This window comes from Podarcis raffonei, chromosome 4 (assembly GCF_027172205.1).
Source record: "Podarcis raffonei isolate rPodRaf1 chromosome 4, rPodRaf1.pri, whole genome shotgun sequence".
NCBI classification, from domain to species: Eukaryota; Metazoa; Chordata; class Lepidosauria; order Squamata; family Lacertidae; genus Podarcis; species Podarcis raffonei.
This window is the reverse complement of record NC_070605.1, coordinates 60,807,832-61,096,189: the sequence shown is the minus strand read 5'-3', so window position 1 is coordinate 61,096,189 and position 288,358 is coordinate 60,807,832. Positions and strand designations below refer to the sequence as shown.

General features: G+C 40.4%; 2 protein-coding genes across 8 annotated transcripts in view; one reads left to right on the top strand and one right to left on the bottom strand.

Annotated features, from left to right (window-relative positions):
* Positions 1-70,386: 70,386 nt before the first annotated feature.
* Positions 70,387-254,193, bottom strand: CFAP47 (cilia and flagella associated protein 47). 4 transcript variants are annotated; one of them, XM_053386956.1, is made up of 64 exons: positions 254,011-254,193; positions 253,344-253,495; positions 250,950-251,065; positions 249,508-249,646; positions 248,947-249,175; positions 246,263-246,423; positions 245,293-245,429; positions 243,812-244,047; positions 242,232-242,424; positions 240,812-241,022; positions 239,299-239,451; positions 238,568-238,748; positions 237,741-237,837; positions 237,134-237,350; positions 235,987-236,231; positions 234,677-234,807; positions 233,982-234,104; positions 233,492-233,623; positions 232,214-232,291; positions 230,841-230,985; positions 225,692-225,780; positions 224,560-224,725; positions 220,284-220,384; positions 218,146-218,305; positions 215,546-215,741; positions 213,089-213,301; positions 210,678-210,778; positions 209,241-209,366; positions 207,542-207,752; positions 205,743-205,949; positions 203,604-203,697; positions 202,970-203,077; positions 202,160-202,355; positions 196,876-196,973; positions 195,297-195,413; positions 193,449-193,583; positions 192,429-192,541; positions 190,240-190,390; positions 187,861-187,949; positions 186,716-186,802; positions 182,242-182,324; positions 178,763-178,965; positions 176,829-176,937; positions 174,901-175,127; positions 174,036-174,213; positions 166,530-166,723; positions 165,599-165,742; positions 163,335-163,508; positions 157,781-157,892; positions 156,046-156,159; positions 151,033-151,130; positions 137,778-137,956; positions 136,658-136,765; positions 133,392-133,503; positions 127,548-127,652; positions 124,767-124,923; positions 117,559-117,651; positions 108,733-108,892; positions 106,966-107,063; positions 101,871-102,023; positions 89,080-89,251; positions 86,911-87,072; positions 71,428-71,596; positions 70,387-70,714 (listed from the first exon to the last, which is right to left on the bottom strand). In XM_053386956.1, the coding sequence occupies exons 1-64, from the start codon at positions 254,176-254,178 to the stop codon at positions 70,505-70,507; spliced, it is 9,516 nt and encodes a 3,171-aa protein (XP_053242931.1). In that variant the 5' UTR covers positions 254,179-254,193; the 3' UTR covers positions 70,387-70,504. The 4 variants fall into 4 exon arrangements, with proteins under 4 accessions (XP_053242931.1, XP_053242932.1, XP_053242933.1 ...); XM_053386957.1 differs by lacking the exon at positions 101,871-102,023; XM_053386958.1 differs by lacking the exons at positions 249,508-249,646; positions 250,950-251,065.
* A 28,338-nt stretch (positions 254,194-282,531) lies between these two features.
* Positions 282,532-288,358, top strand: part of PRRG1 (proline rich and Gla domain 1) — a 13,792-nt gene continuing 7,965 nt past the window's right edge. The window contains exons 1-2 of one of the 4 annotated variants that reach the window (XM_053386949.1): positions 282,555-282,572; positions 283,428-283,498. The gene's annotated coding sequence lies outside the window, so the exon portion shown is untranslated. Of the gene's footprint in view, positions 282,573-282,757; positions 282,780-282,827; positions 282,928-283,427; positions 283,499-288,358 lie in introns of those variants that run through there. The other 3 variants (XM_053386950.1, XM_053386952.1, XM_053386951.1) reach the window with 3 other exon arrangements.

Sequence of the window (288,358 nt, the reverse complement as noted above, 5' to 3'; positions counted from 1 at the left end):
CTCTCCTTGCCCACCTCTTGCCTTCCTCCAACTCCTCTGCAGAAGCTTTTCTCTCTCTCAATGCAAATCACTTTCAATACTGAAGCACAAACCATCCTTACAAATTTGCATTTTTCTGAATTTTGCAAACCTGTTCTCCAGGCAAGCAGATTGTACAAAAATTCACATATTGGAATAAAGTGCTCATAAAAATGCATATATGAAAGGAAAATACAAGAATGCATTATTTCAAGGAAAACTGAATTGGAAAAAAATGTGTACATTAGGCAAAATTGCAAGCGAACATGACTATTGGAAGAAATTCATACTAAAATACTGGTGGATTTTCATGAAAACTTTTTTTAAAACTGCAAACTGTTGTGGAAATGTGGAGAAGTGCAGTCTGGAAAAATGAGGAATTGAAACTGACAGACCCACCCATCACTACCCCTCATCCACATACTTCATTTCCTAATCAACAGTTCACAGGCAGGATGGAAACTGGTGCAATTCTGCTGTTATGGGAAGGAAAAATCCAAATTACAGAAAATGTTGAACCAAATGGGGGGATCTGTGGGTATCTGTCTGTGGGAAGGAAACTGATACAAGTTCTTTTAAAAAAAAGCTTTCTGAGAACGATAAATAAGAATGTGTGATGTTTCTCCTTTATTTTGTTATTGGGGAAATGAATCCTAATCTTAGACAGACTTTTAAAAAAAGTTAGAAATATACCCGAAAGCAGATTTTACAGATTAAGGGTCCAGGTTGTTCAAATTAAAAGGTATTTGATCTGTGAGTTCCAGCATGAACTCTCACTTCTGTTCAAAGCAGAGAAAAAGAGTTATAGGAGTGTTTCCATGTTTCGCTGTTTCTTACTGCACTTCAAGGAGTGAACTCCATTGATACTAGTTAGAATTTATGGATGACTTGCCTGGGCGAATGTATTTTTGATAGCTCCCTTCCAATTTCATCTTCTGAGGTACAAGGTTCCTATTCCCATAAAGAATAAAAATGTAGGTTCTTTTTTGTCTACTTTTATCCTCATGGGAGAGCCTTTAATGGCCTGTCTTTCATTCCTTGCAGCTCCTGCATAACTTTCTCCTGTGCAGTTAGAAGTATCATCACATCATCACACAAATGGGAAGCTGGGGGGGGGAAGGGGAATTCAGAGATTTGTAGCTTTGGGAAGTCTCTTGGCAACCGATCATGACAGTATCGGTTGGGTTTATCTAAATTAAAATTAATGAAAAGCAGATCTCTGAAGTATCCTTGAATAAAGGATAAATACCCTGTCCATACTAAAACGTTCCCTTTTCTGAACCAAAGAAATATTTTATTGGGCTGTATACATCAGATTCAGATTAATTTCTAGCCACTACTGGTTTCCTTGGAAGGAAATGGAGTCTGAGTCAAAGCAGGATCCTTACAAGGCTGCATGAATTGACAATCCAGACATCAAGAAAAGTAGTATGGCATTGGGTCCCAGGATCAGTTCATCATTCCACAAGCCCCATGTTGATGGAATGGACAGCTCCAAACCTGTACCCCAAGAGTCAGCCATTGCTGTGGTACAAGCCAAGCAAGCAAGGTCTTACTGGGGGGATTAGGGTGTAGATTCCAAACAGGCAGATACCAAACCCAAACTTAGGTTCACTATGGTCAATCCTCCCCTGAGGCCCCTTATGTGTGATGAATGAGCCAGCCACCAGGGAAGGTTTGCAGCGAGCCCTCAGTGAAGGTTTACAACCAGATCCCAGTGAAGGGTTGCAACAAGCTGAAGAAAGCTGCCTGGAACAGAGAGGGTTAACTGCCAGGCAGGATGAACATCAGTGAGTGCCAGCTCCCCTGCCCCTTGGAATGCCAGTTGATAAGAGAATGGCTGAGGGTGAGTCAGAACCCAGCCAATGCTCTACTGGTGCAAACAGAGAAGGAAGCAGTTTGTCAGAACAGGAAGGGATTGGAGCTGAGCCAGTCCCTCCTAAGGATAGGGTAAGGGGAGGGCTGTTAGACCGGAAACAAGGCAAAAGGTGCAAAGTGGGAAAGTTCAATCTCTTCTGTAACTGGACGAGAAGCTCAGAAGGGTCATCATGATTGATGAGGCTGGCGGCATGTTAGAGAACTCTAAATCTTCCTCTTTAATTAACCATGCTTGCTGTGTTGTCAAGTCAGAAACCGGGACTCCTGACATTATGGGGCCCCCTTATACTATGCTGATCCTTCCCAATGCCATTTCCGCCCTCATACAAACAATGTCCTTCTGCCTAACAAAGGAAAGCCATAATTTCACTGAGGAAAAGGCGAGAAAATACCCAACCAAGCGTCAATCAGGTTGAGTGGGGGAAAAATTCATTTCTGGCCCTGTCAACCAGCAACCCAAAATTGCTCAGTGAAGGCTCTAACCCAAGGGTGGGCGGGAAGCTCTCAAAGCAAAATGGCTGTGAGCTCCAGGGGAAGTAGCTTTATATAGGATCCCCCTCCCCCACAACAAGGGCTCATGGGACAACTTTTTCCCCATGAGCCCATCACACAGAGATTATACTGAGCAAAAACCTTGCGTAGTACTTTGCTGGAATATGTGGGCCACAGTGCCATTGGGCAAAGGTGTCCAATACTTATTAGGCATGGAACAGGGCTTTACAAAAGGTAAATGTGTGGTTGCACTTGCGCACCTTTAATGTATCATCTAGTTTTGCCCCTATTTGATACAATATCTTTTGTTCATATTATGCTTTTCATTTAATTCTCATATTGAGTTCTGAAACTATAATAAAGTACCTGTGAAATTTCCACATGTAGGTTAATCTCCATATTCACATCATTTTCTCTTAATATTGGCTTCATTATTGATAGCAACATTGTAGAGTATCACCACAGAAGTCATCATCATATGCCTTATGCAGCTTTGAAACAATACTAATCAAAATTATAAAGAAAAATGACCCAAGTAGATATTCTGCGTGTGATAGTGTTGGCATCAATATTGATCCTGACAAATAGTAAAATGTCCTTCTAATAAATCAAATGTGCAGATTTCAGCAAGAAAGTTTTCTATGTAATACAACTTGGTAATATTTTCCTATGTAGTAAGTATTAGATATAGTTTCCTTTGTGTTGACTTGCACACAGCAGTGATCTGTTAAAGTGAGGTACATGAAGCTTAAGTTCTTATAGGGCATTTGTTGCTGCAGAGGCAGTCTTAGGGTAGCATGATCAGTGCGGCTATGGGTGCCACGCTGCAGGGGGTGCCACAACAATGCTGTAGAACAGAGCATGAGAGTCAGGGGTGCCAAATTTTAGCATCAGCCAAATTTGAGAGCCCCAAATCCACCAATGGTTGTTGTTTATGCTGGCAAAGTCGGGGATAAAGGTCCTTTGCCTGTGTCTCCGCATGGTTGAAAGTGGATGTGCATATTAGTGTTTATAAGTGGAGCAGGAGATAAGGAAGTATGTTGTGGTGGAATTAGGAAATGTGGGGAAATAATTTTACACCCAAGCCTCTAGTGCTTAGTCTTCAGGAACCACATAAAATAGGAAGAAGTAATTAAGCAAATAGCTCCTTACCATATCCAATTTGTGTACAGAGAGTGCTAGAGCCATAAATAACAGTAAAAAGCATGTGTTCTAAGCATGCCAATGGAAATTTGTTCCATTTTCCTATTCAAGGTGAATCTAATTACCTAATTTGCACATTCTGAAATAATATGTAAACTGAAACACAGCCATCCTTCAAAAGCCACATTTCTCTAACTTTTGCAGTGAAGTTTTCCAGCTTGTACTAGGGTATAATGTGCATACAAATGCATATATTAGTGAAATTATATTATATTGAGAAAAATTCATTTTCAAAAATGCAAGATTGCATATAAAAAGCGTAGATTAGAAGAAATGGGAACCTAATTTCTCAGGAATGTTCATGGGGGGGGGGGATCCGAACTGATGTGAAAATGTGAGAACCAAGCTTATGAGAAACTGAGAGGAAACCATCCCTACAATAAAATAGTGAGTAAATTGAGTGGGAGTTTGACGTATGTCTCTGCTACAGTTTTAAACTTTTTACAATGTCCAGGTTTTTTGGGTGCTTCCGTTTTCCATGGGAGCATGATTGTAATACGAGAGCAGGGACTTCCTACACTGATGCGGAGCAGATTTTGACCCTCATTCCAGTGTGGACAGCTTGACTGTCCATATCTAGGACATGTAAGCCAGTATTGCCAATGTTCCCATCAACACATCCTATTGTGTCCATGAAAGGTCACAGTAGATATCATTTCAAGAATCCACAATGCATGAGAGGCCGTTTGGTGTTCCTGCTTAGTTCCTGTTTATATTGGCTCAGCCTTACCCACATTTCATTGGATGTCATCTTTTGATACCTGTTGTGTCATCCATTATAAGCAGAAAGAGCAACATTGGCAGTGGCTTCTGTAGGTGGCTTTTTATGAAGGTGGCCGATGGGGCCATTCCTGGACCATTTTGCCATGTGCCACACCTCCACGGCCTCCGTTTTGTGAGTGACATCATAATTCCTCAAAATTTTAAATGTAAGCTATTGCTAGACATGTCCTCTGTATCTTCCAAAAGGGTAGAAGGCATGGGCTTGGTCAAGGGGGAGGCAGCTGCCCCCCTTAGATCAATTAAAACAATAGAAATACTTAACTAACAGACCAATCGTGTGGGTTTTGCTCCCCCCCAAAAAAAAAACCAACCCTGGCAAAGCCCACGCAGTGGTGGACAAAGTCCTCCAGATTCAATTCTGATTCGGGATATCAGTTAGAGAAAGTGGAGAATGTTCAAGAAAAAGTTTTCATTTTCTGTGTTCTTTTTTTATTTTATTTTTAAGAATGGTTCCCTTCATTATACATTTACTCTCCATCAGTCCCAAGCATCCTTACCCAATTGCATCTGCTATTATGGCTGTTGGTTGGTCTCCCAAACCCTAGTTTATAGTAGGTGAAATAGCTTGGAAATAGATTTACTACTGTTGTGTGTAGCTCAGTTTATTTTTAATGTAGATTTTAAAAAATGAACGTATCTAGCAAAGCATACTTTGGGAGCATACTTTATAGAAAAAATAACAAGACAAACTCATTACTAGATGTTGTGGCAACTTGACATGTAGGCTTGGGTACTTATAATGTGTAATAATGCTGAATATTGGAATTGGTAATAGAAATCTTGGCACATATTGCTAGAGCCTTAATAGTTATTTCTCATTTCCAATACTGAAAATAGATGAGTGAGTGGTGGAATAAAGGAATGCAGTAATTTACAAAGCAAGTTTGCTTATGGCTAGGCATGGTATAATGTAGAATTCTCACAGTCAATGTCCTGCGGCAGCAATACAGAATATTCTGTTTATGGCATAGATCTTGTTGCCCATCTTTCTGTGTCAACATATATTTTGCAACGAAGCCCAAAACCATGCTCCAGGTAATGTATATTTGGTTAGCTACCTACTATGGGATATGTTTCTCTGTCTTTAAAAAATGAATGTGCAGTGCACATTCCTGAATTAATTTTCTTAAATGAAGAGCTTTCATTCAATCCCATCCTTCAAAAGATCACAACAGATGATGATGATGATAGATAGATGATAGATAGATATTCCTTGTGAGTTACCCTGTGTGCATTTAACAGCTGTACAGCAGGTAAATAGCCAACAGCTACAGCTTTTACTAGCATGAAGACTGGAGGGTGTGAGATTCATTTATTCTTATTGTGCAGCTGTTAAAGACACGGGAACTCCTCTATGGAAAAACAAGCATTCATAGAATCATCTCCAGGAGTAGAATAATAGAAACCTGCTTTTGTGGCATAACAGCCACACACTACTGCTGGGACAATACCATGTAAGTCTATACTGTTTCCCATTTGGTAGAACAGAAATAGGCAGATGAGTACTTGGAGTGAGTTGCAGGTTGAACTTTATTATATTCATCTCGATTATTCCCATTCTATTTATTCCTGATGTCTAATTATACAGATTTCTGTTTTATGAGGAATAAGAAGCATTCCTGGCATGGAAATCCTGACCAGTACAAGAAAATGGATTAAATTACTCCCACAATCCCTTACAAACTAACTGTTCTGTGCCATAAATAGAAAAGCAGTAACTCTCAGAAACACTCATTGGATTAAGTCTGAAATTTCCTGATTTTTTCCTGGGGGGGGGGACTTAGGGGAAAAAGAACATGGAGGACCCAAGTTGTTCAGAGTTTTGTAAATCAATACAAGAGCCTTGAACCTATGCTTGGTAGCAGATTAGCAGCCAGTGCAGCTGTTTTAACAATGGTGTCACATGTTCTTGACCAGAAGTTCCCATCAGCAATCTGGCCACTACATTCTGCTCCAACTGGAGCTTTTGAACCAGACCCAAGGGCAGCCCGCATAGAGTGCATTCGAGTAATCTAGCCTCCAGGTTATATCCCTGTCCAGGAACAGTTGTAGTTCCCAGAATCCTTTGGGGAAAACCATAGCAGTTTGAAGTGATATCATAGCGCTTTAAATATATGGTGTGAATATGGCCCATATAACTCTCATGTAAGAGCACATGCATGATTTTCAGTGGGCAAAATGCTAAAGAGTCTTTGACATTTATTACAGTCTGTTTTCTTACAGAATGAAATCTATGTAGGAAAATAATTTATGTGAAGTGACGCCGACACTATTAACACCGCGGGTAAAAGTGGTGAAATATCATAAGAACATCTCTGAACATTGCATTTAATTTAGCTCACGAAATTCTTTGGTATCCATTTATAGACTGTGCAGATGAGGGAGCTATTTTCTTTTGTCTCACTTTGTGGCATAAATTTGAGGTCTCACCACATTTTTCTTTAAAGCCTAATTTTCTAAATATCAAAATAGCTTACCCAGCATGGTCTTTCTCCTGTCAGGTTTGTTGGAGATGAGGTTAGCAGCAATTTACAAGAGCCATTCTATTTTTGTACCTAATAATAGGGAGAGGCAGGCAATCTTCTGGTGCACAGATTCACCTTTTTCCCAGGGCTTTTCGGTTTGATTCACTCACAGCCTTGTGCAAATCAAGGTTCTTTTTATTAAACAGCCCGGTGCATTGTTTTACTTCAGTCCCCCCCCCCCACAATTGATGGCGAATCTCTGGAATTAAATGGAATGAGTGGCCTTTAAGTCGGGAAGAAGAAAAAAGCGTTTGGTGTTTGGATTCATTTCTATGGCAACAGGATGAGTAAAGAATAAAAAGGAGAGTTCACAACAACAAATAACATGCCTGGTTCCCTTAGTGTGTCCAATACTGGCAGATATTGCCAAATGCAAGCATTCTGCTTCAAGTGTCAGTAAACAAGAAGGCGACACTTTTAAAGCTTATTGATGTAGAAGAAGGTGGCAAGTTCTGTTTATTTCGCCATGATGCTTCAGACAGCTTACATTTTAACTATTTGCCTTCAAATGATGGGGAAAGACAAATTAGAATGGCTTCATATGTAACTTCATATGTATGTCAAAAATGTCCCCCCCCCCATTGCTATGCCTCTGGTAGCGCCTCTTAATTGTGCAACAATTAAGGAATGTGGTGCCATAAAACTGAGCACCTTCTAGATTGTTAGACTCTATCTTACGTTGTAACATGTGTGAGGTTCAATTGCATTGGTTATTGGGGCCGAATGGGAATGTCTCACAGGAGCACCAGCAGTCCTATGACAATACATTGTATATGGGTTTGTAAATATTTCAAAGCACAGCTGCTAGATAGCTAACAGGCATCAATTGACAGAATCATCTCTCTATTGTGCAGAAATAATTTCAGCCTGGTTTCTAAGCTTGGTTACATGTGCTGGTGTTTACCTTTTAGCACCCTACTTGTCTTGGGCCATCTTCTCCTGGACCAGTTTGTCTATGCACTGAAGTCATCATCTGAGGCTCTTCTCTGGGTCCCTTACCTTCTAAAGTGGGGGAATGGAGAAGGAGCCATCTTTAGAATACCCTCCACAGGAAGGCTTGCCCCATTACACAGAAAAGTCCTTTTTATTTTCCCAGGCTTTGAAAGCCTTTTTAAACAGTTCTGGGTAGTGTGCTTTATTTTGTGTTCTTCTGCTCTGTGGTTATTATGTATTGTTGTCCTGTGCTTGTTTCATTGTGTATTTCCGTTTTTCTATAAAGTGCCCTAGGAATTCTGTTCTGTTGGAGGGCAGAATATAAAATGTGGAAAATAAGCAAATGCATATGCTATGGTTGCATTTTGGAGTCCCACCATATGGAATAAATTTCTTGGGACCTACCACATAATCTGGGTAAAGTATGAATCAGGCTTGTAATACCAAAATAGATCTTCAGAATATGATGGCTTCCCTGTTTTCTTAAGTGTAAAGGGCACTTTTCTAGAAGGGTCTGGGAACCCCTACATGTTTAGAACTTTTGTAGAACCTTCAAACTTCAAAGAGATTAATGGATCATAACAGAGAGAGAGAGAGAGAGAATACATTGGTACCAATGTAGAGAAACAAAACTGCAATAAAATATAGAATAAAGTGCAGAGCAATAAAAGAGATGAGAAATATAATTCAGACCATGCTTCTTTCCATGAATTAACTGTGAAAGAGAAGAGGAATCCCAATTTCTTTCTGCATTGATGTCAATGCTAATTTAATGTATTTTGAAGACCAATGAAACAGCTATGCAGTTTAAATGAAGTGTTTCTACAATATTATAAATGAGATTGAGAATTTTATTAGTTGCAAGGTTGTGAAATCTGTTCCTTCTTTGCCTCAGATTAGCCAAATCCAATCTGCCAAAAAAGATTTCTATGAGCAAACAGATTCTGCTGGAAATGTTGTGCTGTCATTAGAGGCAAATAAGCACCAAGATTGTGTTGTAAAGCCTCAGTGCTCATTTTACTCTTGACATGAGCTAGATTTAGGTAAAATGCTCAGGGATGAAAGGCTGGGGAAATGTCTTAAGTGGCAAGCAACTAGTTTCCTTGCCCCTGCCGCATAACTCTTTCTGGTTTCCACATCTCCATTTGTCATTTCTGAGTAGTACACGGTGGTTAAACCGAGCCCTGCAGCCTCCTTCAAATCTAGACAGGTTTGTTTACCACGCTGTATGTCACTGTCAGAAGCAACCTTTGTAGGCCTCAGAGGAGGCTGGCTGGTTCTTACATACAACTTCTGTTCCAATTTTCCTACCTGAAGAACAAGACGTAGTAAACATAAAGCATGGCCAAAGGGTCCAAAACCTATTCAAAGTTTATTTAGCTCCCTGGAAAAGGCAGCATTAAAAAGGGAGAAAATAATCTGTGAAAATCCTTCAACGCTGACCCTCCTAAGACCTTTTCAAACAGTGAGGAAAAAACCTGACTTTTACTCCAAGCACTAAAGTAATGCTAGCTTGAACTGTGCATTGGCATGATTTCCTGTTCATCCACAGCACAACAGCTTTATTTATTTTCCTTTTTTGTTTTGTTAAACAAGTTAGATGTTGTTGTGCTCTGCAGTAGAAATGGCAGAATGCACAGCCTAGATAAGAAAGGGGGGTGGAGGAACTGGTGGACAATTGCTTTGGAGAAAACGCCTTGCTGAGCCTTACTGGGGTATTTTCTTTGAAAAGGTTGCATGAAAACATCATTTTGAGGTGCCACAGGGGAATCTACATGACGCACCATGCAAAGTCTCATGCCACCTTATGTTTACTTTTGAGTGAAATTTCTAAAGAGCCAAATTATGGTGAGTAACCCATTCTTTCTCAATGGGTGAGGAAGGGACATAGCATACAACCATTCTGTCTAATTTTGAATTAGTTAAGAGACCACCTAATCTCATCAGAGAGTTGCAATTCGCAGAATTCCGTGGGAAGAGCTTCTTCTTCTTCTTCGGCGATCACTCGTAGCCAAGTAAGGTTGTATTCCATAAACACGGTTTTAACAATGAGTCCATAAGTGACTGTGGAGGCCAGTTCTGGATCCACATGTCCTTCCACAGGGGGGACATTGGTTTCCAGGTGTGAGCTGATCACGGTGTGGATTTGCCCAGTGTGCCTTCCTCTTAGCACATTTCTCCCTTGCGTCCTGAGTTTGAGAGCAATTGATTGTTAAACCACTCCAAAATTGTAGTTCTGTGAGGGGAACATGGGTCTCCTAACAACGTTTAGCACCCTTAACAAACTTCAGTTTACAGGATTCTTTGGAGAAACCATGATTGTTTAAAGTGGTATTTATTTATTTAGTTTTTTAATTTATATACAGAGGTACCTTGGGTTACATACGCTTCAGGTTACATACGCTTCAGGTTACAGACTCTGCTAACCCAGAAATAGTACCTTGGGTTAAGAACTTTGCTTCAGGATAAGAATAGAAATCGCACAGCGGCGGCATGGCAGCAGCGGGAGGCCCCATTAGCTAAAGTGGTACCTCAGGTTAAGAACAGTTTCAGGTTAAGAACGGACTTCCGGAACGAATTAAGTAACCAGGGGTACCACTGTATCGACCTTCGTCCATAGTTCACAAGGCAAATTGCATAAAAATACAAAATGAAACTACCAAATACATAACATAACAAAAAACAAACAAACAGAAAAGCCAATAATTCTCTCAAATAAACACATTTGTAATCAGCCAAGGTCTGGTTATTGAGGATTGTTTTCGCCTGGTGCCTAAAAATATGTGATGAAAGTGCCATGTGAGCATTCCACAAATGGGGAGCCACTGAAGAAAAGGCCCATTCTTGTGTTGCCCCCCTCTGGACCTCTTGTGGAGGGTCCACATAAAGTATGATGCTGCTCTAAATGTATGGTGTAGATGGGGCCAAATTTGTCTGCCTAGCCTGGTGCTATCTATTCTGACTAGCTGTGGCTCTCCAGAGTCCCAGGCAGGCATTTTCTCCATCACTTCCTCCTGTTCCTTCTAACTGGAGATGCCAGGAAGTGAACATGGAACTTTCTGTATGCAGAGCATGTGCAATCCATTTGTAACATACCTTGTTAATTATTTTCCTCTTATAATAGTCTCTTGAAAAGACATAATTCATATTCATCTATCCCTTTGATATAATCTTAGGAAGACAAGTTAGAATTTTGAAGGCAGCGATGAAGAAAGTAAAGTCTGACTCATTTTCAACTGTTGACTCTTGGCATTGCCAAGCACAGCTAATGGAAATGGAGAAAAATATCCTTTGTAGGTCATCAGACTAATTAATCTTGACTAGTCACCAGTGCCTGAGGAAACTATAGTACTGGCACAAGATCTTTCTGGATAAAACGTTGGTCTTAACCTTTGTTCTTCTAATTATGCTTTATAATAGGAGCAGAATGAATATGCACTGCAAATTTATTGCCCTCCAAATAAAATCTTGGAAGCATCACAAAGAAAGAGTTTTTGCAGGAGCTACTTAATTAGGGGAAGATTGTGTCCTTTCCAGTCTCTTAAGATGACCTTGTTATATAACAAATGTTTAGAGAAGTGTTTGCTGTTGATTGTCTCCCCCTACACTTCATTTATTTTCTTTTAGTGTGAAGTACACTGACCAAAAGAGCACAATCTTTCTTAGTCAGTCTCGGGGAAAGGAACCTTGTATAATTCATTTTTATTTTACGGGTTGTAAAAGCGATTTTATTTCATTGTCTGACAATAAAATCATGAAATAGCCATTTTAATATCTAGACATTCTCAGAGTACCTTTTGATGGGCAATATAGAATTGGGCAATGGCAGTTTTTCCTTCATGTGAGGGCACAGCTGACCTTCTGCATCAGGGTACTTTCTAGCAAGGTGTCCTGATGATGCTCCTTATTTGTGGGTTGTATTCTCATCTTAGACTGGGCTGGGTGTACCTTATGACCTGTAGCAACACAGAAGACTAGCATGCAGTGGAGATGAAATCTAGCTTTTATTTATTTTTTAGTTGTGCTAATACTTAGAACCATTCTTTTTATGTTTGAGCTTTGAGAGATTGTAGTGCTGATGGTTTTGAATATGAATGCAAATGTAAAGTACCTTACGCTTTTGTAAGCCCCCCATGGAATTGTTTTACACTGAAGAGAAGGATACAAATCCAGAGAATCCAACCAAGCAAGTATTTTGTCTTTCTCAGCAGGGTATGTTTCATGCCTCTCTACAGAACAGATATTTAACCCTATCCGCTTTGGCAATGCCCTCCGTCCCACTTCTGTTTCTTGTAATATAAGCAGGTAAATAGGCAACATCTATGAATTGATAAAACTTTGGGGAAAGGAAGCAAGCTATGTTATGCCTCTTATAAAAGGAGTAGGGGTAGTACAGTTCCTCCCTCCCACTTTTAATATCCCCATTCCATCTTCTCCAGGTCCATTCAACTGCAGTGAATTTTCCTAAGCAGTATTATTGGCAGTTAAGTTTGTCTGGTGATACCATAGGAGACCTCTTTATCTTCACACCTAGTGAGACTGCCAAGGTAACGCCATGTCATTAGGGTTGCCATGTGTCCTCTTTTTTCCAGGACAAGGCCACTTTTTCATGGGAAGCGTCACCATAGTGATCCATATTTAAAAGTAGAAGTTGGCAAATGTGTCCTCTTTTTTTCTCTTCAGAATATGGCAGCAATTTTGCAGAGGGGTTGAAAAAGGCATCACATTCATTGACACATGTCGAAGTCAACAAGCAATTCATTTCATTGAGGTGATGGGGACGTCTCACACCTTAACAATCCAAAAAGAGAGCACTTATTGGCACTCACTTATTGGTCCACATACCCTTTTTCCTCTGTTGTCATAACCTTGCCTCTCATCTGTTTTAGATTGTAGACTCCCTGGAAGAAGGATCTTGTCTCTTTTGGTTTACATGGTAGCATGTTCCCTAATAAAAGTTTGCAAGGGCTGAATGCACCACTTGCCTAAGTAAAACCAGGAGTCCTGATGCAAAAGACAAAGTCAGAGGGCCCAGTCAGCGATAGGAAAATCCACCAGGCCTGTCACAGTAAACACTCTTTCCCCTCTTCCCACAGTACCAGGGCTCCAATGAAATTTGGATTCTCCTGTACCTATATTAAAGTTCAAATAAAAACATTGGAAGATCTACTCAAGGATCTCCCATCTAACATGTCTGTGACCCGTAAATGGCAAAAATGTAGTGGTGTACATTAGAAGCACCATATTGCTTGATATAGTATAATCTTGATTAAAAGCTGGAGAAAGACTAGGGCTCTGCAGCAAAGAACCCACCAGGCCTTAGTGGCAAAGAATTACATCAATCTGGCCTCAAGGAGAAAATATGAGGAACTGTTAGAATTCAGGAGCTCTTTGGCCATGGTTTATAGGTAATCATGGATGATGCAGATGCTCAAAAAGAAAAGAAAAATTGGATATGATATGTGCCCCAATGGCTGAAGTGGTATATAGGGTTGAAGATCAGCAAAGGGGTTATTGGAGACCTTCACTTCCCTGTCTCTTTCTTTCAGGGCCATAGGAACACACACAAGGTAACAATGCTTATTTACTTATTTCCATCCAACCATCCTTGGCATGATGTTTTATGAGGAGAAAGTTTTACTTATTTTCTTTCTGGCTGAAAGACAGCTGTCAAAGGTACAAGAGCCAAGTAATGAAGAAATGGTGGGAATCTCATGTCCTACAGATTTAATAATTTTACCCTGTATACCATGTTCGGTTTATCCACATGCCTGAACTAGCCAAAGTTCATCTAATTTAAGTCAGATGGGTTTCAGTTGGAATTAAAATGCAATGGGATACACATCCTCACTTGTAAATACTGTATCTGGCTGACTCTCAGCTAAGTGGGAAAGGAACAGCAGCCGTAAAGAGCTTGGCTCTGGCTACATTGTACCCTTGATTTCCACATTTGAGAGTATTCTCTGGTTCCTGAATTACTGGCAACAGGATAGAAGGTTGGTTATAATTCATGAAGAATGTGATGTAGTGTGAAACTAAAAGCTCAAGAAATTGCATACCAGGTCCAATTCACCATTAACAGAACCTTAACATTTAGCACTCTGCAGTTCTTTTGTAACAATTGCTTTCTGGACCAGTTCTTCTCAAAGAACTGACTTACTTAGAAGAATGGTCTCATTCGGCATTTTAAGAAGTGACAGTAAATTTAAGCCTCCATATTAAAAACACAAGAGCAGCCACTTTTCAGCTTATGTTTAAGAGGTACTCCTTAATGATTTCAGCTTAGTACATTAGTCTATGTTCACCAAAGGTCAGCTGCAACTAAAATCATTGGGAGCTGAGCCATTGATTTCAGCCAGAGTAGCCGAAAGTAGCTATTTTTAACAGCAAAAGAAATACAACATACTTTCTACAGTTAAAATTCCAAACATTATCTGGGTTTTAGGATGAAATGTCCTGGATTAAATAAGGCATCAGGACATGTGATGAAGCCAAAGTAAGGCTATAAAGTCTTGGCTTTCACTGAGCTTGAAACAGAGAGCAGATCCTGGAATTAATGGCTGTGCTGCAGCAAATCCCAGACATAAAAAAGGAAGAAAAAGAATTGAGGAGATTGCATTGGAGACTAAGATTGGTGCAGAGATATTAGAAAGTAGTGCTTTACGATAAGAGAAGACTTGCTGAAATTGAATAAAAGGAAAGGGTTTAGAAATGGGGAAAGGCATATAGATTGGCGAGTACAAACCAAATCATCTCCAGCTCAGTGATTTCAGGCAGGGAAGTAAGAAAAGAAATATTTAAATGAAGTTAAAAACAACAAAAACTTTTCTCCCAATCAAAATTCATCCTTGGTTTCCACATAGGTTATGCTAATTTTCCTAGATTTAACTAGTCAAAAAGAACAAATATTATTCAAATCTGCAGACCTGGAGACATTCTGAAGGGAGAGATTCATTTCTTAAATGTATTTAATCTATTTTTTCCAATTCTTTTTCCTGTTTCAACTGTCCATCTTTTTGCATGCAGTACTGTCGAAAGCGAATCACCTTCCAAAATCCTATCTACCCAAGAACTATGCTCCCAAGACGAAGATTGACAGGGCTAGCTTCATTGGGAGAAGATATTATTAATGTTAAGATTTTTGGTAACTGCTGATTAATTTACAAAGGAGGGAGCTAACTACATATTTCAGGGACAATCTATTTCTGATCATATTTGTAGCCTTTCATTATTGTTTTTCTGTGTGTTTAAAGCAAAACAGATATCAATGACCATACTAGTATAATACTTGCAATATACTTCCTGTGCTAGATTTTGCAACTTATGAAAGTAAGTAATTCTCTACATATCCTAGATAAATGTACTAAACTGACTACATTTCACAAAATGGCATATATATTGACTTCCATGGAAGAGGGAAAATTAAAACAATCAGCCCATGTTGCCACATCAAAGCAACACCAAATCACAGCATACCACCACCAGTATACAAGCCCTGCACAGAAAGACGATAACTTAAATGATAGGGTGCATGACATGGGGCTTCATCTCTCTGACCCCACGTCCTGCTCAGAAGGTTTCTGTGTACTTGGGGAACTCCCTACTTAACTAGAAGCATATTGCTATAAGATTGGAGTTTGGACTAAATGGCCTCTTGGGATCTTTTCCAACTATGTGATTCTCTGGTTGTAAAAAGAAACTGCTGAGATGGTCAAGACCAGTTAAAGTGTTGACGGGCAGGTTCCAGTCATGTTCTTTGCTTGAAATGTAGCTATTAAAACATAATATTCTTAAACCAAATGAGTGGCTTGGCGTAATTATGTTTATAGATATATGTAATGCTCCTTGTTTGTGTGTTCTTATTATTTATCCTTTTATTTTTCCTATATCTTATTTGATGAAACTTCTTATGTATGTTGTAGAAGTCATGATGTAATTTGCCTTCTGTGGAACCTTGATGCCCTGCTGTTATCGATGCTATTATTTTATGTTCTGATGAAACTTAATAAGCGTATGTGTGTTTTGTTTTTGTCTGACAAGGTACATTCTATTATTGTTAGATAAACTAAGGTGATAGTGTGCCATAGGAGCTGCCATAATTGTTAGACCCACTGCTTCTGAATGGGTCTGTCCTGTAAATTGGGTTACCATCCTAAGCCTCATCTGAGTAGGACAGAGAGTTGACTTTAGGGTACTGTCCTTCACCCTCGAAAGCTGATCTGGGGGCATTAAGCATTGAGACATCTGTGAGTGTTTAATGCTGGTCCTCAACCCACATCCTGTACAATGCAATATTAAACGCAATATTACCAAACAGCATAAGCCCTCTGTTCAGGCGTGTCAGAGAATTCTGACAGCAAAGGGGGCAGAAATTGCTGCTGTTTGCACAGTTCCTTGTTGTCGGGACCGGATTGAGTTCATGCAGATGTAAGTGGCATGCATTGACACTGGATTATTATTTTTTTCAAAGCAAGCTGCAAATATTACATAATTAATAACTTTGCTGAAGCTTGCATTTGCATTCTGAGGACTTTAATGACAAATAAAACATGAATAAAATATACATGTTCTCTAGCTTCCCTACCATGGTGATGTGTTGGTGATGGTTGAGAACGATGGTACCCTTCTGATTCCCTGTCAGCTTGCTAGGATGCTAGCTCCATTAAAACCAGTGAAACATACTTCTGAGTAGATTTGCATAGGATTACCATGTAAATCCCATACATAAGGTTGGGTTTTGACTCCAGGCACCATCTGAGCAACAGTCTATGGTGCTGTTATCAGTGTTTTTAAAAAGTGAAGGGAATGGGAAGGCTGGGGATGGATGTGGCATGTGTAGGATTCCCAGCTTTTTCAGGCTAGCTTTAACAGCCGAAAATTCAGCAGATTCTCCCATTACTACAACTCCCTGCTATAATGGTTCAGAGTGCATTTCTCTGAATCTCTTACTAGGCAGTAAGCCCCATAAAGCACAATGGGACTTCTGAATAAATGTGCAAAGGAATGAGGCTGCAATCTAACTCTGGAAGTGAGCCCTATTGAATTCAGTGGGGCAGTTCCCATTTCTAATCCCTCATTTAATATCCCCATCTTCTTTTTCCATGGTCAAGTCAACATCAATGAAAATGCCAAAGCAATAATACTGACTGGCAATGCAGTAGACCAGTAGCAGTCTTCTCTACCACCACAGCCAGTAAGACTTCTAAGATGATCCACCAATGATATTTTAAGGGGGGTTGAAGACAACATTCCATTCCCTAAGATTGTTAACACACATTGAAGCCAGCCAGCAATTAATCTCAGTGTGGCCATGGGAAGGCTGTAAGAGGCAACAACATTCAGAGTGCTTTGCATAAAACAAAGACATAGTAACTCAAAGAAGCTTCTGAAAAGTCATGTGGCAGGAAAGACTGCCATTTTGGACTTGAGATGCGCATTTAAAATATCTAATCAAGTGTGATTTCTCACTGATTATCTCAGAACTAATTAGGAAGAGGTTTCTTCAGCTTAATCAGAGATATCTGGAAAGAAGTTATTTGCATAACTTCAAGTCACATTATGTCATTAGGACAACCATGTTAATTTAAGCTGACGTTTACTGTAAAATTAAAATATATTGCATTCAAATAAGGAAACAAAGAGGCAGTGGGAACCTACAAATTAGAAACTAGCAAGAGCAACATTAATTGATGGAGTGCAATATCTCTGCTTCATGAAGCATATAAGTCCACGAAGCACAAGGAATGTAAATAGGCAAAGGCCAGGATGCTAACAGCAGGGAACAGCACAGGCATGAGAAATGTTGGCCACCTGAATGCCATTCCATTGCTTCTGTGGATATTTTTGTTGTACTTGACAAAAGAGCAGAGTTCCCATGTTTAAAAAGAAAATGATGCATGTGAAACGATATGGAGTTTCACAAAGAAGGCTTCAGGGATGGCAGGCATGTAACAAGAGAAAAAATTTACACTTACGTTTATACAAAACTACCAGAGAGAGAGAGAGACAGTGTGTGAATAGGAAGAAAGAGGGAAAGTCTCCCAGAATTCACAGGAAAGTTTAATCTATTCTCAATTTCAGCAAATCTGTATGTTCTATACTTTTATTTGATAGCTCATTCATATCTTGGTCGTCTTAGCTGCATTACAGTTCTTATCTTAGCCAAACAAAATGGAGACCTCAACAAAATGAAGCATCTGTCTGAAACTAAGAATGGCATTGAGATTAAGAGAGTGCATCCTTCTTTGATGTTTCTGGGAGACATTTCAGCTGCATATGTGGTAAGGTTGGCTTTACTCTAAGAATATGAACTAAGTCACTATTCCTACACAAAGGGAAGTGTAATCCAACCCTACCATCACATCTACGTGTTTTGATATTTTAGCAATTGTGGTTGAAACTGGGGGTTGTGGTTAAAATTGTAGCATTCCACCTATGCCTAAAAAAGAGACCAAGGAGAGAATCCACATTTGTGAGGCACATTTCTGGTTCTGGGGTCCACAATGAAGGAATGTGTGAAGGGCTTCTGGCAGGAGCAACTGGTGGGACAGGTGTTAAGCAGGATGGCAGTGTTGAAAATGGTCATGTGGGCAAACCAGTGGGAATGCCAAATTGGCTCCACGACTCTGCTCCTTCCTCCCCAATCCCACCACCTCCCTATCCCAACCCATCCTGGTAAGTGGCAGCCGTGCCACTGGTGCTGCCCTGGCAAGCACTCTTAGCCCATTGAGTTCAATAGGGCTTGCATCCAGTTAAGTATGCCTAGAATTGCAAAATAAGATTGAGGCACTCTACCAGGGAAAAAGGCTCCATTGAACAAAGTGGAATTTGCATCTGAGTAAACATGCAAAGGACTATGCTGTGAATATTTTGGTCTATACAAGCTGACTAAGATGGTGGTCTAGTAGTTACTTCTATAATCTAATTCCATGGGCTGAATTTGTTACTATCTTAGTTCTCGCCAAAATGAGACAAAATGCTTATTAAGTACACTCATGTATCCTTGTTGATCAAGTTCAGGTCCTCCAGAAGTTGCTACAATGCCCCTCACCTTTGACCCATTTGCCATGCTGGGAGATTGAGTCCAACCACATTTGAAAGGCCACAGGTTTAAACCCCTGTTCAACTACATAGTTTTATTTTTTTATTATTGTGTTTTCAATATTTGTTGTAAACATTGGGTAAACATTGAGGGAAATAGGTGATAATTATATGAAGTACTCATTTCACAGCACTTTTCTTTTAAAAGCAGAAGCAGTGTCATTCTTATCTCTCTTTTCTTCACACATACTTTGAGGTACATAAGCAGAAGTTACCTGCAGAGCTACACAACTGAGCAAGTATTTTAACTTCAGCTCCCCATATTTGATCAAATGCAACATTGTCATGCCTTGATCTAGCTAAGGAGATCTGTGCCAAATCAGGAACAACAGATGCAATAAGGTGCACAGTCAGATGTGTGGTAGAATGTATAACTGAGTGTGGTGGTTATTTTAAACTCTTTTTTAATATTTTGTTTCAATTGTTGTAACCCATCCTGGGAACTTAGGGTGAAGGGCATGTAATAAATTGTAAGGATGGATGATGATGATGATGATGATGATGATGATAGTAATAATGTCTCTCCAGACTCCAACACTTTCAATACAACACCCATTCAAATTTGCATTCTCACTTTCACTGGCACAACTAGCTGCACATATACTCTTCTAAGTAGAACTAGAGGTAGATTGTGACATTGTTCTCCATTGTAACACACTTTAACATAAATTTGGGGAACTGTGAAACATAAGTCTCACTGGACTGGCTTTCATGCACAAAAGCTGCTGATCCCATAGACTGTTTTACTTGTTGGTTCTCTCACATTCCCTGAGACAATCATGACTTCGCTTCTTCAGCAGAACTGCTTTGGTAGCAAGGCAGGCATACTGTGCTCACCTGTATAAATGCTTTTGCTGACTTATATTGCTTTCTTTCTGCCATTTATAGCGGGAATTTCTTGCAAGCTTGTGATAAACTACAGCATATAACTCTAATGACTCGAGGCCTTGCCAAGAAATTCCTGTTCTTTGCACTCAAAGATGGAACATCACTGTCTCGCTCCAAATTCAGTTCTGAAGAAATATCCAAATCAAATAACTTCAATTTGGTATACCTACCAGTGGTAAGATTGCCACTAGAGCAAAGGTATTTTGATCAGGATACGATTTTCTTTCTTACACTTCAGTCAGATAAAAAATGGCAGTGGGTTACCCAGGCCATGTTACTTATGCTTGCATGTTTCACTAGATTAATTGTGTTTTTGTTTTTGAGCTGAGAACCATATCATAAAATTTGGAGAAATGTGAAATCTGAAGGATGACTATATTCTGATCCATACATTATTCTGGCAGGTGCAAATTAGGCCATTGCACTTAAAAGCGCAGACCAAATGAAATCCTCGCTTCCTCTCTAGTGGCTGACAAGACTAAATGCCTCCGTCTTTTTGAAATATTTGATTACCATAACCAAATTGAAAGTATGTGCCTAAGCAGGACCCATGTTACCTAGCCACCACTTTCTGAAGAGCTAACAATGAACTTAAATTCCTGTTATTATCCCGCTCAGTGTTAGAAGCCAACAACCAATTCTGCAGAAGTCATGACACCTTTGACCTTTATAGAGAAGTTGCTGGTGTTGCAGAATCTCATGCTGTATCATGCATAGTTATTCAGACAAGACATAACAGTGTTCAGACTTGACTACTTTCTCTCCATCCTGAAAAGAGATCAGGCCTGGTTCACATGCAACAATTTCCCATATGGTAGTCAATTTCATGTAACAAATTGTTTTGAGTCCTGGTTGTGACTTATCACATCATTGGTGGCTTTGCACCAAGAGTGCATGTCATTAAAAAAGATGTATGGCAAATGGCATGTGAGACGTATACAGTTTCATACACAAAAGTGTTTTTTGTATAGAGTATTCATCGTGTATGAAGTGCTTCCAGTCTCACCAGATGAGCTGTACTTAAGCTGCTAATGCATTGTCACTCACAACCTCAGCAGGTAAACACCATCCTGGAATTTTCTCTTTTATTATTCCATCAATTTAGCTAGAACTTTCATAACCTCCACTAATCCTTTTTATAGCAATTGCTAAAAAGGATTTCAATTCAAGCATGTATTGCTCGGAACTTAAGCCCCTGTTCAGCACCCATGCTAAAGCTATGTATAAGACTATTAAGGAGACTGAATTCACTGTTAGTTTTTCTAAGCTTGCATTATTAAAACTTGCCATTCCAGAACATGGCAACACTATATATAGCTTTTGTCTGCTTTTGTTTTCATACATACTTGTTTTTTATCCATCATCTGATGAACAAAGGGATATGTCTTGCCGTTAACACATTTATGTAGCTAAAACAGAAAAGTCACTTATATTTTGATGACACGAGGCAGTATATTTTACAAACATGCACCTCTTTGTTGTGTTCTTAGGCAAATAAATGTCTCTGTACAACAAAACCGAAGCACTGCATGCTAGGAGATGTAATTTAACGGCACAGGAAGTAAGGGCAGGAAATCATGCTAGGCCTAAAATGAGTTAATGCAGGGATCTACAACCTTTTTGGGCCAAGGATCATATTTGGGTATCTTCAAAACTGTTGTGGACACTACAAAATACCAATATCACAGAAGAAAAACTGTTGATGAGCTCTCCCTACAAATCTGGCAAATCACCTACACATACCTCAAAGCAAAATACAGACAAAAAAGGAGGAAACCCCCAACCCAAAACACACACACACACACATATATCCAGGAAGGTCCCATGCACACTATGTTGGGGATCCCACAGTTCTCTGAGAGCAGGAAATCTGTCTTTCCTGAACCAGGAGTTGTGGGGGGTTGTGGGGAGGAAGTGCTTTCCCCTTACCCTTCCAGAAATGGGACAAAAAACAAACAGTTGACTAGCAACCTCACCTTAGCCACCACAGTTTTTCTTTTGCCTTCTCTAATTCCTGGTTCCTGTGTTATTGTCAAATGATTGTGATGTATTTCTTTATTTTGTTAAGAACCGGACATTCCAATTAGCGTCTTAAGGAGACACATTGCTACAGCAGTCAGAATAAAGCTGCTTAGAACTTTTATTGCAAGTTGTGTTTCCCAGGGAGATGGAAGTTTTCAAATCACTGCTTCCGAATTGCAAATATTATTAACAAATGTGGTTTGATACTGCACCACTAGTTCTACGGTTTTAGATTGCTAAGCCATTTACACACTCTGAAAATTAGTAGTCTGTGAGACAACACTGATGCAAGTCATAAATCACTTGTGCTTTGAGTATATTTTGGAAGGTTCCCAGTTTATTTTTATCCATGAAATGCCACCTAGGAGCATGTATGCAAAATCCTCTTTATCATTCTTGTCATTGACCAATGACCTAAATTGGTCAGAATGAGGAGAGGTGTGATAACCCTTAGCCATAATTTATATCAAGGGCATGAAAGTTGTACATGGAGGAAGGGTGAATAAAATACCTGATATAGAACTTAGCGAGCGAGAGAGAAGAACTTAGACATGCTGCTCAAAAACTATAAAATGGTCATATGACACAACTCTCATATCTGCTTACACAGCTAGTTAAAGAAATAAACTAAAAAGTTCAGAAAAACAAAATCATTTATTTATTCTGAAGTAATGTAGTGCAGTGGCGTAGTGTGGGTTGTCAGCACCCGGGGCAAGGCAAGTAATTTGCGCCCCCTAACCCGTGGAGCCAGGTAGGGGCAGAGAGCTGCGAGTGCGAGCCCCCCCCCCCCCCGATGTTGCGCCTGGTGCGGCCGGCCCCCCCTGCACCCCCCACGCTACACCACTGATATAGTGTGACACTCCCCCCAATTTTGGCCCTCAAAGCCACACACAATACTTGGAAATTCCATGAAATAATGTCTACATTAGGAATTGCAGTTGGAAACTTTCAACAAAATCTTACGGGAGTTTTTATGAGTAAATTTATCAATCTTTCCCACTGATTATCCCCAGGCTTGAGAAAGGACCACATTAAAGCTTTATCACAAGGCAGAGAAGTCCATTGTCACTCAATTTTATTGAACAATATAATTAGAATTAAGAAGATGGTCTGCTTGGCAATCTATATTTTCTGAAATCATCAGAATAATCTCTCAACTCGGGCAGTGGCATGCAATTTTGAAGGAAAAGAAAAAAACCCCAACCGCAACCCATGTATGTATATGGTAGAAGATCATACTGACCATAACTCCTCTTAAAAAGTGGGGAGAGCCCTCAGCAACCATTGATCTTTGCTTTCAGTCAGGAGGACCAGCCTGTTCCCAAAGAAGTTGGAGCAGCAGCCATCTATGCCCTTGCAGGGTCTGCAGGCCAAGGTCTTTTGAATCTGCTCCATGGATAGGGATTTGAACCAAGATCTTCATTACAACAATACTACTTTATATTATAATGCTAGAAGATATTTGCTTCCATTTGACAAAAGAAAAAGCTTCGATCAGATATCTCATCCCTCCTTGCCTCCCATGCCTAAACCCTTGGAATGAAAAACAGCAGTAACAATAATTTTGACTGTGTCCATGTGTTTTCCTTGGTCTTTCTTATTATAGTTCTTATCCCTTTCTCAAGATCAACAGCTTTTCCATGGTATGATACGGCACCAGTAAGAATAGAAGAAGCTGTTATACTAAGCTGGGCCAACGGTCTACTTAGCCAAGTACTGCCAAAGCTGCTTGGCTGCAGATCAAAAAAGAATTCCCTGAAGTCCAATACAAATCTCCTTATTACTTCACAGAGTGGGAACTGAATCTGGGATTTCATACAACCAAAGCATGCACTCTGCCACTGAGCAGTGATCCCTGTACTGAGGGAGTGAGTCAGATTAGTGTCTTGTGACAAGAGGTTTTAAATCAAGCTCTTCAGAGCGTCTTCGATATAAGATCTTAACTGGAAGGACTTTGGATCAAATCTGGAAGCTCAAACATGCAAAAGGAAACTTAAATTCTATGAATGAGGTATTGGTCCTCTTCTGCTATGGATATTTTTATAATGAATGCACAGAATGGGTTTATGTGCCTCGGCTATAAAGATTATTCACACATTGTGTGCAGCAAAGTAATACTAGACCCTAGATTTAATGCTCTTATGGGAACTCTCCATGCCCATGTGGGTTATTTTATTTGTGAATAGGAATGATCTGTCAATTTTGGCCCGCTCAGTTTCTCATTTTTCAAATCTTAAATCCAGTTTTCCACATTCCTGCAGCAATCCGAGGTTATTTTTTTAAAAAAACCATGAAAAATTATCCACATATTAGTGCAAATTGCTCTTAATAAACACATTTTTACAAGCAATTTTGCAGTTTTGACTAATGTACACATTTTTGCCAGCATCTCTCCCCAATATTTTTCAATGTTATCATCACTACTATATGTATTTCATGCACACTTTCCCCTCATATATGTATTTTTGTAAAGTGTGGTTGGAGAACTGAATTGCAAAATTTGGATTAGTGCAAATTCAAAGGACAGCTGTATTTCATTTGGTATATTGGATCAAGAAGTGCAAATCAAGTAGTTTCCCATTAAAGTGCAAATAAAATTGAGTTTCCCTTTTTGCCTTCTCAGTTTCACATGGAATTTTATGCTTCCTCACTTACAGAAGTTTGCAGTAGATGTCTTACAACGTGGGCAGTGAACCTGCAGCCCTCCATATGGACTACAACGCCCATAACTCCTGACCTTTGGCAAGCAGTCTGAGGCCGATGGAAGTTGGAGTCCAACAATATCTACAGGGCCGCAGGTTCCCCATCCTACTCTGAAGAGCAAGAAGTGCTTTTTCTGGGGGAACTCAAAGGTATGCAGTACTGGCACATTTTTTTCTAGAAGAAAAGCACTGAGAGCAAGTAAATCTGATAGTATGGGATGCTGTTCACACAATTTACCAGTCTAACTATTTTGTGTAAAAAAAGAGATATACCTAGTTTTCTTTCTAGTGTGTTTAACAGTCAGAAACTAATGTGACTCACTAAGTCTCATCAGCAAAGCAGTAAAAATCATCCCTACCTGCTTACTACCTTGTAGTTTATTGCATGTGTAATGAGGACAGTTATTTTAATTGCCTGCCTATTAAATTATCACTTCTCAATTGTTTGAATATTTTCCTGCTGGGACTTTTTACTTCCTGCTGTTGCCACTGAGGGGCACCTGAACATACCAACACTTGTATGGTTGGGCTATCAGTTACGGATATCTTTTTGTGTCCCATTATATTAGTCTTGTGATTGGAGATAAACACTCAGTTTCTTGATTGACTGGATAGCTCAGTTGGTTAGAGCGCGATGCTGACAACGCCTAGGTTGCAGGTTCAATCCCCATATGGGACAGCTGCATATTCCTGCAATGCAGGGGTTTGGACTAGGTGATCCTCAGGGCCCCTTCCAACTGTGACTGAAGGTGCACAGAAAAATTCTAAAATTATCTGTCATATCTTACTAAAGTGGCACGCTTGCTCTTCTGTTCCTCAGATCATATATACCATTTTGAAATCTACCTCTTGTTTTCGGAAACAAAATTTGTCCAGTCGTAATTCCCTTCAATAGCTCATTGGCTACCAGGCCAGGTCATACAGAATGTTCTTTAAGGGACTGTGTGTGTTTTGAAAAGCTTGCTGCTTATTCCCCCCTCATTAAAAGTCAGTCTACTATTAATATTATAATATAGCACTTATTTAGACTCAACAATGAGGCAGTGTGCCATACTGGTGACATTTCCCCGCACTTCTCATAAATATCCCATAGGAGTGGTTGAAAGAAAAAAGGCATTTTGAAACTTTCTAAGCTCATTTCCTATTGAATTTGTAACCAAGTGGTTACGAATGGCTTTTGAAGCATTTAAATGTGACAGGGCAAAAACAGCACAGGGTACACTAATGCTGAATTTCACATGCACTATAATGAGCAAAGGTGCTTCTGCACACAGGGACTTTTACTTGTATTTCAGTTAAGTTCATGAATTCATTTACTTTAGTGGGTCATATTTCATCAAAGAAACAGGGCGGCTCTTAAGAGTCAGACAGATTCTGCATGCATAGAATTCATATGAACTTAAGATCAGACCAAAGGTCTCTCTAGTCTAGCATCCTGTTCTCACAGAGGCCAACCACATGTGAAGCACATGAGCAGGATGAGAGCACAATAACACTTTCCCAGTCATGTTTCCTAGCAACTAGGATTCAGAAACATGCTGCCTCTGATACTGGGGAAAATAAATAGCCACCGTGATTAGTAACCATTGATTGCCTTTACCTACCTACATGAAGTTTCTAACCCCTTCTCAAGCTATCCAAGTTGGTGGCCATGTCTACATCTAAGGGGAATGAATTATTTCTGTGCTCTGTGAAGAAATACCCCCTTTTGTCCGTCCTCAGTCTCCATCCCCTGAGCATCATTGGATGATCCTGGTTTCTAGTATTGTGATAAAGGCCTACCCACTTCCTTCTCTACCCCATTCTCTGATCCCCCTAAATGATAACTGGATCAGAAATATAATACTGATGAGGATAATGTTTAGATGGCATACATGGTCCCACCATCAGAACAAGCAACTAGTATGTCTAGCTGTGAGTTGATAAGAAAGTCACAGCTCAGTTTGAGCACAGTGACGAATGGATAGTGTTTGAATGAACTTTATTACCGTCACAGACCAGGATTAAGAAAAGCATATAGATAAAATAGCAGTTGGGATTTTTGACCGATAATTGTTAGGGCAAATGAGGACAAGGAAACAGGCATAAAACATCTGAATAAAATACAAGACTAAACACAGATAATGGATAGATAAAAAACTAATAATTAAAACAGATAAGAGCTAAAAACCAACAAAGACACGCAGTTAAAACAGCTGTAAGAGCATAAGAACTAAAAGACTCACAGATAAAATAACTATAAGAGGCTGCAGAGTAGAAGCCTCTTAAATAGAGGACACTCACAACGTTAAAAACTGCTGTGCAAATATGGTTAAAACAGACAATTAAAACAATATACAACACTAAATTTAGAAACAATATGCAACAATAAACTGTCTCAGAATCACCCATGGAATCACCCATGGAACCGTGTTTGTGGCTTTTCATGCCGAACTATTTTGGGTTGGGTGATGGTCTGCGCCTACAGATCTGTAGACAGAATCTGGCGACCATCCAGGTCATCTTCTGATCTTTGCCCAACAGCAAAAGGTCAAATTTTTGCTTTTGCGAGAGGTCAGCGAGCCTCACCAGTAGGGGATCCATGATCTTACTACCTGCCTCTTTAAAAAAGGGACACCAAAAGAACAAGTGTTCTGGGCTTCCTATCTCTCCCAATGTACAGGTGCAAAGTCTCTAAAAATGTTTCTAAAATCCAATAAAAACTGACTGGTTCACTATCGTTCCCAACTTTAGAGTAACTTGCATGCATATTCAAGATTCCTTTCATAAGCAAGATTAAACCCATTCATTTGGGGCCTATATGTATGTGTGCGCGTACATTTCTCACATGCTAGGTCATTAATATATAGCATCTGCAGATCTGTACTGTATAGTCATATGAGGTCGCCTTATACTGAGTCACTATTGATCCATCTGTCTTGGTGTGGTGTACATTGACTGACAATGGCTCTCCAGAGTTTCAAATAGGAGACTGGGATGCTCCAGAAAACCAGTTTATTGAGTCTATGTCCGGAATATTCATTTTCATTTGTTTACAGGCCAGCGATAAGACAATGTGCATTCATCCTGATTTGCTCGCAGGGTAACTATAAATCTTCCCAATAATAATCCATTCATCTCTACAGTGCATTTCCCCATCACTTTGCTAATCTCAAAATGTTGTGCATGTCCATGTGTGTGCTTTAAATGGATTTGTTGTGCTGGGATAACAGAGTGTTTTAATCCACTTTCATTGTGAAAACCTACATTTCCAATAAGTGCTTGGATCCCTGCTGCAAAACAGTGACATGCTGGACTTGGCATTTGGCAGTCCTACCCTGAGATGCCAGGGTTTGAACCTGGGGGGCCTTTTGTATGGAATTCATGTGGTCCAACACTGGCAGCACATGAACTCTGTCAAGATGCTGCAGAATTATGGGGTAACAACACAGGGTAGGAAGGCTCTTAACTTCCAGATGGACAACTGATAAAGGAAAGCTTAGCAGGGGCAAAATACTTAAAACTGTCCCTGTTTAAGCAGCCGGAAGAATTTTAATTCAAGCAACGGAAAGTGGGGAACAATTGGGAGCTAGCTGGTGTTATTTTCTGTCTTCCCTTTCATGTCAAGAGTAGATATGGGACAGGTCCCCAGTGCACAAGTTCCATGCCCTGATTTCAAGCTTCAAGAGCTGCTGGTCTGTACCTTAGCTAAGGAAGGAAGAATTCAGCTCAGCAGCCTGTCACTGTAATTGCCTCCTTTCCAGCTTGTTCTACACTCCTCTTTGCATACAAAGATCTTATTTCCTCTTGCGAATCCTGCAGACATCATTGGAACTTATAATACCCAGGATGCAGTACTTAAGAGCACAGCTCCAGAGAGAAACTTCAGTCTCTGCTATAAATTGGTACATCTCCTTGTCAATTTGATAGGTAGCTTTGAGGAAAGTCCTTCAAGAGGAAGAACTCGATTGCGTTTTCACCTTGGTGTCTTTGGTCTTTAACACATCCTTGTTAACTCTCTTACTGCAATGTATGTCAACCTATTATTTGGGATACATTTATTAGATTGACCAATTTTTTAATTTTTTTAAAAAAACAAACAAAAAATCCCCTAATTCAACCACTACCAGTGAGCAATTACATATCAAGGAGCAAGAGGGTGGGGGCGATGGCTGTTTAAGAAACACAGATCAGTGGATGTGTTATTTAACAGTCTATTGGACTACTAAGGAATAGATCTTTGAGAAAACCTGTTAAAAGAAATTATACCTTACTTTTCTCTAATAAGTTAAACTTTTTCTTGCCTGGTCTGGGCTTTCTTCAAACAGAACAAAACCTTTTTCTTCCTGTAGCTCTGTGCCTCTCAGTAATTGCTTTCGTGCTCACTCTGTCTTGTGGTAACCTAAACATGCTATCCTCAACTTCTTTGTGAAGAAGGGCAGGATAGAAATGTAACAACAACAACAACATTTGCATATAAATCCTGCTTGGACAAGTTATTTGAAAACTTATGACACAACTCTATAGATGGTTGTATCCAACACTGTCATTCTGCTTGCACAACAGACTTCCACATATGCAATGGATATTTCCGTCTTCTCCCCTGCACTCCTCCATGCACACTCAAAATCTGCTCCAGAGGATTTGGGGGGCTCTTCAGAGCAGATTTTGGGTGTGCATGGGAAAGGGAACGGAAGTCCATTGCAGAAGCAGACTTCTATGTCCACAGCACTGAACAGAACCCATAGTATTGTATGCAACTAAGGGCTACTTGAAGGGACACGGGTGGCGCTGTGGGTTAAACCACAGAGCCTAGGGCTTGCCTATCAGAAGGTTGGCGGTTCAAATCCCTGCGACGGGGTGAGCTCCCATTGCTCGGTCCCTGCTCCTGCCAACCTAGCAGTTCGAAAGCACGTCAAAGTGCAAGTAGATAAATACCTTCTCTGGTGGGAAGGTAAACAGCATTTCCGTGCACTGCTCTGGTTCGTCAGAAGCAGCTTAGTCATGCTGGCCACATGACCCAGAAGCTGTACACTGGCTCCCTCGGCCAATAAAGCAAGATGAGTGCCGCAACCCCAGAGTCGGCCACAACTGGACCTAATGGTCAGGGATTCCTTTACCTTTACCTTTAAGGGTTACTCAGACTAGACCTATTGAAATTAATGAAACTGTTAGTCCTGTCCACTCTGCACAGGACATTGGATACCATTCATATATTATTGTATATATTGCAAATAGTGAGTGGGACTGGTTACTCTTATTATTATTCCGTTGCTCTAATTCACACAAGTCTTCCGCAAGCACATTTGTAACTTTAAAACTGATCTCCATCATGACATTAACATGTCTGGCTGATGCATAATGCAGTGCCACTGTTTCATAGACCATTGTGCTGTGTTCTTTACACAGATTGAACTTGTCTGCCTAAACAGACCACCCATTAGCCAGTTACATATTTGGAACCAGGAAGCTCCAGTTTATATACATTAAAAATGGCATCGACGATAATATTGCAAAGGCAACAGATGCCAGAAATGGATTCCAAGAGGTAAAAAGTTGTTGTGACTTGGAGGGGAGTGGTTAAAAAAAGAAGATTGGGTTTGTTTTTCTTTTGCACACAATGTAAGACAGAGCCATTGGTATGATTTCTGGAATTCTCTTAAATTTTTACAAGTACAATTTGGGGTGCTTTATACGACAGCTGCATCTCAAATGACATATTAGCATAAAAACATTTAGCACCAGCTGTAACACCCAATAAATTGTTCAGCTGGTCCATTCTCCTCACCAAGAAGAAATGCTAGGGTGAGGGAGAGGTCACAGTATAGAGTCATAATACATTTTTCTCCAGGAATAATTTGACATACTATTTGGACAGGGCACACTGTCATTAATTGTTCATGTAGGCAGGGACGTCACTTGATTATTCCGTGCTTCATGACCAGCCACCCCTAAGAAAGCACTGTCAATGACTGAGGTGAGATGGAAATTCAGGGCTTGTCTTCCCTTACCTTTCCTCTGCTCTTTCCAGGCACATTCCACGCTTTAAAAGTTCTGTGTCCGAGTGACCTTTTTTGCTGTTTGTTTGTTCCAAAGTTTGCCCCATGAAAACTTGCTCTTTAAACCTGCTCAACAGGAGCAAATGGCAATTCACAGAAACCCCAAATTTATGTTTGTTCCAACTGAGCGCTAAAGAGCAGGTTTTCACAGGGAAAGCTCTGGAACAAAAAATAAATTAAAAAGCCCTCAGACATGGAGCTTTTAAGCACAGGCGTGTGCCTGAAAGAGCAGGCTGAAAGGTAAGTGTGGATAACCCTTCAGTCTGTGCTATATGAAGTGTGAAAAGTCTTTCACCCATTCAAGCTCCTATTTGAAACAACAGTCATGAACAAATGTGTGTGAATCAAGCCAAAGAATCCATCCCAGGGATCTGAAATGACAATTTAAGCAACAGAATCTGTGGAACCTCACTCAGGATGGACAGTCAAGCACTCAAAGGAAGATGAGGAGACAAAGCCCTCGGAGACTTTAAGAATAGCTAAAGCATGTAAGGAGATCTTAAATGATGCATGAAGCCAGTAGAGGGCTAGGGAACAAGGTGGGTGGGATAAACATCAGCAGAACTTGGAGATGAGGGGCATTTAACATTTATTACCATTTTGGATTCATGAAGAAATTTCTGTCCTACTAAGAGAAACACAGGATGCTGGTATACTCCAGAAAGAAAGGACTTGTGTTCAGTGATGTGTACTCCCATGCCTTGCAAATAAAGACTGTGACAGGTCTATTTCTCTTTGACTATGCAGTAGGAGTAACAGGCATACATTCCGTGTTGGCTTGAACACACATTCTTTGACCTGAAAACAAATGCTTTTGAATGCATCAAATGTGTATTCTAACCACCATCATCACACTTAAAACTTCACATCTTTCTTCATCCTCAGTCCACCTGCGTATGTAGAATGCCATCCCTGCCCTGTGGAGTGCCCTCCCATCAGATGTCAAAGAAATAAACAACTATCTGACGTTTAAAAGACATCTGAAGGCAGCCCTGTTTAGGGAAGTTTTTAATGACTGATGTTTTAATGTATTTTTAATCTTTTGTTGGAAGCCACCCAGAGTGGCTGGTATAAATAAATTATTATTATTATTATTATTATTATTATTATTAAGATTTGACTCTGAACCAAAATCAGTAGAATTATCAGGTGATTGCAACCAACATTCTTCAGCACTGCTCCAAGTGCTTTGCATTCGCTGTCTCAGTGATCTTTTTAACAGATAAAAGTTACCATTGCTGTGTTAGGGATGGTTAGACTGAGAGAAAGCAGCTTGCTTAGGATCCCCTGAATTCATGGCTGAGTGAGAGTTGGCCTCTGGGTCTCCCAGTTCACTTTCATAGCAGGTCCAGCCATGATACAAAATGTCTGTGCAATTCAGATGTTCTCAATCAGCAGAGCTGATCCCAGCAAAGCACACATTCCAGAGGGGCTTGGACCACATCAACCACATCACCATTATTCTGGTTATTTTCTACTATCAGAACAGGGCACTTCCTATGTTACTTTTCCAGGGATCCATTGCTGTCATACAGGTGTGGAACATATATGCAGCACATACACACTCCTGCTTATTTTGCACCCAGTGTGCTCCCACTGCTGGTTTGGGAAGTGGTGTGCACACAGCGCTAGCCACAAACTATTATCGATCCTGGATTGATCCTGTAGTTTCTTATGAAATACTGCATTGTGATACATTTCCCCTCAAACCAGATTTGATCCTAATTGAAAAGAAGAATGACCTAGCTGCATTTTAATCCAATAATGTGTACACATCCTTGATTTTAAGTAACAGTAGTATTCTATTCTGCTGTCATCCACTGTCTCGGTATTCTGTTTCATGCACTTCACGGAAACACTTGTGATCAATTACTTAGCATAATTGTAACATATACCATTCTTGCAACTGTCTTGGGCTGTCATGTACGTTACAAACTCGGTACACGTTGCTTGTTGAGAGTGGGAAAGGGATGGTGCTCACATGCCCAGGCAAGGAATGGAGTCCTGTCTGCATGACATGCAACAGCTGAGTGCAGCACATAATGGATGGTGGTGACATTTCTAAACAATGGGATCATTGTCGGAGCGTTGATATATCTAGACAAAGAAAAAGTATCTAAAGCACACATAATGGAAAGCATTTTGTAGAATTACCTATCCATCCTGATAATTTATTAGTGAGGTTATCTACTGATGGCAGGAATGCTGTGTTTCCTCTGCTTACAAATGCTGCTGTAACCTGAGCCTTGGGGTTTAACTAAATCTGATTTAGTGGTCTTGAATTTCAGAAGCAAGACATTAGACATCTGTTTCTGTGGGTCTGCAGGTCTTTAGTATTCTCCATTGCAGCTGATAGTCTTCAGACGTCATAGGAAAGAATTCTAACAAGCAAGTTCCCAGAATTCAAGGGAGGCTGACTGAATTTCTATGCAAGCGTGCAGGCTGCTGTCTAAATGACTTGGTGAGAACTGTGCATCTGCTACCAGGAAGGAAATTATTTGTATTAGTCCCCGAATTTCACATCCCATTCTAATTTCATTCTTCCCCTGTAATGGGTACAGAAATTTCTTTCCCTCTCTCCAAGTTTCTTTCTTCTTCTCCTTAAAGAATGGTTAGTCTTTATTCAGCAGAAGGACTGAACTGACACACTGCAGGTCATGAAATAAGCAACATACGTGCAAGGAGAGAGAAAGAGAGAGACTAAAAAATGATAAAATCCCTGGAGGGAAATGCATGCCTACTGTGAAACATTCCCAACAGATACCATTACACTGTGCAATGCTGCAATACATTTTTTTTTATGTTGTTGTGACAGCATGAACTGTATGTCTTTTTTTAAAAGGTAATGTTTTGTTAGATTAACATCCTATCTACATCCAGAAGAATACGTGTAACGTAGAAGAAGTGACATAGTCTGTCTGTCCAAGATGGGAGTAGGTATTTTGACCATTACTTCAAAGGAGAATGAAAAGATACAAGGGTCCCAAACCAAGTCATAAAGTCCCATTAAAACCCAGTGGAATGTGTTCATTATTGCAACTAATTTTCAGTAAGGCTTACAACTAATTTCAACTGGATCATGACCATGGTGTTTAAAAGTAGCTTCACTAAGAACAGAAGCAAATATATCTTATCAATCCACTGATGGACATAATTATTTGATTGAGCATTCCTGCATTTATAGGACAGTGCAATCACAACTGATGTGAGGGACCCCATTCCAGAGGCAGTGTGCATACGTAAAATCATGCATAGCCAAAAGCTGCCTGCTGGAAAAGGGGGGGGGGATTCTCTCTCTCTCTCTCTCTCTCTCTCTCTCTCTCTCTCTCTCTCTCTCCCTCCCTCGATTTTTCAATATCGTTCCAGTAGCAGCCTCATTATAACAATACCAATTTTATCCAATTAATACAGAGAGAGCCACTGTGGTATAGTGGTTAAGAGCAGTAGACTCGTAATCTGGTGAACCGGGTTCGCTTCCCCACTCCTCCACATGCAGCTGCTGGGTGACCTTGGGCTAGTCACAATTCTCTGAAGTCTCTCAGCCCCATTCACCTGACATAGTGTTTGTTGTGAGGGAGAGAGGGAAAGGATAATGTTAGCGACTCCTTGGGGTAGTGATAAAGCGGGATATCTAATCCAAACTCTTCTTCTTCAATTATTAATGCCAATTATTCAAATGTCAAATAATACAATTTATTCAAACTGGCCTCCCTGCGTGCTAGATTTGATGGCTTCATTCTTCTACATGTTTCTGCATTCCAAAATCTTAATAATTTCCATTCCATTCAGATATAATAATCCCTTATAGAACAGTTACAATCTTGTGATTTCTGTTTGTGTTGGTATATAAGGTAATTTATAAAGTTTCATGTGAGGAACTCTAACTGTAATCCTTATTTTTCCTGTGTGTTTCCCCATCCATATATGGTGTTATATCCTTCATTCAAACAACTGTTGATGGTTCCCATCATGCCTCTGGAGAAGCGGTTATCTCACAGTTTCCAAAAGTCACTGCATCACTTCGTCCCATGATTTGGCTTCCAGTAAACAAGCCATCTTCACCATTTTTCCAGTCTAGGAAGAATGGTCTGAATCCAAACTGCAAATAGTTGATCCAAAAGCGTCTATTCCTGCAGCTGATAGACTCCTTTCCTCTCCACCGCTAATTTATTACCAATTATCCTTATCTCTCTTTTTAATAATTTTTTTAATTTGGTTTTCAAAATAAGGAAAGGAAAAGAAAAGAAAGAAAGAAAGAAAGAAAGAAAGAAAGAAAGAAAGAAAGAAAGAAAGAAAAACTAAATTCCAATTCATAAGAAAGGTTCTCCAACGGAGCCGGAAAACTACCGTAACATCAGCCTCCTTTCGATCATAGGGAAAATTTATGCCAGCTTTTTGCTGACTAAATTATTGCGATGGGTAGACGAGACTAACCAGATTGGCCACGAACAAGCAGGGTTCAGAACTAAACGCTCTACAATCGATCATGCAATAGTTCTTTATCACCTGGCACGGAAGTACTCCTCCCCTCCCCGGGGCTACCTCTGTGCTGCCTTCTTAGATCTAAAGGCAGCCTTTGATAGCGTTCCTAGAAATATTCTTTGGGAGAAACTTGCGAAACAGGGCATTGATAGAAGACTCTTATGGCTCATAAGCCAGCTCCACGAAGGTACCCTTGCCAGAGTGAGACTCACTCCTGCGGGCGACCTCACAAATTCGATACCAATAAACAAGGGAGTGCGCCAAGGATGCATATTGGCTCCCTGCCTATTCAACCTATTCATCAGCGACATGCGAGCACCCCTAGTTAACTCATCTCCAAGTATACACGCGCCTAGACTAGCGGATTACCGCTGTCCACTCCTCTTATATGCGGACGACGCGGTAATTCTATCTTATACACGTGTTGGACTAACCAGAGCTCTGAAGATCTTTGCCACGTATTGTCAACTCAATCAATTAACCATCAACCATGCTAAGTCCAAGATTCTGATTTTCTCCAGAAGCCGGAGATTATACAAATGGAAGCTTGGTGGAGCAAAAATAGAGCAAGTCCTAAAATTTCAATACCTAGGAGTTATTTTTCAATACAATTTGGGGTGGAAAGCTCAAATTCAACACCTACTTAACAAGGCCAAAACCTTGTCATATGCGCTCCTCCGATTCTTCTTTTCAGACGGAGCTTTGCATGTTCCCTCGGCCCTAAAGGTGTTCAAGGCAAAAGTGGTTGCCGTGCTTGCTTATGCTGCCCCGCTCTGGGCCGTGATGACAGATCTTGCTCCCCTTGAGACTCTGCAAAGCCAATTCCTACGTCGGCTCCTAATGCTCCCCCTGTGCGTAAGCAACGCAGCCATGCGACTAGAATTGAAGATCGCATCCTTAGAAACTTGTCTGTGGAAGCAAGTCTTCAATTACTGGTTATCATTGTGGCATTGATTACCAAACCATTACCTTGTCCAATGCTTATGGCGAGATGAATTCTCTAGCCTTTGGACTAGTAGAATTCATGCCAAACTCCTGAGTTATGGAATCTCTCCCTCAGATTCCCTAAAACTAGACCAAATCACTGCTCAAAGATTGATCCGCCAAAGACTGGATGACATCGACTTACAGCGAAATTATACACTGGGGGGAGGTGTTTGCTCACCCCAGAACATTGGTATCACTTTAACTTACTGCGTTCCATCATACCTCTCCTCCCTTTCGACTGTTGCCCATAGACTGGCCTTCACCAAAGCGAGGTTTAACGTTTTCCCCTCCAATGTCCTGAGACATAGATTCTCAAAGGGCCAAGCCCCCGCCGTGTGCGAATGTGATAAGGTGACGCCGGAGTCGCTCCAGCACATTATGTTCATTTGCCCCTTGTTCAATGTGCCACGGGCAAATTTGTTGGGATCAATCATTCAGAAACTAGAGGATACCCCACCAAAATTCCACCTTGCCCAAATCTTGCAGGACAAGGATACCCACACGACCCTGAAGGTGGCTAGGTTCCTGGTCGCTGTCCTTTCCCAAAAGCGACGCCAAGGAGCACTACAAGCTAATTAAGGCGTAGTATGCCTTTCCATCTTATAGTATTTTATTGTTATAGTGGTGTTTTAGCGACTGCTTTTTTTTTTCCCCTACGGCACAAGCTGTCACTTATGTGTTGTTTTTACCTGTATGGGCCTATGGCCGTAATAAATGAAATGAATAAATGAAAAAACTAAAAAGAAAAAGAATAAAGTTACATCAAAATGCCATACACATTCACATATTGAGATTGCTCCGAATCTCCTGACTTCCCGGAAATGTAGAGAAAAAGAAGGAACATTTTATCATATGTGGTGGGAATGTAAAAAAGTGAAAAACTTCTGGGAAATGATATATAATGAGTTGAAAAAAATGTTGAAGCCAGAAGCATTTTTACTTGGCATTGTAGGAGATGATATAAATAGAAAGGATTGTAAAATATTTTTATATGCAATGACAGCAGCAAGAATATTATTGGCACAAAATTGGAAGCAAGAAGAAATACCGACAAAAGAAGAATGGAGGATGAAACTGATGGACTATGCAGAATTAGACAAATTAACAGGAAGAATTCGAAACCTGTGGGATCAGAGATTCACAAAAGACTGGTGAAATTTACGGACTATTTGAAAAGTAATTGTGATGATCAGATTACGCTAGTAAGTTTGCAAGAAGTTTTGTAAGGTGAATTATTTGAATTATTGCAAAAATGGTAAAGAGAATTGTTAGTTAAGATAATTAAAGGCAATATGAATTTAAGAAATGCAGAAGAAGTGATAAGAATGGTGGATCATCAGAGGTGCTGATGGAAGTCCAAAAAGATTGTATAAGAAGTATTGTTGTATGTATGATAATCAATATGTTAAAATTAATAAAAAATTATTATAAAAAAGAATATCCTGACTTCCCTCCATCCCATCCATGGGTCCTCTTTCTTCTGTTTTCATCTACATATCAATACTTCTCCAAAATTTTCATCATCCTAAATTATTTGTAGTTTCTGTTACATTACAAGTGTATTTAAAATCCTGATAATGATTTAACCTGTTTACAATGATTTTGTATATATATTATAAACATTCCCCATTCTTTTTAAAATTTATTGTCTGCTTGGTTCCTGAGCTTCCCAGTTAATTTTTCCATTTCGGCATAGTCCATCAACTTGATCTGCCAATCTTCTTTAGTCGGGGTTGTCTCTTCCTTTCATCTCTGAGCTATCAGCATCCAGGCAGCCATTGTAGCATAGAATTATCCTTATCTCAAACACATTCCTTTCTGGATAACAGAGGTTAGGGAGGACTTTGCTCCGTATTTTCAAAGCCTAGCATTCCCCCCCTTCCCTCTCAGTTCCTTTCTCTCACACACGCAGTTCCAGTTTTGTTACATTCCATATTCCAATTTCTTCCTTCCTCACTTGTACAGGTATTTTTTTATAATAAAAATACCATGCATTGCCGTCTCATAAATATAGAGGAAAACTTTGGTATAAGCAAACTGTGGGCTCCTCTCCTCCCATCATCTCTTTTACCGAATGAAATCCCCTCTCAATCCAAACCTTTTAACTCCTTGTAACTGGGTTCATTTTCTCAGTTTCTCATCTCATCATCTCTAGCACGCACCTGTAGTTTACTCCAGTTAAAAAAAATATTAGCAGGATAACCTGTGCTTCCAGGAATGGGATCGGGTGATTGTGGCAGCCAGAGTGCTCTGTGCACTCAGTGCCTTTTCCTGCCCTCACATTCCATGGGGAAGCGAGGGGCCAGACCGCCAGGCAAACTGCAGGTGAGAGCCTAGTTCCTCTTCCAACCAAAGAGGAATGCAGATAATAAAATTCTCCCATCATTTTCTGATTATCTCTCTGTCTATCTCTCTCCGCGGTATTGGGAGAGGTGTCCACCCCCTGACACACAGGAAACAGGAAGCCAGGGGGAGGGGAATTATCATGCAAGTCACTTCTCTGAGTCTCCACTGCCAGAGGAAGAAGAAACCTGTCTCACGGCTGCAAGATGAGTAGGGAATTATTTATTACATGAGTTATTACATGAGCACTGTTCCACAGCATTTGATATTTTCATTTACATACATTCATTCGAAATAAGATGGGTTTATGAAGCAATTCTATATCCTCCCACCACGCTGACAAAGAATTCTACGAAACAGTAGTCAATATCCGGAATCACTGTTCAGTGTTGGACATCATATTTGCTGAATACACAAAACTTCACAGTTTGTCTTTCATCGTACAAAGTCTGGTACCTCGCTCCATTTTAAGATTTTCAGAGACTTTGAGACTAAAGATTTCATTTTGTGCTTGTTATGGTTTAAAGGAATTCTATAAAGATTGTCTATTGCTTATGTACATGGTCATTGTGTTGCCTAGACATTGCTGACATTCTCTTTGCAACACAGGGGTTTGTTTTGCATCTTCTTCACAGCAGTGCTAAAACTGCTCTTAGAAGGGTTCCATATTCACAGTGATTTTGCCTTTAGGTTGGCAACATGACATAATATTTCCTCCACCCTTTACCATGATACAGATTTTCTGCCAGAATAAGAATAAAGTTGATTCAATCCATTATTATGTCAGATATTATTATTATTAAGCAAAATGTATTTAGGATGAGAGTAGAAAAGAGGGAGGAGGAGGAGGAGGAGGAGGAAGGTCACACCACTTTGCAGAAGCATTAGGAAGTTCCAGGAGTCGGCCCTTTAATGGGTCTGTTTTCATTTAATGAGAGAGCTCTAGGCACTTTTTGTGCCTTTGTGTTCTCTGTTTAGTTAAAAAATACACATGTTCAGCACAGAACAACATATAGACAGTGCTAATAATTGAAGGTCCCCAAAGCAAACCACATGCCTTTGGCAATGATCCACCACCCAATTGCTTGGCTGTTTCAGCTGCCTACATTCCAGCTCTAAATTGTTTCTTCCCCCCACCCCACCCCTTTACACAGAGAAAGAGAACAGTTCATTCATCTGAGCCCATTTCAGCAGGTAGCTGTACCATGCAAGGATCGTACCTGCAACCTTGGCGTTATCAGCACCACTCTAACCAACTGAGCTATCCATGCACTGAGAGAAGTGCCCTTTACCTCTGACCTTATGGACCACTTTAGAACCATCAACTAGCCATCAGCAAGCAATCAAATACATTCAGAACGGTAACTTAACAGTTGTTCTAATCCTAAAATACATCACCAGCCAGTTCTGAGACCCAGAGTTGACTGTCATGACACCTGCTTTCTATATCAACTTATCTGAGGACATATATATATATATATATATATATATATATATATATATATAGTTTACTGTCAATGCGAGCCCCCTTTAGATTGGTTGTCTCACGATTTATATCACAATAAATAATCAGGCAATGTTAAGGGATGACCATAATTATTCACACTTAATCCTGGCAAGTAGCAGAAAGGGAAGAAGGCTCTTCTGTAATCTGTCAGCTCTGATAAGATAAGATTTGATTGATATGACAACCATATGAATGATCTATGACAGAGACAACGTTTGGAAACAAACAAGTAAGGACTTTCAGTCTTCCATCCATTTTTTGAGGTAGAAGGGTCACATTCACAAATGTGTGTTTATTACATTTATATCCTTGCCCTTTTCTCCAATGAGTTCAGGACAGTGTTCAGAATCCACTCTCCCCCACCCACACTCCCATCCATTTATGTTTTCATCAGCAGTGTGAGATAAAATAGGCCGAGAGAAAACAATTGGCAAAAGGCCATCCAGTGAGCCTCATGACCAAATGACTGGGGTTTTTTTAATCCAGGTCTCTCCAGACTTGGTTTTGTTGTTGTTGTTGTTTAGTCATTTAGTCGTGTCCAACGCTTCGTGACCCCATGGACCAGAGCACGCCAGGCACTCCTGTCTTCCACTGCCTCCCGCAGTTTGGTCAAACTCATGTTGGTAGCTTCGAGAACACTGTCCAACCATCTCATCCTCTGTCGTCCCCTTCTCCTTGTGCCCTCCATCTTTCCCAACATCAGGGTCTTTTCCAGGGAGTCTTCTCTTCTCATGAGGTGGCCAAAGTATTGGAGCCTAAGCTTCAGGATCTGTCCTTCCAGTGAGCACTCAGGGCTGATTTCCTTAAGAATGGATAGGTTTGATCTTCTTTCAGTCCATGGGACTCTCAAGACAACACACTTTACACAGGCATGGCATGTCCTGTTTTGCCACTTGAGGCTAAATGGGATGTGCCACTCCAGTCTGCTGCCAAGCAGGCATTGGTGAGATCTCACCAGAAATTGGAACTGATGCTGATAGCGAGGCAGGCAGGCAGGATGCCACCTCGGGGGCTTTCACTGCCTGAGGCGGCTGTTTCACCCTGCCTCATGGGTGGGCCAGTGCTCTGACAGGGGTGGGTGAGTAGGAAGCTACCTCCCTCAGGCTGGATCCACCTCATCTTACATTCCCATCTATCACACAGCTTCTCCTTTGCCCAACACTCTGATCCGTGTATAGAAAGTTACCGCCCCTAGGGCTCATCCACTCCATGTGCAAAGGATTGTCCTGAACCTGCCATCCAATGCTCAGATGCACATGGACATACACAACGTATATTTCATCCCAGGGGTCAGATTGTGATGTCAAGGATATCCTGCATAGATCCTACTCACTTCAAACACTACTTTCTCAGAAACAAAAGCAGTTATCACAGCAATAGTAAAAATACAAAAAGCAGTAGATACAAAATCAATTAAGCTGTTTATAAGGTTCTCTTTTGTAGGCTATCTTGGAAATCTAGATTAATAAAATTATGTGGTGGTGTTTTTGTTTTGCTTTTGTTTTGTTAGTTTTTTTAAACTACTTTCTTGGCACAATAGGAAGTTTCAGATGGAAACATTCAAGAACCTCAGAGTCTTGGCATACCTGTTCTGTAGCCATGGAGAAGCAGCATTTTGAATCACTGTTATGAAGGTTTTCTCAGTCAGAAAATTAAGATATTAAAAGCAACTTCTGGAACGATAAATATTGTATGGTCACGAACACAGAGCATAGTCAACTTCAGGCTTGTTTATTTTGAAGCTTTTAAAATATATTTTCCATATTTCCTTTGAACATATTTTTTAGTTCCGTCTGGCTTTTGTCACTGAGCAAATAGTTTGCCTGTCAGCCCTTGATGAAAACCTTTTATCTTCTCAGATGAGGTCCCCAGGCCAGAACAAACAAGCCTGTGACAATGATCACAGATTTACAAAGCACTTTTTATCCATGAAGATGTCAAAGTAAATCATAAAACTGACGACCAGCACAAGGCTTTACACAATTTGTTAAGGAGTTATAGGTACAAAGGGTGTGACTCTTTATTATAGATGATTCCAGGGAGTGAGGCACCTATTGGTCGGTGGAAAGAGAGTAACAGTTTTTAGAGCAATGCTTCACTACTTAGAATCCTGGAATGTGGAAAATATGTGCTCCAAGTCATCCTGATGTCAATAAAGGCCTGATAATTGGGCATTTATATGTTATCACTATGGAGGACTTAAAATATGTGCAGACTATACTAGGTAGAAACTTGCAATATAGAATATGGATAGCCCCCGGAGATGGGGAAATTATTCAAAGTGATACTACATGCAACAGTGAGAATCCATGCTTCAGTTAGAGAAGTCCCAATTAAAAGTGAGCATACAGCTCTTTTCAAGTTTGCAATTTGCTTGTAGGGACTAATCTACACTCGTCATTTAAAACGTGTTATTAAAATGTGACACCACAGGGTGCTGCAGAGCAGCGAGTCACTGGCAATGGGAAACTCCTATTAAGCTTTGTAGAACATTTTAATTTAAAATGTTTAGCAGTTTTAATGTAGATCCAGCCTAGCATTTGTGGCCATAGGTACAAGCTACACAATCTCTGGCTGCAAATTATACTTCGGCCCTCTACTGTCCAATATTCCCCCCCCCCATATATATATATATATATATATATATATATATATATATATATATATTCATTGGGGAAGGAGGGGGCTGTGAGCAGTACTTGAATGAGAGGTAGACCTGGCCCTTTACACAATGTAGAAGGTTATAGATGGAAGATTTTACTAAGTTGTGGGGTATCAGGTGATGGGGCTCATGAATTTTGTTATTTCTCCTCTCCCCAATTTGAGTACTGACTAGCAGGAAGGTCAGAGGACAGGACAGGAAGGACTTAGGCAGGGAGGATTCAGGTTGCTTGCATGTTCAAGTCCAGTTCTTGAAAATAACGTATCAATGCTTTTCAAATGTTCAATTTCAACATTTGTGCAACCAAATTGTTTGAGGGGCAAGTTGGTGACTGGCGATTCCTTATGCCATTAGACACCCTGATTCCCCCTTTATATGTGATTGGAGCAGACCAGGGTGCAAACAAAGAGGCTAGCCAGTTTCCTGCCAGTTTAAGTTCTGCCATGATAAGAATGAGGCTATAGTGCAAGGGTAGGCAGCCTAAGGCCTGTGGGTCGGATACAGCCCAATCGCCTTCTAAATCCGGCCCGTGGACGGTCCGGGAATCAGCGTGTTTTTACATGAGTAGAATGTATCCTTTTATTTAAAATGCATCTCTGGGTTATTTGTGGGGCATAGGAATTCGTTCATCCCCCCCCAAAAAAAAATATAGTCTGGCCCACCACATGGTCTGAGGGAAGGTGGACCGGCCCATGGCTGAAAAAGGTTGCTGACCCCTGCTATAGTGCTTTAAGCTCTGGATTTCCTGCATGGAGCAGTGGCTTGGACTAGAGACCCCTCCAACTCTCCGATACTATGATTCTAAGTATCTGTTTCCCCACTAGCCTTTATAAGAACTGCTGTAATATATATCATAGTACAGGGCTTCACCAGGACAGATGAGATCACAGAATTCACCATTCCTTGTTTATATGGGGACAGATCTTTTGCATTAATTGCTGCAGTACACTAATTTTTTCCTGCCGCAAGTACGTGCTACCACAATCTCTTTATAATCCTTCCCTCTGTCCTTCACTTTGATCTCCATGTTTCTTGTCAAACTGTATCAGAGCACCAACATCTATCAGGGAACAATTATTATAAATACCAATTCTGCTTAGACAAAGGGAGGAAGTGCAGAAGTCTCATTCTTTTGGAGTTTGCCCTCATCCTCTGGGCTATTGCATTTACACTGTCACATCTGCCTGGGAACCTACCACAGGTCCAGATGTCCCCCCCACACTGTATTCTTTAAGGCTACTTTAAGTGGTATATAAACTTGACAGTAGACTTGCCTGTTGTATATTCCTATTTTTGCAGAATGTAATTACTGTATGTTGAAATTATACGCCTTTAGAAATTATATACAGCTTTAATTCTTAGAACTTGACAGAACACACACACACACACACACAAAATATACAATTACAACATAGAGAAGGCAGTGAGGCCCTTGTAGATGATTAGATTATCTGAAGAGGTGACACACACAAGGTGGATCAATCTACTCAATAGTGCCAGACCAAGTGATTTTCTTTCTTTCTTTGCACAAGAAACACCACACATCAAAATCATTTAAAAATAGCCCTTGGTTACCATGGCTTCCTGAAAGCCTTGTCGATAACAAAAAAGATAATTTAGTAGGCTGAGGAAAAATGTAAATATATGCTCATTTGGGGGGTGTGAGAGGGTTGCTTGCCTTTAATTTTAGTGGGGTTACTCAAGAGGTTTGAAAATACCAGAGAAACTAATGAGCTTCCCTAAAAGATGGGCTAAAGAAAAAATTGTCAACCAAAGCCTTGACAAATGTAAGTCAAAATGGTTATTAGATAGTGCGGTCATGTGTGCCCGCTTGAGACTTTGGTGCATGATTGGAAGAACAATTAGAGATGTGCAAAATCCAAAAGAGTAATTCCGTGTTCAAAGTCCGTTTCTCAATTCCTGGCCAATGAATTTCCATAAAATGAGGTCTAAAATCACTTAATAGCTGAGCACTTTCACAGTTGCAGGGCTTGGAACTTCCGCAACTTATGGAAGGGAGCACTAAGTTCCAAGGAGGGATAGGATTCTGAGGAAGCTGGAGCTTTTCTCCCCTCACCAGCCAAAATGTATGGCTGAGCTAAATCCCTGTTCGCTTAAGATGCTCGTTGATTCACGCTGGATTTCTGCAAGTGACTCCTCCCCTTTTGCTCCAATAATTGCAACTTGATATAGGAGGAGCTGCAGTCATGTTCTAATGCCTTAGAACATTGAGTCCAAAATGTCTCTTTATATTCCAGTTGATAATGTCAGTGTTGGACTGCTGTTCCAATGCTCAGTTTTCTGTTCACACAGCAACAGCCTGCATGCAAACAAATAAACAAACATTTGTGGAAGAATCTTTGCAAGCTCTTTGCAAGATATTTAACCCTGGTTTGAGGGAAACAGACGTTTGGATAAATTTATAAGGAGGCAAACTCAAAATAGAATTAATTTATGCACAACTCACATTTTGTTCCAGGTCAGTGAAAAGTAAAACTAGCTTGATTTGAAACTAGGAACTAAATATCACTGCTTCTACTGGAATTGTTTCAAGCTTTCTTTCAATGAATAGATTTTTTGAAAAAAAAAATTTCTTCTGGACTGAGAAACTGAGTAATCTGAAGCTGGCTTGTGCAGTATTAAATCACTGCTCAAAGTGGGTTAGGATGCTGTCTCACTTCTTTTCAGGCAGTTGTAATTGAGTCTGGCCTAACCACCCCACTTCCTTAAAAACCACCTACTCCCTTTTTAGTTCCTTCTTAAGAGCACCTGTTCTAAAGATGCATCCAGAGAGAGATCAACGAGAGCAAGGGGTTTAGCTATGCTAAAAATAGTCTAGCACCACACCTTGCATTTTCTCCACTATATATTATCAGAGAAACATGGTGGGAGAGATGGTGGGTTGGTGGAAACTACACAGCTCCACAGGAGGACAAGGACAACAGCACTCTGTGGCAACTGTTATGTACTGAAGTTCTCACCCTGGACCAGCAGGGGGATACTGTAGATAGTTTTCACTCAGGTCCACATATGCAAATAAGGGATTGAAAGTGACGTTCAGTGATTGAATAGTTACAGAAAGTGGTTACTGTTGCGTTGTTGTGGAGCTCTATATAAGCAGGCTGGCTGAACCCTTCAGTTCTGTTCTGTTCTGGCCTGTGAATAAACAAGAGCTATTTGAAGAATCGCTGTGTCATCTGATATGTTCACCCAAAGCTTAACAGCAACAGCAACATTTCTCACATGAGTTCTGAGTGGCTGCCACTGTAATTGTCCACATTGCCTCAGAGTGTTCAAGAAAACAGGGCAAGTCCTGGGGCTGCCTGTGGCATCAGCAGGGTTAGGCCTTAAACGGCCTGACAAGATGCCCTCCTGCTGAAGCAGAGAACCTTGGGCTGAGACTACGATGTGACTGCAGCCACCGATCTCAAAGAATAATTTGACTTTCACTTTAGAATGTAGGATAGCTGGGCTTGTTTATGCTGCATCAGTGAATTAAAAAAACATACAAGTTTGCCATAAATAACTAATTCCAAGGCTATTTGAAAAAGAATGCTGACTACAGAATTCCACATTCATAACAATGTTTTTTAAAAAACACCTTAGAGACTTAGGAATGATACATACACACGCACACAATAGTAAGGAAGAAATTAAGGATTCATAGTTTGCTTGTAGCATACTAAATTCTAAATAAATGTTTAATACTAGCCTTTGGAGCTCTTTAAATTCTGCAAGCAGGAAGGAAACAGGGCAGAAGACTGTCCTCAACACCTCTGCTTCCCCTCACATTTTGTCTATCATTACAGGGGTGGTGGTGGTGGAGAGAGCGTGTCTCAAATGGAGATGAAAGTGTTCAGGCACACTCAGGTGTGACTGGTGCCCATTCCTAGCCCTGGTTCCTCAGGTAGCAGAACGCACCCAAAGAGTCTCTCTGCAACCCATGTTGCCTCTAGTCCTGGTGCTATTTTTTCTGATTCAGATCACAAGCTTTTTTCCATAACCAGTGAGATTTGCTTTTGGGCAAGTCAGTACCCTATCAATGGAAACCATCAACCAGGCGGGAGGTTGCCAAGGTGATGGGGAGGGCGACGTCACACAGGAAATTTGATGTCTTGGTAGCTTGCTGCCATTCAGCAGAGATTAGGGGTGGCACAAAACTTTTGTAATAATATTGATCAAATGCTAGAATTGAATCTTCCATCTCTTATGTCAGTTTCATTACTTATGTAGGCAAGCCCATATTAGATGTAGGCATGGGTATGCTTAACCTAACACAGCAAAAATGTAACTGGAACCCATTTTCCCAGAATTCCTTTATTATAAAGCATTAGCTGCTTTGATATAGTCCAGCTCATTCCATTTTCAATAATGTATGATTCGACATTCCTCTCCTTTTTTGTCCGCATTAGCTTATTATGCGAAACAAAACGAAAGAAGTGCCATGGTCAGATCACTTCCTGGTGCAACTGGACTTCTCTGCGACCCATCCCCTCTGCAGGGAGGTGGGACCAATTCGGATGGTCCGCCCCGCCACTTAATGGATCCAAATGGTTTCCAGAGAGTGGTAGGGGATGCTTTATCCCATGTTGATGGCCTTTCAGCCGATTCCCTGGTGGCCCGCTGGAATGTGGAGTTAACCAGGGCTATTGACTGTTTGGCTCCGAAGCGCCCTCTCCGATTGCATGGAGCCCGGAGAGCCCCGTGGTTTTCCACGGATCTGAGGGCAATGAAACAATCGTTGAGACGGGTAGAGTGCCGGTGGCGGATAACTCATTCCGAATCTGACCGGACACAGGTTAGAGCTCAACGTTGAGCCTACCAAGTGGCGATAGCGACGGCGAAGAAGACTTTCTTTGCTGCCTCTATTGCATCTGCAGAAAACAGCAGCAGGAGACTTTTTCAGGTGGTTCACAATTTAGCAGAACCACCTGCGACATCGGGGCCCAGTATGGGCCACATGATCTCCTGCAATGATTTTGCAAAGTTTTTTGCAGATAAAATCGCTCAGATTCGGGAAGAAGTAGACTCCACGGTGGGAGCAGGGCCAGGGCGGGAGAGTGCTAGAGTCCTGTCTAGTCAAGTTGTGTGGGATCAATTCCAATCTGTTACCTCTGAGGATGTGGACAGGCTGCTTGGACGAGTGAAGCCAACCACCTGTCTCCTGGATCCTTGCCCATCCTGGCTTAAAGCTAGCCGGGAAGGACTGGGCGATGGGCTTCGTGGGGTGGTGAATGCAGCCCTGTTCAGGGAAGTTTTTAATATGTGACATTTTAGTGTATCTTTCATCTTTGTTGGAAGCCGCCCAGAGTGGCTGGGGAAACCCAGCCAGATGGGCGGGGTACAAATAATAAATTATTATTATTATTATTATTATTATTATTATTATTATATTACCATTTGAACTGACAACACAAACAATAAATTGGTTTCTGGAGTTAATGAGAGAGTAATAGTGCTGCATCATGAAAAGGTGGGTATGAAAATGCATCTATTTAAAAAGTGTCTGATGATTTGTTTCCAATAATATCATGGTCAGTAGCCTAAGAACCTTAGCAGAATGCAGATATGTCTCATGTTCTTATTTCCACATTTGCCTGATATTTAAAGCTTTTCATCACCATAATAGTAATTTCACCTGATTTCAATGGTAACAGGATGTTTTATCAAGAAATGATGTACAGTGGTACCTCGGGTTACATACGCTTCAGGTTACATACACTTCAGGTTACAGACTCCGCTAACACAGAAATAGTGCTTCAGGTTAAGAACTTTGCTTCAGGATGAGAACAGAAATCATGCTCTGGCGGCAGTGGGAGGTCCCATTAACTAAAGTGGTGCTTCAGGTTAAGAACAGTTTCAGGTTAAGAACAGACCTCCGGAACGAATTACCGTATTTTTCGCCCCATAGGACGCAATTTTTCCCCTCCAAAAATGAAGGGGAAATATGTGTGCGTCCTATGGGGCGAATGCAGGCTTTCGCTGAAGCCTGGAGAGCGAGAGGCATTGGTGCACACCGACTCCTCTCACTCTCCAGGCTTCAGGAAGCTATCCGCAAGCCTTGCAAGCCCGGTGGGAGTTCCCGCGGGCTCACAAGGCTTGCGGGCAGCAGCCTGCCGCCCGAAGCACGGGGAGCCCTCTGGAGGGCGCCCCGTGCTTCAGGCGGGTGTGCGCAAGGCTTGGGGTGGCAGGCTTGGAGCCCGGGCTCCCCGTGCTTCCGGCGGGTGTCCGCAAGCCTTGTGCGCCCAGCGGGAAGTCCCGTCGGGCGCGCGAGGCTTGGGCGGCAGCCTGCAGCCCGAAGCACGGGGAGCCCTCCAGAGGGCTCCCCGTGCTTCGGGCGGGTGTGCAGCTGCGGCTGGGGGGGGAAAATAATTTTTTTTATTCATTTCCTCTCCCCAAAAAACGAGGTGCGTCCTATGGGCCGGTGCGCCCTATAGGACGAAAAATACGGTAAGTACTTAACCCGAGGTACCACTGTACTGCAAAACAAACATATTTGTGAATCAGAAAAAGAAGGGGGAAATAATGCACTATTTAGTATTTAAGTGCTATTTTAGGGAGAATGAAGTCATCAATATTTTACAGCTTAAGAAACTCATTTAATAATTGGAAGACTTCCTGCAGTAGTCATCATGCTCTCACCAACAATGAATTTTAGCACTGGGCCAAAGCAGACACTATGTGGTATCCGAAACTGATGGCAAGTTTAGAACGCTGATTTGATATTTTTATTGACTTAGATTGGTCCAAGATGGGATTCATTTCTAAAAGGGAAGACGCCAGAATACAGTGTGCCCATAAATCCTTGTCCTAAACAAGTGTAAAAGGTATTGACCACATTCTGCACATGCTCAGTTATGTGCTTTATTACAATTTCATTTGGCCTGGGGATTAAGTCTTGATATTGAAATCAGTGTCCAGGTTATCCCTCATTCAGATTTGGTTATGCCTTATTGTAGTTATCATGCCTAATTCAAATTAAAGTTCAGATTCAGGACTTAAATATCCCCTGAACCATAGTGATCTGGGAATGCCTCCTGCCTTCTGTCTTTAGCTTGTAAAAAAATCCACAGCTTCTAAACGTTTGTGCACTGTGAGCAAGTGTCTTCCCCTACGCTTTTCTTTCTGGAAGCTGCATTGTACAGTTAGTTTCAAAGGTTTTCTTCATGTGTACGCCAATAGTTTAACAAGGCTGGTGAAACAAAAGTAGGCGGTATATTTTTTTTAAGCACACCTGTAGGTAGAGTTTTTCCTTACATGTTTTCATATCCAGAACGTGCTTGCCTTGCTGACAGCAACACATGAAACAGAAAGCGAAACAAAAAGTGGAGATGTGATACCACTTGGTGACTTGACTTCAATAGGCCTGCTGAGAAATGTACTGCTTCAACAAGGATACCCCTTAGGTAGATTTCCAGAAGCAGAACTGCTGCTGTAATGTCTGTCAGAACTGAAGGAAATTCAAGGCTGTATTACCAAGAAAGCAGAGCGCTCTCTCTCTCTCTCTCTCTCTCTGTGTGTGTGCGTGTGTGTTTGTGTTTTTCTATCTAATCTTTCTCAGCCCAAGAGCTGCCTTCCATTCTGCAACCCAAATGCCAGTGGTGTGTGGTGCCAAAAGCAATAGTGGGTAGAGCAATTATTTTTGTGCAGCAGGCTAGTTTCTACACACCTTCCCATGCTCCTATCTGTCCAGTCAAGCAAGATTCAATTTCAGAAGTCAAGGACACATTCCAGCCAGGCAAAGCAAACACTCAAGAAGGGTGTGAAGCAAGCTCTAAGGGGGCGTGGGTGTAGCCAGGCGAGTGCAGCGGGCAGCTGCCCCACCTAAATCAAGTAAGTAAATAAAAATACTTATTAATTTATTGCAACCAATTGCATTGCAGATAACTCAGTTCTGTCCCCACCAATATAAAGCCTGACCCCCTAAAATAAATCCTGGCTACACCCATGAAAAGGGGTGCGGCTACAGAGGATGTGCAGCCTGGGGAGACAGAGAGGCCTGGAGGCCGCATTTGATGATTAATAGATGTATAGGTGTCGTGCCATAAACACCATTTTAAACCAAAGAAAGAAAGAAAGAGAAATCTGGGAATTCAGGAAAAGGGCTGCAATAGGATGACGACAGTGGAGAAGTATGGCATGAAACATCTCTGCAGCCCAATCGCTGGGAAATGTGTCTCTTTTTAATTTGATGTGACTTTTCGTGTGAAAGTTCCACGTAGAATTCCTAAGCGGACTAGTGTGTAACGGATCATGGTGCTACCTCTTTGCACAAGTATTCCTCACAGAACACATGAAAATACAGCTGTTCAGGACTGACCTTTATTGCAAGCATCAAATAGAGTTATTTCCCGTCATTTTCTCGGTTGGAAACTCTCACACAGCAAGTGAAGGAGAAATACCAGCACAACAATACCCATGCTCCCGATGATATTTGGCTGCATTGTTGGGGCCTTCATCTTTGGATGTGGTCCTGTTGATTTCTGACCTACCAGTGCAAGAAAAGCTTTTTGAATAGAAAGCTGTCCAGTAGGTTGTTATTGCCATGTTAGCCATGATATATCACCACTCCACACATCTGATTCCTTTGTGCCTGCTCCTTTTGCATCACAATTGACTGTCAGATGGAAAGCTTTATACAGCTATGAATTTCCCCCCTCTGGTAATGAATCTTCAGCTGAGAAGGCAGCCTGGTATTTCTGCCGTAGCTGTGAATTTATGGGAGCCTTCAGCCACAGACAGTAGCTATGACAGCAATGCAATGTGCCTGAGCTATTCATTCCTAAGCCTCATAGATGGGTTATTATACTATATTGCACTCACAGAAAACATTTGCAGGCAATCTTCAGGCAGAAAAGAGAAGGAATTTCACAGCGTTTGTTACATTCAGTAGTCATCAAACAGAAGTGGAGACACCTGAACAGAATGAGTGAATGTGCAGAGGAAATCAAGACAGTGGCTATGAATAGTAAATAAGGAGGTGCAGCTTTATCAAACAGCAGCATATCCTGAAAAAAAACCCTGACTAGTTTGCAAGCTTGGAGCCATCTGGAAGAGGCATTGAGCAAATTCATTTGTGTTTGACAACATATAACAGCTCTGTGTAGCTAACCCAACACACCTACATTAAGAGCAGGAAAGGGATATCCCAATTTTAAAGGGGGCATTCATATTACAAAAGAAAAAGGCTTTAGCCTTAAGATTACACAGACCAAAAGAAAAGTAACAGCACAAGAGGACTACAGTGGTACCTCGGGTTACATACGCTTCAGGTTACATACGCTTCAGGTTACAGACTCCGCTAACCTAGAAATATTACCTCGGGTTAAGAACTTTGCTTCAGGATGAGAACAGAAATCGTGCTCTGGTGGCGTGGCAGCAGCGGGAAGCCCCATTAGCTAAAGTGGTGCTTCAGGTTAAGAACAGTTTCAGGTTAAGAACGGACCTCTGGAACGAATTAAGTACTTAACCCGAGGTACCACTGTATGCAGAAAACAGAAATGATGTGTTAGCGTTGTTAGGAGACCCTCATTCCCCTCAGAGAGCCACAATTCCCAGAGTTCCCTGGGAAGAGTGATTAATTGTTCAACCATTCTGCAAATTGTAGTTCTTTGAGGAGAATAGGGGTCTCCCAGCTACTCTCAGCTACTGAACAAACTGCAGTTTCCAGGCTTGTTTGTGGGGAGCATGACTGTTTAAAGTGATATAATCCTTCTTTAAATGCATAGTGCAGATGGGGCCTATGACTGGGATGGGTGATTGTGCTGTACACCAGTTGGATATCTAAGACAGCTGAGGAATGTCCTTGCTATATTATATCCCTTTGCACACACACCAGAAAACAATGGTGAAGGCAAGCGAGGGCCCAGAGGGCTAGAAATGGAGCAGCCTGCTTCTCCCCATCTCCCTCCCCTCCCCTCTAGCTAGGTGCAATGGGAAGGAGATAAGACCCACAAAGGAGGAACTTGGGGTGAACTTTGACCTTGCCTTACATTTTGCCTCACAAAATGACAGCTGCCATTTTAAATACAGATGCCTGTTGCAAATTTGAAGCCAAGGTGAGCTGCATAGCCTAATTTATGGTAGGGTTTGAGAGAGGAAGGTTGTTATTTATATTTCAGCTAGTTTACTGCATTCCCTGAAATCAGACATGGGGTAGGGGTGTGTGGATTGCAAAGAAACGTTCCTGTGTTTTGAGGAATAACATTGCTACTGCTACAAAAAGTAGGCGTACCTTGATGCATTTCCTTAAAAACAACAACATGAAAATTGTGGGATTAAAAATCCCTCAGTTTAAAAAGAGTAGAATTAAGGGTTTTACATACTCCCTAATGCCCAAGCAACAAATGTGCTATACAATTAGTAAAGACATTTCCCACATACTGTGCTTACTTACAATTTAGCATCCACCTTCTTGGCTTGGGCTTTTAGCTGAAATCCTCCAACTGTCTGGGAAAAACTGCTAGAGAAGAGCAATGGAAAAGAAAATGAGGTGAGAGAGTTAAGAAGCTATATCCCCCACATGGATCTTTTCCTTTAGACTGCATCCTCTGCAGCTTCAGGTTAAAAATAAATAAATAAGTAACCCTCAGTGACTCACAACATCATGTGTTGCTTAGCCTACGATCGTATAAAAAAATGAGAGGGTCCAGAGGCATCCAAAAATGTAATAAGGATGTAGCCTTCCACAGACACATAAAAGGTCTGGAAAGTTGAGGTGGGGGGCGGGGAGAGAGAGAGAGACTGAGGGACAAATACTTTCACACTGTGAGGCTAAATGGCAAAGAAAATGCAAGAAATAACACATATGATCCCATTAGAATTAGGTGTGTCCAAATCCCAGTGAAGCCAAAGAGTAAAATAAATGTCAAGCCATTAATTTCAGTTTAGCCTTGGCATACTCTGCCGTGGAAAATAGAATTCAGTCAGCATGCCTTGATATGATGATATTAACACGACATGGGGTAGTGGGGAGATGACAGCTCTTACTTATCGTACTGAAAAAAACAAACCACTGTGTTTTTATTAACAAACCAAGGCCTCCCTCAGTTGTTTACTGAGCATTCTTCCTGATTTGTGGGGTAGTTATACAATGCCCTTTCTTTATTAAACATTAACAATGGTTTGTTTGTGAGGAGGTTATACAAGGCAGGATCAAGCAATTGTTATCCCACACTTTCCAGTGTATTCTTCTGCACTGCAGAAAGTCTAGGGTTGGTTTTTCTGTGGAAGTGGTTTTGTTGTGCAAAAACATCAAGTCCACTTTGGTTCTGCAACCTGAATTTACTGCTATGCAATTGAATCCCACTCACAACATAGGGGCAGTCCGGAAGCAGTTTGGGTGGTACTTTTTGCTAGTGGACACTGATTTTGATGTCACTGTACACTATTCTCTTGTGCTGTAGCAGACCTAACACCAACAAACTGCTCAAGAACCTGCCCACAAGTCTCATGGGGCTTTGGGAGTCATTATCATACAGCATTAGCCCAGCAGTATCATACAACAAGTCTACTCAGAAATAAGCCCCAGAAACTCAATGGGGCTTACGTCTACTCAATTTGGTTCAGGAATGCAACCTTAATGAAACGAGTCTGCAGAAAAACCCTTTACATTTTAGTTTGCAAAGATAGGAACCATTTCATTTCAATTTGACAGTGTGACAACTGGTTGACATTGGAAAGGCGAACAGCAAAATGATTTACAAGGCATGACATATTTCAAGTGAAATTGATTGTATTAAATGCTTCATTGAACAGCATGAATGGCAGGACATCCATGGTATTATTTTTCAAATACCCAAGGGTAGCAATTCTACAGTTATTAGCATCTGGTATGATGAAAATATTTTAAGGGAGTGACTTTTGGCTGTTAATGCTACATATCATATCACCAAAGGGAAAAAAAAAACCTGGCACATTGAAGTGATTGTGCTGAATCTGATGAGATGTGAAGACATTACATTAAAAACGACTGTTCTCTCTGTGGATCTGGGCATCTGATCGTGTTATGTTAGCTATGATTTCTTTGCAAAACTACAAGAACAAGGACAGATGGTAACAATGAATTGACAGTGACAAGAGAGTTGTTTTAAATCGTTCTGTAGATGGTTCTACCCAGTCTACATTTTTAGTGGTCCATCTATGCTACTCAGTGGACAATATTCCAATTTCATATATTTAATTATAATATTAGAAACAAACAATGGCCAAAGGGCATTTGGCTCAATCATTCTGGGAGAAGTGCCAACCTTTGTATAATTGGGGCATTCATATCTGTGATTTAACGTTTTTCAAGCGGGCCTATGCAATTTGTTCGTAGTCTGCTTCTGTTGCAAAATGCTTGCACTCTGCGTAATCTGGTGGGTTTGGGTGATACACACACACACACACACACACACACACCTTTGTTTCCACAAAAGCTAGGGGGTAAAGAAATAGACTTGCCTTGAACCCCAGCTGATCATTCATAACAACTCCCAACAGTGGTTCATTTCTGTTCTCTGTGACAATACCTCATCCCTTTTCCTTTTGAGTCTTTGATCAAGCCAGATTGTCAACACATGTTTTGCATCAGTCATCCCTCTGAAGCTGTCTGCTCCAGGTAGTCTAGGCAAAGGGCTTGTTTAAAAAGCCTTCTGTTTCTTTTGCTCGAATTGCAGGTTAGCTTCTGGATTTGTTTCAGCAAAAATAGCACATGTGACGCCTGACAAAACGGCACCACCTGCTCCGTGCCTTGATTATCCATGCCGTGCTCTGGAGTAATTAGCTGTGGCATCTGAGAGTTATAACCAAAGCAAGTATCTGGAATGATGCGAAGAGTCTTCTAAGCTTGTAATTAAGCAGGCACTCTTGAGCAACCAAAGTATTTGTTTACGACACAAATCATCAAACTCTGCCACTGAATGCCTCTGTAATCTGAACAATCAATTCAATACATGCCAAAGGTGCAATGCAGCAATTGCATGATTATCCTGAAAGCCTTAATTCAAAAGCAATAGTGAAATATTCAGCCTTGCTAAGGGTATTGTGTGTGCATGTGTATATAAACTGAGCTGTCAATGGCCTTTTTCTGATCTTATGATCTGTTTCAGGATGGAGGACCTGTGGCTGCCAGATGTTGCTGGACCAAAGCTTCCATCATCTCTTTAACTATTGGCCATGCTGGTTGGGGTAGAGGAGAGTTGATATGCAACAACATCTGGAGGCCACCGGTTCCCTATCTTCTCTACATGATTAAGATCTCATGGAAAGTGTGTTCTCAGGGCTGAACCTGCTGGCTCTGCACCATGCCATTTGCACATTAGCAAAATGCCTGTACCAGACAAGTCTTGTGAATGTGCCTAAGCTCTTACTGTTGCCTGAAACCATGTGTGATCAGGGTTTCCAATCATGGGAAGAGTTTGCCTATGCTCAGCAAACTTCCCTCCTTCAGGGTATGAACAGGGCAGGGCAGGAAGGGTATGGGACATGGCATCAAGGACAGAGGCAGAGGGCACAGTGCCGCTCATCCTATAGACATTGTGTGGAGTATAGCCAATGAAGAGGACTAATGTGTCCCTGTCTTTTAATGGGTTGATAGTGTGCACTCCAACAAAAGTGAGTGACTTAGAGTGTTATATAAGAAGGTATATTCTTATGCAAAAGTGTGTGTGTGTGAAGCGCACATATGTTGGGGAATATAGGGAGGAATTAGAAAATACAGTAAGAATCATATTACTCATATCAAAGAAAATGGAATTTAGGATATGAAGCAACGTTAATAAAAACTCAAACATATTTTCCACGTGCTCTTGCATGCCATACGCCCCTCAAAGTTTCTTGATTAAATACTTATTTATGTGAGCCATTTAAATACAATTAACATCAGATTTCAAAGTCCCAAGTGATCTAGTGTGTTCTGTCTTTCAGAGTTTCAATGAATTAAATTATTATTATTTCCTCCAGAATCTTTTTTTATGAAGCATCTTTGCCTTCATAAATTAAGTTTTCAAGGGGCAACATACACACAGAATTGAGTGCCTTGTAGATATAAGAATCTGATTTTGGACAAGAGGTGGAACCCTGGTGAGAGGAGGGGTTTCATTGGGCTCTTTTCTTGGCGGGGTGTGTCTTCCAGTTCTGAGACTATGTATATATTTTATTGTTAGGTCCCATTGATGGGAATTGCTAGTGCACTAAGATTAATCTGGAATATATTGAAATGCCTACTAACATGATGATGGTAGTTTTATTTATATTTATATTTATATTTATATTTATATTTATATTTATTTATTTACTACTGCTGCCTTGTTCCAAAATGTTGATCTTACATTTTGTTTCATGTTTTTGTCTTGATTTAATGGTTTCTTTTTTGGTTTGAGGTTGATATATTATTTTGTCATTATTTGTATTCTTTCAGTACCTTAATTGTTTATGATTTTAGCTTCCCACACTGCTTCTATATAAGATAGTAGTTATTTCACCTGATGGAATTTGCCCCTGTAAATCTACAATATCATCAGCTGTATAAGTCTTGGGGCAACACCTACAGAAATGCTGAAACAGGAAGTGCAAGTGATTTGTGCTTCCTTTTCCCACACTTTCAGGTTAATGAATGAAAAGGAAGTTGGATATTTCCCCTGTGCAGAGATGCATGAGCTGAAGCCACTTTGGTAGTAAAATATGGAGGCTTCACAAATACAGTGGTACCTCGGGTTACAGACGCTTCAAGTTACAGACACTTCAAGTTACAGACGCTTCAAGTTACAGATGCTTCAGGTTACAGACTCAACTAACCCAGAAATAGTACCTCGGGTTAAGAACTTTGCTTCAGGATGAGAACAGAAATTGCGCAGCGGCGGCAGCAGGAGGCCCCATTAGCTAAAGTGGTGCTTCAGGTTAAGAACAGTTTCAGGTTAAGAACAGACCTCCAGAATGAATTAAGTTCTTAACCCGAGGTACCACTGTACAGTCTTGTTCCCGCAGAACTCTAGTTCATGCTCAGGCTTATTGGGTTTAACACAGATTCCTTTTGATTATGCGCTGTGACTTCTCTGAATGTTTCCGGATAGCAATCTATACCATTCAGACTCAGTAAAATGCCTCGTTCTGATCACCTGAATCCCAAGGAAACCAATTTTCCCATGAAGAAAGCTGTTCTGTAATCAAAGAACTCTCTCCTGCAAGGTCTTGCAGATATGTGAACATTTAAATGCAGACCACACACTTGTTCTCTGAGTTGTCTTGGGGCAAGAAAGAAATGGTAATTCTAAAGGAATATATGTTTTGCTCCAAGGGTTACATCTGATTGCAAGGTTCTTATGCACAAACTGTGGTATTTCTCTTGTGATTTGTAAAGGTAACTTGAAATGTAACATGAATGCAACATAAAGCTGGTAGCATTGTTTCTGCTTTCGGTACATGTGCCATAATCCATAGGAACATTGCCTTACACTGAGTCAGTTCTAGCTCTGTATTTTCCACACTGACTGACAGCAACTCTCTAGAAATTAAGACAGGGCTATCTCTCAACCCTACTTGGAGATGTGAGGATTTGAAACTGGACTCTTCTGCATGCAAAGGAGATGCTCTGCCACTGAGCCACAGCCCTTCTGGACTGCAATTCCTAGGGCCCTGATAGGAGAACCCTGCTTCCTGACCTCTGCAGCAACCTAGGTGCTATTTTCTATGACTAACCCTTTCAAGAGATGCACCTCAGTCCACAGGAACATAGGAAGCTGCCTTACACTGAATCAGACCATTAGTCTATCTAGCTCAGTATTGTGTATACAGGGTCTCAGGCCTTCCTGGAAATGCCAAATATTGAAGTTGGGTTCTTCTACATGCAAGGCACATGTTCTACCAGTGAGCTATGGCCCTTCCCCAAATGATTTCCTATGGAGCAGATGGCTTCTGGACATTCCCATTATTTTCAATGGAAGGAACAGCTCCGGATGCAAAATGTGTGTCTCCATAGTACTACCGCTTTTGAAGTGAGCAGGGAAATTCACGTGTAGGGGCTGTGTGTACACTTGGAAGTGAATATGCTGTTTGGAATCAGGGGAAAGAGTACCATATATGAGGCACTGGGGTTTGAACATTCTGCTCACACCCATTTCCGGCAAGTCAAGATCATGTTTAGATGGAACAGTGTCAGAATCGTGGCCAATGAAGTCTCTACTCATGCATTGTATGTGGAACTCCAAAATGGCCAGGGTTGTTTCCCTTGTTGCGTTCAAAGGTGGGTGGTTTCATATGCCAAGTTGACAAGCATTCTCTCTGACAAGGAACCATCCCATGAGGCCATTACCAACAAAAAATAAATATCCGAAAGCGCCTTCAGATAAATGATGCAGCAGATATTAAGCACCCCATTGTACAACTAAATTCATATTTGGCTGATCTCTACCCAGATTACGCAGTGCCAGAAAAAGGTGGGGGGAGGCTAAAAATAGGATTACTAGCCTGTAATCCTATACTCTTGTCGTTTAAACAACAGAGTTTAGATCCTTTTTTATTGTTTAAACATTAGTATTTGCCTGTGGCATGTGTAAATTGTTTGTAATAATGGAAACTGAGTTCTTGGCTAGAGGCTTTAAAATCCTATTAGGAGAGCTTGCTTGACAGAGTTCAAATATTAGCTTCGTATCTGCATACAACTATTGTGCTTTGAAAGGAAACTAATATTTCTTTTTTCACAGGGTCTGGAAAACAGTGCTTTAGGAGCTGAATCCTCCAGAGCGTGACTGGGGAAAACAAGCAACATTCATTTTTCTTGGCACAAGAGGTCTTCGGGAGCATGTTCCTCCAGTAGGAATGGGGATGCCAAAAGTGAAAGCATTGGTGTGCCTTGTAAATATTTATGCACAAAGGACCTGCGCTTGTTCACTGCTAGCCTGCCAGACAGGAAAATTACTACATATGTGAAACAAACTCCCCTGAAGACTATCGCATGAAGGCGTCACTGTTTGAGGCAATACAACAGAAGCTGCCTTTGCTTTCATCGGTTGCAGAGACCTCCTGCCACTCATGAATCACATTTCCCCTCTTTTCTGTCTGCTTGAGATGCTTTGCTAGCATTCCAAGAAACATTTGTTTGCCTTTCCATCTTTACTCAAAGAGTGAACATTAAATAGTGAATAGTTCTAAGCTGATATGAACAGAGCAAGGGATAGTGTCGGTGGATGTGGAAGGCCTGGTCTACGGGAGCTGAAAACCCATTGAAAATGGGAGTGGAGTGAGACTGATTCTCGGTTTTTGAAGAGACGTCGCAATACAAAAAAGTGGCATGTGCAAGTAAAGGAATTTATGTGGGAAATAGAACAGTAGGCTCATAGCTTATTGACAGAACATCTGCTTTGCAGGCAGAAGCCCCCAGGTTCAGCCTACGGCTTCTCCAGGTGGGGTTAGGAGAGATCCCAGTCTGAAATTCTGGAGAGCCACCACCAGTCAGTGTGGACAGTACTGAGCCAGATGGACCAGTGGTTTGATTCAGTGTAAGGCAGCTTCTTATCTTCCTGTATTGTCAACGAAACAAGGCCCCATTGCTAGATGATGAGTGAGGCTTGTTTTGACATAGTATAGAGTACAGGGAGGAACAATTCCATATCAAGTACAGTAGCTGTGAAATTTGCCCTCCTGCCCTGCCTTCTTCATATTGATGGCACCAAGACCATATAACACTGGTCCTGAAAGACCTACATTGGCTCCCAGTATGTTTCTGAGCACAATTCAAGGTGTTGGTGCTGACCTTTAAGGCCCTAAATGGCCTCGGCCCAGTATACCTGAAGAAGCGTCTCCACCCCCATCATTCAGCCTGAGGTCCAGCTCCAAGGGCCTTCTGGCGGTTCCCTCACTGTGTGAAATGAGGTTACAGGGAACCAGGCAGAGGGCCTTCTCATCAGTGGCGCCCACCTTGTGGAACGCCCTTGCATCAGATGTCAAGGAAATAAACAACTATCTGACTTTTATAAGACATCTGAAAGCAGCCCTGTTTAGGGAAGTTTTTAATGTTTGATCTTTTATTGTGTTTTTAATATTCTGTTGGGAGCCGCCCAGAGTGGCTGGGGAGACCCAGTAAGGATGAGATGATGGATGCCTGCAAGATATCGCCTCTCTAGAGTCAAGGAGTTCAAGGAGCAGAAGACTCCAATGCCAATTTCTGGTAGCGATTCTGCAGGTAGGTGTGGAACCACCACAACACTGTGCCCCCAACTATAACTTATAAAGTCACTCCAGGAGTGTACTGCTTCCTGAACAGAGGTTGGGTATTGTATGTCTGAATACTCTGCAGTGTCAAAACCTTGGAAAATGGATATTGAAAATGAATTTAAGTGTTTTATTCTATATTTCTGAAAACAGCTGGGAGGATTGTTTGTTTTTTAGCAATCAAGTGGTATATAAATGTTGTTAAATAAGTAAGTGAAATAAATAAACTGTATTACCTCCAGAAGAGTGGTAGGTGTCTTCTTAGGCTACAGTGCTATGTGCAGTTAACCCTCTTGAATACAGTGGTACCTCTACTTATGGATACGATCTGTTCCGGGGTGCCATTCGCACCCCAAAAAGTCCGTAAGTAGAGTGCCGCTTCTGCGTGTGACGCGATAGAGCACTCCTGCACATGCGCAAAGCGTGCCAATCCTCTTGCATATGCACGAAGTGGTGAACCCAGAAGTAAACAGTTCCGGGTTTGCTGCGTTTGTTGCCAGAAAAAATGCAAGGTGAAGCAAACACAACCCAAGATATAACTGTATAGCAGGACTTTCTTCTGAGTAAAATATGCATAGCATTGCACCATTAGCTTTCAATACAGTCCTACGTACCTGAGAATGTCCTAAGCATGCGTAGGATTGAGTCATAAGAAGGCTTGAAAGATGGACTTTTGACCCTTCTTGACAGCCCTAGAAGCAAGAATAATTTGGACAGGCAACAATCATTTCCATCACCTGGATGTGGGAAAGGATAGTCTAGAAGCCAGTGACACCTAGCAATGATTTTTAGCAAGTGCACTGCTTGAAACAAAGAGTTTCTACTGAAATCACAAAATACATTTTTCCCGACCCAAGAGGATGCTGTTAATTCTGTTTTTTATTGTAAACCACCGTGACCAATAGTTGTAACCTTGCTGATTCCTCCAGGGCCTAATTGCTGCCTGTTGCTGTCAACCTACTGCTGAGGGGGGGAAATGTTTCCCCTGCTCCCCACGCATTTCTAAATCTGCAAACAATAAACAGCTCTAAGGAGGCAAGCTGATGTTTTTCACTGCCAAGCCACAGTGATGGTGCCATTTTTGCCAAGTTGCTTTTTAAAAGGAGAGGGTGCTTAGAAGCGGCAGCTTCCTTGTTCTGCTTCACCATTAATTGCCATCTAATGGAAATGGGGGGAGGGAACCTACAGTTTGAAGTACCTTTTTACACGGAGCCTGGCAGCTCCAAGCCCTCAACAGCCTCACCAGTTTAATATACCTTGTCTTGGTTATTATTTTTAAGTGTGGGCAAGCCCTGAAACTTCCCTGCTAGGAAAAGAAAATGACAATCAAATCCAGCACTAAACTGCCATTCAAGCCCATCCTGTCAAGCTGCCCAGAAGGATACAATGGTATCAAAAGCCACTTAAAGTCACAGAAACCACATGGTTAAACCCTTTAAAAGTTGCAGGTCATCAAAGAACAGTAAAACAGGAAAAACTCACCACTCCGTCTTCCCCAGGAGGTGAGAATACAGTTTACTGTATGTAATGGTTCTAGGGGTTGCTCGTGCGTAAGTTGCCGCCACTCCTGGCTAGGTTACCTGGTTGAACCCTTTCTGTCTGGACAGCCCTTCACTTCGTGGCTGTCTCAGTCGCTGGCAGAATCCGTCAGTGGGCGTTTCTTGAACTTCTTCCAGCAAAGAAGTTCTTTGACACCAAGTCTCCTCCTACTCTCCCTGCGCAGAAGTCTTCTGTGCAGGGAGGGTGTGGGCAGCGGAGTACCCGTACTCTCTCCGCTGGTCTCCGGCGAGGAGTCTTGGAGCCTCCTCTCCAATTCCCCCATCTGCCCCCCTTCTCCACTGGTGTTACGCTGATTTCCTTCCCCAGCAGATGGGCTGCCTCTCTCCCTACTGGGACCCTCTCCGGCATCCCTCTGAAGCCTTCCCTCCACCTCTAGCTCCGATGGCAGTTCCCTGACACTGTAGGTCTGGAAACTCTTAAAACAACACAATTCCACTCATGTGTCCAAATGAATAAACAAATTATAGTTTACAGTTACATTACAAAATTTTGTAGTGAGAGGAAGGTTCTTCTGCATCTTCTTTTGCTGTATACATAATAAAGGCATACCAATCAGTCACAGCCTGGTTGAAAATAGAATCAGATTCAAGAATTTTAATATTTGCAGCTCACATTCTCAAATTTATGTTAAAGCGTTTAATATTGCCACATACTACTAAAGCAGAATAGCAGATTTATGTCTTACTGCTTTGCTCCATTGGTAGCTTTGAATTTTAATGAAAGTGCAGCTGTCTTCTTGCCAAATTTGGTCTTTTGCTGCTCACCAAGAAAAGGGGTTTTCTGTCATTCTGACTGACTTTGACTGGTTTTCCTTGTGCTCCTCCACATTCTGTACCCAACTTTACCACAACAGTTTTAAAAGCGGAAGGAAGACCAGAACTGCTCCTACCTTCCCCTAGGTTTCATGTGCTACACTGATGTGGCTTGCCATAAATAGGGGAAGGCCGAGAGAACATACTGGGCTGATAAACTATAAACTCTCCAAGTCAGGGAGTGGGCTGTGTGAACTTTGGAGGGGAAAGGAGACACAAAGGAAGTCAAACCATCAGGAAAGGTGTGTGTATAGACATGTGCACACCTTTTCTTTCTTTTTGCCTAAAGTTCTAAATGGCCTGAGGCTGTTCCTGCCTCCTTTATTTGGGAACCTCATTCAGATTCCAATTATATATTCTGCAAGTAACCAGGACTCCATGTATCAGCACTGGTGATCACACACTTGCGGTGGTAGGCAATTTTGACCAGCTGGGTTCTGCCATATCTAGCAACCTCTCCATCGATGCTGAACCAGACAAGCAAGCATATAAGAATGTGATGCTAATGTCCAGTACCAAGATGAAGGTCTTCCAGGTTTGCATGTTGAGCACACTGCTTTATGGAAGGGAGTCGTGGGCAACTTACTGCCGCCATGAGCAATGCCTCAGCACCTTCCACATGCGCTGCATCAGGAAGATTTTGGGTACCACGTGGCAGGATGGAATTTCAAACAAAGATGTGCTTTCTCAAGCCCATACTCCCAGCATGTTTGCACTCCCATCTCAGTGATGTCCACAATGCCATGTCCATGTCCACTGAATGGAAGATGGCAGGATCCCCAAGGAAGTGCTCTACTTCAGGCGCAAAGCCCGTTGGCAGACCAACTTTGTTTCAAGGATGACATGAAGTCTAAGAACATCAAACCCTGCTGTGTGAGAATCCCTTGCAGATTACTGCGGTGCCTGGACACAGACAGTCAGGCCGTGTATCCACAGCACCCAGAGGAGGAATGACTGCTGAGAGGAGAAACACCATGGTGTATCTGCAGCAGCACAATTCATCTGCCCCAGCTGCAACAAAACATGTCTTGGTCTCTATAGCCACAGTAGGCTCTGTAACTCTGCAACTCCTCCATTGTCTCCCAAGACAGACTGATGCCAACAAACAAAAACTGTCACTTTCCCATCATCCCTTCCACTTCTTGGTATTTACTGTTTCAGATCCTTTTGCACTTAAACCACCTGCATTACTGAATATGTAAGCTACTACTTCAAGATAAGCATCTTTTCTTTTGAGTTCTTTGTTTAACAAGCTGGTTAACTTTTCCACTGTGATTTCATCCTCTCCTTTCAGTTCCTCTGCAATTTCTGTCTTATCCTGTGCTATCAGAGACAGAGATCTCTTTGTATTGCTGACATCCCAGCAGATGTCTGTGTCTGACCTTAGTGTTCTTAGTACCTGCCAGCATTTCCTTCTCGCTTGATTAATCCCCCATAACCTTGACAATTATCTAAGCCAGTTGCTGCACCAAATAGAAAAAGACAGTGGACACAATCCACCTGCACTCTTTCCATTCGGTGCCTGCAGGCAGAGGATTCTAGGACTTGTGCACAAAGAACTGTCATCCATATCCTTTAATTTTAAATTGTGGAACTCCTCCCCTGCAAAGGAAATCTGCAACTGTTAAGTCAATTCAATTCAGTCTCCTTTATTGACATAGAAACTGTTAATTTTACAAAGAGGTGAGAAGCTATTTCAGGCTGTCTTTCCATTAGATCTTGCCAAACTTCAGATGAGAAGTGAGATCAGGTCCTTTTCTTGCACAAACTCACCATCAGTATACTTGGAATAAGATTTAGGGCAGGGATGGGAAACTTACGCCCTTCCAGATGTTGCTGGACTCCCGTCCCCAATATCCCTTATCATTGACTGATGAGAGTTAGAATTCAGCAACGTCTGGGGGCCACAACTTTCCCATCCAGTTTTAGAACAATAAAGGTTGTGTGAAAACCATACATTTAAAGCATACCACTTGCCCATAGAATCCTGGAAACTCTAGTTTACCCCCTCAGAGAACTACAGTTCCCAGCACTCTTAGAAGACTGAAATTCCCAGGATTCTTTGGGGAAAATTGTAAGCTTTAAATGTTGGATGTCCAAGCAGCCTAAATTGATCAGAGGAGGAAGACACATGTGATCTTGAGTGTTGCCAGGCAGGACAAATTTGCCTTTGCTCTGCACTTCAGAACTACCTATGTGGCAGGTCTGGATGTTCTTTACAACATGGGTATAGTATTTCAGGCAGAATTTAATACCTAATATCTGATTTGACTTCTAAAATTGATGGCCAATTAATTATATTGAATACCTGAATTTAGTTGCTAGTCTGCTTTAGTTATCCATACTACTTTGTGTTTCATATATTTTACTGTTTTATCATTTGTATTTGATATGTGATATATTTCACATTTCTTGCTCATACTGAAGTAGATATCCAAGATATCCATTATTTATTTGCAGTATCTTGAGCAAACTTACTTTTGGCTTGCTTGTCCAGAATGATTTATTAAGATACTATACCTTATTTTGTTGTCTTGGAACATACCATTCTTAGTGCTCTTCCATATTTCAGCTAATATTACAATGCTTGACATTTGTAAAGAAAAAAACTCATAAAAAACAGAAGCGTCCATTTTTCAATTCCAAATGCATGTCACCAAGAGGAGGAAATGCAGTGTGTTTGAATGATGTTAGAATGCACCACACAGCTGGGTTATTGTTCGTTTTTGTGTTTCCTTAATATTTGACATTTTGATTGCCCTATCTTCTTCCTTTACCTTATCGTCATTTCTTTTCTTCATGGGTTGCTTTTTTTTAATGTTAGATTGATGGGAGTCCTATAAGCTGCCGCTTCTCTCCTCATATCTTGAGAACACGTTCAGAAGAATCGAAGTTAGCAATGTCTACTATAGCAAAAACACAGAATATCCACTCCCTCACAACACTAGAAAAAACTGCAAAAAAACTGGACTATTAATATTCATTCAGATGGGGATGTGCTACCATTGTGGGCTTCTGGTGAGCATGCGGTTACAGTTCCTTTCACTCCAAGAAGCCTCCATTGGCTGCCACGTTCTTTGATTCATCATCATCATACAGGCAAGTCATACATCCTGCAGCCCATTGCTTGCAAGTGATACAATCCTCTTGCCATCAGTGGGTCTTCAAATTATTGTAGGGGGAAAAATTGTTTCAACAGCAGTCAACTCACAGTAGGTCATTGGTGGCAGAACGTGATTCTCCCATCATCCATTAGCACCTACATTGCTATTGCTAGAATGTATGACTGTGCAACTGCCACAGGAACATTTTTAATGCAACTTGTGATACGTTATTAGTGTGTTTGTACTGTGATGCAATTGAAATTCTAAATAGGTTATAGGGCAGTATATGTTTTAAATGAGATACAAAAAGAAAGATTTGTTGTGTAATTTTGGCCTCTCTTAACTTCAAAACCTTTTTAAAGATGCAAACTCCTCTATATGATTGCTTTTCATAGGACCATTATATATTTTCTCTGTGTTCGTTTTTAGTTTGCAGAAGGCTCTGGGTCTGCATATATAGGAGTCGAGAAAATGTTTTTGAGGCCCTCACCTCCTTTTAGATATCATCTCTATTTCACATTATATTATTAATGTGTCACAGTCCTTCTGTTAAACTGTCCTGTTGCAAACCGGGTGCTGATAGTGGCATTATGAGTCCAGAGTGAAGTAAACTATGGAGGAATATGTTTAATGTCAGCGCAGGCAACAGAGCCAAGAGATGAATTGAATTTCTTTCTGATGAATCTTATGGATCAGCAGATTTATTCAGAGTTATTTAAAAAGCAGTTAACATTCCATTAGCAACAAACTGTGATCTGTGTCAGCAATAAGACACTGTTCAGTCATTTATTTTAGAGCAAGAAGTCACTGCAGGGAGAAATACCATTATTAAATATCTAGCAGGCAGATAAACACCCTGGATGTGCTTTGATATTTATCTTTTTTATTATAAATATTAGATTTACCTGTTGCAGTCCTATTGAAATATTTTGATTTTAACTATTTTTCTTGCTCATTTCAGACCAAGGAAGCCAGCAAATGCCATTCTTATTTTTCACCCTTCAGATTTGCAATTAAAATATACTGGTTAAACTGTGGGTAAAATAGCATTTACAGAGTTCTTTTAATGTGGTTTTATGGTTCTAGTCAAGCTAACCCAGCACCACCTTTTTCCAATCTATACTGGATGATCCAAAAGACCACACTTAGAATAACCCCTTCTTCCCCAAAATAGAAGTTAAGGGAAGAGATCTGGGTAATTATGCCCAGGGGAGGTTATGTTAATTATGGCAGGGTGAGTCTTGAGGTAGCCACATAATTGCACCAGTGGAGTAGGTGCAAGTGTGATAGTCATATAGGGTTGCGCAGCAACAGCGGAAGCAGAAAGTGTTAGGGCACAGATGAAAACTCCTGGAGAGGTCTGTGTGAAACAAATCCATCCTTGGCAGAGCATCAGTAAAATTTATAGGGATGTGCTAGAACACGGGTGTCAAACACAAGGCCCGCGGGTCGAATCCGGCCTGCCAGACCTCATCATGTGGCCCGTGTAGCCAGCAATTCCTGGTGTCCGTAAGGGCCGCCCCCCTTCCCCCACAAGCCCTTTTATCAATGACAAAGGCAGGAACGCTCCTTCCGCGCCTGTCCGGCTCTGCAAAAGGCAACCCTTTCACGCGCTTGATTTGCAACCCAACCCAGCCGCGCGGTGCCCTTTCGGGTTTCTCCCTCTCCTCCTCGCCAAGCCCTGAATCGAGCCCGCCCTCCGCTGTCAAGGCCTGTCTGGCTCGCAGTACCCATTGCGGCGCTTGCTTCTGGGAAATGCGGACTGCTTCCTGGCTCTCCGCCCTCGCTTTGCCCGCTTGGACGGAGCAAAGCACACGACACCGGCTGCGCCATCGCGGGGTCCGCGTGCGTAAGAGCCGCCACTGCGCACGAGGCTAAGGATCCTTTTCTCCCTCCCTCCCTCTGTTCACCTTTGGCCCTGATCGGAGAGGCCTGATCCCGGGCCATCGCTCACTCTTCCCTCTTGCACGGGTGACTCGCCCGCCGCCGCCGCCGCCGCCGCCGCCTCCTCCTCCTCTCCTCCCAGAAAGGCAGGCTGGATGCGAGAGGGTCGCTGCACCTTTAAAGTCCTGCACATTTTCTGCAGTGTGTACAAACACCGAGGTCTAGCCGCAAAGTTAGCAAGCCTAGGCCCTTGTTAAGGTGGGCTGGAGGAGGGTTGGCTCGGAAAGCAGAGCGGGTCGCTCTGTGCGCGCCCCCCTCCAAGCAACCCACGCGTAACGGGTGCTGGCTGAGCAAGGTCGCTGCTGCAAAAAAGAAAGAGAGCACGAACGCAAAACCCGCGCGCCAGGGGAAGCTTGGCTGGAGGAAGCCGAGCAGCGTCAGCGTCGGCGTCTCGCTCTGCTGGAGAGATGGCAGCCGAAGTTGTGTCACCTGCTGCTGCTGCTGGCCCGTGCCACCCGTGCCACAGCACCTTGGCAGTGCTGTGGAGTGGGAGGCTGTCAGCAAGCACATGGGGATATTAAAGCAGTCTGTGCTTTTCCTTTGCAGGCTTGGCACAGCCCGGCCTGGTCCCTGGGGTGCGGGGCCGTAAGAGATGGAGGCAGGCTGGGCCCTCTCCCTCCTGGGTGAAGCACCTGCCGGAAGCCTCGTGGCAATCGTCCCCCCCGGCACACGCAACAGACACTGGGGCCAACGGAGCGTGGTGGGTTAGGGTGGCAAACACCTCTCTGAGCTCCGCAGAAAAGCTGAACTTGCACCAGAGCCGCCTCTGACCCACATAATGGGCTATTGCCAGCTTGTATTTTAGGGAGCTGGTTTCTTGTTTTCAGCCTTGCAGCAGCAGTACCCGACTGCACACACTTAATGTGATCTCAAAACAATCCTAGGAGGTAGGCCATGGTTATCCCCATTGTAGAAGAGAGGAGAAACGGAGTGATATAATGCCAGCAGTAGTATAAATATGTCCCCATACATGCACCATACATAGTCCTACAGATACAACCGGCCCTTTGAGGGTGACCAAACTGCTGATGCGGCCCCCGATGAATTTGAGTTTGACACCCCTGTGCTAGAATATCTGGGTGGAGAAAGAGGAAGGATGTGGTCTAAATTAAATGGCTCAACTGCCTTGTACAATCCAGGTTTCTCCATTGTGAACTTGTTCTTTTAGGGCCAATCATGAAAGACAGTCACAATGTTGTGAGGATTTTGGCTCCCCCCCCCCCGACATATGCACACTCTGGAGCCTTCCCTCACTCTACCAATTCTTGCTGGAATGAAAGGGTTTAGCACTCCTGTTGCCCTGCTTCCTGCGGAGGTCATATGCAAAGAATGAGTACATCTAAGTCCTAGACAAAACCCCAATGTCAACATATCCTAAAGCTTCAGATCACAGCATTGCTGATCTAGGCTATTAGGATTGCTAGGTAGGGACATAATCCATACATCACTGCACCCACATAATGCCCATTCATTTTATCTCACTGTAAGAAAGTGCCACTTGTTGAATGCTCTAATGTATGTTGCAGGCTGACCCAGATCCCTGCGGTCTTCACGACTGAATGAATTTAAGTGTGTCTTACAGCATCTTCCCCCACTTCTCTGCCAAGGATAGCTCAGCCAGAATTCCACAGTTCTTGTGCTACTGATATAATTTCACTGTACTCTTGCCAACGAAGCTGACACAGCAGAGACAGTAAATCAGTAGCTCCTACCAGTTCCACACCATCAATATTATAAATGCATCCTGCGGGGCAGGCATTACCAAGCGCCCTTGCTGTTTGCAATGCTCGAAACAACTTTTAAAATTTGTAGTTCTTAGTTTACAGAAAGTCAAAAAGGATACAAGTAGGAAGCAACAAAAAGTATTTTTAAAAACCACCTGTATTGAACTAGTATTAATAAAATTGCATTAGTATTCAATGTGGCACATGCATTGGTTAATTAAATGACTTTGATTCTGGGAAGCCCCTAACCAAGTGCTTAATTAACTTCAGCAATACCAATAGTAGATTGCAATGGTACCCTATACTTGGGGGGCTTGGTTTTTCTATTGTGGCTATCCTAAAAATGACACAGTGCTATTCCAATGTTAGGACACTGCAGATCTTGCAGTATTTTTATGTTAATATGCTATCACCACTTGATCAGGGAAACTCAGCAAAAATTCCCAACACATTCTCCCAAGTAGGTAAAACAAACTCTACACTGAGTTGCTCACTAGAATTGTTACAAAATTTATTGTTTTACAATTCACTATGTATAAAGTATTTAGTCTGAGTAAATACAACTCTTCTAAAAAATAAAAAAAATTATAAAATGAGGGCATTATGCTTTATTTTGCTCTTAGAACGAGAGGTGCTCCTTTAATGGTGGAGGACACGCCAGTGGATAACAGCTTCATATTTTCCCGTACAAAGTTGCGTTGTTGCACCGTAGCTGATCTGACATAGGTATTCCTGCAGTCAACTTTTGCTGATGAACTTGGTGGTACAGTTTGTGGGGGCAGGCCGTTGATCTCATACATCCATTGCATTGCTGTGGTCTGAAAGCACCAAAGAGAAATTTCACTAGAAATGAGTTCATAGTCTATTACTGTGAAGCAGACAACAGCTATCTGCCACAATGTGTGTAATTAGGTCATTTATTGTTCCCAGCGTAGGGGGTGCCTCAAAAAGCCACATTACCGGAACTGTACCATGGTGCAAAAAAACATTACCATGCAATAATAAAGCAAGGCAGAACATTTCGTTTTATGAACTAAGAGCAGAGCATTAGAAATATGTATACTGTCTAGCGCCCTAGGTAATCAAAACTCTTGTTAATGCTCAACAGTTTGAGATGCAGCTTCTGAGGGAATTAGTTCACAGCAGGAAGTAAGCAGAAATAATAAATGGGCTGCTGGCTTTATTTGTACCCCAGGGATTAATGGGGTGCTTGAAATAAACAGCATCAACTTCTAGCATCTTTGTTTGGGTCAAGTGAGTCATCTCACACTATGGGTAGGAAAGGCAACTCAGAATTCCGCACTGTAAATTCTGTACATGGATGGAGTGTGATATGGATACTACAGCAACCAAGAACAAAAGTCATTTTCAGGTACCTTCTTTATAGCAGAGCTGACCCATTTCACTAGAAGGAGATATCTAGCCACAGAAAGGATATTTTATAAGCATTTATTTTAGAGAAAAAAATCCTTAAGTCCATGAGCTTACTACAGTAAAGTCCCTTATCAGGAATCCCATTGTCAGGGCTCACCTGTATTACTAATGTTGCGGTGTGTTTCTTGCTGTACATATTAGGCTTGAATCCAACAGTGATCCAGGTTCCTGTCGAGTCAAGTGGAAGAAGTTCCCCAGCTTGAGGCGATACAGCAAATTCTGGATCGCTGCCTGTTAGGAAGTATGCCGTGTAAGGCTCTGGGTACCTAAGTGAAGAGCATTCAAAATATATCATACAACATTTATCACCATGCAATGGTAGTCCTAAATAATTGGTATTCTGCTACAGGAGATCAGCAATGAAACATTAATGGTGCCTTATAGCTGTGCTTCCTGCTGTTCAACTTCGTACATATACTGCTTTTCTTAGCCTGCCTATTGGAGAGACTAACTAATCTAACTAGTGGTTTCCTCCTTACTTGGACAGAAGGAGGGAAATGTGTTCCATTCAATCTACCACACTTCTTTCAAGGAATCTGGGAATCTTCCAAAGTAAGGAGAAGCTGCACACACACACACACACACACACACACACACACACACTTACCGTAGTAATAGCAGCTTCAAGAATCTAAAACACAATTGGTTAGGAAAATCATTTACCTAATAAGTCCTAACTTAAAAAACAAACAAGCCCTACTGGAAAGGTTATTTGGCCAGCATATAAGAGGCCAGTCAGTAAGAGTTCAGAACCTTGCATTCTAGGAAATGTTGGTGACATCCTTCCTGTAGGATAGGGCAGAGTTGTGCCTCGGAATCAGCTGGAGAAATGAGAAAATGCAATTCTCCATTCACCACCTCTCTCTGCAGGTTCCAGGGCAGTAACGGATCAAACCAAAACATCAAATAGGAAATGAAGGCCAACGTCACCCAGATTAGTGTTGTAGCACATCATGAGCCTAAGGGTACTTCTTGTGATAGTAATAAAATACTGGATTGCTCAGTAACCAGAGAAAAATTTGCCCAACTTGCCTTTAGGGAATAAATAAAAACACTGACCCTAAAAGAGTGGGTAGACATGCTAGAACAGGCTTCCTCAACCTCGGCCGTCCAGATGTTTTGAGACTACAATTTCCAGCATCCCTGACCAATGGTCCTGCTAGCTAGGGATCATGGGAGTTGTAGACCAAAAACATCTGGAGGGCTGAGGTTGAGGAAGCCTGTGCTAGAACATGTTGTTGCTGCTTTCAGTTCCTGCTACTGCAGACCAGACTTACTGTATAAAAAACATCCCCACATGGATTAGGGAATGGTCTATTACTATCCTGCGAATAGTTTTTGCTTCCAGAATTTGTAAATCCAGCACAAGCCCACTATTTCATGGCACTGATAGTACACGGCTAAAGACAGACCTCATCCTAAAGACCCATATGTATTCTTAATTGAGCCGGTGCTTATTTTGTAGCAGTTTTTGATTATTACAACTAAAGTAATCTTGGCTCTTGAAGCAATTTATGATTGCAAAGTAGTTCTCTGCAAAATAATAATAATAATCCCCAAATATTATTATTAGGCCCTCTACATTATTCATACATCCGTGGATGTGTTCTCAAGTTTATTAGATTATACCCAATTATATTAATTATTTTCTAAAGAACATGTCGCAAAGGTAAACTGGGTCACTTGGTATTTCAAAGCGAATATTGCACTGATTACTGTATTTTCCTTCTGTACACAGTCATTTTTTATATAAACAATGCAATCTCTAACTCAAAATACAGTTCCCAACAAAAGCAAGGCTTCTTTAGGTGTTCTGTGTTTAATTAACAAGTAAGGGGGAGCTCCCTAACTCTGCTTTCCCATTCCAACCCCCCTCCATAAATCGGAGGGATAACTTCAACAGGGGGTCTTCTTTACTAGTGGAGGCTCCCTGTGTGATTTAAAATCCTGGAAAATCAAGATGTGGGAATCTTCTATGAGCTGAAAAGGCTCCCTGCTGCATTTGTTACCCATTCAACTCATGGAGGGCAAGGAGGGAGGAGTTAGTGGGCTTGTCTTCCCGCTCCCCCCTGCATGTTGATTAAACATAGAAGTAGGATGGCTGAACAGGACAATTTGATCCAGGTCCACAGAAATAAAAAAATAAGTACATTATATGGGCAAAGCCATTTAATTTGTCAGATAATTATAAATTACTTTTTCAATTCCACGATTCCCTTCTTTTTATGTATATAAAAAGCTTTTTGAGGAGCAAAAATTATTAAAGGTTAAGAATGGACTCTTTGAAAAAAGAAAAAAGCAATTGAGTATTGTTTGAAATGCACATTTCAAGGTAGTCTTATTATCATGAGATAATTTACAGTGGTAAAGTTTAATATGACAAACGCAAGATAGTTGATAGGCACTTTTCAAGAAAATGATGACATAACTACAGGAGTATAAAGGGCCCATCATTTATCATCATTGATTGCATTATGTACCTGTCCAAGAGAAACTTTGCTTTAATCAATCACTCTGGGGCATGAAGTTTAGACAACGAAAGATATTTCAGCTCTATGGATGACCCACTGCACTTTTGGAGAGAAAGCTCAAAACCCCTTAATGAAATAAAGGTTGGTTACACTGTTAGGTAACCCAGCCAGGGGCCAATATTACCTTGGTGCTTCCATAGCGCCATTTTCCAATAAGAAGTTTTAAGTATTTTTCAGTATCAAGGAAATATTGCTATACACATGAGTAACATTTTGCTCACAGCAGGTTTATATTAACCACTGTACTTATATACCCCCACACACCATACTCTACTAGGGACTTGATTCTTTTCTTACTTTCCCTACTTCTTCATAAAATCTGGCAGAGACCTGATATATATGTATGTATGTATGTATGTATGTATGTATGCATGCCCACTGAACAGCTGCTAAGGTTTGGGGTGCCTATTTCTGTCAATGTTCTCATTTAGACAGTGAAAACATATACAGTGGTACCTCAGGTTACAGACACTTCAGGTTAAGGACGCTTCAGGTTACAGACTCCGCTAACCCAGAAATAGTACCTTGGGTTGAGAACTTTGCCCCAGGATAAGAACAGAAGTCACATGCTGGCGGTGCAGTGGCAGTGGGAGCCCATTAGCAAAAGGTTAGGTTAAGAACGGTTTCGGGTTAAGAACGGACCTCCAGAATGAATTAAGAACTTAACCCGAGGTACCACTGGTGTGTCTTTTTGTATACAGTGGTACCTTGGGTTCCAGACACTTCAGGTTACAGACTCTGCTAACCCAGAAATATTACCTCGGGTTAAGAACTCTGCTTCAAGATGAGAACAGAAATCGTGCTCCGGTGGTGCGGCAGCAGCAGGAGGCCCCATTAGCTAAAGTGGTATTTCAGGTTAAGAGTTTCAGGTTAAGAACAGACCTCCAGAATGAATTAAGTACTTAACCCAAGGTACCACTATATAGTTTTCAACATGATACAAGCTTACTATATTTATCATTAGTATGATCCCATGACTCATTTCTTTCTGACTTTTGAAATAAATGGCCAACCAGCAAAAATATGGTTGGGGTAGGAAATAAGTGCTGCTTTTCCCAGTGAGACTTGCCATACTTCAATTACATTGTCTTGTGCTTATAGTACAGCACCATGGCGCTTCAACTATTACTTTCTGGTGAGTGGGTATAAATATTGCAATCATCAGACCCAGTGCTGATTTTCTAGGGGGTGAAAGGTGCAGGAACTCACCATGAACACCTCCCTCATTCTCTTAGAGTGGCAATGGTGCCTACCTGAGAGGTGCCAGAACTGAGTTCTGGTGAGTTCTGGCTGAAAAAAAGCCCTAATCACATCTAAGGAAAACAGAGAAGTCTGAGCTTCCCTGAGACTTTCAGGATTTAAAAAGTATAGGGAATTCCACATTCTGGCAATTCTTCATCTGATAGCAAGCCAAAGGAATTAAGCTTCTCCTGGCAGCACTATAAAAATGCTTATTCAGCAAAACCAGGAGGGATGACAACCAGAATAATGAATAAAATGAAGTATTAGTTTCCTGGGACAAATGCAGTATGTGTCCTATTTGATAAATGACATTTCACCCCAGTCACCCTTATCTGCCCCATGCATGCTGTCATGTTTGTTTATTTATTTATTAAATACAGAATATCCCACCTTTCCCCCAGAAGACCCTAGGGCAGCATGTGACGTCTAGTAAAGCCATGGGTGCAAAGGAAAAGGTAAGGGGTTTGATGCACACTCTTGACTGTTCCTTGGCAAGTGGGGCTTGCATTCCATGCCTTTTAAATTGGGCTCAAACTGGAAGACCTGCTGGGATTCTTTTCACTCAGTCTGAGCTCTTGAGTGCAGTTGATCCCTACCAAGAGTGGGCCTTGCAGTTGGTGCTGAATTTAAGCCCAACTTTTGGCATTAATACTTGCAGCCATAGCTTGAATACAAGTGGGGCTGAGAGGAAAAAATCAGTAGCATGCTTTGAGTGCACTACTGATTCTTTCCCTGAAGTCTCAATCACCTGACATCTAATAATAATAATAATAATAATAATAATAATAATAATAATAATAATTTATTATTTCTACCCCGCCGATCTGGCTGGGTGTCCCATGATGTTCTATGATGGATGGCTGTTCACATCTGCCAAAAGTGGGATGCAGAGGGTGGACCAGATATGGGCAGATCCAGTTCTTTATCCCTGTCCTATATAAAAGCATTAAAAGTAGTACTAATTGCCACTATCTTGAAAGTAGTAATGTACCCCACAATTTAGATCTGTGATGTGTAAAATATGTGTATTTGGCCTGCAGATTAAAAACACTTCCAAGGATATTTCAATGTTTAGTGAAAGATAAAACATTTAAAAACATACTAACAGAACTATATTAAACATTTTTTACTCGAAGTATGATTTGCTGAGTTCAGTTACAATATGCTTAGGACTGTGCATGCCGCTATTGGTGTTCTGACATCAATATTTTTTTCTACATTCTTTCCCTAATGAATAGAAGTCTAACAGTACCATTCATTTTCATAGCACTCTCCTATTGCAGTCAGGCAAGTGAGGCCTTCTAGCTCATAAGGCCCACACCTCCCACACCTGAATGAGAGTCATTTTCACAGAAGAAAGGCATGCCAGGTTGCTGTTATTTTAAACAGTGGCTTCAAATATTCATCCAAATATTCACCCAATCCTTCATTACTAAGTTAGAAACCTTATGACCTTCCTGTACTTTAAAGTTCTAGTTATGAGGTCAACAGGGCCAGAATTCTTGCCCTGTGTAACAAATGCAGGTTTTTCCTATTCCTCAGAAGATGATGAAGAAACATATGAAGAAGGGCGCTCATCAAGGGAATTGTCAGCATAACAAACTACATTCTTTGCTAGAGAATAGAAAGAATGGGGAAAACAGGGGCAGAGAGGAATATTTTCCAAGTGTAATAAAGGCTGTTCTATGGTTTCTCTGACATGAATAGGCTGCATCAAGCTTGCATCATGGATCCTCTTTCTATATAACTATAATGATTCAGACTTTATTATACCTTTTCCTGGAACATTAGATCTCTTCACTACTATCAAACACCTACCAGCAGATTACAGCATTGCCAATGCAATTACTTCAACTTTTGTGCTCAGAAACAGCCTGTTCTATTGAACCTGATAGCTTCACCATTGTGACAGAAAGCACTGCCATATTTTGAAGGGTCCTCTCCGCTGACAGCCATGAGCGATAGCTATAGCAACTGTCCATCTCAGGTACACAGATGCAAGAAGTGGGCTCTTTGCAGAAAATCAATAATGGCCAAGGACATCCTTTGAAAGTGAGGAAGTTAAGATTTCAACTTGCACTCTCGCCTCTCTTCCAAACACTTAGCTGAACAGGCAATAAAAGCTAGATTTAGAAATTATGAAAACTTCCTTGTTCCCACTATTTAGAGATAGGCAAGCTTCCCAAAGCTTTCCTTAGATTACTTCAGAAATCACCTGAGTTCTTAAAAAAGAAAAAGAAAAACAGAATTTAGGCTCAATCCAAGGGCTGATAAGAAATACTGTTAGGATATTTCCGTTCCACCTTAAAAGGGAGCAGGATGTTTGTATAACAGCCTGCGTAGTTTCCTGTCTCACAGGATGTTTATGTTGTAAGTTCCTTTTGTTTTCTGCTGGTTTTGCCTGAGCAGTCGGAGCAGACGGTCATGTTTTCTTTGTTCTGACCAACGCCTAATAAACTGTAAATATGCATGTTCTGCTCTCATGCTTGTGCAACTTTTTGCTGTGTGAATTCTGCTGTCAGAGTGTGCATTAAGCCTGAGGCTTAGTGTCGCTGAATTGCTGATATTGCCTGACTACGGGAGGTCGATGGATCGTCCGGCACCGAGCTTGGGGGCTCAGATGGACTTTATCTCCCTGGCAGTATCCCAACAACAGGTTATGGGCCCAGATTCACGGCACTTGCAGGAGAGTAAGACAGCGACAGACTGCTGAAAGGTATGTTGGAAAAGCGAAAGCAGAGGCTTTTCTGTTTGCCGCGGAAGAAGTCTTTGATGTCCGGCAAAGCTAATTGGCCTGGGAGCCGAGCCAGAGGCATCGTGATTTATGAGCTGCCGAGATAAGAAGTCTTTGGAGGCATAACGGCTCACGTAAAAAGCTGGAATGGAGTTTTTCCAAGCTTCGGAGGCCACTGAGTGCCCTAAGTTAAATCGGCACAACTATCAGAGCTGGGCAGAATGGTGTGAGAGTTTGCTGCGTCAGTTTGGAGTCTGGCATACTATATCAGAAGCCACTCCAGTTCCTCGGACAGAGAAATGGCAGGCCCAGGATTCGAGGGCCGTGGATATTATAGTTTTATCCGTCTCTCTGGAGGAAATAAAGACGCTTGCTGGAAATCTCACGGCACGTGACATGTGGGATGCTTTGAAAAAGGCCCACCAGCCAATAATCCCAGCCCAGTGTTTGAATGCATCGGAGGTCCTGGCTGTTTCCCAGAATGCTAGTGAATGCAGGGATGCTGAGGGCACCGGTTGCAAGCTGCAGGGGGAGCAGACTATAACGTCATCCCAGGCAGCATTCCAGCCTCCAGGGGGAGCCAAGGAGTCGGCAGCTGAGAGCTCTGTTTCTCGTGAGAACCAAGGTCAGAGCCTTTGCAGAGGCCGGAAGACCAGATGTAAACAGAGCAAGATGCTTGCAGGTGGCCAGGAGCGGGGGGGCAAGTTGCAAAAGCCCATGCCAGTGGAAAACAAGGCTATGTTTGCTGGCACAGCTCCACCAAAGGGCTAAAGGCACGTCTGATGGCCAGGAGCGGGGGGGCAAGTTGCAAAAGCCCACGCCAGTGGAAAACAAGGCTATGTTTGCTGGCACAGCTCCACCAAAGGCTAAAGGCACGTCTGATGGCCAGGAGCAGGGGGGCAAGTTGCAAAAGCCCTCGCCAGTGGAAAACAAGGCTATGTTTGCTGGCACAGCTTCACCAAAGGCTAAAGGCAAGCTGCAAAAGCCCACGCCGGTGGGAAACAAGGCCAAGGCCAGGTTTATAGTCGACTCAGCTTGCACGCGCCATCTCACCAAAGACCGCCATCTGTTCATATCCTTCACACCTCAAGATGGAGAGGTCCAGCTGGCTGATGGAAGGACTTTGCAAGCTGCAGGAGTTGGGACTGTGAAACTTGCAAGTCTGAATACTACCATCAAAGATGTACTTTTTGTTCCAGGAGCTGCGGACAATTTGCTTAGTGTACCACAGCTGAATGGGCGTGGTTTTGAGGTTTCCTTCAAGAGGACTGTCTGTGTCATCAGAAAAGGCAAAGAGGACATTTTGCATGCAAAGTTGATGGATGGTTTGTTCTGTCTAACTTATGATGACAATGGTGTTGCTATGTCTAATGCTGATACTTGTTGTGTTGCACAAACTAACAAGGTTCTTCATGCAGGATGCATTCATGATGCACATCGCAGATTTTGTCACCTCTCTTGGCAAGCGCTAGCCAAGATGCCTGGGTTGGTTGAAGGTTTGGACATCAAACCTTGTAAGTTTCACATGAAATGTGTATCTTGTGCAGAGAACAAGGTGAAGGTTGCTCCAAAAGGCAAGGAGTCTAGCAGGCAGGCTTCCAAACCCTACCAGCTAGTTCACGCAGACCTGGTAGGTCCTCTAGTGCCCTCTTTGGGAGGAGCAAGGTACTTCATGGTTCTAATTGATTCTTTTTCCAGGTACATTCATGTGTTTATGCTCGAGCAGAAATCGCAAGCATTTCCTAGGTTCAAGGCATTCTGTGCTTGGTTGGAGAATGCTCATGGTAAACGTATTGGTTGTCTGTTTACTGATCGAGGTGGGGAATTCACTTCTCAGCAGTTTGAAGCTTTCCTGACTGAGAAGGGAATCCAGCATGACATGTCAACGCCTAGATCGCCATGGATGAATGGGCTTGCGGAGAGAGCAAATCAAACGTTGCTGCAAGGGATAAAAACCATGTTGCATGATGCCAACCTCCCTGAGAAGTTTTGGGGGGAGGCTCTGGCGAATTATGTTTATTCTTTTAACAGGAGACTGTCATCACCTATTGGCTGCACTCCCTATGAGAAGATGTACTGAGCTACCACTCAGTGGATTTGTAACTGGCTGACTGACCGAACCCAAAGGGTGCTCATCAATGGTTCCTCTTCATCCTGGAGAAGAGTGACTAGTGGGGTGCCACAGGGTTCTGTCTTGGGCCCGGTCTTATTCAACATCTTTATCAACGACTTGGATGATGGACTCAAGGGCATCCTGATCAAATTTGCAGATGACACCAAACTGGGAGGGGTGGCTAACACCCCAGAGGACAGGAACACACTTCAAAACGACCTTGACAGATTAGAGAACTGGGCCAAAACAAACAAGATGAATTTTAACAGGGAGAAATGTAAAGTATTGCACTTGGGCAAAAAAAATGAGAGGCACAAATACAAGATGGGTGACACCTGGCTTGAGAGCACTACATGTGAAAAGGATCTAGGAGTCTTGGTTGACCACAAACTTGACATGAGCCAACAGTGTGACGCGGCAGCTAAAAAAGCCAATGCAATTCTGGGCTGCATCAATAGGAGTATAGCATCTAGATCAAGGGAAGTAATAGTGCCACTGTATTCTGCTCTGGTCAGACCTCACCTGGAGTACTGTGTCCAGTTCTGGGCACCACAGTTCAAGAAGGACATTGACAAACTGGAACGTGTCCAGAGGAGGGCAACCAAAATGGTCAAAGGCCTGGAAACGATGCCTTATGAGGAACGGCTAAGGGAGCTGGGCATGTTTAGCCTGGAGAAGAGGAGGTTAAGGGGTGATATGATAGCCATGTTCAAATATATAAAAGGATGTCACATAGAGGAGGGAGAAAGGTTGTTTTCTGCTGCTCCAGAGAAGCGGACACGGAGCAATGGATCCAAACTACAAGAAAGAAGATTCCACCTAAACATTAGGAAGAACTTCCTGACAGTAAGAGCTGTTCGACAGTGGAATTTGCTGCCAAGGAGTGTGGTGGAGTCTCCTTCTTTGGAGGTCTTTAAGCAGAGGCTTGACAACCATATGTCAGGAGTGCTCTGATGGTGTTTCCTGCTTGGCAGGGGGTTGGACTCGATGGCCCTTGTGGTCTCTTCCAACTCTATGATTCTATGATTCTATGATTCTATGTTTGGTAAGAAACCTAATGTCAAGCACTTGAGAATCTTTGGTTCTGACATGTGGGTGCACACCCCACAAAGCAACAAGCTTGGGAAGCGTGGGGCACATGGTTTGTTCATGGGGTACGAAAAAGGTGCATACAGGGTATGGATGACTAACTCTAAGTCCATAAAGTTCACAAGGAGTGTTGAGTACAATCCTAAGTGGGGGGAAAATGTGGGAATTTTCCAGAGTTACCCAGAGGAGGATGAAGGTGATGTGAAGAAAGCAGATCATGCTGAGAAAGCTGAGGAAACTGAGGATGATGATGATGATGATGATCAGAGTTCGGATTCCAGTTCAGTGGGCGGCGCTGCTGCTGCTGTCAGTGACAGTGATGACACAGCAGACTACAAGAGCGCAAAGGCCTCAGTCAGACCATCTGATGAGTCTGACAATGAACTGGAAGAACCACTGTTCACCATTGGTCGTTTTTCTCCTAAGAAGGAGGAGATGAGTCCAGAAGACTTGCGTCTGGTTCGCAGGTCTGAAAGGGCGACCAAAGGCAAACCTCCAAAGAGATTTGCTGATGAGTTTGCTAAGACGGCAACTGCTGTTCTTAGTAGCTCAGAGAAGGTGTGGGAACCTTCAAGCTTCAAAGAGGTTCAGGAGTTAACCTCTAAAGATGCTGAGCCTTGGCTTAATGCCATGAAGGCTGAAGTTGATTCCTTGAACAGGAACCAGACTTGGGAGCTGGTACCTGTAGTCCCAGGGATGAGACTGGTTGGCAGCAAATGGGTCTTCAAGGCCAAGACAGACCAGAATGGCAAGGTTGTCAGACACAAAGCCAGATTGGTTGCCAGAGGTTTTTCACAGGTACCAGGGCAGGATTACCACGAGACCTACTCACCCACGGTCAAATATGAGAGCATTCGGCTGATGCTCAAGATCGCTGCGGAGGAGAAACTGCATGTTTCCCATCATGACATAAATACAGCTTTTTTGTACGGGATTTTGGGGGAGGAGCTGTACATGCTTCCACCTGATGGAATGCAGATACAGAAGGGAATGGTCTGTAAACTGCGGAAATCCTTATATGGTCTCAAGCAGAGTGCCAGGTGTTGGAACACAAAACTCACTGAGACATTGCTTTCTCTAGGTTTTCACCAGGGCAAAGCTGATCCGTGTGTGTTTGTCAAGGAGGAGGGGCAAAACAAACTGTATTGTTTATGTTTTGTTGATGATCTTCTGATGTTTTGGAAGAATCAGGCTTTTTACCAAAGCACCCTAGCTCAGCTGAAGGAGCACTTTGACATGAAGGATCTTGGTGAGGTATCCAACTATCTTTCTCTGCAGGTGGAGAGGGACCAAGCAGGTAATTTTCTGGTACACCAAACACAGAAAATTGCTGATGTATTAACCAGGTTGAATTTGGTTGATGCAAACCCAGCAGACACACCGATGGTGACAGGTTACCAGGTAGATAGTACTGCTGAAGCGTTTTCTGACACAACGCTGTACAGATGCATTCTAGGCAAGTTGAATTTCATTGCTAGATGTTCAAGACCTGACATTGCTGTAAGCACTAACCTGCTGAGCAGACATGCTAACAATCCTACTGTTCAGGATTGGAAAGCTCTGAAGCGCATAGCCCGGTATTTGAAAGGGACTATGCACTACAGGCTGAGGTTCACCAGTCAGAAGACTGGAGGTCTTGAAATCTTTGCAGATGCAAGTTTTGGAAGTGACACCACGGATGGTACAAGCACTTCTGGAGTATGCTACATGTACAACCACTGCCTGTTTGACTGGTTGTGCAAAAAGCAGACGACAGTTAGCCTAAGTTCCTGTGAAGCAGAACTCAATGCTCTGTCATTTTCACTCATGGATTGTGAACGGTTGATGCAACTGTTTAAGGACGTTGGAGTTTCTGTGAAATGTCCTATACAAGTGTATCAAGACAATAGATCTTGTTTGGCTTTGCTGAACTCTGAGAGTTGCAAGCAAAGGACCAAGTACTTGCAGATTAAGCTACATCGTGCAAGAGAGTGTATTCAGAAAGGACTCATTCAGGTGTCCTACATGCCAGGAAATAAAATTCCTGCTGATCTGTTGTCTAAGGTTGTTAACAGAGAACAACTGAAGGTTTACACACAAAGGTTGCAATTAGGTTGAACCACAGGTACTACAGGTTACACAGAAAGGGGGAGGATGTTAGGATATTTCCGTTCCACCTTAAAAGGGAGCAGGATGTTTGTATAACAGCCTGCGTAGTTTCCTGTCTCACAGGATGTTTATGTTGTAAGTTCCTTTCGTTTTCTGCTGGTTTTGCCTGAGCAGTCGGAGCAGACGGTCATGTTTTCTTTGTTCTGACCAACGCCTAATAAACTGTAAATATGCATGTTCTGCTCTCATGCTTGTGCAACTTTTTGCTGTGTGAATTCTGCTGTCAGAGTGTGCATTAAGCCTGAGGCTTAGTGTCGCTGAATTGCTGATATTGCCTGACTACGGGAGGTCGATGGATCGTCCGGCACCGAGCTTGGGGGCTCAGATGGACTTTATCTCCCTGGCAGTATGTCCTTTTCCCCAGCTCCATTCCCCTCTGTGGAGGTGTATTTGGCCTGCAGATCATGGTGTATTTGGCCCTTTCCCCATGTTTTCATTCCCATAGTGTTTTTTCTTCACTCACAGAGGCAGGCCCACTGAGAGATGGGTATAGGTGGTACCGGGCCCAATGTCAGAATGGGTCTACCATATGGAGCAGCAATTGTTACCTGTCTGTGTTACTTGCAAGCAGATCCACAAGGAAGCCCATTTGCAGTGCTTCAGTCGCTGAAAAGCACAGGAGCAGAAGAAAGTAGCAAGAGAGGGTGGAGCAAGGAGGCAGAGGAGCACCAAAACTGGCCACTTTCACCTCCAGGTAAGAGCTGCTCAAGCAGGAGCCAGCCAGCAGAGGGGAGCAAGAAGGCCTGCCCTGTGGCAGCAGGAAGCAGCAATTACATCATGCTTGCAGGCATCTGTGGCTAGACCTTCCATACACTGTATGTCCCCACCCAGAGAAGGACTCCCCAGGGCTACTGTCTGAGGGTGTGGTTGTGGCACACACCGGCACTGCCGTCTCCTCCTCCTCACCATTTCTCTGCTTTTAAGGTGTTTGCTGCCACTGGGAGCAAGCAGGAAAAGCAAAAGCAGCATTGACTTACCAGGAAAACAGTTTGAGGAGGGCAGGGCTACATTGAGATATTTTCCTCTTGTGTGTTCTCTCTTGTTTGTTTCAATCAGGGTTGGCAAATTGTTTATTGTTCTAAAATGCCTGGGCTGTGTGATCTTGCAGTTAAAGCATGGAGCGCTGTGCATGCACTTTCCAGGTGTTTTACTGGCTTATTTATTGTTATTCATGTTTTCATACTGTATTTTATGCTGCTTCTATGTTGTATTGCAATTAAGAGTTTTAAATTTGTTGTTAGCCTCCCAGAACCCGGTTTTCTGAACTGGGAAGGGCGGTGTATAAATAAAAATTTATTTATTTATTTATTTATTTATTTATTTATTATTATTATTATTATTATTATTATTATTATTATTATTTCTCAACATGGTGAGCAAATGTTATACTGTAGCTTCCTTTTCCTCTACTAAGAAAGGCTCAAAGCTGTGTACGTGGCCTTCCCCTTCACCCCTTTTTATCTTCACAACAATACTGTGAGGTAGATGATTCAGCTGCCAAAGTTGTGAAAGTGCACACATTTATTTTTTTTGCATGTCATTCTTGACCTGGGTTGGCAAGCTTTTTTTCTGTTTTTCTCGTTTTGCTTTTAAGTATCAGCACTGTGGAATGTAGCAGTTAAAGGAATGTGGGGGGCTGTTTTCTTTGTTCATGTTGACTCCTCCTAGGAGCTCAAGGCTTTGTGCATTGTCCCCCCTCCTTTTTCTCTTCAGAACAACCCTGAGACATAGAATTAGACTGAGATAATATATGTATGTAAGCAGCAGTGCTTGCCAATAGATTGCAGGGTTTAAGAATGCAGGAAGTCCCGAATCCACATACAATGTACTGGACCCAGGAAAGCACGTTGACAACCCTGGCCATAGAAACGAATGGAACCATCAAATCTTATGGGCAGAGAAGGAAAACTACTCCATTAATTCCTATTAGAGTAGGAAAAAAGATATGTGGGAGAAAACATGACATAAGAGGGAGGAGCTATTGCTACAGTTCCAACCCCATCCCAGATTTTGCCCGGTGCTCTTCTTAAAATCAAGCCCTGTGCAATGTATTGGAAGCTTTTTAAGAAGCTGGTGAGGGCTCTGGTTTTGGGTTTCAAAGCTCTCATGATCCCTGGCTGACAAGGACTTTGCTGAGTCAGTGGAAAGAATTGGACAGCCAAGGCATTGTTTTGTTTGGGCTTCAAATCCTAGTGGGAGAAGAATCTGGGAGTTTTAAAACATCACCGTGTTTTTGAGGCAGGATTTTATAGGCTTTTGAAATTCTCCCTCTCCAGAATCCTTATAAATGTATTATGCTGCAAACTTATTTATCCTCTATTTATTGAATTAAATCCCACTCTTCCATTGGAAGACAACGTGGTCTCTCATGTATATACTGTTATGAGTCTGGGGTGTTAAGATGGTGTCAGACCCCTCTAATACCTGGATTGAGCAAGTGTTAATATCCAATCAAGCCAAACTAGCTTCCTGTGAAGTGATAGCCTGGGTGATGAGTCAGTAAGGGGAATTAAGGGGCAACTAATAGATAGGGAGTTGAACTGGGGCGGTTATGTGAGCAAGATGCTGGAGGCAAAAGCAGCAGCTTTGAAAAGGCAGAGAGAGCGCCTGACTGATTTCTGCAAGGATCCAAGGCTTTGGCTGTGGGAGAAGCAAGACCCTCTTAGGGTGCTGATGCTGTGAACCCCTCCATCACAGGCTCAGGTTGTATATAGGTGTAAATAAACCATATGTCAGAATGACACCAAAGTCTGCACTGTGCCTCATTTATAAAAGGAAACATGAACCCTCGATGCGTACCTGGAACTCTGGAATCTCGTGCTACTCAGAGGTGGAGGTGGCCTGCAACAATACTACCTTTCCCAGCTTTTCCTTGTACTTTTACATGTAATGTAATCCTCTGCATTTACCACTAATTATTAACATTCTAAGATACCATTGGAAATGCCGTAAGAACAGTCTGCTATCGAGTCCCTGCTTAATGACTTGATTTCATCTTTGTTTCCATTATTTCCTAGTTAATACAACATACACACGTTGATACAAAATGGAGCCCGGGGAGAAAGGCCTTAATTTACTCTCAGTAATTTGCCCTGATTCACTTCCTGGTAGATGATATCATTATCTTACTATGTAACATTTTCAATTAACCAGATTTTTTTTTTTTGGTACGTTTTGTTTAGTAATTGTTTTTTTGATTCATTCATTCATTTTTGTTAGGGCAAGGCAGAGCTAGGGCAGTGCCTGAAACTTGTTGCAAGAAACAAATGCAAACCCCAAAATGCTCTAGGTACAAGGAACACCATCATTTTAGACAGAACATCTTTGGACAATATATTCATTTTTTATGCTACATGATTACACAGGAATAATAATAGCCTGATGATGATGATAGTTATATCCCCATAATGATCCAGGAAAGTTATTCACCTGAAACAATTTCTATTGGTGTGTTTGTGTATGGGATTCCTCAATTATTTCTATGGTCCCACAGCCTCAATAAACGTTAACCTGTTTAGGCACCACATTCTTAGTATAGCATTATTTCCAAACATGTCCTGATCTACTTGCTCATTGGGATTTATTTATTTTTGGTGGGGGGAGGAATCTGGTATCAGTCTTATTGACTAGTTTCATATTGTCCTTAAATAAGCTGAACCCCGTTGGATGCTACATTTCATTCTCAAAAAAGACCTTTAGGTTTCCCCCCTTAGATATTCTTACCTTGTTTGGCTTGTAAGCTTAAATTTAACTACCGATTCCTTGTTTAAGCCAGCTGCCTCAATATTGATGACATCATCCACTTCTGGTTCAGTGGCAACAAACAGTATTGGAAACTTCCAAATGCCTCCTGTGACACACTGTACCACCAACGTTGCCGGATGCCTTCAAAATTAAGTTTAAAATATTCATTATAATAGAAGGCATAATGCAACGTAAGTCAAATAAATCAATGTCCAAGGTGCACTTATATTCTTGTAGACCTGTAATGCATTACACAGCTGGTCATAAATTGGATTGCAGATATTATTTTTATGCAGGATAGTATATCCATTCTTACTTTGGAAAGGGCTGTCAGCTAAATATCACATTATTTTCCCCATCTGTTTCTGTAAAGAATGAAGAACCAAACTAATTGGCGCAGTCTAATTCACCTTACGCTTACATTTCAGTAGCAGTCTTGATTTCTGCAAGGTGACACCTTGATTTATCATGTTGCTGAAAAGGAGAACTGTTTACAGTATGGCAACAGTATGACAGCTCAGTAATTGAGATGTAATTTAAGTTCTAGTTTCCAAAGAAATGTAAAATTCTGTCATTAAAGTCAATGACAACTCCCACAGACTTCACTGGAGATGGAATTTTATTCCTAAAGAAGCTGCAGCTTAAAAAGAATTATTATTATCTCCACCCACCCCTGAACTGCTGTAACTATTTAACGTGTTCCTCCGATATAGTTAATCTTGACAACAATAAAATATACTGTGGGACAAAGGATGAGTGACAATGAGCTGTCCAACACCATCCAATAAATTCCACAGCGAAGTAGAATCTGATTCCATATATCTCAGTCAAACGTTATCCAAAAGCCCCTAGATTTATTTTCTTCACTGTTCTTCACTCTCCCATAATGATGCAGGATGAGACACCATTTGGTGTTTCACATAATGAGAAGTAGTGCATTTTCAGAACAATTCAACTCCTCTTAGATTGACACTCATTGCCCAGCTAGGGCCAATGATATAAAAATGGCAAGAATTGGTCATTTTCAAAAGAAAAGCAGGAATGAAATTGGGAAGGAACAGAATGTATTTACTCCTTGCTGTTGATACAGTGCTCTGTATGAACCCCAGGGCATATGACACTTATGCAAGCAAGCTTCTGTGGTCACTTTAAGAGATGGCACAGTTCCAACATGTTTTTGCATCACATGAATGCGGACGTTTTTATGGATCTCCGTGTACAAATTCAGATTCCTGCATCAGAATGAATTGTTGAACTAGAAACACAGCTTCAGAAATCAGGATAGCAACTGTTGTTTTTTATAAAGTTCCAAAGCCACTGGCCAAGCATGCGCACACACATGCCATCACTCCGCAGAAAAAAACCTGAATCTATATTGCACATCATATTTCAGTATGCATGTGCAAACTTATTTCCTCTATCTTGTGCATAGACCAAATTTTATGGCATTTTTTTTAGGTTTGTTGGGGCCAATGCCATCAAGATTCCAAATCATGCCACAAGTCTATGCAAACATAGCAAGCTTCTCTTTATAGACCACCCCCTTCAAAAAAAAATGTGCAGTTGAGAATGTGGGGTCAGGTAGGTAGCCGTGTTAGTCTGACGCAGTCGAAATAAATTAAAAAATTTAAAAATTGTCAAGTAGCACCTTAGAGACCAACTAAGTTTGTTCTGGGTATAAGCTTTTGTGTGCATATATCTGAAGAAGTGTGCATGCACACAAAAGCTTATACCCAGAAAAAACTTAGTTGGTCTCTAAGGTGCTACTTGACAATTTTAAATTTTATTTATTTATTTCGAGAATGTGGGGGTTAGGCTAGCATATTCTGTCTCTCCATGTGACCACAGTTGCATGAAAGGAAGCACCTGGAAAGATCTATTGAATGCACAGGAATAGTGGTAGCCAGTATTTACAGGCCCCTTGGGTGTCTGTGATGCATAAGAGAATTATCACCATCCCCATGGCACACAGGAAAAAGCATTTCTAGTCCTATGTAATTAATAGACATACATGCCATACTTGGCTATAGATATGAATAAAGCATCCAGACCTAAATAAGCCTGAAGAAACAACAACAGAAAGGGGTTTCAAGGAAAAGAAAGGAGGCCTTGTACCAGGTCTAGAGAAATCACAATTGGGCACTGTACCTCATTGGTTTGCTAGGTGCAAATATGATATTGAAGACCAAGGTCACAATTCCAGTTTTCAGATCCCGAAATTTCTTCAGCAAGTTTATAGCTACTGCAGACTTCAGCTGAGATGCCACTCTATCAGATTCAAACTCAATATCATACACAAATTCTTCTTGGGTCGAGAATCCTAAAAAGAGAGAGAGAAAATAAGAACATAGCATTGTACATGTAGTATAAATAAAATTGGGTTTCAAAGAGGAGAGGCTTGCTGTTTTGGAAAAGGTTTGATACCAAAAATGAATGCTTTTTACAGTCCCCACCCCCCAGCCACAATATCATCCTTTGCCCTCTTAGAAAGTAAACTACGTGTATATATATTGTCTGCAAATTGTTCCCTCCGCAATCTGGCTGCTGGATACATTATATACAAGGTGATAAAATAGCAACTATTAATCATGTACTAATACTATAATATAAACAATATACTTCCTCATTAACGGTCAGGGCACAGCACAGCCCCTAGCTCCTTGTCTGTGATGTATTGAAAGGCAGACACCAGTACTGTGAAAACATAGTTGGCCATATTAGAACCTTTCAGCTCTATGTGCTATCTAATTTAATGGGCTATGGTCAATTACAGATGACTGTAAACCTGAGTTTCTGAATAATAAGCAATTTAAGAAGTTACCTATGTATACCTGAGGATACAGTAGGGAATGGATAAAAGCACCTCGAGTGCAGCAATGTGCTCTGAGGCACCACAACTTTATATGCTGATGTGAGTTCAAAAGTTACCTAGGCCTTGTCCAGTTTGAATAGCTAGCACCAGAGAAATGGTGCGGTGTGGTGATTTTAATCAATTTCTCACCGCTGCAGGTGTCTATCTCCTGAAAAGCTGGAGGGACTCTATGGAACAGCAAGGGAAGTGATGCATGAGTCTGCAAGAGGAATGAGGAACTGGCAAAGCTGCTGCCCAGTCTTTTTCCTCATGTGAGGCGTTCCCACTGGATCATGGTTCTTTGCATGAATGAAAGGAGTTTTTCCACTTCTGGAGAAGCATGTCTGGATCCAAACAGCAAGTGCTTCACTATTGTACTATGGTTAACGTGGCACTAAAGTACAATGAATTATACAGTGCACATGCTGAAAATGACAACTCATGAAAAAAGACATAATTCTGTGGGTAGGCATATAGGATCTGCTGATTTGATCATGGTCTCCTCCTCTTGGGGATCTATGCATGCTATGACATTAAGGTATGAAAACCATTTCTTGCTTTTGTTAAATTGATCCACTGCTAATTGTGATACTAAAGTGGAACATTCACAGTAGGACACAACTGAAGGCTCATAATTATTCCTCAGCAGAAAATGTCACCACACAGAGGCTCTAACATAAAAATGAACTTGGTGGGGGAGAGGAGGGATGACATCATTTGAAACCTACCACAGAGACAAAATTGCTACTGCTGAACAGATGTTTCCTTCAGCAATCAAATCACTGGATACTGCATAGTGAATGTTTATTGTATTGTTCACACCATTCAGATATGAATAAGATGGAGCTGCAGTTGGTAATTGTGTTGTACATTCTGTCAATGCATTTCTAAAAGGACTCTATTAGCTTTGCTTCCTCCATATGTATGTGGCACCTGCCGTCATTCACTAATAATACATATTTATTTATTTTTGCTGGGGGCTTTCTGTTTTATGAACTCTGCTGTGTCTCTGTTAAGCACTCTGAAAGTATTTTACAGCACCTGAGGAAAAATGTGTTTTGTAAGTACCAGTTGAAGGTATATAAAACTATTTCTCTTTGCCAGTCCCATAGCTGGTTGTGAATCTCCACTGCAAATCTAATTTAGGGCTGCTCAAAACAGAATAATGTAATTAGATTTTCAGTGAGAGCTGCAAACTCTAAAGACGACCACATCATCATGCTATAAAAACCCCTCTGTGAATATGTTAATATTTTAGTTTTAGTATCTAGACAGCTCCCAGACACACATGCTGCCTAAATACAGTGACAACTGCTAGAAGCAGAAAAGAAAAAAGACCATGTATCATCATCACAAAATTGTCTAAAGTTGTGCGATTAAAATCAAACGACGAAATTTCCAGATGCTCCTAAAAAGCTCACAGACTTGATGAAAATGATAACGCAACTTAGAAAATATTGGAGTCTTAAAAACACAATGTTACAAAATAGAAGATGAAGCCAGAATGAAGCTTCTAGTGTTTCTACCTACACACATTAAACAATGGGCAGTATTCAGCACACTCATTCAACAGGGCAAGGGTTTACAACTGCACAATGGAACTCCCACCTCCTCACTCCTGCCTTTGTGATCTGTTCTGGAAAGTTCAAGGAATATGGCGGAGGAGGAGAGAGGGGGAAGAAAGTTCCATTGCACAAGTATGTGTAAGCTGTTCCTGGATTTTTTATGGCTGAAAGGTGGGATTTAAATACTCTAAATAAATAAAGTGGTACCACCCCAAAGGCAGGTTTACTGCCTCTACCAGCAGATGCTAACTCTGAGGCAATGACAGCTTACTTTGACTGCTTTTTTAGAGAAGGTATAATTTCACAATATTATTGTTCAAAAAGTTATATTAATAGGAATTATTGATGCAACAGCATGTGTGAAAGTGATGTGCTATAGAACATGGTAAATCCTGTACTTTTGTTAAAAGTATAAAAAAATAAGCAGTGTAAGATCTGTTAATTTAGGAAAAAATTCAGAGAATCACATAAAGTGAGGTAGAGTAAAATCACAATAATAGAAGAATGAGAGAGGCAAGTCTCCTTCAGTGCACATAACCAGTCATGAGATGTAGAGATCATTTTTCTATGTAATGAGCTGGATATTCATCAAGGGTTTCATACTTAGGGCTTCTCTTTGGCTGTCTTTAGAGAAATGATGGGAATAATTTATGGCTGTACTTTTGTCATATCTGCCTCACCAAGACAGATTCTAATTGTTTGCAAGGGCAACTTAAGTCTTTGTTGTCATGCTGCTGCTTTTTACAGACAATGGATCATTCTTATGTGAATCATATTCTCATGAGGAGGAATGCACATCTGTCTCCTAAGCAGCACTGATAAGGGCAGAGATCTAGATAGAGGAGTGAATCTTTCCACCAAAGGAGGGATGCTAGCCTTTGGGTCTAAAATAATGTTTTTAGGCTACTTCAAATGTGAATGTAGGGGTGATTCATGGAAATCCTATAGTTTTGGAAAAGATAATGTGGTGATCAATCCCAAAAGGGCTTAAGAGAAATGAAGTTGAAATTCCAACTGAGCACTTGTACAGAAATAGAAACTATTGGATAAAATGGCTACAATTTGCTCATGATTTGCCTGACTCAATTATTATATGACTATAGTGTTTTAGATTGATTGCAGAGAGGGTTGAACAGCTAACAAAAATGTTACTTCTCTTTGGATGCAGCAGGATTTGGAAGAAGGAAGTGCTGCCAATATCTCTATTAAAGTTTCCAGGGTTTGTTTCAATAGCTTTGAATAGGAGGCGTCAAGAGACGGACAAACCTGAAAAAAGTTCAATTTGTAACTAATTCAGTATAATCCATTGAATTAATTTAGCCTGAAAGGTAATCCTGAGCACTGGTGTGCATCAGGGCCTAGAAGCCACTTACTGTACTGAAGAATTCATGCTAAAAATGATAGTTGGAAAGACCCAGTTCCCAAAACGAATGCCACAGACATTAGAAAGACTTTTTTATACTCCTGAACAAACATTACGTATCCATGGCAAGCTGCGTATCATTGGCTATGCAGTTCCATTGAAGCCAAACTGCCTAGATGTGCCTTGCATCTGCTAAAGCATCAAAGGCACCATCTGTAGATACCTCAAAAAAACTGTGCTATGAAGCACTCCTAAAATCTAGCATTTGCTATAGTAGCGTTCCCTGTGAAAGGATGCTCTGTTTTGGCCGGGAGATGCCTGGAGAGAAAGCCTCTATTACAGCATGTTTCAAACAAGCTGACTTGCAACACTTCCTGGTATATCCATTCATTACCGTCTCTTTGACTGTAAAACTCAGCCTCCCTCTCTTCTCATTTGTAAATTTAAAGTAAACAAAAGAGCATCAGGCTCCTTCTGTCAAGCCAATATGATTAGCTAAAATTTCCCTGCCCACCTCCCCAACAACAGCTAACAAAGAAGTTTAAATCACGGGAGGCTCCACGGAGAAAAGCACAAAAGGCATGTCAATCCCTTTACCCCTACTTGCAGGGGAAGCAGAATGAAGATGCAATTTTGGAAGTCATTTCTCAGACATCTAGGATAAGTGCTTCCTGACTGGCACTGTTTAATTTCCCCCCAACCTGGTAACTGCCAGGAGCACAGGATTGCTAGTCTTTGTTTATATTTATTAAAGCTCAACCTGAGTATATACAGTAATGCTTTCACCACAGAAGCTAGGAATCTCTCCAACAGAAAGAGTTCTCATCTCTCTGCATAGTGAAAAGGAACCCTCAACTCCAACACATCAAGGCACTTTCTTGCATATATTGCATTATTAACCCCCACGCCTGCAAACCCAGTCAGCTGGCCAAGCCCTGACTCTCTCCCCTTCCTCTATCTTTTCCATTTAAGCCTGACCAGGTGTCTTTTTCTTGAGGAGACCTGTTCCTGTTATGCTCATTTGCTACTTAAGCCCATCCTCTGCCATTGCCCAGAAAGCCTTCCATGTTGCTTCCTTCAGATTCTTGCCTTGAAACTTCCCCAACCCCACTGCAATTCTGCGTAAAGTTCTTAATGAATGTGCTAATACCTTTTTTGACTCAATAAAATTAACCTTTTATCTTTCTGTCTTGCCCTTCTTAACCTTTGGGGTGCCAAATTCTGGAGTACATTCAAGGTCTCAATGACAAAAGACACCCCCCCCCAAAAAAAATGGGATGTCAGGGTTGCATGTGAGAACTGCAGGCTTCTGTGCAAACTGCACATTTCATAACAACAGTCAAACCCAGATAATGCAAGAAAAGGGGACATGTAAGATTAATGTAGGGTGAAAAAAGAATATAATGTTTATCCTAAATAAATAAATAAATGCAAACACTGACAACATTAATTACCCTAGCCTTAAAAACATACCAAAGATACAATATGACTATCTCGATCAACAAATACTTTTGTAGGATTTAGGACTACCAGTGTAAGATCTGTTGGGTATAAGCTACCTTGCATGGCTATAGGCAGTAGAGGGCAGGGTTGCGACTAACAGATAGGGGGAAAGACACTTCCCACTAAACCCCAAGCTCTGTCTCCCCTTTGTCTTTTGCATGAGGCAACCAGGAAACTAGTTTCCACCATGTAACCTTAGAAGTATGTAAATATGAAGCAACTGTAAGTAAAAACACCTTTTTTCCCCTTTAGCAATGCAACCTTGGTGTGTTTTATCTCTTCTTTTAAGCAATGCTAGTGATGTGTGAATGAGACAGAACAGGTGGCGGTGGCACTGTGCAGCTCCAGGTAATTCCAGCTTCCAAGCACTTTTAACTCTGCAATAAACCACTTTTATTTTTCCAAACCCCAAAACATCATCACTGCGATCCCTGGTGTGAATTCATACCAAGATAATATGCGAATGCAGATAGCATGATGAAAGTATAAGGTTAAAACAGCCTGAGCTTCCCCTGCCACAGAAATGGTCTATGGTGTGTAAAATGAACTATTATGGTATGCCACTCATAAATGATTAAAAATATTCTAGTATTTTAAAACAAAAAATAATTTTTTTGACATAAATAGATATGATTTCTAAGGGGGGAAAGCAAGGATGTTTAAAAATGGTCAGTTCACACTGTCAAGTCACATAAATAGGAATTAAACATTCCCGTCATTGCATACACTTTATAAACTTTAAAAATGCATAGTCCTCAGGAATACCGATGGGGGGTGGGGCAAGAGCATACAAATTCACTTGCTATTTTTAACCTCATGGGCCGAGTAACCCTCTCCTTGTTGGGCAGAGTGGGAGCATTTTTTTGTGGAACCTGCTTCAGGTGCACCATATGTCCCTGGTAAATCCAGCAATGGAAAACTTCTGTGGGGTCCCCATTCCCTTGATGCCCTAAGCACATGCTTATTTTGCTTAATGGTTAATCCAGCCCTGAGTGTTGGGGACCAAGGAGCCAACTCCTGACATGTTCTAGAAATACTTTGTACCTAGAAATACCTATCGCTAGCTAAATGTGATGACTGATGGGCCATTTATGTCAATGAAACATTCTGCAGGCCTACTGGGCTGGAGAGAATGTGGCATCCTGCTCATGGACTTATGACACTTACAACATTTATGTCACTTCCTAAGGCCCCTCTGTTGGTTTTTAACTAACTGCAGAAATACAGCCTCAGTGGTTTTAGAAAGGTTGACAAAGTCTCATCTTTTTCAAATTGATTCCAAATGATTCTGAAGTCTGTCAGCAATGTAAAAAGGATCTATAACTCTAGATCTGACAATTTAATATTACAGAATGAATAATTCATTGTCTTTTAAAATATTTTCTTGCATAATTAATTTTAAATGTTCATTTTTAATATGCACATGATTTTACTTCAGATTCTCATACTTCTTCTATTTAATTCTCTCAGTTTAGGTAAGCCACATATTTTAGGCACTCAACTCACACCTTTTTTTCCAAAATGGAGTTTTGAAATACAGAAAGATCAATAGTTTTTATTCAGATATACACTTTATCTGCCAAACTGGAACTTTGATGAAACACAGGAATGAATAAAGTTTTTTTGTTCTCCAGCTAATATTGAATTTTGCTACAAGTCTGAGCAATAGGGTAGACTGAGCTACACTTTTAAATAGACGAATTGTGTCCTCCCTAAAAGAGGGCACGTGTTGCGGTGAGACCTGGAGACCGATCCCCTGTGTTGTGGGTGGGTATGATTGGTCAGCCACAACACCTGTTTGGTAGGTCCCTCGATGTTGGGTTCAATCTGGCGCAGTCCAAATGGATCAAGGGACCTATTTAGGCCTATGCACTTGACCCAGATCTTCCTCTTTTGGCATGTGCATTCAGAACACCCACCCACCTCTCCCTATTTTTAGGGTTTGTGCACTTGACCTTGCTATGCCATCCTGTGTCGTCTGTTGTTGGGACAGAGGCACGGCAGGAATTTCCCCCACTTAGCTGATTGGATGTTGCCATTTGGGTTTCGCCTGCCGCGTAGCAAATCGTCACAACTTGTAAGGTTGCAGATAGGCTGTGGTTCAGGTGATAGGTATGGGGGAACGTTCTCGCCATCCCTATGTGAAGGGTATTCCGTTAAAGGAATCCAGGGACTCAAATGGTTTGGTCAACCCCTGTGAGGGGGTTGTGCCAGTGCCTGAGTCCAGGGGGACATCTGGGTGGCGGACATACTCTGTTCCTGACTTTTTGCCCATCCAGGTGTTCACCCTTGGCTGACCTGTGCTGGAACCCTGGGTCAGCGCTACCTGCAAGGGTGCAGGGAGCTAGTCAAACCAGAGCCTATGCAACCACTCACTTTCTGTAATCAATAAAGTTGTGGCCTTAATTCTGCCAAAAACCAAACTAAAATTTGAGTCAAGTGTGAACTTATTTAGGAGGGAGGTCTCTGGGTTTGAACACGTAACTGATTTCAAATGCATTGCACTCCAGCATTTGAAGAGAAACCATTTTTTCTTTTTGCTTTTTTAAAAAGCGCAAAACCTTCTGCCAAAATGGATGTCAATGTCAAATGTTGTGCTAGTTCCTCTTTCTCTGAATGTCTTCTTGATTTGTGCCTTGTCAATATGCTAGGAGATGAGAATTTGACAGGCCTGACTAATAACCAATGATAAGTTGCAAAGGTGGAAGCTGGCAAAAGGACTAAATAAATCTTCACTCAGCTGTTGTTTTTGGAGACAAATGTTATACTACTGGGAGGAACATGCTTATTCTCACTTGCTGTAAATAAAGTTATGGGAGTAACTGTTTTTGCCAAATTGATATTCCACTGTTTGTTTTTCAAAAATAGCTTAAATATGAATATACTGCAGTATAGCAATTTCATTCCATGCCTGTGGTGTTTCTATAAAACTCTTAGCCAGCTGCTTATCTTAAAATTTAATTATTAGCCCCATCTGCAAAGCTTCAAATCATCTTCCTGTCACGGGGTATCAAAACTGCAGATACGCTGCAGCTTTCATTTATAGAAATGTAATTTTTATGTATATTTCCTAAAATGTTCTAGGTTTATTTTGTATTTTTTGTCATTTGCATTCATGCGGGAATCTCAGACCAATACAAAAATTCAAAAGTGCTTTATTAAGAAAAAAGGAACCTCACCTTAACTAACTTCAAATCCATTTTAAAGTTTATTTACAGCCTTGCCTTTTTTATGTTATTAATTAATTAAAATATACCGCCCACTCATAAAATACCAAGGTGATGCACAACAACATATATGCATACAATTAAACACACAGTACCATAGAATGTGTGACTCATCGGGGGGGGGGGTATTTAAACAACTGAGTAAGCTTTTGGTTCATAAGAAATTACACAGAAAGGGATAACAGATTATTGTAAACGAAAGTGAAGAGGGGTCAAGATGCTACAAGGAAGAAACAAGAAGTTTACTTCACAGACATGGCTGCATGGTACCATAGCAAAAGGTGAGGAGGACTCATCTACCCACGTTAACATGTAAACACACTCCATTCCACAACCGTACACTAAATATGCCACAACACAGATGCCACGCAACCACACCCACCACACAATGCAGGTAGCAATTGGTTTGTGTTTTTGTTTTGTATGAGTGAAGGCCCAGGGTGGTGATGGGGAGTTTGCCGGCCGAGGGGAAATAAGTGGATTGAGAGATAAACTGGAATTTATTTGGGGAAATTGGGAGGTGTTGCCTATAACAATTTCTCATTTTCCAAATCTACCTCGGGCCCCAAAGCTTGGTTTCTGCCAGGCCTGAGGGATAAGGAGAGAGAAATTAGGGGGCTGGGAATGGCTGAATAAACCAGATTTCCTCAATAGCAAGTGAACAGGCTAAATGCCATTGAGATTAGCTTTGTGAGATAATATTTGTAAAGCAGGTGTTAAATTACCCAGCCCATTCAAGTCAATGGGCTCATCATATTACATAAGTCAAGCAGAGCAGTTCTCATGTCAGCATTCTGACCGTTGGTGAGGGAGCAGTCTTAATCAGAAATAAGCATTTCTGAACACAGAGAGCCATATATATCTATGTATCTAAAGACTTGCATGTGCTTTGTTTCTCAGAATAATTCCATAAGATGGAAATACTGCAGAGCTATTATAGCAGCACTGTGCCAGACTACCAACTAATGTCATGGGAAACTGCTTAAATGTGAAGGCAGGGGGAATCTCGCTTTATAGCCAGCAAAGGATGTTCATGTGTGATGATTCAAGTGGAGGCAGAGAGAAATATGGGGGGAGGGGGGAGAGAGAGAGATTGCAAAGAGGAAATAAGACTCTCATGCTGGTTCAAGCTCCAAAAAGCCAGAAAATTGGAAGCTATGGCTGATGACTTAACAGAAGTGCCCCATGATCAGAAATGATGCTGTACTTACTTACAAATAGTCCTTCATGTACCCAAAGGTAAAGGTTTGTACAAAAATTTAATAGGTTTTTTTTTAAATAATAAAAGAACCAGATGAGGGAGGAAAGGGGTCTCTGGCACCAGCAAAGATGGCTCATGTTGCCTAGGTCCTGTATTGGCAGCATGCCCCAGTCACACTTGTGCCATTTGCATCATGTGTAGCAAGTGAATGCCAAAAGAGAGCATCTGTTATATTAGCACTGGTGACCTGATTAACACCTGTAGTGGAGCAGCAAAGCACAATGCCTGTTCACCCCCAAATGAACATCAAGCAATGGGAAAGTCTTGCTTTATGAACCGCCTCAGTGGAATGCACCCCGGCCCCTAAGTCAATGATAGGGGAGCTGAAACTGCTTATAGAAGTTATGATGTCTCCTGTGTTTTCAAACCATATTCTCTTTTGAGAACAATGTTCCTGTCATTTCCATAATCACCAACATCTTTCTTTCAAGAAATGAGAGAAAGCAGAAGAGAAAACCACCTTATTCCAACAGGCTTTGGGGAACTGGCTGCTTTTAATGAAATGGCTGGTGCCATGTTGATTTTATTGTAATTATTTCTATGTTTTTAACAGATCTTTATATATATCATATAGTTTAAATTCTATTGATGTTTAATAGTTTTTTTCATGATTCCTCTATGTTTTCAGCAGTTCCTATTTTACCTGCCTTGAGTACCCTGTCAGGGGAAAAGGCAGGGTATAAATAAATATATTATAAGAATAATAATTCTTTCTAAGCTTTTTTGAGACTCAAATGAAGTGAAACGTGGGGTGTAATTTTAACTAAACAAATTGAATAAATAGATGTTTGGCTGCTCTAGTGAAGACTGGCAAGGTGTCCCTGCATCACCACTTCTCTTTTCATTTGCCATCTACAGAAACAAGGCAGGTATTACAAATGCTCTCCATCTTGGAGATTTCCAGCTGCTCTCAGTGTAGCGGGTGGTGGGATCAGTCCTAAAGCTTCCTTCCATTCTCCCATTCTTCTCCACAAAAGCTTGACATCCCTTTTTGTTAACTCCTTCCTTCCAACCCGCACAAACAAAAGTTCTTCCCACTGAGGTCGCACGGCTTTTCTCAGTTCAAAAACTTTACTAGTGAGCAGACAAAACAGCAGATGCTGGAATAAACTTGGGTCCTTAAGGTATAAAACAGAGTCCATAGGGTGATGCCAGTGGTGACTGGGGGACACTTTTATCTCAACCTGCCCAGTTGCATCTCTTGATCTGCTGGTATAGCTTGCTAAGAGCAAAGGTGTGCATTGAAAATATATCACTCATTAGAATGTCCATGGAGCCACTTGCAGGAAGAGTTTGCCAACATTAAGCTTGTTTGCACTGTAAGTCTTTTGTGGCATTGTATTGTAAAGTTTGCAGAACCCTCAAATATTCTAGAGTTCTGAACATTAGAATAGCTGGTGCTGTAATTCACTTCTTAACAAAACCATTAAATGATGAATCCTACCTAAGCCTTTAGTTTTGAGATAATGCTTTCATTGAATCTGGCCTTTTAAGGCATAGGCATGCCTTTTCCCAATGAATTTTAATAGATCTGTCAGTAGAATTTCAAATCACAATGACAGGCCATAGGAAGGCCTGGAAAAGTTTCATAACTTAAGAATTTATTCACATCTAAATAATTCAAATCCTGAACCACAGTTGTGACTATTTAAATGTGAAATTCCTATAATTATCATCATAGATCTTTGGGTATAAAAACTGCTTGCCACACTCTGACTGATGCAGAATTTTTCAGTTTGTGTGTGTCAGAGAGAGAGAGAGAGAGAGAGAGAGAGAGAGAGAGAACTTGCCAAGCTGCTATCCTAGAGCTTTTAATGTGCATGTATGTTTTCAGTGGTTGCTTGAAGAATACTAAAAGCACCATTAAATCTGACTTACTGAAAGGCATCACATTCTACCACATTCATTTAGGAATAATGACATTATAATGCTATTTAGAGAAGTCAGAAAATAATAATTGATCCTGCTATTTTTTTCTGTCAAAGTATTTTTTACCTCATTACTTGCCTTAAAAGTTATATTATTCCAAACCAGTGTCTTGCAATACGTAAGAGAATCTACTGTTAATCATGAAATATTGTTATCTTCATATAGGACACACACATCAACACTTGAAACATTTCAAACTGTGGTCACTGTGTTGCAGTAAGCACATTTTACTAAATTCCATTTAAACACTACGGTATTTAGGAAACTAAATGAAACAGTGTTTAACTCACCTATAGGGCACATTTCTAAACACCAAGCATGTGCTACCTTGTTATTATGAAAGAACGGTAACCACAGTCTTTGATATGAAACCAACAGCATCATATTAACTCACATGACAATATTGACAATTCTGAATACAAAGGATTACATAACTCAAATTGAGAGCCTATTGTACTTGACTAGACACTGTACTGTGAAAAACACATTTGTCACAAAGACACCCTGAGGTCTCAAGGGCCCTCCTCAGGAGAGCTAGGTTTGTATCCCCTCCTTCTGACATGTCAAAGGTGGTTATGCATAGTCTGGGATAATAAAAAGGTTAAACTGTTGAGTTTCTCTTTGAATAAAGTTTAGTGGATGACTTTTACTTCAGGATCAAACTCTATGTATAACTTAAATCCTCCCTTCATCAGATTGGCTAACAATTGTGGCATTTATGTACAGGTAACTCACATGCTATGTGAGGCTTCAGTTCTTTGGGGACCATGCATAAACACAAAAATGCAAAAAGCTAAGAACCCCTGTTACTGCCCCTACCCGCACAAGGTAGAAGGCTGGTTGCCTAGCTTTGGGAAGGAGGTACATGGGCTCTGGGCAGGGTCCCAGAACCCTCCTGCCTCCTTCCCAAAGCTGGATAAGCCCATGATCGCAGCTCTGTGTAGGTGGGGTAATAAATTAATGAACAGTGAGTTTCCTCCATTCTCCATTTATTCCCACCTGTGCAAAGCTGTGATTGCATAAGTAAAATAAGTGTTAGATGTGAGTTACCTGTCTTCATTTTGCCTTTCTATGTCTTACACTGATTGAATCATTTTTGTCCCACGAGGTACATTCTTTTCTGCCAGTATATTTTAGCCCAGAAATTCTACAAATGATTTTAAGTTTATCTTGATTTGAGACAGCTGTAGGAGTGCTAATTCATTTGGGATAAATAATTTCTGTGCTCTATTTCTCTTACCTTCATCATTAATAGTGATGGACTTGCTTTTGGAAGGAGCTATAATTATACTGTCTGAGACTATAGGTGTACCAGATGTTGCAGGTGTTACACCAGTTAACAGCACTTCTACTCTTTCATCCAGTCTACTGCGGGCTCTGCAGCATACAACAGCTAGGAAAAATATTTTGTATAATTAGTTCTCTGAAATAAAAGGAGCTCATATTGAGAGCACATTACACCTGACTACATTATGCAGAAGACACATGTCCCAAAGATCATGAGAGGTTTCAGTTACAATCATAAGATGTTTGGTGAGTGAGCATGAGAGATGGGGTCTTTTTAATGGCAGCTGCACAACTTTGCAGCACCCTTCCAGCTGAGATATGTTCCCCACTTTAACAACTACCTGTCAGAAGTTAGAGATTTCTGTTTCAATAGGCTTATAACATTTGATTATCTAATTCTCGCTGCTGCTGTATCAGTTTTAGACGAAAAAAGTCTTTGTTTTTTAACTGCTATTATATTTTGTTTTTAAATGGGTTTTCAGCTATGACAGTATTTTGTTAGTTTATGATCAAGTTGGTGAGTCAAATCATGATAGTGGGGCTGGGAAAAAATCGCATCTGGCAACCAATGCGCCCCTTTGGTTTCAGATAGTACATGGGTAGATGAGTCTAAAAAACATGGGGCAAAATTTTCATGGCCTGCTAACTGCTATAGTGGCTCATTTACCAGAAGTAATGTATTTAGCATTAACTCTAGAAGTGTATGGGGACGCGGGTGGCGCTGTGGGTTAAACCACAGAGCCTAGGACTTGCCGATCAGAAGGTCGGCGGTTCGAATCCCTGTGACGGGGTGAGCTCCCATTGCTCGGTCCCTGCTCCTGCCAACCTAGCAGTTCGAAAGCACGTCAAAGTGCAAGTAGATAAATAGGTACCACTACGGTGGGAAGATAAACAGCATTTCCGTGCGCTGCTCTGGTTCGCCAGAAGCGGCTTAGTCATGCTGGCCACATGACCCAGAAGCTGTACGCCGGCTCCCTCGGCCAATAAAGCGAGATGAGCATGCAACCCCAGAGTCAGTCATGACTGAACCTAATGGTCAGGGGTCCCTTTACCCTTTACCTTACCTAGAAGTGTATACAGTGGTATGCTGGGTTACGAACTTTATTCGTTCCAGAGGTCCTTTCTTAACCTGAAACCGTTGTTAACCTGAGGTGTGCTTTTGCTAATGGGGCTTCCCGCTGCCGTCAGCACGCAATTTCTGTTCTCATCCTGGGGCAAAGTTCGCAATCCAAGGTACTACTTCTGGGTTAGAAGAGTTTGTAACCCAAAGTGTTTGTAACCCGAAGCGTTTGTAACCCAAGGTACCACTGTACTCAATTCTGACCAAACTAAATCTCTTAGACCAAAATATACCCCACTATGAATGCATATGTAGAAGAGGATGCAAATAATAATTATTTGTTGTTGTTGTTATCACCACCAACGGTACTACTACTATAAAGTCTTGTCCATTTCGAAATAACCTAAGTACAGCAATTTTAAAGAAAACACCAGGCTCTACCTGGTATATCTTCAGCTGCGTACAATAAGAAAGCTTTGACCACTTTAAAACCATCAACTGTCTCATTGTAATTATTGATTTCCTTTCCCACCCCACTTCTGAAACCCGGGCACAAAACTGACTGCACATGAAGTCAATGGTGAGTGAACCATAAATACTGCATGTGTTTTGTGAAGCTTTCAGCTTAAAATATTAAAATATGGTGGCTTGTGATTATAAAATGCAGCATGTCTTATAAGCAATTCATGGTTGCTAAACAACAGCTTAAGGGCACATCCCACATTCTTAGTTCAGCTCTTTAGCATTGAGCTAGCAATCCCTGACTAGAGCTGGCACTGCAAATGTGGTCATGCTGAGTGCAGTCACAATCCAAAGGACAGTTCATTTGTTTAAATTGGCTTAAAAAGTGTACTGTTGAATTAAGGCCTTCATGAAAAACACAAATCCCATCACTGCTTCTTTATTGTAGTGCAAAGCAAGGGTCCTCAATCTTTTTGGACCTGGGGGTACATTTCAAAATTTAAGGAATTTTTGCGGGTATCACAAAAATAGATATTTCACAAAAGATAAACTGGTGGTGCTCAGACAAGCTCCCCACCCCCAGCCACCCATAGGCAAAACACCTACAATCACAAAAACAGACAAAAATATGCAGGGAGCCATTGCCACCCTGCAAACAGGCAGCCTTCTTCAGGCAAAAAAAAGCAATTTAAAAATAATTTAAAATAGAGAAGGGCAGGAGGCCTTGGTGGTTGACTGTTATGTTGGGGACCCCAGGTGCAAAGTGTGAAGAGCAGACATTGGACTAGTGAATATCTGGACCAAAACACATGCTTATTCTAGGGTAACATGGTATGTACATTCATTGTCTATCTTTACTTTCTCAAAACATCCATGTGAATGGATTTTCTTCCATGCACTATACAACTAACTTAAAGAATACCAATATACACATTTGTCATTATAGTACTTTATGAGGGTGCCATGCTGTGCAAAGAAAGAACGAAAGAAAAGATTTGGTGGTAATATTCAGCATTCCATCCTTAATTAATTAAACTGCAAATTAATGAGATGAAATCTGTAATTAAGATTATACTGGCATTTTTCTTCAAGTTAAAGGTCTTTAACAAATTAGAACAATGGCAGTACAAATAATATCTATCCCATTAAGTTCAATAATTTCATTCCTCAATAAGTCTCTCAATTACCTTCAAACACCAAGACAGACTATTGTTTTCATTCCTTTACAAAAGCTTTTGTATATAATTGACTCACACATTTTGAAGTGCCCTTATCAGCCCACGTGGTGTGTTTTTATAAAGGCTATTAGCTTCATCATTAAACTGATTTCCAATGTTCTTAATAGGTACCCAAGGAACAAATTAATTCTGTAATTGTGCTTTAGCTAAGAAATTAATGTATATACTTTTGGCATACTATCCCCAGTTTGAAATAAACTAGGAATCCAACTGATATGGTTAACGTTTTGTTACACAGAAACTTATTTTCCCAGAACTGCTTTTAAGAATATATTTGTTGTTGCAATATTCCACATAGCGCTCTATGATAATACATATACCTGAATTCAGTGCATTTTGCCTATGTATAACTATGCACTATTGGTTGTACCTACTTAAATGGTAGCCCCATTGAAATTAATATACCCAAATTAGTTATGCTCAGCAACGTCAAAAGGGTTTACTCTGACTAGGATTAATGCAGAATACCACCCTTTCTAGAAGTTCTGGGGAAGGCTAGAGTACTTTTTTATGCAGAACATCCTAGGTTGAATCCCTGATGCCCAACAGAGGGCTGGAAAAGATTCCGATCTAGAATCCTGAAGAGTCGCATAATTTAGACAATATTAAACTAGCTGGAGAAACAGTGTGATTGTATAAAGCAACTTCCTGTATTCCCAACATCTGCTGTCACCTAAGTAGCAAACTGGTTTTCACTGGTCTCACATAAGAACAGCCCTGCTGGATCAGACCCGAGGCCCACCTGGTCCAGCATTCTGCTCCCACAAGCAGGACATGATTATAATAGCATTCTCCACTCATGTTCCCTACTAAACAATATTCAGAGAGGAACTGCTATCTGTTAGCCTTACTGAATGATAACCCTGTAGTACACAGCTAGCTGGAGCCACAAAAGATTTAGTCTCTCATTCTGAACAAGAGGAACCCATTGCTACATAGAGAGATCAGTACTGATGAATTACAGCCCATGCATTGCTTTATGTGGGTCTGCCTTTGGAAATGGTTCAGAAACTGCAGCTAGTTCAGAATGTTGGAATCAGACTGCTGACAGGGAATAAGCAATCTGACTGTATAACATCAGTCTTGGCAGGACTCACTGGCTGCTTAGACATTTCCAATCCAAATTTAAAGTGCTGGTTTTAACCTATAAAGCTCCATGTGGCTTGGAAGCCTAATATCTGACCCAACACCTGTCCCGACATAAGCCTACCGAGACTCATTAGTCCTTAGGAGGATGGCGACAAGGGAAAGGGCCTTTTCTGTTATGACCTCTCATTTATGGACTGCTCTCCCCAATGAGGTCCACCTGGTGCTGACTTAACATCTTTTTGCCAACAGGTTAACACCTTCCTCCTTTTCCAAGCATTTGATAGGGCAAGCTGAGTGGGCTGTTACCTAGAGCTACTGTTGGCTTCCCTGCTGGTTCTGTTTGGATCTGCTGTGTAATTTTTTCCTGCTGCTTTCTGAAGTATTTGTTGCTTTGTTGTTCTATAATTATTTATTACTGAGGGCTGTTTATGTTTTAACATTTTTGTGTATTTATTCTACGCTTCCTAGAGACTGCTGTGTATTAAGCAACTAACAACTGAAATAATAATATGAATAAAAGTAAAAGATGTATATGGAAAAATACTTTGAAACGGTAAAGCTATTTCTCCCATATAAATTGGGTTTATATAGCCATATAAATATAAAACATATCCATATAGATTGATCGAAGTGGGGTAAGTAACCCCCAAGGAGAGGGACTTTTTGGTAGTGGCACCCTGTTATGGAACAGTCTTCCCAAAGAGGCCTCTCCAGTGCTATCTTAGTGGTCCTTTTTGGTGACAGAACCATTTTGCTCATCCAAGACTTTGAAATATGTCTTGGCCCTCTCCATTTTAAAATCTGTGTTTCATATTGTATTTTAATTGCTTCATTTGTCTTCTGAGCTTAGCAGACAATTTATGTTACAGGCATGCTAGAAACATTCAGGTAATAAACAGAAATAAAAAGTCCTCCTAACACGTTTCAATTGGGATGCAAGTTACAAATAAGCCTTTTGACATCCAGCTTCTTGAGTGTTGGCTACAGCAACATTCAAAAGAATTTAGAGGTCAGAAAGAGACATTTAGGAAGAGCCAGTTTGTTTGTTTGTTTGTTTGTTTGTTTGTTTGTTTGTTTGTTTAGTCACCTATATGTTAGGGACCATGGCTCCAACTATTTCCAGACTGAATTATAGCTTGGGGAGGGGGTACTATTTTCATTTATATAAGAAAAGTTTGCAGTTCTTGGCTCATATGTACCTGGTGCAGATTTATAGGGTGTCGATTCAGGAATTCCATGAATTGGATAGATCCAACGAATTCCCCGGATGACTTCATCCTTCATTATTACAGTGTTGCTGAGAGACATAAGTAATATATACATATGAATATGATTACTCTAGAAAATTGATACAAGTGATATTGACAGTACAATTAACCAAGATTTCCAACAATGCTTTGTGACCATTTTGAAATTTGTTCAGTGGGACCAGCTTCCAGAAGGTGCTGTCTTTTTTGGAACAGTGGTACACTCAAGTAAAAGGCTTTTGGTTGTTTTTAAATCCACTTCTTAGGACGATCATAAATAGACTTCTTATTAACACTTGTCATTAAATCAAAACAAAGATAATTAAATGAATCATGTCGGAAGTTAATCTGCGCAGCAAAATTTGTTTTCAGTTGGAGTAGGACACAAATATATTCTAAGATAGTGGCTATTGTGTTTTGCTACCATCCTATCCTCAACTATTTACTATTCTTTTCTATAGAGAACTATATTCAAAGGAGATAACAGACTGGAAGCATAACACATCAAAATAATTACTACAATCAATTAATTTAAAATACAGATTACAAAATTCATTGCTCAAAGCATATCAGTTAAACAGTTTGGTACAACCACCACTATCAATCAAGGGCAACAGGCTGAGTACATATGTGGCTCTGAGTATCCTGTCCATACCCCCTGGGTGAACAAGTGGAGAGGTATCCATATCAGCCTGACCAGACAGAGCCATAGCTACATCACAGACCATTACTATTGTAACTGCAGCTTCCAAGTCAGAATTGTATGCAGTGGCCTTAATCCTTAAAGTGTTTAGCAAATCAGTGGCAGCAGACTACTGAAGGTTCCACTAACTTCCTTGGTAGGAGTCTCTCACCATTCAGAAGATCTATGTTGGATGACACTGCACAGATTCAGTCATACTGAATAAAGAAAGCTTTCACCACTGCTACAGAGTAGATACTAACATGAGGTCTAACATGCATTCCCCGTCATTTGTGCTGTAGCTGTCACCACAACAGTGTCATTGTCCTGAAAAGCTCAGAAAACGGTGGAGTCTATATGCCGCTTTCTAGAAAAAGAACGCCTAGAAGCAATCTTGTCAGGTTCCAGAGCCACCACTTCAGTTTCAGATATCCAGAGGGCATCATTGTTACGATTTGTATTTTGAATAATGGGGGGAAAGTTCTTAAAAAACAAAAACTCTGAGAAGATTTGCTGGGATAGCCAGCTAAGATTTGTTCTGCAAGATGGCTGTTTCAGAGGACTGAGTTTCTAAGGCTGGCAGAGAGGATACTTGGAACATAACCCAGGTGCATTGCTCTCCACCACTTTTCTCCAGGGGCAGGGTACTATCATATCAACCAGAATCTTCACACCTCTAAAATTCAATAATGTCAATCTAATACGCCCTAGATAGCTCAGTTGACTAGAGTGTGGCTGCAGGTTCGATCCCTGTATGCGACAGATGCATATTCCTGCATTGCAGGGGGTTGGACTAGATGATCCTCAGGGTCCCTTCTAATTCTACAGTTCTATGATTCTATGTACAGTAATACTTGTAAGGTTTGCAAAGTGTGAAAAATCATTCTAGACTTAGTAAATTCTAACCATTGCAACATTTATAGCAATATATAAATACTACAATGAACAATCTTCTAAAGTGATAGAGCTCACAATTATTTTTCACTTCAAATAATAGCAGATATCAATTTTATCTCCTCTGTGACTAAAATGTTTACCTTGTTAGTGCTTTGCTTAATTCGAAGGTGTCATCGTAAGACCATTTATCAGCATCCAACTTTTCAACTTTAATAACCAGCACAACTTCATACAGTTTCATTGAGTGAGGTGCAAAGAATACTGGAATATCCAACTTGTTTTTTGGAGCCAAAACGATTCCTAAAAATACAATAAGTAATTTAAACACATATTGTGAAAGGAGTGGTTTGTCAACTACTCACCATCACGCCAGAAATTTATCTCCTATATATTCAGTGTCAGTTTCATGGAAATAACACTTTGGTATAGTATTTCTCAAACTGTGGGCCATAATGTGGGCTGACCTCCCCTTCTTGGCTGACATTTTGCAACTGCTGAGTTCAGTAAAATTTTCAACATTTTCAAGAAGACTCCGTGGACAGAAAGTTTGAGAATCCATGCTTCTGGTATATAAAGAAGCACATTTAAATTGGTTAAAAAGTGACAGAGTTTTCCACTGGAAAATTCCATGTGCGTGTGTTTGTCTCAAAAGAAACGGCAAATTGTCTTTTAATTGGAGTTTTGTGGTATGGTGGTCTTTACAATTTACACAGCAGTGTTTGGCTTCTAAAAATCGAAATAGTGGTGCTATGTAGAGTTGTGCCAGTCTTATCTAAATATTTTAACTCTGTTACAAATTATATTTGTTACCTTATAAATATTCAAAATAGATGGAAACAGAAATTCAAGTGTTCAATTAGAAGAGTAAAAGCATCTTGTGTTTCAGGTACAGTGTGTCAATGGGAAGTTTTCCTTACATAGTTTATTGGTGGTTCCTCCATGGGAATCCAGCAGGGTTTTCACTCCTAAAGAGATGCATATACCATCTCCTACTTGTCTTGCAGGTACTGATTTCCCCAATATACGGTACTCTAAAAGGTAAAGTACATTTAGTGCCTACGGAAGTTGTCTGCCTACCACTTAGCATGTACAGTGGTACCTCGGGTTAAGTACTTAATTCGTTCTGGAGGTCCATACTTAACCTGAAACTGTTCTTAACCTGAAGCACCACTTTAGCTAATGGGGCCTCCCGCTGCTGCCGTGCCGCCGGAGCACGATTTCTGTTCTCATCCTGAAGCAAGGTTCTTAACCTGAAGCACTATTTCTGGGTTAGCGGAGTCTGTAACCTGAAGCGTATGTAACCTGAAGCGTATGTAACCCGAGGTACCACTGTAATTTATCAAAACCTGGAACGATCTAGGTTTGGGTGCAGGGGTAGTCATTGGAGAAATCATGTGTGATATTCCATCAAAATACAAGAACACACTTCGGAAAAAGCAGCTACCAGAAGCACCATTTCATGATGTTTCAACAACAGCTTGTTTTATCTGATATTGACACCAACAGTTTAAAAACCTGCCAATGGGCTGAACCCTAAGAACCCTAAGAATCCTAAGCAGAGGGAAGCTTGGCAGATTTTATTATGTCCTCCTCCCACAGTATTCTCTTGCTTAGCCCCAGAAAAACCTGTGTGGGTGGTTGGTAGAGCCCTCCTGAACAGTGTGGGTAGGGGGAATCTCCTAAAATAGGGCAGGGCACCTTTCACATTCCAAGTTAAATACGGGTAACTCGCAACACATGCTTGAGAGTGTTTGGGTGAGGTAGAGGCAGTTAGAGAGGGTGACCTAAAGAGGCCAGAGAGACATGCAGAGGGGTTTGGAGGGCCAACGAAAGAGACTGGTGTGTGGAAGAGGTGGTTGGGAGAGCTTCAGACTGCAGAATGGGCCTCAAACACAAGGTGGTGTTGGCGGCATCAGCTGTTGAGAAACCAAGGAAGTGCAATTCTGCTTATATGCGCAAGAGCCCGGAACCCACATAAGTTGCGAGTTACCTGTGCTAAAAGTCTACTTTGTTTAAAAGCATTTCTTTTTAATGTTGTAACAATCAGGCCACTGGCTCTGATTCATACAGAACCATTACAAAATTCAGGGACAACGGAAACCATCTGGGTTTTCAACGACCTGGATTGCACCAGGTCATGATAAAAAAATCTCCGAATCAGCTAGCTGCTAGCATGCAAAGGACATCACAGGTGCATGCCAGGGGCTCAGTGGGCCAAATTGAAAATACAGCAGCCATTCAGAATAGCCTAGCCACAATGATCCACACACTGGCAACCTCAACCACAGTATGCACTCTATGTGGTGCTATCTTTATGCTTTGTTCCTAGCTGTCAAGCATCCCTTATTTGAAGGGACAGTCCCTTATTCCAGTGCCATGTCCCGCTGCTGTCCCTTATTGATGAATGTCCCTTAAATGCCCCTTAAATGACGTCCCTTAAATTTCAAAGGAAGCAGCTCCTCTCCCTCCTTCCCTGCCAGCCAGGGAGGAGGGAGGCTCCAACTGTGTTGCTTGGCTGTGTTGCTCACCCAATAAGAAATCTAAGAACGACTGGGGGGTGGAGCTTGCATGCCGTGTGCTGATCAAATCGGCTGTGTTGCCTGGGGACTTGCCTTTGCTCAGCTCTTCCCAGCGGAGAGGTGACGGTGGTTTTCCTTGAGGCTTCGTTTGGCTGCTGGCTGGGCTTTCTGCCTTTGGCTCAGAGGGGCTCAGAAGTTGAACATACCTGAGCTGAGTGCTCGGATCGGAATCGGATGGGTACGTCATAGACGGCACACTCACCCTTGCCGGCGAGAAGGTCTGTCTGGAGCGGGGGCACATGGTGAGGGAAAAGGAAAGGAGATCTCATGGGAGGGGGGGCTTTTGGATTTGTTTTGGAGGATCCTTCGACTGACTTATGGGGGGAAAGAAAGGAGCTGGTTGACTAAAATGGTGGGTGAATGGCGATCTTGTGGCGGGGGGGAGGCTGTGTGTGTGTGTGGCTAGTTAATGCAAGCTGAGGGGGGTTTTGAATGCTGGACGCCATTTTGTTGCACGTGCTGCTGCAAACTTTGCAGTGCAAAGCCAGGCCGGGGAGCCATCTTAAGTTGAGGCTGCATAGGCCTTGTGGTGCATGTGATTCAGATTCTATTCAGTTGAACCTCTGGTTACAAAGTTGGTTGGACAGTGTTCTCGAAGCTACCAGCATGAGTTTGACCAGACTGCAGGAGGACAGGAAGACTGGAGTGCCTGAAACAGGTGAGGCTGCAGGTCCCTTATTTTGGCTGCTGGTCCCTTATTTTCAAGGCTGCTGGTCCCTTATTTTCAAATCTGTAAGTTGACAGCTATGGCTTTGTTATTGTAGTCATCTTCAAAAGACATGGAAGTAAATGAATATTCACATAAGCAATCCACTTGCATGAACAACTTAACATAAGAAGATTTTTGTTTTATCACAGCTCCTCAATTTAACAGAAATCCCTTCTGTTAATGTTACATTGCTGATGTGAACATACTAAAAATGTACTCAAGGGGGGGGGGAGCTGACTTGTCTCAGTTTGACATGGGAAGCCCACCCTGTCTTAGTTCAGTGCAGGGGTTTGGTTTTTTTAGGAGATGAACACAAATCCTTAAAAACTGCAATTAGTTCTTTGGAGTTTAAAATATGCCTCTCTGCCTTCTCTTGGTAGTTTTATAAAAGTAATTACAGCCACCAACAAACTGCCAGCTAACACATGAGTTCCTGTCATTGCATGCATTGAAAATAATTTAGTAGCAGGAAGTCCCCCTGGGGGCAACAAGACTTGATGCTGTGACTATGCTCTTAGAGGGAATTGTACATAAAAAAGCATGGCTGACCTCATGATATGCCATCAAGTACAATCATTCCCAACAGCCATTGCTACAATCAAGCAATATGCATTGCGGCATGAGCTAGCTGCATGTATAGGCAGGTGGGGAAAGTGCCTATTTTGGGATGCAAATGGAGCTCAGTGGAAAGGGCATCTCTGGAATTTAATGTGAATGGAGAGAGGCAGCCTTTATAAGTGAATCTACATGACCTGATGGAAACCAGCAATTTGCAGATTCCACAGCAGACAACTGTTCTCACATTGGTCAGGATGGGGAGGATCAGGTGAGCTCACATTATCCCCCCCCCCGAACAGACTACTCACTTTTGTGAGCAATATAAGGCAGAATCTTATAGTGCTTAATATTGTTAGGCAACTAATATAAGGAGTATTTTTTAATTACTTTTTGAAAGCAAAAACACAAGAAACAGTACCAAAACAAGTGGGACTACGAAAAGAGTGACTGTGGAAACCCACCCAGATGGGTGGAGTACAAATTATTTATTTATTATTTTTATTTTTATTTTTATATTATTATTATTATTATTATTATTATTATTATTATTATTATTATTACCCTCCCCTGTCCCAAGCCCATCTCACTTTTTTAAAAAACAGGTGTTAAATGTGAAATTAAAGTAGTAAAAATGTCTTTGCTGCTGATCATTTTCACCACAATATCAAACACTCTTGTTCTTCTTCAAACAAACAAAAGACCTGCAAGCGGTTGGATGTGAAAATCTCTAGAAGCAGATCACCACCTGGTTTGCATTAATGGCTTGCAGGGGGCCACCAAGATGCTGTTTGTCTACTGCTATAGAGAAAACCTGAAGCAAAAAGCCTCTCTACCAGAAATTTTTAGATAGTGTTTGTAACTGGGGAGTTGCATCCCCACTTGAAAAGGCAGCCAAGAAGAAACAGTGCAGTATGTCTCCTACCTCCCCCTTGGAAAACTTGCCCGGCTTGTGCTGTGCTGGGAGCATAAAGAGGCAGGAGCAGTTCAAGCATTAAAAGGATGCCACTGACTCAGTCATGTTCTGACCCGCAATGACCTCACAGGCAAGTCCACAAGAGGGACTATGAAAAGACTTTTAAAGAAAACACAATGAACATTTCATCTATTTGATAATACGACTGTCATAACTCAGGAAAGAATATTTACCAGAGACAGAATATTTACAAGCTCTGGTTGCCGTTTCATGAGGCTTATCTTTCATAAAGATCTTGGCACTTCCAAGAGAAGCTCTATACACTTTCCCTGATTGAAAGCTTGAATTTAAAAGCTGTTCTTCTGGTATTAAAGAAAAGCAAGTTAACCAGTTGCTGTTTAGATGAGAACAAATGGATTGAGTGCTGATATCAGTAATGAAATATGCAGTGACAATGCAGTTTACTTTGTTTTGAAATGAAGCCTGCTTAAAGATTGGCCATTAATAACTGCTGCTAAAAACCCCCGAAAGAAAACAAACAACCAGTCACATATTCTGGCAATTAATATTAATTTATCATAAAAAGTGCACTTACAACTAACACTATCATATACAAGATTAATGCCATGATTCTCTGCACATTTAGCAAAGTTCTGCTGGAATCAAGTGGGCTTACATCCAGGAAAATATGTCTAAGAATGAGGTGTTTAAAGAACACATTGCCAAACAGTATAGGAATAAACATAAAGAATGTTACAACTTTAATACGTCAACTCTGGGACAATTTGTTAGCTACACATATTTTGAAAGTATGTAGCATAAAGGTTTCTGCTAGAGAAAGATACAAACACCCTCTAATGTTTCAGTGGTACCTCAGGTTACAGACGCTTCAGGTTACAGACTCCACTAACCCAGAAATAGTACCTTGGGTTAAGAACTTTGCTTCAGGATGAGAACAGACCTCCAGAACGAATTAAGTTCTTAACCCAAGGTACCACTGTATTATGTTTGCATCTTTGCACCCAATTATTCTAAATATTTAGAGTTCCATTTATATCATTAAGGTATTGCAAGTCAATATATAAGTAAAAGGATTAACTGTTATATCAATTCCAGTAGACCAATATTTTGTCTATGTTCATATTTCAGAGTAAAATGTTCATAAAATTGCAGGATGTAAATAATTTGTTCAAATTCAAATATTTGAATTTTATAAGAAATGTCTTATCTTGATAACTGGCAAGATAGGAAGTTCCAAGAGTGATTAGATCAGGAAAAAATATTGCTGGCTTTTTGAGAGGAGAAAAATATATAATTATTTGTATTTGCTTTTAAATGTTGTGTCTCTTTGTACTGAATTTTATTGGTCTGTGACATTAATAAACTATTTGTTTTCTTGCTAATAAGAGTGACAAGTCCCAACTAGAGGTTATGATAAACATGTTTCTACTTATGAAGATGGCAGCCGTGTGTCTAATTCCCTCTTCCTACGCTGTAACACCTAGTACGGGTTACTCACATCCTGACTTTACAATCTTCTCAATTTCCTGAACACATCAATAGTTGCAGTCAGGCTTGCTTGATAAGTCCCTATGAACTCAATGGAGGTAACTTCTATTTAAAATGTAAACAGGATGATGCAGGTAATGTTAAAACATTGACATTTTACTATAGTACACAGGTACGTATGAAGGAATGGACATCAGAAAAAGCAGCAACACATTGTGTGAAACAATAAATCTAATTCTTAACTGGCTTATAGACCGAAGAGTGAATCCTAATAGTAGTAGTAGTAGTGGTAGTAGTAGTAGTAGTAGTAGTAGTAGTACCCAACCCATCTAATGGCATTTAATTGTAAACCTAAAGTTTGGTCCTCATTTTTTCTAATTTGTTTTCTATAGGATATTTAAAAACTGACAGCTTCTGTACCATAATCCAGAAGCAGAACGGTACAACGACTGTGTTTTTATTAGCACCTGTGCATTTGAAACATGGCAGGGTCCCTGTTAAAGGTAAAGGGACCCCTGACCATTAGGTCCAGTCATGACCGACTCTGGGGTTGCGGCACTCATTTTGCTTTATTGGCCGAGGGAGCCGGCATACAGCTTCTGGGTCATGTGGCCAGCATGACTAAGGTGCTTCTGGCGAACCAGAGCAGCGCACGGAAACGCCGTTTACCTTCCTACTGGAGCGGTACCTATTTATCTACTTTCACTTTGACGTGCTTTCGAACTGCTAGGTTGGCAGGAGCAGGGACCGAGCAATGGGAGCTCACCCCGTCACGGGGATTCGAACCACCGACATTCCGATAGGCAAGTCCTAGGCTTTGTGGTTTAACCCACAGCGCCACCCGCGTCCCTGTTACTACCATATAAAATAACATTTCTAAAAACAGCTTCCGTTCAAAGTTCTAAAAATTACATTGCTTTCAAAAAAAATAACACTAAACCAGTAGCAAATCAAAGTATCAATCTATTTTAATTTTTAATTTTTTAAAATTTACATTCTGTCCTTTGTAGACACCAGGGCATGTTTATTCCAAAATCAATTGGAATAAAACTCCATCTGTTTCGTTATCAAAGTATATTAAAAGCATGTAATATTTTATTATATTTTCAACCTTAAGTCACATACTGTACTAATTTTGTAGCAGTATAAGGTAAAGGTAAAGGACTCCTGTATGGTTAAGTCCAGTCAAAGGTGACTATGGGGTTGCGGCGCTCGTCTCACTTTCAAGCTGAGGGAGACAGTGTTTGTCCACAGACGGCTTTCCGGGTCATGTGGCCAGCATGACTAAAGCACTTCTGCTGCAATGGAACACCGTGATGGAAACCAGAGCACACGGAAATGCCGTTTACCTTCCTGCCACAGCAATCCCTATTTATTTACTTGCACTGGTGCGCTTTCAAACTGCTAGGTGGCAGAAGCTGGGACAGAGCAATGGGAGCTCACCCTATCACAGGGATTCGAACCGCCGACCTTCTGATCAGCAAGCCCAAGAGACTCAGGGTAGAAATAATATGTTCTAAACTGAATAGCTAAATACAAACTGAAATATAGGAGTAATAAGAATATTCCTTTTATATTAACTCAGACAGGTTTAACAGCACAAGTTTTATCTAATCCAAATACCACTATTCAGAACAGTAAATTGGGAAATCTAAATTCCCTTTAATCATGGCAAGGGATAGGTTTGTATATGTGATCTGAATGATTTATTATCTCTTCTATAATAATGTTTAGAAAAGTTTGTTAATCCTAGCGAATATGTGATGGAGTATCAAAAAGAAGAGAATGACAGTGTTGAAATAGGGTATATATATTCATTTTAATTAAATTAATCTTTCGCTACAGTGAACAATTTAAATAACTCCATTTGTCGAGAACTAGAGTTATGATATTACTAGATTATAAGAGTTATGGAGAAGGTAAACAATATATTCAAAGCAGTGGGACCCAAAAAACAGAACAGTGCGCTAACTTTGGGTCTTTCTATAATCTGGAGTTATGGGACAGCTGGAAGATATATTCAACAAGTACTACACCTGGACAAGATGGCAGTAGAATATTTTTTTTTCTCTGGACCTTCCTACTCCAGAGAAAGGGAAGGCACAAAGATCATGGGAACCTTTGGCACCAACCTTTGGCAATAAACAACATAACTCTCTGTTTGGTGGCTTTTGATAGGATAAGGTGAACCAGCAGCAGACTGCCTACCAGTACATTCTTCTCCAGCAAAACTCAAATGACTACAGCATCTATCAAACCCATAACCATAACTGAACCACATCAATGAATACTCATCTAAGACTTAATTGGGATGCTGGGAGGAATATTTCCTTCTCAACATTTTCTGCGTGGGCCACACTTCCTCTAACTCAGGCATAGGCAAACTTGGCCCTCCAGATGTTTTGGGACTACAACTCCCATCATCCCTGACCATGGGTCCTGTTAGCTAGGGATGATGGGAGTTGTAGTCCCAAAACATCTGGAGGGCTGAGGTTGCCTATGCCTGCTCTAATTTGAGGACAGCTCCCAACCCATGTTAAACAAATACGAGTCCCACCGCTACAATATATAATAGAGCAAAACAGTTGTGCTTTTATTGTTTCGTTAAATGGGAATTAAGCTACATAAATGAATATATATTTTCAATCGTTATGCAGATCACTTTGCAAAAACATACATAAACCATACAATTGTGTACCTTGTTTTTGCTTGAGGGAAAGCCAGAAAATGCTGTCCTTATTGGAATGGTGGGATACAGATGCATGGGGATTATGCATGACATGCTCCTGATCTAATAAAAAGAAGGGAAAGAAAAAGAAAATTCTGTTATGCTTCAATGTCACATTCAAGGAAAGGAATTCACTGGAGGTTGAAATGTGATCAAAGGCTGTTCTAATGTAAGAACTGATGAATGCTCTTCAAAGTATACTTTGAAATAGGAGATGACAGTTTTTTAAGGTCTCTCTGCATTTTAATCGTTCTCCTATGCATGCCAAAAATGACTATAGCTGCTCATGGAATCCTATTAAAATTATTTGGAATAATATACCCCCTAAAACCAAAGTTTTGGAAAAGGGATGTGCAAAAATGTTTGTTCTTTAAAAATATATAGCAAAGAAGGACTCTCCTTCCTCGGAGGTTTTAAAGCAGAAAGTTGAGATTCGTGCATTGCCCAGAGTTGGATGAGATGACGCTCAGAGTCTCTTCCAACTCTCCAATTCTATGAAATTATATTCCAAACTGAAATTTTAACTAAATTCATAAAGGCCTATTTGCAGCACCTCAACATGTTACTTCTTGCTGTATTCTGCATAGAGGTTTCTGGAGACAAGTGATTTAATCCATCCCAGATAGATCAAATTTAATTATGACTGTACTACATGGTGAGACGACCAACAAAATAAAAATAAAGCTCAGTCTCACACAATACATAGCTATGGAAAAATATGATACCAGAAAGAAACAATTGGTGTTACAGCAGTGAGAAAATCATCAGTATTAATTTGATCTGATAAACAGCAAACATAAAGTTATACAAACTCTGATGAATTACCACTGGGCAATCCAAACTCCAATCTGCCAGCCTGGAGGCAGTTAGGATACAGTGCAACCAGGGAGCCCTCCAGCCAAAATGCAAAACCAACTCACTGCTGGCTAAATGCCATTTGCCCAGTTGCAGGCAGCCCAGCAAGAGGAAGCCGCCCAGAGTGGCTGGGTAGTGTATAAATAAAATTATTATTATTAAGTCAGACTCACAATTGATTAACAGTGTAATGGCCCCCAAAAAAGGCCAAATCTTGAGAGCAGGATTGAGAGAAACACAATCCCCAGTACCTGCCATGCTACTATGGATTACAGATTATGGGGAAGAGAGACATTTCACCCTACTGTAGACACTGCAGCTGTTAGATAAGTGAGTTGGGACTTCTTCTCTTTAAAATTCAAGGTAGAGAAGAACTGAGATGCCATAATGCTTGCCTTCGAACTGAGAGCAGTCACTCACTGCTGAAATTTATATTCCAAGCCAAGGAATAATGAATTTATATTATAAGCCAAGCAACATCACCTATTTTCATACAGAATATATAGAATCATAGAAACATAGAAACATAGAATTGGAAGGGACGCTGATGATCATCTAGTCAAAGCATGGGCAAACATAGCCCTCCAGATGTTTTGGGACTACAACTCCCATCATCCTTGACCACTGGTCCTGTTAGCTAGGGGTGATGGGCGTTGTAGTCCCAAAACATCTGGAGGGCCGAGTTTGCCTATGCCTGATCTAGTCCAACCCCCTACAATGCAGGAGGAATATGCAGCTGTCCCATATGGGGATCAAACCTGCAACCTTGGTGTTATTAGCACCATGCTAATAAATATGTGGTTTTCATTAGAATGGCCATGGCGTGGAGGGAAATATATGGTAACAGGCCAAGCTGACTAGCTTTTGAGGGAGCGAATGGCAAATAACAGGAGAACTATGTCTACCTTATATTTAACAGCCTGTATGGTAGCCATAGGTGACCAGGAATTCCATGAAGGTAAGTGAATAGGATGGTGGAGAAGGGATGGCTCATTGTGTTCTTTTTCCAGCAGCCTGCTCAGGGATGGCCCACATATAAGGCCAGGTGAGGCAACTGCCTCAGACAGCAGGATCCACACGGGTAGCAGATTCCAATGTAGATCTTCGCTCACCCCTTATTCCCTGGCAAGGAGAGAGGCACCCTTTGCTGGTTCACCTCAGGTGCCAAAATGTATTCGGCAGTCCTGAGCCTGCTTGGTATCTGTGCTAACCACAAGGAGGGAGGTACATTTCCTCCATGGTTACCATGGAAATGCACTGGGCTAGAATGGAAGGATGGCTCCGTCCCTCTCCCCACTCCCGAGCCCCACCAGTCTGCTTGATCAACAGCAACTTAATAATGAGCTGGAAGCCTGCACTTTCAGGTTTCTCATTCCCAATGGCCAGAATGGTTACAGAGCCTACTAGCCTCTTAATAGATTAGTTAAAAATTCAGGATAGCAACTTTGGAGGCTTATTTACAAGGCTGAATTATGCAAAGAACCAACTCGCCCTTCCCTCCTAACATCCCATAGTTACAAAGATTTATAACTTGTACACAAATTTGCTTTGCATGATTTAACGCGACAATTTAACTGTCATACCATCCATTAATTCATCTCAACCTCTTTTTCCGAAAACTTACAATACTGGTCTTTACTACAACTCTTATCTCAAACTTGGGAATGTGAAGGTGATCACAGCAGCAACAGATAGGTACCTAATTAGTTGAGTTGACATTTACAGTGATTGCCAAAAAGACTATAATGGAAAACCAATTTCAGCAACATTGTACCGGGTATGGTGAATGACACATGTGAAAAAAATTACAGTGAGAGTGGAAAAATAGGCTGTCAAGAATCAAATGATGTTACATCTGCACTGTCAAACTGTCTAGCAGATTGTTATACAGAGCAACACTGGTAAGAGTTGAATATATGCTTTCTCCAACTCTACTGGAAATGAGACTCTAAATGACCTAACTCACATTACAATATTAGTCCACGTGCACCTGGCTGACACTGTACAAAGACAAAGAAGCAGTCTTGCTCTCTTAAATTACAAAAGCAGTGGATTGCTCTTAAACAAACAGTGTGTTTCGGAATGTGTTGTCCCAGATAATCGATTAATGAGATTATAAGAAATTACTTCTTCTGGGTATTTGTTCATGTATTTGACAGTTTGCTAGTGCCTGGAAATACTTATTCTCTGCCAAACTTAGTTTTTGTAATATAATTTTGATAAATTGTATTTGTACAATTACTGAATATTTTGGGTGGGGTTCACCTAAGAAGCCTTATCAGCAAAAGTCCTGTAGAAGGACTCCCACTACGACAACAAGACTTTCCCCCTCCGTTTGCTGCCAAAACTGGCTCAAAGGGGTGGTCAGGAAAAAACCCCAGAACAGTACTCAGGGGAAGGAGAGGGATCGTTCTGTCTGACAAACTGAAAAGATTCTACAGATAACACTGAATTCCAACCTATATCTTGCCTACCTGCAGAATCCTATGTACATTTTACTCTGAACTAATTACGGTTGTGTTCACTCACAGGTAAGTGTACAAAAAATTGCTGCCTAAAACAAGGACCATGCTATTTTATAACAGTGTGCTGGCATATATTGAGTAAATAAATATAATGCAATGGTTAAAAACAGAGCTATAGTTATGCTCAAAATAAATGTTTTAGTTAACGTTTTCAACAAATGTGATGTTTATTTGCTCTTAATTATGTATATTGAATTAAATGGTCTTTGAAGGTTCTAATACCAACTACCCAGAGGGAAAAACTGCAACAAAAAGAAGTTTAGACTAGACTGCTACAAATCCAGCATTTAGTTCTGCTGAATACTTCACAGAAATTAAAAGAGTTCCCAGAGAAGCATAAGAGCAGTCAGAAAATATTTCCACACCAATTTAAACAAAACGGCTATTTTACCAAGAAAATGGGGTGACCAAGCTACACTGCATACAATTATGTTTTGTAAATAGTTTTAGCTTTAGGAATGCAAAGGATGAGGCAGCTGCTATACTGTGGCAGTGAACAACCCCAAATATTGCTACAGAGATCTGCTTTAAGCTTAAGATGCTTACACAAGTAGATAAAGTCAGATCCCAAAGATGGAGCAATTACTCTCCTAAACTGATTAGTAATTGCAGAGACATTAATCTTTTAGTTCAGCACTTATTAGCATAAATGCCAGTTGCACATTTAATGTATTTTTCCCCTGTGAGGAGATACCAATATGTAAATCCCGATTTATGCAGATAAACATGTTTAAATATTGCTGTATGAATGAATTTACAAGTCCAGAATTTTATTTGCCCAGAACAATGATAGAGCTATTTGGTAAGTGTTGCAGAGGAAAAATCTAGGTCTTGGTGCCTTTAGCAATTGGAGGTCAAATGTTGATGTGGATTGATACGTTGGGGAATTCCAACAACCAAACCATGCAGTCTTATGAACCTAATGTAGATAGTACAAAAATATAAACAACAATGAATAGTCTATTTGCAAAATAATGTTCCCTGAACCCTGAAGCCAAAGATTCAAGTAGTTACTTGTGAATCATTATGTAAACCTAAATGCATTTAGCTTCTTGATCTGTTTAGGAGAAAGGCCATGCATAGTTCAGTGGTTAGAGTATTTGCTTTGCATGCGGAAGGTACCAGATTCAATCCCTGCCATAAACAAGCCAGGCTGGGAGAAACCCGTGTCTGAAAACCTGGAGAACTGTTGCCAGTCAGTGTAGACAATACTGAGGAAGATGGACTAATGGTCCTTCTCTGTATAAGATGTGTCCTAGGTTCCCATTTGCTTCCTCTTCTTACTGTGCCTTTCTCTCCCAAGTTTGCTTGGTGTCTGCCACAATAGTATTCATCTGTGCACATGATTTCTGCAGGGATTATATTGAAGGTCGCTTCTTATATCATTTCTGTGGAAACTGTTTTAAGAAAGCACATTACAAATAGCAGCCCAATACAATGATACTTCTAAATACGCCATTTGGCACAGTGTTTAGACTTGGTTTGCTTCTTATAATAGTTCTGTTGCTGTGCAAATCAGAAGAGATACTGACTTGAATGATAAATCAGGACAAAACATGCTGTTTTCTAAATGGTGCGGAATGAAATGGTGTAATAGTAACACATCTCTTCTTTCCAAAAATGTGGTCATCAATATGCGTGCAGCATAAAACTGTTGATAGCCATTTCCTAACCATATGCATTACACTTCTCCGGTTCAGATTTTAAAAATATCCTGCGTCAACTAAAAGGCTGATTCAAGTCCCAAATGCCTGGGGTTCATGCAATTTCTCACGGCAGAGCAAACCTAGTGTTCCAATGGGGAACATCAACCATTAGTGCTTGATTTTCAGTGCAGAATTGTGTTAATCCCATGTACAGACAGGTGTACAATTCCTTTGTATTGTGCGATGCAGCTCCAAATACTGTTTCTTCCTTCAGTGCTTGTGTACCAAATCATGGAATAGCACTAATGAGTGAACTCATTTCACTCACATGTCTTTGAATCCAACACAATATTAGCTGGTCTCGATAAGTGATGTTCAGAAGGAAGGAATTTCTTGAAGGAGGAGGCAGCTTGGCAATCTGTCAGTTTGTTTTAATGATCTTTTTTCATCTTGCTCCCCAGAGTACACAGAAGGAGAGCCCCAAACGTATTCCAGGCTTTACCCAGGCACACTAAATAGAGTCTTAAACACACACACACACCAAGTACAATATAGAAAGGGTCATGTAAGCTTGGAGCCAATTTAGAGCAGGTGGAAGAAGTAGAGATTAAATATTTCAGATTTACTGAATAATTTTTAGGAGAGTCTCTGTTCACTTCAGTTGCATTTCAGAGCCATGTGTATTTTTTAAAAGCTACTTATCAACATTTCTGCAGCTCAAGAAGTGTCTTCCTCACTGTCCCATCAGAGAAAGCAGACTTGTACTAAGTTAGATCACTGGGCCCAGCTGACAGTGACTTTCCAGGGTTATAGACAAGGTTCTTTCTCAATCCCACTTGCAGAATTCAGGGATTGAATATGGGTCCTTCTGCATGAAAAGCAGTTGCTCTACCACTGAGATATAGGTCTTCCGCACTCAACAACAGATAATAGATTAGAACAACAGAATTTTATCCAAAAATCCACTAAAGCCATACAGGTAGCAACCAATTGGTGCACAGGTTATGTTCTGAATCCCTGTGCACATTGGCAGGGCCTGTATAAGTCCATCCTACCCTGTTCCACCCCATCCCCACCCCACTCTGCCCCCTTTTGTGACAAGGTCACTTCCAGGTTTGGCGTGATGAGAGCAGTCGTGGACATACACATCAGTTGCACCTAAAACGGTCACTGCCTGTATGATAAGGAATAATCCCTAGACCAGTGTTTCCCAATCTTGGGTCTCCAGCTGTTTTTGGACTACAATTCCCATCATCCCTGACCGCTGGTCTTGCTAGCTAGGGATGATGGAAGTTGTAGTCCAAAAACAGCTGGAGAACCAAGGTTGGAAAACACTGCATTATTTGAGGTGAAGGGAGGTCCCACGCATTATTTGAGGTGAAGGGAGTACTGTCTAACCTCACCCTGGTTTTAGACTTGCCAAGGGCTGTCTTTGTTTTCTTTTGGGAGCCAGGTGAAAACCTGTTTATTTGTCTAGGGTTTTGTTTTTTAAAAACTTATCTATGGATGCCTTGCAGTGGAATTTTATTTGTTCTGAAGCTGTGCTTTATTGCTGCCATGGTGCCAGGTATCTGTAGAAACAGCTGAACATACAATAGTAGTTTCAAGCATTTGATCCAGTAGAGACCAACATGCTTTCAGACAAAAAGAAAGGCAAAAGTGGTCCATCACCAAAAGCAATCCAAGTTACAGAAGGAGGACTGACTTGAAACTGTTTTAGGGAGCCCTGGTCTGCTACCCAACCTGCTCTCACCTATTAGCAAAAGATGCACCCTTGCTGGTAAGCTGCTTTCCTTGTAGTTTCCTGCTTTGGCTAGAGCTGGGGGAGGGGGTGAACAGGGTAAACCCTTCTTGATGTCCTTCAGGTTGCCAACTAAAAAGCAGATGTGAGATCCAGCAATGATATCCCCCCCCCAGGAGAACTTAGTTCACCAACTGTAAATACAGATAAATCCTTCTGTGCCCGAGAAGAAAACACACTTCTCCGCTTGTGTGCTGGCAAAGATTTCCACTCAAACTTAAAGTATGTGCTGAATGCTCAACCCCCTATTGTTTAGGCAAAGCAACATTTTGGGTACTGAATTCAACTGAATTCAATAAAGACTTAAGCATTCAACATATATTGCATAATGATAAAAGGAATCTACTGTACCTGTTAAAAAGACATCCAACACTATGTCTTCAAATGTAGGATTCCTGAAGCTTATGATGATAGAAGAATGGTGACCAAGGCAAGAACTCACACAAGATGGCTCCAATGGCTGAGGAATCAGACCAACCCCAGACAATAAAAATACCCATTCCTCAAGCTGTAGTAAGAATAACAATGTTCACATTTTAATCAGAAACCACTTCTTTGTTCTTTTTTTTCCTTTTCATTTCCCTGTAAATGTTAAGCTTCAGGTAAAAATATGATGGCCCCAGTCAAGGGGTTTTTATATACATAAGCAACTCCAATGCAAACTGAGGAGCTCAATGCAAGAAAGACCATTCACTTGCAGCACTAGATAGATAGCAAGCCAATTCTAGCACAATTTATTTGGCTTCCTTCTTTTAAAAAGTTTCATACATTCCACCTGTTACCCTTAATTGGTAATAAGCTAATTAAGCATTAGAGGAAAGCTGTTTCAGCCACTTCACTGCTTACATTTTTTGAAGTGAATTTGAGATGATGCATTATTCTTAGCAGCATATTAAATAGAAGAAGCTGAAAAGAATGTAATCAAAGAATACTTGACACTCTAATAATAGATCCTGCTCGTCTCTAACACTGCTCAGTATTATTAGTCTCACTCCATTACATACCAATATTGCTGGTTTACTGGGAAAACTAGGTGCTATAAGTATATTAGTATCTTGACTAACTGTTCTACTCATCCTGGCATTTCAGTTGTGCTGTTCCAACAAAGTTAATTTCAGTGCTCAAAAACAAGAACAAAGTGATTGCAGTCAGAGTTCAAATTCGTATTGCAGAGTGTTCGCACAGCTGCAGACCAGAAGCAAACGAAGCAGATAATAACCCATAGTGGTTTCTCTCAATTCAGCAATGAGGCACAATCAGAAACAGTTAAGCCTTGTCCTATAAGTCCTGTCATTAGCTGATTTTATATTAGTCAGTTACTCAGCTATGAGACAGCTTAAAGTGTCAGTTCAGAAGCATTTAATCAGTGAAATCAAGAGAAGAAAATCAATGCCAATTTTTAAGGTTAAAGTTTTGCCAGGCTTCCTATATATACAGTGAAAAGGACCCTTGAAAGCCTTTCTCAAATAATCTTGGCACTGGAATGGTAGAAACGTAAAGCTGATGTATATTCAATCTGCTACCATCATGCAATAGTTTAATACCTTTCTCTTATGAAGTTCAGTCGATAATTCAAAAGTTTCAGATGATTTAAGGATGAAAAGAGCAAAGTGAGTCACAAAGGTTAGAGCAAAACACTGAAAAGGTTGAGAGGGCTGGACACAGCAAGTGAAAGGATGAGATATTGATTAAAGGTTTGGCTGAGATAAAACTTGAAGATTTGCCACTATTTGACAGGAGAGGCATGTTGACAAAAATTGAGTGTCAGTCCTCAATTTGAACCTGAAAGGTTTCAGTGACTTATTTGCTTATTTTATGGCTTTGGTATTTGATAAATAACAAGACTTTTTAATTTATTGATCAAAGTTCTGTGAGCTATCATGGTTTCAGACAGAATAACAGCACTTCATCTTCTTGAACTGTCCTTGTATATACACCATATATACCAGAACTGCTAGCACATAGTTTTCCTCGCTGTTTTTCTTCCAAATGCATGTTAAAGGAGAAAAAAGAATCCAAACAGTATACTTTGTCAAGCAAACCAAACTTATCTGCTTTGATTTTCAGATGAATGGGGTTTTTAAAGTGAAATCAGTGGAATTAAAATATACCAATAGCAATAGTGCAATCCTATAGCTGTCTACTGTGAAGTAAGTCCCATTGTGTTTTGCAAGACTTGTTTCCAGGTAACTGTGTCTTTCCAAGGCTAAAGTATAAGGACTCTGATGTGAATCCAGCAATTTGGCTTAATTTGGTTATGGATTAGTCTGTAAATCACTTCAAACTTTCAGAAAAAATATTGGTTTTGCTACATTATAAGGAGTCATACATTTTAGCTAGTATTCAGCTGAAGTGCTAATCCCATTAAGTTAGAGAATCAAATAACCCAACAAGGAAATAATATGCATTTCAGAAACCAAACATTTTACTCAAGCACAAATAATATGCAAACATTACAGCATGTGTCATAATATTAGCTCATTTATTTTGTCTCCGACTGCAGTTTTTAGTAAGGTAGAGTTGGTGAAGGAGATGAATCTTGTTAACTTAGTTATTTCCCTTTCAAAATTCAACACAGTAAAGAGGCAGGAAATGCTAATATTTTGAAGAAACCTTTAAGTAAAATTAGATCTAGTGTTTTCAAGCACTTCTTTGTAATAAATAGGACATTAGCATATGAGACTTGCATTTTTAAATATCATTAATAGGTTTTTCAAAAGTACAGTGGCATTTGTAATTGTATACATTTTAGATTACTTTCCTGAATGTTAACCAAGCCATAACTGTTAGTAACCTCAGTCAAATCTCAAGTACCTAATTGAAAATCAAGAATATGTGCATTTTCAAATGGACTACCCATGAAGGATCCAATATCAACATTCCAATAACCTCTGAGCAGGATTTTAAAATCACAAGGCCCTGAGCTTTATCAGGCCCAATAGCACTTTTCTTCAGCCTCTGCAACCCCATGTTGTTTCTATAGGCTAGTCATTCAGGAAGAATGGCAGGATAGAAGCTTTGGCAAGTGAAATACTGTACACTAGCCTAACTTTTCCGGCCGCTGGACCTTATCATAATATTTTACAATGCTAGATAATATTTAATTCATCAAATCTAACTGAGCATCCATACCTGTGGGCACATGAAAGTGATTTTTGCCGTGTGGTTGGCCCTTCCTAGGGCAGAAGGAAAAAACTGAACTGGTACTTCAGTGGTGGAATGAGGAGCTACAACCAACTGCACAAACATTGGGAGGGAGGGAGAGGAGAGAGAGAGATGGGAGGAAATGAAAAATAAAAATCAATTTTATTTTGGAGCCAGTTCTTTTATTGTGCCTTGTATCAACACTGTTGATGTTTACGTAATTAATGTGTTCCACTGTATGCCTTCTTCACTCTCAGCATGCAGGATCTGCTAAGACTGATAAAGTGTACTGCAGTAAACAGTGCTTAGCGGCAGTTGCAGCACATGTATTCCCCAGAAACGAAAAAGATTGTGTTACTAGCCACAAAGAAAGAAGTGGAGGCTGTTTTTAAAGTATGGATGAAAGAAAGAGAGCTTCAGTTTTTCAAGTCATATACTGCCACTATATCTTCTTTTTTCACATTACAGAGATGCTTAGAAGTCTTATATTGCTGCACAATTAAAAAGCCAGATACCATTTTTAAAAGGCAATGTGCAGTATATATTTACAGTATGTGCAGTTGTCTCTGTTTTCCATCTACAGTTATGCACATTTATACGGGCTCAAAGAAACTACCATGCTGTGATGTGCTTACTCCAAATTAAAAGAGTTGGATTCACAATTCCATAGGGATAGGCAAAGTGGCCAACTATATGGTGATAAGATAAAATTGTTTGACGCTTCTAAGCAAGGAACTAACATCTAAATCCAAGAATAAAATTACTTGGTACACGTGCAGCCCAGTGCCAGACATCCAGAAGCATATCTGCCTGAAACATACATATTGTTGCTGCAACTTCTAATTGGTTTTTCTAGTACACCATCCAAACATAACCTTCAACTTTGCTAATATAAAGGCTGCCATGTTTTTCTTTTTGTCTGATTTCTCCTTAACCAGGAAACTATGTTTCACTTAAGGCACGAGTAACATCTAAATAGCAGTTAGGGATACAACATAAACACGGTCGTTGTGTTGTTTTTTGTTTGTTTTTGCATTTTAATACGAAAATATCCAATTAATGTTTCCCAAACCATTTTTTTACATGGGATATAAAGCAAATGCATGATCTCATTTTTATGTTAATAATAAATATAATATTCATGCATGTTAAGAATATTAAGATCCCGATGACAAATATCAATAATATAAGCATCCACACAAGTGTTGCTAAACTAACCATACAGTTTAAATGTGAAACTTGTCTGTGTGGCACAACACAATGTGTAACATGCAACACCTTTGTTGTATTCACAGTGCTCACTTACAAAATCATACAAATGCAACTGAGCATAATAAGATGAGACTGCACTGTGGTACTGTCAAAGCGCAGACGGGAATATCTGTATGCTTGGTTCAGGGTTTAAGTTCACAAGCCGTTATTCAGAACTGTGCATGCATTGAACATGAAATATAAATTTTGCTGAGAATCACATAAAACATATGCAAGACAGTTAGACCCTGGGCCCCCTCCGGGTAAGCTGAGATCAAAGCTTTTATAGAAGTCAGTCCTTATCCCAAAAGCTGGTCCACTTTATTGTTATTCAAGAAGCTTCTTTGCTATTAGGCTGATTACAATGAAATTTGCTCTATTGGTCAGGACTTGGTGATATCTATCTGGCATCCCTCAGGCTGCTGCTAAAGGCATGGCTTCCTACGCTGACTCCCTCCCCAGCAGCTTGTTTCCTGTGATGAGTTTCTTTCTTTCTTATTTATTTATTTATTTATTTATTTTGTTTATTTAGGCAACTTATATCAAACCCTTCACTCAAGGGTTTCCAGGTGGGCTTCAGTTCAAAGAGAGAAAATACAAAACCACACAAAATGCAAGCTGGCATATACAATTAAATCACAGTTAGTGTTCCTTGATTATACTTGGGCATCACCCAGCAAAACTAGATTTTTATAATAAAGATATATGTCTATTAGAAGCCCTGCCTCAGTCTAGCTCCAGAAATACCATGCTACAGTTAACTATACCCAGGCAACTATGTTTAGCATTCTGTGGAGCAGAAAATTCATCTTTAAAAAGTTGTTCTTCTATGCAATATTAAGAGCTTTTAAAGAAAATAATCAAGTGTTAAGCTCAAAAGGTGAGAGATCAGTACTTGATAAAAAAAATCTTTTCTAAAATAATTCATATACTATAGCACAAATACACACAAAAAACTCTAAGAGATGCTAAAGGTATGGATGTCCCACAATTTCAATTAGAATCTGAGATCCTGTGCACTTTGAAGGTTCTCTTGAAGCAAAAAGGTGGCAGCTGGCTGATTACTAAAAATGCTCAAAGCCACCATATTTTAAGAAAGAAAGTGGAAGTGTTTGAAATTCACATGCCCAGTGCTGAAGACTAATGCATTTGGGATTGAACACTTTCATGAAGTAAATTTAGGTAATTTATTTTTAATGTGCCTTTACAGATAATGTGCCATGAATAGTGGTGGCATTTAAGCATCTGGTAATGAATTAGAAAAGCTGAAAGCAGGAAGGGTATATTAAACTGCCTGGACAGTTTGTATGCAGGCTACAGGAGTCAAAATTCATTATCATTAAGTTTAATCAATTTCTCTGCTAATGATCTGACTGTAATATGTATGAACCCGTTAGAGCTCTTCCAAAAATCTATCTGCAGCAAGCTAATAATATAATGAATCAAGATCATAGTGCTATGCATGCAAATACTGATTTGTGAAATTGTAAGTAACAGAACACTTCCAGCTTTTACTTATTTTATAATGAAGTGTTTAATATATTTTACATTAAACAAACTGAATGAGAAAATGTCCGCTCCAGCATATTTATTCAGTTTGATGAAACAGAACAGTAAAATATTCAGTACATAGAAAGGTCATTTTATTGAATTCAGAAAAATCTGAATTTTGACTTAATATTACACTACATTACAACAAAACAGAAATTTGTTATCATAAGCCAAGAAAAAGCAAACAGCTTAATAGACAAGATTAATTTATTTTGCTTTAGAACATGAATGTCTATCTTAAATGCCACAAAAGCATTTTATAGGTTTATCTGATAGGTACATGTTTCGCTTGTTCTACCTTTCAGAAACTTGTAACAATTTACAAAGGACCTTGCATTTTAAGAACCAGCACAACATGAATACACAAACAACACATAGAAAAGATGCTTCTCAGTGACTCAGCTTCAATAAAACATTAATGGAAAGGACACAACATTCTAAAATCACAGTACTGTTTCTATCTTTGGAGGCAGAAAATGTTGCTGGCAACAGATTTTGTTCTGTCTGACAATGAACAGAACTACTAATGTCCAAATAAAAAATAACTGTCTGACAGTTAATGAGACTCTCAGGTCCATGGTTCAAATTTCCCAGTCTGGAGCCTGATGTGTGTAGAATCTACAGGACAGACTATTTCTAGAAGGGACTCAGCTGCCCATCTCAACATCCTATGGCTTGCAAATGCCAAGGTTGTGGATTCAATCCCTGTACAGGCCAGCTGCATATTCCTGCATTGCAGGGAGTTGGAATAGATTATCTCTGGGGTCCCTTCCAACTCTACAGTTCTATGATTCTGTGACCTAACAGTCTAGATCACATAGTTTAAAAGTTCCTGAACACCTGAACCTGCCTTATACTGAATCTGACAAGCTGCTCCAGCATTGTCTACCATGTCTGGCAGCAACATATCAAGTCGAGAAGGTTTCTGAAGCACTCTGACCGACCCAGTGGAGGAAGAAGGTGACTGCCACTGAGATGTCCTTCCTCCTGCAGCCCCCTGTGCCACCTCTCACACTATTCTGCTGATTTTCCCAAGCCCAGATTGCACAGCTTTTCATGGGACAAAGGGAGCTGCAAGGGTTAGACTTGGGGGAAAAGTGCCTCCCCTGCTTCCTCCAACCAGAGTATCTTGCTGTTGCACATCCTGAGAGTGGAGGTGAAGCGTTTCTGCTCATGGGAATTCTGGATCCAAACCTATGCTTTGAACATCCACTGTTCCCCCTTTGCCTCTCTCAATAGTTTTATTGTCACCTTTGAAAAATGAAAAGAAACAGACTCCCATTTTCTCCTTAAAGCACTTAACATTTCCCAATCATATGATATCAAACTGAGAAAATAAGACCAAGTATCAATTTATTGTATTCAGTATATCCAACCTAAAGTATATTAAACACCTCATTATAAAATAAGCAAAAGCTGGCTGCTCTCTGTTACTAATCATTTCACAAACCAGCATTTGTGCAAGTAGCCAAACTCTATAATCTTGATTCATTATATTATTTACTGTAGAAAGATTCTGCAAGAGCTCTAACAGGTTCATCCATATTATGGTCAGATCATTAACCCAGAGATGGATTGGAGTTAATGATAATGAATTTTGACTTCTATAGATCACAAACTGTTGAGGATGTTTAGCAATTGTTTCCCCCCATTCAGCTTATCCAATTCATTATCAGATGTTTATATGTCATCATTATTCATAAGGATGTTGTAAAAACAAACATGCAAAAATAATCTATATTTAGTGTAAAAGGTTTTAAACCCACTTGTTTCTAAAAGCTGTTGGATTCTTATCTTTTAAGCAGGTTGGGTCCTATTGCTATGGCAACAAGAGTCCCAAAATAGTGTTCAATTCATGACAGAAAAATGGATAAGATCTTCAGTGACAAAATCTATTCAGCTGTCATAATTGGTGTTTTCATTCTCCAGGAATGCCACTATGCTCTTCCTAGTAGTGGCCATCTTTCAATAGAGTTACCTTTAAATATAACCCTGAACACTTTTTAAAAGGAATAGTCTTAACTTTCCAAAAGTAAAAACAATTCTGTGTTAGAGGGCAACACTTGGATTCTACCCATTATGAAGTTTGGCTTAATCTTTCCTTAAATGGCTGGCAATCCCTTGTCTCCAAGATTAAAGCTTCTTCATTTCTAGCATCTTTGGGGTTCATCCTTCTCTGTACTCTGATACTTTATTATTAAGATAGTTGTACAGCCCTGCTCTTTGAGATTCATGTTACATCCTCTCTTTTCACATCTCTCTTGGGGATCTTAGTTCCTAATATCAATGCTCCACTAAGGTATATTTGTTTCTTTCCAGCGTCTATGTTGTTCTTGGGCCTCTGTCTTGACTTTTAAAAATAACTAGCTACTGCATGCTTTCTCAACATCAGATTATTAAGTTCTGTCTAGAGACTTCTCCTTGTTGCTCAAAAAGCTTCAGAATACAATCTGAATATACAAATCAAACCAAATCTTTATTACGGTCATGGACCAGCATAGGGGGTGGGTGGGTACAGTCATTTAAAATCTGAAAAACGATTTGAAAAACTAAAAATAATTAAAAGTCTATAAAAATATAAAGGAAGCAAGGAAAGTCTAAAAGAAGGCTTAGGAACATTAGACGGGAGTGGCAGAGCATAAGAGGTTAGCATATATAAGACTATAGCTATCAGTCTACAGAGCACTCTGATATGAGCGCTCATTAAATCTAGTTTGTGTCCAATGAATTTTGAGCACTGCTGTGCAGAATCTGCCAACATTGTATGTTGTAGCAGGGCTGGTATCTGAAAGTAGCAAGAAGGTAAAGAATTGTCCTATGCACCCTTATGCAGTAATGGTTAGATGAAGCTAGTATGGATGTCTCTGTAATACAGGCACTGTAGAAGCACATGCTCTGTTGTTTCTACTTGTCCAGAGTTTTCTTGCCTTTAACATATAAAGCCACCACACCAGATCTTTTCCATAATTGTTACATTCCTGCATGGTACTCTCTCATATGATAATAAAATAATTTTGTTCTTCAACTTACAGGGATTTCGGGGTCTCTCTCCATAATAAAATGGGCTGTATTGCTATTCATATAGTTCAGCTCCAGAATTTCATATGTAGGATTAACCAGAAGGATATTTTGACGGACCCATCTGCAACAAGCATAAAAAGTCATGTTATTACATCATTAATAAGTACTGGGATTGATTCAGGTTCTACTGAATATTCTGATAAGATTATTCTTATGTATTTAGAAAGTAATGTAATGATCAATGCAGAACAAAACTTTTTACTATTACTAGCAGCTGCCCTCTTGGATCTTAAGCAAATATTTCCTATACCTGCTATCTAAAATCTTTTAATTGTCAGCCTAGATCAACAGGGGCCTTAAGCAAACTAAACATTCATTCTACCATTGAATCCCCTCTCCTCGAGTTATAGCTGTACCAATATTTAAATACGTGTAATAGGCACTGAATGGAATTCATAAATCAATTTTAACATTTTGAACAATGTGAAGTATCACATTATCAGTGATCACTGTTCCTCTATTATTAAATTGACGCCTAACAGATTTATAATCAATGTAGCTCTCTTTTCAAGACTAATAGTAATATATTGTGGCCTGACACATAGATTATACCTTTGATCCAGTTTTCACCATAGGGTGAGTTAATTTAATTTATTGGTGTGACGGCCTGTTCTAGATGGGGTGGCATTCTGCCTAAAGAAGTAGGCACATAGCTTGGGGGTATTCTTTAACCCACTGTCATTAGAGGCCAAGGAAGCCTCAATGACAAGGAGTGCCTTTTTTCAGCTATGGCTATTCGTGGCCCAATATAGTGTGGTATCAGTAACTTTTGTTCTGGTGACCTTGCATTTGAATTACTGCAGTGTATTAATGTAGGGCTACCTTTGAAAATGGTCTGGCAGTTGCAGTTAGTGCAGAATGCAGCTGCCAGGGTATCAACAGGGTCAGCAAGATGTTAGAATGCAGCATTGCTCCTTAAATCACAGAACTAGCTGTCAGTAAGCTACTGGGCCCAATTCAAGATGTTGGTAATGGTCTAAAAAAAAAAGGTAAAGGACCCCTGACAGTTAAGTCCAGTCGCAAATAACTCTGGGGTTGCGGCGCTCATCTCACTTTACAGGCTGAGGGAGCCAGCATTTGTCAGCAATCAGTTTTTCCGGGGCATGTGGTCAGCATGACTAAGCTGCTTCTGGTGCAATGGAACACCGAAACCAGAGCAGCGCATGGAAACACCATTTACCTTCCCGCCGGAGCAGTACCTATTTATCTACTTGCACTTTTTGGCATGCTTTCGAACTGCTAGGTTGGCAGGAGCAGGGACCAAGCAACGGGAGCTCACCCCGTCGCGGGGATTCAAACCACCGACCTTCTGATTGGCAAGCCAAGAGGCTCAGTGGTTTACAACTGCCCTAAATGGCTCAGTGGTTTACAAAACCCTAAATGGCTCAGGGCCCAAGTAGCTAAAGAACTGCCTACTCTAAGCCAACCAACTCAATGTATGGATTGGGTTATTATAGATTGCTACTTTGTGAATATTTTAGTTTTGTATTTTTTTTTTATCACGAATGTAATTTTGTACTTTATCCTTGGTTGTACATTGCCCTGGACTCTGTTCAAGGAAGGGAGATAAATACAATAAATATAAATAAATAAAGCTATGTATCAATTATAGAACTGTTAGAACAGAAACATAACAAGAAAAGATCACAAATAGCCATATAACAGAGTCCATAAAAGCTACAGAGTCTACCCTCAGTAAAACTGTACAAAAATTAATGATGCCCAAACTATAAATGATGATACCTGTATTTCCCTTCAATGAAAAAAACTGCAAGGGAAACTTGTAATTAACTGACTCCTCCAATAGCATTTGATTTAATGCCATAAACCTGCAATTCCTCTTGATCATTGTGTAACCTTGAGGACTCAAACAAGATGACCGCTCTATGCCTTCCACTTAAAAGACGATTCATCCACCCCTTTTCACTCCCAGCTTTTTGTCCACATGTGTTAACTACCAATTGCTCTTTGGGCAGCCTTTGTATTTATGACTGAGGCAGAATTATCACCCTTTAAGCTTACATATAAATTAGGTACTCTGCTCTATGTTGTGGTTATGGTGGTCTTTTTTTAAAAAAACAACAACTTTAAAACCTTTAGTAATTTATGAAACCAAAACCATATTTTTTAAATCGCCCAACCCAACCATATGTACTTCTTCCTCAATGCTCTTGCATTTCTTGAAAATGGACGTACAAAAGATACAGTGTTTTTTTAAAAAAAACTGTTTTCCAAGGTAAAGGTCACCTGGTATTACAACACTGGTTTTATCTGGATTGCGCTATAATTTCAGAATGATTTCAATTAAAAAAAATGTCACTATAAATCATAGGACAAGAGCAAAGAAAAAAGCAGATGCTGGATGGAACAAGCTAAAGGTCTATGATGGAAAACTGTGATTGCAAGCACGTTGCTGTACCTGATTGCATCCTCACAGCTCCCACTAAGACCTCATTCTGAGAAACAATATGATTGAATTATACCTGAGAGAGAGAGAAAGGGTGCAGTGACCTTACTGCAGACTCCTTATCTCCACCAATTTTTCATAATAGTAAAGATTTAGTCAAAGAAAAATTTACAGGCCATGTGATTTCTGCTGCTCTCTCCCCCTGCTGTGATTGAAGCATTCATAAGATGTTGCAGCTCACAACACGATGGCAATCTTCATCATGTGAGCGGGATCTCTCAGAGCAAAAGTTATTGAAGCACAAAGTACTATTTGTCCTTATGGAGGAATAACAGAAAATACCTGAGACCTATTCTCCCAACCTGTGTAACTTCAGTTATTTTCTATTATATGGTATATTTGCAGAACCTGGCTACGAGGCAATATTCAAGGGGTCTTTGTCAAGTAAATGGAGAGATAGAGTAGTAGCGACTCTGAACTAGGATGTCCAAAGTATCCTTCACATTTAAAGTCTGTACAGAGTTTCAACAGAGTCAAATGATTAAGGGAATCAGTCCAGTTCCATTATACTGCTTTATACTGATCTACACATTGCTCCTCAGGCATCAACCAAGCTAAGCTGATGATCTTTCTGGCTGCAATCATTCAACTCCCTTGCAGTCATCTCCAAAACAATCTCTTCTAAAACACCAAGGTGTTTAAAACACCAAGATGAGGAAGATAATAACATATTATATAATAAGATATTGCACTACTATTTCATATATCAGCATATTTGAACTAAAGTAAGGAACAATCCTACACTTACTTTCCAAGTTCACATTCTGCTATAGGCAATTTTGTGGACCGAGGTCTCTGTGCCTTCAGTTTCAGGGCATACCAAAACTCTCCATGCTTCTCTGACTGGAATACAACACTGAAATGAGAGATATAAGTAGTTGTGACTAAAATGACTTTGCTGTGCACAACAGTTCTAAAGGTTGTGGTGTTCTGTGAGGGCTGGGGCCATTTGCAAAGGTGGTGGAAAAGCCCATCACAGAAGCGTTATTCTCATTACTTCCCTCAAGTACTACCAGGTGGGGGGGAGGGGATCACAACAAAAAGAAATGGGGATCAGTAATAGTAGTAATAGTAGTAGTAGTAGATAGCAAACATTGAAACAGCTGCCCCTTTATTGGCCAATGGATGAGGCCAGGGTGGTGGTTATTCTGCCATGATGTTCTGCGGGAGCAGCCTCTCAGTGACCTTTGAGTGGAATATGCATTCCTTCAACTTTGAAGATGGAGCCAAATGCCCATTGTGGCAGGGTAGGGTGGGGTGGGAGAAAGAAAGCTCCTTGCAGCTGACTGGTCTTCCCCTTGCCATGATGCTCTATTAGACATGACTTCATATTAGAAGTTTAGTTAAGCATCCGATAAATAAGTGACTTAAGAGTTTGGCAGAGTTCAGTAGTCTGGTTCAGCTGAAGACTATGAAAACATGCTATAAGGCAGGAACCAAGATCAAAAGGTCAGCAATCTTATTGTTTCTAATTATTACACCGCAGCCTCACTCCGGTTTCTGTCGTGATTAGACGTCTTTAATTTAAATGCCCTCCATATTCATTAAGCTGTAAATTATTTTTAGTTCACAGGAATCTTGAAACAAGTCTTGGATCACATCATTTATAGTAAATAACATATGGAAAATAATTTAGCTATCAATCTGTAGTTAACAGGCAGCATGAGAAAGCAGCTCCAACTACAGAAAATGACTAAATCCATTCTTCATTTATAAGTCAGTTCTGCTCAGTGAAGTGCAAGCTTTATTAAAATGATGTTTCATGGAAAAAAGTAGAATAAAGGCAATTAAATAATATTGCTAAAGTGACAAGAAGGACGATAGATCTAGTGAAACTCTGTTTTAGCAGCCACAACTGTAGATCTTACCTTCCATCCGACGCTCCAGTAACAGCTGGAGAGTACTTTACTTCATAGTGAAATGTTTCTTTTGGCTGGAGAACAAGGCTTCTTTCACCACTAAGTGTAACAGGATCTATTAGTTCCACTTCTAATTCCAGAATATCAGCTGTGGGATTGGTTACAGGAATTCCAATGCAAACAGTATCCTAGAAAAGAAAAAAAGACCATGTGTCCTTAGCCTTTACCAAACATGTCAAGAAAACAATGCTTATTTGAAACAGTTGGCTTTACATCCACTTTGCCAGATCTGTTTGCTGAATGCATCATCACAGTGGTGAAAGCGTATCCACAGAGGCCACAAGAGAATGAAAGAAATTGCCACAAAATGGTACAAGCATACAGCAAGAGGTGTTCAAGCCTGAGGCCATCTACCTGTCAGGAATATTTGTGGGTACTGAAGAAATAACAACCCATGCTAAAAAAGCAACTCCTGACTTTTGTGCTCATGAGATATTCCATGGGGACCTCACATAAACAGGCATTATTTCAACCAGGAGAGATGCCAAATAAGTGCTTCTATAGTTGCTTCATCACAACAAGTGCTAGGAAGCTCAGTACCATTCCAAACTCAGAAAATCAGAGGATGGAGGAAATCACTTCATCCCAATATTAAACCCAGTTACAGAATTCCCTTTTGACTCATTGCTAGGCCAAACATCAAGTGAGAATATGCACAATTTCACAAGCCTTGATACAATTCAGATGTTTGATATGATTTTACAAGATGAAAAATGGTTTGTAATAGGTGAAAAGTAGCCTCAGGTTCAGTTCTAGGGTCGATTAATGCATGCATTTTCATCAGTTGAGATAGATGGGTATATAAAATCCCCTCAATACAGAACAGCTCCAGTCTTCCTGAGCTTTATCAGAAAACCCGGGCAGGGTGGGAGGTTGGGGGGCTCAGGGTTTTTCTGAGACCTCTCAGAAAGACCAGGCTCAGTCCAAATGCTGGTGCCTGCTTTTCCCAGCAATGCCTGCCATCGGCTTCCCTCCTTCTGCTTCTGGGATTTCTGGAATCTTTAATTCCTCCTAGTTTAATGGACTGGGCACAGAGGAATTAAAACTACAAATCCCAACACCCTTGGTGGTGATGAAGGAGTCTGAGATTATCAGAAAGCTCCATTGCATCATGAGAACACAGGGAAGTTTAGAAGGGTCCTAAACATTTAAAGAGGGACACGGGTGGCGCTGTGGTCTAAACCACTGAGCCTAGGGCTTGCCGATTGAAAGGTTGGCGGTTCGAATCCCCACGATGGGGTGAGCTCCCGTTGCTCGGTCCCTGCTCCTGCCAATCTAGCAGTTCGAAAGAACATCAAAGTGCAAGTAGATAAATAGGTCCCACTCCGGCGGGAAGGTAAACAGTGTTTCCGTGCGCTGCTCTGGTTTTGCCAGAAGGGGCCTGCGGACAAACGTCAGCTCCCTCAGCCAGCAAAGTGAGATGAGCGCCGGAGTCGTTCGCAACTGGACTTAACTGTCAGGGGTCCTTTACCTTTACCTTTCAATGTTTCAAGGGTTATTTATATAACAGGATTACTCCTGGCCTTTGAGGTGGTTCATATGTAAAACTGACAGTAGGCATGGGATGACCATAGAAAGGGAAGGGGAGTTTCCATTCTCACTTTTCTATATTAGTAGGTGGGAGGAGGACTGCAGATGTTGTTGTTGTTGTTTAGTCGTTTAGTCGTGTCCGACTCTTCGTGACCCCATGGACCAGAGCACGCCAGGCACCTCTGTCCTCCACTACCTCCCGCAGTTTGGTCAGACTCATGTTTGTGGCTTCGAGAACACTATCCAACCATCTCATCCTCTGTCGCCCCCTTCTCCTTGTGCCCTCCATCTTTCCCAGCATCAGTGTCTTCTCCAGGGAGTCTTCTCTTCTCATGAGGTGGCCAAAGTACTGGAGCCTCAGCTTCACAATCTGTCCTTCCAGTGAGCACTCAGGGCTGATTTCATTAAGAACGGATGCGTTTGATCTTCTTGCAGTCCATGGGACTCTCAAGAGTCTTCTCCAGCACCATAATTCAAAAGCATCAATTCTTCGGCGATCAGCCTTCTTTATGGTCCAGCTCTCACTTCCATACATCACTACTGGGAAAACCATGGCTTTAACTATACGGACCTTTGTTGGCAAGGTGACGTCTCTACTTCTCAAGATGCTGTCTAGGCCTGTCATTGCCCTTCTCCCAAGAAGCAGGCGTCTTTTAATTTCGTGGCTGCTGTCACCATCTGCAGTGATCATGGAGCCCAAGAAAGTAAAATCTCTCACTGCCTCCATTTCTTCACCTTCTATTTGCCAGGAGGTGATGGGACCAGTGGCCATGATCTTCGTTTTTTTGATGTTGAGCCTCAGACCATATTTTGCGCTCTCCTCTTTCACCCTCATTAAAAGGTTCTTTAATTTCTCCTCACTTTCTGCCATCAAGGTTGTGTCATCTGCATATCTGAGGTTGTTGATATTTCTTCCGGCAATCTTAATTCCAGTTTGGGATTCATCCAGCCCAGCCTTTCGCATGATGTATTCTGCGTATAAATTAAATAAGCAGGGAGACAAAATACAGCCTTGTCGTACGCCTTTCCCAATTTTGAACCAATCAGTTGTTCCATATCCAGTTCTAACTGTAGCTTCTTGTCCCACATAGAGATTTCTCAGGAGACAGATGAGGTGATCAGGCACTCCCATTTCTTTAAGAACTTGCCATAGTTTGCTGTGGTCGACACAGTCAAAGGCTTTTGCATAGTCAATGAAGCAGAAGTAGATGTCTTTCTGGAACTCTCTAGCTTTCTCCATAATCCAGCGCATGTTTGCAATTTGGTCTCTGGTTCCTCTGCCTCTTCTAAATCCAGCTTGCACTTCTGGGAGTTCTCGATCCACATACTGTTTGAGCCTTCCTTGTAGAATTTTAAGCATAACCTTGCTAGCGTGTGAAATGAGTGCAATTGTGCGGTAGTTGGAGCATTCTTTGGCACTGCCCTTCTTTGGGATTGGGATGTAGACTGATCTTCTCCAATCTTCTGGCCACTGCTGAGTTTTCCAAATTTGCTGGCATATTGAGTGTAGCACCTTAACAGCATCATCTTTTAAAATTTTAAATAGTTCAGCTGGAATACCATCACTTCCACTGGCCTTGTTATTTGCAGTGCTTTCTAAGGCCCATTTGACTTCACTTTCCAGGATGTCTGGCTCAAGGTCAGCAACCACACTACCTGGGGTGTACGAGACATCCATATCTTTCTGGTATAATTCCTCTGTGTATTCTTGCCACCTCTTCTTGATGTCTTCTGCTTCTGTTAGGTCATTACCACTTTTGTCCTTTATTATGGTAATCTTTGTACGAAATGTTCCTTTCATATCTCCAATTTTCTTGAACAGATCTCTGGTTCTTCCTATTCTGTTGTTTTCCTCTATTTGTTTGCATTGCTCGTTTAAGAAGGCCTTCTTGTCTCTCCTTGCTATTCTTTGGAAATCTGCATTCAATTTCCTGTATCTTTCACTATCTCCCTCGCATTTTGCTTGCCTTCTCTCCTCCGCTATTTGTAAGGCCTCGTTGGACAGCCACTTTGCTTTCTTGCATTTCCTTTTCATTGGGATGGTTTTCGTTGCTGCCTCCTGTACAATGTTACGAGCCTCCATCCATAGTTCTTCAGGCACTCTGTCCACCAAATCTAAATCCTTAAACCTGTTCCTCACTTCCACTGTGTATTCATAAGGGATTTGACTTAGATTGTATCTTACCGGCCCAGTGGTTTTTCCTACTTTCTTCAGTTTAAGCTTGAATTTTGCTATAAGAAGCTGATGATCTGAGCCACAGTCAGCTCCAGGTCTTGTTTTTGCTGACTGTATAGAGCTTCTCCATCTTTGGCTGCAGAGAATATAATCAATCTGATTTCGATACTGCCCATCTGGTGATGTCCATGTGTAGAGTCGTCTCTTGTGTTGTTGGAAAAGCGTGTTTGTGATGACCAGCTTGTTCTCTTGACAGAACTCTATTAGCCTTTGCCCTGCTTCGTTTTGATCTCCAAGGCCAAACTTGCCAGTTGTTCCTTTTATCTCTTGATTCCCTACTTTAGCATTCCAATCCCCTATAATGAGAAGAACATCCTTCTTTGATGTCACTTCTATAAGGTCTTGTAAGTCTTCATAGAATTGGTCTATTTCAGTTTCTTCAGCACCAGTGGTTGGTGCATAAACTTGGATTACTGTGATGTTAAAAGGTCTGCCTTGGATTCGTATCGAGATCATTCTATCATTTTTGAGATTGCATCCCAGTACAGCTTTCGCCACTCTTTTGTTGACTATGAGGGCCACTCCATTTCTTTTACGGGTTTCTTGCCCACAGTAGTAGATGTGATGGTCATCCGAACTGAATTCGCCCATTCCCGTCCATTTTAGTTCACTGATGCCCAGGATGTCAATATTTATTCTTGCCATCTCATTTTTGACCACCTCCAACTTACCCAGGTTCATGGTTCTTACATTCCAGGTTCCTATGCAATATTTTTCTTTACAGCATTGGACTTTCCTTTCGCTTCCAGGCATATCCGCAACTGAGCGTCCTTTCGGCTTTGGCCCAGCCGCTTCATCAGCTCTGGATCTACTTGTACTTGCCCTCCGCTCTTCCCCAGTAGCATGTTGGACGCCTTCCGACCTGAGGGGCTCATCTTCCAGCGTCATAACTTTTATATGCCTGTTGTCTTTGTCCATGGAGTTTTCTTGGCAAGGATACTGGAGTGGCTTGCCGGTTCCTCCTCCAGGTGGATCACGTTTGGTCAAAACTCTCCACTATGACCTGTTCATCTTGTGTGCCCTGCTCGGCGTAGTTCATAGCTTCTCTGAGTTCTTCAAGCCCCTTCGCCACGGCAAGGCAGTGATCCATGAAGGGGAGGACTGCAGATAGCACTGTGCAAAGGCAAGTCTGCTGATCAGCTGTTCGCTCTGTTGATGTCAACAGCCATTCCTCATGGAAGCTGCCCTAACACTGCTTTAGTCATTCCAGCTTCTGAATATATATATTGTATTTACTTTTGTATTTACTTTTACTGATATAATAGCATGTTAATATTTGTAGACTGCTTTGGAAGCCTATGTAATGAAAAGCAGCACAGAAGTGCAAATAATAAAATAAATTACACACATAATTTATTATATATTGTGGAAAGGATACACACACACAAACACATACACACACACTTTAGGATTTATATCCTGCCTTTTTCTTAAGCCTCAAAGCAGCTAACAAATCATATAACAATAACAGCAACAGTATAAACTGGCCACAGATCCTTGCCACTGCATAACAAGAAACAGTTACCAGTGACGCCTCTCTGACAATCAAAACTAGGAAGCAAATGGGTTTTATCTCACACAGTATAGCAAAATAACCTTCAATTTTTGTTCTTAGCCCTCATTACTTAGCAAAAGAAATAAATAAATGATCACAACCCCATAATATTTGTTTTAGAAATATGCTGCAAAGATCCAGTCCTTTCATTGAGATGCCCCTATAAACAAATAAAACGCTACACCAACAGTGCTAAAGATAGTTCTGTGGAAAATATGGATCATTCTATTTATGTATAGTATAATAAAACAGGATGGGGTGGGGTATGTGTGTAAATAAATGAGAAAGATAACAATAATAAAGCTTAGGCAGGAAATTGACTGCCTTACAAGGAGTGTGGTATATCTTTGCCTGCTGCCCTCCATAAGACCCCTTGCATTTACAGAAAACGGCAATTTAGACTAAATATGCATTTAAAGCATTTAATGTTTTACAGATGGCAGAGTTATATCCACCTAAATCATTCGATAGCCTTGCATCAATAAGACACATTTTAAGGTTGCAATGAAATACTTTAAGGCTCAGATGAATCATTTTACTGCTGTAAACAAATTTTAGAGTCCCATTAACTTTTTACCACTAAGGGCTTCATAGCAAAACCTTGTAAAAGGAGCTTAAGCCGAGAGTTAAGAAACAATTCATTATTTTTAAAGAAATCCTGTTTGATGAACCTGGCAAGAGTCTAAACACTTGCTAACATCTATGAGCAGAGCAATGCTACTCTCCAGATCCATTAACAGGAGGAAGATAAGATGGAGCAGAGGTGCCTTTTCCCTTACAGAAGAGGACCTGCCCTACCCACAGATAGTCCCACAGGTCCTGAGCTGCTGCTGGTGGTTATTTCACAGCTAGGAGCCAGTGTTGTGTCCCTAAAATGAGCATTCTGGGAAATGGGGAGAATAGAGACAGCATTGGATTCACTGAACCCAAGGTCCTTTCAGTTGCTGAAGAGAACCCAGGAGTTCTATGCCAGCCTGGATCTGGGTGCATGTAATCTCCCTGCCACATTGTAGCCAGTGAAATGAAGCCCATGAAAAACAAGGTTTTCAGTTGCACTTATTCAACGAAACGGTGTGATAATCATAAATGAAGCAAAGCAGACAAATTTCAACCGTGCCACTAGGGTTGTTGAATGAAGCTTGAAAATATCATACTTGTCAGGGGTTTTAGCTAATGCACCTGGAAGCTCTTGATGAATACAGTGATACCTCGGGTTAAATACGCTTCAGGTTACATACGCTTCAGGTTACAGACTCCGCTAACCAAGAAATAGTGCTTCAGGTTAAGAACTTTGCTTCAGGATGAGAACAGAAATCGTGCTCCGGTGGCATGGCAGCAGCAGGAGGCCCCATTAGCTAAAGTGGTGCTTTAGGTTAAGAACAGTTTCAGGTTAAGTACGGACCTCCAGAACGAATTAAGTACTTAACCCGAGGTACCACTGTACTAGGGATACTAGGTGCTGGAGAAGGGTGGAAATGTTGGGGAAAGATTGTTGCCTTTGTATCCTGCTTGTGGGTTTCCAAACAGGATGCACACTTGATGGGTCTCTGACTAGATCCAGAGGAGCTATTAGATAGGGTTGCCATATTTTTTCAAACAGTGAAAATCCAGACAGAACAGTTGAGCTTTTTTTTAGTTTTGCTCAAAAATTCACAAAATGTTTGGCAAATTCACAAAAAAAAGTTTTTGAGCTATTTTTAAGGGAAATTGTCAAAAACGACGCTGCCAACATGGGTTGCCATATGTTTGGATTTTCCCAGCCATTTTTGTGATTTCCGCCTGACTCCAGTATTCTGGATATGTCTTGGAAATTCTGGACATATGGCAACCCTATCTTAGACATTTTTTCACACTGCTCTATACCCTTTGGTGTTTTAAGCTGCATGCTTATAGCTTTAATGTTTTCCAGCTATCAATAAATAAACCAAGTGATAAGATAATTGGCTCAGGAACATGTGTGTCAGGAAAGCAGCAATGCTGTCTCGCATTTTCTTCCACTTTTGAAGTAATTATAGAATTTCAGAATGCTCCAGTTTTCTGCATATATTAATTAAAGAACTGCTTCACAAAGAAAGTGTGGTCTACACAAATTGTTAATATCGCTACATCTGCCAACATTCAGCTCCTTCGTAAGTGGTCCTCATTTAGCATGTTTAATTGAACTCCTATTAAATTTTATATGGAATATTTTCCCAACATTTGGAAAGCAGAGACCTTTTCCTATGCACTCTTGCCCCTTAGGGCTTAATTGCAAAGATTCCATGCGAAGTTGTTACAGTGTTAATATTGTAGTTTAAATTCCACTGGTTGTTATCTAAACTACAGAAGTTTGTGTGAGGAAGCATTAGAAAGCACTCAACATATTACTCTTTGCCATTGAAAACATAATACACTGCAAACTTATTCACAAGTGTGTTTTTTAGATAACAGACGGAGTGAAATATAGAATTTTTAGAAATATCATTGAATTGAATTGCTAAACATATCTTCAAATGCGTACGTTGCAAAGGACTCTTGAACTGTCTCTTTACCCCCCTGGTCATTGTCCTAAAAGAAAGCCTGTAAAATAGGGTACAACAAAATTATATTTGAAATAACTTAGGAATCTAGGTTATAAATATATCTAATAAAATAAATACATATTTTGATTTGAGGCCTTGTTGCAATAAGGTATCATTCAATTACCAAGAAGTAGTGAAGGCCATAGAATTACAGGGGTGAAAAGGAGCAAAAGTTAATCTAAGCCAGGTCAACTCTCTGCCTCAGAGTTTTTCCTTCCTTAGTCAGCAGTTTCAATGCATGGTTTTCCATGGCACCTGCACAATGCTGCAACAACATTTTATATTGCTATAGTAATTAACTTTGTACTAATGTAAAGAAATGTGGTAAAATTCAAGCAACTTTTTGAAAAATAGTATGTCAAAATCTGCTTCCAACAACAGGAAATTTGCTGAATAACCAAACTGTTGATGTTTGCCTCATATTAAGAACTCCTGCTGAGCAAACACAATGATGAGGATTTTTTTCTCTTCAAAAAAACAAACTGTTATTTCCCGAGCATTATCTCCCACCCAGCCCTAGTTGTTTTAAACCTTATGATGCATTTAATTTAGCTCTCAGAAAAAATGCATAAGCCCAGAGCAGTTCCAGACACTGAAAGAGAGTTACTGCACATTTATGTCAGTGAAACAAAACTTGTCTCCATCTTATTCAGCAAATTAGTTGTTGAATTTCAGATAGCATTTCAACACACACCAGGTTTTATGGAATTGTCTCTACAACTGCTTTAAATCAACTTTCAATTGCATTAATTTATGCAGTATTCAATGGGATGATTTTATGTTTAAAGCTTACAGAAAGGACTGAGCTAATGACAAATTAATAAAAAATGTTCTGCTATTTGACATGTTAGGCAACTCATTTTCATGAACATTAACACACGTCTAACCATTCAATGAATAGCCCTCTACTGACCATTTTTCAGTCTTCCCGGGTTTATTTGAAGACAGTAGATATTTTATGATCTACACTAGCCACCTAGTGATGCACCATAGAACTGATTAATGTAGTATTTTGCAGCGACTGTGTACATATCAAATATTTTTACACTAGACATAGCTGTTTATTCTCCTTTTGATGGTTACTTCTTATGATCCGTCAAGATGATCTGAACAAATTTATTTTCTATACAGAGCTTTTAGTTAGAATGACTAACAGCAGCCTTCTCAAAGTTGAGATATTTGCTCATCAGCTACCCTACCATTGTTGTTTCACAGAACACTGTCAGGTGTTGTGAAGTGCACAATTTCTACAAATTAAAATCCACCTTTAAGATGTGGTTCTCAACTCCGAGAAACATTATTATTATAAATATGCCAACTCAATTTGAAGTTTATGAGAAAATGTCCTCTCATTTAAAATGACAAAAATAAACATTTATTACTTTCTCTACATCCATAACGATATGCTCTGTAACTATATTGAATAGGTGTACATTTATAAAGTTATCAGTAGGACTGTCACTTAGTTTAATGTGAAACCAATTTATTAAGTAACAATTAGCCCAACCCAGCAAGAAAAAAATCCTTCAGCAGATGGTTTAACATATCAATCCCTTAGAAAGGTTCAGTGCTGCATGTACATCCCCTTGTAAGGCTCAGCGGGGGGGGGGGGGGAGAGACATCAGACCTAGAGGGAGGAGTAGAGAAAACTAATAATATTAATAATACCGCACCATAAGAATTCAACACAATGAAATCGCAGGTGGCCTAGAGCTGAAGAGCAGAGGATAAAACTGTAAACCGGCAGACTAAAAGAAAAACAACTGGAAATGAATAAAAAGCATTAAAAACAAACACAGAGTGGAGGGGGAAGGGGGGATTCTCCATAAGAACCTTGTATAGTCTAAAGGAAAAAGAAGAGAAAGCAAATGAATTGATGGACAAATAAATCAAGTAGCTGTTGTTTGCTGAAAACAGAAATAAATGAAGAAATAGATAAACAAATCACACCAAAAGCTTTACCAATGAACCAAGGGAAAGGGAAATGATCCTGTACTGACCTCTCCTAAAAGTTTGCAAACTAACACAAAATGGAAAAAAAGAAGAGGGAGATAGCACAAATTGATACGAGTGCTGTTTTTTAATTGTTAAGAAACAGAAAATAATTGGGAAGGATGCCAATAGTTCACTGCTCTTATAAATGCCTTGATTTCCAAGGCACAATTTGCAGATGGACAACCACATGAAAAATATGGGCTCTTGGCTGACCCTCAGGTGGCAGGCCCACCCGTCTTCCCCAGGACGACAGGAGCTGAGGTGATAGTGAGCCAGGCAGGAACTTCAGAACTATTACCTAAGTCCCCGGCTAGCGACATGCGAAGCAGAGCTTTCCAAACTCTTCCATGTTGGTGACACACTTTTTAGACATGCGACATTTCATGACACAGTAACTCAGTTTTACTAGCAAACTGGAGGTTAAACTAACCCCTTTCCAGCCCCGGGAGGAACATGGGGAATGTTTTCGCAACACACCTACACACTGCAGTCAACATGTTGCATGTTGCGACACACAGTTTGGAAAGCTCTGCCCCAGAGGCTGTAGGGGGAAGGAGAGAAGTCAAGATAAGCCACTGTTCCTGCCTCTTCCACCAGAGGGAGCTTCCAATGGATCAGAGTCACTTTAATAAACCGCAGGAACTCTTAAATTCTCAAAACGTACACCAGATCCAATTCACTATATACTGAATTATTTTGGAAGCAAGAAGGTTTTAATAAAGCAAGTAGACTTGAAACCCTCAGGGCTGTTGGCTACCCTGCCAAGGCTGCTAAACTACAAAATGATTTATATAACCATTTAAATTTCATGTTGTTTTTACAACCTATGGTCACACAATAAAATTCTGCTACAAAAGCTACAGAGCAGAGTATATGGAGCTAAATCATCATTCAAGGGGGGCTAAGGTGAGAAAATGAGAAAGGTGAATCCAGGATCTAGTGTCTAGGATCCAGAATGGTCCAAACAGGAAATGAATTCAGGGGGAAATAGAGTGAGGGGAGAGTTTAAAATTGAAATAGTGCATTCTGAACCTCACAAGGAAATAAAGAGAAAAGAAGGAGCAGAAGTGGGGGTGAGACCATATAAATAATACAGCTAAACTGTTCAGGACCAAGAAGGCTGGTGGTTCAGAGAAAGTGGCCAAGAGCAGCCTAAAAAACAGAAAATGGGACCTACCCAAAGCAAGAAATTAATCCATTTAAAAGATGGCAAAAATGTAAGCAGGCCTTCAGAAGCCTCAGAACATGCAAAAATCTATTAGCTAAACTGGAAACTAAGCAAAAATAATATTAAGCAAAGAAGTGAGTGACCTCTAGCACTGGCTACTGGGTCCTTTGAAACCCCCATTAATTATCTCTACTTTTCTGCATTCTACTTTTCCTCATTACAATTCAATTATGTATTGGTAAATGATAGTCATGGAGCAAACACCTGCAAAAGCAGTTTTCCATTGTTTTAGAGGATGACACGATCCCAAGTCTTACTGAGGCACAGGGAGACTCATGAAGATCATCCAGTGCTGCTAGCCACATCCAGTAACAGATCTTGTACTTTATCCACACTGGGGTCTTAGCGCAACTACAGCATGGTCATGATTCTGCTTCTCAAACTCCAGACAGATATTTCTTCCCTCAAGACAGACATTCAAGCCTACTTCAGGCATGAGGAAAATTTCTTGACCAAACTTTCCTTACATTTCTTCTGGGGTAATCATATTTACAAGCACATAGATTTGCTTCCCAAAATTTAGCTCAGTAACAGAGATGGTTTTGTTGGGTTTCAGTTGTTTTGTGCATGCCATTCCAATGCTTATTTACTAGAGTGGTCTTTTTTGTAACTGGGATTAACCAACTCATTGTCTCAGTACACACATCAGAAAGAAGAAGCAAACATGGTGTTGAGAAAATATATTGGTATGGCTATCCCTATACAGTATTTTACCATGCAAAATGCAGCCCTCCCCACAATGTGAGCTTGTACGCAGATAAATTAAATGGAAATTGGCCCTTACTGAAATTTGCACTCCTCATTTTCAAAAGTTAAGCACATCTGAACATCCTCTCAACAAACACATTTTGTTTGCTTTTTCACACACAGCATGATCACTTATTATTAATATTTTAACAGCACATTTCAAGAACGACATACATTCTTAGAGAATGTTTTCAAAACTGCACATAGGAAGTAGGTATTTTTGTTTTGTTTTTTCCATTTCTTCCTGAATAGCTGTACTATTTTCTCTTACTGTCAAAGAGAGTGCAATGGTTTGCATATTAAAACAAACACCTTTCTGTTTCAGCTGCAGATGTGGGCTGCTGGGCAGCTTATATAAACAGATAATAAATTTCCATAATGCATTAATGACTTAAATCTGTAGAAATAAAGCCATAATTGGAAAATACCTGTAAAACAGCAAACTGTCAAACTATCTGTCAGCTATTTTTATGCTGTCTGATAAAAATCTGGCTCCTGTTGAAGGCACAGACACACCAACACAGATCTTTAAAAGCATGCCATCACTGGAGTTCTGCAGAACACCATGATCTCATTTAGCAGGATTATTGGGTTTATGACCTGTGGTTTCCCAATTCTGAACACTGTACGCTCCACTGTGAGTTTTGATTTCAGATAAACACCAAGTCACATTTAATATTATTCTCATTAACACTTGTTCTCCTCTACTCTTTTCATACAGAAGCTACCTCCTTAATTTTGAGCATTTTTCCTGGGTCTGATATCTTTTAGGAAGGCATTCACTCTATGCTGACTTCAGCTCCTAAACCTCCATCTATCTGTATGGTGAAAATTTTCTCCCTCATTTCTAAAAGTGGAGCAAATCAATCTGTACTGAAAATCAGGACTAGGTCATATACTCTGCAAGAAGAGCTTTTAAAAGGAGAGCAACAGACAGAGAGAAACAATGGTGTTGTTCAAAATGTATATACAGTATGTAAAGTTTTTTGTTCTTACAAAGTAATACTCATACCTTAAACCAGTGTACTCTGGAGAAGAAAGCACAACTTTGTATAAAAACACCCCATGCATGAGCTCTGACAAGCTTCAGATTACACCAAACTGACCTTAGCTATAGTCTCCAATGCACAGCTTCTACAATACATTTTACCATCTCCTTCAGTGTGGTGGGCATCAACTCCTCCTACAAGAAGGCATTAACTATCCCCTAGACCCACCCAGTCAGTCCCTTCTTGCAAGATCTTTAACAGCCGTGGAGGACAAGAGCCGAGAGAGCATGTAAATTATCACATGAACCTATCCAAATGCACAGCAAGGAGATCTCTTTGGGCCATAAGTGAAAGTAATCTTACCAGAACAGCGCATTCAACATGAATAGTTTTTTCTGGTGCAGCTGGTATACAATTGATTTCCAGGGAAAACCAGACTTTGCTGTACGGTGCACTTTGTCCTAAACAGGTCAAGAAACAAGGAGGGCAGAGGGGAAACACAATGAATCTTGAGTATTAACTGAAGACTTAATGCAGACATGAAATCATTTCCTGTATGGAAAGCACTTATGCCCCTTAATATCTAAATTCTATAGCCTTGGATCCAAATTGCAACTTAGGGGCATGCAAAGCCTTGCACTAGCATCGTGAAATTGTTGTATTTTTAAAAATGACATCCACACTCAGCCTGAAATATTAAGTTTTCCAGGTGACAGAGAGGGTCAAGAGACTACAGTTCAAGACAAACAACTCTGAGGTACCCCTGGTCTCACTGAAGTAATTGCCTGATTATTTGGATACTGGCTAATATAGCCTGACATTCAAAATATTTGAACCAAAAGAGCTTAATGATGGAAATGTTCAAGAACCTAATGTCATTTATTTACATAGCCATGTATTTGAGATACATTTTTCACTTACAAAAAGCCAAGAGTTTTGTCCACGTCCTTTAAACAAAGTCATTTGTCCATGGAGCGTCCATTAATACTTTTCTCACCATCCAAAATCACTATCTAGAGAGAATTGCTCAAGGTACAAGACCATGTGTCAACGGGTTTGCTGTTGCCAGGAGCAGAGCAGCTGAGGGTAAGAGAAAGCCCCAAGACAACCTTTGATTAACCACTTCCACTTCCCCAGCAACAGGGAGAAGAGCAACATCAGGTAAGACCAGCGGATGACACTGCCCATGGCTCAGGCTCCACCTGTCTCATGGAAGTTCTAGGATGGGTGAGGTACTTGCTGGGGTTACAAAAAGTGAGTTAAAAGCCCAGCAGGCAAGGCCAATTAAGACTCCTTGTCCCCACTACTCTACCAGAAATAGAGAGAAGTTACAACCTCCTTCCCTCTGGGTCTGCGGTCAAGGACAGGCAGGGTATAAAACTACGTATGGGAACTGGACCCATTTCTTGCCACATTTATAACTCTAGCAATTCTCCCCATCACCCCATTAACTGGATATTGGTAATCTAAAATTCTCTTCGTGACATGCAGTTGCAGTCCTTGGGAAACAAACATTAAAAGGCTGAAATTTTCAGAAGCTTTTAACAAAATCTTCTAAACATGCACTCCTTAGAAAACTGAGATCGTTGTGTTGTTGTGGGTTTTCTTTCTTTTTAATCTGCCTTAAAGAATCAGGCCATCTCTTTTAGTTTGGAGGTTCCAGTTCCCTAACTTCTATAAATTATTTTGCATCAGATAATTTTACATAGCTTCAGTATTGTTGCTTAAATATGTTGAGAAGTCAGGTTTGAAGTCACACAAATTTTTAGGCAACAACCTCTGCAAATTATGCTATTCTTATATCAATGTTTCTTGATTGAAAACGTAAGAATCTCCTTATGTTTGTGGCTTGGAGCTACACCAAAAGTAACATTCTCTTGTTTAATCAAAAAGAAAAACATTTTTAATGGTAATTATATCTAACATATTTATTTCAGAATGTGACACTGACACACACACACACACACACATGCAAACTTTGTATGGCATTTATATTTAACTGGAAAAGGAGAGATGCCTTACAGGATCAGACCACAGTCTGCCTATCTACTGTTTTGTTTCCCACAGTAGTCAGCCAGACTCTACATGTTTATCAAGTAGACTGGTGAGAATGCAACAACAAAACATCTTCCACAGCAGGGAGCAAAACAGCTTTTGAATATAAATGGAAGAAGCTTCTGTTTCTCACCCAGTGTGATCTATCATCCTAGATTCTACCATTTCACACCCACCTACGTGAAAATACATAGGCAATAGGAATTAGTAATTTTTTCAGGTCAGTATGTGGGTCATGTAAGTTACAGGAAATGTATTGTTGGCTGAAGTACTGAAAATGAGCCAGAGGAAAGCTGTACAAACTATAGAAGAATGCAAGCTAAGTTGGAGAAAATATGTATTTGATGAAAAATAAATCATGCCTTCTTTAACAGAGAGTTGGTTAGATGGGTGAAGGAAACTAAGTGGAAATAACACCACTTGATTTTAGGTAAGAGGTCTTTTAAAAAAATCATAGGCCAATTAAAAAATAAATTGGAAAAATGTAGACTAGCAAGTGTGCACCTTATGTGATTTTCCTCTGGTTTGGCAAGTTGTATCCAAAAATAGCAATTAATGGATTTTTAATAATAGGTGAGAAAGTTATGCTTTATTTATGATTTAGCAACGGGTTTAGGGCACTGGTTGTGGTAAATACATAAAATGCCTTTATTGATTATTCATCTGTTTATTGGCCTGTCTATATTCTTAGGACTTGCGTCAATCAACCTCAAAATACTAGTCTGTTTGGATGTTTAGCTTGTTTTAGACTGAACACATCATTATATAAAAGAAGCTAATTCTGCCTGCCTAATATAAGATTCAACTGGGTTGTTGTTGTTTTTTAACAATTTCAGTGTGATTATCTCAGGGAGATAATGCAATGCCACTCCAGTTTAAAATCTGAATCACCTACATGAAATAACCCCTTAAAACAAGTATTAATTTAAGTCCATTAATATTAACAATAAGACAGCCCTAATTACATAAGCATCCCTGCAATTATAGAGAACAAAAAGCTGCAATTATGCAAATCATACTCAGCCACATACTACATGTACATTTGAGATTAATGGGTTTTCATTAGACTATTCTTTTGGAAAATACATTCTCAAACATTTCCCAGAAACTGCTAATAATGAAATAAGGCTCTGAGGGAATATATCACATGACAATAAATAGAAGTAAATATAATATCCAACAAATTGACCAACATAATTATTTTAAAAATTGATAGACCACAATAAAGTAGCAGGTAGTAAAGAAATTTAAAATGTACAAATTTCAACTTAGTCTTCAAAAGAAAACCTGAATTAAATATTCCAGTGAATAAAACCTAGAACTAGATAAGTCTATGATCCAAGTTTCATTTTTGGTCCTTAAACTAGAAACATGTACAAAGAGATTCCAAGTTCCAAGTGATCCAATTTGTTAAAAGTTATCAGCCATTCTTGATTATTTTCTTTACAAAAGGTTTGTTTCAAGAAAATATATCATGTCGCCTTCATGATATTATCTTCAGAAAAAAATTACATGTTGTTATGTGGTATCATAGCAACTCAGAAAGACTACAAATATTTGTCAGTTGTGATTGCTAAAAATATTCTCTAAGAAATAATATTCCTATGTGGAATGCCTGATCCATGGCATGCAACATCAGTAAATGTGGACTGTGGTCAGAAAGTTGAAAAAGTCAGACATTTTCCATTAGCCATTATATCATATTTTTTTCTTTGCAAAACATAGGCTCCTCATTTATCACACCAGTACATAATGCATTTTTGTCTTTGTCTTATGAAATCTTTCACCAATTTGTTGGGCGCGGGTGGCGCTGTGGTCTAAACCACAGAGCCTAGGGCTTGCCGATCAGAAGGTCGGCGGTTCGAATCCAGCAACAGGGTGAGCTCCCATTGCTTGGTCCTAGCTTCTGCCACCTAGCAGTTCAAAAGCATGTCAAAGTGCAAGTAGATAAATAGGTGGGAAGGTAAACGGTGTTTCCGTGCGCTGCTCTGAAGCGACTTAGTCATGCTGGCCACATGACCCGGAAGCTGTACGCCAGCTCCCTCAGCCAATAAAGCGGGATGAGCGCCGTAACCCCAGAGTTGTTAGAGGTCCCTTAACAGTCAGAGGTCCCTTTAGCTTTACCTTATGAAATCTTTCACCAATTTGTTGGGGTTGGGTTTTTTTTGTGTGTGTGTGTTGTAAAGGTTCTGGTATAGTTTAAATAAGATCCTTCCCTTTTCCCCATTCACTCATGCTCAGTTTGCATTAACTACTATGCCAGTTTCACCTCAACGCTATTGCATAACTTTTATCCCCAATTATGTATTTCAACCTTATGTTCTTTCTTTCACCCCTTCTCTCCATGCACTGTATAATAGTCTGCACTTCGAGTTTTTCATTTTCTCAGGGTCACTAGAAATATAGTATTATAGGCCAAGAAATAGGAATCATACTTTTCTCTCTACTGCAAAAGTAAAAGGAACAAAACACAGTTGTAGTAAATATGTGACTAGTTGCATCAGTAACATATTCAAAACTAAGATGCACTGTAAACTCAAATAACAACATGTGCTGTAATAACATATAGTAAAGAGCTTTGCTTAAAATATTTTGTAAAAATATGAGAAGAAATTACTGATGACAAATATACAGTGTGAAAAACTACATGGTAAATGTTATGAAATATGCATTGAAAACAAACTATCACTCTGTGTTGCAAAAAGAATTTGGATTTAGAACAAACATTTGAATGATTCAATGAAGTTTGCACCAACACAATATGAACTGAAGACTCATACATATGGTTGCTAAAACAACTAAGGGTCATGTAGCACCCTAAAGAGTAACATATTTATTGTGTCATAAGTTGTCAGGAACCACACCCCACTTTATTAGATGCATGATTGTGACTTGCAAAAAAGGGACACAAAGCAATTTATTTTCAACTGAATAGTCACAAACATTACCAGGTTTCCACTCGTAGCATAGTAATGATTTATAGTTACAAACTGGCTGTGAGGACAATTTAAACTGCTCCCTGAATGAAGTATAATTTCAATGGAAAGGTTTCTATACTATTCTGATATATTATTTGGTCTAAAAAGCCTCAAGTTTGATTACTGGCAATAGTGTTTTAAATACAAACAAGCAGTTTGTATTTAACCTAAATAAGTATGTTTCTCAAAACAACAAAAGACTAGTCAGCTTACATCCAGGCAGTATGCATTATTTAAAAAGGCACATGGTTTAGTGTATAAAATATGCATTTCACTGAAAAATGAATGATGATAGAACATCCATACAGACTGATAATGAAATTACCCATAATAAAAAACCTACCAGTGTTTGCTGCATTGGCTTTTTTCGGTAGTGCTCCTGATAATTTCTGGGGGATCTGTACACCATCTGTCTTCTGTTGCTGTTCTCCATCTTCAGTAGCAAATACAATTACACCTGAAACAAATAGTTACCAGATGTTCTATTAATCAAGGCATTCATTTCATAAGATGGTCTGAAACCCTCATGCCGGTGTACATGCAACCCTGCTTATCAGACAAAATCCATGTTTTTAGCTTAAATGAATTTTTGTATTAGATATTTCATTTTGGAGAAATACCTGGGGCCTTCAAATACGGACCACGGCTTAATAAGCTTTCAGTAAATGACATCCCTTTTCCAGTTCAAATTTTAAGGCCTGACCCCCAAAGCAAACATAATGTTGTTAACCTGTTAGACATAGTTAGATATTGTGGGGCTGTGCTCCTTTCAGCACCACGCCAGTGTGAATTCTGCCCCACCTTTCTATTGTCAATTGTGGTTAAGCAAAGTTAATACCTTCTATTTTTCCCTGTTGTAAAATTTAGGAATTTTATGGAAATCAATCTCATTTACCCTTTGCAACAGAAAAGTCCCTAGTGAATATGTCAACTTTTGCAAATCTCATTCTGAAATCTAAAGAAGATGAAGTGAGCACCTAGGCTCCAGTTTGAAGGTGGGAGACTTTTACAGGTAAGCTATATAGACAATTTTTTACATGAAAGCAGGACTACAATGAAAAATCAATTACAAAAGAATTTGGAATTTTAAAAGGGGATTTTTAAGCAAACAAATAAAACTGAATATTGTATTGCTTCCCTTTTCAGCAGTAATGTAAAAACTCAAAAAAGAGGGGAATATAACTTAATATCATGTATAACAGAGTAAAAGACACAACGCAATATGCAAAAGAAACGATATTCATATTTCCCCCCCAGCCACATTTAGCCATAATATTTAAAATCTTCGTATTGGCTAATTATTAGATTGGATCCAGATGTCTATGCTCAGCATAGACAATTGAAATCAGTATAAAGTTGTCAGGTAGAAAAATGGGGGAAACCTCTGTTTGAAACTCCTGCTAATGGAAGGAGACAGTTCTGTAGTAGATGGGCAGAAGGTAGATCAGGATCTACTGGTAGACCTCTTGATACCTTGCAGTAGGTTGACAAGGATTTCTGACTCCCAAGTTTCATAACAGCATGAACAAATTAAGACCTCCTCACTAAATTAAGTAAGGAAATCTTGGGGCTGCCAGGAATAGGATTTTTGTGTGGAAGGACTGTAAGCTCAGCTCAGTTATGATACTCAAAACAAATCCCTGTGCTCCACTGCTGAAGGAGCAGCCCCTTAATAGGTTATTGTGTTCTTTAATCAGTGAATGCCTCTTTGGCTACAATAACTGTAGCAAAAACAGCAGAGAAAGCCTTGACTCTGAGCATGCTCTCTTCTGTCTTTGGCTTGTAGTCAAAGACAAATTGGCATAAATGGCACAATCCTAGACTAGTTCAACATTCCTTCAGGAAAGTGAAAATTCAAATTGCCTTTGAATTTAAATCTTGAAATCTAGGCTGAGCGTAGATTTTGAATTGCAGTATTATTAAAAGTGACTTGTTGAGGAGGGAGAAAAACTTTTCTAATTGATACTTTGAAAAAACAGAGGTCAGTGATGCATAATTTCATTAGCAGTTAGCTGTGTCTTGTGGAATCATGCAGTAATTATCTCATACTTACAATGTAGCACTAGGTTAAAACCTACCTTGAAATTTTCCGCGTTTCCATGGGAATACAGTCAGAGTATATGCAGCTGTGTCACCAGGTTCTACGGTGAGAATTGGGTCACCACTGACAATTGGAAGATCTGAAGATACCTAGTATGACAAAAAAGCAGCAGCAAAACCAACAATGGCAAAGGCAGCACTGTCAAGATAATGTCGAAAACGTAGCTCTTAGCAGTGAGTTCAAGTACAAATATTACTACATTTCTCTTAATCTTTCCTACAGTGCTTAATTGACTATAGAATGAAGGGAACACTTTCTGCTGTGCTCTTTCAAATGTATCAGAGTTAAAATTTGGTACTATTAATCAAGTGAAGGTACATTAACTCCTTGAAAGATTCCTTCTGACCAGCTACTGAAAATCAGGACCTCTGTTTTGTGCCACGTTCACTAAAGACTTAGCCTGCCATTTTACACAAATTCACCCCTGCCTATCTCCTAGATGTGCTGGCCAGGGTGGGAGGTGGGGATGAGTAATACATTTATTTTCACCCGAGCATTCTTTGAGTGTAGGGATGGAGGGAATCCTGTCCATTGAAACAAATGTTATAGGCAATTACCCACACCAGCTCCTGGTTGGCATAGGTAATAAGCCCAATCCCATTGCCTATCACAGCAATAAAGAGACTTTGGATCCAGCAGATCCAAGGCTGTTTCTGCCCCATCATCATCTTGTCTCTAGAATACACCTTTTGAGGCCTACCACTGGCAATGGAACTACATCTATGGAGCTTTCTGCCTTGACAACAGATGCCACCACCAGCACAGAGGCATCTCTGCCCCATCCTAACCCCCTGTGGATATGGGGAAGGGGAGTGATGGTTAACTCTTCATCTAAGGAGCTATGTTAACAAGGCAGTTCTGCCTAAGAAGGAAACATGAGATGAAATGCAGGGGAAATGTGCTGGAGTGAGATAAAGTAAAGTAAAGTAAAGTAAAGTAAAGTAAAGTAAAAATAAACCAATCAGATACTAGGGTGGTATCTACCTGGGAATAGGAACAATGCTCAACCATTAATCTCAGATTTCATTAAGGCTCTAGTGTGGTTAAATATCAACAATACATTTAACTACATTTAAAGCATTAGGGGGATTGAATATTTGTGCATATCTCCTCTGCTTTTCACACAGCTACTGGCAAGAGGAGAAACCAGTGCCTGCTTCTTTTAGCAGACAGCAATAAAGAAAGGAGCCAAATTCTCCCAGGCTCAGCTGAGAGCAGCTGTTGACAACATGGGGCCTTCACCTCACCACTGGCATCAGCTGCGCACAGACAAGGAAAAATTAAATATATAAATAGTTTGAGGGATTTTTTAAAAGTATATATATTGCTTCACAATATTTTCTAGAATTTTTAAACCAACTAAAACATTGTGTATGCTGATTAAAAAAAATTCAGGGTGTGTATAATATCACCAGCTCTGAACAGATTAGAGGAAAAGAGAGAGATTTAACAACTGACTATTGCTAAATGAGCAATCTAAAACAGGGAGCAGAAATTTGAGCTAGTCCTGGCCTATGGAGTCTTTCAATGCAGCCAACAGCCTCCACCTCTGCCCTACCAATAATCACCTCTGCACTCCACAAGGCTGGTTCAAATTCCCTCCTCTCCAGCAGGGAATAGAGATGGAAGAGAAGTTTTATTTGGTTCACATGTATAGGGGAACCTACCTATTTTGTGCTTTCTGAAGCAACAGAAGAACTGAAGCAGAACCATCCTTCAAAATTCAAATTTGTCTGAATTTCGCAGTGCTCTTCTCTACCCAAGTAATATGCACAAAAATGCATGTGCTAGGGTGTGCATAAAAGTATGTATCTTAATGAAAATAACATGCATTCCAGTGGAATTGCATCTTATGCAGGAGTTAGCAAGTGAAGCAAAAAAAACTCTTAATCAAGAAAATCTGAAAAAGTGATCTATATATATATATATTCTACATAAATAAGTAATAAGTAATAACAGAATAAGGATTCTATTTCACAACCTGTTTTTAATGGCTCTGGCATCGCACACAAACTTAATTTCATAGGGCACACATTCTGTCTAGCAAAAGTGCTGAGGCAGGCTCTTAAAGACTCCTTCACATACATACAAAGTTGTGTGGAAGCCACTTAACCCTGGCACTACACCACAAGGATCTAATATTATAATTTGTACGAGAGCCAGTGTGGTGTCTTCTCAGCCTAACCTCTCTCTCAGGGTTACTGTGAGGATACGTTGGAAGGGTGGTGGAATCATTACACCATGCTGAGCTTCTTGAACAAAAGGTCGGATATAAATGTATTTTTATAATAATAATAAATTTATATCCTTCTCCAAGCACTTAGAGCAGCTTGTGTCAAAGAAAGCACAATATAATTATCACAAAACTGCACATTAAGACAATGCAACAAAAGAAAACAATGAAAAAGAGCAAGCAATATAAAAACATCAGTAAAAAATGCTTGGTGAACATGTGAATGCATAGCACAGATACTGTTCATATTAACCTGCTGGAGATCTGGGAATGAGAGTGCATGAAATATATTTTAAGGGGGTGGGGCACATATTTTAACTTTACACGAGGATGCTTTGATCTCTTGTGAGTTCTTCAGAGGATTGTCCCTCATTCTGTAGAGAAGATTGGGGACCTTAGTTGAGGACTATGCCAGCATCTCAAATGTCAACAGGCCAAAAGGCATGGTTTCCAGACAGGATGAAATGTATATATCAGTTGTTTTTATTAATTCACCACAAAAATAAAAGAGTTAGGAGAACAGGAAGGAGTAGGGAAACAGAAGTGCCAGATCTTTAAAAGTTCGCTTTATGGTGAAGTACAGGTAAGAAAATGAAAGAATAACAACAGAATGATAATGGTATATGAAAAAGCAAGGGTACAAGGTAGGGACATTTTTCATTCCATTCCAGTAGTTCTTGCTTTATTTGTTAAATAATTTCAAAGGGGGCAGATTATCAGCACGAGGGAAAGAATAGAATCTTGTGAGACTTCCAAAGCCCAATTGCCTGGGGATCAAGTGCTGGTCCCTCAGCATCTCATTCTGAAATAGGACAGCCAAACAAGAGCAGAACCAAACAAGTGCCCCCCTATACCAACACAGAGAAACTATCCAGAAGGCTGCCATGGTCAATGAGATCAAGGCACTGAGAGGGTCCAGGAGAATCAAGAGGGCTTCTCTCTTGGTCACTGCAGAGGGTGACCAAAGCAATTTCAGTCCCAAAGCAAAGTTAAAACCTAACCAGAACAGATCTAGAAAATCAGTATCCAAGAATGTCTGGAGCTGCATAACCACCATTCTCTTGAGCACCTTGCCCAAGAAGGGAAAGCTGGTTGCCAGCCTATTATTGTTAACATCTTCTGAGTCAAGGTTACATTTCTGCAGGAGCAGTCAATTTGTCACTTCTTTTAAATAATCTGCAACCACTTCCTCTTTCAAGTGGGCATTTACAACCTTCTGGACCCAGCTGGATATTTCTTCCCTGCTAGATTTAATAAGCCATGAAGATCAAGGATTCAACATACAAGTGGTTAGTCCTCCAGGCTAAACTGTTGTCACAACAGAATCTCACTGAAGCTTTCCATTGTTGCTGGCTATCCACTAATTAATTATTTTCACTGCAAGTGTGTACATATATGTGAGTAGCAAACCTGTGAACCAGAGGTCCAATAATTTTTTACCTTCATTTAACAAATGTTTTTCATAACTATTTTTCATTACTAGGAAGACTTCAAATCTTCAATCATCTCTATTTTCCCTGCAAATCATACTTTATATCACCAAAATATGTAAAGGTTTAAAAGTATATAATTCACAGAATTTAATTTTATAAACTACTGCTGGAAATAGCCACCCTGCAAAGAGTTTGTTGTACCATTTGAGAATTACGTCAACTTATTCCATAGAGATCATGTGCATTGTAGTTTGTTTGTAACCTGAGGAACATATGCATGACATAATTAACTTTTTAATGAAATGGCAGTAGTATTAAATTAATGGCTTCATATATCTCATAAAAAAGAGCACGAATGCCAATATAAAATCCAAAATATTAAGACGGCTATAAATTGTTACAGCTTGCTAGCTATACAAAGTGTGCCTCTAACATGCTATTACCACAAAGTTTTAAAATGTCAAAATAAAAGGGGAAATTTTCATTGTGTGCTCTATTTGCATTTCTAGCATGCCAAATTTGATGAATCTGGATAAGGAGTCCATGTTATATTTTAACAGATGTCATCACATATTATATACCTAATAAAAATATAAAAATGAAACTTCTGTGTTGAGGAACATTTTGAAAAGAAGAAAACAGGAGTGAAGGGTAAATTATTTAAAGTGTTTTCTTGGAAGAGGCACTCTTGGATGAAACTGATTTTCTAGATCCATTTGAATCAGGGTTTAGGCCTGGTTTTAGTCGCCCTATATGATGACCTGTGTTGGGAGAGAGAGAGAGAAATGTGTCCCTGTTAATTCTCCTTGACCTCTCCACAGTTTTCAATACCATCAACCATAGTATCCTTCTGGAGTGGCTGCTCCGATTTAGGGGTGAGTGGCACCACTTTGTGGTGTTCTCATCCTACTTGGATAGTCATTTCCAAAGGGTGATGCTTGGGGAGTGCTGTTTAGCCCCATGGAGGCTTCAATGCAGGGTTCCTCGGGGTATGATTTCATCCCCCATACTGTTTAGCATGGTTCACAGAACAAAATCAAAATATAAAACCACAAAATATATAACCTACCTGGAGCACAGGATCATGTTCCGAGGCCTTTCTATGTGTGCCTCCTCCTTGAGAGGTGTGGAGGGTGGCAACACAAGAGCAGGCCTTCTCTGCAGTGGCTCCCTGTCTGAGGAATGTTCTCCCCAGGAAAGCTTGCCTAGCGTCTTCATTATACACTTTTAGGAGCCAGGCAAAAACGTTCCTTTTCAACCAGGCCTTTGGCTGATTTGATTGACATCCTATGCCCTTTTAAAATGTGGGTGAACCACCCTGAGACCTCTGGGTTGAGGGCGGTATATTAATTAATTAATTAATTAATTAATTAATTAAACAAACAAAAAAAAGAACCTGCTACTATGGTGAATGGAGGACCAGGCCATGTGGCAAAAGAGCAGCATCTGAACACCACCAACTGGTTTGAATTAACTAGCCATATCATTGGCTGAAGGTCTCTAGTGTATCTCAATTTGTTGTGGAAAAACTGGTGCTTACAATTCACTTGTAATACTTCACTGAATTAAAGTAATGGTGGAAGTATTTTTTAAAAAAATTAACACTGGGCAGGGGAAAACCATCAGGAACAATTTAAACATCACTCATTTTTAGTAATTTTGCAGTGGTAAACCTTTCCAATATGAATATGACATTTTCAAATGAAGGGAGGACAAGATGACTCTGGTATCATCTGCCACTCAGATAGCCTTCATAATGATGAGTGGGATAGCAAATGCTCTAGTAAATCATAACAATACATGCATTAGGCAGAGAACTGCTGTTACTTTCACTCAAATCTGTATTCAAACCTGCACAATTTTACCTTGTAGTGCAATTCCTCATTGGTAAAATTGGGTACCATTATGAGCTTCTGTGTAATCTCTCTAACTCGGCACTCTATCGCAAGATAATCCAGCGCCAGAGGTTTTGTTGCAATCCCCTTCAGAACAAAGACATGATCTGTGCCATCTGCTTCATTTTGCAAAATGAGTTTCCCCTATGATAGTGAAAGAAATGAACATTCAGCGGGGTGCAAATATTTCTGCAAAACTTCAGAGTCCACTCGAAATGAGACCTGAATGTGCTAGTGGGATGAAGAATTACACAGAGCTGCCTTGAAGACTATTCAGAAACTTCAATGAGGGCAGGATACAGTTGCATGGATGCAAGTTGTAAAGTCAGAACATGTGATACCAATGTTGCACCATTTCAATTTGCTACAAGTGCCATTTCAGGCCCAATTCAAAATGCTAGTGCTAACCATTAAAACTCTTAACAGCTTGGGTATACAAGTTATCTAAAGGACCAGTCTGTTCAATACAACCAGCTTTGGGGGTCCTGCTCGTGTGCCTACCAGTAAAATCAGTTCGTTTGATAAGCACAGGGTTTTCTTGGTGGTGGCCCCATCATTTAATTATTACTGAATGACATGCTTAGTTCCTTCAGTACAGGAATTCAAGTGGGCCTTAAACATCTATTTCAAGCTATATATTTCCTTAATCTCTTTCCTCAATGTGTTTTCAGCTATATGATTCGGAGCAATTTTGTTTTATATATGGGGGAGGGTATTACGTCATACTTACAAAATTCAGGTGCTTCTTTATGATGATTTATACTACATGATGTGTCTACCTTTTTGTGTATCATCTCTACTGCATACACTACTTTGTCAGGCCATAGCCCTAGTGGTCTATAAATCCATTAAATAAGCAAATGAACATATCATGTACACCCCCCTGAGTGACTTGCAGAAAGAACATTAAAATGTAAAAAGTAAGCAAACAAATACAGAAGCAGTAGGGCATCTGAGCCAAATGTACACTCTTCACAATCTATATATCAATTTGGCAATTACTGCCACTGCACAAGACAAACCATACACTATCATACAATGCAATAACCTGGCTGCTTATTCTAAATAAATCAGCCATACGGAGTGCAAATTATTTCCTTTTAACAAAACAGTTCATTGGTCTGGCATAAATTAGAAAAGTTATGAATAGCTAGGCCGCTATCATCTACAAGTATCAGTGAGATGCATTGTGGGTGTCAAGTTGCCCGGCCAGATGCAATCTGTGGCCCTGTGAAAGAGGTGAAATAACCTTGACAAGACGCGGGTGTTGGGTGAGATCAGGCCAAATCTTTACTGACTACAGAAGGAAGTGAGGTTGGCATGGCAGGAGGGCAAGCGTCAGTTCCTCATTCCACTCAGACCCTTCTGATGGAATGCCATTCTGTTAGGATTGGGAAATACCCAAACACCCTCCATGGCTATGTACATTATGTGTCAAACCCTGTCATGGCAAGTCAAGCATCCAGGGTTTCACTGGACGACTAGGCTGAATCCAGCCAGTCAGAGGCTCTAACCTGAGCTTAGGCTGTGCCTTAGCCAATCCTTCCCTCAAAACCCTTATGAAGGCCTCTTTTACTATGCCGATCCTGCCCAATGCCATTTTTGCTTCGAAGTAGTAACAGGTGTTCTCCTCTAAATAACACAATGCCTTAGTTCAATGAGGGAAAGGTGAGGAAGAAACACATGCAAGGGCCAACTGAGGTTGGGAAGAAAACATTACTTTCTAGCCCCATCAGTCAGTGACCCAAGTAGTCCAGTGAGGTACTAACACGGAGAGGTGGGTGAGTGGGAAGCTCATGGGGCAAAATGGCCCCAACTCTTGTGTGTGTGGCCTTTTAAAGGCCTCCACTTCTCCTTCCTTCAACAATGGGGAGACATGACTCCACCATACCCATTGACTACACACACTGTCAGGCACAGTCACTCCATGCATAGATCATGCCCAGGAGGCTTACAGTAGCAAGAATAATCATACATATATATAACTATAGAGGGCATTATTTAAAGTCTTCAGCTCTTTACATGCTTAGTTCATTTTTGCTTATGGGCACATTTCCACATTACTTTGGAATGTTTTGGAGTCACCACATTTACAATGTCATTTCTATGCTGTTAGTATTATGTTTACAGATACCCTTGCATTATAAGAACTTATAAATTCCACAGCTATACCAGTTCTCATTAAATGTAGAAAAGCTAATCAAACAAGAAAAAAATGTGTTTTGTTCTCCTACCGTAATTTCACATTCGGAAGTTGGCTTAAACATGAGGGTGTATGGAGTTGTTTCACCTGGGGCAATGTATATAAGCGGGGGACCATAAAAACAGCATCCTTTTAAATGAGCTTTAAGTTTCCAATCTTGTTGACTCATGTTAGTCTGAAACAGAAGGGAATCCAAATGAAATATCTAAAAGTACAATGAATATCAGTGATTAAGGATGAAGGGGTGAAGCAGAAGTCCTCATGGGAAATATAGGTTTTTAATATAGGCACATGATCTATACAGTTATTTAGTACTGTCTCTTAAGAAATGTTAACTGATGGGAGTTCTCAGAAGAAAGCTTTCCCCTCCTTCTCCCCGCTGTAGCCAGCAGTGTCTTCTGAAAATCCTCTTGAGAGTGGGAGTTAAAGGAGCCCTCTTAAACAATGTGGGATATTGGAGGCTGCTGGAGGAAGGGTAAATTTATTAATCCATTTTATTAAATTTATATACCACCCTTCATTGAAGATCTTAGGGTGGTTCTCAACATAAATGACCCCAAATCAATCAGAGGTTTGCCCAGTTTGGAGGCATTCTCTATCAGCAGCTCAACACTCCCCATTTCTCAGGAGGACTCATCCCAACTTTCCAGAGCGGCTTGAAGAGTGCACAGGTGGCAGGGAAGGGGAGAGAAAGGGATGGAAAACTTCCCTTCTATAACTTCCTTGAGCTAACTTATTTTAAGATAAGCCTATGTCTTTTTCTACCATTTTTAGTATAATAATACATTTGTGGCCAAGAAATATAGAAGGTAATCTGTGTAAAGATTAACTTAATGCAGGAAGAACTCTCATCCCTGCTTTCCATCTATTTATACACATATTTATGTGTTTGTTCAGTCAGCAGTTTTAACCCAGTAGCGACCAGCCTTATTTAAATCCTGGATGAAGCTAAATGGACATACTATTGGAATGTCTTGAGTCACTGCTTGATATGCTGGAGTGACAAACTCTAGCTCAGCCTCGGCAGTATTTGTATTCACCACACATTCTATATGGAAGAGTCGGACATCATACTTCGACTGAAGAAGAATCTTACAAGGATATCGGCCAGGATACTTAGGCAAAAACTTTATAGGAAGCTCAACTTCTGCAACTTCTGTGGTGAGAAAATAAACATTGTTAGTTTAAATAGAAAAGCTCAGCTGCAGCATCTTCTGCCAGGAGGGAAGAGGGATAAGTAGTTTTAATATAAGTACAATAGATGATAGATAGATAGATAGATAGATAGATAGATAGATAGATAGATAGATGATAGATAGATAGATAGATAGATGATAGATAGATAGATAGATAGATAGATAGATAGATAGATAGATAGATAGATGGATGTACTGGTGGTGCCTAAAGCCTAAAATTGTCAATGTAACTTTATTAATCTGATTAGACACTTGCATCTATATGGAAAATGGACCAGAATTTGAGGGCAACCTGAGTTAGTTAATTTCACAACTATCACATAAAAAGCACCTCAACTGCAATTAGGAATTAAAACAAAAATTAATTGGCTTCTGCCAATGCCCTCCCTGTCCCTGCTCTTTATATTTATACAGCTATCAACCTACCAACTATAGATTGGGGTTTATACCATGGACTTTATTCCTTCTATTTAGAAATAATCATCTGGACACAGTTAAGACCATTAAAATGTGATCCTAACATACATAATGCAAGACAATGTACTATCACTGAACAGCAACAAAAGAAAAATTCAAGTACAGTACTAATTTAAGAGCCTTTTGTGTAAGTAACCTCACGTACCAAAAATACTGGCTTAACACACCACCTGCAACAGTATCTTTAAATTTGCTGTAAATGAGTTGTCAGGACAGGGAGGCAACACCTTTGAATACTATATATATATATATATATATATATATATATATATATATATATCCTTTTAGAGAACAAAAATCATTTTAGAGAATAATTCTTACATGAAAACTTTGAGAGAAAATTGGAAAAGGTGTAAGGATTTGTAGCTGTGCCTGTCTGGTTGCCGTAAAGGTAAAGGGACCCCTGACCATTAGGTCCAGTCACAGACGACTCTGGGGTTGTGGCGCTCATCTCGCTTTATTGGCCAAGAGAGCCGGCGTACAGTTTCCAGGTCATGTGGCCAGTATAACTAAGCCACTTCTGGCAAACCAGAGCAGCACATGGAAACACTGTTTACCTTCCCGCCGGAGCGGTACCTGTTTATCTACTTGCACTTCAACATGCTTTCGAACTGCTAGTTGGGCAGGAGCAGGGACTGAGCGACAGGAGCTCACCCTGTCGCAGGAATTCAAACCACCAACCTTCTGATCGGCAAGCCCTTGGCTCAGTGGTTTAACCCACAGTGCCACCCACATCTGGTTGTCCTAGTATACTTCAAAAAGCTTCTGACAAAGCAGCTCACCAAAGACTCCTGAGGAAGCTTAGAAGTCAAGGAATAAGAGGAGAGGTCTGCTTGTGGACCATGAATTCGTTAAGCTGCAGGAAGCAAAAAAGGAGTAGCCAATGTACCTTTCAGGCTTTAGGATTTACTCTGAGAAAAAAAACACTCAGGTGCTATACAAGTTCCTTTTTATTTTCTCCCATGAAGCAAGAAGTGGTTTTGTGCCCTGCAAAAGGGGGGGGGGGTAACACTTCCTCAGCATCACAGCCCCGGTATGATTTGGCTTCCTCTGCAGCTGCTTTTTTTAAAAGTGGGAGATCCATATCATCATTACATCTAAATATCCTCAGTTCCTGAAGCTATGGCAGAGCCTCTTCCAGCTGGACTTCTCCACCCCAGCCCCAGTGCTATCTTACTACAAGCTGCCCTGTGGGGAAAAGCTCAGGAGAGCAAGGGAAACAGGCAAAAGAGACAGCCAACCAAACTCTTGCTGGATTAACCTCTTCCCACCACAACCATCTACCACCAACTGCCCTGTAAGGAGGATTCCAGGAGAGGTAAGCAGGCAGGCAAAGAAGTCATCAAGGGCCTTCTCTTGTCTGTCCCAGCTGGACTCTGCTCTCCCCACACAAGGCCATTCCAACACTGTCAAGTGGGAAGGAACCTGATGGCTTTATATTGTTTATTGCTTTTTTAAAAAAATTGATGTTGTCAGTTTTCTTGGAAAGATTTGTATCCTGAATAGCAGGCTATAAATTACTGTAATGAACAAATAGTATATTCATTGGCAATTTGATTTTCCTGTTATAAAATTGTGATCAGTAGCAATTCAAGCCTTTACCAACTGGAAACTAATTGATGCTACCATTGCCATGTCAATACTTTCCTTGAACTCTTTGTTATTGCTTTAAAAAAAACCTCAAGTTCACAACAGGAATAGCACAGCATTGTATTATGTGCCTCCAACATTAGCAGGCTATCAAACAGATTATAGCACCTCAGTTTCAAACTTCTCTGAAATAAATTAGCTTGTTCTCTCATAAAGACAAGATTAATGACCTGCTAATTTATGAATTATTACCTCTTTTCTGTTTTGTCACCAAGTTATTATCCCCATCGGCTATCTTCCACAAAAAACGTCCCACGTTTGTCAGTTATACTAGTAATAAAACTCGCTCACTTATTCCTGGCTCATAAATATTTTTTCCCCAAATTAGATTGTAACTATCTCGTATCATTCACGCAGTACATGGGAGCACAGAAAATATCCACATTAGATGATTTTTCAATTTTTTGGTATATAGTTTAAGTACATTCAGTACCACAAGACAAAACTCACAATTCTTTTACACAAAAATATTAGCAATACATTTTATATAACATGCCTATATTATCAGTATAGGTCTAATTTTCCTATGTACTATTCTTTCTCCTGGGATTTGCATTTTGCAGAATTTATTGCACACCAGAAAACATCTTGGGCCAAGCTAAAGGCTGCTTTTCATGGTATGCTTGCATTCTGGTTTTGATACCCAAGTACAATTAAACACATATTTCCTATCAGTTTGTTAAGCATGACTTCCTGCATAGTATAAACATTCATCCTCAAAATAAATAGCGAAGGTCTTATCCTGGATTGGTTCACTGCTTCCAAATCTTTTGAAGAAGCACTGGAAGACAGCAAGTTGGTCCACCTTGTAGGGTTAGTTTTTAAACATACTGAAGAAAGCGCTGTCCAAAAGACTGCCACACCAAATTAGGATGTCAAAGCGGATAATTTTGTGAATATCTGGCTCAATTGCAGGGGAGGTATTCACGAATCACACAAAGATCATTCTAGATCTAGAGGGACTTACATACCGGTAGCTGGATATTGTATAAACTTAATTTCTAGCAGAAAGTTGAAGATGTTATTCATTGAATTCAAGTTGATGTTTGTTGCTTTGTTACAAACCCAAGGATTGGGTCCACTTGTGTTTTCTCCTGGTATATTACAACTGCCAAAATTATACTTAACAGAACAGCAGTCAAGAGGTAAAATTTAATTAACACAAGAACTGCATGCCCTCATTGCAAGCAATTTGTGGCCCATCCTGCACCCACTGTGCACAAGGAGAAGTAGCAGTAATATTTTTGTAAAGATGCCTGTCCCAATCTGGTAAGGAAGATTTGCACATGCAAGTGGCCTTCTATGTGTACTTCCATTGTTGATACACATCTGAATGCACATCTCCTTCTGCATATGGTTCACAATGCCCATTTATCCTACTGAACTGGTTGTACATGTCTTTTGATGCAATACTGAGATGTATATCTGCTTCTAAAGACACCAGTTCTGGCACATAACTAGCCATCCATAACTACGATTAGAACACTGGTAGGCATCTCAAAAAGTCATATCTTAGTATGTATGTAAAACAAAATAGGCCACCCACAGAACACAACCAGAAGAGAAAGAGGATCACTGATAACATTGTGCTGGGGAGCAGGTTTAAAGCTCCAGGAAATTTCTGTGAAATAAAAGATTGCTCCGATTACACCAGACACTGAACCGAGGCAGAATTCATAAGGCATATAGTGAAAACGATAACCTGTTCTTGAGTATAATATGAAGGCATATTTTTAACATACACATATGGAGAAATTTTCAGAAAATTATGCTTTTTAGATAGTGTTATTAAATATGTAAATATTTATGTCTTCTGAATTGAGTAGTGGAAATAAATGTTAGTTCTAGCAACCATAGAAGTCAACATATTGTAAATGATTTGCTAGCCTAAGTAATGTGATGTGACATGATATTCTATCTTATTTGTAAGGATTAGTGGAGGATGTTTGGCTGTGTGGTCCGCTTTATTTTCTACAAACTTTAGTGATGTGACAATCAACGGTGTAGCCCATGTCAAGGACTGGCTGGACAAAGATGAATGTGGGGGGCACCAGTCAGGGAACCCCCAAGGGAAACCCCAGAGGAGGAAGGCTCGGGACCAGGAGATTGGTGGTGGGACACCAAGGAGAGTTCAGGCGGAGAAGAGTTCAGACGCTGCTGAAGAATCCAGGGAGTCTCCCTCTCCCGATGCAACAGGCTCCCCTCCCCTCCTCCCTGGTCCCCAAGAACCTGCATAGTAATGCAAAGAGCAGAAAAGAGGTCAGAAGTGTGCAGACTGCAATTTGAGACTGCTTGGGAAACGGCCGGGAGAGGAGAAACCTTAGAGAAGTGTGGAAGGCAGGGACCTTGAGTCCTGTCAACTGCTCCATAGGGGCAAGACCTGCTGGGAAGTGTTGCTGAGACCACTAGGCCGAGTGTATGTTCGTTTCTTTGAATAGAGAGTTAACTTTACTGAAAACAGAGATGTGCTTCTTTTAGTGCTGCCCTGCGTCTGCCCTTGCTTTCTAATGAATGGGCCATTAGAGATGAAAAACCATGGAGAGGCGGAATTAAAAAGAAGATAAAATTAGCCAATAGCTAATATCCACCCTTATTTTAGTTTCAGAGTATTGAACAGCTATTGATTAAGCATGAAAGCACAGCACACCCAAAGACAGAATGTAATTATTAAAAATTTCATTTGAATTATTCAGGCACAAAATTAAAAAAATAAAGCATATTAAAATGATTAGTGCCTTAACAGTTCAATAGCACTTCACAAGCATCAAGTACAAAGCAAACTATTTAATCAGTCATTGGAATATTGTAAGTTATAGAATTATTCACATATATTTATAACTCCAAAGTCTAGCTGCCACTGTTGCCTTCTGACCTGAATGATGGTCTGCTTCTGTACCTTTAACAGCAGTCTGACATGTATACATCAGCAGATAAAAAAAGAAGAAGAGTTTGGATTTGATATCACGCTTTATCACTACCCAAAGGAGTCTCAAAGCGGCTAACATTCTCCTTTCCCTTCCTCCCTCACAACAAACACTCTGTGAGGTGAGTGGGGCTGAGAGACTTCAAAGAAGTGTGACTGGCCCAAGGTCACCCAGCAGCTGCATGTGGAGGAGCGGAGACACGAACCCAGTTCCCTAGATTACGAGTCTATCGCTCTAAACCACTACACCACACTGGCTCTCTTCACATGGTACGAAGGTACCATAAGATGTCTGCATTTTAGAGTCATAGGAACAAGGTGCAGATTATTATTATTTTTAATGCCAACCATAATAGTTGTTCAAAGCTTCAGGAATTAGAACTCTATTCCCCTTACTATATCTCATCAACATGCAGTTGTGGTTAACATAATGGCCAATTCTTCATTTTTGTGCTTATTATAAAAAAGGGAATTTCACTTCTTTGCTAAAAAGATCCAGCTCAGTCTTGTAAGATGGAATTTGAATTTGGAATATATAGGCTAATATTTGTTTTCTGAAGCATTACATATAAGTAATTGAAAATAGCTTGGTATGTCACATCCAGCTGGCAGTCTTTTACTTAATACGCACAAAACTCAAACTCTATGAAGCCTAAACACCAATAGCCCCGATCCAAGCTACAAACTATTTAATTAATGTTGAATACAAATGTGCGAGAAAATTGATAAGAGTTACTTTTAAAAGAAAAGAAACAAGTATTTTAACACGTTAAAGATAAACCAATATTGTATTCTCTTCATAAAGGTAAAAAAAAAGGTAAAGGACTCCTGGACGGTTAAGTCCAGTCAAAGGTGACTATGGGGTTGCGGCACTCATCTCGCTTTCAGACTGAGGGATCTGGCGTTTGTCCACAGACAGCTTTCTGGGTCATGTGGCTAACATGACTAAGCTGCTTCTGGTGCAATGGAACACCATGAAGGAAACCAGAGCGCACAGAAACGCTGTTTACCTTCCCGCCGCAGCAGTCCCTATTTATCTACTTGCACTGGTGTGCTTTCAAACTTCTAGGTACTACAATGGAGCACTTACGCAACAAAATCCAGTGAATTCCAAATTAGGTATCCTGAATATTTAAGCAACCAGGCAAACTTGAAATTACCTGCTTTCATTGTCACAGCTATGGTTCAGTGATCTTTAATTTGACCCCTAAGACACAAAGATGGCACAGACTGACAATGTGAAATATGCAGACAAATATGTAACAATATTTCCCTCAGGTACATGAAGAAAATCATGTTGATGTCAAAATGAATCAAGGGCTCTTTTGAGATTCAAAATGAACCAAGGGCTCTTTTGAGATTCAGCAAGTGTGATAGTATCTTGTTGAAATACTGGTAAGCAATTCTGATACATTTTATTTTTATGTTAGCTTATTAAAAATATTTCCTAACAGATGGATGCCAACAACATCGGTAAGATTTCCAGTAAACATGTTGATAATTAAAAGGTTTAAATACCAAAATCAGTCACTGGCCTTTTTTGTATGATTATTCCACTACATATCCTGTATAATCAAAGCTGCTTGTCCCACAGGCTCTGTTTGCTTCACTGGCACAAGCTTTTACTTCCAAAGCTCCAGTCCTTAAATTTCCAACCGTAAATTATTTTTTTCAGGCACAAATTCTTTTTGAAGAGCCTGAAAACCATCAACTAGAAAAAAATTACTTGAAGCCCAAGGAAAGGCTATAATCATGTAATAAAAGCATTTTAAGTTGCATTATGCAATGAGTCCCCATGGAGGTGTCATGGAGCAAGTGATCAGACCCCGAGGTCCTCCTTGGAAGACCTGGAGAGGGTTCCAACAGGGGTGGGGGATAGAGGATTCTGAACCTCAAAAGATGGATTGTGAACCCCAAGGTCCAAGTGGGTTAGAGGGTGGAAACCAGACCTCTGAAGAAGATTCAGAAAACTATCAAAGTGTCTCCCATTACTGCCTTCCAGATACACACTTTCTGGGTTAGCCGAGTCTGTAACCTGAAGCGTATGTAACCTGAGGTACCACTGTGCAGATATTGTTCCACTCACTGGGCATCCCTTCCCAGTGAAGAACATCTGCAGTAAACAGGATGGTAAGATATATGAAGAATTTCAGAAGAGTTTTGCATCAAGAGTTTTGTTATTGACAGTGGTAGTAATAATTTACTAATCAGATGCTTGTCACCTCTTTCTTCTGCAGACCAAATATGTCCTTTTCCCTGGTGTGTAGGATGAATTCTGCTTGATGCCAACACAGGTATTTCTATATTTCCAGGGCTTTCAAAATATTCAGGCATGCTCACTTCAACACTGTACTCAATATATTTTGTAAAAAATTTAGGAAAGTTGTGCAGCGCATCTTTCTGTAAATAAAGGAACAGTGTAGTTGATTATTAACAATGTTTTCATGCTAACTGCAAGTCAACAAGGAAGCATGTAAAAGGTTCTGTGTACGCACCTAGATTTTTATTTCCTTGTTTTTGCAGAATTACTTTCTTAATAGTATTACATGGTTATCAAAATACTCTTCAAATTCTTCTATGTTTAAAAAGCCATTTGGGGGATTTGGTGGTGCAAATATAGTTTACTTTTTAACTGTATTTCCCACGGCACACACCAATTTTTCTTTTCAAGTGAAATGGATGATACTGTTCTTACTAAATTAGGTTGGTTGGAAAACTTAAGGATGGGGGCTGGGCACAGACATGTCAAAAGAAACTGGATTATCTCGTGCATATGAATTGTGTTTCAGCTGGAATAGGGTCCGCTAGCCCAGGAACCGCCATAGTTCTGATCCAACCCTGCTACTATGTGCTGAGATGCTTACTTCCAGATTTTGGAGGTTACCTCTCAAAATCAAACTTTGGGGGTTTGGGCAGCTTTATAACATAATGGAGAAAACTGCATTACAAGATTGGTGCTCAGAATCAGCTTGACAAAGAGGCCTTTTCCAATCGTGCAGTATGCAGTCAAAGTGTTGCTTCCCTGTCAGCTTCAAAATGTAATGAACAAAGTACAATTATAAGATCTGCAGTCAATAATGTTCTTACCTCAACTTGTGACAGACCTAAAGCTGCAACTGCAACTCGAACGCTGCTGCTCTCAAGTGTCCCAGTGACCTTTCTTCGCTCATACTCCAAAGCAGACATCTGCTGTTGTGCTGCAAGAGCCAGAGCCTTTTCCCTAGCTTCATTCACGAGAGGGATCTTCAGCTTTTCTCGAAGCGTATTACCAACACAACATTTCAGGCAAAGCACTGGTTGTATTTCTCTGTCACCTGTAATAAACAAGAGCAAGAGGTAACATCAACAACGGCCGACTAAGATTTTTGCTTCTACAGCACACCTGCACCAGGCAGATGCTAAATTTGGTACCATAGCACCAATTGCTATGGCTTCCCAGAGCAAGAGCCAAAAGCCTAGTGTTAGAAAAAGCTGACAAGGACAACACACAACACAAAAACTAGTGTTGCTAACTTTATTTCTCAGCAGGGCTCCTGTGCTTGTAACCCCTATGGTTCAACAAAATGCACCTGATAAATAAAGTGAAGGAATAAACTTCATTTCTCATGTCAAGCAACTATAAAGATACAGAAGTCCTGCCAGAAAAAAGTTAGCAATCTGAATTCCCATTTCTATTATGCACTGGAATCATGGAAAAAACTTGAATCCACTTGTTTTCAAACTTGTTTTCAATTTATCAACTAAAACAGCTGAACTACAATGCTACTAAAACATTTTCTTCCCCTTTTAGCTGTCATGGTGGAAATAAGTCTTAATCTTATAACTCTTGATTTTCATTCCTTCACAGTAAGCAAAAATAAGTGACTAGGCAAAAAGTCATTGCTAGCATTACAGTTCAAGCTGCTGGTTTCATTCAAAAGCACAGCACGGAACAAATCTTGAGTATGTAAAAACTGAGTTCAATTAAACAAAGATGGGTTTAGAGACTTTATATGCCCTATTGCCAAAGCTGTGTATATCTATGGCCCAGTGGTGCTAAAGAAATGTAGCTATATTTCTCGTTGATACTACTGTCAGTATATACTCCATTTTGGAGAAGCCTAGGGGCACACTGTCTCCGCAAGCATCAATCCCTTACTGACAGGGCTGTTTGGCCCTCATTAAATGGACATGCAGGAGTATGTCTGAATCACAGGCCATGAAAGAAAGGTCACTTGTGCAGTAACTGTAGCTCTTCCAAGGTAATTTGCTGTTTGGATCCATGCAAAGTGAAGAAAGGCTATACAAGCTATTATCTTCAAGAATTACAATTACAGATAAGTAACCTTTTCTTCTCCTTTAACTATTGCCTGTTTGGGTTGCCAGCTCATGGTCATTATCAACCAGTAATAAATCCAGATGGCAGAAAGGCTAGAGGATACTAATTGAACAAAGACCGCAAATTTGATTTTTGCAAGCTGAAGTAAGTCTAAATATAAAGAGACCTGTTAAAAAAAAAGCTAAACAGGTTCCCAGGCCTGAAATACTGTGAAGAATTACAGCATGAAGCTTTTTTATACCTTTAAGGGTACTTCATGTGGCTTTGATAAATGGTCAGAGCAGAACTCTATACATCAAATTTCAATCCTTTGGAGTCTAGGAACATTCACCTGGCATAGTGCTCATATAAGCAGAGTCATAACCATATGCTACCAATATACAATGCTGAGACAACCAGGAAAGAAGCTGTAACTGATAATGATGTATGGAGAACACTGAAAATAATCCTTTGTTATTTGCACCAGTAGAGAGCAGGCATATGCAAGGATAAGAAATACGTGTGAGCAAGAAGTAATTTGTAATCCAAATAAAAATGTTTGACTACCATTTGAGGTACCAGAAAAAGAAACAATTATATATTCCATGGCAGTTTTCTGATGCCTCTGCATTGCAAAATATTTCACTGCTTATGGAATTTATTGTATCTAAAAGTTTAACGTGGGAGGGGGGAAGAGATTTTTATACCCCCACTTTACCTTCTAGCATGCTGCTAATGCACAGAACATTTGGGCTATTCATTGGAAGTAAGCCTGAAGGCAATGGTAAATCACATGTTCCTTCCACCAGGTACACAAATTCCCCAATCTGAAACACAAGAACATATGCATTTCAATTTCGACAACAATCCATGCAGAACAAATTAGAAGCCTCTCAGACTATAAACAAACACAAATCCATTGCTGCAACATTGACGCTTGACTTACAAGAATATTTCATGCATTTGAGAGTCTTCGTTTTAAAGCCTCTTCATAAACTAAACTGGAAATACTATAAGGTATAATAAAATAAATCTAGTAATTCAACGTTGGGTAGGAAAGAATTAGGACCAGAAGTATTTGTCATTATTTAACTTGGGTGCCCTATCAATGCCATGAAAGCCATTTCCCCCATTGATTGCATGTATTATTTGCATGTAAGATGTGATGTAATTGGCTTAACCCATATGGACCTTTAAATGTTCATCAGTCTTCAGTAGAGGACTTCAAGGATAGGTTTATCAACCTATTAGACTGATCCCATGGTGCATTCTTTACTTGCTGGAGTCACAAAAAAAGAACTCGGTATTATTCCAACATTTTGCACATATGTTTAACCAAACATTAAGAATATCATCTATAGTGGCACCCTTTCTAGAGCTCTAATCCTTGTAAAGTTAAGGCAATATTTCTGCCTTTATTAGGACAGTCTGGTCCCACTCATTAACTTTGAAATGCAGCTACAATTTAACAGACACCCAGAATTTATGGTTATACCTGTAGGCAATCTTGACACCTATAAATGAAGGTCAAATTAACAGTACTGCTCTTTTCTATTTCACAGCATGCTGACTCTTGCATTTAAAAATAAAGGTTGAAAAATCTTGAGCTCTCCCGTTAAGACACTTACGCAACTGTAACTTTTTAATGGCCACATGGTTCAAAACTGCTGAATATGGAAACCAATCCTTTAAAAGAAATTGTGTGTGTATGTGTGTGTTTTAGTCTAAAACATTTCCTCCATGGACACACAAAAACTCACACACAGCAATTCTGCAGAGATTGCTAAGAGCACCACAGCGATGGTGACTGTATGTATATTGGAATTGTTGCGGAGCAGAGGTTTTTACAACTCCGCCCCCAGCAGTCTGGATAGATCTTAAATTGCTTGATAGTGTCCTTTTCCCCATCACCTAGCTGATGGCTGGTCAGCTCAGCAAAACGGTAAAGTTGGTGGATTTTTCGGGGGGGGGGAGCTGTACAGAGAGTGGTGGAAAGCCACATGCACCTCATAGACTGTGGCGTGCCTACATGTGTTCTAGTGACAGTTTTATCTCTTACAGCCTGCTTATCACAGAACTGTAGAGCTGGAAGAGGGGGGTGCTATTTCCCCCAGTTCACCTGAGGTTTCATAAAAATAGCAGCAACAGCTATAGAAATATCAAAGAGACTGGGAATGCTTTTAACATCAACTCTCCCCAACATATTTCTTGAGTTCCCCATCAGCAGGACAATTTCTTTTTACTGTATTATATTGTTATAATCAGCTATAAGATGCTGGATATCATTTGAGTGAAAAGCAGGCAATAATTTCACTGAATAAATGAATGAATGAATGCCCTTTTTTGAAGTGCTTTGGTTTGTTTGCTTGTTTTAAAAGGTATGTGTTGGCATGAGAAAATGGATATGGAACATCTTCCATACTTTCTTCAGGATTGCTTAATATTGACCTATGAGTCCAGGGACCCACGGAGGATTGGAGAAGATAGAAGGACTTTGCAAGAATGTTTTAGGATACCAGGATTTGAAGTTGGTGCATTTATTTTATTTTTATTTTTTGCATTTTCAATGAACTGTTATAACAATAAGATTTAGTGTCCCAATTTTTCTCATGTCATTCACAAGGGCAATGTATGAAGAATATACTTATTTACCTGCTCATTGAACAAAATTATGGCACAATAACGTTTTCCCATAATAAAAGGAAGATAGTGAAGCCTGAGGATTGAACTGCCTTCTCCCGTCAGGAAAACTACATCCATTGGGCTGAAGAACTCTTGTAAATAGTTTGATTCCTTAGTTGGCAATGCATCACCTGGAGGTTCAGCTACAGCATCAGAGCTAGTAAATGCTTCTGCTAGAATATAGAAACATTGTAAGAATGCAATTACAGTACATAACAATACGTAATATTTTAAATTCTTAAGGAATACAATGAAACTTGACAGATAATAGAGAAATGCTAATTCATGCTTTCTGTTTTTATCAGCTTTAACTATGCTGCTCAAAGAGCAGGAGAATTTTGAATAAGGCGCTTTTTTAAAGGGTCAGAACCACACATTGCCTGGTAAATCTGTTCCTGGATTTCCTGACATGTTTGTCTCCGTCTAAAAGCAACTTGGGGAGTGTGGGGTAGGGGAGAAATTACAATCGTGGCTGCAGTGTGGGAGAAGGGGCGTTAATCTTTCCTTTTAACACCATTCTCTGTTGCAAATCACCCCAGCTGTTATGAGCCATGCTATGACTAGACATAATACAGGCATTTGAATCAGGAATCAGCAAAGAGGTCCATTTCAAACAACCATGCAGTTAATTTCATATAGGCATTCAGTTGTAACTGTATTCAACTAACTTTTATTCAGAGTAGACCCACTGAAATTAGTAGTCATTAATTTCAATGGATCTACTCTGATTAAAAGTTAACTGAGTACAACCCAGTGTCATACACAGGGGTGTAAGAAGGCAGTGATTTCCCTTCTTATTTGTATTCATTGCAAGGACCGCTTATCTCTTCCCCCAGTGAGCAGTGATTGTGGCCTGACTCTAGGGGTGGGGGCCAGGCGCGTGTTTCTCAGAAGACTGGGAAGGACATCATTTCCTCCTCCAATGGTCGCAGGGGATTCTGGTGGCTCGCCTGTGGTTCTGATGAATTCCTCACAGCAACTGCATGCTGACGCTCTTTGCTCCCCACCTCCCTGACAGCATATAATAATGGACACCACACACTTATGTTTGGATCAAATAAGGCCACAGATTTATTGAATGCAGATTTGGCATAGGCACTGGGCAACCATTAACTTGCCAGAAGTGATGTCAAGGGTCAATTTGGCAGCAGAGGATTCCTAAGACTTGCATCAAATTAGTGGACCTCTGCAGGAATTGCCTCTTTGAGGAGTGCTATAGGCCCCAGCCCCTGCCTGAGCCTCTGATATAATCAACTCCCCCTGAATCCCTTTAATGGGATACCCTGGCACTGGAGGGACAGGAAGAGACTACAACCCCACTTCATCCAAGACTAAGGTTTGCCCAATGCCTACTCAGTAATCAACCAACAGTCAGATTGGGTGATTCTGGATACACACCCAATGCCTATGCCAAGACTTACGTACATCTGTAATCAATAAGGTTGTGGCCCATTTTATCACAAAGCAATTGTCTTGTGATTATTTAATCTCCACATATTAGCCCTTGATACATATTAGCCCTTGATACATATTAGCGGCCACACTGCACCTGGGCCAGCAATCAGTGCTATTTCTGTTCTGCTGCAGTTTGATTTCTGCCAAATACTATCCCAATGTCTGCTATTTAATGTAAACTACATAGATTATGTACATGGGTGGCACTGTGGGCTAAATCACAGAGCCTAGGGCTTGCCTATCAGAAGGTTGGCGGTTCAAATCCCTGCGACGGGGTGAGCTCCCGTTGCTCGGTCCCTGCTCCTGCCAACCTAGCAGTTCAAAAGCACGTCAAAGTGCAAGTAGATAAATAGGTACCACTCTGGCAGGAAGGTAAACGCCGTTTCCGTGCGCTGCTCTGGTTTCGCCAGAAGCAGCTTACTCATGCTGGCCACATGACCCGGAAAACCTGTCTGCGGATAAACATCGGCTCCCTCGGCCAGTAAAGTGAGATTAGCGCCGCAATCCCAGTGTCGTTCACAACTTGACTTAACAGTCAGGGGTCCTTTACCTTTACCTTTACATAGATTATGTAAGTAATTATGTAACTTAAATTAAATGAATTTTTTGCATATTTTTGATATGAATGTATCATTTGCTGATTATATTCACTTGACTGATTTATTTTCCTGATCACATTCAAACTGTAGCAATTTCTGCTTCCTTTTTCATCAGAATTCTCTGACATCTACCTCTACTTAAAGTTAGTTCAAAACAAGAGGCAGGGATGGTGACTACTCTTCTAGAGTTAAAGCTTTCTTTCTTTAACATCCCACTGAATGCACACAAATCCCTGAATATAAGAGCTTCTCTCCATTGTGATCTATGTTATATACTATATATTGTATAAGACCATTTTACATACTATGCATTATAGTAGAATATGTTATACTGTTAAAAACAAATACATACTTAAAAACAAATACATACATTTAAAAACAAATACATACGAATTCAAGACAGAGCAACTGCAGAATTTTTTTGTTAAAGAAGTAGCTTTTTTTTTTAACCTGGACAACAATCTTTCCTTCATAAAGATAACAGCAGGCAGAGCAATTCTATCTAGAGGGAAGCTGAGTGGCAGATCCAATGCTGCTTCCTGAGTCCTCTTGTTTATTTATACCAGTCAGGGCAGAAAGGGAGAGGGCAGTTCTTTCTTAATCATCGACATTGGGAGCAAAGCTATGTTTTCACTCTGAATCTGTATATATTTCAGGAAATATTGTTTTTCCTTTTTGAAATAAAGTCTTAAGTCAAAACATATATCTAATATATGTCAAAACAAAACAGTAAAACAAATGAGATATTCCCTCTTTCAAAAGCTGCAAGGAACTAACAGTTATTTAAATAAGATAATTTAATCACTGATCTTTCAGGAGCTCAGCTGCCCAATACATCACTGAGAAATAGGGCCAACAATAATGAACCCATAACCTGATAGGCAAAGGCAGGTCCTCAGAATTATTGGTAAAATGATTGTTTCAGTGCTCAGCTGAAACCCCGTCAAAAAGATACACAAAGAAAAGGCTCCATTAGAAAATGTTTTAAGTGGATCTAAGACCTGGCAGATAGATTTAATAGGATCAAAGGATGCACTTGCAGGACTTTTAAACCCACCTCTCCTTTCCTTTTCCTGCCCCCCCACCCCACACCTGCTCTCCACACCTGTGCACTGCAACTTCAAGCCAGAAGTGCCTTAGGGTGCAATCTCACTTACCTGGGGTAAAACTCATTTAATTCTGTGAGTCTTACTTCTCAAAAGACTTATATAGAATTACACTGTTACTCTTTGGGGAAGGTAAAATACATTTGAGCACTATAAGCCTCCCCCCGAAAAAATCAATATTTATAAATATAGTAGGGTTTTTTCCCCAAGTAATCGGAAAAATGTTATATGTAGTTTAACAAATTAAACTGTGAAACCAATAAGAAACATGATTAAAAATAGAGCTTACCAGCATTTGATCTGTCCTCTTGACTGCAGAATTTTTTTACACCTATCACATCATGTCTTTTATTCAGTATGTCAGTTTCGGAGCTAAAAAAATGAAAAAGAAACTGTTTCTTGACATAAAGAATAGAGGCCAAATTCCTGAATCTTGGTGTGCCTCGGTTATCACAGTTATACCCAAACCTTAACAAGCTGAATCATATAGACCTATTTCATTGATTAATATGAATGCTAATTTACAGGGATACTGACCAACTGTCTTTTAAAGAAATTTACCCAGCCATTTCCACCATGACCAAGTCAGATTCATAGCCTATTAGAAAGATTCTCAATACATTTTTTAAGGGTCAATCACCTCCAGAACCTCTTGTTCTTGGGATGCTGGATGAAGTCAAGGCATTTGATTGTTTAAACTGACAGGCTCTCTTTACAATTTGAGATTCCTTTGGTATTTGTGCATCCTGGGTTGATAAGCTCTCAGATGTATGCTATGGGTTACTGGCCCAAGTTTTGGTGAATGGGGAAAACTCTTAGATATTTCCCATTGGCCGGGGCATGAAGCAGGACAGCACACTACCTTGCCCTGGCCACAGAACCCTTAGCTTTGGCACTGAAAGCAGATGAGGATCTAAAAGGTTTTGAATTATCTGGAAAAATCCATCTTATCAATATGTTCACATATGATGTTGCACTATTCCTTTCTGATCCTAAGCCTCTTTACCTGCTATTATGCACCTACTTGCTATATGTGGCAAGATATATGGGTTCACTGTTAACTTCACCAAATCTGAGTTGATGTGTATACACCCCCCGCCAAACCTACAACTGAACTGACACAAAACAACTGGCCAGAAATACCTGGGAGTGAATATACCTAAGACTCTATCTGAACTTTACTCCCTTGATAAAACATTTAACAACTAAGCTCAAAAACTGGTCAAAGCTAACCATCTTTACATATTCCGAGTCTTACCAATAAGCACACCCATCTCTCATTTAATAATCAGCCAAAATTATATTAAATTTTGTTCATGAAAACAAGAGACCTCAGCTACCTCAATGAACCCTTTATAGGGACAAGAAAGAAGAGGTATAGCAATACCTAATCTAAAATGGTATGAAGACTCCACTCACACAATACTCTTTTGATTTTCCAGTACTCAGACCAGGTCCAATACTTCACCTGGATCACTGTATTCAGTATTTTAATGCCACTGCCATGTTATATTCAGTGAATATGTGCAACCAATCTTCTACCTAGTTCATGAAGACTCTTTAATCTCGCCCCTTATGTTTCCTTCACTGAAATAACTTTCTAAATAGTTACACTAAATGTTCTTGCAAAGAATATAGCATCACATGTGTATAACAAATATGAGGTAATTGATCTTGATAGCTGATCTTTAATTCCTCCAGCAAACTGTCTTAATCCCAGTAATTTACCTGAATGTCTAATTTAGGCCACAAAATCTAAGAATTTCTATTCCATTAACTATTATAATGGAGTAACCTTGAATTTGAAAAGGTGTCCTCATCTGCAATTCCTAAATCTATTTGGAGTCTCAAAGGAATCCCCTAAGCCAACAATCTATTCAGTTACTCTAAGCTCTTTCAATTACAATTCTATATAGTTAACTGGCTTATTTTAATTTGTAATTGTAAATTCAAATTGTTCCCCTGAGATTATGACTTACTACCTCATGGTTAGCCATGTGTCACTGAAGGATCTTACTTGGTTCAATCCTAAACACAGCTGAAAATGTCTAATTGATCAGCAAGTAGCTTAGGACTGAAGCCTTAGGGCAGTTTTATATTCCTTTATGGCAGCTATTTTCATTTTCAGTATACTTTCTCTGCATGTGAAAAGGTATACTGTCTCTTTATGACTGGCTTGCCTCCCAATATCCATGTAAACAAAAAATATAACATAAATGTCATAGTGAAACCTTGAAACTCCTGTGTTTGATATCCTGTATCTTGTTCATAGCCCATTGCCCTTTTTATTTGTTATGCTGTGGATTCTGATCTTTTGATAACTGAGTAAAATCTCCTAGTTTTATCTTATATAGTATTAAAACCCATATTATTCCACACTGATCACAGGTAAGGTAATATTAATAGTATCTAAAGCAGCAGTCTTCAACTGGTGGATCAGGAACCAGCTTGCAGTCTAACAGCAGTACTGCCACCATACAGGCATATGGTAAAATATAATAAAGTGGATCCCCAAATGCATTTAGGGGCTAAAGATGGGTTCCAGAACTGGAAAAAGGTATCTAAAGTATGCTTTTGACTTTCTGCTATACCAAAGGTTGAGTAGTGATACAAAAATGACAGTACTGCATTTATGTTTCTGTATCATACCTAATCAATCATGCATAAAAGTAAAAAAAGAAAACTATGGGTAATGGCTGCTCACAAAAAAAATGGCTCCAAAGGCCTATTGGCTTCACAAAACTTATTTCATGATACTGTACTTTGGTTCCTGGCTACAGTTGATCACAGTAGGATTGAGAGACAAATATTGATATTTCACAGTCTGAATCAGTCTAGATTCAGTCTAGATTCTGAATCAGAATCTAGAAGCCATCACAACTGATAAGGTAATTATACAGCAAAGAGAAAACAAACTTAGGGTTGTATATTCTACTCAGAATAGGCCCATTGAAATTGTGGACCTAAGTTATTTATGCCTATTAATGTCATTTTGTAAGTATGTTATTCAAGACAGTAATCAGCTGCAGAACATACATGTCACACTAATTTCTTGCTATCGTCTAACTCTGTGGAATAGGATTACATTTTCCATAATTAAACCTTGCAGCCAAATAATGAAATTAGCAATGTTAGGGTTAATGTGAGCTTCATCAGTTATAAAGGCTATAAAGAAGCAGCAGCAGCAGCATATATTTTAATGAATTGCCTTCAAAGAGAAGACTTTCATATATGGGTAAACCACACCAAGGAACTTAGGTTATAGCAGGGATTCTCAATTTGCATTTCCTTCTGCCCCCAATTCTAGGAGGATCTTAAAAGCAGTCACGCTTGTGGTGCTCTTTCAATGGACTAGAATTTCTTAGCTTCCACCTATTTCAAACAGTTTTCAGAAACCTCTTATAGGAATACAGTGAGGTAAATAAATTTACTGAGTACAATGTGATAGTTTCTTTTTACCTCACACATGGAAAGTTACCATTGTGGAAAGGATGGCTATACCACATATAACAGGAGTTAATAATACTGAAATATTCCATCCGTAATCAGGTACAAAGTGAATGTTCGGTGCATATATAATATTTTTTCAACCGCAGAATTTCAGTAAATATAGATGAGATGTCAATGTAAACCCCATTCACAGAAACCGCTGGTGCAAAGCTATCAATGGAGAGCATTTCTGTGATTGGTTGAGAAAGAGCAAGAACACATGCACTGCCTCCCTTTGATTTCTGGCAGCCAGCTGGCCCAACCTAGGCTGCAAGATTGATCTTGGTGCCAGTCACTGCAGAGCTGAGTAGGATTTTTCCCCATGTCCACTCCTGCAGGCTAGTTTCATCACCTACTCTGTTCTACATGGCATGGTGGGTAAGGGCACAGGTGGTGGGTGTGGCTTAGTAGGTTAATTTGTTCACATTTTGGCAGGTATGTGCAGGAGATGGAAAGGCGGCAAGATCAACAGCTGAGCACCCTTAGACACCTTTGGAGGTGGTGGGCATGTTCTGAAGGCAGCCCCTCCGGTCTGTGCATTCTGTAGGGCTGGATATTGAATGCCTAGTCTCACCCAATAGGCGCTGTTGGGTTAGAAATGGGAAGTCTTCCTAGATACATTCAGGGCAGGGCTCAGGTAAGGGCCTATGATCAGGTCATGCTTTTGTCCTCAGCAAGGTAGCTCACACAGGATCTTCACACAGGAGCTGTTGAGTTATAGTTACCTCGACTTTCTAAGCATCTGGATAGAGTTCACAATGTGCTAGCAGAAAAGTTCCACCTGTGCAAGCAAATCAACCTGCTAGACAGAATGATCCCCTTCCTCTTTGCCTACATGCTGTTCTGTGGGGTCTCCTGACCCCCCCAAGCCAATTAACCGGGGGGGAGGGGGAAGAGAGAGGGAAAACAACACTGTGCAAGTAGAACCCCTTGCACAGGGCTTCTGCTGATGGGCAGGATTTACCTAGCAAGCTTCATTATTTCTATAATGACCAATATACACAAGGAACGTCTGCTGCTTTAAAAAGACAAGAGTGAGCTTGGTCCTTCCTCTCACCCATTAAACCAGAATGAAGGTGTAAGAAACACAGTGCATATGCATGCACACATGTACCATTCCTTTGTATAATTACACTCTTGCAGAATTCCTTCATTTAAACTGCTACTATAACTACCATAGTGCAATAACCTACTAAGGAAGTATAAAAAGATATGACAGAATTATACTGTATTATCTCTCACTGAGCTGCGAGTTAATAAGTTTGAAAACTTACCTTTTCGTTTTACCTTGTTTAATATGGCTGAGTTGATCTAAATTCTCAGGCTCAGTGATGCAACTGGTTGATTCAACTAAAATGACACTAAAAATATTTCCAGTTTAGCAAAAAGCCTACAATATTTAAAGGTAATAAAACAAACAACTTGCAAAAATAGGAATACAGCAATACTTAGATTTTAAGAACTCTGACCTACCCATCCCAAAGTCTCTGTACTAGCAAAAATACTTTAATAACCAAACCTAAGCTTTTTTTTCATGTACTTTTTACCTAGACAACAGAATCCTTGGAGAGATGAAGCCTACCCAAGGTGTTCTTGACCCATGCCCCTCCCAGCTTATAAAAGCAGCTGTTGGGGGACTGGTGGAGTGGGTAATGGGAGTGATGAATGCTTCTTTACATCAAGGCAGAGTCCCACCATATCTAAAAGAAGCAGTGGTGAAATGTCTTCTTTATAAAAACAAAAACTTCCAGGTATCCCAAAGTTCTGGATAACTTTCAGCCTTTTCTGTGGCTGCTCCCATATTGTGGAATTCCCTCCTAAGAGAAGTTGGAGTAGCTCCCTCCATACTATCTTTCCACTGACAAGCTAAGACCTCTGTATTCAGACAGGCTGTGGAATGCTAGGTGCAGATGATGTTGACCAATCAGCATTTTAATGCTGGTTTTAAATGCTTTATTGTATTTTAACTATTGTTTTTAACTAGTTTGTTTTTATTAATTTGTAATTTATAACGCTGTTTTAAAACTCTTAAATCTGAAAATGTCTTTTCCAGGGTGAGTAGAGCCTCTAGCCAACCTTTTAAAGACAAATAAAATGACATAAAACTCTGTAGCCAGAAAAGTTGAATGCCTATGGCCAAAGCATCATTTTGGGGATAAAAAGTCAAAGCTAATGTGTCATCAGATTATTGCATATTTCAGATACAAAATCCTTTAAAACAACTACAAAATTTAACACAGATAAATTTAATAATACATGCCTGAAAACCAATCATTTCTTTATAATTCAGAGCATTTTATATGTGTCCTGGTAAATGGTGACATTTACTGGTTTTTCATGTTTAAAGCAAGAACAGAAAATTATGGAAAGAATATACAGAACTGCCTAGAAACCAAACCATTTCAATCTAATGTGATACCTGAATGGCCCATCCATTTTGAAAGGACTAATAACCTGCAGATTTAATTCGTTTAGCTCATAACATGGAGATTTGCATTTTAATACACCCTGTAAGTAAATGAAAAAAGCATTAGTCTTATAGCTCACAATTCAGAGTTAATTATATTTTTAAATAATCAGATCCTTTTGTTTTCTCTCTCTCTCTCTCTCTCTCTCTCACACACACACACACACACAGGTTAATGGCAGTGCAATGTACACTTCGAAAAGTGTAAAGTTCTGTCAATAAAATATTCATAGAAACAGCCCCTTTCCAACAAATACTGAGGGGGGCAAAGAAACGCCGGCTCCCTAGAGTTGGCACACCCAGTGGGAGTTGACCCTTCTCTTCTCTTTTTACTTTTAGCCTTACATCTAACTTCCCTCATTCCCTCTGGACTAGCTAGGAGCTCTCTGCAGGAGGGCATCTGCTGCTGTCTTCCAAAGAATGACTCTATTTTTCATAGAAAATGGTGGATTTACAAGGAACACATGAGCCAGTGGTTGTGGAGAGGCAGTTTCATCTTGTGTTTCCGATAACCAACTATTTCAGCTATTGTGCACACACCGTTTACTAAATAACCCCTTCTCTCTGATGGCGCTGCCTGCCAATTCCTGGAAGCACACCTCTAGGTTACAGCAAAGAAGCCAAGCATTTTCCATCTTCGATTTCTGTCTTCCACAAGAAAGGTGAACATTAGAGTCTCAATTCTCTTACCTCTTCCTATTTTCCTTAATTCCATTTCCTTGCCTGCCTCTGATTCTCACAAGATGGGGGAAAGGATGACTTTGTATATAACCTTTCACCCTCCGTGATTCTTTCACTCTTCCCATAGCAAAGCTAAGTCTCTATGTCTCTTAACTCCAAACTCCATATAAAGCAACTTTCTACCCTCTGGTCTCTCCCTTCTTCGCAACAGTAACTAAATGTGTGCTCCAGGCAACTTGTGGCTGGGTTATCCTGTGCAATGGATTCTTAGCCCTTTCTCTTCTGTATGTTTCTCTGGAGGCATTTCAGTGCCAGTTTGTTGCTTCTAAAGCATTTTATACTTGCTTTTCTTACATTTCAACCATATTTCTTTTATAAATAAATATTATTACAACTGCAACAACAGTTTAGTTATTGCTAACTCTCCAGAGCAACCATGCTAATAACCATCCTTGCTGGTCAGTCCGAAATCCCTCAAAGTAAGAAAGGTATTCAAAGCCAATTTGCAATTGGCTTTGTGCACAACTGTCTCCAGCAAGAATCAAAAGAAGAGCGTTGCTAATTCCCCAAATCAACACTTCCTGTGAATACCCATGTAAAACACATGTTCACACATGAGCAGAACTGGCAGGGCCATCTTAAGCATATCTGGCACCATGGTGCAAAGTTCCCTCCACCCCGGCCCCCCGCCCCCGTTTCCAGAGTTGCCAATCTTTTTTAGGGAGGACGGCGCTGCTGGCAATGCACCCAGCTTTGTGGGGCTGGAGGAGGAGGGCAGTGGCTGGAGGGCAGCTCCTCCAGCGGGGAAGAGGCAGAGGCTGGACGCGGCGGCTCCCGGCTCAGCTCACTGCTTCGTGCCACGGTGACCCTGGCAGACAGTGGCTCTGGGTGTGGCATGGCGCTGCTTCGGCACAGCATGGCAGAGGCAGGCGAGGGCAGCGAGCTGATACCGGGAGGCACCGCGTCCAGCCTCCGCCTCTTCCCTGGTGCCCTCCAGAACTTGGCACCCTGCATCACTAGCCTCTATGGATAAGACGCCCCTGGGAACTGGCAACAGCGAGGAAACTTTTTTCAGCCTGAGGGACACATTCCCTCATGGTTAATATTCTGGGGGCTGCAAGGCAGTAGTGAGCAGGACCAAAGCAGGCAGGGCCAAAATTGGGGGACACACACACATTCACTTGCTGCTCTCAAGCCTCCAGCAATTAGGCTTCAAACAAGCATGTTAACATTTTGTGGTGTGGGGCACCATTTTTTGCTGGGTACCACAGTGCCCAGGGAGTGTTAGCTCTTTCCTTCCCAGCTGTGATCCCTCCTCCTAAAAAAATACACCTCTCACAGCAATTGGGCTTTTTTCAAGCCTGTTAAATGGGAGGCTGGGCAAAAAGGTGATGGCACATGGTGCATTGAGATGCTCCACTGAAACATCTGAACCATGTCCCACTGGTTCCTCAGCCCTGTTTTAATAGTGCAAGAGATATTTCAGCATCTTCAATAATAGAGAGATCTTTAAACATGGACTCACTATATAATATCTTAGGGTGTTTGCTATCTGGAACAAACAATAAATATGACCTATTATTCTATAATACACATGAAAACTTGATTCTAACGGACTACAGAGTTTATCATTAAGTGCATGGTACCTACAGCAAGTTTAATACGACTGATCTTTGTCTTCAAGGAGAAAGCCATAGTAGCCCCAACCACTCCAGTTAAAGCTTTTGTAATAAGTAACAGCACAGCTTCAGCAGGATGCAGGAAGCGACTAGTAAACTCCACATTTATGGTTGTTTGGCTCCTAAGTCAGGAGATACAGCAATATATTTTGCAATGGCATTATGGCAAAGTCTTTCCCAGAATAAATCACAAAATGGTAAAAATAGATATTTCAAATCTAGTAAAAGTATGCATTGAATAAATATTTGACAACAGAAGAGCATGTGGGGAAATAAGCCTTACAAGCCCTAGAACAAGAATCCTGAATAGTAAAAAAAAAAAAATTAACAGAAAACCACTGACTAAAACTGGCACAGAAAGATTTGTGTACGCCATTAAAATGAAACCCAAAGTAATTTTTAAATTATTTATAAATTTCTGAATAAAATATATACCAAATTCATTGCATTCTGTTCAAATTAGTATTTAATTTATTTTCACCAGATGTTCTAGAGTTCTTTTTCTGGATCTCGTATTACATGGGTCCCAGAGACATGTTGGGAAAATTAAGACACAAAGCAATGGGAGCCCCACTGTCACATCGCTTTGCAGTGTGCTCAGCCACCCACAAAATATAAAATGTGGTGGGACTATGTGGGGATCCAAGGGATGTGTCCCTAGTTGCCATGGCACCTATGCGAGCTGAGCTGTAGGAGACAAGTGTAGGATACAATCAGTCTATCTACAAAGCTCAGTTTCTATTATTTTCTTCATCCTTTTAAAGTACTTGTTTTAAATATTTTATACAGTTCATCCAGACCTTAGCTGATAATCATAAACAGCTGATTTTAGAAAACAAACATCTTTTCAAGTACGTTATTGTTCTAACTTCATGCTGTATTAACTCTGGAGAAAACAGCTAAATGTATTGACAAAGTGCTGTTTAGGAGGTTATGTCGACGACTCCTTAAACTCTCAATTTTGCCAACATTTAAAAACGAGAGATTTAAGCAAGTAGCTTACATGAAATTATTTTTATTGACTAAAAATAACCTACTGTGTTAAAATGTCAAAAAGCAGGATGCACTAGAGTTGGCAAAATTCCATACAGTTAGAAAATAAAGTTTTTTATTATTTTTATAGAATTTTACAAAGCAGATGGGGAAAGGAAAATAAAATACAGCTTACTTATCTGTAAGCTTACTTACACAACATCTTATATTCTTATTTCTCCCGACTTGGAAGATTACCTCGGATTGATTAAATTAATGAGGGGGAGTTGTAGACTTCATGTAGCTCAACATGAAGTCTTCAACTTCATGTTGAAGACAACCCATGGTACCAGGTGTCAAATACATTGTGTGAAGGTACTACAGAACATTTGAGGGCTACTCATCCTTTGTTTCTATTATGGGATGTACTAAGGAATATAAGAAGTTTAAGAAGGGAGGGACACTAACATATTCCCCTTAATTTCTCCCCATGCCCCCTCTTGCTCCTCCACAACACTGCAAATGCCCCCTTTAGCTGCATCCACTTCCATCTGAACCCTCTCCAATTCCTCCTCCTCTCCAGCTTTATTTTCCCCATCACCAGAGCCCTAAAATTGTCTCACACATATGCACCTAACTTAACTTAAAAATAAAATAAAGATAGCTATAAGTTAATAAAGAGCAACAGGAGCTGAATTATAGAAATCTTAACGTTTCAGACATTTTTCTCCATTGCAAGTTAATTTTGTACCATCACTTTGTTTTGAAGCAATTCTGATTAATATGAAGTGCAGCAGGGGATGATCTGTGTTGCTCAACCTACTGAACTATTTGCAAGAAACATAAAATGCCAATTTGCAGAGGAAGAGCTCCTTATTTGAATTCATTTAGAGATCAAGCCTCGAGGAAAAGCTTTTATACATAGTATTTGCTGCTTTACCCCTGATCCGATTCAGACATAATACAACATGGGCTCACACACTCCCTCCTCTCATACCTGAGAGGGATAGCCAGAAAGTGAAAAGGGAGTATACAAGCCCATAGTATCCTTCTAATATACACTGTGATTTGAAGACTGGGAACATTGTGTCTCAGTCAGACACCTGCTGCTCTGCAAAATATCCTACAAAAGATAAAGAAGGAATAGAGACTATCTTGTTCAGTAAAACAAAATGGAAGGCTACTTACTTTGGGGAAATGGTGACCATATTTCCTTTAGGTAATGAAAAATCAGCACATTCTCTTCCTAAAATTGTAGCAGTGTAAACCAAAGGCTTGATACTTGGGTTTTTTAACTGTATCTGTTGCAAATAAATAAACAAATAACATTTTATTTTATTTCTACCCCACCTTTTCTGAAAGCTCTCACCAGACAGTTTATTCTAGAATGTTCTTAAACACAACACCACAAATAGTGGTATTGTGAATCAATAGTGTAATAAAATAATGCTAGGTAGGGATGTGTTATTCATGTAGCAATAAAATCAGTAAAAAGCTTGAGAGTGTGAGGAAAAAGTATTTAGATTCTGTTTAAAGGCCACTAGGCTTGCTCCTGGTAAACACCGTCTTGAATGACTTTTCGTGTCAGCCCAGAGCAGGACCTCTGAAACTGATCTTAAGAGCCCAGGAAGGTTCAAGCAAAAACCATGCAAGATCTCTGTTTATTTTGCACAATATTCTGTTGTCAGTACAATGTAGCACATACACTGGGAAGTACAGTGCTCCTTATTCCCAGTGATAACACTAACGGATGGCTGTGATGTCTGAGCTGCCGTATTCCAGAAAGCCACTCCAAGTAGCAATTGTCCTGCTACATGGGGAAAAGATTGCCTTTCCCCAGCACTGAAATATTGTGGAAATATATGCAACACATAATCAGTAGATTTACATAGTGCATCTATTAAGGTCTTGTTCACATATCATGGTAAACCATAGCTAATGGTTTGCCACGATCATGCCCTTCGCATCTGTTTTGCTCCTGTCTGCTCATGCACAGATGAAGAAACAACAATCCCAGAGATTGATCAGTAAACCAAGAACAAACCATGCATACAGAGCCTGAATTTTGGGGAACAAAACAAACCACAACCCCTAGTTCAAACATAATACTAAGCCAGGGATTAAAGTTTTGTTTCCTCCCAGCGCAAGGAACTCACAATGTAATTTCCTTAAGGAGTCACTTAAAAGTAGAAAAAAAACAGTTAGTACCTTTCTAACAACAGTAGCATGAAGCGGACCAGCAAACTCGACAGATTTCTTAGGTAAATACTGGGGAAGCCACTCATATAAATAGACACAAAGCATAAGCATTGTGATTGGATTTGGATCACAAATGTCTGTAGCCTAATTAAAAAAAGATGCAGAGTAAGTTCATGCTGTGGATAAAGATCCCCCCACCAAAGCTTATAAATGAAGGAATTTCAATATCAAGTTTCAATATCAATATCAATATCAATATCATCTCGACTACCGATTTTTCATACATAAAGGAACAACAAAAGCAAGGGTAAATCCTAGACACAAGAATTTAATCTTTCAAACACCAAGACATACAAAGTATATTTCAATGAGGAACAGAGAATAAATTTTGCTTTCATTGTGTTGTAATAAATTGCATGGCTGCTGAAAATGAGGATTGTAGAACTACTTTAACTAATAGAGATTACATTTCCACCAAGTTTCAACATAAAAACATATTTCCATTGTCACAGAGATCTATCATTTACATTTTAATACATTATTGAAACTGCAAGGCATACTACAAAACAAGCATTCTGAAATTCAGCGGATGCAGTTATTCACAGATACTGACTTATGACTAAATGTATCCACCCTACCATTACTGCATCCCACATCATTTAGAGTACCTCAGTAAAAAAAAAATAGGATTAACCAGTTCACATAATTGGTTCATTAATAATCTCATAAAATATGGCATCATTCATGGCACTAAAAGTATAATGCAGCTTTCTGCAATTAGAGTAATGCAGATGAATATCACAACTGTTAATATACTTTTTATTTGCAGGGCAGAAATACACTCTAACCCAATGGATTTTATGGTAATTTGGGTTTAAAATGCAAGTAAATGACTGAATCCAGCAAGCACTGGTCTGTAGTAAAGCCCATTTGTTTAATATTCAGATTCTGTATGAAGGTAACCATTATTTTTCTATGCATAAACCAAAATATATATTATACTCTGAGTGAAAAATGCAACATTTCCAGCCCCTTTGTTCAACTGTGTTGATTCACCTCAAGTCTGAGCTACAATTCAGTGACAAGCTTTCTGATTTGCTTTGCTAATTTAACAGTTTGTAACTTTATTCTAACAAGACTCCCAGCCCCAGGCTTCAGACCAGCTCTGCACAGGCCTTCCCACTCAAGTAGCTGTCCTCTGCTTCACTTCTTAGCTCTGCTATAAGAGGCACTATACCTCTGAATACCAGTTGGTAGAGAAGACAAGAGAGACTGCTGTTATGCTCAGACCCTGTTTGTTAGCTTCCTATAGGCATCTGGTTGGCCACTGTGAGAACACAACCATCATGACTAGCAGCCACTGGGAGCTTTTATCCCCCATGAATTTTTCTAATCCACTTTAAAGCACAAACTTTGGTTGGTGTTACTACATCTTGTGTGAATGAGTTCAGTAGTTTAACTACAAACTGTGTCCAGAGGCACTTCCATTTGTCTGCCCTGGGTCTTCCAAAATTCAGCTTCACTGTCCCCATGTTCTACTATTATGACAGAGAAAGAAAAAGAAAAACTTCTGTCTACTTTCTCCATACCATACATAATTTTAAACACCTCTGTTGTGTCCCCCCTACTCACATTTTTGCTCAACATTTTTGCCCCTCTGCTGTGGCAGCCAAAAAGAAAAAAAAGCTCTTTCACCCTGCCCAGTAGGCACCCACAGTGCCCTTTTAAGATTGCCCTATTCAAATAGTTTTACTCAATGCCTTTTAGCAAGGCCATTATGAAAAGTTAACTTATCCCAATATACAAGAATAAAGAACAAAACCGTTCACAGACCATTCATAACTTAGTTCCACTTACCAGTACATGTATGTCAAGGCTTATTGCATGAAAAGCATTTACAAGAATCAGGCAATTGTGAAGACATTGTTCAGAAGTTTGTGGATTAGTGTACATATTCACAAAGTGTGTTGAAATCTGCAGATAAGATTAAAAAACAACAACTGAACTCCTTCTAAATCATCTTAGTAATTAGGTCCTAGTTCAGGATTTGGAATAAACATTCCTATTTGATACTTTCTGATTTCCTTACACATCGGGCTTTCTACTGCCTCGTCTTCAAGAGCTCACGTTTCCATTCAAAATAACAGTTAGTCTTTTTCTTTGTTCCTTTGAACATTGTGGCACTAGCACACCTTGATGACACCTTATGCAGAAAGGTGCAGCTTTATGTTGCTGCACTTCCTCACCTCAATTCTTCACTTATTGTTGCTGTCACTCCAAGAATCACACCAAAGCTGGCTAACTGCATGTCAGAACAGTAGCTCATCAAGACCACTACTATCTGCTCTGACTGACAGTTGCTCGCCAATGTCTCAAAGGTCATTCCTAGCATGGCCAGCTGGAGATTCTGGGGACCAAAATGGCAATGTCCAGCAACACGAAGCAGGTGCTACAATACACCCCATTTTCTTCATCAGGAACCTCCAAAACAAAGTGATTTTGTCAGTAGAAAACCACTTAGTCAGTTTACTTGTTCTCTAGCTTCCTGCTTGACACCTAATTGACAAGCGTTTCCAGCAGGAAAAAAAGGTCTCTGCCTTAGGTGTTCATTTTGTGTTGCTTTTAAATCTGTCTTCTGGGGTGGCGGTTACAGTTTTTGAAACTATATAAATATGTTTTTATGGTTTGCTTGTAAATGACCTTGAGACATATGTGAAAGGCAATTAATTAATTACCAACTCCAACCACTCCTGTGTTTTCAAGTCTACTTAATGGCTTCCATTCACACTTTCCCTAAAATGTAGCAAGCTAAATTTAGAACCAGCATTGTGGGACAAGAATCTGGAGATCATGCACTGGATCCACTGTGCATTTGTTTAGCTGCAGCCATAAGCGAAGACAAAACAAATGACACTTTACCCAACAGAGAGATATATGTCACAATAATACAATTTGGATTGGAAGTGGAAGAGGTTAGGAACAGACAATGGAACAGAGTAAGAGCACAAAATGGCAATGAGGGAACACACAGAATGCATTTAGGGTAGTTAAGAAAAGTGGGTCTTGATGATGGGCATGAAGCAGCCTTAAATGAAGGGAGAAGTGAGAGCCTAGGGAGAAGCATGTTACAAGGCAGAGACTAGAATGAAAGACTCAGATAACAGAAGCTATTAAGTTATGAGTCTGAGCACAGTGAAGGAAGAAAAGGAAAGATTAGAGAGAAGATAAAATAGGTAGCTGGCACAATAGCAAAATGAGAGACGGATAACTTATTATTTCCCTCCTGTTCAAGCTCAAGTTGATCATGGCATTTTTTATTTTTTATTTTCTATCAATTGCCTAACAATACATTGAACACTGATTTCTCTTAATGAAATACAAGTATTTTAAAACTAACAAATAATATTTCCATCAAAATAGTGAAAAACTTTCTTACCAAATAAGGGCAATATTTGGCTACTTGTGCAGCTAGGACAAGGCCATCAAGCAGATCTTTATCAAAGTTTACTATCCATCTTGTAGGTGGTATATCACCTGTTTGAAATGAGAATTTAGTGTTTTCCCCTGAAGAATCTGTGAGCCTATTCTGACAAAATTCCACCATTTTTTCCTTGTGGAAAATCATATTATAAACATAGTACAATATTTCAAGTATGTCTACCCAATCTTCCTAGATAAATTGTAGTTTAACTCCCTCCTGCAATGTCCCCTCACCAAATTATGTTGGTAGGCTTTCGGTTTTCAGACATCTTCATCATCCTTTAGGATGAAGATCACATGAAGCCCAACCACAATAGATCCTGCAAATAGATCTATAGACTGATCTATAGACAGGCTATTCAGCAAATGGAAGTATTTATAGATAAGCATTAATTAGAATTATCTACTGGCAAAGGATGCATGTATGTTACCCTAAAATGGCTCTTTGGGGGGAAATCTCCTAAGATAATAGCTGGAATGGAGGTCAACAAAAATTCCTTACTCTTATATATAAAAAGGTAAAGGTAAAGGACCCCTGACAGTTAAGTCTAGTCACAAATGATTCTGGGGTTGTGGTGCTCATCTCGCTTTACAGGCCGAGGGAGCCGGCGTTTGTCCGCAAACAGTTTTTCCGGGTCATGTGGCCAGCATGACTAAGCTGCTTCTGGTGCAACGGAACACCAAAACCAGAGCAGTGCACGGAAAAGCCATTTACCTTCCCATCGGAGTGGTACCTATTTATCTACTTGCACTTTTTGGCGTGCTTTCGAACTGCTAGGTTGGAAGGAGCTGGAACCGAGCAATGGGAGCTCACCCCGTCATGGGGATTCGAACCGCCGACCTTCTGATCAGGAAGCCCAAGAGGCTCAGTGGTTTAGACCACAGCACCACCCGCGTCCCACTCTTATATATACACCATACCTAAAGCTCAAAATTACTAGAGACAGATTGTACATTAGCACTCAAACTCAAGAAGCACTCTCAAAGTACTCGTTTATTTGGAGCTAGTTCTCTAACAAATGAAATGTTTTATTATGCAAATAAAACAACAGATTCCATTTACTGATGCCCAGCTAAGCTGACTAGTTTTACCTCTGCTTCATTTTTTTGCTATCTCAGTCCTAACAATTATTTGCTTTTCTTGTGCACTGTTGAAAAGCAAATGCATTAATTAGAACTCCCATATGTCTTAATTGACAATTATGTTACTCAGCTTTAATAATTAATACATCAGCACTTAGAATATTTACCAGCCAAAATTGCATTAGCACTAGAGTCATAGGTAAACACCATAATGAATTAAAATGTAACCCAATTCCAAAACCCAGCCCTGGAAATTTTTAATATTTAAAAGAAATTAGAAGGTTTCAGCTGCACTAAAAGGTTGAGCAAAGCCATTGCAACATTAATAAAGGAACATGGGGTTTATGTCACTCTATGCAAGAATTGTCATTAAATAGTCACCTGGTAGCCATGGTGACCTGAAATTGCCCCCAAGTCAGCACCTCTTATTCACAGCATTGTACTCAGCAGTCCAGCCCTTTAAAAATAAAATTGTATGTATGATTCCCACAATGTACTAACTGTTTTATAAATGTGTGTGGTATTTTATATCTATTTTGTTGATTTACTCTTAAACTATGTATTTTGGTCTATGTTGTAACTTTAGAGTTGTTTAGACAGACAACTGCAAAATTATGTATAAATAATTTTTTTAAAAATTAAATCAGACATATGCAGTTCAGTATTGAGTGAATTCATATGAGAAAAAACCTTCATTGACCAAAATCAGACAGGGGCAAGGATGGCTTGTTGCCTTGCTATCAAAAGTGCCTTCTCATCAACATTACAATTACTGGTGGACAAGCCAATAGCAGTGAAGAGCAGAAACTGCAACTGCAGCCTACTTGCCCATTCACCACCTTCCTCTGGAAAGCAATAGGGAACTGGGCCCAATCTTCATGCTGGATGAGGATCTGAAGGCAGTCACTTCTGTTTCTTGTCTCTGTTCTTGATGCTCACCTGAACAAGTGGGCAACTGAGCACATGCTGGCACTGAGGACAAGGAGGAGACTCCAGTCCCCTGTTGTGCTGGATCTTTGCAGCTACCTATGGGTCCCAATCTCTGATGCTGGCCTAGTTCCCATATATCATAAATATTCTGCTGACTATCTTGTTTGGACTGTTGTCAACATTCATTGCTACACACCCGAGATTTTGGACATTACACTGAATACCCAAAATTTTACGATTTTTGAAGTTTAAATAAGGATACTGACAGTCCCAGGTAAATACTGTAAATATCTGAATACAGCTTCTTATTTTTCAGAAATAAAAATCATCTGGGATTGTCAGCAAATTTTAGGCAGATATTCATGTTAATATGCATATAACACCTGTACACCCTAACCATATTTTAGGTTCTGAGATCAGATGCACCCACTCTTCCAAAAAGATTTAATAAAAATATTTTAGTACTAAATTCACACCACAAAGAGGTACATGATTCATAGCAGAAATGTCACTTAGCATTTAAGATTATCTCCTTCTGACTTTTGAAGTAAAAGTCTGGGAAGGCATAAACAAACCTTCCATTATTGGTCCCAAACTGCAGTTGAAGCATGGGTCAAAAAAAATTTATTTAAACAAGTTTCTAAAGGCTTCTACAGTTTATGATGGCCTGGATGAGTGTCAGAGCTTAAGAGATTATCACTGTGGGAGGAAATCTATATAAAAAAGAATTTTGTTTAGTGCCCTTGTAGCAACAAAGAGCCTGAGAACATAACTTAAGGCAACATCAAGAAAAGAAGGTACAGCACATGCAAGATCAAACTTATAACCTGTCATTTTACCTGACATCTCAATAGCATCCAGTTCAAAGATTTTATTTCAATGCATGGAACTAAAGGCGCTCTTTGCTCCAACTTACTAAAGAGCAACACTATTATGTAGTGCTAGACTTTCAAGTAGAATTGCTATCTGACTGGTTTTAACGGGTTCTTTAAAACAAGCAAACAAAAGCAGTTAGACAGCTGAACCATAGAAGCCCTCAAGCGTTCTGCATGTTCAGGCTGCAGAACCAGAGGAATCCATGCAGGCAATCTGCTCCTGCAGGGTTTTCAGTGACACAGGACATTACTAACGGGGGCGCAGGGCATGGATATAATTTAAATTCTGGCTTGCTCTTGACCAGAGGCGGAGCTAGCTGCTCCGGCACCCAGAGCGGCGCACATGCTGTGTGCCTGAAGGCAGAGCAATGGGGACAGGGCAAGCGTCCAAGGAGGGTGTGGCCGTGGTGAGCATCCCAGGGGGTGAGCATCCCACTTTGCCAGCAGCCTTCCTCCCTTCCCTCTTCCCTTTGACAGCTCAGGAGAGGCTTCCCCTCCCCCCAGGAAGAAACCAAGTAGCGAGGAGCAATGGCGCGCCGTGCGCCCGCAACTCCCAATAATCCTCTGAGCTGTCAAAACGAAGGGGGAAGGGGGGAAGGCCACCAGCAAGGTGGCACAGTTCCGCCCCTTCCCCTGATGGCTCAGGGTAGGCTTGGGAGTCGCGGGCAGAACAGCGCGCCGAATGTCACGTCCCTCAGTGATGACACCCAGGCCAGACCGACCCCACCACAACCCCTTCCTCCACCCTTGCTCATGACATCCACTGAATACAGCAACAAAACTGAAATAAATGGGAGGGTAGAACTGAACTGTAAGAGAAGGGAGTAGAAGAGAAGAAAAAAGGAACACATGAGCCTGAGTGGCACTGTCAATCTCTTAACCATGCAGACAGATTCATTTAACAGCAGGTATCGTATGACCCTCAGTATCCCTGTTTATTATAGCACTTGTCCGTCCTTTCTGCTGCCAGTCTTCTATCACACCTTGCTGGCTTCTCCTGCCTGAGCACAGGAAATATGAACAGGTAGCTCATGTGCAAAATATTCTTCTGATATGAAATTAATACTTAATAATATAATATCAATTTGGTGTGTATGGTGTATATGATGCAGAATTGCCACAAGGCTTGTGACACGAATCCTTTAAATAGTCTTGTAGTTCTTGAGCATGGGTGTCAGATGGGGTGGCACTTTCGCTCTCAAACAACACGTCCTTGAATTTCCTGTACATAGCACCTTTTCTCTCTATGTCTCAGCTCCTAGAGTAGGGCCTGGATGAATAGTTCACTATTCGGACTGTGTCTTAATCTGTTCTAACGCTGCGTTTCACTCCGGCTGCTGGACACACCATATGGATATAGGGAAACAGGTCTGCATAAACATTCTTAAGCATGTAATATAAATGAGCCTTGTGTGGGCTTCATGAATCTCCAGTCCTAGTTAAAATGTCTTTTTCCTTTCGACACAGGCTGAGGACCTGTCTAAAGAACTAGTTGGTTTGGGTCTCAAGAGTGGCACCACAACATGTGTTATGGCACCACATGACACTAATCCTAACCCTGTTTTGATGGCACAGCATGGAACAGGATCAGATCATTAGTGAATAAGAACAGGTCATTAATGCGAGGGAATGTCATAGGCCTAGGGCAGTAATTTAGAGAAGATACATTATAAAATTATGTTGAGGCTTGGTTAAATAAAATAGCTTAAAGGAAGTATTTAAAGGATTCATATCACAAGCCTTGTAGTATTTCTGCATCATATACACCAAACTGAAGTTATATTCTTAAGTATTAATTTCATATCAGAAGAATATTTTGCACATTATTTTAAATGTTAATGCTTTTCTAACTTAGACTGCTTTAATCTAACTACTTAAAGATCAAACTCAGCACTGCAGTCACAGTCGGTGTCGAAAGAAGAATTATACTGACATTCATCGCTTTTACATTTTCACTGGTATAATAAAACAACAACTAAAATTTGAGCGGTGCATAGTACTGTCAGAGAGGTGAATAAGTCACACAATTGACTTTTAAAATGCTCTTTTCAAAGGATGGCTTTGTTCTGAGACTTTGAAAAGACTTTGAGAAGTCGTTTTGTTCAAGAAGAAAATAACTGAACTGTCCAATTTAGAAAAAATGGCCTCAAAAATTACTTTTTCAAGAGGGACTATGTTTCAAGAGGGACAGCTTCATATTTCAATATCTGAATGCATTTAAAATGTTTTGACCAATTCTAAACTTATTTTTAAATCGGTCTTAGAAAAATCTTTATAATAGACTTCCTGCACATAAAAAACCAGGACTACCAGCAGAATACTAGTTAGCAAGTTGGTGTCATTTCCCCCCACCTTTTTTGCTGTCTTTCCACACAATTGTTCGTGTCTTCTCAAAATTTCTGTTCATCCAAATAAGAAGAATTCTTTCAGATGAAGAGTATATATTACTAGACAAAGGATCAGCACTTATACGTGGAACATGTTCGGAGTTTTCTGCACTGCTCTCGGTATCACCTTCAACAACGGAGACACGGTGGAGAACCAAAATCTAAAATGGACAAACTATTTAAAACTTTCTTCTATATAACCGACACATACAGATTTACTCAGAATAAGCCCTACTGCTCTAAGTGGGATATCTTACACAAACTCTTTACTAAGTATACTACCTAATGGTAAGATCCTGCTCTAACACAAAGGCAACTATCTTCTCCCTTTTACTTCTGCTCTATGCTTCAGAAGGGACCCTTGCCTCATGAAGCATATGTACCTATTATGTGTACCTTTAGTCTAATGTGCAGTTCAGAACATAATTATCTTTTGAATTTCACACTTCTCCAAATTTCCCAATGCAGTTCTGAGCTCAAATGTACCAAAATGCCAAAAGTGCAAACATCACATATTTTAGGATAAAATAGGTTTAGAAATATTAACAGTGAAATTACTGAAAAATAGACTCACCTGCCCATACCTATCATAACACACCATGGCTGAGCAGATGAGAAACAAAAGCATAAAGCTGTGCTAAACCATGGTTTGCCTGCTGTACACATGAAAGCTCAAACTACTGCATGGATTCTTAACTTAGGGTTAGCACAAACCACAGTTTCACATTATGTTTGAACCCTGCCTAAGACATATGCACAAGCTTGCTGATCTCACCTTGTATATTTGAAGCAACACATCTGTCCAAGCTCGCTTGCTCATGGCTTCAAATAGACAATCATCCAAAACATAAACGTAACTGTCATTAGGATCAAATGACTCAACCTTCGGATAAATATGAGAAACTTGTGATTTATACTTTGATTTCATTCTAAATTGGACAACAGCAAACACTAAACATTAGCTGTTGCTTTCTAATATAATCACCCTGTATAACAAGTAGAAATGCAGAAAATGCTGTGTTATTATACATGAGGATATGCATAGTAGTGCTACAATTGAATTCACATCTACATGGGCTTCACTTCTAAATAAATATGCAAAAGTTTGTCTGTTAATAGGCTGCCATCTAGTAAGAAGCAAATCCCAGCCTTCACCCCGATGAGCAACTTGGTGCAAAACTGAACATTCCCTCCATTACATAACGTTATTATAAGGTAGAGAGAATAAATGTACACTGTAAGTCACAAGCAAGCTTTAAAAAATAGTAGCAAGTATAGCACATTTGGAATTAAACACAGCATTATATGTGGCTATGCCACTGGGGGGAAACTTATTAATCTTTATGCTTAAAATTAAGCCCAAGATCAAGATCGAAGTGCATTGATACATTTACATTATATAAAATTACCTTCACCATAAGCTGTAAACAGGCCCATTTCTTATAATCTTCAAAGTCAAGGAGAAACTGAGGCAAAATGTGAGGAAGGCTGGCTCCTTGACCTCTAACATCAATATAGAAACAAGAATAAAGGATAAATAATAAATAAACAAAGGTCCGTATAGTTAAAGCCATGGTTTTCCCAGTAGTAATGTATGGAAGTCAGAGCTGGACCATAAAGAAGGCTGATCGCCGAAGAATTGATGCTTTTGAATTATGGTGCTGGAGGAAACTCTTGAGGGTCCCATGGACTACAAGAAGATCAAACGCATCCATTCTTAAGGAAATTAGCCCTGGGTGCTCACTGGAAGGACAGATCGTGAAGCTGAGGCTCCAATACTTTGGCCACCTCATGAGAAGAGAAGACTCGCTGGAAAAGACCCTGATGTTGGGAAAGATGGAGGGCACAAGGAGAAGGGGATGACAGAGGACGAGATGGTTGGACAGTGTTCTTAAAGTGACAGACATGAGTCTGACCAAGCTGTGGGAGGCAGTGGAAGACAGGGGTGCATGGCGTGCTCTGGTCCATGGGGTCACGAAGAGTTGGACACGACTATAAGACTAAACAACAATAATAAATAAAGTCTTGGAAATTGAAGTTCCTTTCTCACACTCTTCACTGATGCTCTGTGTTCATGCCCCCTTTTCTGTGCCAATACATTTGAAATATATAGCTATGAAATTCTGCACAAAGTAGGCAGGCAAGAAATCTGTCCTAAAAATCAGGTGCACTACTCACCACAATAACCTTATGACAAATATAGAAAACTGCAGTATTAATTTCAGTATATTTCACAAGATGTTTATAATGAAAAAGTATTCTCAGTCTGTGTGCCTAGATTTCTTTGTTTAATAAGGCAGACACATTTTTCTCCTTTTAAAGGAATTGCTTAAGTGTCCTATTCCTTTGTCTTACCCAGTCAGCAATCACAGTCAGAATTAAACATCCTTATCAGCATTTCCAGCCACGGTCATTTTGCAATCAAGTTCATAGTTACTGGAATTTGTATTTGAGTGAAACATGGGGTAATAAGTCAATTTTATTAACTATATTGGGCAATTTCTATATGAAAAGAACTTTAATGTGGCCACAGTGGCCTATTTTTGATGCTAGACATTCATATAAATCTTAGCACACTGCCTTCACTGCAGAAACTTCCACATTTGGTTTCGTTGGACCTGAACAGCTCTTGAACATATGATGCAATTCACAGGCTGTGAAGACCTGAATTTATTTTGAGTTGTCAAGTCCTCTGGTACCACTTTTTTACCTATGTACGTTGAGCTACATCTGTGCCTTTCACCATTTGACCTGCTTTTGCCAGGTCGAATGAGGTATCCCTTGTGGAAAGACTGGTATGAAGAAAGTGTTGAGCAGTTTAGCCTTATTTTATAACAACAACATTGCAGCCAGCCAACCTATAGGAGGAGTGCATTCCACAACTAGAGTACTATTACTGAGATGGCCTTTTGATGGGTCCTAGACCTCTTGCAGCTCAAAGTACAAGGAGGTCCTCCCCAGTAGATCCTAGGTCACATAGGGGAAGAGTGGAATGGGGAGAAGTGCTCACTCAGATAATAGTGTCTCGATCCATTTAAGGAGAGACTCAGTCCTCAGATAACCAGGTTCCTAGCTGCTTAGGGCTTATACATCAAAACCTTGAATTGCGCTCCCTAGTTAACTGCCAGCCAGCACAGATCGTTGAGGGCTGCTGTTCAATTGTCCCTGAAGACCAGACCTAGCAGAACTCTGGCAGCTATATTTTGCACTAGCTGCAACTTCTGAACACTTTTCAAAGGCAGCCTCACGGAGAGCACCTTGTAATAATCTAAAAAGGAACAGCTGTAGCTGGAAATAGGAACTTGGTGCTACTCAAGCCACCAGGGCTTCCAGCAGCTGTGAACCTGCCCCATCCAAAACAGGCTGCCTACCTAATTCCCAGATTCAGGAACCACAACTCCACAGAACCTCAATCTTGCTAGGATTCAGCTTCAGTTTATAGGCCCCCATTCCAGCACACTACACCCTCCATACACTGGTCAAGCATGGCTTAGGAATACTTTTCAACTAGACAAAACATAATGGCAAAATATCTTTAAAACACTCACCTGAGAAAAGTGATCATTGTAGAATGCTGCCAGTGAAGTTGCACCACTCGCTCTATGGGGTCACATGGCAACGACTGGCTTGAACTAATTCCAGGCAGCAACTGCCCACTCAAATGGAGCAGCAGGTCATAAATAGTCTTTATATCTTTACCAAGGTTTTGTCTAAGCTTTTCATCAGATGGAGCCATTTGAATTTTACAGACATCACTGAACAAAGAAATAAAAACAACTCTATTTCATTATTAAAAGCAAGCTAATATTAAAACACATTAATGTGATAACTCTCTGGTTAGAGATTTAATTATGAAATATGTACTCCACTATAGTGATTCTGGTGCTCATCTAAAGACACCAGTGTACATATAGAGCTCTGAGCCCTAATCTATACACAAACATTATATAAAATGCATCTGTGTTGGACTGTTGGATTGTATTTCTGTCTTCTCTGATAAATTAAGGTATAAAAATAAAAATTCTGTAAGATGCCTTTTACAACCATATCATAATCAATTAGTTTATCTATGTGCTGTTAGATCATTAAAACTCTTTTGACAGGTAACTAGTAATAAATCTTTCAACAAGGAAGCCCTGCTTTACAAGAATTCTATTGCCTTCCATTGCTATTTTTATTCTAGATTTATTTGATCAGCATTATTATTATGCATCCCTCTTAAATTTATTTGTAAAAAATATATATATTCAAAAGAACATCTTTAACATCCCTACTAGCAGTCCATGTTCAGGCAGGAAGGTAGAGAAGAGATGGAATTGCACAGGTGAAATCTGTGCCAAATCATACCATACCACTGTCATTCAGTTTTTGACACACATTTTCTTTCAGCCACCAGCCCCGATAACTTCCCAAGTTCTTAAAAAGAGAACTGCCAGCCAATTTTTAAAAAATTAAGGAAGAATACAAATTAATGTTTGTATAGATAAAACACATATAGTATATATGGTGCATGAATATTTTCTGTTACTCCTCAGAATATAAGTAGTGACAGAATACCCAATGGAGCTAGACACAACCTGTGCACATGTATATGTACAAAATGTCCCAAATTTAACATTTACGGTTATTTAACCAAGTTACTTTTTGTTTAGAAAATGCAACTGTTGGGCTGTAGTGAACCTCCACAAGTGAAGAAAATTAATATACAAATTTAAGCCTTTCTAGCTAATGGAAGACAAAGGCAAATAAGTAAAAAAATAATAATATCTGCCTCACTATATGAGTTTTTTAAAAAAACAAAAACAAAAAACACCAAGGTATAAAGCTATCAAGCTTTGGTAGTGTTTTTAGGACCCTGGGAATAAGGTAACTCAAGGGAAGCATTTCAGTCAATGGGTGGTATTGAACTAAGTTTTAATCAGAGTAGACCCACTGAAATTAATGAACACAATTAAGTTAGCTGCATTAATGTCAGTGGATCTACTCTGAGTAACACTTAGTTCAATACCACCTGCTATAACTAGAGGAGAGCAAACATATTATATATATTCATTTTTTATTATTTTAAAGAGATATGGTGATCAGAAAGTTAGCCTGTAACCAAATCAAGGCACACATAGAGCTGTGTCCCCTTTCAGCTGTTCATGCCTCATTACACAGGTCTTCATTATTTTGCTTAAACTAGAGGTGTATATTTGTGGCTTTTCCTCTCCCAGTCTTCAACCTCCTACCAAGATCTCAGTAAAATTCTACTGCAGGTATTTTAGTAAAACAGTTCTTTTAATCAAATGAAAAAGACATTCACTGTTTAAAAGGTAGGAAGTGTGAGAAAATAATGAGCTAGTACCGTCTTAGAGAATGTGGAATGGAAATGGGATTTGGCCCTTTAGACCAACCAAAGAGAGTAAACCAATTCTGAACTGCTGAAATGACTTTCTCATAAAAAGCATACTCCTCTGTGCCTTCATCAGGAAAAACCATTAATTCAAATTTGCTTCTAGCACGTCTAGTTGGATAGGTAGATTCACTCTTCAGCCTTTCAAGCATCTTTTCCAATTCTGCAGAAAAATATCTGAATTTAGTTGTAATTATACCACTTCCTAGAACACAAAGTAGTAGTAAGCACTTACTTTCTTATACATTTGATTTCTGCTGGAAATAAAACCAAGGACTTCGGGTGTGTTTGTACACTGTGGTGGCTGATTAGTAGCTACACTACTATGAAGAAATCATTAGCTATCAAAGCAGACCAAATCAACGTATAGCTCCATACTGGAACATGATTAATTAGATCAGCTGATAATAAATGCACTGACATTTCTTCAGTTCCACCATACATTTGTTGGTGTACTAAGTAGAGATGTGCACTCATCACAAGATTCAGCGCTTCAGAAAACAGCCCCAAATCAGCTCAGGCTGCTTTAGAGACTACTCAGCACCTCAGATGTGAATCTCAGTTCAAGAAAAGCAAAGCATTGTGCCTTCCCACTAACATAGGTAAATCACTCAAATTACTAACTTTATTTCATTTTCTTTATGACAGTCTCAAATGAAATTTGCAGGTATACGATTCCCTCCTAGCTGGGTAAAAGCTGGCAAATTCCAGACAAAGAGGTGCTGGCCACGTCTAAAGTTTGCTTTTTGGCTTTTTATTTTATTTTTTAAAGGAAAAAATCTCTTTTCTTTTCGACAGAATCTGGTGTCATTTGTAAGTGTGGCATGCCATTGTGGGAATGAATGCTGCCAAATTTCAAAAGGATATTTGCAGTAGTTTTCCTGCAACTGCAGGCCTTAACAGTTCTGAGGTAGTTAAAATCCCCTCTATTGTTTTGTGAGTTTCACCTGTTGGGTAGAGCATGGAGCGATGCTGCAGGTTCAGTCCCTGCATGGGGCAGTTGCATATTCCTGCATTGCAGGGGATTGAATTATATGATCCTCGGGGTCCTTTCCAACTTTACAATTATATGATTTTCAAGCAAGTGCCAATAGCAGAACTGAATCCCTCCCTCAAAGAACTGTGGTTGGCCAACCCTGCTAAAATCATTCCCTCTGAATAGAAGCCAGATTGTCGATTTCAAAACTACTGCTGGATTAGACTAATGGTCCATCTAGTCCAGTATTTATTTATTGTTTAATGTATTTATATTTGGTCTTTTAGGGTGAATCCACACAAGACAGCTAATAAACTAGCTGATATTCTTTTTCTCAGCAGCAGCATTCTGTTGAAACTTTCTAATATTGATTCCCAAGAATGTGATATTTGTTTTGATATCCTGTCCAGGAACATACATAAAATCCTGATTAGCATAGTTAAGTCAGTTTTGTTTGTTGTATTAGTAGGGCCATAGCCACTGCATAGCACATCTCCTAAACAAGGATACCTCTTAAACCTATAGGCGTCTGGAAACCTATACAGCTATAGCCATGCCGCAGGATTTGGAATCTAACGCAGAAGCTAGTAACTTCAGACAAACCCTGGAAATCTAAATTGTCATTAACAAACATTTCTAGCCCTCGTTGTTGTAAAGAAAGCCTGTATATTATACCTGCAAGAGAATCTTCAGAGTTGGTGATTCTCTCTAAAGTACCAGAAGATATTTGCGAACACGATCCTGGAACATAGCATGGATGCTGCAAAGTTTCTCCGGTGCTGTAAATTATCTCATTACAATCTATAAATTTGATTAAAATGTAACATTACACGTTTTACAATACTTTCTGCAATTAATAAGTACAAAAGCATTTGCTTTTCTTCCCCCTGCTAATTGTGCTCTACATACTATAGATGGGCAGCCCATGGGCCATGTTTGGTCCTCATAGCTGTTATTGTCATAGCCTCATAGCTCTTATTGAGTCCCCTAGCATTCATCTGACACATTTTCTCCCCCTTCATTATATTCTGCATTATCTCCTGTCCCAAACAACCCTCTAAATTACTAGTTAGGAGAGCAGAAGCATTGAGCAGCAAGTGGAGGCAGAAAAGGAAGAAGTAATCCTAGATCTGTACATCACTGGAGCTGGAGAAGCTAGGGTTGGCTGGTGAAGAAGCAACGAGGAGGAACAAAAGTAGGAAAGGGAGATCCTGGACAAGGTGGGGGAATCTAAGAGTTTGTGGGTTGAAAGGAGTACCTAAGCCCAAAACTTATTCCTAACAGGTTTGGCTGTCGGGTGCGCAAGCTCCTTCGTCCCTTCCAGTTCTCATATTCCTCCTCCTCCAAATACTAGTTTGTGGTGGCAGTTATGCAGCAACAGGATTGGTAGGACTGGTGTTGGCTGAGAGTGGAGCAGTGGGAATGAAGAAGGAAATGGTGGTCCAGGAATCTGAGAGGAGAGCCCTTTCCAGCGCTAGAGGTCGCTCATATTACTGCTTCTCTGGATGCAAAATTTATCCAAATTGTAAAAAGTGAAGAGGGGACTTGCAAAGCAGTCAGCTCCCTTCACCCCACATCAATTTCTCAGCAGCATCAGGAAAGTCCTGACTGGAGGCAGGGAAGGAAGGGTGTAGAGGGGGGAAGCACATATAAACAGCTGGCTGGGGTATGTGTGTGGATGGATGGAAAGGAAGGGGATGAGAGAGAGAGAGAGAAAGAGAGAGGGGGGGGAGAGAGATTGTGGAGAGTTACCTCACTTTGTATGTGGAGAACCAGCTTCCATTTACCGCTACTGATTTGCATCTTCTTCAAATTTATTCATTCTTGATTTACTCATTGCTCCTCCTCTCTCTCTCTCTCTCTCTCCCTCCTCCTGCTTATCATCTGTTTTTCTTCATTTGAATAACACTGGGCATTTTAAGTTTTCACTGCTACTCTTTCCCACCCACAGAAAGTATCAGCTTGTACAGGACATACAATTGAAATGCCGTTTGGTGGCCAAAGAAAATTAGAAGCCCTTTTTAAGGATAATCTCACTACAATGTGTTAGCTATGATAAGCATTTGAGCTATCCTTTAAAGTTTCTAAGTAGATAAAACCTTCTCTGCTCACCACTTCTCAGGGTAATTTGTTGGTTGGTAAGGTGGCATGCCAGGTAGGGATACACAGTAAGGAGGCAATTCTCTGCCGTTGCAGACACCTGAAGAGGAAATCTAGAAATACAACAGGAGGTATTTTCAATTAACACATTCAGTTTCTTTGGTACCAGGGCCCCAAACCGAAGACTGCACACATTGTAATGCAAGCATGAGAAACCAGTGACCCTTCAGTAGTTGTTGGACTCCAGCTCCCATCATCCCTGACCAGGGGCCACCCCGGCTGGGGGTGATGGGTGCTGGAGTCCAACAATATATTGATGGCCTTTTTCAATGCATACATTCATATGCGTGCACATAATGAAGGTAGAAGGGGAAGCAATAAGCACACCAGGCAACAGACAAACACAGCAAAACAAATTTTGCCTAAAATGGGAAGCCTGTCATAATACCTCCAGAGGAAATGTATGTATGTAGCTTGAGGAAAGCTGAGCTATGGAACTCCTTGCCACAAGGAAAATCCTTGTACAAACCATTTAGAAATTTTGTAAGACTGATTAGATATTAGTAAAAAAATGATCTAATTGCTAGCTGATTATGCCAAGCTCTGCCTCAATCTTGTGACTAGTGGCTTTCAGTAATTTTCAGCCCTGAGAATAGAAAGCCTGAGAATAGAAAGCACGTTTAATGTGCTTAAAGACAGACAACTCCCCAAACAACAGCATCACCTGCTTGATAAGCTTTTCAGGAATTTATGCATTCATAATCAGGTTTGTTATTTTGCTACACCTTTAAGACCATGGGTTGGGAAAACATCTCTTGAGAGCATTTATGGCATAATTGCTGGTTGTTTTAGTCTTCTGGTCCCTGACATTATTTCATGGGATGGGTTTTTAATGTTTTCTAGAAATGTTTATCCGTTTTGTTAGGCATCTGGGGAAGTTAAAATTCTGTGGGGTAGAAATATAAATTTTATACTGTAATTGTGCATCATGAATATACAAAAGCTTATTTTAAAACAATACTAATTGAGCAACACTCCAAAAACAGGGCATAACTATTAACTCATTCCAGGTCTTCAGGTTTCACTTTATTTACCCAGGCTTTTGCTAGTTAATTTATTTTTTATATTTCTATCCCACCTTTTCTCCAAGGAGTTCAAGGTGGCATGCACACTTCTCTTCCCTCTAAATGTTATCCTCACAACAACCCTGCCAGGTAGGTTAGTCTGAGAGACTGTGACAGGCCCAAGGTGACAGGCCCAGTGAGCTTCTTGGCTGAGTGGAGATTTGATCCCTGATCTCCCACGTCCTGGTCGAACACTCTCGCCACTTGATGTTGGAATGCTTAATGTTCAGCAACAACATCTGAATCAGTGCTTACTGAATTATTATTACTTCTTTTTAGCATGCTTTTATTGTTTGTGTTACAGTGTTAATATGTGTGTTGCACATAGCCCTGAGCTCCTTTGAAGGAAGCACAATTTATAAATATATTAATATAAATAAATAAAACTGGGAAACGCCCAAGAAATTACAATGGTGAGAAGGAGTAGCAATCAGCTACATGCTTGCTCACCTCCCTCTGTTGCTGTTTCTTTTCTAACTTCACTACCAGCCCACAGACCCATCTTCCAGGTGCCAGAACTCGCCATAAACACCTTCCTCTTTCTCTTAGAATGGCAGTGGCAGCCACCTGAGAGCTGCCGGAACTCACCTGAGAGGTTCTGGAACCCACCTCAGAACTGAGTTCCGGTGAGTTCCCCCTGGGAAAAAAGCCCTGTCATTTCTCTCTTTCATGGCAAGGAGAAGGAGAAAGTGTAGTTGCAGGCTCCAAAGGACCAGTCAGGATAAGCTGAGCCAAGATAGAAAGCAGTCGATATAAAGAGTTTTTGTGCTGAGCATGCCCCATTCCTTGCAACTGTCTTCTTGTTTTTTGTCTCCCCTCTCCCCCTAGTCCTGGCACCTGGTGTAACTCTCCTGAACCTATTTCTATACCTCAATGAACTTGAGCTATGCTGCCACACCTCCTATTAAAAGAGCTACACAGGGTCCTTGTCCTCCTCTTCAGTCCCACTTCTGCAGGTGAGTGGGAAAGAGGAAACCACTAGTGAAAAGGTGGGGAGCTATCCCCTCTTCACTCAGGTGGATGGATTATTTGGCCACTTCATTGGCTCAACGAAGTTAGGTTTTTTTCCTGCAGGCCACCAAAATTCTGGAACCAGCACTGGGTCACTCGTTCTTTGGATTTCTCTCTATGTAGTAAATCAACCATTTCAAACAGTAGCATTTCAAATGAGATTTGCCCTCAAGGCATAATCTGACTACATCTTTCTCCATTTTTTATACACTTCCCCTCAGCTAAGTAACACCTTTTAAGAATTTTCCCAAGTTATTTCTACACATAGAAGTACCTAAATGTGATTACCTGTTCTTTTCTCCATCAACAAAGAAGACATTCTTCAAAAAGGAAATTGGCTTTGAAGAACAGAAACTGACATGGCAGGTAAATCCAATATTGTTTCCTTCTGATGTTACTTGAATTACATTGCCATTTGGAAAATCCACTGTTAAAGGATTAATCTGATGAACATCCTCTCCAGAGTCCAATTCTGAAATTTCAACTTGCAAGACTGTTGAACTATTAAAAAAAAAAGAAGAAGCAGTAAGATATGTAGTCCCAAAGGATCAACGTAACAAAGCTGAAGAATATATTTTCACAGTTGTTTTCAGAGAATTACTTTAAGGAAAAAAATACATTTTATAATTAGCTGTCAGAAGAGAATCCTTTGAGTAAAGTAACAGCTAATTTGTATTAAACAAGCACTTCTTACTTGGGAGTTCATAAACAAAAGGTGAAGGACTTCAGGTTATATTAAATCTTATTCATAATTTTCAAAGTTTATACTGTTACATTATCCAGCTTCTTGAAGAGTAAAATTTAGAGTAACACCAAGCTGATTTTGCATATTCCTTTGTTGAGTCCGTTTGCAAAGCCACTTCAGCTAGGAACACCATTTAGTGTTTGTACAAAGAACAATTTTCAGCAAAGTCAAGGGCTTGAATACTCAGTAGAACTTCCTTCTTTATGTGGAAAGGCACAACCCCATGCTATATCACAGCAATGTCCAACAGGTTGATCACGATCAACAGGTCGATCCCCGAATGATCATGGTCAATCGCGGGCTCCCTTTAAATTGCTGGCTGTAATTAGAATTGTGGTGGAAGTCTCTGCCCCCCGTCGCCCTCGTTCTGTCCATGAAATGGGCAATCGTTTGTGATACTAAGCTTATCTTTATTACTTTGCCCGCTTGTTATCGTCACAGGTTTACTTAAGCATTTTATGACCTACCTCCCTAAAAAAAAGCTCCACCACTTTGTCTTCCCCTATAACTTTCTGTTCCGCCTGCAATGATATATCAGTATATCACAAGCTGATACCCTGTTCAAGTTCTAAAAGAGGTTTATCATGTGACGTGATGAGTTATTTAACAAACACACATCCAAAGCCCTCCAGGGCATGCATGAATAGTTCCTTAGATCCAATTCATTCGAAATAACAAAGGAATGCGTAGATCAAAAACCTATAAAATCACCAACTAATATGTTTTGGTGAACACAATCCTACAATTAGCACAATCCTACAAGGATAGTTGAACCTCCACAGCACCAAAAAAAAAAAATACAACCCAAAGGTTTGGGCAGCTGGAGCTTAAGTAACATCATAGGCTAGGTGGTAAATGGTATATAACTAAATGGCAAACATGTCTAAGATGTTCCTTACTTAATCAAATTCTAGATATGGTGCTGTGTGCAAGCAGAGCTGTCCTGGCAGCCCTGTGGATGCTACAGAAAGAGCCTTCAGCGGACCAACTTCCCTTTCTGCTCATCTTAATGAATTTCCAGAAAAAAAGCCTGTAGCATGTCAAACCAGTCCAGCATAGGCTTAGATGAGATGAGATGATGTCTGGTCCTGAACCAGCACACAACGGGAGCTGATCCTCCATCAAACCAGGATCTTATATGCTGACATCCTTAAGTCCAACTTGTTTGCTACAGTGGTTCGAATTATCATTTATACATGAGCAACTACTCTGCAGTCTTGAGCTTCATTACAGCAGTGGGGCCTCAAAGGTTGGCCCACCTTTTGGGCGCATACTTACTGTATCTTCTCCATGTCTGGCATCATAAGACATTAGGCACTGGAAAGCTGAAAAACAATTCAAGCCGCAGTTCCAAAAAAAACCCCTCAAGAAAGCACTCTCTGTAGGCATGGCTTGAATTTGGCACTTTTTCAATTAGGTACCTTTTTTCCTGATGTCATGCAAAGTGGAAAGGTGGCACCAAATTCAAAAAGCTCTGCTACAAGCTATGGCTACAACAGAAGAATTTTCATTTGCAATGTTGACTTGAAATTTCTGTCACCTAGTGTCATCATATTACCTGCCCACCTGTCCAAGTGGCCTGCAGAGGATTTTCACTTCTGCATCTGGCCATCTGCTCTGATCCAATGCCATACCCCATCTCACAACAAATTACTGACACATAATAAGGCATAATTAATTAACCCAAGATCCCTAATACATATTATTGTAAGAATTAGGAAAAGCGATGTAGGTAAGCCTGTCTCACAGATAAACTATCCTGCAACTTCACAATTTGTTGCAACTGTTTTTCCCCTATTCATTTATCAGCAGCACAAGACATTATTTTGAAAAAAGAAGGTATAAATTAATCTCATTTTTTTTAAAAAAATGCCACTTCCTCTCATATGTATAAAGTCACCCTTTAAATTAATGAGAGTTTTACAGAAGAACTCCAATAGGGGAAAACAGTTTATACTTGATTGCAACTTAAACTGTAATTTAGGTAAATTGTAATTTACCTTAAATAATCCTGAGGAATTATACAGACATCTACCCCTGTTTCCACATTGAGAGGAACTGGAGTCAGCATCACGAGCTGAGGCTCAAAGTTGATCTTGGATGACGTCATGGACCCAGATAAAGTGACTATTCGGTAAACAGATACATCTTCATTCAGAAGAACTGGCACTTGAGCTGTATATGCCCCAGCCCAATCTGGGGGGGGGGAGGGGGGAATGTAATGGTTATTCATATTAACATAAATTAAGTGTGCTTTTTAAGCAGCAGATTAGACTAGTTTCTTGCTAAGCATGCTAAGCTGTAGAAATCTGTAGCATTTCTGTTGGATTCAACTTTATATACTACATTTTCTATGTAATGGGAAATAGGGGTCCAAGAAGGATTCAATAAGGATATAGCATAAAAACAATGAAAATTAACCATAAAATCACATTTTAAATGCTTGCTGAAATTTTTTAGAAGCAGTCACCAACACATGAGGGTCATCAAGGAAGGGCGTGCCTGATCTCAGCTAGGAGGTCCAAAGAAATGGACCTAGGATGCTGAACACACAGCATGTGGTAGATATGAATAATGCATGTGAGTTATGGGAAGCAGTAACAGGGACTCTCTCAAAGATCTCAGTGATCGGACAGGGGTATCATGCACCTAAGTTGTTATGAGTCTTATAAATTAATTTAAGAACATTGATTGATTATTGGAGGCCAGTGCAAGTTTTTAAGCAGTGGAGGTATGTGCTGGAGGCAACTAACTAGTCTGGCTGCAGCATTTTATACCAGCTGGAGGTTTTCGTAAAGGGGCCCAGCTTTTATGAAGGGCAATGACTCACTTCAAAGATCTTTACCATTTACTTCATTCTTGCCAAGTTTAAAAGATAACATACTCTGTTTGACAACTTTTGATACAACATCAGTAGTGAGCATGTTCACAATTAATATTTCCATAGGTTCCTCATTGATATTGCAGCACATCCCTTAATGGCAAGTATCACTTATATTTGACACAGGCTTGTACTACTCTGCATCTAGTCAAGCAAAAACTGCTGCCCAGCAGCTAGGTATGAGAGCCTTAGAGACTGTATCTTTTTCACCTTTAGTTGACATATTACTATCATCAAAATGTATGAATAAGTAGGCAGGACAGGGAAATGTGGAGTAAAGCCTCTCCTCCTCCCAGGAGGGGACGAGTTGTGAGCGGGAGACGATTCCCGCGTCATGCAGGGGACGCTCTGCCCCCTGCTTCAACTCCAGGGCTGGTGCGCCACGCCCGTCCCCGGTTGGGCACCCAATAGGGAAGCTCGGCGGGGGCGAGGCTTGCTGCTCAAACGCAGCCGCGCCAGCCATCCCCACCATTGAACACACATTTTCTTCGAATCATCTAGCATCTCTTCTGCAAGCTCAGCAGCGAGGAAGTGACCACGTGGCTTTAACTCGGAAGAAAGGAGGCTCCTTCGGCAGTGAGGTTTGCCTCAGCGTGAGTTTGGCTGCACGCTATCACCCCACGGGTTGGAGTGTGTGCCGGCTTCCCTCCCTATTCCATCGCTTGCTGGTTTTTAAAACTGTGCTCTGCATCTGCTAGCGTTTCTCTTCCTGCTCTGTGTGATTTCTATGTCTCCCTTACATTCTGTGTCCACGTGTCTTTATTCCCCAAGCGGGGATCGGGTCCTCGAATCACAATTATTTTTGCGGACTTGCTGAATGGCTGATTTAGCAGTTAACTTGCTTGTACCAATCTTGATAAAACTACAGCTCCCTGCACCTACGCCTACACCTCTTTTTTCAAATACACACTTTGTGATGTGCCTATCACTAGCCCTTTTCATTACTGAACTTTCCAACATAAAACAACAGAAAATGTTCTAAGTAAGCAAGGAAAGTGCTAAGACCCTATTTCTCTTTGTAGTATCTCTATCAAACATTCTATAGATGCACAGCAAGCAAAGTTTTCGACAGGCTGGCTTTGAAAAGAGAGAGGTGAGTTCACAGCTGTACTAGTAGGAAGTTGAATTTAACTTTATCCATGACACAGGCCTAGTCTCAGGAGACTTGTAAGCCCTTGACTATGTCAAATATGTTATACAATAAAGCAGCAATGTCTGAGGCTGCAGCAAAGCAACCTTGACTGCCTTCTTAGTATTTCCCAGACCGAAATCCAGTTCCTGCATGGTGGAATGTGGAGCTCAACAACTATCAGCTGATTCATTCTAGCTTGCATATTTGTTTCAAGATAGAAACGGATGTTTCCCAAACCCCTATAAACACATTGCAAGTACACTTTTCATAAGACAACAAATAGGAGCAATTAGAATTCTTCTGAGCATCAGCAAATTAAATTTTGTTCAGAATCAAGTCAACCTCCCTAGCTTATGGTTGTTTATGCATACAGAATTTACAACTTGTGTTTTTCCGGTACCAATCAACTACTTTGCAAACATTCAGTGAAAATTGTGTTTGCTTTAAAACAGAATAGGAAATATAAATGGTGGTGGTGCTTTTCAGAGTCTTCAAAACCCTTTCAAAGGAGGAAGCTTAAACATACAGCATTAATCTTAAACACAGAAAGAGAGAGCAAACTGAATCAGGTTTGGGGGAATACTTACATGGACAGAAGCATATGGTAACAACTGTAGATTGGCCTGGATAGAGAACTCCAGTATACAAACTAAATTTGAAGATGCCTGAATCTACTGCTTTGCCAGCAGCATCAAGATCAAATCTCCAAGTAATCTGTTTCTTTGAGACATTTTTCAGGTGTAGCTTCTGCAGAAAGATGTGGAGGAATAGAGCTGGGCCATTACTTTCATTACTGCAGCAAGATATACTTATCTGTTTTTAATTAACATTCAGGAGACTGGAGTTTACAAAGTCATGTATCACCGCTCAGATTTCAAGCTTATGTTCCCAAAACCTCAGTAGCAGTCCAAATGATAGCATAGTCATGCAGTCATCCTCCTGATACCAGTGTTGCTATAGCAGTTGCTATTCCTGCTGGCAGACCTGCACATTCAACTTTGCTGCCAATCTGTGCCACCCTAGACCTGTCCAGGAAAGCTGCAGTAAAATCAGTGTTGGGAGGGCAGCCCCACAGCTCCACACCACACCATGCTACAGGAAAACTTCAGGAGCAATACTTAAATATATATACACAAAAATAGTGACATCAGGATGTCATCCAGGTATGGATGGAAACAAAACCCTTGAGTCTGGAAATATGTTATTAGGGCAACAGACAAGTCCATGAAAACTCCTGGAGCTGAGGCGAGTCGTAAACAAAGTACTTGATATTAGAAGTGGAACTAGTGGTAACAAACTGGAAAAACCATATGTGGCCATCCTTCCTTGAAATGTGGAGGTAGGCCCTAGAAATGTCATTCATTTGGTTGATGCCTGCTTCGATAGACTTAAGTCTTGTTGTGGAATGACAAAATGAGTAAGGATATCAATGTGATCACTCCACAATGCCCTCTCTGCTCTGGTGAGGCTCAGAATGTTCCTTGGTACTCTGGGCTATGAAACAGGCTAAACAACAGTTGGTGCACAGGTAGATCCAGTCTCATAGTGAAAATAACCAAACACAGATTGGAGCACATAATGGTACTTGCCATGTAGTATGGATAAGAGCTAATAAACTATAACTTAATTCACATAAGACAGGGGTACTGTGGATAGACAGCTCTTCAGCCCAGGAACTTGAAAGATAGCCTGTTTTGGATGGGGTAGAAGTCCCCCCCCCATACAGTAGGTACATAGCTTGGATGCACTCCTTGACCTTGGTTGTCATTGCAGATCCAGGTGACGTTGGTGGCAAGGAGTGCCTATTTCCAGGTACAACTGGCTGACCAGTGCAGCTGTTATTGAATCAGGATAGCCTGACATCAGTAACCCATGCTCTGGTGACCCCACTTTTGGATTATTGTATAATTACAATGACTCCTACACAGGGCTGTCTTGAAAACGGTTTGGAAGGTGCAGTTAGTGTAGAATATGGGCTTATTCACACTTCTGTTTGTCCCATGATTTCTAGGCATGGGTCCACCAGGTTTTTCTTTTGTCCTGCCTCTTTCCCTGAGAAACCTCACTGTTTACTGCTGAATCGGAACCAAGGTCAATTCAGTTTTCTGTGGGTTGGTGTTTGCTCTGATTCAGCAGTAAGCAGCAGGCTTTCCTGGGGAAAGTGGTGGGACAAAAGAAAAACTGTGTCTAGAAATCACAGAACAAACAAAAGTGTGGGTGAGCCCAATGGCTATCAGGTTATTTAACTGGAGGAGAAACATGGGGTCATGTAACAGCAGTCCTAAAAGCTCTGCACTAGCTTGTCTGTGTGCTACCAGGCTCAATTCCATGTGTTAGTGGCGTTTCACAAAGCCCTGAATGGCCCAGAGTCCAAATAATCTGCAGAAGCACCTCCTCCAATACCAGGCACCCTGATCCTTAAAATCATCAGGAAAGGGGTTGTCTGCTTGCAGTCCCCACTGGAATTTTGAGTGAGAAGATACTTAGAAAGACCTCTACGGTAGCATCAACTCTGGAATGATCTCCACTTAGAGATGCATCTGTTTCCTTCATGGTTGAGTTTCAGACCCAAACAGAAAATATTTTTATTTACCAAGGCTTTTGTCGTTTAACAAACAGAAAGCACATTTCTCATGAACAATAAATGTACCTCCATTTAATGGTTCACCACAGAACAAGAGTAAAGCAGAACTGGAAGATCCACTCATCTCTGTAACATACCCACCTTTATGTTACTGCTGTCACTTATAACACCCAACTTCAAACTTCTCCTACAATACTGAAATATGATTTCTAAAGGAGAAACTTGCAGTGGTGGCTGTAATACTGTAGAAAGAAAAAATACACATAGTTATTTTTAAGCTCTGGACAAATGCTTCTGCAAGTATCCTTTGTTTAAAACCAATAATCACTTAGACGTTCCTGGTACTGACTTTCTTTCACTGTTTGATTGAAACGTTGGCTCAAATGTCACAAATCTGATCCTCCACAAGAACATGCCACAGGCTCTCACAGTCTGGACTCTCTTCTTCGCTTCCTCCCCGCAACTCAAACATAGTTTGCCCATTTACAGAAGGGCAAAACAAAGAGTACTGTGGCAATTTTGCCACAGAATTGTTGAGTAATTTGAAGGCTAATACCATTATTCTGGTATAAATTATAATATAGCACAGTCCATTCCATCAAGTGTAATCCTGCAGCATACCATGGTAGAGAGGAGGAGGGGCACTTCAAGAATGGCATGGTTCAGTCGCATCAGTGGGGCCAATCTAGTGCTCGTGTTGGCATGTTTGTGCCATGCCAACTTCACCGTCATGCCCCTCCCACTCTCTGGTATGCTGCCATCTGCTGCTGGCCATATGCAAGGGTGGTGTGCCCTGTTCACCACCTGATATAAAACAAGAACGTGCTGCCACACCACTCCACTGCCACAGCCTCCCTTCCCTGGGTTGCAAGGCTTCTGGTGAGATCTTGCGAGGACTTTTGCACTCCGTGAGATCTTGCAAGACTTCAGCAAGATCTCATCGGAAACCAGTGCTGCTGCCAGTGCCACTTCTCTGCCAATGGCAGCAGAGCAGGCAGAGTGCCCACAGTGGCCTTCTATTGCCCAAGACAGCTGCCTCACCCTGCCTCACAGGTGGGCTGGCTCTGGCTATATGAGAGTGAAGTCAAAGAGAAACGACACGCTGAAAGAACAAACAGTGACAATTACGGGAAAGCAAAGTACAGTAATGACAGTGACAAATTAACAAAGTAATGTTGCTGTTAACACAAACATCCTGCCATTAGTTAGCTAATTGAAACATGTAATTTAATAAAAATGTATAATCTCAATCCAAAGTGGCAAAATTGGATTGCTTGCTGAGTTCTAATTCCTTTTTTCAAGGATGGCCATTTTTATGGTCAGTTGCAGGGTGTTGGTAGGTTGAAATGTTCCCCCCTCCAAGTTTCTGGGTACTGTCAGTTCTGAATCAGATTGTGTTAATTTATTGTTTCGCCTAGAGATTGACCTGTTTGTCCTACATAGAATGCAAATGGGCATTTCTGACAGATTATGATCCCTCTCATACTAGAAGATGAGCAACTAAACTTTAATTAGTCACTGCCATTTTTTTATGATCTGTTCTTTTTGAATATCATTTCACTGTGCCCTCACTCTCCTACATACTGTCCCGGACTATACAATGGATCTGATGAAGTTGAGAGTGGTCTACAAAAGCTTATGTCGTAATAAATTTGCAAGCCACAAGACATCTGAATCTTCATAATTTGAAGAATTTGCAAACAGTGACTTGGAAGCAGGCTTAATTGTAGTTTGCTGATCTAGATGTCATAGCAAACTATGGTTAGAGAAAATCATTAAGTATTGGAGGAAATCTGGGCATGAGAAAGAAGAAAAGAGTAGGATTATGTGAGTCTACGGCATGATTCCAGCCTTGAAACTATGGTATGCAGGACTAGGTTACAAGGTCTGAACTGAACCTACGTATAACGAGCATTAAAAATTTAAATTTGCATCCAAAATAACAAGAAAAAATATTAAAGCACACAATAATTAATAAAAGGGATGTCTTTTCATATGCCTATCACGACGAAGTCAGTATCTCCTTCTTTTCAAATGAATTTAAAGCAAACAATACAGTATTCTTCAAAGACAATGGGAAGTGCTTTAGAGTTGCTGCTAATTAAGTCAAACTGAACTGAAGTAGCATTTAAATCCATCTATTTTAATCATAGTCAAAAAGTAATTTTCACTAATGATGGAGAGTTCAAGTCATACTATTTTCTCTGAAACCACTGAATGTCATAAACCCATTATTAGCCACTCTATTATTGTAATGGCACTTACATTTTACATAAAAGTGTATTGATTATGCTTGCTGCTCAAATTTAAGTATAGATAAAGAAATAATAGAAACAGAAAGAAATAATAGCATTACTTTTTATTTCGTAGAGTAATTGCTACATTGAAATAAAGAAATAAAAGTACTATATGCAGCCTAGAATTTGATAAAATACTTTTAAGGCTGTGGTGCTATGCACACTTTGAAATGACTTTCTTCTGAGTTAGTGTACCACATCTGCATTGTAATCGTTATTAAAGCTAGCTATTACAATGAAAAAGGAAAGCTCGGTGGAAGAGGGGACCAACTGCTACAAGAGCCTATCAGGCATGTCTTATAACTGATTCACCTTTACATCATATTACGGTATCTTGCACCCAATTCCTAAAAATCTGCAACACTTACAGCATTGTATTTGGTGGCATTATACAGTTGTACCTTGGTTCTCAAACACCAAAAACCTGGAAGTAAGTGTTCTGGTTTTTGAACGTTTTTCGGAAGCTGAACATCCGATGTGGCTGTCAGCTATTGTTTCTGCACCAATCAGAAGCTGCGCCTTGGTTTTTGAACATTTCAGAAGTCAAATGGACTTCTGGAACAGATTAAGTTTGGCTCTTTTGTTTTTGCTATTTATTTTGCGTTTTTGTTTTTGAGGTTTTTTTGGTTAATTTGTTTTTGTGACTCTGTGAAACCCAGTTCAGCTACTAATTGATTGTGTGACTGCGGAAATGGATAGAAGTCCCCCATCCAAACAATGACTATCATCAGTGCAGGTAAGGAAAAAATAATAATTTTAATTTTTATCATCTATAATACTGTCTTATTTATTTTATAGTACAGTATATTGATTATTGCTTTCATTTGATGGATCAATGGTCTTGTTACTAAAATACATGTTAAATTGCTGTTTTAGGGGTTGTTTTTAAAAGTCTGGAGCAGATTAGTCCTTTTTGCATTACTTTCTATGGGAAAGCGTGCCTTGGTTTTGGAACGCTTTGGTTTTGGAATGGAATTCAGGAACAGATTAAGTTTGAGAACCAAGGTACCACTGCACTGGCATAGCACATTGTGCTATAAAGCTTATACCTGACTAAAGAGCTTCAGGGATTTTTCTGATTGGTCCAAACAACTACAGCACAATCCTATGCACACATGCTCAGGAATAAGCTCCATTACTTTCATTTGGGCTTACTCCCTGGTAGGGATGCAGAACACAGAGAAGTGCGGTCAATCAGTGCTTGATCACTGAATGTAACACACACTGTGTAACGCTTGTGTAACTTTTGGTAGCCAGTTACATGTAAAACTGCCAGTCTGGGTGCAGCCTTGGAGGGAAATGCTTCTTTATAACATGTCTCCTTCCCTATACCCAGTGTTGCACTCAAAACTAAAGAGAGCCAAAGTGAAATGTAAGTTACTTAGTCACTTTTTTCCACACTGACCAATTTCCTGTGGTTAATAAAAGTTGATACTGTTTGAAACAAGAAAAACTGCTGGGAGAGGCTGCAGAGTTAGCAAGTATAGAATGATGTGTACATAAGGGGGGAAATCAAGATGCAAAGTTTATTATATTTTAAATGCATCTAAGATTACTAGCATCATTTCCTTGCCACTGAAAATTACATCAGTCCCTATTTTTATGTGCATGATAATTGCTTGTTGAATGTTTGAGTGGACTGAGTGATGTGGTCGGTGCAAGGAGAGCGGACCTGTTAAGTGTATGGATGTATGTTTATATTAGTTTTGTGTAATGTGTATGTAAATTATTTTGGTAATTGTATGATTATATGTAAGAGCTTTTTGCATTATTTATGAGATTTTTCTAGATATATACTGTAATTATGTTGCATTTTGATTTTTTGTATAGAGTTTGCTTCCATAGTTTTCGTTTATTTTACTTATGTACATTTATTTATGCACTCAGATATATTGCTGTTTAATTATGTTACTTAAAATGTGTAACATTATTGTCATCATCAGGACAATGTTGACAGTTATCACTTGACTGCAATAACTGCTATGTCAAGGCACAGATCTAGACCCTCTGTTCTGTCAGCTGGTTTCCCCACTTCTATCAAGAAAAAGCTCAATGGTGCAGGTGGGAGGCAAGAGAGCTATATTGCACACATATTTATGTTGTTTCTAAGGTTTACCTACCAGTTCCCTGAACTTTGCACACTTTAGTAGGTATAGTCAACAATTGAGGCCGTGGGACAATGATATGCTTTGCTGAACCAGAAAGACTTGTTTTTTTGGTGTTCAGTGAAGTTTCATCCTCATCAGCGTTAATGTTTATTGGAAGACTGAAGTCATATGCTGCCACCTAGAGGGGAAAAGTCATCACTTTCTCACTGATAACAAAAAGGAATACAGAGCACACACACATACTGTGTGTGGGGATGCCTGAATTGAACAATGATTTTGCCTATGGACTGGAGCACTTGACATACCCAAAACACATTTAATAAAAGCTACTTCAAGCCTTTACCATGAGATATTTTACACTCTTCACTGAACAGTGCTAATCCCAGATCATTGGTTATAGAGCAATTTAATATTTTTACCTACCTTCCTTTTAAAATCCACAAATTATGCTTACTTGCAAATCAGTACATCATGCACAGAAACCATCAGTTTTTTGGCTGATTTACAGATGTGTAAATCTTTAAAGACCAAACAATCACATGACATAAAAAATAAAATCTTGCCTGACTAATTCCAGGACCTTGATTACAAATATTATTATTGGCAGTAAGGGATACCCAATTAGGCTATTTACCTAGGAAGACTGGTTTTCCAAAGGTAAATACCTGGACTCTCAGGCAACAGAAGCAGGGAATCGGCGAACCATTTCTACCAGGCACAGTGGGAATACTGATAACAGCTTCCTCAGAGCAGCAAAGAAACAGAAATAAGAACTGCCATGAAAAACCCCTTACTATCCCTCCCCCTTTATGCACAGTTGTACCTTGGATCCCAAACGCCTTAGTACTCAGACGTTCTGGCTCCCGAATGATGCAAACCCAAAAGTGATTGTTCCGGTTTGTGAACTGTTTTTGGAAGCCGAACGTCCAACGGGGCTTCCAAACATTTTGGATTCCAGACTCCGTTCAGATTCCAAGGTACGACGACAAGGTACATGCTTCACTGCTATACAGGCTATACAGGCTGCTATGTAGTAATTTAGTGACTAAGATGACTTCAGCAGGGGTTTTTTAAGTATTACATAGAGTTAATCCTTTTTCACATGATAAAAAATTGGTTGCTTATTATTATCTCATATACTTACTTCTTTTGGTGTGAAACTCAGTGAACAGTCCAAAGCTGAATTTTCTTCTATTATTGCAGTATAGAAACGGGGAGTATCTGGTGTCAGAGCTATCAGAAAACAGAGCGTGTTTTATATGCTGTTACCATTTGTACTGATTAGCTTTATAGAACTATGCTATTACTATTATTAGAATTATTATTATTAGAATTTATATACCACCCTATACCCGCAGGTCTCAGGGCAGATCAAGAAAAAGGGGGAAAGGAATGAGTTAGGGAAGTGGTTCCAGTCATTTCCAGAATTGCTGGTTTTACCTTTTTGCAAGAAAAAAAATAATTGGATTTCACCTCAAGATCGCTGTTCACTGAAGAATTTACCCATAAACTGAACTAACATAGTTCTCATGATTTACTGTCACATGCACAGTAGTAAACAATGTTCCCAAATTCCAGCCACTTAGGATGAATGAAAAAACTGTGGACAAAAATATTCCACAATAGCTACTGACTTTAGCCACTGAGCTGATTTTTTTGGTCCCAGTTAATGTTAACCTATTGCAGTAAAAAAAAAAAGTCCTACATACTTTTCCAAGCAAAAACCTCCCCAGGGGTATATCTACACACGGGGGGGGGGGTGTGCTATAAATAAGTCAGAAATGAAATCACAACAACAACAACCTCTATGGAAAATTGCAAAGATTTTTATTATTATTATTCTCCAGCGCCAACTGGTGCTGCATGTTTCTAACACATTCAAAAAGCCGTTTTTGACTAATGTAGCTAAGTCCCAAGAAACTAGTTACGTTAACTTTTTCTAACACAATACATGTGACTGTTTTATGACATTTTTACCTCTCCCACATTTGAGCTCTCGTGCATTAGAAAAATTCCACCATAAAGCTATATAAGTCAGTTTCGTACTAACTGTGCTTATTTATTTAATTAATTTAAATATATATAAGCCATACTTTCATTTTAAAAATATAACAATGCAGTCAACAACATGAACATGTTACATTACACTAAAAGTTGTATATGCTGTTAGGGTAGGGGTAGTACCTCTGGTGAGGGACACTTCATGCTCCTTCAGGGTATTTTGTCCACGTTAGCACTCAGCTCTCACCTGTGCCTCTAGTAGCTATCAGCATGTGACAGCGGTCACTCCCTGGAAATGGCTTTGAATAGCCAGCTAAACCAGGTGAGTGTAGCTGATGGATCTCAAGCCCTCAGTGAGTTAGGGACTTCCCCCTGCATGCAAAGACAGGCTCCAGCAGATTGAGCAGATGAGACCAATAGTGGGTCCAACAGTCAAGAAGGCATTTTCTGCAAGTGTTGTAGAGGGAAGTGACAGGCAGATAGGGCTCATCAACTTGGAAAGGTAGCCCACCTAGGAGAAGAAAAACTCTGATCCTAAGCCTCCTCTGCCTTGCAGGAAATCTTCAGAAGAAGAACAGGCTAAGGAGTAAACCCTACACAAATCTGGAGTAGAGTCCCTAAGATGGCTGAATGGCACCTTGTACATCTCATTCCAGTAACTCCTGCAGCCAAGCTGGTGCCAAACATATTGCTCTGCTTTCCTGTGGAACCACATCAGCAAGGCTGAGAAGGGGGTCTTGTCATCTGGGCAACCCAGGACCTATATACACACTGCTCAGGCTTGCGCATTGTGAAGTTTGACTTCACCCCCAGAGGTGTACTCCATTGTCTCTCAAGACAGATGGATGACAACAAAAAGAATTTGCATAGGGTAGAAAACGAACTCCAAAATTGGCTATGTCCAATTTTTAGTTTCTTGGAAGACTGTATATATGCATCATTTAAGCAGTGATGAGGAAAGCATATATGCAGGGAAATACTAGCTTCTGAATCTTACACTTGAAAACCTGGACTCTCATGTCCTAAACATACCTATAAGGAAGTTTAAAGTCTATTGAACTAAGTGAGGTGTACATTTGAGATGCTTTAAAGAGTGCTAAAGCCTCTCACAGAACACAGGGGGCATTATTCAAAAGCTTTTTGTAAATAGCCACAATTGCTACAGTATTTGTATGTATTTACAATCATCTTCTTCAACTATCACAATTCTATCTCAGCCATCAACAGCAGAACAAGCATATTCCCTGTGGTGTATAAACAGCAGTGATGCTTATAGGCAAAGACAGAAGTAAACAACCTTAAGTGATCTTGACTGAATCTAAAATGCTTAAAGTCCACAGAAAATATCAAAAACATGAACAACAGCATATGACTTTCTGTAACAGCAGTGGTCTTTCTGAAAGCTATTAATGGTTAGCTATGTCAGCCATGGTTTCTGGCTAATATAATTTAACAGGCAAAAATGAGGGCGGCTTGATACAAGGGCAGTTGACTCATCTCCGACATAGCAAAAACAATCCAAGTAAATTTTGCCACATTGTGAATTGATGGTATAATAAGTTCATGAAGTTTCCATATCATAAGTATCCTGGTTCCACTATGTCATGGGGCATCTGCTGACTCCCAGTTTAGAAAAGTACTGAAGGGGAGATCAAACCAAACAATTCACCATATTGTCCTGGCTCTCACCGGATGAAGAACTCAAATTCAGAGTATGATTTCTGCAAGAACCCAAAGGCACAGAAGGTACATGGTACGGCTAGGCAAGCTTGCACTCCTATTATAATGGAGTGGGGCAGGCATGACAAGTGTAGCAAACAGGGTGCAACTTTGGACTGGGCAAGCAAATGGGGACTCCTCCTAGTGGGTTGAGCCAGAGCCACAGTGTCCTGGGTAACAGAGGTGGAGATAGTGCTGGCTCAGAGCCGGACTTGTCATCCGGCACCCTCTTCCATAGCAGAAACTAGCAGAAGTGGAGGATTCAGTGGTGAGGGAGGCAGATCCAGGACTTTGGGCGGGATGGGTGAGGATTGACTCAGCGATAGCATGCTGGGTCCCTCCCCAGGATCCAGCTTCCATATCCTCCACCGACAACTCTCACAGGGCCCAAATGGAATCCATTCCAGCCTGCTAAGTTCCTTCCAAGACTCCATCAGCCTCCCTTTAGCTCTTCCCATCCCTTAATTTCATCCAGCAAGCCTGAGATGTCTCCATGCAACTCATGGTATCAATAAAATGGTTTGACTTCCATAACACAAACAAAACTGGCTGCAAAAGTCAACTTTATGGGTGGACCCAGCATTAAGCACTGGTAAAGGAGCTGGTGGAAGCGCCCTTTGCACACACACCACCCATATTGTTGCCTCCCTCCTATTCTGCAGCCCTCTTTCTACGCACACTGGGGTGATATATGTTACTGTACCTTTAAGGTGAATAGACTTAAGAGCAAACCTGTCAGTTCACTTGTTCAATTAGAGAAGATTCAGTTCAGTTTGTGGGTGCTGTACATATATGGGGGCTTGCTTTTTAATAAAATGTCTGTTCTAAATTGTTAAACTGAATCTGGAACTTCATACTGAAGACAACACAGAGTACTAGGGAAAGAAATACATTGTTTGAAACTACTATGGAATATCTGAGAGCTCTGCATCCTTTTTTTCCTCTCTCATAAGGCAGCCGAGGAAAGGAAGAGGGAAACACATGACTATAAGTGAGGGATAGAGAGAGGAAAATAGTGGTTTTAAACAACCGCACAGGTTTGAGTAAAGCCAGCAGGGATGAATAGGCACTGCAGTTTTAAACAACAGCAGATTGTTGAGCAGAGCAAACAGAGGCTGACAGTGAGAGGAAAATTGTAGTTTTAAACAATAGCGAGGTTTGAGTAGAGCAAGCAGAGACAGAAAAAAGGGAGAAGACACTGAGGAAAAAAGTGGCAGTTTAAAACAATGTTTCAGTACAGCAGGAAGGGAGTTGGGAACAGCTCTTCTGTGTTAGCTTCCATCTCTGCTATTTCTCGCTGTTAAAAAGAAAAAACAGCCACCCTCCCTTCCCAATCTATTGAGACCTCTCCCACCACTTTCCTCTCTCAGCGTCCACTTCTAGCTAAGGCCACTGATGCTGTGCAACCTGCCTTCTTTTATGCTCCTCTGCCCCACCATGATTTCATGCAAAGCCAGGACTCAAATACAGCACTACAAACCCTTCAATGACAGGCTGAATGATAACAGCCTTACATTATTTTTTTATTTTAGTAAGAAACACTCCAGTAGATTCAGGACTGGATAACAATCTCTAACAATTCCTAGGGGAATGCGCACCCATCTCTTAAACCTGTCCATTGTGCTTTAACACACACCTGCATTTTCTCCCGTGTATTGCACAAATCTAATGAATGCAGCTAGAATTTGTTAGGCATATTTTTTACAACTAACTCATTGGAAAATCCTGCATTCTTTTCCTGGTGCTCAGAAGTGCATGGGGAAGACTACTGACATGGATTCTCATGTGAAAAGCTTTAAGAAGAACTTTACTAACTTGCTGGATTTATGTTTATATACATTTCTATACAAACCAGAGCCTAGGGCTTGCTGATCAGAAGGTTGGCGTTTCGAATCCCTGCAACGGGGTGAGCTCCCGTTGCTCGGTCCCTGCTCCTGCCAACCTAGCAGCTCGAAAGCACATCAAAGTGCAAGTAGATAAATAGGTACTGCGGGAAGGTAAACAGTGTTTCCGTGCACTGCTTGGTTCGCCAGAAGCGGATTAGTCATGCTGGCCACATAACCCAGAAGCTGTACACCGGTTCCCTCAGCCAGTAAAGCGAGATGAGCACCGCAACCCCAGAGTCATCTGTGACTGGACCTTTACCCTTTACCTTTTTATACAGTAATACCTCTGGTTACATACCATCCTCCTTGCGAACACTTCGGGTAAGGAGCTCCGCTAACCCGGAAGTAGGTCTCCTGGAAGCAAACTTTGCCCCAGGATGTGAGCGGAAGTCGCGCACCAGAGGTGCGCACATGCAGCAGGAAGCCCCATTAGCAAAAGCGCGGCTCAGGTTAAGAATGGTTTCAGCTTAAGAACAGACCTCTGGAACGAATAAAGTTCATAACCTGAGGTACCACTGTAGAGCATTAGAGAAGCATTTTTCCCTTTTTTTTATTCATGCAGCAACTACACAATATTTCCTTGCTTTAAAAGGGAGATTTTTAGCGTAGAAGTGATTAAGCCTTTTCTTCTTTTACCCAGACAACTTTCCCCAACTTATTATAGTTCTAAAACAAACAAATAAATACCTGTCTGAAAAGAAAAACGTAGCTCAAAGTCTTCATGTTTGGATAAATCCACAGTCACCTTGGCCCTTGTTTTTCCTTTGTTCTCAATAAGGAATGGAATTTCTTGGGTAGAGCCAACATAAACCCCAGGAAAGCAAAATGAGTCCTTTAGAAAGAAGAAATAACAAGCACTAGAAAGACCTAGGATGAAGGTAAGTGGCTAAATCTGCTAAAAGCCATATTGAAGAAGCAACCTCAAGCTGAGTAGCCCACTGTTTAATACAGAACACATGACAGTAGTTTATTATTCCATTCATTACATCACATTCCCAGCAGTTTTAAACATAGTGGCAATATCAGCATCAAGATGTATACATGGACCATGTAAGCTATTTAAGCCAATGTTACTGTTAAAATACGTTCTGCTTTATTTAAAATAGCTTTATGTCATCAAAAGGGAATCTTGGGAAACAGCCTTACTTAACTGGTTTACAAACTAAGGTAGCTGTCCCTTATAATGTAGCAAGCTCACTGACACCAAGCAGGTCTGAGTTAGCACCTAGATGGCAGACCACCTGAGAACGCTGTATCAAGTTTCACTGTGGATCAAAGGCTGGACAAAAATGAAACATTTAGTTTATTTAAATTAATTTTGTCTTGTCAGAGTAAAAACTAGATTACATGGCCTCTGGACCTATGCCATGGCACTTTGCCCCCAAGGAAGAGCCCAATCCTTGGAGGGATGAGCACTTCTGTTCTCATGTTAAGGATACGCCTCCGGGAAGTGGGAGGGGAGGAGGGGGTTGGCTTTGTTAAGCGCTGGGGAACATTTTGGGAGAGAGGAGAGCCTCCAAATTTTTCTGTGGTTTAAATTTTGATCTGAATTGTAGAAGAATTTGGGGGCTTAAAAGGTGTCCATCTCCTTTGGAGAAGGTTTTCACCACCGAAGTTTGGAAAAGTTTGCCAGCATCTGTAGATATTTTTGTAAGCAGTCCAATGTTTCAGCATAAACACACAGCTAAACCATTCTTTGTTTTCAGCTTCCAAACACCTACATAAAAGCACAATCCAGCCTATGTTAAACACGTTTAAGCCCATGCTTAAATCCCCCCATAAAATGAGGACAGAAAAAGTGCCTTTTTCATTGATGGTGCCCTAGTTTACTTATTAGTTTACCTACTTAGTTTACTTAGTTTACCTAGTTTACTGCAGACAAACGCTGGCTCCCTCAGCCTATAGAGCAAGATGAGTGCGCAACCCCACAGTCGTCCGCAACTGGACCTAACGGTCAGGGGTACCTTTACCTTTTTAGTTTACTTATACAAAACAGATACACAAAATCCAGTTCTATGTATCTAATAAAGTAAGTTCAATGAAGAATGTCACATATTTACCATACTGATATATATGTCAGGAACATCTACAGATCCACCAATCCTAAGTTCCAAATATTTTGCATGCCGGACAGCTATCTAAGTAATAGGAAAGAAGATAAGACAGTAACATATTTTGCCAGTATATCACCCTTGCAAAGCAATCTTTCTAATGTGGAACTTCCATGCTCAATTGTATTAAGACAAAGCATTTCAAAAACTGTTTTCTAAAATGCAACTGATGATATTGTGATGTAGTTCAGGTGTACAAACAATTGCAAGCTAAGATTTCATTTAGTGCAGCCATTGCTGAAGCTAAATTTGTCAGAATGGGTTTTTTATGTTTACAAATTGATGTTCACAAATTGAGAATATGGAAGACAGCATAGTGGGAAAGAGTGAAGTATGTATTTGGTCTGGAATAAGAAAACAAATCACTAGTACTTGGCCATAACATCTAGTTATGCAAAGGACATTATCCCAACAAACAGTGCTGTCAGGGCTAAGATTGTCTTTACAACTGGAGTTCAGGAGCGACTCTAGAAACCTATTTAGCCCAACCCCAATCTCATTACATTCTGGTTTTGAGTTAGAAAAGCATGGTATCGGTAGTTTTTAAAAGCCATCTCCTTAGAGAATAGTGCAAATACAACACTCCTGTTCCCTTTAACCATGATTAAAATATGAGGAGAGGGCAGTGGAACCATATGCTCTTATCTTGCATCTCCTCTCCCTCGTGTAGGAAGCCTGCCTGGAACAATTGAGCTCAGGTGATGCTTCCTCTCCCTCCCTAGAGGATTAGACTGCTTGATTCAAGTCAAGTCGTGGAACATAACATAATTCCTATCTCTGGGGGCTCATTGTCCAAGAAGGATTTCACTAGCTGGGGTCTCCCAGCATAGTTTCCTGATATCCCCCATTTTAATTTTCAGTTCAGTTCCTACTTTGCCACCTTTCTTCGGTCACCCTCTGGACTGGTTGCCTTTTGAGACCTCCCACTCAACTTTCTAATCTTCAGTCAATCCATGCTTTTCCTGATCCTATTTTGAGATTATTATTTTTCAAGGCAAACCATCCCTTTAATCATCCTCACAGAAGCTAAGGATTTTTTATTGGCGTTTTAAGTCATCGGCAGGTATAATCTGGATTAATATTTCATTGCATCACAGAAGCTCAGCCAATCAATGCAATCTTAGGCTTCACAGGCATTATCCAAAAAAAAGTACTTGCATATCAAAATACGAGTATTTTTTAAAAGCCAAGCAAATGTTTTTAAATACTTATTCAATATGTTAATACCTCCACTCTGCTATCAAATTTCATTAATGCATTGGGTCTGAAATAGATGTTTATTTCGGTGTGGCCTCCAACAGGTACTACACCCTGAAAGGGAGATATAATCATTCCAGGAAGAGGATTGGCATCAATGACCTGCCAAGAAAAACATGAATCTTAAATTTTAGGTTTCTTGGCAGATATATTTTCACACCTATTTCCAGCCTCCCTGATAAAAATTTCAAAGCAGATTACCGAAAATAAAATATACTAACAATAAATATATCTCACATCCAAAACACAGAAGAATTAAAATAAGCACAAACCAAATGATTCAGTTAAACAAGAGGAATAATGATAAAATGACTTCTGGAATAAAAGGGTTCTGAATGCCTATCTCATACAACGTGGGAGAGTGGCCTAAAATACCATTTGTGAGCACTCCAGCAGCTGTAGCTTTGGGGTATGAAGGCAAGAACACACAACAATATGCACAATGCTGGGTACGCCTCACCTGAAAGTATGCATGGTTATGTCCTACATTTTGGAGAATGGCTGTCTTGCAGGTAGTCAAATGCAGAGGAGCATGATTAAAGGTGATCCTTTGTTCCTTAAACTGAACACTGGTGGTGCCAAGCTAATATCGAGAAAGAAAACCAAATAATAATAATAATAATAATGCATTACCATCAGTGCACTTGTTCCAGCACACATTCAGATTCCCATTATTTCATGGAAATTAGAATGCGAGCATGAATAAAAATAGACAATAGTTTTTAAGGAAAGGGATGTTAGATTTTTTTAAAATGAAGAAAAAAATCCACTGTTTCTCTCAATGAGAATGGTACCTTGGCACACCTGCAGTGCGGTTTTATTTTAACATTCCGTAGTTAATTCTGCTGCAGTACAGATTTCATTTTACTTATTTAAAGTTGTCATTTTGAACCAGAGTTAGGAAGCTGCCTTACACCAAGTCAAAGCATTAGCTCCATCTAGCTCAGAATTGTCAATGCTGACGGGTAGGACTGTTCAAAGTTTCAGGCAGGGGTCTTTCCCAGCCCATCTGGAAACATCAGAGTTCTCACCTGGGACCTCCGACTTGCAAAGTATGGGGTCTACCACTGAGCTACAGCCCTTCTCCAGAATCATAAGGAGTCACAGGCCACATGGAAAAAGTACTAGCCATATAGTAAAAGATTACAATGTTACCTTTGCCAAGCATTTTAGTTTAAGGGTTTTTCCCTGATGCACACACAAATCAAATTCTCCTCTTGTTGGAGCAGAGAAACTTGGGTGCCAAGCCACTTCACACTCTAGATCTTGACAGCCATCTACAACACCTAAATTAATAAAGAAAATGAATATATTACAGCTGCTAAAAATGTAAAGATTATGGAGGGTGACAAGTAATTGGAAAACTTAGCTTAAATCCTGCTCAATGTGAATACACATTGTTAAGAAATACTATTATAGAGTCTGGGCTTCAAAACCACAAAAACTGGCATAGCGTATGAAGTAAAATCTTAACTTGTCAAACTATTCCACATTGATTAAAAATAGGATCTGAATTAATCAGGCAATGCTCCAAAGCCAACCTGTTGTATTTCAAAGACTTAGGCAACTCTGCTAGGTTAGGTAAACGAAGAAGAACAAAAAAAGCCCTCCACCATTTTTATTAGGTGACTGCTGGCCATAGACAGAGGGTAACAAGCCTTTCTGTTTCATTGGCTGCTTTCTGTGGAATGTAGTTCTCACCTTTCCTGATACTTAAAAGCCTTTGATTACCTTGGGGGGGAGGTGGAGACAATAAAAAGGTTGGGTATTCATATTATTCTGCTTAGCAACACAAGCTATAAGATGCTGGACCGCAATCTTAGCTATGTGGTCATGGCTCCAAAAATATTCTGAAAGGCAGCACAGTAATTATGACTGGTTAGTCAACTAAGATGTCATTAAGCAAGTGGCAGCCCTAATTTCGAACAGTTCGTCAGGTTAGTAACTGACCCATGTAGTTAGTGTCAGACCACAATATGGAAGACCAGGGTAGACTTAGCTGGTAGAGCACAAGACTCCTAATGGTAGCGTTGTGGGTTAAAGCTCCACATTGGGCAAAAGATTCCTGCATTGCAAGGGGTTGGACTAGAAGACTCTTGTGGTCCCTTCCAACACTACAACTCTATTAGGACCACCTCTCAGTCTAGCCTATTTCACTGGGTTGCTGCAAGAATAAAATGGGCAGTGGGAGAACCATGTATGCGGCCCTTTGGGGAGAAAGAAAATGTGGTAAGAGAAATAAATAAAAGAGTACCTTAAATACCTGCAAACATATCTGCCTCCAAATTTTGAACAATAAACCTATTCACTTCCATATAGACTTTCCTTTTGCGGAACAGTGGCCAATGTGACAGAGGGCTTCCCCTCGCCCTCCTTCAACACTTTAAATATCAGATTGCAGCATATGCCCATCACATGTTACTTTATTTTATCACTGCTTGAAATAGTCCCATAATATACTCTACCTTGCTCTGGGCATATGGAAAATGCCATTCCTTCATCTGTAATTACAGGCTTCCACGTGAATTTTGCAGGGCAGTTTCTACGATTGTATAGTGTCACTGTTGTTCTAAATCCAGTTTCTGCTAAGTAGCTAAAGGCAGGATTTAAAGTCAGTTCCCTTGTAGACATTTCCAAAGCAACAGGTACTACTAATGCTACCACTAACACATGTCCAGTGTGATGTTGGTTTACTGAATACACGAAAGACCTGTAATGCAGAAGAGATTGCATGTATGATATTAAAATGAAACATGTGATGAAGAAGATCATAAAAACATGTTAATTCAAATATATTTTAAAATACTTAACAAAAGTATATGCTTGTGACCAAATACTGGAGCATCTTAAAAAACTGGGCTTTGTAAATTATAAGACCCCTTTCCAGGGGGTGAAATCAGAAATAGTAATCTATTTTAAAACTTGCATTACTTAAAAGGTGTTTGGATCAAGGGAAAGTTCTTTTAAATAAAATCCAATGCAAATGCTTTTAAGTGTGCATAGGATTGACGCCTAAATGTTATATACACATATACATATACATACATATATATGTGTGTGTGCATGTGTGTAAGACCAGGGCCATAGCTAGGGAGTGGCGAGGTGGACCCCTGCCAGGGGCACAGGCAATTGGGGGGTACAAAATCAGCTAAAAATATGTCCATAAATATAAATATCAATTATTGCCTCATAAGAAATGGTTTTAAATAGAGGGTGAATTGAATAGGTGGAGGGAGGTTGGAGGAGAGGTGGAAAGAAGAGCTAATTTGCCCATGGCTAGGGGGTGCAATCTGGATGGTTCTGCCAGGGGTGCAAGATCACCTAGTTGCGGCTCTGATAGTGATATCAACACAGAACTTTATTTGGTTCCTGTCTTTAAAAACAAGTCATGCCATCTTGTCAAGGCAACATGTATAAAATAATTGTGCAAATATCAGCTTGCTTTTCAATTCACAGTCGTACCTCCCCCCCCTTCCTTTTCTTTGTTAAATTTAAAAATAAAAAAATATTATTTATAAAAAAGACAAAATGCATAAGAACCCTTTCCTCCCTCAGAGTGCTTTACTCAAAAAGTTATTTCCCCCCCCAAAAAAAAAAGTCAAAAAGTTTTACTTTCGAAAGTTTCCCAATTTCTTGTTCTCAAACACAACTGGAATATAAGTCTTCGTAAAAGGTGGAATGACGTGAGACAAAGGGCTGGTCTGTTGCAGTTCCTCACTTTCAATTCCTACTTGTACCCAGATGTGGACTGGGAGATTATTCACCAGATGCATTTTTCTGGTAGATGTAGAACACACACAAACCTCTCCAAAGTCAATGGTAGAGGGGCCTGAAAAAGAATGGAAAGGAGATGTGGCTGCAGAATTTTTAAAAATGGCTTTTTTTCTATTGTGAAGAATTAGGATCAGAATTTATAATTAGTTAATTAATTAATTAATTAATACTATTACCATAGATTTATTTATACCCCAACTTTTTCCTTGACATGGACTCATGACAGCCGACACATAAAAATAAGAACAGCTAAAAATATAGGGGGGAAACAATCCTTATAAAAACAATTCAACACTGATATAGTTGTAATTCTAGCTCTCTATCTATACACACAAACATAAAATATATTAAAATGGCATGGTATGGCCTTTCTTTACAGTCACTATTTTTAAACCAATACATGATTTTTGTCCCTTGTTGTGTTTAAAGGAAGGAGAAACCTTACCAATGAATATTTGATGAAGCTGCTTCGGCGTCAAAATTAAACTACAGTCTTCAATCTCTTGTGGCGAAGTTGGCACAGGGTTAAGCCCATCACCCACCTGTAAAAATGGCCAACAGAATAACCACGTAATATCTAATATAGCTAATAATATCTGAATGTTTTAGGCTTTTGTTCAGATGTATTGAACACAGTCCATAGAATCTGGGTAAGCAAATAAGCAGGAGGGCAAGTTTATGAGAGGAAACATATTCTGTAGGCTGACAGCTCATTTCCAGGCAAACAGGAAGGCAGAAGGCAACACTCACGTGCATGAGATGTTGGGCACTGATTATCGATCAACATTTCAAAAAGAAGTTCACAATACGCACCAAGGGAGCATGGAAAAGCAGGGTGTTTCATGGTTCAACATTCATTATCACAGACCCTACACAAATTGTATATACTTGTACAACCAGTACAACACTATACAACTGCACTGTGTATCTGGGGAGAATGGACAACATCTTCACCAGAGGTGTTATTAATAGTATTAAAAGCTGGAAAAATTAGATTCTCCTGCAAAGGAAACACCACCAGAAGAAGAAAGATACCCAGAACCACAACAAGAAGGCAACACGGGAATATTTAATACACAAAATCTTAATCTTCAGAATTCATTAGGGGGGAAAGAGGCTGCAGCTCTGAGTGTGGAATCCTAGGCACACTTTTCTGGTAGCAATCACACTGAAATTAGCAGGACTGTTGAGGAAACATGGATGGGATGAGGTTACATAATATTTTGAGAAGCTGTAAGTAAGCAAGATCATCTTCAAACATATTTAGCTTACCTCTCTGGCTGAAGTTTTAGATTCCATTTCTGCTAACTGTTGACTAGTTAATAAGCTACTCCTTACACAAGCAACCTCTTCCTCCAATTTCTCCTCCTGTAAAATTTTAACCCTTGGAGATTTCAAGCCTGATGCTGGTTTTAACCCAATATCCACAGGATTATTAAGTGATTTAAAGATCCTATGAGTTGGAAGTATGGAGAAGAAGCGACATTCAGCTATGAAGTAAACACACTGCAAAAAGTTACAACATTTTGAGTACATATTTTGATTAACTGGATTCACTAGAGAGAAATGCAAGCCCTTATATTGAATACTAACCTACACCAAGTTACCTTTTAATTATAAAGCCTGTCACAGTGCATATATTTCAAACATGTCTTCCTCATATTACTTGGCATAGATAGATAGATCTCAGAGTCCAATGCAGTTTGTGGAGGAAAGGAGGGAGGAAAAGTAACCACACATGACAAGACAATTAGCTGACACTGGAGGAAGCAGCTGATCACCAGGGACTGCAATCTGAATTTCTAAATGTCACTCACATGGGATTCATTGTTCTCAAACCCATTCAGGTACGTAGAATTATTCTCAACCTTTAAGTCACATTTCCTATACATTATTCATACTAGGATTTGTAGCTTTTTATAAAAACGAAGAATAAAACTATAGCGCTATAAATCTGGAAAGTGATTGAGCATTTTGGCAGTTTATTTGGAAACAATGTTTACCGAGCAGCTTTTTTATGCAAACGATGCTGTCTTAAACTCTGAAGATAGCTTGCATAGTAATCCTTATTCATTTGCTTTTCCATTTCTTCAAATAGCGTGTAAGAAAACTCTGGATCCACATAACTGTATCTGGCAACCTTTGTGAAAATAGTCCTAAATGTGTGAAAAGAAATGCAGCCTCATTAGAGCAAGAGCCATTTAAATGTGCGCTGGATTCTGAAAACAATTCCACTTTTGCTATATAAATGTGCTATTCATACGTCCATTATTCCACTGATCATTACTAGCATTTGACCTTGCCAAGACAACCCTAACATAGAACTGTTGCAATTTGATATGAAAAAAGGGAAATTGTGGGTTGAGCCCAGAGGTCCACTCTGCATTGGAGGTAGGAGGCAAGTAAGCTATCTTTGCAGATTCCCCCTTCTACTGGGCCTCTTCAAAAGCTGCTCCCAAGAATTGGGGGCCTTTCTGGAGCAGCATGCAGTAGCAGCGGTGGGATGGGCTTCAGAGAGAATATTGCCCCTTTCTCCCCTGAACAGAAGCCCTTTTAGTTTGCACAACCATCATTCTGGAGCCAATCCAATATTAGCAAAATATATTTCAACACAAACAGTAATCACTTGCACTTGAATTAGGGTTCACTATATATTTAATTCACAGGGACAAACATTAAAGGCTACAAAATAAAATATTTAAAATAGCACCGAATGTCACAAGAGATTTCCATTCATGCAATGAATCTTCCCCCTTCCTCTCCTCTTCCCACTGATTAAAATAATCTGGCCTGGGCAGTTAGGGCAGCTATTTGGAACAGATCTGAGGGCACTTGGAGAGTGACATGTGGGAAGAGAGGAAAGGGATGTCCTGTTATACAAGCAAAAACCTGTTGTGCTATACGATGGGCAGTCTTTGATGTCACCTTCAAGGTGATATTTTAATTATTGTTATTGTTCGGGACTGGCTAGATGATGAGGAGGGGTGGGAGGTACCAGCTGGGGAACCCCCAAGGGGAGCCCCAAAGGAGGAAGGCTTGGAGCCCAGTGATTGGTGGTGGTGACAGTGGGACACTGAGGAGAGGTCAGAGGGAGACTGGGGAGAGGAATGGTTGAATGTTGAAGAGAAAACAGGCTTTAATGAGCAAAGGGAGCTTGTGACAGGGAGCAGCTCAGACTCAGAGGCTGAAGAAGATGGGGGGTTCCCTCTGTTGACTCCACAAACACACAGGGCAATCCGTAGGGTGGGGTGGGGCAGAGATTACGGGTTCCCCAAGGTAGTCTGAAGCTGCTTGGGAAACATTCAGCAGAAAATGAGACCTAGAGGAAGTAAAAGGCAGGGACCATCAGTCCTGGCAACTGCTCTATAGTGGCAAGTCCTGTTGGGAGGTATTGCTAAGCTGTATGCCATTTTCTTAAATAAAGAATTAACTACACTGCCTAATTCTGTGTCTTTACTGACCTACATCTGAACCAGCTCTGACGGTTATTAATCATTATCGCTTTTTCAATATTACCTGTAATCCTTATGCAGTTCAGGAGGTCTTATGCTGGCTTGACGATCATTAGGAAAAGCTACCAATGCATTGCTCAGGTGTTTTTTTATCCGGTGGGCATGAATTTGTGTCCGATCTGATTTGAGAAGTGCCACTGGAGCAACATCAGTGGTTTGTTCCACCTTCCTAGCTACAAATACTCCCACTTCATTGGAAATCTGTGGTGTTATACCTTAGTCAGAATTTAAATAAAAATAAATTATATGTGTATCAGATATCATCTTTATTCCTTGAATTGCAGAAAACTCAATTCCAAAACTACATCCCCCCCCCCTAAAAATAAAGGGGTACATTCCTAGACTAGTTTTATAAGTGTGCTTATACGAGTTATTATAAAGGGGCAGCTCAGGACATTTTGCTGCCTGAAGCAAAGAACATGACAACAACCCTCCCATTCCACACAGAGAAGCTGACTGGACTGTGACAGGTGGATTTTACTTCAACACTGCTATCCAGATAATGTCCTCTGCACCTCAGGTTGGAAGCTAGCTTAGGAGTACAGGGCAGGACAGAAAGGATACACAGCTCTATCACCGAGCAAAGAACAATTGGAGGAACAGACAAGCTACATCCCAGCATGTGCCACCTGAGGCAATCGCACAGCACATCAGCAAAATGACCAGGGAGGAAGGAGCAAGGTGATCTCTCCCAAAGTGTGCACATTTGCTCATTCATCCAAAGTCAGTGGGGGGAACTTTTGGCCCTCTAGGGACTCCTGAAGCACAACTCCCTTCAGCCCCAGCCGATGGCCAGGAAGGATTTGAGTTGTAGTTTAGCAGTCACAGTTTCCTCATACCTCATACCTGTGTTAATCCATGGTTTGGCTTAGTATTACATGTGAAAGAGGGCAATGGCGGGGATCAAAGAAGACCACACACATTCTGAATACAACAGGTATGTGTTACCTGACAGAACTCTCAAATTGCTCTTTAAAAGCCTCCATTCAAGCTCAAGAAAAGGGTTTGTCAGTTAGGTCTGGTCCTGACCTTCAAGGTCACTTCTCCACTGGGGCAGGTGTAATGTGCTGGTGGGCAGGCAGATGGGTGAAGAGTTAGAGCCACAGGTGGAGACTAATCAAACACCAGCTCCTCTCAAGAAGCTTTGAGTTTCAACTGGAACACTCAAGGGGGCCCAATTCATTTTCAGGGCATGCAGGAGGCTGCTCACCCATCCCTAGCCACAGGATGACATGTGACTAACTTGCTACTTCACCAATTAATTATCAGAGCATTTGAACCAATTACCATGCCAAAGTCACCAAATACTAGTTCTAACATTTCAGCCTCTGTCTACCATTTGTCTGAATTATCCCACAAAAGAACTGACAGAAATGTAATTTCAAACACGTTAAAATTGTAGCCCCTTTTTCTTACTAACTTACCAAGGTTGGGTTTCAGAACCACTTTATTGGTTACAGAGTTGCACACCCCAGAAAAAATTAAGTATAACTGATGGAAAGGTTTGATCTTCAGTGCTGGTAAGCCATCTTTTTTTGCCACTGGACCAATGATATCTATCACCTGCTTCGCTGTGAAGGTTCCTACGTGACGTGGAATAAATGAAAATAAAATATCCTAAAGACAAAAATAAATAAATACAGACGTTTAGGCATTTTAAAATGTTACATCATGCTCACTCATTGTTTCTTTAAAAAAAAAAACACTAGGATGTTAAATTCCCAGTATTCAAATAAATAGTTTTCATTTCTTGAACTTTAAGTAGTAAAATTCTCTTAAACATCCCTATCCAACTACTTAGGCTTCACAGTCTGTTGACTGCTTCATAGACTATACAGCAAGCATGGTTCCTTACAATGTACTTGAAGACTACAATTCTGTAACCATTTACCCAGGAATAAGCCCACTGAACTTGACAGGATTTGCATCTGAGTAGATGTGTAGAGGCCTGGGAGAGAGAAGTTGAGGAAACAGAGGCCAACGGTTGCCAATGAGCAGAAGGACAAGAGAGGCTCAGGTGGTAGTGAGAAAGTTTCTGTGTGTTGCTAAGATGGCTCAGTAAAAGGGTTCAGCAAAGGAAGGTTCTCACAAAAGGCCGAGTACATGATATTTTGAAGAGAAAGAACTACAGAGAAGAAGGCATCAAGATAGGAGTGGAGTTTGGCAGCAGAATAGGTAGCAAAATAGAAGAGGAAGAGGAAATAAGGGAAGATGCAACCAGATATATGTGGCTTTAGAAATAAGGAAGAGAAGCTTGAAGTTGCTGTGGAGTTTGACAAGTAACCAATGTAAGGAAGAAGGGCAATGACTGCTAATAGAATAGAGTAAAAAGTTGTAACAGGTGCATTCTCATTATATACTCATGGAGGGTTATGGATGGATGGATGGGTTGAAAGAAGGTGGTTATGATAGTTAGCTTTAGCCAGAGAGAAGAGAATGTTTCTCATCTGTGTATGTAAGAGTAAAAGGTGCTTCTTGTGGATAGGAGATAGATAAAGCAACAATTCTGTAACTGCTTTGAAGCAGGAAGACAAGAGAAGCAAAAAGGAGTAAAATTTCATGCATCTCAGAAACAGTCTCTCAATGACAAGGGAGTGTCATTATACATCTTTAGGCGCCAGGCGAAAATGTTCTGCTTCAACTAGGCCTTTGGCTGATTAATATTCTACAGCTTTTTTAATCTGCTTGGGGGGGGAGGGTTCTTATTTTATTTTTGTTCTATTTATTTGGGCTTTTATCTTGTATTTTTATCTTGTGAACCGCCCTGAGCTCTTTGGATGAAGGGTGGTATATAAATTTAGTAAATAAATACTTTAAAAGAAAGCTCTTTTTTTTGTTTTATTTGAAGTAACAATCATTCATGCATGCCATCATTACAGTAATACTGCTTTAGCGGCAACTTAAATTTATGTTATTGTACTATGCAACACTTCACAATATAAAGCATTTTGAAAGTTAACTACATATATGCTGCATAAGATGAAAGAAAAATACAAAACAGTACCTGTGTAGACTTTGCTTTTACTTTTCCCTTTTCAGGACAAATATTATAATGTGCAATCTTACGAAAAGCAAATGATACTGGAAGAATATCACATTCATTTTTGAGCGTGCAAACAATATCTGTATGTTCACCCATGTAACACTCCACAAAATTAACAACTGGTCCTGGTTTGAATGTCAGAATGACTGGAAGCCCTGAGCCTATCAAACCCAACTCAACCTGATGACGATTCTTCTCTGTAAAAAGCATTGAGATAAAAGGATATGCTATTATTTACAGCCGAAAGACAGATAATATAGCAACCAATTTACTTATAGACCATGAAAGACTGTCTTCATATAATTTGCCCCCATTTTATATGATAAAGTCATACATGTATCAATGTACAGTCTACCTCCTGAAATTTCAGGCAAGACACATTGTATGATAAATGTACATAAAATGCCCTATTGTAATCAGATTTTTTTTAAAAAAAAGATGACGCAAAATCATCATAAAAGCCCAGCCTAGCTTCCAAAAGTCATTGCTTTCTGAACATACATGGGCTCAAAATTTGACTAGTATCCAGGATAGATTGTTGTTGTGGGCAGCCACCAAGCATGAGAAATTGGTGAAAACACCTGGGGAAATTCCACATACTATTACAGACCCCAAACATATGAGTCAGATTCCTGCAGGATAACCAGCCCTTCAGCCAGAAATCAGTGGCACTGAAGTAAGGAAGTGGAAAACCTATCAGGTTCTGGAGGTCTGCCTTGTCATGCTAAACCTAACCAGAAATCCTTATATGGTAAGAATAATGTATGATGTCATTACTGCATGCTGGTACCTAGCAGCCACTACACCTTCTGCAGCCAGCACAGAATTAATTGGGATCTCTCAGTCATCCCTAAGAAGTCATCAAAGGAGGAGAGATAGCAAGGTATGCCTGATCCCTGACATGCAGGCCACAGAAGGTGCCGAGACCCTGAATTATTCAAGCTGTGCACAGAGATTCCACCTCACCCCTACCCAAGCCTTACTCTCAGAAATTGCCATGGGGATCCTTTCTCAGAGTGAAACATTTTTGGTGAGCTGGCCTTCATCACAGCAAAACGTGGCAGAGGCACAGGCCATCTTGCCCAAAATGTCTTACTTTGAGGAAGGACGCCCTTGGCCCTTTGTCTGAGTGAGGCTCAGGCAGGGAAGAGGTAGAGGTGGAAAGCCTTGCCTCTTCAGGGAGCCAACCAGCCCAAGGATGGAGTGAGTGGGGGACCAGGGAACTAATTTGTTGTTGCTTCACTCTTGCCACCTAAAACAAGCCTCAAGGTATGTAATTCACACCTTCTTATTACATGCAGAGGTAGGAGTTTTCCAATTAACTTAGGTATTCAAATTATAGATTATTTTACGCAAACCCCATTACCCTTCCTGGAAATTTATAGAGGGAAAAGTACAGTTCTAATTCCATTCCATTTATTCAGTATTTATAAATGCCATACCATCTGTAGGTCTGTCACCACCAGCCACTGCTTCCAAGAAGTCATTTTTGCTTCCTATAGCTTCAAATTTCAGAAAGAGAGCATAATCTTGCCTTGGTGGAGTTTTGCCAAGGTCCCCCCTGTCCCTTTTCACCATTCTGAAAAATTCACAATTACATTTATGTTTCTAAGCGCGGAGGGAGAATATATGCTGTTAATGTCTTAACAAGTTTAAACAGAAAAATTAGAGCAATTAAGGTTTCTTATGCAACATCAATATAGCAACACTAATTAACGGGGTGTTTCTACAGGGTCATTACCTCACTCACTGTGCAAGATAATAAATACTTGGTTCTTGACTTCTCACTTGTCACTATGCTAAGAATGTTCCCTATGTACCAACTTCCAAATCATCTAAATATACAACTCTTTTCACAACGCTCCATGTGAATTGATACCACCCCCCTGCCCATTCAGCCTAGTTGCTGCTGTCACAACCCTTGAGCCTGCATAGCTTCCAATAATTCCAACTGCACCTCTTGTATTACACTTTCCCCCCCAATTTTTCCTCTGGCCTCAGCTAGGCAACTGAGACAAGAAGTGATTGGTCTCCAGACAGGGTATACCCTTTCCTGTCACCCACTGCAGCTAAAAGAGGGCATTCATACCCCATATTTTCTTTGAAAACAGAAACCTTTCCCATAACTAGGAGAACAGTTAGTCAAAATAAGTTAATTACAAAAGTTAGAGGAGTGCTTTTTCAGCTATGAATGAATCCTATATCAAAAAGAGAGGAGTGTATCATATTTGGGGTCAATTTCTAGTAATTTTAATCACACACACACACATATATATAGACACAAACACACACACACACATATGTATCATATATATTTTTATATATTGTTGTGTACTGCCCTGAGATCTAAAGGTATGGGGGTGGTATACAAATTTAATAAATAATATCATTAAGTTCACATTCCATGCTTACTTTGGGCTAAAACAAATAGAGATCATCATTTTCTGATCAGGCTGTAATGTTCCTTCATTGGGAATGCAGGCAATTAGAGCGGAAACATCTTGTTCTGCTTTTCCATCAGTGTAATGTAAATCTCTTAAAACAGCATTGGTACTCTTCTGAATATCTGTGCCCTGTAAGACAAAGTGAGGTATAAAATATAGTAAAAGCCACTCAGTTTTCTCAGTTCTTAATGCTGGGCTTTTCAGAAAAAAGAAAAAAGCAGAAAAACATTATGCATATTGAATAAGCCTAGATTGTATTATATAGAAAAGCAATAAAAATAAAATATCACAGTCTAATACGGAAAGAGTGGCAAGGAAAAACTGCCATTATGTGAAAGAAACTTGTCCCTAGCACTAGATCACTCCTTGTTTGTATTTATTAGACATAACTGGTATAATATAGCTTATTTTTTTAAAAAAGTAAGAACTTTCTACAGAATTATTATGCCCTAGCAAATATGCATCTTTCTGACAGGTGGAGTATGTGGAGTTGGAAGGCCCTTACACTGCAGGAACCCTGAGAGGATGCAGTTTGTGCTTACACAAAAAGATGCATTAGAATTTCCCCATGGAGTCCTTTGGTGTATTCACAATGCTGCCTTGTTGTTGTCATTTAGTCGTGTCCGACTCTTTGTGACCCCATGGACCAGAGCACGCCAGGCACTCCTGTCTTCCACTGCCTCCCGCAGTTTGGTCAAATTCATGCTAGTAGCTTCGAGAACACTGTCCAACCATCTCGTCCTCTGCCGTCCCCTTCTCCTTGTGCCCTCAACTTTTCCCCACACCAGGGTCTTCTCCAGGGAGTCTTCTCTTCTCATGAGGTGGCCAAAGTATTGGAGCCTCAGCTTCACGATCTGTCCTTCCAGTGAGCACTCAGGGCTGATTTCCTTAGAGTGCAGTAAAATTGTTTTTTCCTCTGGTACCTTTCATAGCTCTTTCCCCCTTAGCTGTTCACAGCAGCAGACTTCATTTTATTTCACCGGGGGTGTTGACAGGCAGGGATGCTTTATCCTATGCAAAGGTGTTCACACTTTGCTTGGAGATAAATTAGGAGTGACTTAAGGACCCCAATTGGTGTGAAGCTGGTTTATTTATTTATTACTTATTTGTTGCATTTCTATCCCACCTTTTTCTCTAGAGAGCTCAAGGTGGCATACAAGGTTCTCCCTGTCCTCATTTAATCCCCACAAAACTTTGATCTCCCAGGTTCTAGTCCAACACTAACCACTACACCACACTGGTTCTCCTACACACATGTTGGGAAACAACACATCAAATAGTAATAACAAAGTACAGAATATATGTCCATTTTAGATGACATCACATGAACATCAATGAAAAGTCCAACACAGGAAACACAATAAGCACACAGTAAACAGGAGTAAACACAGGCCTTGTTGACAGAGGCCAAGCCACACAGCGTAAGGGTAATGGAAAAGGTTTGGTTCTATCACAACATTAGGCCCAAATGCAGTGCTATATTTTTCCACACACAAGTGTTTTATTTATTCTTTCTCCCTTTCAACTTAATGATCACTTCCCATAAAGCAGCCTGAAGCTATTTAACAATAAACACACATATTGGAAACCATGTCAAGTCCAATACAGATAAGAATAAAAATGTCCACTTAAAAGGCTTTAGAAAGAAAGTAGGTCTTCAATAGACACCAAAAAGAGAACAGAAATGGTAAGTGGTAGGCGTTCGAAAGGGTAGGTGCCACCACACCTAATACTAACATTGTATAGAATAACCCTTTTGATGAGATTACATCTTCAAGAGGCCCTCTCCTGCACAGCACAGTCATCAGTTGGGCACATAAGGATGAGATGGTATACTACTACTACTATTTACCCACCTTTCAGAGATGGCACACATTTGCAATGCACATTCTTCTTGTTATTCATACTACAGTGTGACACAATGCTGTGAGAGCTGGTGTCAGTTCTATCCCTGCCCTTGGTATTAGGTGTCTGCAGAACCCCAGGTGGTCTCTTGTCCGTAGTGGGAAAGTTACTCAAAGAATTCCACTGCCATCTTGCATCCCAGGACTCCACTCTCTTTTTGCTATATACTCCCTTCTTCCTCAGTCTCTCATAATGTATATTCCACCTGACCCCATCTTTCCTTATACAGTTCTTCTGTTGATGCCCCTTGTAGTTTCCTTTCCTGCTAGCTTTTTCACCCTTCTCTCTTTCTGTCGAGCCACTAGGGATGGCAGCCCCAGACCCTTCTGTCCTATTCCTCTTTCTCCTTCTTGTGAGAAACTGAGCCACGTCTTTTCCCTCTACCTACTTCTTCTTGTTCGCTCATGAATCTCTCCTCGTCCTCCAGAGCGCCCTGGTTTCTCTGCTTCTATGTTTTTCTTCTGTTACTTCCATCCCCTTCCATCTTCTTCCCTGTGAGACCTGGCTTAAACACTCCCACATGCTGACCTCAATGCTCTTTGTATCCTTCCACCCGCACAGTTGGAAGAGATACATATAGACAAGAAAAACACACAATATTGACCAAAAGAAAAACTCTCTTCTACAAGACTACAACTATGGAAGGGAAACCCTGCTGCAAAACAGACAGAAAAGCAGGAGCAAAGTCATCAGGTTTCCTTACATTTGAAAAGCTTTTTAAAAATAATTCAAAAAAGGTTTCCTTACCATCTCTCCACCAACAGCATTGTCTTGCAGGATTGCCACCCAATCCATGGGCTCTGGGCTTTTATTATGAAGAAGAACTTCTTCAGTCTTGGTGGTTCCAAAATAGACACATCCAAAATTGACACATTTTATTTTGTTTGATGGAGGCACACCCAAAAGCTCAAGAATTTGCTCCACTATATTGGCTTTGATGATTATCTGAGCTTTGGGCCGTCCCTGCAATTTCACACTTTTGAGTAAACAACAGGTAAGAAGGAACAAAAGGGGAAAATATGAACAGTTAAGAACTGTGTTACAATAGTGCATTAATCTTATGAACTCAGTATTTTACTAGAGCATTTGTACAACACACATATCTATAGTTGAAACTTATAGAAGCTGCCTATTTCTACCATTCCAAGCTGGGTTGAAAGACAGATTATTTTACTGGGAGACTAATGGTGGAACCTGCCTGTGTCACTAATATATTAAACATATTTACAGCTTCAGTGCTTCCTGTCAGAGTAGACAGTGGTATCAGTGTCACACAACATTCTGGGCAGAAGGAAGACTGCAACTTACATGGCTGTCTCATTAATTGTTCTGGGTACATCTGTACAAATCTCCATATTAATCAACTGTTCTGATCGGGGTTCCACCACTCCACTGGTTGGTGATATCAAAATGGAGACATTTCCTTTGTATTTTATAGCAAATGTACCTACAAAATATATAAGCAATATTGTGCATTGCATGTAAAATTAACTATTTCCACTCTGATACATGGTAGCACAAAATGTGGGCAGAGATGCACTTTACTTCCACACCTATCTTCACATAGCAGCGCGCTTCTCCCTGCCGCCAGCCCCACAAGCTCCAGGGACAGCGGGGAGGCGCAGCGCGCCTTCCCACTGTCCCCCCACCTGGTTTGGGCTTCAGGCAAATATCTGCAAGCCGTGGGAGCCTGGCGGGAAGTCGCGCCGGTCTCCCAAGGCTTGCGGAGAGCTGCCTGTTCTGGGGGCTGGGGTCGGGGGAAGCTCAGGCTTCCCCCACCCCAGCCCCGCACCTGGGGGGAAATAATTTCCCCCCAAAAAAAAAAACCTAGGTGCGTCCTATGGAGCGAAAAATACGGTACATTACATCTGCCTAACATGCTGAAAGTAAGTCCATTGGTGGGATCCCCACCAGCTGACCCCAGCAGAAACCCCCAAAACAGGGCATTCAGAGGAATCCTAAGTCAGTTTTACAGCTGTTGCCAGAAGACATAGATCTCAAACCAGACCTGATCACTGTGCTTGCCTAGAGCTGGTGCAAAGACCAGGCCCAGTCATATTGCCCTTCACTTTCTGCACCGTGAATGGCAGGGCTGTGAAGGTGGCAAGAGCTCCACAGAACCACCACAGTAGGCTTGGATTGCACCCTTAGCCACAGACTGCAAGTCAAATCACAAGCATGACATGTGGAAGCAGCAACTTGAATTCTGCCCAGTAATGTAGGCAGATATACCTATTTCTCTGTCTTCGCTATCCCAAAATACAATGACATGCTCCCAAAATTTTAAAAATTAATGGAAAATGAGGAAGGAGAGAAAAACCGTTTTGCTACCTTTGTCTACCAAAATGTGACACCATCTAGGGCGGTAGCTTTCCCAGAACTTGATAACCCTAGTTTGACGTGTCTAAGAACTGTGAGACAAAAATGAATATTTCATTATACAGTGGTACCTCTGGTTACGTACTTAATTCGTTCCGGAGATCCGTTCTTAAGCTGAAACTGTTCTTAACCTAAAGCACCACTTTAGCTAATGGGGCCTCCCGCTGCTGCTGCACCGCCGCTACGCAATTTCTGTTCTCATCCTGAAACAAAGTTCTTATCCCGAGGTACTATTTCTGGGTTAGCGGAGTCTGTAACTTGAAGCGTATGTAACCCGAGGTACCACTGTATACTGTAGTTAGGAAACCCATCAATATACCATGTTAACAGAAAAGGAATCTGGTATAATTTGCTACAAAGAAAATATTTACCTGGAGATGATCCATAGTTAGTAATTTTTAGATTTTTATTAATTACGTTACTGTTTGCAATCGCTGTGCCAAAATCTATCTCAGGTTCAATTTCTAGGCAGCAGCATGGGATTAATCTGGAAAACAATTGCACTTTTAATTGGCTTTCTGGCATTACTTTGTTGGCTGCATTTTTTAAAGATGCTTTAGGAAAGAAAGCTTTCCTCCCATTTTCAACACACAGAGAATTTAATTATGTAATCTAATTTAGCAGCAACATCAGCAAACATAAGAGGTTTATTAAAATGTCATTTTGCTTTCTTAATTATTGGAACTTAAGGACAATTTAATCACATTGAGTTGCAACTATATTTTTAATTAGCTTGAACATCTTTGTTTCATCAAATTATAAATTCTTAAAATGGATCTGGTCTACTTACGCTTAAGAAAAAAACACTGATCACAATTTAATATACAATGAGTACACTGGAATACCCCAACAATTTTATAACATTATAAAAGTTTCAACATTGTATGAGCTCATGATGACTGCTGTAACAGACATTCAGTACAAGAAAGTAAGAGAAAAAGATAAAATCACAGTAAGAACAATATAATTTGGGCTGAAAATCCCATATGCACTTGCCTGAAAACAAGCACTGCTGAGACTCAGTAGAACTTACTTCTAAGTAAACATGGATTAGTTCACATTACAAATCATGACTAATTTTGCATAGAATGTGCCCATTATATAGCCTAGCAGCAAAACATCACTGAGTCCTAAATCTCACTCTTATAATACATTTTGGTAAAGAGCTAACAAAACAAAATGGAAAGATTAAAAATCTAGTGGCAGGTATGAATAAGGATAGCAAACTGTCCAGAGTTAAACCTTGAGGGTGCTCCATGAACCATTTCTTCTGGAGGTGAACGTTTCCTTTATAGCCCAAAGCACTTTATACTATAGGATGTTTAACTACCTGGTCAACTTTAGTTACTTCATTTATACTATTGTGATGCATTATACATGGAGCTGCCTCTGAAGACAGTTCAAAACTGCAGTTAGTTAAGAATATAACTGCTAGTCTGCTAATTAGAACTAAAAATTAGAAACATATTATGGTGGTGCTTTGCTAACAGCACTGGTGCCCTACTTTATTTCTAGGCCCAATTCAAAGCGCTAGTTTTGACCTTTAGAGCTTGATAGATCTTCACAGCTTGGTAGATCCAGCATGGAAGAAAAGCAGGACACAAATGAAATAGTACAAATACAAAATACAAAAAATTATACAGATATAAATAAAAAAAGCAGCACAACAAAGGGTTAATAGTACTGCAGCCTGGGTCAAAACTCATCACTGAACTGGTAGAGCCACTCCCGCAACAGTAGCATAATTCCTAAGGATGTCAGTATCATACCTGATAGACTCCCTGCACCCAGACCAGAACAGCATCACTAGCTTCTGCTCATGGAGTGATACTAGCATCACTCCACCAGTGCAGAGCTCCTTGTTCCACTGAGAGGGCAGGTGACTTATAGCCCCAAAATACAGTACTATGGGGCAGGGAGGGGCTGAGGCAACACAGGGCCTACTGGATCCTAAGACAGCTCCACTAACACCCCTTGACAGCAGCAGACCTAATCACTAAGTCAGCTCCAAGGTGGCATAGAGCATACTTTTGCTTGCCCCCTCCCGCTTTCTGGTTCTAACCAAGTGAGCAATGCAAATGTGTTGGTGGCTCTTACAATGCAAACCCGTGTTGGTGGACACTGGTTTGGATTGTGCTATTAATTAATGCATTTAATAATAATAATTTATTATTTATACCCCACCCATCTGACTGGGCTTCCCCAGCCACTCTGGGCACCTTCCAACCAAATATTAAAATACAGTAATACATCAAACATTAAAAGCGTCCCTAACAGGGCTGCCTTCAGATGTCTTCTAAAAGTTTGGTAGTTGTTGTTCTCTTTGACATCTGTAACATCATTAAAAAAGTTAAAAAGCACTAATCTAGTAATAAACATCAGTCAAGTGGCAACACTATGTCACAAAGAGTAAAATTGGAGCATTATCATTTTAATAAAATAAATAGCCCATGCAAGCTGTTATTAGGGCTAAGAGAGAAATGTCTATTGGCATCAGTTTAAGTTTTCCTCTCAGAGTACAGGGGGCAGTGTTGGATTTTTTGCCAGAATCATGGTCTTCATCCTGTTTACACACCTACAGCTATTTGTTGTTGTTTTTTCAAACTATGGACATTAATTGGTTACAAGCAATTAGTATGTAGATCGGCCCTTAAGGCCACTTCACTCATAACAATTTTAAGTCACAATAATCATATGGAGGAAATTTCACCTTGTTTTAACAAAAGTTAACTAGTGGAGCAATACTGTACGCTGAAATGCCATACCCTATTAGAGGAATCTCAATTATCTTTTTTCCTATGTGAAGGAGTAACCTGTCCTGAAGGTCTATCTCTTTATCAGGATGATATTCCACAATGGCTGTTATGTGAAGCCCAGAAGCAACAGAGTTCTTTTGATTTTCCACAATTAGTTTGAACTGCAAGAGAAGAAGAAGAAATAAACCATTCGATTTCCAATTCAACTGTCATTTGATTTCAGCAGGATCATACAGTATATTCATTGCCCATCCATGAAATATATTTTGCTGGAAGCCGCCAGAGAGGCTGGAGCAACCCAGTCAGATTGGGGTGAGGCATATAAATAATAAAATTATTATTATTATCATGATTGACAAGTGATGGGCTTTGATTCAAAACACTATTCAGTAACTCTCCAGTGGCAAACGCTCTGCCTCTGAGTTTGTTTGGTTTTATTTAACGCCTATTTGATCTGCCAAGATTTACATTGTTACGAACCTGGAGAGGGGTGTTTTGTTTTTTTTTTGCAACAAGTGAAGCAGCAAAGGGGAATGGAGGGAGGGGAAAGTGCAGGATGGGGACGTGGACACTACTAACAGTAGCCTCAGAAGGAGGAGGAGCGTTGCGAAGGGTGCAAAGGAGCATTTTTAAAGGGGAAGGCGGGGGTTTCAAGGGCCAGTTCTGGGCTCCCCACCTGAGGTTGTTCCGGAGGCATTAAGCGAAGAAGGCAGCTGTGAGACTGCAGGTTCTGGATGCTCAGCAGCGCCCGGTAGCGCCCTCCGGGCACCGCGTCCACGAAGCGCACCTCGGACGGCGTAATGCGCACCCCGGCTACGTGCCACGAGGCTGCGGGAGCCTCCATTATCCTTCCGCAGCCGCCGCCGCAGCCACCCTCCTGCTCGCTGCCCCGGGAACTCATGGCAGCCTTCTGGCTAAGCCAGCGCCCAGCCTGGAGCGTCCCTGTCTCCAAGGCGACTCGAGCTTCCTTCCGCACGCCGCAGCTTGGCAACGGTCACCTAGCAACGGGACTGGCGCTGTTGATTGGAGGCGAGGCTTCGAACGTTCCGAGGCCTGTGGCGGAAGCTTCCTTGCTTACCATAGAGAGACGGGAGCGTACAGTGGAGTTGTGCTGATGTTAACCCAGCAAAGGAGTGTGTCAAGTCAGAAATGCAAAAATGACTTTATTAGGGCAGTGGCCACTACGGCTGAATGCATAACAAAAAGGCTTTGCTGCGTTGTTGTTGTTGTTATTCCTCATCATCATAATCATTTTTAATTTGTATACCGCCTTTCTATCTTAGAATACTCAAGGCGGTTTACAAGCTGAAGAAACAAAAAAATGTACATGTTATAACAATCTAATGCAATGCAAAAATGTGATAATAAAACATAACTTTAAAATAGGCAACCTCCATCAAAAAAGTAACATTCAACAATCATTACAATAGTATAAATTAATAATACCAACGTATAAAAGTTAAACAGAAATCCACTCAACAGTTACAATAATATCTAAACTATAATCAATAAAACAATGGCAAGCCACAGTACATAAAACAATACAATACACATTAAGAAGCAGAGAGTGGGGCAAGGCAAGTGGAAGGAGGCCTTGCCTGATGGAGTCTCTCCCCTCAGTTCTTCCTCCAGGCACAGTTCTTCTTCTATTGAAATCCTGTTGTTGTTTTCCCCGCTTCCTAGCAACTGATATGATAGTCCAAGGGCCAAAAAAGGGGGCATTGCTGGGTCTTGTAACAGTGAGCAAGGGAAAGCAGTCTGATTTATAGCCCTTGTTCGGTGAGAAAAATGTTGAGGCAGGGAGACTCGGGCTGCAATCCTCACTGGGCTCGCCACTGCTGGCGGGATCCTGGCTGAAGCCAAGGACAGGGGTGTTAAGCCGACGTAGCCTCGCTGTGCTGAGAACCTCTTGGCTCAGCAGGAGAACTGCTGGATCCCAACCCCAGGCATGCAGGGGGATTTCTCACTCAGCCTATCCGCAATTAATGAGGTGGTTGCAATAATACAACCAGGAGAAGAACTGTTTTTCTATACCTCCTTGAGGGAATGGAAAATAAAATAAAAAGAATAATCGTTCATTACATGTGGTGACTGACCGAAGCTCGGTATCGGAATGCATATTTGGTATGCGAAGAGTTCCATTAACTTATGGTCAGATACGCCTGGGAAAGAATCCTGCCTGAAAAACTGCTGACAATCAGTGTCCACAAATCGCAATATTAAGCTAAATCGATCAATGCTCTGACTTGATATAAGGCAGCTTCCTTTCTTTCTATAAACAGTATGTTGATTTGAAATTAAGCACCACTGAATTAAATTATTCTTCCTGATAGATAAATGTACATCCCAAACTTGCTCGTCTAGGAGTAGGCACCACTGTAAAAAATAGGAATTGCATTGGACTAAACAGGCATAGTTTTGGATTATAGTTTTACTATGAGCTATGTAGTTTTCCCAGTTCAAACTGTTTCATCAGTTGCTGAGTCCCAAGGTCAAACACACTCAGTATAGGAATGCTTTATTTCTTAGCTTATGAACTGGAAAGGAATGTAAGTGTACAGCATATGATTTTTAGTATCAGTAAATATGCATAAAAACTATACTGAAAAAAAGAATGAGTTTGATAAAGGAAAATATGCAGAATATGTGTATAATAGTGCCACCTGCTGACTTCCTCTTAGTATGCAATAGTGTTTGGCGGATGGGAGAGTTGTAAATCAGCAGTTATCATACAGTGTTCTTTTGGGGAACCTTAGGAAACTGTTAAGATTAAGAAATAGATCTTTGCAGTCTGTTACTTGAGATTATTTTTTTTTATTTTAAAATGACCAGGATCGAGACCTTTAATATGAAAAGCACAAGCTCTATCTCTCAGCTATTATCCATTTTTATTCTTTTTAGAACAATATTTTGCTAGATATGTTAGTGAATACACCTTTGGTTTTGCTCTTATTTTGAAAAGCTCTTTTATGTTCACTAATGTATAAATCCATAGTGTGTACTAAAGTTGAAATCTTGCATACGGTTTTTTGGCCATAAGCTTCTTTTAGCTCTGTGGGACTTGTGCATGCTTACAAATTAAGAAAAAGCTGTAACTCTGGAAGGGTGTGGGATTTGTTTTATTCCCATTGGCTTCACCAGCAGCTTAGAGGTGTAACTGGCCTGAGAACCTCGTCAGTGATACTTTACAAAGAAAGGGCATAATGCTTTCTACTCGTTTATAAAATGCTTTAGGTAGAAGCAGAAAGAAGAATACTAGACTAAGTATCTAGATATGCTAGCCCTTGGTTGGCTTGATAGTGTGGCAATATAAGCAGACCATCTGTCTTTTAGCCTGCCTCCTTTAAAGATTTGTTTGTTCATAGTCATAAGAAATTCTGAAAGTGTTTGCTGTCAACTATGAACAAAGTATTTATTTATTGTTACCCCATAACATTCTCTGGATATTGTATGTGATTAGTTACATTATTATGAATGCCTATATGGTCTTTGTTTGGTTTTCTGGTTTTCTTGCATTTTAGCAATATTTGATTACACCACTTGGGTAGATGGTTTAAACACTAAAATGCACTAAAACAAGAAAACCAAACAAAGCTTATATTGCCATAATAGCATATCTAATCACACACAGCACTTAAAAACAGCCTTTCAGACCTGGAACATATCTCATTCTGTCTATGTAGACAACTGAATTGACAAGATACAGAAGGTAACAATTAACTGCTTTTCACCTGTGATGGACTTCAGTGTGGCTCTCTGAAAAGTATTTCAGGTACAGTTCACCTGTATGTGACAGAGAAATTCCAACTTTAGATCTGTCCTTAAATGAACCACTTTAGCTTCCCACATTCTTTTTTCTTATCAAGCTGTTCTATACAATATCCTTTTCATTGATACACTTTGTCTCTCAGCTTTATCATTTGCCCAACTTTAATCATTGGCACAACCTGACCTGTCCCTCAGGGCACAAGTGGGGTTTCTGATAAATCCATGCAATGTCTGACTTTTGAATTCATCTTTTTTTTATCTGGGTTAGGACCAAATGACACATTATGTTTAATGTGTAATATGCAGCTACCTCTCCTTTTTATTTTATGAATTCCGGTTAGGTGGGATCTTTACCAGGAATGTGGTGCATGGCAAGATATCATTTCCTCTTTCCTTTCACTCCCAGTCGCTAAAATACCTTCCCGTACAGTTAGAACACTTAGAACAAGCTTTTTAATCATGTGAGGAAGTGGTTTTAGTTCTGATTGCACCAAGGAGGAAATTAACAAGTCTCTTCTCCCTGAGCACTGCATTTCCAGTAAGAATTGCACACACACACTGCACTCATAATTAATGGAAGTTAAAAGGGCAAAATAGATGCCCACTACCCACTAAGCTTAATGCATAGTTGACTCTCAGATAAAGTTTTTCAGACGTCACACAGATTACCTGTGGATTCTTACTTTCATTCTTTACATAATATATATACTGATTTTCAATCTGTTTATAAAGCAGTTTGTAACTTAAAACCATATATGAATAATTTAACAATAGCAAAAATAGTGAAACCAAAGCCCATAAAACTGGTCAACAAAACCACTGAAGAAATAGGAGGCCTAAATAAGCTCAGTTTCCAAACTCCTACCTCAGTTTTGTGGGTATGATTCTCTTTTTAAAAAAAAAAATATGAAGAAGAATATATCTGTTTTCTGAAAGAAATGGGATGGAATGAGTTTCCTGGGGAAACTACTGAAAGCACACTGCTAAACAGACATCCACAAAAGGTAGTACACTTAGCAGCAAGGCCCTGCAGAGCTCGTCTGAGGCCTGGGGTGGAAGCCTTGTTGGAATTCAGTTATAGACTTCCGGGGTGGCGCCATCGGCAATGGCGGTCTCCCTCTGAACTGGAGGGACCAGCTCTGCGCGAAACGGGTCTTTTCCGCTATGGCGAAGCGGGGACCCTTTAAAAAATCACAGGCGGGTGAAGCCTGTGACCATGGGACTCAACGGGCACCTTTAGCGCCCCCCCAACCCACAAAGGAACCCATTAACGGGCTCCGAAGCGAAGAGGGGGAAGTGGCGCGGTGCTGTGAGTCAACTGCTTTTTCCGTGGAGCGAAGCCGCATAGCCGTTGCCGGAGAGCGCTGCCTTTTTCCTGGGACAATTTGGCATCTAAAGAATCACCCGTGAGTACTTAAATCTTGAACAACTGGACTTTAAATAAGGACTGGCCAGAAGAGAGGAATTGGACTCAAAATTTACTTCAATTTGGTACTGAAACGGGAAGGCCTAAACAGGAAGTCTGCCTTCCGTTTCTTTGTAGTCAGAATAAAGCGAAGACAATGTAAACTAGAGCTTAGAAAATTACTTTTAAAGGATTGGCTTTCATCATTTAAAATCGTGGAACCCCCCTTCGGTAGCAGGAGAAGAAGGGGGATTTCTTTTTGGACTGTTTAAACCTGCAGAAGTGAGTTTAAAGTAAAGTAACTTTCCACCGTCCTGATCCTGGAGCGGAGTGTCAGGACTGACGTTTGAAGCTCATTGACCAGAGACAAATGTTTTTGACAGACAGCTAAAAGAAAAGTAACATAGTGATTCCATTGTTTCCTCTTGCATTTTAAAGGAACAAATATTGACAGAATATCTTAAAAAGGAAACTTTGTTGTTATTGTTCATAAAAGAAAGAATAAACAGAAGTTTTCCCCCTAGAGGGAGACTGTGAAATTGTAACCAATTTCAGGAGCTTGCAGCTGCTACAGATTACAATCGTGGGAAAGGACTTGTGACCTTGTAGGACAATGTTTTCAGAAGCTCTGTTGGGTGCTTTCTGTAAAATAAATGCCCTTTTGGATCAGTTAAGTCAGAAGACGGATTTGATGACTAATGCGGCCAGAATTTTTGAACAGGCAGCAGGAAACTACATGGAGCCTACCCAGGAACTAAAACAGGAGTGTGCTATGACAACACAGATGAGAGAAGAGGATGCTGCTGAATCCTGGGTGCCAGAAATGGAGGGAGTTGCGGCCCTGCAGGAATATGAGCCTTTGGATTTGATAAATTAATTTGGAAAAAACCAGATTTGGAAAGATAAAGTTTGGTTTGGTTTGGAAATGGGGGGTTGGATTGACCCTCCTATGCAGGGATGTTTGGACTTTCTGAGTCTGGTAATGGGCCATCAGATGTTTGGAGTTGTGGGGGCTCTTAACTTTGGAAGGAATCTGAAACAGGTGTTTAAATATTACAAGGAGTTTAGTCTGGACTATGGAAATGGGGCTGATCTGCTGAAAAGGGTCAAAAACATTACTAAGATGGAGTTCCCACGAGTAAAATGAAAATATGAAGAAGAGCCGCGGAAGGGACATGGAAGAGACTTGAGGGCCTCGGATATAAGGATACCAGGTTAATGGGACAAAAAGGACTGACAAAATCCGGGACCAGGAGGAAGGGACGCTGGATGAAGATTGGATTGTTTTATCTTTTTTTTTCTTTTATCATTAGGACTGTTTTAAAATAATTGATAAATGTTAGAAAAATGTTGAAATGGAACTATCTGGTTCTAGTAAAAATGTTTAAAGAATTAGGTTAATGATATGGTTATGAGAAGTTGATAAAAATAAGATTTAAGTTTTAAGTTTTAAGGTTTGCTATAAGACAAGATGAAAATAGATTAAGGTGATGTAAAGACAAAATATTATGAACTATGGAAAGGATTTGCTGTGATAATTATTAACCAGGATACAAGAAAGGGGAGGAGGAGGTCAAAGAAAGAAGATAAGGAAAGTTGAAAATTTGAGAATGATGGATGTATTTTTTTTCTATTTTTTGTTTTGTCTTGTTTTGTTTTTTCTTTTTTGTATAATTTTAAAAAAATCTTTAATAAATATTATTTTTTTAAAAAAAGGAATTCAGTTATAAACTCAATAAACAGCCAGTCCGTAACAGGCCAGCAGGTGCTCCAAGGCCTGGGTCAAGTGTATCTGGCTGCCCCCCACTCTACATGGACCTGCTTAGCAGGATCTCATTGTTAGATCTTAAAATGGGAGATGTTCCTTTAAATACCCCAAATTATTTACAGGAAGGTTGGAGAGCCAGGCTGTGGCCCTACAGATATTGCATACCTCCCAAGTGTCCTACTTTAAATGGGACATCACAGAAGCCAATCCTAGCTTCTGTTTGGATCCTGGAGTGTCCTTTTTTTTGGTCCAGCACTCTGGCATGAACATCGGACTAAAAGAGCGCTGGACCGGAAGACTTCTGGGTCAGCGCCATCGACGAATGGCGGAGTTCCTCCAACCGGAGGAACGGGCTCTGTGGAAATTGGGTCTTCCCGCCGCGGCAAAGGCGGGGGCCTGCTAGAAATCCCAGGCGGAGAAGCCTGGGAACGTGGGGTTCAGCAGAGCACCAAGAGCGCCTCCCCTACTCACGAGGAAACCCCTTTTCGGGGCTCCGGAGTGAAGTGGGGTGAGCAGCGCGGTGCTGCGAACCGATCACTATTTCCATGGAGGGAAGCCATGCAGCCATCGCCGGAGAGCGCTGACTTTTTCCTGATGACATTTGGACTCTAAATCAAGTACCCGTGAGTAAAAACGGAGAATTGGATTAAGAAATTTGCAAAATTTATGAATTAGGCACAAAGCGGGAAGGTTTAAACAGGAAGTCCGCCTTCCGCTTTTTGTATATAGACTGAAGCAAAGACCTTGCAACCTAATAGCCTGGAAAACTGCTTTAAAATTGGAAATTTCCTGCATCTACAACTAATAAAACCCCCTTGGAAGCAGGAGAAAAGGGGGGGGAATTTGACTGTTCAATCCAGCAGGAGGAGAGTAAAGGAATTTAAGTTTCCATCGTCCCAAACCTGGGGACGGGGTGTCGGGACAGAAACTGTTTGAGACGTCCATTGATTGAAAGCGGAATACTTTTGACAGATAGCTAAAGAGAAACAAATTAACTTCAATGCTACTTTCTGCATTTTTGCATTTTAAAGAAACAAAGTATCTGAAAATCGAAAGGATTTGAAATCGAAAGTAATCTTCTTTGTTGGATACATTTTAAAAATGGATACAAATAGAAATTGTGTCCCCTAGAGGGAGCTTGTCAGTTTGTTGTCGCAGTTTATTTGTAGACTTTACAGCTGCGAGATTTGGATCGTGGGACCAGCCGTTTGACCTTGACAGAAATGTGTTGGAAGGAAGATTTGGTGTCTGCCCTTGGTATGACAAATGTTTTGCTGGAGCAGCTGTATGAGAAAATGAATTTGATGCATGAAAAATTGGACTTGATGAGTGCTGTGGCCAGTGAATATGATCTAAAAAAGAATAAGGATAAAGAAGTTATACAGCGATCAATTCAGGAATCTGGCTTAACAAGGCAAGTCCAAGGGCAGATGAAGAAGGAAGAGGTAGTGATTACTCCTCAAACAACACAAATGGAGAGATCCAAAGTCCTGCAGGAACAAAAGCCACTGCGTTGGAAGATGGAACTTGGAGAGTGTTGGGAAGTGTTTGAAATCAAGGAAGCTTTTAACTCTAGTGGGACCATGAAACAGGTGAATAACTATCTTTTGGATAAAGTTTCTTTGGATTACAAAGATAACGACGGGGAGTGGGACTGGGGGGAAGGGGCCAGTCTGACGAAGGAAAATGGAAATTATTACTGGATGGAACCCTCCGGAGACCCACTCCCCAAGAAACTAACAATAGATAAAGAAGTGCGAAAGCACAAACAAGAACAAGAAAATTTGCAGAAGGGGCCTAGAAGAGATTTAAGGGCCTCGGACATTAGAACACCAGATTGATGGACTGGATGTAATGGACAGAAAGGACTGACACAATCCGAAACCAGGAAGAAGGGACTGCTGGATAAAAATTAGAGATATAAAGGGAAATTCTTTTGTTAATTTTGGAATTAGTGCAACATTAATGAAATATCAGGGAATATGCTGGAAAGGAACTAAATTGGCTTTAGCAGAAATGATTTAAGGAGACATGTATGAATATGATGTAAACTTTGAAATTTTAAGATTTTTAAGATAAGATAAGGTTAAAGAGATTAAGGTAAATTGAATAACAGATTATATTAAAAGATGGAAATGTTATGTTGAATCAACAAATAAGACAGATTGTGAAGATTAATTATTTAAATTAAAATTGAGAAACATGGGAAGAATTTGCTGGAATAACAATTTAAACTAGAATACAAAAAGGGAGGTGTGAGGAGGTTCAAGAAACAAGCAAATGAAAAGTTGTAATTTGAGATTTGTATCTTTTTTCTTTCTTTTTTGGCTTCTTTTTGTCTTATTTTTTGCTGTATTTTTCTGTTTCTTTTTTGTTTATTTTTTCGTGTTTATGTATTGATGAAATTGTGAATAAATATCATTTTTTTTAAAAAAAAAGAGCGCTGGACCGGAAGGTGTGCCCCACCTGACGTCTCAGTTTTGGCACAAAATTGTTGGAGGGTATGATATTGCTAGATGCCAACTTCCATTGGCCTAAGGTAATGTGAGTTGTAGTTTAACAATATGTGGAGTGCCACAGGTTCCCCATCACGATATAGGGATTTATAGGTCAAAAGCAGCTGCTTGAATTGGTTGTGAACACACCGGTAGCCGCTGAAGTGTAGTAAGTTCTCACTGATCAAAAACTGACAGCAGCTTAAATGAATTAAGCAGTAGCATTTTGAAGTATGCTTCCAGGCAGTCTTTAAGGCACATTACAACTGTCTTAGTTAGAAAGTCAAAAAGGTAAGCATTGCAGCGGCCAGGCTACGCTCCAGCAGCAGTTATAGTGGCAAGGCAGCTTAAGCTAAAATAACGCTACAGCTGCTTTTTTAGTTCCAGCATTGCATCTCCCACAAGTGGTACAATTGGCTCCCTTCTGTTTTCTTTTTGATAGGCTTCTGAATATGATTCAATTCCAATCTGGTTTTAATTAGAATTGTTCTTTTACTATGTGTTTCTGTTGGCTGTGAGCCAGAGTGTGCCAGCTTGAGATGGTTCTAGTGCTCTTTCTGTTTTCGTATCTAAATTGTGAACTTAAAAAAAAGGTTTTGTTACATTTTATGGTGCTATGGGAATATATTTTATTTTGAAAAGCAGCTAAGAAGTATCTAACAGACAACTCCTTTTAAAAAGCAATTTCATCTAGAATGAGCATTTCCCCAGCCTACCACTCTGAGTCCTCTACGATCATTAACTCTAGATTGAGTTTAAGTTCCTTCACTCTCATCCAATCCATTATTGAATCTAGACCTGTCCAGAGACCCTATATGATAAAAAGGAGAAACAGACATGTCAAAACTATATATACTGCTTCACGTGGCCTGTGCTGCTTACAATGCATTTTCATTTAGTTGTAAGTTACAGTGGTACCTTGGGTTAAGTACTTAATTCGTTCTGGAGGTCCGTTCTTAACCTGAAACTGTTCTTAACCTGAAGCACCACTTTAGCTAATGGGGCCTCCTGCTGCCGCCGTGCCACCACTGCGCGATTTCTGTTCTCATCCTGAAGCAAAGTTCTTAACCTGAAGCACTATTTCTGGGTTAGCGGAGTCTGTAACCTGAAGCGTATGTAACCTGAAGCGTATGTAACCCGAGGTACCACTGTACTTGAAAATATGGTGACCATCCTGACTACATTTATAAAACAAAAAATAACTTTCTTCTATCAGATATTATTTATTGTATCACTTAAATGCATGGTGGTTAAAAGAGGCTGCAAATGGTGAAGTGAAGGGTGGTGAGTGTTTAGCCTGCTTTTCCATATGTGCATAGTGGCTGGTATAAAAGGGTGTGTGGCCTAAATAGAACCATGTTAAAAGACAGCATATGTCTCTCTTCCAGCCCTCCTTTGTTTTGTTTTATCTCAACATTCCTTTTTATAGTTTTTATGGTCTTAAAGTTTATTGTTTAAAGATTTAAAGTTTATATTTCAGTAGAGGCAGTATCAAAGTTTTAACTGGTAGAACTGGGTTTGCCTCTCTTAAGAGATAAAGACCATGAGAGAAATAATGAGAAGCATGGTTTGTACAACAAAGAAGGAAGAAACCATTGAAGTTGGAAGATAAGTAACACCAGAAACTTTGAATTGTTAACAAGATAAATATCTTTATATTTCTTGTCAAGTGTTCTTTGAGACTGGTTTATTCTTATGTTACATTGTAATAGAAATATACACTTTTGCAATTCATAGTATGTATATAACAAAGTTGTGTTCTGGTTTACTTGGCCTAAAATATACACCAATAACTTATCTCTAACTCAGATTTGTTTTAAAAACAATAACAGATGGTGACTAGCTGTTTTCCCTTTATCAACATAAACTGAAAAATGCTCCCTTATCACCCAATTTGCTGCAGTTAATAGTAAAGCATTTTGCACAGTTGGAAGCATCTGAGATCATAACCACATCCATCTTGAGTTATTTAATTGCACAAAGTATAAAAGTGAGCATTTGCAAAACTTTTTGTACATTTAATGAAAAGTTAAATGTTGCATTTCAGCTCTGTTGTTAAAGTTCAACAAGTTCAACCTATGCATTCAGAAGTAAGCACCACTGAGTTTCATGGAGTTTACCCCCATGGAACTATTCATAGGATTACAGTAATGCCACATCAGGGATGTAACTTAGATCCAGCCAGCCAAATTCCAACATGATGCTCATTATACCACCCGTTGGCAGCTCACTATTCTACAACTTTAAGCTGGTCCTAATAAATTGGGTATCATGTTCTGTATTGCTGCTCTTTAGTGGGCAAGGGTGTATGAGCAAATCTATCAACAAAGCTACCCTCATCATTTTGACTCTTTGTTTTTCAAAGTATTTTCTAGTGCATTTTCAAAACTTTACAATAAAATATGAGCAATGAAAGCAGCTAACAAATGCTTCTCCGCAAAGAGCAGCCAAACACAAAGCAGACCTAGGAGAAGGTATATGAAAACTGTCCGACATTTTAGTCTAATAAATCTCTCCATATTGCCATGTGTCTGGGGCAACTGTTTTATATGGTCCTCATGCCACATAATATGAAATAAATAGTTGCCAAGTAACATAAAAAGGTAATGGGTTCATTTGACTTTTTGTGATATGGATTCTCATGAAGAGCTCCTGCACTTTAAAATTTACCACTACACGGCTGATGTACTTATAATATTAAAGCAATATAGGCAGGGGAAGTATTAAGCCTTATATAAGGGAATGGCTTGTGGGTTAACTGTGGATTCGCCCAAGCAGTTTAACCACCGTGAAAACAAACTGGCCCAACTGAAATGCTATTAAGGGCATGTGTAACTCTTCCAGCTGAGCTTGGTATATCTTGTTTCTCTGTCCATCTTTTTTTAATTATAATTATCACAGCAACAAATAAAGTGATATTTGTGACAAATGAAGCAAGAAGCACAGATTGCTCAGGGATGGCAGTTCATGATCCACAATTGCAAGCATTACTGGTCGTTGTGATTGTGCCATGTGTTGTGGCTGTATACTGCAGAGCTTTTTCTCAGGGCTGCTTCCCACGAAAAGGGTAAAAAGTACCAACCATCCAGGAATAGTCTGGAGCATTCACTCAACAAATATTAAATATATTTGTTCATTTCACAGTCCTTCCTTTGAATTTCATGGAAAGAGAGTTGAGAACAGTTGGATCAGAGAGATCAAAGTCTGAAAAATTAAATTTGTAAAAGACAAGACTCAGCTGTAACAGAGCAGGCACATTCAAGTGAGACGGTTGACTAGACAAACTGTTGTTAATGATATGGATATTTCAACTCTCCATTGAGTTTTTCCCATGGCATCAAAATCGATTTTGCTAAGTAGAGGAAAGTTGGCGTTTTTTTCCACTCCAGTAAATAAAAATCACTTTGACTTTGGTGCTTTGTATTAAAAGAAGTATTTTATCTGAGGTTTCACAGTATTATATTATGAACATAGTGTCTGGAACTGTGGTATATGCATTATGCTAACTGGCAAATTGCAAAAATTAGCTCTTGCATAGTTTCTAAAGATTTTACTGTTGAGTATTGGTTTCTCACTATTCTGAATATGACCATAGCTAAAATCAGGGCTTTTTTTCAGCCAGAACGCACTGGAACTCAGTTCCAGCACCTCTCAGGTGAATGAGGAAGGTGTTCATGGTGTGTTCTGGCACCTCTTTTTCTAGAAAAAGAGCTCTGGCTAAAATGCATTGCTTTAGAGCAGGGAAAGGAATGGTTTGCCCTCCTGATACTGTTGGACTCCAACTTCCATCATACCTGACCATGGCCATGCTGGCTGGGCCTGACGACCGTCAGATTCCAACAATATCAGGACTACTGGCATATTATTTATCCTTGCATTTTTAGTGATCAAGGCTGGAGTGACAGCCACTATCCCTTTTTCATGTAATAGGCTATTGACGAATGCATTTAATTTTTGGCTTGAAATAAGAATGCATGTTTCCCAAATAGCACATGAAAAATGTCAGTTATTTACAGGCAGCAGACTGATGTCCTTGCAGGTTTTCAATTGCCTCTGTACCTGGAGCCTTACACAGTAAAGCACATTCACATACAGCCACTGGTTAACTATCTGTAATGGAGAGAGAGAGAAATAGGGGTATGCCACTCAGGTCCACTAACACGGATGAGCCAACCCCAGCTTTAACTACGGTATGTTGACCACAGACCCTGAGCTCACTGTGGTGCAGCATATTTCAGGAGCAGGCTGTATGAACTATGAATCCTTGGCATTCCAACAGAAGTAAAGATACAGAAGAATTATAGATGTACTGTATCCCACTTTGTTTTGTAACTTTGCCATTTGCCATTTGCATGCATGATATTTCCCTAGACTGTATATCTTTGAATTTTGTTGGAACAAGAACTCTGGTCCTAGTCCTAGCTAGGAGCCTTCTTTTAGGCAGAAATTACCGTTCTAGTACTGTGATACAAGCTCGGCTTGGGAAATAGAAGATGAACCAAGAACCTCCTGTTTTGAAGTTGGGGTTTGGTCTAAGCCACGCATGGCCAAACTTGGCCCTCCAGCTGTTTTGGGACTACAATTCCCATCATCCCTGACCACTGGTCCTGTTAGCTAGGGATGATGGGAGTTGTAGTCCCAAAACAGCTGGAGAGCCAAGTTTGGCCATGCCTGGTCTAAGCTATCAGTATCAACCACTGTAGGTATCAGTGGGGGAAAACAATAAACCATGATTAGCAGAGTTGGAAGCTTGAGCCCAGACCTGCTGCTGATTGTTGGTGACTGGGTAGCATTGTAACTACTGCCCCATGTAGTAAGCAAAGCAGCATGCATCTACACGTTCAAGGAGGAAATAACTTGATGTATATAGAACTTCTTTGTTTATTATATCATTGAAATGATGGTTGCCTATTATTGGACACAGAATTCTATATCAAGACCCAAATAACAAGCTTGCTTGCTTGCATAGTGCAATCACTTTTTCTTACTGTTGCACCCCAAACTCCAAGCAGCGTGAGAGTCCAGGGGTTCCAGGCACTTATCCAGCGTTTGTGTTTCCTTTTGGCAATGAGACACAGTGGAAACTGTGGTGTCTTTATGATATGTGCTTTATTTACACGTATATACAACCTGCACCTGCAGTGGAGGAGTTCACAGCATCAACACCCCAAAAGGGTATTGTTTTTCCCATAGCTACCGCCTTGGATTCAGACAGAAAGATTGTGTTCTGCCCCTCCAGCTTGCTGCTTTTACTAGCCTGCAATCTTTTTTCTCTGCCCTAAATTCTGGCTTATGTCCTGCTAGCTATCTAAGAGCTGGAGGAGGGGCCCGACCCATTGGCTGTCTGGGACAGAGTCCCCTCCCTTTTGCTTTCTTAATGGCCCATCGCCTTTCCTTTGTTCCCCATCCTCATGAGGAAGCTAGCCTGGTTTAGATTTTAAAACCATCCTGAATCCAGGGGTTCAAAAGGCTTATTTAAATTCTTACTGGGTCCAGGAATTTAGGGGAGTCTGGCTGGCATCCCTGAACTCATACATATTATTCAAATACTTTTAAGTAGTTAACCGTCTAATGTGTGGGGCAGGATCTATTAGATGCCCAATTTCAGCTAGATTAAACTGTTCTTCATCCCTGTTCAGTCTGTTACAGGCCACAGCTCAGGGCAGTGCTGTCTGAATACTAAATATGCACAGTTAGCTTCACCTTCTCTTATCGGTTTCTAACACTTGTGGACTATAAGTTATACACCATAATTAAACATAACTCCCAAGAGAGAGAACTTAATCCCTGGTTGTCTATAATAGGGCACTGATAATATTATTTTTTTCTTGTAATAATGATTCACACTCTCTAGGGGAGATGCTGTTTTGGTGTGCTAATTGCACTGTGATTGGAAGATTAAACAGCAATAGGGAGCATGTGAGTAATACAAAATCCAGAACCAAAGCACATTGCAATGGATGGAACCTGCTGCAATTAATTTGTGAGGTTGGGCACTGTGAAATGAGGTGATAAAAACTGCATTGCTGCTGAAAAGAATATAAATATTATTTCAGTAAACAACAAAGATCTAAATATAATTGACCAGGTACGTTGCAATCCAGTATGGTAATTTATTACCTATAAACACATAAGCAAACATTATTTGGATCAATGTACTCAATACAATGTGACTATCTCAGATCTTCCTTGTCACAAATAGCTATACAGCTCACGCAAATATTTGCACAAAAAATGACAAAAGGGCACAGCACAAAGATAATACAATTAAATATTGCGACATAATGGTATTAATGAAGTTGATCAGAAGACCAAGCTGTACAGATCTCATCTATAAATCAGAATGGAAAATCAAAATAATTATTAAGTTTATCACTGCAAATTGACTAGTAGCCCAGTTCTGTGCCTGTATACTAGGAAATGTTCCTTTGCATTCAGTAGGACTTGGTCCACAGTCAGTGTGCTGGCATTGCAGTGTTGGCTGCTTGGGAATTAGTGGTTTAAAGAACAAACACACAGTTCAGAGCCCAATTGACAAAGTTCAGGAGAGCGTACAGATTGTGTCATCGTACATACTTTGCCTTTTAAAATTATTTCTCAGAAAACAACCATTTATGTACTGTACTGAATGCTGCTGTGCTGTCAGATATCCCACTGCATCTGTGCAGTCGCTTGTAATAATAAAAATAAATAATAATAATAATAATAATAATAATAATAATAATAATAATTTTATTTATATCCCGCCCTCCCCAGCCGAAGCCGGGTTCAGGGCGGCTAACAACAATAAAATAGTACATTTGTAAATAGCTTGCTAGCTCTCAACCAGACTATTTAGGCAGTCAGGCTAATCTATATGCACTTACCTGGGAGTAAGTTCCATAGAATTCAGTAGACATGAACTGAATTGCAGTGTCAGTGAAGTATCATGAAAGGCATCACCAGTTGAGACACAGACTTTCATTTTCAAAGTAGCTTTTGAAACTTGTTGGGTGAATTACAAAACAGTTTGCGAGTGGTGGAGAGGCCATAGGGTGTGTCTGATGAGGCATTTCTGCACTGCAACCAAATTTAAATTGTTGCTTTATCATTTTATAGCAGGTATATGGCTATTTAAAGCCAGGATGTAGAAACTGCAGCATTCCAGATGTTCCTGGACTACAGTTCCCATCCTTGCCTGCTAGCCACACTGGCTGGGGCTGATGGAAGTTGGAGTCCAACATGTGGAGCGTCACAGGTTCCCACCCCTGGCTTAAAGACAATATTATAACTCATATCATTATCTCCATATATATATGCAAAAATTGCATACACACTTACTCATTAGTTTAATAAGGAATCACACAAAAAATACCTTGTTATGTACACAACTTGTATTATTGGGACAAAATTGTTTACTTTGTCTGCAGTCTTCCTACTTGTACAACAGCCAAATGCCTATTGACTGCTGCTCTAGCATTTGCAATTGGACCCGAAGAAAATTCCAGTGACAGTTGGTGGCTAAATGCATTTATTTCACTGCTTTATTGATCTTGCAGATCTCGCTTGGAATCTTATATCAAGGGAAAAGTCAGTCCAGAGGTGACCTGCTGGGATAAGTGGTGTGCATCCTTTTTATTTTGAAGCAATTGTGGAGAGGAGGAGGAGGAGAAGAAGAAGAAGAATAGAAACGTCACTTTGATTTAGCAACATGCACTTAGTTGTTGTTGTTTAGTCGTGTCCGACTCTTTGTGACCCCATGGACCAGAGCACGCCAGGCACTCCTGTCTTCCACTGCCTTCCGCAGTTTGGTCAAACTCATGCTGGTAGCTTCGACAACACTGTCCAACCATCTCGTCCTCTGTCGTCCCCTTCTCCTTGTGCCCTCAATCTTTCCCAACATCAGGGTCTTTTCCAGGGAGTCTTCTCTTCTCATGAGGTAGCCAAAGTATTGGAGCCTCAGCTTCATGATCTGTCCTTCCAGTGAGCACTCAGGGCTGATTTCCTTAAGAATGGAGAGGTTTGATCTTCTTGCAGTCCATGGGACTCTCAAGAGTCTCCTCCAACACCATAATTCAAAAGCATTGACTCTTTGGCGATCAGCCTTCTTTATGCTCCAGCTCTCACTTCCATACATCACTACTGGGAAAACCATAGCTTTAACTATACGGACCTTTGTTGGCAAGGTGATATCTCTGCTTTTTAAGATGCTGTCTAGATTTGTCATTGCTTTTCTCCCAAGAAGCAGGCGTCTTTTAATTTTGTGATCTGCAGTGATCATGGAGCCCAAGAAAGTAAAATCTCTCACTGCCTCCATTTCTTCCCCTTCTATTTGCCAGGAGGTGATGGGCCCAGTGGCCATGATCTTCGTTTTTTTGATGTTGAGCTTCAGACCATATTTTGCGCTCTCCTCTTTCACCCTCATTAAAAGGTTCTTTAATTCCTCCTCACTTTCTGCCATCAAGGTTGTGTCATCTGCATATCTGAGGTTGTTGATATTTCTTCCGGCAATCTTAATTCCAGTCTGGGATTCATCCAGCCCAGCCTTTTGCATGATGAATTCTGCATATAAGTTAAAAAAGCAGGGAGACAATATACAGCCTTGTCATGCTCCTTTCCCAATTTTTAACCAATCAGTTGTTCCATATCCAGTTCTAACTGTAGCTTCTTGTCCCACATAGAAATTTCTCCGGAGACAGATGAGGTGATCAGGCACTCCCATTTCTTTAAGAACTTGCCATAGTTTGCTGTGGTCGACACAGTCAAAGGCTTTTGCATAGTGAATGAAGCAGAAGTAGATGTCTTTCTGGAACTCTCTAGCTTTCTCCATAATCCAGTGCATGTTTGCAATTTGTATTAAAATGGGAGATGTGCATATTTGTAAATCATTAGGCAATGCTATTCCAACACAAGTCACCTTATCATCAATTTTGTGCCACAACAAATATCATAGCTGGTGAATCAGCAGCCTGTGGGTCTGATGTGGCAAACCAGTCCCCCAACTTAATTCTCCTGTAGCAGTGCCACCACTGGAAAGCGCCCTTTCTCTGCTATAGCATTATAGCAGGTTTGGAATGATAGGGAGTGAAACTGTTCCCTCTTCATAGTTTTAACCAAACTACTTAACTTGCGGATTTATGAGTTTGCTCAAACTCTAACCCTTTTGCTGAATCTAGAGGTGATTGCGAGTCGGCCTCTACCCCAAACCTATAACAATACAAAGCTGCCTCCTGCCAAGTTAATCTGTTCAGCATTGCCTACAAACTAATGGATAGCAGCTCTTCAGAAAGAAGTGTTGTCTCCCCCAGTCCTACCCAGAGAGTCAAGAGATCAAAGCTGGGGCATTTTCTCCTCTGCTGCAAACAGAAGAGGCTTTCAGACTGGTTTCTTGAGCATTTACTCAACAAATGTCTGCAAGTTTGTTTGCAAGGAGGCTAAACAATGATGTATCAAAGCAAGCGTGATCTCATCATTTTCCTTATCACTGATAGTCCTATTTTTTGGAGAACCAGGTTTGTAGCACGATAACTCCAAGCCAGCTTTAATTGTGCAACCTGAACTTACCAGTGTGTGATTAAATCCCACCTGACTTACAGTAACTGTCTGGAAGCACCAGAAATACCAGTCCTTTCACACAGCTCCCCCAGGCTGTTAACTTTGGCCAGCTCAGCTCACTTTTAGTCACAGCGCCATGCAATGAAACTGTTGCATGAGCTGCCACTGTGAAAAATCAGGGCAGAAATCATTCTTTATAGATTTCTGGGACTCAAGGCTATATTTTTAAAAGTGTTTGTGTACATATATTGAACTAATAATTGAATTAATTTCATTAAAATTGAACAATTTTGTTTTTGAAACAAGCCACATAGCTTGATTTATAAAGCAGCTGAAGCAAGCTGAAATGAACTTAAATCTAACCTAACTCTAAATTACTGGTGCTGCCCTTGGAGTGAGGTCAAATATAGGTCAACATATATACCTGATAAGGCATGTAGGCTCCTGTACAAGGTAACAGGGATCAGAGGAAGAAATGCAATTTGCTCCAGAGCCAAATGCCAATCAGACCTCAGTGCATGTTCTCTCTGTCACATGTAGGGTAGAAAGAATACAAGAGCTCTGATGTATGTATGTTTAATGAGTGCTACTAGTTCAGTTGGGCAAATGATTCTCTGTACAATTCTATGCACACTTACTTACATGGAAGTTAACCCTTTGAACCATAGGAATTACTCCTGAGCAAACATGTGTAGGATTGGACTGTACATCTTTCTTACTGTGTGAATTTAAGTGCAAATAATGTCCTCCTTGAACCTCTACATTGTCAATCTACATATTTGTTTAACTGCAATTGATGACTAGCCTGAAATAAATCAGGTCAGGTTAATAGGTATCAGGTAGCCCTGGAAACTGGGCTTCTAATGACAACTGTAGCACAGACATCAACAGGGTAAATATGCAATATACAGCGCCAGCCAACGTGGCTGAACCTTGTTTAAGAGGGATTATCTGTAAGCAAGATAAAACAGCACGCAGCACCCAACCCCCATCTAGTTTGCTAAGGAAGATACTTACCTGATAAGCTATTTTTGCAATGTTGTAATATGCCTGCAAGTGGTGACATGCTCAGTCTCTTAAATTAATGCAGGCTTTGCAATTGACTGCAAATTGCTTACAGCCAGGACCCTACCTAGGGGTTGATAAGGTTGGCCCCTGCCAGGGGCGGAGGACCAGGGGGCCCAAAATTGCACCTCTCCACTATGGCTCAGGGGCCAACCTTATCAACCCCTAGGTAGGGTCCTGGCTGTAAGCAATTTGCAGTCAATTGCAAAGCCTGCATTAATTTAAGAGACTGAGACTTAAGGGACTCAGGGGACGCGGGTGGCGCTGTGGGTAAAAGCCTCAGCGCCTAGGGCTTGCCGATCGAAAGGTCGGCGGTTCGAATCCCCGTGGCGGGGTGCGCTCCCGCTGCTCGGTCCCAGCGCCTGCCAACCTAGCAGTTCGAAAGCACCCCCGGGTGCAAGTAGATAAATAGGGACCGCTTACTGGCGGGAAGGTAAACGGCGTTTCCGTGTGCTGCGCTGGCTCGCCAGATGCAGCTTTGTCACGCTGGCCACGTGACCCGGAAGTGTCTCCGGACAGCGCTGGCCCCCGGCCTCTTAAGTGAGATGGGCGCACAACCCCAGAGTCTGTCAAGACTGGCCCATATGGGCAAGGGTACCTTTACCTTTTTTACTATGGCTCAGAGTGCAATGGATGGTGAAAAGCAAACTTTTTGAGTTTCTGGTCCATGGTATCTCCTGGCTTTGGAGGTATGGATACAACTCCTTGCCAAGGGAGCCTAGGTACGCCTCTGCTTACAGAATAAAGTTGTTAGGCAGATAAAGTACCTGAAAGTAAAGGTGTTTCACTCCCTCCTGTTGACCAAGTGTTTAAGAAGGTGTACACTTTATATTATAGATTAGGGATGCGTTACTGTATCCACCTGCCTGGAAGGAAGCCCTGTGAACTCAATCTGACTTTCTTTTGGGTAAGCAGGTACAGGATTGCAGTATAATATTGCTGCCTCTTGGGCTACATACATATTAGCAGCTTAAAAGGCAGCAAGGTTGTTCACACACTCACTCTCTCTCACTCACTCATACACTGCATTTTAAGGTGCATTTTTACGTCGCTGTATACACGAGAAAGTGATGGGGATGCTTTCACTCGATGCACATTGCCTGGCTTGTTTCCCCCACAGCCGCAACTCTGCTCCCCAAACTCCTATGCAATAAAGCCATAATCTGTGCAGGTGCAACAAGTACCTGAAATGTTCACATTAGCTTAACTGCAACTTCAGTTTTCAAATCTTACTTACTTATTCAAACCTTTATTAGGCATTATACAAATAAAACGATAAAAGAGAAAGAAACATATAAAAGCCTTGAGATATAAACAGAAAGGCAGCAGTTGGCTACATACATATATATATATATACATATAAAATCAGTGGTTTTCCTTGTTAACCTGCTCCTTGGAGGACTGCTACCAAAAACTCGGCTACCCCCGCCGTTACCCTTTGGTCAACGTCGGATAGGCAGAATCCCACACATTCACCTTGTTGGGGCTCCAGACCACCCAGAAGAGGGGACAGCACGCGTTGACGGAGCGTACTGTACAATGGGCACTGAAAGAGAATGTGCTCTACCGTGTCCGGGACATTCATAGAACATCTGCAGAATCTCTTATTTCTAGGGATGTTTTGATATCTTCCCCTGACAAATGCTGAGGGAAAAACATTCAAACGGGCCAGCATAAAAGCCCTACGTTGGGCTGGAATTATTAATTTGGTGACGTAATTGGCTCTGCTATCTAAGATATTTAAATCATAGAATATGGGCGAACAAATTTTGTTTACAGCTGCCATAATATTTTGCCTCTCGACATCCTTTAGTCTAGTTAGGATATTATGGAAAATGTATTGCTCATTAGAATTGTACAGGGGCTCCAGCTCGATGCCTAAAGATTCAATCTTTTTTTCGAGGTACTGATACCATCTTGATTTGTAGGAGTCTTTGAGCAAATCAGCGAGCAGACTTGATGGAGGGCAGCGAAAATGGCAGCGTAACCAGTACTTTATTGAGGTGGACCAGGCCCAATATTCCATTGTGTGTATGCCTATTTCTGCACACATTGTTTCATATTTGATCACAGCTGGGAGTCCGAGAATACGTCTCAGAAAGCTGGAGTGAATCTTTTTTAAATCACTATTATATGCTTGGACCCATAGCGGGATTCCATAGAGTATCTGGGATTGCACTTTTGTTTGGAATATCTGATTGGCCGCAGGAATAAATTGATTGCCTTTCTGATAATAAAAACGGGCAACAGCTGATGAGGTGCACTTTGCCTGTTTTATGGCATTTGTGCAATGATTTGCCCACCCTAAATTGCTCTGGAATAAGATTCCCAGATACCTATAGATTTTCACTTGTTGAATTTCCTGCCCTCTTATTTTCCATTTCTCTAATTTCCAACCATTCGAGAAGACCAAAATTTTTGTCTTCTCGTAATTTATAGAGAGCTTGTTACATTCGCAGTAAAGGATCAGAGAAGATATAAGGCGTTTCAGACCCAAGCTCGTTAATGATAGTAGAACAGCATCGTCTGCGTATAATAATAGAGAAACTGGTTTCTGATTAAGTTTAGGGGCATGTGATTCTATTTTTTGAAGGTGATCTGGCAAATCTGATAAAAATAAATTAAATAGGAAGGGGGCAAGAATACACCCTTGTTTTACCCCTTTCGAGTTTGGGATGTCTGATGAAAGGTGACCTTTGGTGTTAAGTTTGACTTGACAGATATTGGAAGAGTATAAATTTTTTATTAGGATCAATAAGCGCTGATCAATTTTTAATTCTGCGAGTTTCCTCCACAGCTTTGGGCGGTCAATTGAGTCAAATGCACCACGAAAATCTACAAAAGCAGCATATATCTTAGATTGCCTTTGAGATCTGTATTTTTCAACCAAATGCATAAGTATAAGGCAATGGTCTAATGTAGAGCAACCTTTGGAGAAACCTATTTGTTCTTTCCCTGGTAAATTTAGATTTTTCATCCAGGTAAGGAGTTTAGATAAAAGGTGCTTAGCGTAGATTTTCCCTATCACTGATAATAGGCTTATCGGTCTATAATTCCTTGGTTCTTTTGGATCGCCATTTTTAAAGATTGGGATAATTATTGATCTTAACCATATCTCAGGTATGATCCCATATTTATCTATAAGAGTAAACAATTGAGCTAAGGGTTCTGCCCACCAATCTATATAGGTCTTAAATAATTCTATTGGTAGACCGTCTGGCCCGGGAGATTTCCCCGATTTGAAATTTTTAACTATCTCTCTAATTTCCTCTTCTTCTACCCTTGGCCACTCCTGGAGTTTATTGATTTTATTTTTAGTGGTTTCATTTCCTTTAAGTTCACTGTGTAGATTGTTAAATACCGATGTAAAATATTGGGACCATTTGGATTCTGCAATTGGTGGTAGAGTTAGTTGATTTTCGGGTTTCAATCCTCCGTACACTAGGTTCCAGAACGCTTTGTTATTTTTACTCTGAATTGAGTCGAGTAATTGTAGCCATTTTTGGGTTGCATATTTCTGTTTCTTTTCGGCCAGAATGTAATGATATTTTCTTTTTTCATCAAGATAAGAGGGCTCTAGTTTAGTGCGATTATTTTTAAATGTTTGGCGCAGTTTTCTTTTTAGCTGGAAACATTCATCGTCAAACCAAGGGCTAGCGCTATGTTTAAGTACCCAAACTTTAGGTGGAGTACTAAGTTCTACGAACATTTGGAAGATCTCATTATAAATTTTCGGAATATCGCTGTAGGAATTAGTGGTCTTTAAGTTGGATAATACTTGTTTTCTCAGGTTGGCTGTAAGTTTTTGCCCCACTACTGCACTCATTTCCTGGGACCATTTTAATTGGGTCATTTGTTTGTATTGAGAGGGTTCTATAATATTGTGCTTGGTTATCTTGGTTTCATCCTTTAAGTTAATAGACAACAATAATGGCTGATGGTCGCTTTCAGTACGCGTTCCAATTTTGAGGTCCATGATCGAATTTATAATATTATAAGGGACAAGAATATAGTCGATGACACTGCATCCTCGGGGGGAGAAGTATGTAAACTCCCCGCTTCTATCGCCTTTTGTTGAACCGTTCACAATCTGCAAATTAAAGTTGTTACATAATTCAAGTAGGCGTAAGCCTTCGTTGTTTACAACCCTATCTCTGGAGAATCGTCCTATTTTCAAGGCATGTGCGATATCATTATCAGTATTCCAATTTAGTTTGCTACATAGTTGTTCATTGTTGGTTCCCACTCTGGCATTAAAATCACCTGCTATTATCAATGAGGCATTTGGGTATTTATCGGTCAAATTTTCTATATAAAAGGTTAGTTGTGACCAATTTTCACTGTTGCTGTTGTTTTTGGATGGGGGGATATAGACATTTACAAGTAGCAAAGTATCGTCTTTTTGGGTTAAAAGTAGGGCTTGTGCAAGTGGCAAGCATTTTTCTAACTGCTTGATTTCAAACCCTAAGTTGTCTTTGATCATACAACAGAACCCTGCTTTCGGCCGGCCCTTCGTGTTTATTTTCAATGCGGGTTTCGTATAGGAGGAGAATCCATTGATTTTAATATCTCTAGTTGACCATGTTTCTTGTAGAAGTATTAATTCAAAATCTTTAAAGAAGTTCATTAGGTCTGGGTCTCCGTCTTTGTTTCCCCACCCTGCAATATTCCAGGACAGCAAGCGTAGGATCCGTTTTTGAGTTGGTGGCTGGTTGACAGCATTTAGTCATTCTAATTCTGTTATTGAGTCCAGCGAGGGATTTTGTCTTGTGCCGATACAGCCATTTGTCGCTACTTTCGGTGGGGAACATAATGGTGGATCTTTTAGATTCTTTTTTAAAGTGCGGGAAATTAGAATTTCCTCCCTTTCTTGATTTTCTTCCTTAGCTGTTCCTTGTTCCTGAGAGATTTCTGTGGTTGGTGGGCTATTATGGACAGTAGGATTGTTTTCGGTCTCTACTTCCATTTCTTTGGTTTCATTTGGTGTTAAGCTCAGTGTGTCAGGTCTGTTGGAGGTCATCTTTTGTTCGGCAATGTTAGAATCCTTTGTAGTACTTAAATAAGGGGTACCTATTTCGTTTGGAGCTAGTATTTGATATCTCAGCCAGGAATTTGTGGTCTCATTGCTGGAGTTTTTCCTTGTCATTTCATATTTTAAAGGAGGCTGGATTTGAAGCTCTGCATCTATACATTTGAAAGTTCCATTAGTAGCTCTCTTTTTGACTATGCATTTTGGGGAGAGGGCTGGTAGATATGAGGTTTGATTGTGTATTGTTTCTACTGCATTTTGTTGGCCTTGTTGGTGAATTTCGGTCAATCTGGCCTGTAGTTTCGTCAGTTTACTGAGTATGCTTGTTTGTTCTTTATCTGGTAAGTTGGTAAAGTTATTCAGCAGATCTTCTTCTTCTGGGACTGTCCAGTCTGTTGTGTCAAGGGCGAGGCTGTTAATTGATGCTACAATCGCATGATTTGGGAGCTTAGATTTTTCTTGCGTGATTTCTCGGGTAGCTGGCAGCGGTTTCTCCCATCTACTGGGTTCTTCCACGGGAGTAGGGCAGATATCGGCTTCTGTTGGAATGGCCTTGTTCAACTTGTTCTGTCTTTTAGATGCAATCAATGGTCTGAGCGATATATCTTCAAAGTGTCGACGTGGAATAATTCCTTTCTGGGCTAAATGAGCCTTTTCCCTTAAGATTTTGGTTGGGATTCTATGACTGCCAAATCTTAGTAGTACTTTTTTGGAATATCCATCGTTAGTGAGCCTCTTGACTGCTTTTAAGTCAATCCTTCCCCCCTCAAGGCCTAGGAGCAGATTTAGATGATGTCTGGCCCAGAAGGATGACTCCCAGTAAGGTAGGGGCCCTCTGTATGGAAAAATGTGGAGAACAATCTCACATGGCCTCAGTATCAAGTTGACTGAGTGAGGGGGGCTTCCTCTGATTTTTGGTTGGTTTAGAGGTATAAATTTGTATTTGTTCTGTTTATCTCCAGGGCTTGTTAAGGATGGCAAAAAGGGAGTGAGTTGCCTCCTTTCATCTGGGTTATCCAGCTTCTTGAAGATGTTTTGTAATTGTTCAAAGATTTTTTGAACTGTTTGAGCAGTCAGTAGGCAGCATTCCTCCAGCAGCTCCACCTTTCTATCAATTAGTACTTGTGCCTCGGTTATGGGAGTAGTAGCCTTGTCCTCGTTTATTCCTAGGGATATCTCTTCAACTGTCTTTCCATGTAAAGAGTTGAGAGAGTTTTTGGGAGGAGATATGTGCTGTTTTTGAAGTAGCAGATACTTATCTAGATTACTCTGTTTGAAACCAGAGGGCTCTGCGTCAGTTTCTGTGTCAAGACACCTGAGTCTTTTGGCTCTTCTCATTGCAGATTCTTCTTAAATCAATGAGATCAGACTTCTAAATAGAGTGATAAAGTATTAAAGTTCTCAGGTCGCAATCTCGTTCAATTTTCATTCCCATGTAAATATCATAAATATCATAAATAACATAAGGGGAACATGGGAGGAAAGAGAGAGAGTGGGAGGAGAAAAGAAGCCAGAGGTTTATGAGCAGGACATAAATCCTCCGTAGTAAATTCCAGAGTTCAAGGGGTCCTAGTGTTCTTCAGATTAAAGTTCAAATAAACAGTCGTAAAATAAGTCCCAGAAACGTCGATAAGTTCCCAAAGTTAGGGAAAGTTAGAAAAAGTTCTTTTTCCGAATATTTCTTTAATTTCTTTGGGTCGTATTTCCAACTTGGTATTCACTCAGTCAGGCAAAGAGATACATTCCTTCCTCCACCTTGCGACTTTGTAGCCTGCGCCATTTTAGTCCTCTACCGAGGTGAACTCCTAAATTAAATCGTCTAACATCCGACGTTCTCCTAGTGTATTTTTAAATTTTGTAGCATTAAATGAGTCTACTCACACTAAGGGTTCCGTTCTTATAGTTTTGGAGGTCCGTCGCATTCTTCAGTGGGAGTCAGAGGCATCGTAATACAGGGTCTTTACTTTCCCTTTTGTGCTGCGGTTTCGCTGCCTCGAGATCTTCCAAAAAAAAACCCCCGAAAAAACAGCTGACCGCTTCCACACGGCTGGGTCGCCGTGGAAAACAAGCTAGGAGCAGACTCGTCCCGGAGGGAGGAGAGGAATTGTTTGAAGTGGAAAAGCTCCAAGCGTCGACCAAGTGACCTCAGCGGCAGGCGAGAGGAGGGCCTTGCAAGAGGAACTCGCACTTCGAATGGTGGTATACAGATTTAATAAATAATAATAACAGAGTTTCTAAATTCCATCAATGACAACAAAAGCATAGGAATTAGACTGTAAATCATTGTTTTGAGCAAATCCAGCTGCAAACCAAGCTGGTTCTCCTTTTCAGAATCAGGCAACAGCTTGAGAAGTTAAAAAATATCATTTACTTATAATCTTGCATCAGTTCACAGCAACGGCAGCAGTAAAAGCAGTAGGCAAAATATTTATATTTACAGTATAATCAGCCTCAAGCATGTACCTAAAGCATGTACCTAAAGCGGAGGCTTGCCATGGCTAGTCAAAGGAAGAGGGAGGGGAACAGGAAGTTTTCAAATCAGATGGAAGCTGGTTTGAATTTTGTGTGTGTGGATGTGTGATTAACTCCAATGGTTTGAAGTGCCATCAAAACCTCTTATAATAAAGCTTCTTATACCAGTAATTCACATTAATAACAGAAACATATTCCGTGCCCGTGTTATACCCAGTCTAACTGTAACTAAAAGGAAAATTACCAAAGGTTTTAAAGCTAGGTAAGCATTAATTTATGACAAAATAGAAGCCAGTTCAGGATCTAATACCAGTGAATGGCCAATAACGTTTGCAATTTCCTTAAGAAATTGTGCCCAGAAAGTGTGAGCAAACCCTCCACGGGTGCCAATATGGAAGCAGATATAGACTGCAGATAATGTCATGTGTACTCAGCATCAAACACCTACTGTACAGCGGGACTGCACTGGAGCTGCAGTAAATAGCAATGTGTACATAGGTTTGTACCTGATAAAACCAAACTGGTACATATGTGCAAAAAACCTAACAGCAAAGTTTAATCTGCTTTTCATAGTTTCTGCTACAGTATTATGGGGAATTTTGACAAGATCTCACTTGCTGGTGCTGGAACTGAAGAGACACATTTAATGGACCAGTAAAGGGAAGGTGTTGAGATATCTATATTTATTTCAAAAACAAAAGCTAGATGTTAAAGCAATCTGTGTGTGAAGCATTAAAGAGTCTATTAAGCCCCTCACAGTCCATTTCCCACCACAGCTATAGGCCTTTTGAAGTTAACAAACATAACTTCAATAGATCTACGGAGTAAAATTTGGTTGAGTTCCATCCATAATATTTTGCTGGTATGTGACAAACAATAAATGTTTTTGTGTGCTTAAGGATACATTGTCGATAGTATATTTCTTGTTCATTTACTGGGGGCGGGGCACACAATCATTAACTGTGCACTAATCAATACGCAGCGGGCTATTTTTTTCACGACAAACAAGGTCGAAGGAAACCTTCAAATCTGGTAGAGGTTTTCTGCACAGTCTCCTTGCTTTTCCGAAGTCTGGTGTCCGTGCACCATGGGGCAGTAGAGAAAAAGCTGCAACGGGCCCATAGCAAGAAAAGTTTGGGTGAGGATGCCTCAAGTGGGTGGTGAATATTCGTAGCTATGGACGTTCCCGCGGGCTTAACATTTAAAGGCGGGGGGGGGGGAATCAAATATGCTGTATGTTCCCTTGCCAGGTCACGCCGCTTAGGGAGCTAAGGCATGGGAGCAGACATTTCGGCGCCAAGATCGGAGTGAACAAGCCGAAGTTAGCAGCATATGGAAGCCAGGCGTTTCTTCGGCATGCCCACTGCTTTCTCCACGGAAGGCCTGCCTCTCTTGGTTGAGAAGGATTGCTCCGGCTAAGTAGCTGGGACGCACAGATCCAGCCTTTCGCCTCCAGCGAAACAAAGAAGCAACACCGGATTCGAGAGCCATTGTCGTAGGAGGGGCGAGTGTCTCCCCGCCCCCGCGCGCCGCTTTCCTTTTTTCCCAGCTTCCCTAACGTCGCGGGGGTGTGGGCAGGCGCGCGTTGCGCCTGCGCTGGATGCGCCTTTCTGAACTGGGAGCGCTGCAGCGCCGGGAAGTTCTCCACGGCTGTCGGAGGGAAGGAGGAAGGCTGCGGCGCGCTCCTGCCGCGGAGAGGTTCGTAGCTCCTGGGCTGCTTCCCGGCGCCTGGCGGGGGGAGGAAGGGCGCTGGCGACTACGGGGGGGGGGAGATGACTTCGGCCGGGCGCCGCCGTCGGGGTTCACCCTAAAGTGAGGGAGTTGTTTGGCTCTGGGAACGGCTTTGGGAAGGTGGCGGCGGGAGATGAGCTGGGCAGAGAAGTCCCGGAGCCTGGCTCTTCTTCCCTGGGTAGGGGCCGCGGGGGTGCTGCTGCTGCTGGCAATAACGAAGCGGGGTTTCCTTTCGGCAGCTCTCCGGGCGCCCCCTCTCCTGTATCCGGTGATCCTCGCTGTTGGAAAGGGGAGGTCTCCTTCCTGCCTGCCGCAGGAGTTGCTTGGTAGGTGGCTGGCTGGGTGTCAGCCAGCCAGATGTTGATCTGGGCGCAGGGAGTTTGGTTTGTTGTGGGCTGATGTTTTGTGCCCGGCAGGACTTATTTCAGAGGGTCGCAGCCCGAGTTTGGGAGAGGCGCCATTGTCCGATTTGGTTTTTTTGTTTTCGGAAGCCGAGATGATGGGAAGTTTTAGGAGCAAGTGATCTAATTCCTTTAAGACAAAAGTAGTTCTGAGATTTGCGTCCCGAGAAGGGAGCTGGCTCCAAGTACTCCAAAAGAGCGTTTGACATGAATCGGAAGGGGGAGAGAATGGCCTGTCCCCCTCGCTTTCGGATCACAGGCAGCTGCCTGCTTCCTCCCTGTGAAATGGCTTCTCTGCACGAAGTAACCTTATGTCCCCCACCACCTCCCTGCCTTTCGCAGCATCAAGCACTCGCTTTGCAGTCTCACCCGTTTTTAATTTATCAGGAAATTGCTCTGCACTATCTTTGTTTGTCTGCAATGAGCTTTGACCTCCTACAGCCCTTTTTGTGTCATAGGCATCTTTGACCTGCCATGCGGTTTTTACAAAAAGAAGGTATTGTACTTCAAAGTATGCTGCAGAAAGCATGTGCGCTGCCAAGTGGCTGTGTTTGGTTACTTGGTGTCTAATATATCTCTGCTTGCGCTAGCAGTGCAGAACCAAGTGTTCTTTTTAAAGTTTATTGTCCGAGACTTCGAATTTTGCTGGCTGTGTTGGAAGTGTGTGTTTGGTGATGGCACAGATCTCACATATTTTGATTTGGCTATGTGAGGGCCCAAGCACAGACCTGTGCATTAAATATGAAAGGTACATACATGTATTTAGTCTCCTTCTGTTTTGAAGTACACATAAGTAGGCTGACCCTACTTATGCAGATATTTTAGTGTGAAATGGGGTTTAAAATGCATAGATAACACATGTTAATATCCTCAGGTGTTTAGATGCTAGCACACAAATATTTGAGAACCCGCATGGTGCAGTGGTTAGTGTGTTGGCCTAGGATCTGGGAGATCAGCGTTCAAATCCTCCATTGGCCTTGGAGTTCACTGGGTGACCTTGAGCTTGGCTTAACCTACCCCTCAGGGTTGCTGTGAAATACAATTGGAAAGGGGGAGAACTCCTTGGGCAGGATATTCTACCCTATACACACGGAGGAGGGCCTCTGGTGATAATCTTGGTAAAGGAAAAAATAAAGGAAAGAATGCAATTGTGTTCAACAATTGCTATCTGTCAAATGCATCAGCAATCAATATTCTGGGGTTGGCTTCGACAGACAGTAGTTGTTAAACACAAAGCCCAGTGGATGGCTTTTAAACAGGAAACTTCTGCTTCCTGACTACAGTATGGCTTTAACGTTTTGCTTAGTAAGCTGTTTTTGCAGTTTGCATTGTTGACCAGAATGACTTTTGTTGCCTGAGGAGTATTAGAATTTTGCAGGTTGTTTTTAAGTATTTCAGCAGTTTGATTTTTACTGGAAGAAGTTAAGAAAGCATAGACACTTTTGAAATAGCACACATATGTAAATTTGGGAAACAGTGAATGAAAGTTCTAAGGGTCAGGACTAACGTTAAAAATGGCATAAAGAGTCCTTAATAGAAACAGACCTCGAAAATCAATGGAATGCCAATACAGACTAAAATAGTAAGTCTCAAGGAAGTACTAGGTGCCTTCCTGTAATTCATGGATCTCGGGGTTCCAGTGGCACTAATATGTAAAGTTTAAAAGGAACTGAATAATATAGGAAAACTGAAGATGACAATTAAGTTATCTACAAAGTGGGTCATATCAATGGACCATCCTGGCAAAGACCAGATAATATGCTTGGACCTAAGAGAAGTGAACAAGTAAACATTTTCAAATGCCTGCCATAGAAGAAATCATTAGTAAATTAGCAGGAGCAGCAATATTTGTAGTCCTGTGAGCCTGTACTTGGACAGTTTCAACAAAAGTTCAAAGTGATTTCTTTAGCTCCAAATGTAGCAAAGGATGACCCATCAGGCATGTGAAGGTCTTGATAGTGTTGCATGTTGTATAGATGATAATGATGATTATGGTGTGGGGAAAGACACAGGAAACAGGAAACATTCCTTATAGGAGTCAGACTCATTGGTCCATCTAGCTCAGTATGAGCTACACCGATGCCAGCAGCTTTCCAGAATTTCATGCACGTTTCTCTGAGAAGACACCTGGAGATGCTGCGGATTGAACCTGAGACTTTCTGCATGAAAGACAGATGCTGTACCACTGAATTACAGCCTCCCCAGACAAAACCTAAGAGTGACATGTCACAGGGCTGTGTGGGCAGAGTTGCACCTCATCAGACATAATTGCATCTCAGTTGTGGCCACTGCACGCATTAGGAATTTCCCACGGCAGCAGAGTGCAGATGATGCATGCACTTTCCTGCTTTGAAGCAATGCCATTTTTCCATGATGTAAAGTGACCCTAGGCTTAGAAGCTTCCTAGCCCTGCACTGCTTGAAACTTTTTAGCTCCAGATTTCCAATGATAGAATAATAGCTGTGTGTTTTACAGTACAATCCTATACACATATACTCTGAAATAAGATCAGTTGAGTTCAACAGGGCTTACTCTCAGTAAGTAGGTAAAGGATTGCAACTTTTGTAGTCCGAGATTTCTGGCCGTTTTACCTATTTTGTGTTCACACCCAGTCAGATACAGGAGGTGGGCTTGTATGTGTACATACTACCTTATAAAGTAGCAACTTCATGGGGCATCTAGGCTACAAGACATCCCAAGAACCCCCAAGTGAATTAGGTTTACATAGTAATGCATATGATTGTGTGCAGATATGTGTCCGGACACATACAATATAAAATCTGTAACTTATTCAAAATCATACACCCTCAAGCTCCACTTCCAAATGTTATGTTGTTATAAGGTACATTCTAAATAACAATATTTCCTAATATGAAATTCAATGCTGACATTGGGGAAAGCCCTATCCCCGCAGTCCAACGGCCATTATCCATAAATATTTCCTTGTTTACCTCGGAAGGCGCATTACTACAACGTCATATTGTGCTGGAATCGTTTTGCTAACCTTTTACTTACTTACTTACATATCTATTTAATAAATGAGTAGCATACAGAGTTCTATTATCTGACCCACAATCCAGCCCTATTGCTGAGGTCAAAAGAAGTTACTTATGACTATTTCCATTGGACAAATTATCAGTGGGATTCAATAGTATGGCTAACTTTGGATTGGGGCCGTTGTATAATATGTTTTAAAATATCCTAGTGCCTTGGTTCAGATATGAGTGATATCATTTCTAGGACAGTTAGCTCAGACAGAGAAAAGTGAGTATGCAGCATGTAGTTAAATTATGGGATTCACTGTCACAGGATGGTCACCAACTTGGGTGGCTTTCAGTGAGGATTAGAATTATTCATGGAGGATAAAGTTATTAATGGTTATTAGTCATGAATGATGGCTATGTTCTACCTCCACAGTCAGTGGCAGTATTCTTCCAAATACCAGTTGCTGGAAATCACATGCGGCAAGTGTTGCTGTGTTCTGGACCTGCTTGCCAGTGTCCCATAAGCATCTGGTTGGATGCTGGACTAGGTGGTTCTTTGACCTGGTCCTGCAGGGCTCTTAGGTTCTTCGACTTTCATCTGGCACCATAACCTTGTATGGCATGTAACATTGCTATATTGAATTCTATTTTTATTGTTGCTGCTGCTTGGTAATTTTTATTCTACACATGTCTGTACCTTTGCATGAAGAGTAGACTAAAAATATGGCTAAGAAAAAGAGACTTGAACCATGCCATACGCACATTGCAGTCACTCCCAAGATTAGATTAGCCATATCTCTCCCTCCTCAGCAGTACTTGCAACACCTTTCAGTGTTGACTACTAAGAGGAATGTCCGTGTGTGTTTGTGGGATTTGCCCTCCCTCAAACCAGCCAGGAGCAAGCTTTGCAGAATACTCTGCACCCCACAATAATTTCATGCAGTTCTCTAAACACCCACAAGTTGCTTCATAAAACTCACATGTCTTGTATACATGCACAAAACGACTCTGTTGTATTGATTTTTTAAAAAACAAAACATGTACCTTATCAGATAGGGAAACTTGTCATTGGCATTTGCTGTATAGTTTGGGGAAAAGGCTGGGTTTTGAATTCTAGCTCTCTTGAGGGGTGGGGAGATGCATTGTAAATACAATGCAATTAGACCTTGTGGGGGGCTGGACTATATTTTTGGGGGGAGGTGAACGAATTCCTATGCCCCACAAATAACCCAGAGATGCATTTTAAATAAAAGGACACATTCTACTCATGTAAAAACGCACTGATTCCTGGACAGTCCATGGGCCGGATTGAGAAGGCGATTGGGCCGGATCTGTCCCCCGGGCCTTAGTTTGCCTACCCATGTTGTAGACACTCGATAGTAATGATTTACACAAAGAAGCTTATACACAATGTATGACAATAAATAATGCTCTCCTGCCCGTACCACCATTAACTAAAATTTGCTTAGTGTAGTGCAGGGCACTACCTTCTCATTGCTGGGATCCCAGTTTTGGAATACTTTCCTCTCTGAGATACAGCTGGCACCGGTGCTGTTGAACTTCTTGTGCCAGTTAAAGATGTGCATTTTTGCTCATGATTTTGCTGGAGTTTAATGTTAGATTGATGGTTGTGATTTTTGTTTAATTGTGATTTATCTAGTTTTATTATGTTGGTGTGCAGTACTGAAATTCCTTGCAGTGAATTGTTGCTTCATTCTATTGGGTGGCGTCCAGGTTTTAAAAAGAAGATAGAGGATTTCCATGTTCTAGATGTGCATTACTTAGGACGCTTGCTGCTTTTCAGGCCAAACTCTTAATACTCCTCCAAAAAGGGAGGTATAATAATAATAATAATAATAATAATAATAATAATAATAATAATTTATACCCCACCCATCTGGGTGCGTTTCCCCAGCCTCTCTGAGTGGCTTCCAACAAAATATTAAAATACAATAGTCCATCAAACATTAAAAGCTTCCCTAAACAGGGCTGCCTTCAGATGCCTTCTAAGCGTCAGATAGTTGTTTATTTGACATCTGATGGTAGGGCGTTCCACAGGGCAGGCGCCACTACCAAGAAGGCCCTCTTCCTGGTTTCCTGTAACCTCATCTCTGGCAGGGAGGGAACTGCCAGAAGGCCGTCGGTGCTGGGCCTCAGTGTCCGGGCAGAACGATGGGGGTGGAGACGCTCCTTCAAGTATACTGGGCCAAGGCCATTTAGGGCTTTAAAGGTCAGCACCAACACTTTGAATTGTGCTCAGAAACGTACTGGGAGCAATGTAGGTCTTTCAAGGTATCCTTTTAAGGTATCCTTAAATTCCAATTAAAATGCATTGTTTCCAGAATCCGAGACCAGGGAGAAGAGTTGGTGGA

Coding starts and splice junctions, on each gene's coding strand:
- CFAP47 (XM_053386956.1), bottom strand. CDS start 254,178: ATGGAGGCTCCCGCAGCCTCGTGGCACGTAGCCGGGGTGCGCATTACG. Junction 210,779..213,088: donor GTTGATGGAGAAAAGAACAG/GTAATCACATTT, acceptor TTGTATTTCTAG/ATTTCCTCTTCAGGTGTCTG. Junction 124,924..127,547: donor TCACTTTCATGTGCCCACAG/GTATGGATGCTC, acceptor TTCTTACTACAG/CTTGAGGAATGGGTATTTTT.